At 42.2% G+C, this 288358-nt stretch overlaps 2 protein-coding genes across 9 annotated transcripts; both read left to right on the top strand.

Moving 5' to 3' along the window:
- Positions 1–1287: 1287 nt before the first annotated feature.
- MBNL3 (muscleblind like splicing regulator 3) lies at positions 1288–108597 on the top strand. Of its 7 annotated transcripts, none has more exons than XM_048213627.2 (10): positions 1288–1531; positions 41407–42197; positions 76931–77095; positions 89364–89555; positions 90586–90822; positions 93910–94060; positions 95549–95584; positions 98320–98414; positions 99392–99465; positions 101233–101257. In XM_048213627.2, exons 2-9 carry the CDS (start codon positions 42021–42023, stop codon positions 99446–99448), a joined length of 1110 nt encoding a protein of 369 aa, XP_048069584.1. In that variant the 5' UTR covers positions 1288–1531; positions 41407–42020; the 3' UTR covers positions 99449–99465; positions 101233–101257. The 7 variants fall into 7 exon arrangements, 6 of the variants coding, with proteins under 6 accessions (XP_048069584.1, XP_026376392.1, XP_057171068.1 ...); XM_026520607.4 differs by lacking the exon at positions 1288–1531 and adding an exon at positions 2312–2509; XM_057315085.1 differs by lacking the exons at positions 1288–1531; positions 99392–99465 and adding an exon at positions 2312–2509 and having other exon boundaries at positions 101233–101332.
- A 103025-nt stretch (positions 108598–211622) lies between these two features.
- RAP2C (RAP2C, member of RAS oncogene family) lies at positions 211623–227083 on the top strand. Of its 2 annotated transcripts, none has more exons than XM_026520604.4 (4): positions 211623–211722; positions 213281–214054; positions 216505–216815; positions 224582–227083. In XM_026520604.4, the coding sequence occupies exons 2-3, from the start codon at positions 213782–213784 to the stop codon at positions 216781–216783; spliced, it is 552 nt and encodes a 183-aa protein (XP_026376389.1). In that variant the 5' UTR covers positions 211623–211722; positions 213281–213781; the 3' UTR covers positions 216784–216815; positions 224582–227083. The 2 variants fall into 2 exon arrangements, with proteins under 2 accessions (XP_026376389.1, XP_057171079.1); XM_057315096.1 differs by lacking the exon at positions 211623–211722 and adding an exon at positions 212955–213150.
- The last annotated feature ends 61275 nt before the right edge of the window (positions 227084–288358 follow it).

Here is a 288358-nt window from a genome sequence, read left to right on the forward strand (position 1 = left end):
CGTGTCAGCCAAGTTTGACTTTTAGAGTAGTGCAGGTAATTTGGCAAGCTCGAAAGGAGGTGGGCAGAGGGGGTTGGGAACTAGTTTTTCTTTTTTTCTTTTTTTTCAAATAATTGGAAACTCCTGACTTCTGTTCGACTTATGCTAGGACCCATGACTACCAAAGTATCAGACGCTGTCCCTGCACATTTGTCCTGATAACTTTCACAATGCTTGCCAAATGTCTTGGGGGGAGGGATGTCTCAATTATTTAAAGGGCAGTTTGTGCCAGTGTTCTCCTTCCAACCATTAGGATCCCACTCCTATTATCTGGCATTTAACAAACACATTGATTTCTTGCCTAAAATTAGCTGGAGAATTCTACTGGGATCAGTCCGGCAGAATTAAAAAATGTAATCAGCCTGAGAATTCACTCACTCCTCAACCTAACTGCAACTTCAACATCTCCTGCGATGTTTTTTGCACTTTCTGGAGAGCACGTAGAACTCTGTAGTGGGGTGAAGCAGTTCATGGCAGGAGAGCAGCCCATGAATTGCTATGAGCTTGTCACCGAGGCTCTCGCATATGCGTATGTTATCAACTACAATTGTCCTCATAAAATTAAATAAAACACGCGTTTATTATTGTGGGGCTTCAATTAAGGGACAGCTGGTGTTCCTATTACGCTTGTATTAGATTGAAACTGATAATTTTTCTGCCCAGATGCACGTTTTTTAATCAAAATATAAAATTGCTTTGGCTTTGTCCATTTCCCATTCACAAGTATCTGGGACCCTACCTTAGGGCTCCTGCTACCCTTCGAACTTCATCGAAGAAGGGGAACTATTGGCACAGATCGACATTTCCCTGAGGTTCTTAAAGGGAAATAAAGGATTGGGGCTTTTATAGAAGGGAGGTCCCAGGAAGGCAGCTGGTGAGTAACTTTTTTTTTTTTTTTTTTTTGGCCTTCAGTGAGCCGATATATTTATTGACTAAGGTCATTTTTGAAATTACCTGTCTCACTTTACTCGTATCCGAAGTGACTCTAAGCGTACAGCTTTGAACCACACTGCATTTCTCATTGGCACTCCAGTTCCTGAAGCTCTAGAAACTTTGCCGCCTCCCTCCCCCCTCGCCGGGGATGTGTGCGAGCTCTGTTTGTTTTCGCTTTTGTAAAACCTGAGCGTTATGATTTGTCCCCCGTTCCCTTAATAAAGAAACGACAAAGAGCATTTGCAGCGGGGGCTGGGCCGCGGGGTTTGGGGGGAGAGGCGCCACACCCCCTGAGAATAAAGCCCGCGCGGCGCTCTCTGAGAACCACGCACGAATGAACGAAGCACACAAAGAATACATTTGGCGACGAAACAGCGCCCTGCAGGAAGAAAGTGCCCGCACTCGGAGCGGGAGCGCGACTTTTGGCGCTCTTTGGGAGCGGCGGGAAGGAAGCGGAGGACAGGCACCGGTGGGTGCGGGAGCGGGGGCCGCCCGCCGCCGGACTCCCGCCGGGTCCGCAGCGACCAGCCGGGGCCCGGAGCCGCGCGCGCCGAGCCAGGTGAGGTTGGCGGCGGCGGCGGCGGTGCGGGGCGCGCCAGCGCTACCTGGCCGGGCGGGGCGGGGCCGGGCGGCCAAGGGCCAGCCCCGCGCTCCCGCTGCCCGCGCGCCGCTCGACCGGCCGGCGGAGTTGCGCGCTAGTTGCCGTTTTGGCGCCCGAAGCCCCCCAGCAGCGCTGTTCCCGCGGCGCGTCCCGCTGGCCGGGCGCGGGGCGCGAGCCGCCGGGTGGGGCGGCGGGGGGAAGGAAGGACCGGCGGCGGCGGCGGCGGCAGCGGCAGCGGCGGGCTCGGCCGGGCCGGCGGGTGGAGGGCACGCCTTTGGCGAGGCCGGGCGGGGTTGGGGCTGGGGTTGCCATGGCAGCCGCTAGCCGGGGCGGGAGCCCCACGCCCGCCGCCGTGAGGGAGCCGGGAGCTCCGAGGTGTGCTCCGCGCGGACTGAACCAAGAGCCCGGGAGAGGGGGGGGTGGAGGCCCGGCCGGGCGCCCCCTGTGCCCCAGCGCGCCGGTCAGCCCCGGCCGGGGGTCCCCGCGCTGGGGAGCCAAAGAAAAGCTCCTCGCCTCGGGGTCTGAAGGGAGGCTCCCGGGAGCCCTGGGGGCCGCGGGGCGGGGAGGGGGGGCCGGGGGGAGCGCAGGGATCGTCGCCTCCGTCCGGGAGTCCCCGTGCGCGTGTCTCTCGCCTTGTCATTTTACACCCCACAGCGGCGACTCGGAGCAGGGTTGCATGTCCCAGCCATGAAGTTCTGTAGGTGGGGCGGGCTTTAATTTGCTTATATCTAATGATTTCAGGAGCCTCGCTTTAAAATGGCGGCATTCAGTACGCACCCCTGCTAAAGGCTCTCCCGGCACCGGGGCCACCTCGCGCAGCGCTGCTTTTGCTTCTGCCGCTAACAGATGGCATGTGCCGCTGTCGCTGCCGCTGCCCCCGCCGCTGCCGCTGAGAGCAGGACCCCTTAGCCCCCGGGTTTGCGCTAGCAGCATAAGGTAAGGCTGGAGATGAGTTGGGATTTCTGAGAGTGGCTGCCTTCCTAAGACGCCACCGAAGGCAAACGCCTTTTAAACTTTAGTTTTCCAAGTGGCAAGTAGAAGGAAAAGTAATCCTGCAACTTTGTTGCAATTTTAGGGCTTTGATCTTTCCTCTTCTTCCTGTTCTTCCGTCTTTCTTTTTTTTCTACTTTCTTTTTCCTTCGTGTTCTTCTTCTTCCTTTATATATATATATATATATATATATATGTAATTTAAAGGAATTTCTTGCGTGGCATATCCTCAGCAAGTGCTTTTAACAACTAATGCCCCCATGTTCATGCGAGATCGTGAGCAGTACCACAGCTTCCTTGCAGAGCGGTGTCTTCTCCCGCTCTGGATCGACACATTTGGCAGCTTGCTTTTACTACCGGCATTTGAAGGGCGTCAGGCTAGATCTTAGGAGACTGTTAAAAAGGTAACTTTATTTTTAGCATTCACACAGTCAGCTTTTATGGTAAGGAAACGCTATTAAATCAAGAGGAGGCACGAAACTTAACATTTAGGTGATTCATTTGTGTAGTGTTAACATTACTGTAGTGGACCTACTGTGTGCTTTTCTGACTGCTGTCTATTAATTGATATGTATAGATACAACAGTGAGGGTGAATTTATTGTATTGCCGTAATTAAGGTAGCGTGTTTTAGAGGAGTTCTTTTTTCCTAGATGTTCCTGAATTGCTTAATTGAGCTCGGGTCTCCACCTATGGGATAAAGCCTATGATTAGGAGCTGCTATCGTATCTCTACACATGTATTAACTTTGCGGGAAAGTATTCATTAAAACAAAATTATTACAAGATTTAATTTTGAAATGACTGCTAATTTTTCACTGTGTTGACTCCCCGGTTTGATTGATAAGTCTGGGTGATTACTGATGTAATGGTTGGAAAGTGGACTCTTTGAAACGGCAGTACAAGTGACTAGGCATCCTTAATACAATTCATCCGAGGTTATTTTTTCCCCCTCTGATAAAAGGCATATTGACAATGAGGCTTACTTACCAGAGACCTCAGATTTTTCTGATTATATTCATATTTCATATTCTCTTTTTTGCCTATGCAAATGTTTAAATACTTTTTAAAAGTTGTTTAAAAATTTTTTTTCCCATTATGCAGTACCTTTGAGGGATGCCCTGATGTTTATGGAAACTTCCCTAAACATAGTGTAAAAGGGCTTTTGCCCATAGCCAGCTGATATTATTCTGCCTCTGTCTACTTTTTACTTCTTCCCAAGCAAGAGAAGCCACTTGGCTGACAGACTCTCCTGCTATTAAATTTAGCAAGCTTCTGGGAGGGGGTGAAAGAGATTGTTTTGCACCTATTAAAGAAGGGTGCAGTTTTCCTGCCCAGGTGCTGCAGAGTGCCTAGAAAGGAAGAAGTGAACCGTTTACAGTGGAATTTACTATATAATAAATTTTGCATCAGTGTTTCCAGATCATTGTTCGGAGAAGTGTGTGGGGGATTCATTGCTTCACATCCGAAAGGAGAGCTCCTACAGGCGGAGCAAATAGATAGCCTGCATCCTACATCCTTGCCTGGGGAAGGGGGTGGAGGGTGACCAAAACCCAACTTATCCCATCTTTAGTGCTTAGAGACTTAGAGCCCAGTTCAGCACACTCGGCCTCCTGATGTGCTGCCTTCTTGCTGAGTGACTTTGGACCAAGCGCATCCCTTAAAAAAAAAAAGTGAAAACACTAAACCTTGGGACCAAAATAGAGAAGCTAAACCAGTGTCAGTTAGCTAAAACTAGAATAGACAAGCTAAACATTTTGCCAGTTAGCATTCCAGCTCTATATAGTGATGAGATTGGAGACCTTGTGTGAAAACATCAGTGAAGGGGTTTGCCAGAAAAAAAAAAATATTTTGAGGGAGGATTGATACAGCGTGAGGCTGGAGGTGGTGACTGCATGTTTTGCTCTCCTCCTGAGAGCCACTTCATTTCTCTAATTTCCTTTGCTGCTTTAAGCGCTCCTAATGATTCCCAGGACTACTATAAAGTACCTTTTTTCTCCTCAACTGTCCACTGCAGGCATTTCGTAGCAGCTGCTTTTCCAGGGGGATAAAACGGATGAGTATGAGCTGGTACCCAAGGCATCTTCGGTGTTCCCTTGCGCCCACCCTTTACCTAAGCAAAGCCTCACACAGAGCAGCTACTCGGGAGATGCTGAATCAAAACGAAGAATGAATCATTTGTGAACTCACAAAAGAGCAGATTTCATGGCCAGCTTTTAATTGCGACAGTCCATTCTGGGGTCGTTGCAGGAACCGAAACACTTAAAGTAGATGAGAAGGCACGCTCTCCTAATTGTCTGCCTTCTGTTTGCTTCTCACTGAAATGCCAGGCTCCGGTGTAGTTCCTTTTTCTGGCCAGTAGGTGCTTGATGATCTGCCCCGCTCTACGGTGTGAAAAAGTAACCACAACAGCTTGGGGGGGGGGGCGGGGGGAGAGGTTTTGTCTTTTGAGGCTGTGCGGCACTGCACGTGGTGAAACAGGGACAGTCTCTGGGCTGCTGTGCAGATGCTGACAATATAGTTTGAAGTACAGTTTTGTTCTCTACCCAGCTGTCTTTAGATGTGAGACGGAGGGGATAGGAGGAAGGGGGTGAGGAGTCATCAAGTGACGAAGGTTTTCGTTCCTAAAATCCTGCAGTTCTCCCACTTAATAGCACAATAAATTCAGGAAGGGGGCGGGATTTTGCTGTTTGGAAATAAATAATGTTGGCTGATAGGGTGGCCAACAGAGTTTGGGGTACAGCAGACAAGAATAAGTTACAATACATGTTTGACAAGTAATCTGATCGTGTAATTAAAGGTGGATAATGGTCACTGCCATGTTAAGACTATCAAGTGTCTGAAAGAGCACAAGGCTACGGTCACCTTCTTCAAACTTCTTCCGTGCGTGCTGTTGCGTTTTCTTAAACGATGTCTCATAGGCTGAACAGATGGATTCCCCCCACCCGCATTCTCAGTGTATGTGATGTCACAAAACAGAAATCAGAAGTTGTGGTTTTTTTTGTGAGCTCTTTCTGCCTCTCCTGAGGTGTGTGATACGGTTGTCACTTTGAAAATAGAAAGAAATTTGTACCTCAGATAAAACGAGGTGGCAATTTTTTTTTTCTCTAGGAGAATAAACTGTGTTTGGGAGCAAGGAGTTTAATTTTAATTACCAACCGAACAGCAAACACAAATTATGACCAAAAAGAAAGCAATTAGATCTGTATTTATGTGGGCTTTCAGATCTTAAGGAAACCAGATGGTTCCAAGGCACCCAGCTCTTCCTGAATGGTTCTATATCGCCTCAAGACAGCCAAATGACAGTGTTGGAAAGACAACTTTGAGGATTAGGATAAATAAGGTATCTATTACATTATCAAGTGTTCATGACATCCATGTGACCTAAAAGGGATCAGATAGGTATTTTTCCCCCCGGCTCATTCTAGTAACAGCATAGTATCAATCCATCATTTATTTCTGCTTCGTATTAAGTGGAGTGACAGTGTTTTTAAAAAGATTGGTGGGAAGCATAATGCAGTCTGGAAAGAGGGACCTTATTTTTAGGTGAGAGATAAAGGTATTCCCAAGTGGTCTGGACACATCCACAGAAGCGCACACATGCGTGCGTACGCAAATTAGTCGTCACTTTGGAACAATTTATACAGCTATGCATTGCTTTCTGCCTGAAGGATTATGGGAGAATACCTACTCAATTCCAGGCAGTTAACTTTTGGAAAAAGGATACTCAAGAGGAAGGAAGAATGAAAGGAAGCTTGATTTAAATGCACACGTGTGTGTGTGTGTGTGTGTGTGTGTGTGTGTGTGTGTGTGTCTGTGGTGTATGTATGTATGTGAATATAATATACATATATATCCACATGTGTATTCACATGCATACGTATATGACACACATATACATTCTCCATCTGTATGTACATGATGCTTTTTAAGAAACTCAAGCATAGTCACCCCAGGACTCGATAACAGCCATGAGAACAAAGTGTTAAGGGGAAGAAAGGAGGCTGGTTAGAGATTTAGGAATCAATTAGGCACGCTTGTTAAGTACTGTGTCCACCCTCAAGGCCCACTTCCATCAGTGCTAAGTCGGCTGATGAGTAGGAGTGATTTGTTTCCCATTTTAAGCAGGAGTTCGTTTTATGCCTACGCGGCGGGTAAACCTAAGGGGCCCAGGAAGAAAGGGCCTCCAATTGAGAAAGGCAGTCTGGAAAGAAATGCGGGGGGTTGGCACTAGAAACTTCCGACAGGCTATTTGATCTCGTGAGGCCACCGGAGCGTCCTAGAGCCTGGCGGTTTGCTGGCTCTTCTTTTCCACTTTGGATCATTCAGATTGCCTCCAAATTGTCCTCATCGGATTCTTTGCATCCCCTGCACTTGGTGTGGAAGTTTGAGAAATGTTTCTTCGGGCTTATTCGGGGTCCCTGAATGTCCAGGTCACTCATTAGGCAAGCGGCTGGGTCTTCCGACCTCTCATCCTCAGTGCCTGGCATGTAGTAGGCTCTCCGTAAAAGTTCGTTAAATAGGCGGAAGTGTGGCTTAGTCTTTCTAACTTGTCCTTAGATTTTTATGAACACCTTTCCTGTGATGTCAGGTAGCAGTATCTCTATCTTTAGTGTCCCCCTGGAGTGAGTTCAGGGCTGAGTCCTCCAGAGCGGCCTACAAGCCAGCTGCTGTGTTTTTTGCCACTTGCAGTTGTATTTACTGTACCCGCCTCCCGTCCCAGGGAAATCAATCTTCAACAAGAAGTTCTATAGAAATAGTTCTGCAAACCGTTGCACCAGATTAAACCCCCCCCCCCCACACACAATGAGAAACACTGGGACTCGGACGCCTCGTGCCATGCGTAGTTTAGAAAGTGACGAAGTCACAGACAAAAACCAAAAGGACCCTGAGAGCTGTCTCATTTGCAGTTAAACATGGATTGCCCATTTGGAGATGAAATTTGCATAGGTTTTTATTTACCAAGACACAGGTTGAATAGCGCCTCTTTTTACTGGATCCAGAAAGCACAGTCCACGCGGTACAAGAGACAAGAGCTGCCGTTTCAGATCTCCCACAATCAGCTTTTGCGGTCTCCCCTTATGTGGCAGTATGAAGAGACCAAACAAGGGGATAGGGTTTTTGTTGAGGGGGGGGTGGCCTGTTAGCAAAAAAAAAAAAAAAAAAAGAGCGAGTAAAAAAACCAGAGAGCTTGCATTTCATCTTTTGTCTTGCAGTCTTCAACCTTCATGAAGGAAAACAAAACAGTGCAAAACAAAAGCACTGTGTATGATATTAGCTTGGGCATATTTCCCTTAATATAATTCCTATTTTGTGCTTTACAAATCGAGACAATGAGGCGGCCACATGCTGTTAAGGGGGCTGCTTTATTACGATTAGGTTCAGGTACCATATAATGTTTTTTCTGAGTTGCTAAAAAACATGGAGACACATTCAGCGAGACCCATGGCACAGTGGAGTTTGCCTTTGTCCTCCAAAAAGTTGGCGTTCAAGCGATGATCCAGTTGTGGGTGCTGTTTTGTTAACAGGCACAGTGATGTTTGTCAAAATGCTTGCTGTCTGTGATGGATGAGGAGCCCGAAGAAGAGGCCTGTGTTCTTTTCCGAAGTGATTTTGAGAACAATTTAAACTCCTACGTCGTTTATGTGAGCACTTTTCCTAAGTAATTGGATAGCACGAGGAGAGACGTTCTTCGCTCACCCAGAAGTATGAAGTGGAAAAATTGTACACCTGATAAGGTCACATTTTAGGTCTAAGGGCTTCCAAATGCAGAAAACGGGGTGGAGGTGGGGGTGCCAGGATAACCTGAGCTGTTTCATGAATGCCCGTGGCAGTGGCCTCAGGTAGAGAGAGCTTCCTGAGAGCCTGGGTCTGGGCTCTGATTGACAGGCACCCCAAGAGAGGGGGCCTTTTTGAGAAACACCTTAGGTTTGGGGGGGCACTTTTGCCTAGACAACGCGCTGCCTTGCTACCATGTATGAATCCTCTTTCTCGGAGAGAGAAACCTGGTTTGGCTGGGGGATTCATTTGCACATACTGAGAGCCTCAGCATAGTGATAATAGGAGGGCAAAATGCTTTTACTTTCTGGCTAAACCTCCCCTTCCAAAACTCCTTTGTATTGAGAAGTCGACAGGCTGGAACAATGTGGCATAGGGCTTGGCATTTCACACTGCTGGAAAAAGACAAGAATACCTCCACGTGTGGCAAAGAGTGTGATGATGATGACAATAGTAATAAAAGGATCTAAAATATGATTGCCTTGGAAAGCTCTCATCTAAGCACGCGTTTTGAAGTCGCGTTGTGGGATGGTGAGAGAGCGCCGGGGCAGAGAAACCCACTCTAAGAAGTGAGTTCCCCTTCTCTGGGATGCTGGAGTCCGCAGTCCTCTCCCTTACTAATAAAATAGTGTTGCTGGGAATTGATCTTAAATGAACAGGAAACGATGAGGCTAGCTGATGTCCAGTTCCAGAGGCTTCTTTTACTAATACGGCCCATTCCTGTAGTCCTTAGAATGCATGTGTTCAAGTGACTGGTCGTGTGATCTGCGCTAAGTAAATTTGGGGGGGGGCTGTAAAAGTCACATTTTTTTCACTGTCAAGCCTCCTCCTGGCCTTCTGTCTATCCCCAAAGAAATTTCCGTATTTTTAGCCATCGAAGAAAACAGTTCAGACAGAGACGCTCAGAATCGGTGACCAGCAATGACAGGAAATGCTGGTTGTGCCCCGGTCTCCTTCGTGACTTCGTGAGACCACAGCTGGCTGATTTGCTTACAGCTTCCTGTTTGGGGGCTCTTTGGGTCAAAAGTAGCAGTGCTTTCCATATAGATTTTTTTTTTTTGCTTTATTCTGTAAGGCCACAATAAATCTGTCACTGGACTGCATGTTTTGTATATTTTATGGACTGTATCATGTGGTTTGAGTTTAATTTGGAAGGCAGTGCTTTTATAATCAAGAGTCCCCCCCCCACACACGTGCAGCTTTAGGGTCTGGGATTGCACGGGGCCTTCGAAAGTTTATAGCTCTATTTACACAATAGTGATTGCCGAGGAGGGCATTTCCTGCCAGTTAATGACCGGTTGGAAAGGCCAAAAGTCCAAATCCAGGAGGAGAGGATTATTCATTAAATGCCACGGAGGGACCAAAGCTCTTTTATCAGGAGGTGGTGAGCAGAAAGTGAAACCACATTCTGCCTTTTGAAGAGCTCAGAGCAGCGTGGCCAGCGCCCCATGTGGATCCGGGCTTCGTGGTATGGGCAACGGAGCTGCTTTTCAGGACAGGAACCAACGAACTGGCCCACGGGTTGCCAAATCAAGCCTCGGGTGGGTAGGGCATTTCGTTTTCGGTGACAACCCAGTGGAGAAGGGACAAATAAGAGGAGGGCCCCAAACTGGCCCACGTATTCATAACTGTGGGGAAATGCTCAACTCACAGGTGTTAGAGCTACCTTGAAAACCTGTAAGATCACATGATTGACTTTCCTAGTTGGTTGAATAACTGATCCTTGCTAAGGTGGACGAGAACTTGGGGATGGAAGGAATGATCTCTTCTCAAGGTCAGTGTCACAGGACACCAATATTCCATTTTGATTCCCTGATAATGAAGGTAAATAAAGTGCACTAGGGGCACTTTGCCTTTTGTGGAAGTACCTATGAGGGTGAGGGCCGTAATATTAACCGTTTAACCTAAGACATTCCCAGGAAACAGTTGTGTCCCCAGTATAAGTCTTGCCCGCTATAAAGCAGCTGAGGTGTGAAGAGTTTGGCACCGATTTAGAGCGAAAACAGAGTCAGACAGATACTAGGTTCACATCCAGGAATCCCGGACTTCCTGGCCTGTCCTTCACTCCCTTAGTTTCCTAAGCCTTCAATTTGCCAAAATGTTAAATGTTCACGAAAGATTAACATCTGTTCCCAGTTCTTTAGTAGATACCGCCACACAAGGGAGGTTGTGTGACACCCCCCACTCCTGAACATAGCTTGATCCTTTACCTTGAAATTTTAATTTCTTTCATATCTTCCACATTGTGAGGGGAGTGCAAGGGGTGGGCTGGACCTCTAAAATACAGGCGGTCATTACAGGCCAGACACCTGGCTTTCTTCAGGGGATTGGGTAATCTGTCACTTGCACAACAAACCAAATATTAAGTTTCATTTTTGGGTCTGGCAAATGTCATTATATGCTTTTTTAAATATCCAGTAATCCAAGGATTTCTGGTCATTACCAGTTCACAAAATAAAAGAGTTTTCTGAAGTTTAAAACACTCTACAAATGAACTGTATACCCATTACCGTTGTTGCTATTAGATGAGACCTTGAGGAGATTTATAAATGGAGTGACTGGATGAACTACAAAACGTATTTTTTTTTTTTAAATGTGATTTTATTTTTTGAACAGTCACGAGTTCGAATGTTAAGATACACTAAAATTTCGCAAGCTCAGGTTAAAGACAATATTCTGGTTTACAAAATGTTTCGGACTGAGAACAAACAAGATTTTTCTAAGTAGATGTTCTATTGGCCTGAAAATTAACCCTCGTTTATAATTAGCACAGCTGCATTTAAATAATGATCCAAAAAACGTTAGAAGTATCTTGTTCTAAGAGATTACGTACGTACCCTTCCATCTTGACATTATTATTTTGTTTAGCAGACTCTTTATAGGTTATTCAAAAATATGTTTCAAGGTGGCTCAGGTAACTATCACAGTCTGTCCTGGTGGCATCAAAGTCTACGAAGATTTACCCTATTTATGGAGCCAACGTTACCTCGTGGTTTGGAAAAAGTCTATTCGTTCTCTCATCGTAGTTTTTAAGTGGTAGGCAACAACTCGTTAACGCATGATGAAATCCATTTAGTAGGTTGTGACTAGCACTGTTTTAAACAAAATGGAATAAAATAGTGAGAAAATATCAGAATATATCATGTAGGAAGGTTAGATATTTTTGGTGAGACTTTTTCAGATCTAGACACATACGTACTTAGGATGTGAAATGTGTTTCTTACTATTTGTTGCTGGCAAAAAGGTTGAAAAGTCAGTGCTTTCTTTAGTGGATGTTATTTCAAACTGGCTCAGTAACGTTTCGTCGTCTGTTTTTGAGGGGAAGGTGGTCAAGGGATGCCGGGGACTAGGGTGCTGACATATTGAGCAAGGTTAGTTAAGTACCTGGACAGTCAAGTGTCTGTTTTTCAAACTGAGAAGTGAGACGTACTGCCATCGGAATGCTCTAAGGTTTAATGTCCATGGTATTTTGTAATCCTGAGGAGATGCCCTTTTTAAGTATTATGTACTTGCCAACTGGTATTGCTAAAACATGAGACACAGAAAAGGCAAAAGAGGACATCTTAGGGAAAAAAAACACACTAAAAATCTTGGGATAGTTGGACCTGAGTTGCTTCTAGCACGGAAAGAATGGTCAAGAAAATTTAAATGCAGGGAAAAGCCCACCTTATTTTAGGATGAGTTAAATGTAAGTTACAAGAGTTCAAAAATTGCTTTTGAATTTTTAGAAATCAAAAACGGTCCTATCCAGAGAAAACATATTTGCAAGAAGAAAGCTGATTTTTAAACAAATATAAATGTACACATTTACCACATATTGGAAGAAAACCTGAGCATGGTTGTTTTTTCTGCAGCGAACAAAGGCACACATTAAATGAATTTGAAAATTGTGGATGGGAGGCAGAAGCTGAGTGTCTGTTAAATATACCTAGGATATTGATGCGAATGATTATACAAATAGAGAAGACAATAGCCACATAGCCTTTCTCGTTACTATTTTCTACTAATGAGAATTAAGCCCAATAGTAGAAAAGAAGAAAAAGATTTACTCACAGGAAGTATTAAGAGATTGGAAACACCCTTAGAAGCCTGGACAATTTCTACATATTCCTTTGACTTAAATAATTGTCAGAGGGGAGGAAAATATTGCCTTCTGGGTCTCTTGGCATCTCCAGTTGGATCCTAAGGATTTTTTGGCTTCGCTCCCACCCCCTCCGCCCTCAGTTGCCTCCCAGTGTCACTAAATCTTACTGCTGCTTTCTCAACTCTGAGAATTTGAAATAAAATTAGGCTTTTCATTAGAGACATTTAAATGTTAAACTTAAGTTACCGCACTGAAAATAAAATACAGTCTCAGTTCTATTGAGTTGGTAACTAAATTCTGTCATTGTAAACGAGTTCTCCCTCTTCAGATACACCCTATTTCAAACTTAAGAATAGAAAAAGACTTAACACAGCTAATGGTTGTGTAATTAGCAATCAGTTAATGAAATGAGATGTAAAACAAATTAAGCACAATAATAAAGTGTTACTCCATCACACCCCCCCAAAAAAACCCACCAAAAAACCTGGTTACATACGTTACTGTATTAACGATGAGAAAAACGAACACACGCTGATGGGTGACCTGCAGACCTTTCCAGATCCTGGGAGTGACAGCTTTTAGCGGTTTCTCATTCTGTTCATTAAAGCTCTTTAGAAAGCGCCCCTATGTATGTTTTTAGGCCGGAGGATAACTTTGCTTACAGCATTGATTGCACCATAAACAACATTTACAGAGTAGCATAGAGTAGCTGTAATAAGGCGTGGGCATTTAGAGCGTGAGTTAGTCAGGATTTCCAGCTGCAGTAAGCATATGGTTGGTTGTGTGTTTTAGGCAAACAAAATTAGTCATTGGTTTGGGGATTCAGCTCCTTTTTTCTTTTTTTTCCTTCACTTTAGCCTTCTGGGGTTTTGGTTATGGAATACTTGGCAAATGATTAGTGATAAGAAAAAGCTCTGTAAGAAGGTATGCTAAACAACTAAACGCCAAGCTCTCGTTCATTTCACACGGCATTCTAGCGTTTCTCGGTGTGTCTGTGAAATATTATGATCCCTCGTGTGACCATCTGCCAAATTACATTTAAAACTTTGAGGTGGACACAGGACTCAAGACCTTCAACAGGCGAGTTCCTTTCGTTTATCGCGAACAAAAATTTCCCTCAAAAGGCAATGAGACCGTGAAGGCAAATGGACTTCTAGAACAAAGAAGGAAGATGGAAAAGAAGAGAGAAATGCTAGGTTTGCTAGTCTTTTTTTTTTAAGATTTTATTTATTAGAGAGCGAGAGAGAGCACAAGCAGAGGGAGTAGCAGGCTCCTCGCTGAGCAGGGAGCCCAATGCGGGGCTCGATCCCAGGACCCTGGGATCATGACCTCAGCCAAAGGCAGATGCCCAACCATCTGAGCCACCCGGGTGCCCCTAGATTTGCCAGTCTTTTGCTGGGATAATTCCTTATCCCATAGTCCTCATTTTTGTGGAACCCTATGGGCCAGAAGAAAATGAAGACATTGATATTGCTGTTGGCTTATCCATGAGGAAAACCCTTTGGTCTGAAGCACTGCAGCCATTAGCACTTCGCAGGAAGCCTGTAGTGATGAGGCAGAAGGAAAGCAAGAGCCTCATCATCTCAGCTCGAGGACAGGAGCCCCAGCTCCTATTGCTCCGCATGGTAGGTAACCATTCAAACCAAACCAAACCCTCTCGAAACCAGAGGTGGTTTGCTTTTAAGTGAAAATCAGCTGGGTGTCCTTGGGGTCCTATAAAGGGAGTATTGTGAAGTACGCATCCAGACTTCTGAGATGGCCTACTTTTAGCTCCCTAAAGCAGAGCAGACTTAGGAAATAGGAAGTCAGAAGATAAAACCAACAACCATTGCTTTTTTTGTGTGGCACCAACGGTCCCTTTCTGATTTGCTCGGTGGGAATAGTGGCAGAGACTGTCACCAGGTGAGATTTCAGGGGCCTGTGACTTCCCTGGACACATGCTCACGCTGGTGGGCCCCAACAGGGTGACACGGGCTCTTAGAGTCCTTGAGTGGCAGCTTTTACCTGCACCTCCAGGAATGTCTTAGACTTTTAAATCAATCTTAATATCCGTAGGCAGGAGTTTATATATAGGAATAAAATTTGAACCCCCATTTTCACACCCAATAAAAACGTCCTATAATAGGTGTTTATTTAGAGTCAACTGACATTTATCGAACAATTACTGTATGCCAGATGCTCTACTAGGTGCTTTCATTTTGTTATGACAAAATTTCCTTTAGCTATGAAATACCACTGGTTCTATCCAGCAAATTCTCTCCTTGGCATCTAATAGTTATTAGGCTAAAAATGGCACCTTCAATTCTTTACTCATTTTTCAGTACCACCCCCTCTCCCCCAACACACAATAATTTCTTCTTTGTCTGGTCCCGTCGTCTTCATCACTTGGGGACCAACTCATGTCCTCTGGGCAGCTTCTTCCATCAGCGAAGGCATTTGTCTCCTGGGAAGTCAAGCCAACGTTGATCTCTCACTCATCCCGACAGAACAACAACAACAAAAAAAACTGGTTTTGCTCTCTTGGTGGCTGGTGCTGCAGTCGGATAGGAAATGTCCGTGGATGAAGAGTTAAGGAGTCAGGACAATGATGTCGAGTGAAACAGCGTGTAGAAAACCCTAGAACAGAGTTGAATTGAACTTGTCCAGAAGGCAGAGAAAGTAACAGAGCTGCCATGGGAGTTGTCACTCACCTCCAGGAGTGGCCAAGGCCGCCTAAGGAGCATGGAGAAAGGGGGGGGCGAGGAGGAGGAGGAGGGATCATCTCTTTGATTAAGGGAAGAAAAGAGTGCTGTTGTGTGTTTAAGGTAGGAGTGACTGAGATCATGCTTACTGGCTGGCAGGGAGGCGGAGGTGAAGCAGAGTTTGATCTTTGATCCTCCTCTAGCTCACCGACCGTAGACCAGAAGAAGTGTCTGTAAATGGCCAGATAACGTGTAGCGTGGCTCCCCTGCTTGCGCAGCGACTGCATTAATATGTCCAGTAGTACTCGTGCAGCCAGATTCAGTAAACCGTGAGGAGCTCTCCTGTTTATTCTTTTTGCTCTTAAGGTGTAGGATTAAGCTTGCCACAAAAGAACTGGGATAGGTTGGAACAAAACAAAGACAGTGGAATTCAGCCAAAATAATAGATAAGATCGTTTTTAAGTGGCTTTCGAGACCTCTCGGTGCTACTGAATTCGTGCACGTGTGACTGACATCTTTCTATAGGTCGGGCTCCAGGAAAATGAAAGTCAAGTGGGGAAAGCTGTAAAGAATAACGAAGATTGGAATATAACTACCAAGGATGTGCTTTTCCTTTATGATTTCCTTTTAGACTAGGATCCCGTCTCAGTCCTTCATTAAGTTAGAAATTTCAACACGGGCAGCACCTTCCCTGTGGTGCGTCCGGCAACTTCCGGTTTTCGTGGATTTTCCTCTTTGACCGTGTAATTCAAAAAATAAGCCTCCGGTCCAGATTCAGTTCTTATTGTAGCCACCCTCCCCATGTTCCCTTTTAGAACGTATTTTATTCTTCCTTTCTCAGCAGCTGATGATTATCAGTACAAAATATCTTGAACATAAGCCTTGTACTTAATGTCTGGGTTGATGTTGATTCTAGTCAAAGAGAAAGGTTGTTGCTTTGAGGTTCTGAAAATGCTTTTTATTCTAAAGAAGAAAATGATGCAAATTTGGCGACATGTTGAAAAACTTAAATCTTTGAAGTTATTGTAAAGGTACTAATTATCTAAACCCACATTCCCCAGTCTGTGTTTATTTTGCCACAAGTTCCAGGTAAAAAAAAAGGGGGGGGTTCTTCTTAGGTTGGATGCCTGGGAATTGATGGTTAAAATGAATACCACATTCTGAGGATTAAACTGCATGAAAGCTATATTCCCTACTCCCTCCCAAAATATCTGGACACAAATGTATATGAGAGTGTATGTGTATATACGTATATATAATTTTATAAATTCAACTTTTGTTTTTTATACTACATTTCAAGTCACTGGGCAAACGCTACTTGTTGATAAGAATTTAAGACTACTCCATCAGCAGATATCAAAATAGTTGCATAACATCTTCCTGCCAAGAGAAGATACGGCACAAAATCAGCAGTAACTTAGATTAAAAGACTCTCCTCCCCAGGAAAAGTGTTTGTTAAATAGATTTCTTTTTTTTATTTTAATGATTTTTTATTATATTATGTTAGTCACCATACAGTACATCCCCGGTTTCCGATGTAAGGCTCGATGATTCATTAGTTGTGTATAACACCCAGTGCACCATGCAGTACGTGCCCTCCTTACTACCCATCACCGGTCTATCCCATTCCCCCACCCCCCTCCCCTCTGAGGCCCTCAGTTTGTTTCTCAGAGTCCAGTCTCTCATGTACTATTTTTGTCTCCTACTCCTCCGCCATCTTCGTTAAATAGATTTCTAAAACAACTGGGAAATCTTTGCTTTTACTTTCCTGTTCGTGATTTCTAGTTTAAACAGCTTCCTTACCGTGTGACACTGGAAAAAATAGATATCTAGAGTCCCCTAAATCGAGAAGCAAGCCAAATGGTTTTACATTTAAGTTATTGAGGATATCTTTGTACTTTGTTCAAGTAAAAATATTCAGCAGATCCAAACTTAAAATGATAGCATGAATGGGCTTATTCAGTCCATGATCAACAATTTTCAACTCTTTGCTTGATAATTGGAAGGATGGCACAGGAATGCAAGTTCATATGGTTGGTTTAAATTAAGGCTATTGTGTTGAGGGAATCAAACAGCTTGGTAATCAAGTTATGAACTCTATGCCTCTCTTAACTAATTAATTTAGTCTGATACCTCTTCAAAGGTCGTGTTCCATATTACCAATTAACTATACCTCTTAGGCATCTCAGCTCCATCTCCAGGGTCTGTTCTCTGGTTTATTATTATTACAATTACTTATTGGATTCAGTAAAAAAAATTGAATTTGCAAATGGGTCCTTTTTGGGTTTGATTAGTATCAGTGAAAATACCTTCTCAGAGTCTTTTTGCTCAGTGAAATTGTATTTTTTTAACAATGAGGTTTGCACATTGAAGTTAAAATTAAAATTATTAATAATAATTAAAATTAAAATAATATAGAAAAATGCTTCCCAAAAGTCGGTACCATGTTATCTTTGTGTGTATGTATGATTAACATTGTAATAAATACCGGAGAAATGATCACTTGTTTGTTGAGCTTACAGTGGGGAAAATTCCAGCAAGGAAGACAAAAGTGAGTGATGGGAGAAAGCCTTTGCGTCCAGTTCTCCCCGGCTGTGTTCGGTAGAGAGGAACACTTACTCAGAGGTTCTGTAGCCTCCTTTCTTGGCAAGAATTTGATTCTTCCAGTATTCGGTTTGAAAACCGTAACCTTCTACGTGTAGAAGGGGAAGGGGCCAATTTATCTGACTCCAGTCAACAAGCTACACAAATTCATATGAAAAAAAGCAAATCTGCAAAAAAATGCATGGGGAGAAATCAGGTATACCGGTTGTGTGTGACTTTTGCAATGGACTTTCTACAGCATATCAACCCTGGCATCCTTCCAAAGCGGGCTTTGACCAGATAATCACTATACCTATAACCTTGGAAAATTGCTTTGGCAAGAAAATATATCAGACATCATGTCTTCTTTTGGTTTGGAAATCCCTATTTACAGACTCCGTATTTATTAGTTTATAATAGGGCATCCTAAGTGCTAAATGCCTCCCCTCTGACACAAATGCACCTAAACACACAGGAATAGTTTTGACATTCATTCATTCATTCATAGTTTTGACTTCTATTTAAACCTGAGTTCTGTAGTTGATTGCAGTTGTGTTACTCATCTGTAGTGGCTGCGGACCTTTTGCGGTTGTATCATCCCATGAAATATCTGGCCTAAAATCAATCAATCATACCTTTTTATTTAAATGTAATATGAATCCTCACCAGTTTTTAGTACCGGAACAGGCCTCACTATAGAACAATCTATTAGGGAGGAAAAAAGAGGAAAAGGAATATTAAGAAGTGATTGGAAGGGATGACATAATTTTGTGCTTTTTTAAAACAAAGTTTGCTTATTTATTTAAGTAATCTCTACACCCAGCGTGGGGCTCAAACTCACATCTCTCACATCCCCGAGAGTCGCATGATCCGCTGAACTGAGCCAACCAGGCGCCCTGTACTCCTTTCTCATGGCAACAGTTCCTTACTCCGTGCCAGGCAGTGTGATAAGCACTTTGCACACATCCTCTCGTCTCATCGTCACTGCAATCCTGTGACGTTGGTGTTATTATTTATCTCCTTTTTACAGATGGGGAACCTGGCCCTCGGAAAGATTAGTAGCATGCCCAAAGACATTCTGCTAGTAAACAGCAGCGTCCAAAGTTGGACTTCACCCTCTGACTCCACAGTCTATGCTTAAAATCTCCACGGTTATATTATGGACATATTTTTTTTAAAAAAGATTTCACTGGGAACTTGAGTGTGCCGTCTGTCTCTTTTACAATGCATTAGTGACCTAAGACTGAACACTGGGTAAGGACGGCGCTGCTGGAATGAAGTAAACATCTGGAATGACCAAAAGCTGCAGACTTTCCAAGTTATAGAACCATAAACTCTTGGAAGTGGAGGGGAGAAGGCATCATTCAATTACAGCACCCTTGTGCGGGATTAGTCCGCTCTGCACACTACTGTCGGTAACAGTAACCAGACTTTTAGAAGTTAGATTATGGTGAGATATATACTAATATTTAATAGTGGTGGTGCCTGATATTTTTATAGCACTCTTTTGTTTCGGAGACTTTAACGTAAACTCTACTGAGTGCACGCAGCGATCACAGCATATTTTAAATCCCGGCTTGATTTTTCTGATAGTTGACCTCCCAGGACTTCTGTGTGTCACTTTCCTTCCCATCCCACTTGTAGCTTTTTTCCTTCCCAGCCCACGAGTCAGCCAAGTTTCTTCGTGCTGAGGATAGAGCCCTGAGCAAGTATTCAAGAATGTTTTAATATGAAGGTAAGAAACCTAGATGGTTTTCTACAAAGACTTTCAAAAGTAAAGTAACAGCTAAATTGAGGGGGTTGTTGATCTACTTTTCAAGAGAGGCAAAAAATAAAGCTAAAAATGAAGAGAGGCAATGGATTGAGACAGCTTTGGACTCCCACTTATTCTGTCACCTTTAAAGAGAAAGTTGATTTCTGACATGAAGACCCACACTCACCATCTATGTGCTTTGTGACAATGGTGATCCCACCATGTCCTGGGCCCCTTGCCACGCCACCCTGCATGTGGACCAAATCTTTGTTTTCCCACCAGCTAGCGTAATGTCTTGCATACAGCAGGTGCTCACTACTTCTGTTAGTTTAGCAAGTATTTGTTTAGTATACATGAGGTATTGAGCCAGTGACAAGATGGATAAGAGGTGTCCTTGAGGTGCTCACAGTCGAGCCGACAGCTCATCAATAGTTCCACTATCATGTGCCAAGTGTTGAGCTGGAGGTGGGCAGACATGCTGGATGCTGAAACCCTGGGTAGAATTCCGTGCTGGATCTTTCATCCACTCCTCTGATATGCACATCCCTTCTGGGGCATTGTCCCCTACATCTGAACCCATTCAATAAGAAGGTATTCACTTTTAACAAGGCAGGGAAGTTAATCCGCATTTTCCTAATCGCAAATGTCTGCGTCATTGACTTCAAATCTGTGAATACCATGTAATTACAGATCTCATTTCTAAATAAAATTTAAGTAGAGCTGTTGTTGCTAATGCTTGGCACCTCCAGAAATTATATCTTCATAGAACTTTTGAATAATCTTTACAATTATTTATTTATTTATAAGCCCTACACACAACATGGGGCTTGAGCTCAGGACCCCGACATTAAGCCCCGACTGAGCCAGCCAGGTGCACCAAACTTTACAGTTTTTTATAAAGTACTTCGATTCATTATGTGCCCAAATCCCTAGTAATAAACCTATAAATCTTAAATGATGTGTTATGCATGTTTGTGCCCATGGGAGGCAGGACAGAGTGGTAATGGACAGCAAGGATGCTGGGGCATGCCTGAATTTGATCTCTGCTTTACTACTCATCCACTGTGTGGCCCTGGACCAAGTTATTGAATCTTTCTGTGTCTCAGTTTCCTCATCTGGAAAATGGGGACACTAGAAGTGCTTGGGTGGCTCAGTCAGTTAGGCGTCCAACTCTTGGTTTCGGCTCAGGTCATCTCAGGGTCCTGGGATCGAGCCCTATATTGGTCTCCACGATCAGCGTGGGGTCTGCTTGTCCATCCCCCTCTGCTCATCCTTCTACTCATGCTTTCTCTCCCTCTCTCTGTCTCTAAAATAAATAAATCTTAAAAAAAAAAAAAGAAAATGGGGACAATAACAGTACTTACCTCACAGGATTGTTATGAGCAATACACGAATTCATGTATGTGAAAAAGCTAAGATTAGTGCCAGGCACATAGTAAACACTGTGCACATTTGCTGTTATTATATTTTCAGTTCTACTGCAATTACACACTTTATTCTGTTTTTCATAAATCATACATACTCCTCTTTAAATGACATTCAAATCATTAGAGATTGATGTGAAGGTTTCTCTTACGTGGAGTCTCTAGTCCTCTGAGTGTTTTCACACCAAAAGCCAAGTAAGTTCGCAATTATCTATACTCGGAAATGAGAGGCCAACTTTGACATTCCTTTCTGCTCCTGTTGCATGGCCATAGAGTTTGACAATAAATTACACGACTACCTCCTTTCAGCTTGGTAAAATCTCCATAGCTCACACATTATCCCATGCTAAGGGATCAGTGCCTTTAGAATGTTCGATGTGTAGCTTGGAAGCGACAAGAAATAAAGCATACCACAGAACTGGGTTTACGCTTCTTGACCGCGTCGATGCCATGCTGTTTGCCAGCCTTGTGATTTCTGGGCGTATTTCCTTTAGTCGACCGGTAACATCTTTAGCAGGATGCTGTCTGGGGGCCAAAATCCAATGGTGAGTTTTAGTCTTCTACTGCTGATTACTGGTTTTGGCAGTGCTCCGGAATTCTGCGTGGCCAAGACAAATTGACAAATACAAAGTCGTTTAGAGTAACAGTGAATTAACACTGAGATTACTGTTTGCCTTTCATCTTTCTGTATTTTTTCACATTTATTATTTCCAGGGCAGTGATGATATAGTCATTTTCAGGATTAAGCACAGGGAAAAAAATGCTGAAAATGGCACAGAGGAGTGAAGCCTATACTAAGTACAGTTCAAGCCGGGGGCCAGGGGAGATCCACTTCATGGACCAAGCTGGTACAATTTCCTCATCATTATGTTTAGACGACGATTTTATCTTTGTCATTAAGTGGCACCATATGGATGCTGTGCCCACCGAACCAGCTTCCTCAGTAGCAATAAGTAAATGGGTTAATTAACTTTTACATGTATGGTGGTTATCAATTTTTATTCAGAAATTCCCTTACATAAAATACATAAGCAGTTAGGTTGGGTTTAGAAATTCACCGACAGCCTTTATAACCTACTGTAATTATCCCCAGAAATCAACATGTGTTCAGTGACTAACTCTCCAGAGCTTTTACTAAGATAAATAAACAGAAGCAGCACTAACCAGTTCCCTTGCATTTCCTAATCTTTGGCATGCCTTTTGGTCGTATTTTAGACTTAAGGGGGGCTCTGTCTCTCCTGAGGAATCCAAACTATGCTTTCTCCTCGTTGGCTGGCTGGAAAATTTAAATCTCCCTCTCGTTGATCAACTTCAGTCCCTAGCTCGTATATATCCCTTACACTGTGCATATGTCAGGGGATCTGAACATGTGGTTTGCATTAGCGAGCACCCAGCACAAAACAACAGTGTGATAGTCCAACGGTATGCATCGGTAGATTAAGATACTTACCGGGATACTGCCTTATTGGTTGGAACATAAACACGGACCAGAACACCCTTTCCACTGCACACTTCCTGGACGCCCCCGTGATTCAGCAACAAAAATGTAACCAAGTGCCCAATATATGTTTCAAGACATGACTGGTGTTTCTAATCATGACCCAGAATTATTAGAAAAAGCATAATTTTGTTTTCCCTATGCTATCTCTAAGGGGGCAACAAAGTTTGATAAAGCATTTCAGAAAGATATCTACCGAGACGGATTAAAAGAGACAAATAGTAATGTGTAAAAGTTTCGGTTTTTGAAATCTCATTTTTATTGATCCCCTCCTTGCCTGACAGTTCCAGTAAATGAGGTGTTAATATAATAAGACCTCAATGTGAATTTATGGACTTTTGTAATATCTTTATGGGCCAGCAGTATTAATAAAAAGTATTTGTCATTGAAATTATGGTGTTGAGAAAATTATTTTGGGATCAGAACCAGAATTGTAAAGAGGTAGCTACTTTCAGTGAAAGCACTTCCAAACTCATAGAGTTGGGGAGGGGGGGAGAATACAGAATATTAATCTTGTGCGTTCTCTTTTTTAATGAAATCTGATTGAAGAATCACTTTCTCACCTAATAATAGTCTAAAGGAGTCTGGTGAAGAAGAGTCTAAAATGAACTGGCATCACCGCTGAATTTTTGCATGCACACCTTTTTTTTTATTTCATAAATATGCATTTGTATCTGGAGGGAAATTATTTTCTTTCATTAATATCATACATGCTTCAAAATACTTCTGCATTATTTAGAAATAGCAATGTAAACTAAGAGGATAAAGATGAAGAATGCTCTAAAATGTTTTTTGAAGTTCAGTTTGCCAGTGGAGATTTTTTCAAATAACAATAACACTTCGCTTATCCTACAAGGATTTTCAAATGGCGTGTGCCTGCAGATGTCCACTGCTACCCTGCGTTAGAGGTAGTATTCTCCTGAAAAGCACACTATACGAATGGGAATGTTGCTTGTGTGTGCTCAGGGAAAAGCTACATCATTTTCCTCGGAAGCAGGGCTTTAGGAGTTAAGGTCAGCTCTGTACCATTCAGTGTAATGAGCAACGAATATTCTAATTTATTTAAAAGAGTTACAACCACCTCGACAAAATAAATACAGAGTAGCTTACAAAACGTGTCCTAAATAGAGTTTTCTACTTGCAAATATATACACTTAATTTGCTTGAGGGAGGCTTTTCGATAGGCTCCATATTATAATCTGATATTTATGCTAACAAATATTTTTGAAAACCTACTATGTGCTCAGCACCAGAACTGTTTTGGTTCCCTTTTTTCCGCATTACTCCCTTTCCATTTGCTTGGTAATCCTCTTTTATCATTTCAGCTTCCATCTACTTTCAGAAAATGGCGTTTCAGATGGTTTTTAAAACAGGTTTTTCTTACCTCTGCTTAGCATAACGAGTGTGTTTGGATAGAAAATACAATAGGACATTTTTGGTGTGATTTCATCTTTAGCTGAGACAGTATCATTCCACTGATCACTAATGGTTTTCCTGATTTTTCTATTGACACGAATAACCTGGTAAAGAAATGAGGTATGGAGTTAGTGTTTTCCTTAGGTTTTAACTCTCATTTCTAGTTTCCGCTACATGTAAAAATGGAGAATCCCTCCATTCTTTATCTTACTGACCTTTGCAACTCTAAGGAGCGGGTTTCCTTGATTTTAGCTAGCAGTATAAGATATATTTAATTTTGGATTCCTATTGGAGCATCGTATTGTTCCATTTACTATGAGTTGCTGACACATTTTCTCAAATCCACTGAAATAGTAATCAAGTGGGACTCAACTGTCTGAAACCCATAATCAATGAGAGTTTTTTATCTGCATTCGATTGTTATGAGAAATAAAATATGAATTTACCAGGGATTAAGTATAAGAAAAAAATAACCTGTATTGTAGCTTAAGGTCTATTCATATTGAAGCCAAAGCCCAATAGCTTCCATTAACCTTAATAAGAATTGATGTCCAGGGATGCTGGTCTTAAGGCATTAGAATATCTCTAGTAATGAGATAAAGATTTAATTAGGGTTATTTTATGTTGTTTAGTAAGACAAAAAAGGACTGTATCGAAAAGATTTCTACCAAAAGTGATTCTAATTACCATGATTTAAAAAAAAATCCTCCCAGTATTTTCATTAATTCAGTCTGCTTTATATGATCTACTGATTTTGGACAACAATGTGCTTTATCTTTTCATAAAACTGGTAAGGAAAGCTATGTCTTCTCATGCATCCAGTTGTTATGTTCACAATTTCATGCCACATTCTTTTTCTCTTATCCCTTAAAACAAATTTCAGCCAACCTCTTTTAGGTACAGTGAGGACTGAAACTTTGTTAAATTTACTATCTATACAGATTATGTTTGATTGATTATGAATGAGAAATCCACTCATTTTCTAAACATTATCCATTGTTAGGAATTGATATGCAATTGATTCAGCTGAAATAATCTGTATATATTTTAAATACCACCAAGGTGACAAAAGCAGTCAGAGATATTTTATGGGGTACATATTTTTTGCTTGCATAGGTATGCAAAATATGTGTATTTAAGGCTTGCAAAGGTAGCCTTAGGCAGGGAAATCCACTATGCTTGCAATTCTGGGAGCTGCCACCAGGTGGCATAATTAACATCTTTCACCATCTTCTTTGTTAACAACCTCAAGGCTTTCTTTGGTTTTTCCTTTAAGGAGAACTTTTCCTTTTAATCAAAATACTTTGTACTAAGAAGCCCTGGGCCATATGCCTATATACGGCTTCCTGTAGGTTTTCTGCTTATAGATTTCCTTCTACTGCTCCAGTTAATTGCTTTGCTGCCAGAACATTGCCCTAAATGACTGAAGTCTGATTTCTCTAGGTTTCAAGTGATGTGTTGGTTCTTTGGCACTCTTTATATAGCAAAGAATTTTGTCGTGTTCAGTACAATGTCTCACTAGATTTAGCTCCTTTTTAGCCAGCAGTCTTAAGATTCTATCCCTTCCCCCAATAACAGACATTTACACATGAACACACAAACGTACACACGCACAGACACACGAGTTTCCAGCAGCGTAACATACATACATACATACATGGCTGTATCTTCCTTTGGTCTCTGAAAAATCCTACGGTGGTCTCTCTTCCACCCAGCCAGCTTCTATAACTCATTCTAACTCCTGATTTCTTTTGGACTTTGATGCTTAGATTGTTGTAAAAGCTAATTTGCATCAAATAGTAAAGATTATCTATTAACTTCCCCAGCTGGTTGTGGGCTGTTTTATAGTCTGCTTTGTAAAAGCAGGCCATTACTCTATTTCTCCTGAACATTGGAAAGCATTAATTTCAGCTTCCCATTCAAATAAATAGAATAGGTTTTGAGTTGAGACACAGTGGCTTCAGTTCTTATGATCATATGTATTCTCATGCTATGGAAATTAAGAGTCTAAATATGAAGAAAGAGTACAGAAAGAGAGAGAAAGAATTAATCAGACACTAATGGAGGGAGGGAAGGAATGAGGGAGGAAGGGGGAGAGCTATTGAGAGATTGAGTTTAAAACATCTCCAAGGTATAGAACTAAGGATTCAACTCTGGTTATTAGAACTGAGCTTGCGTGCTGCCTGTGTCACTAACTCTTTGTAACTGTGACCGAGTCATTTATTCTTTATAGTTCTATCGTCTTGTCTGAAAAATGAGGGCCTTGGCCTGGAGGTCATCACTGCTCACATTGTGAGCCTGTGACTCAGGCTCATATTAAAGGAGAAATGTGGGGAATGCATCGGTGCTTGAGGTCTTGCTTGGGTTCATGATTGAACAACTCCACGAGCAATAAAAAGTACAGATCATTATACATAATGAAAATGTATAAGTTCATTCTCTTCCTTTTTGTGTCCTGCATTTCCCGGCCTCGCTGCTGTTAATGTAGCGCTCTGCATTCGGGAGACATGGGTCGATAGAACACTTTCGTCCACACATTGAAGGAAAACTAGAACTCTGCAGTGGGTCTTTCTTTCTTCTTGCATGGACACAGTCAGTGTGATGGACAAGAAATACTATTCTGGATAAGAGAGAGTCTTCTTTTTCTTTTTTTACGATTTTATTTATTTATTCGACAGAGAGAGAGAGACAGCCAGCGAGAGAGGGAACACAAGCAGGGGGAGTGGGAGAAGGAGAAGCAGGCTCCCCACTGAGCAGGGAGCCCAATGTGGGGCTCGATCCCAGGACCCTGAGATCAGGCCCTGGGCCGAAGGCAGACGCTTAATGACTGAGCCACCCAGGCGCCCCAAGAGAGAGTCTTCTAAGAGGGCACAGCTCGTCATTCTAGAGTTCTAGGAGTTTGTGGTTATAAAGCACGTGAGATTCAGAACTTCCTTGCATGCTACCTCTAAGAAGTTGGGGATGTGAGATGATCTCCCCAACTAGAGTATAAACTCCTTGAGAGAAGAGAATCTGTCTTAGTGCATTTCACGTCGCCTGCAGACCAAACGCAGTGCTGTGCACGCAGCCACAAGTTAGCGATGCACTTGCTCACTGACACCGTAATAAAAAGTTACTGACTCAGGGCATCTTAGCTTCACATGGTGATGGGATGTTTCTAGGCCAGTTTCCTAGGCCGTGTGGTAGAAACCCAGCGAAGAAGAGTGCACCACCTAGGGAAGCAGCCCGACGTCCTGTGAGCCAGCCCTTCGCTGGGCCTCTCTGTGACTCTCTCTAGTTTTCACCTGTAGATCCTTCTACGATTTTTTATAATTACTTTAACATAAGGGGATGAGGTGTGTCAAATTCCTCTTCCCATAGTGAACACGATGAGGTGATTTCTTTTCGAAGCACTTAATCACTGCTTATTTTGTGCCAAGCGTCATTGTAAGTCCTTTATAAATACTAACACATTTCAATCTAGAAAACAACCCTATGACCTAGATGCTGTTATTGGCACCATTTTCTGGGTGAGGAAACTGAAGTATGCACGGTTTAGGTAATTTGTCCAAGGTCCTCCAACTAGTAGGTAAGAAGTGGGATTTATGAGTAAGGCCTTCTGACTCCAAAATCCTGTACTCAGCCACAGTGCTGTGGTGGGATATTTTCCCTGGGTTTAATGAAGAAGCAGGAATGTTTCAATGTTTCTCTTTTTTGTTCCCATAAGTAAATACCCAGTTGTTGAAAGGTTCCCATTTTTCATGGCACTTTATTTACTTATTGTCAAATTAGCTTTGAGATCTGGGAGAGGTACTGTTAAAGATCTAGAAATCATCTATTCTACTTGTTTTTGCCACCTCGAAGCACTACACCTTTATTTGGATTACATAGAACTTTTTCCCATTTAATGAATTGATGTTGCTAGTATCTGGGCAAGTTTTACTCTAGCCTCTGAGGATGCTGTTACATCAGCTCTGTTTTCTGTCCCTAGGGCATCTCTTTACTTTTTTTTTCCATCTAGGCCCTTTGCCCTCTCCCACACTGGATTTCTTTAAATGTTTACTTTGGCTGAAGTCAAGCCCGAAACATCAAGTAAGTACTGTAATTTGCTCACTTATGTATTTTTTTCATTGTCTTCAGATTCCTCGCAACCCACCTTCCATGTCTAATACCGACCACACTAGGCCATTAACCTGAGCTTATCATCTGCTTCCCTTACACCAGGGGAGTTCACATCTGCCCTATGATTTAATCCAGTCAGGAAACCGAGAGGCTGAGGCTAAGTATCTTGTCCGAGGTTCAGATGCAGGTCTTTGGCCTTAGTGTCCTCGTATGCGTAATGAAAACAAATGAGCTGAGAGCCCGCTAAGTGTCAGGCACCAGCCTAGATCCCGCCCTGAAGCAGCTCACAGAAGTAGCTGCCCAGCTCTGATCCAGCGGGCTCAGGGTGGAGAGTTCTGTTTGAGCAGTGCCCTGAGAGCCCCATGGTCCCTTTTCCTTGGTGGAGTTGAGAAGCCGGCCTTAGAAGAACGAGTGGCTTTTTTCCCTTTCTCAGGGAAGCACTTTCCATAAATCTATACAACCCTAAATTTATGTATCTTTTAAAAACAAATGTGTGTGGCATTGCAATTATATTCGCTAGACGATTCAAGTCTATGAGAATAGGAACCATGTCCAATGCCTTGTACATAGTACTTAATACATATTTGCAGAGCAAACAAAGCAAAACTCCGTTGTTGTAAATATGTGGACTCTTTCCTACACACGACTGACTGTTCAGGACCTGTAATGGGTAACTGCTATGTTATGCATATTGCCTCCTTCGCTATTTATGTAATATTCAACTCAGCTCCCATTTGTTGAGAACCTAGTTGTGTCAGGTACTGTACTAGGGGAGTTAATAGTAAACATGCTTACGGTTCTAGCGATGTTTAATGCAAATTAGTGTTGTTCTTGAATGAAGTCATTGAATCTAGGGTGGGTTTAATAGAATGGCGGAGATGGAGGCCATATTATAGTCTGTGGAAGAGTGATTGAGAGTGAGGAGGAGGGAGTGCCAGGGGGAGGATTCCAGCAATGAAGGCTGAGAAAGCCTTCCTTGAGAAAGAGGCAGAGCTGAAGTATGGAAAAGTCGCATGGGTATTTTGGAGGAGACACAGAATTGCAGCTTAAGAGATAATAGAGATAACGGAGGATACCTAAGGATCGCGGTCAAGGAATGGATGAGTCCTAATGATATTATGGTTTGGCTTATTCATCAGAAACCCTTGCGGGCCTAAACATAAATTTTTCAAAAATGAAGGGTATATAACATCTGGTTTCCTAAAATTATGTCATCTATCCACTAAGATTACCTTTTGGAAATTTGTTTGAGATTTTGAAAATGAAATGTAACACGAGGGACTGTTGGTTTGTCCACATTTATGCCCTTGACATCTAGTTATGTGGCCCCAAGTTAGTCCTTAATAAATGTTTATCCAGGGAATAGATTTATGAAAGAGAAATTATAGAGATCTACTATCGACATGCATTCTGTAATTGGATAAGAGCCATTTACCCTGATTGAGTTAAAGTTTTTCATTTACTTGCCTGAAGGTAATGAGCTAGATTGATCTTTCAGGATTGCTTGTAATTCTAGAATTCTCAAAATCTTTATTGGTCCATGAAAGAGTTTTGTCTGACTTTTGACAAACCCGATGACCCAAGTTGTGTTGTTTCAGTGATTACTAATGCGAAAGCTGCTTCGGTGCCTGAGGCTTGACTATTTTTGGTGGAACAGTGTTTGGCATGACATGTGATTGATAATGCCGTCCATATTCAGACCCTGGGAACTTAAGCTCCGTTTTATGTGAGTGTGAATTGAAGGAGTTTCTCTTATGCTGAGCACCTTCGTGATCTTTTGTGGGCTTATACTATTATTCTAAATAGAATCAAGGCATTTTGGTCTCCTTCACTGATGTAGTAAATTATATGGCGGTCAAATGTAACCATTTTAGTCATTCCGTACTTGGTGATAGAGATGTTATAATGCTAACTCTAGTTTCTGCCTCATCCCTGTAAGATGTACTCACACGATTTCAAATTGATGAACACAACATGGTAACTACAGTATAGAATTTCACCAACTTTGATGGACATTCTGTTCACCTTAGTATAAACGTAAGTGTTCTCTTTCACTCAGTATTTGGGCCATTTCTCCTCTTCCTCTTTCGTTTGGCCGTTTAAGCTGAATTGATTTTTTCTTACATGACGGTTACTCTGTAAGGCATCTTTTTACTTCCCGTGTGTGTTGGGGTTTCCCTCAATGCACAGACTCCCTTGCTGGTTGGACTTCAGCATTTTTCCTGGAGTTTTGTTTTCTTTTTTTTTTTTTAAAGATTTTATTTATTTATTCGACAGAGATAGAGATAGCCAGCGAGAGAGGGAACACAAGCAGGGGGAGTGGGAGAGGAAGAAGCAGGCTCATAGCAGAGGAGCCTGATGTGGGGCTCGATCCCGTAACGCCGGGATCACGCCCTGAGCCGAAGGCAGACGCTTAACCGCTGTGCCACCCAGGCGCCCCTGGAGTTTTGTTTTCAAATCCCTGCTTTCTTTTCAGGCCCTTCCTCAGATCTCATCCCGAAGCCCTCATGTAAAGAAATCTGTCTTACTTTTCCTTCTCTTTATGGTCAGCACGCCCCCGAATTTGAGATAGCCAGCTTACAAAGGAGCAACAGAGCGAAGAGTTTTTGAAGGGGCTCGCTAACTTGTAGTATGATAGCTTCACAGTTGCTTCAGAATTTCTACATCTTGCTTCAAAGTTTTCACTTCGATTTGGATAACTTTCTTTGGTACAGAATTTTTATTATCGGGGAAGGGATTTAGTATGCCCAAAGGCTTTTATGCTTCCCTTCTGCCAGCTGGATTCCACATCTCTGGGCCGCATGTTTTCTTGAATGGGTGATTTTAAACCCAACGTATCAAGCATTTTCTAACTTCTTTGCCAGACATGCGTGAGAAGATATATTCAAACAATTATAAGCAATTCAGAATCCTCTGGCTTCCATGGATAGGCAGTAATGAGCTTTCGTATTGTAATTACAGGAAGCTGGGAAGAAAATTGAGAAACTGGAGATTTTTTAATTAGTGTCCAGGACTCTATTATTATGACATCTGAGAATTTTGAATATGGAGAAACTCAATACTACTATTTGGTGACAAGTGGAGACTTGAGATTTGTGACAGATTTTGTTTTGAAATTAGACCTTAACGTTGCTCCTTCGTATTGTCTACTTCACATGGCATTAGAGTGGTTGAATGAGATAATGAACATAAAACGCTTAACACACTGTCTGATGCAGAATAAGATCTCCATAAATGTTAACGATTATTAACACCAGGGAATATCAATTGTTTAATAACCAGGATACTGCTTTAGAACACATCATAAAATGTGCTCAGCAAAGCAAATTTATCTTCCTCATTGTGTTTTTAGTGGGTTTTTGTGAACCCTAAATCACTCTTGGAATTTTTACTCAGTAAAATTCCCCCATGTCCCAATTGATGAGAAATTGATGCAAAGTATATTTTTATGGAATATTGTGTATGTATGTTTACCCTGACCAGAGGGGAGCAGGAGAAATGGGCTCTCGTAGGCAGAAACAGGGGAAGCGAAGCCCAAACCAAACATTTGGTTAAAGGAGAAATAGGCGAGATCGTATGTTTTGGCTAGCAGCAGATGGTGACCCGGAGGGTTAGCTGGTTGGAGTCAGGTAAGCGGAGCCTGATTCTGAAACATTTTCAGAATTAGAGATAATCACAGAGAGCGTGGTAGAAAAGCAGAGTCCACGGTTTGGGCAACCTATAGTAGAGAGGCAGTTGGGACAAAATCATGTGTATAAAGAAGGTGGTATTCTCTGACTCTGAAAGAGGATGGCAAAGCAGTTGCATTGAAATTAATGGGAGACACAGACTCAACAGGGGTCAATAAATCTTTATAATCTCAGAGGCAGGGGCCTACCTTTCCCCAAGGATTCAGAGCTATGGAGAGTACCCTTCTGGTTCTCAGTAGTGTGAAAATGCCTCCAGCCACAAATTCAAGTCCACTGTGGTTATGAGTTGCCAGGAAAAGAAACTAAATGAATCAGGACGGTGGAGTTAAACTTCTGGGAACTCTGCCTACCCATTCTGATCACAGATCTCGAAGATGTAAGGTATGATGAAATTGGATCACGAGCTTTTCATGTGTACACTAACAATTTCAGGCATTTTAGCCAAGTAGATGAGCCTTTCTGGGTCTCTGTTCAAGGTTGAAGTAATCGATAGGTTACTTTGTTCCTCACTGGCTGTGCTAACCATTGTGAGCGCAGTTAGAGTTATTTGGAGTACTGTCATTTCGATGTGAACTTGAGTTTCCACACCCTCCTTTTTAAAACCCGAAATCTGGATTTAAATGACACACCTGATAGGAGGAGGCCCGTAAGTTATTTCCCCATTTTTTTTAAGGCCAACTGGAATTGAAATTGATAGATTTCACGGAATTGGTCTTTTTGAAGATGAGTATTACATTTCAGGGTTAACGTGTTGCTTTCCATTCTCATGGTATAATTAAACCAAGCTTCTCTCCACGTCCCCTCTACCTGTTGAGGTTGAACTTGAGAGATAGCTACACATCTTTCTTTAGTATTAGCAAAGGCACTCACTACTTGCCCAAGATGCAATGAGAAGATGTTAAAAAGCCATCCTAGTTTACCTTTCCTCCAAATTTTTCTGTAAAGAAAGGCCCCGACTTCCAATCCAGCAGAAATCTCTCTGAAATATCGAGAGGAAAAATGGAATTCTTATTTTATTTTATTATGTATTTATTTATTTTAAAGATTTTATTTTTAAGTCATCTATACACCCATTGTGAGGTTTGAACTCACAACCCCGAGATCAAGAGTTGCATGCTCCACTGACTGAGCCAGCCAGGCGCCCCTGGAATTCCTATTTTAGAGGCCTTTAAGGAAGGATACTCTCAGGCCCTTGTGGAGATTGGAGAAGTTGAACTTAAGATTCTGTCCTGTGCTCCCGACTCTTCGCTACTAACTCTTTTCACTAAAGCAGCCCGCTTCCCAATCAACTCGAGGCGATTGGTTTATAGAGATCTATCTCAGTCAGGTGTCTGATAATGAATGAGAAAAATAGCCTCTAGCAGGAATAACTTCAGACACAACCGGTAGAACACTTGTGTGCACGTGCCTAGAAAATTCGCTTGCCCAGAAAACTCCCATGGAGTCTACCAGAAGTTTTGGCATTGATGTGTTAAAGTACTGGGTCCTTGAAATCAGGGCGCATTTGGTCCTCTCCCAACATTTTCAGCCACAAAGCTTTGTCCTCTAGCCTTTCACTAGTTTTATAAGCGCTTCTAATAAGGAGCAGAGGTTTTGTGTTGAGATTGAGACCCTTAATTTATTGGCTATAATACCAGTGATGAATTCAGGGAAGGCAGCCCTCCCTGGATGCCTCCGAGATACAGCGATGAATCCCTTTACACCCTTAAAGCGCTGCAATGCGACTTAAGTTGACTTCTCTGACAACCAGTCATCCTTATGTGACTCATCAGCTTGACTAGACAGTTACTTGGCCGTTTATAAGTATTAAAGGATAAATAAACATTTAGCAATAGCTTTTGATCATTGTTGTACAGTGTGTGTGTGTGTGTGTGTGTGTGTGTGTGTGTGTTTGTTTACTGATGAACAGTGAATGTTCAACCAAATCTTATCAGTGAGTAAATTGGCCCCGAAAATTCCATTGAATTCGACTCGCTGTGTACTTTGGGAGGGGCCCGAGCACTTTCCGACCACTGGGGTGCTGGTTAAAGTCCTTTAGCAGGAATTTACAGGATGCCAGTAGGGGCCAAAAAGTGACTATTTAAACTTAACTCCCCACCTGAGCTTTTTCTGTAACAAACTGTAACTGAAAAAAAACCTCCCCTTGGAGCTTTCAACTACAGTTTTAAAAGGAATTTCCGTCATCGAGATGAAGACGGACAAGAATTTGAGTCAATTCGGAAAAAAGGAATACAGTTCTATGTCCTTACTGACTGGGGTCCCCGGTAAATGGGGAGTTGGCAGACTGCAAACAAGAAGCCGCACTTTTCATTTCGTTTCTCTGCCTGCTTTTCATGCAAGCCTGACTTGAATCACTGCCTGGCCTCGCCTAATGCATCAACTTTGCTCTGACTGTGTGTTGGGGATCCTTAAAGAAGACCGTTTTAAAAGGGCAGATCATCGTGGCCACACCACGCTTATAGCCACGAAGTTTCTACTCTGCTTAAAATCTTTGAGCCCGGCTCCTATTTCCGTAACAAATATATAGTCTTCGGGTCGATTTTCCAGGTCCTTCGGAAACTACACATACGTTATTTGCCTTCCACGGTGTAAGCTAGCCGTCCTAGCTAGCCCGTGCCTGCTCACCGTCCTATGGAAACCTGGCATCTAGGGTTCTCTTTTCTTGCCTTCATTCACCCAGTTTCTGTTTCTTCATTCTTTTATTTTATAAGATTTTATTTAGCTATTTGACAGAGAGAGGGAGTACAAGCAGGGGGAATGGCAGGCAGAGGGAGAGGGAGAAGCAGGCTCCCCGCTGAGCAGGGAGCCCGATGCAGGACTCGATCCCAGGACCCTGGGATCATGACTTGAGCCGAAGGCAGACGCTCAATGGACTGAGCCACCCAGGCGCCCTTCTTCATTTGTTTTTTAAGGGCCTGCTCCACTTGGCTCCTGTTTGGAAACTCTGGTGATGACTCCAGGCCTGAGTGACATTCTCCCTGCATTTGTCGTTCATGTTCCTGAAGTTTGCTCTTAAGTGTCTACATTGTTGGTTTTTCTTTCCCATTATGTTGTTCTTGCCTCCCCAACTCCAGAGAGGCTTCCTCAGTGCAGAGACGGTGTCTTTCACCTCTTCAGATACCCCAGAAGCTTAGGACACAAGTCTGTGCATACAGTTGGTATACAATAAATGTTTGTTGGTTGATTGATATTCTCACACATGAACATTTTTAAAGCCTCATTCGCTCAAATTTTAGGGAGTGATGATAAATATCTGTTAAATGGATAGAGTGAACAACAGATACGGGTTTTTTGTTTATTTTTTGCCCTTCCCCTTCCCCATCCATGGCCAGACAACATCTAGGGCAGTGCCTGGGATATATTAGATGCCCGATAAATATGTGTTGAATGAATTTTCAGCAAAATCTCCCTGCATGTAATTAAATGCCGTCAGTCTTATGACTCATTTTGTATTTCACTCATCTCGAGTGCTTGAGCATTATAGGACTCGAATTCCCCAATATGTTACATTCCCATTGACTTCAAGTTCAAATCCAGTTCATGAGTGAAGAGCTTTTAATGGCACTGGGACTTACGTCCCGTGAACACAAGGAAGCAATTAACCAGTGCTGATTAATAATAACTGTGCCTAGAATCCTGTTTTTAAGGTGTATTTGTATTAAATTGGATTTGTTTAAACTCTTTAAATGGCGTTTATTAGCAAATTCTCATAATTTTGTATATTATTTAAAAGAGCCATACCTTTTGTAATATATATATATATATATATATATATATATATATATATATATATATATATATAAACTTTGACAGACACAGCCAATCACATACGTTGCTAGGGTTATGGTCAGAAGAGACACTGTGGCACCTCTGTTTTTTTTTTCTGTGACCATATGTATGAACTGAGGTGGGGGGGTGGTCTCTTAATTGCCTTATGAAATGGAATAACTTGTTTTTTGTAGAAGGTATATTAAATGTATGACCCTAGGAGTAGCATGGGAAAAAAATTCAGTGAAGCTCTAAAAAAACAAAAAACTTAATGAAAATGTTCTGCACATAGGCAAAATAGCCTTATTTGTACAGCCTTTTCTTTTGGACAGAAAAGCCCATTTTCCATAGGATGCCTATGAAGTCATCCGCAGTGCTGAACCCTTCTTCTGTGCCTTGAAGAATGTGTATTGGTAGGACCACTAACCAAAACATGTGAGGGAAATAGAACTTGAAGCAAAATCGAAAACTTGAAAGCTTTTCAACCTTGGCAGCTTGCCAGCTCAAGCAGTGTGGGGCAGGTGTGTCGTAGTTTCATGGAGCCAAATTACATGGTCACAAGAACTTTCGAGCTAACACAGATGTAAGGGAAACTTAAAATGGAAGGAAAGCAAGCATTGTTTTCATTATTTATCCAGGAGCTTGATAAATGCATTGGAAGAAATGCCTCTTCAGACAGTGCTTTAGGTGCCAAATAGTATCTGTGTGATCTTCGGGACGAGGCATTGGCAATGTTTCCATGTGATGGGCTGGCTTGTGCAGGGAAAGTAAAAGAGAGGACGAGACACGGAAAAGGTAGAAAAAATGGCCTCACAAACAGCTTTGGAACAAGTTACTCTTTCCATTAGATCAACAGAAAGTATTTATTCTTTTTGTTTTACCGTCAAGAAAACTTGCATGAGAAAAGGTATGAATCCTTTAAGAAGCTCTAATAGTCTTTTTCAAAGGAAGCACTTGATAATGAATCTAGTGTATATATAATTTCAAAGTAAAAACTTTTATGCTTTATGTCTTCTTGAGATTTATCATAAATGAGCATTAATGAACAGTCAAAACGAACCCTTATTTTCTAGGAAGAATATGTAGGCAATGTTTCTTCCTGTGGCTCCAAGGGAGATCACCACCCCCACTCCGAGTTCAGTTTCATCACACCGATTATTGGGCAAAAACATTCCATAGATTAACGTACTCTTTGAAGACAGACAGAAATGATTTGGGTGTCCGGTATTTTTACTCTAAACCCAGGATAAGATCTCGCTACAACCAAATGAGCAGGAGTAGACCATTCCTGATGACAAGTGAATGCTCCATATACCAAGATTCCCAGGTATTAACAGTCCAATTTGAAAGCCAGAATTGCGAGAAAATACTCAACTTTACAGGGCCAATTGATTCAAAACTTACAGAGGTGGCCAAAGTTCAGCGATCCTAGAGGGTGTTCAACTGACAAAACTTGCCAGCAAGGTAAACAGAAGGCTTAATATTAAATTCCCATTTACTCTTTAGCCTCTCAAAATAGGAATCCTGGGGAATGCTGCATGGCTGTAACTTCCCATGAGAAGATCAAGCCAGCAAAACTAAGTAAGACGTGATTTCTGCCCTCAAGGAATGTACAGTCTAGTAAGGGAGAAAGTTAAGGGTCTACGATGAGGAAGAATGTTTACAAACATACTGTGTGCCCTAAGACAGACACAGTATTGTGTTGTGCTTAAGAGGGTACTGTGGACTCAGACTGCCTAGATTTGAACCGTGGCTTGATAATCTACAAGCTACACGAAGCTGTACAAGTTACATGAATTAATCTTCCTCTACCTCTCTTTCTCCCATCTGTAAAATGGGACACTAGTACCTCCCCCTCCCCCAAGAGGAATCCAGGGAGCAATATGACTTGGTGTGAGTAACTTCGAGGTCTTTTTGGGGCTGCCTTTGATGCAGTAGTGTTTGAATGTGTGCTTAAGAGTGTTCTCAAGTCATGGGGCTTGGTGTCCCATTCATGGTGAATTAGCCTCTGCAGAAATCGGAAGACCACCTAGCGTCTGCTTCCAGCCCTTCATAAACTCACAATCATTTCACTTCCTGGTGCCTTAGGTTTCTTCCCTAGTTAAAGGAGCATAGGAAGTTCCACAACAGCAGGAACCTTATCTTGTTCAACATCTAGAACAAGGCCTGGCTCATAGTAGGTGCGGCTCAACTCAGGGAAATGAAGAAGATGTTGCTAGAACAGATGTGAACGTAATTTCGAGAAGGAATCATAAGTACTACGCAAAAATGACTACCTTTCCGTGTTTAAGGTTCCCAAGCGAGATAAGAGATAAGAAATTATCTTTACGACGTTTCTCCACCAGGATCTAAGCAGGAGATTTGGAAGTAGGAGATTTTGCCTCAAGTCTCGGCGGCTCCACCACTTAAGGCTTTGTAACTGTGGATAAATCACTTAAGCTCTTTGGGCTCCATGTCTTCATCGGTATTTTGGGGTGAGCACCCATGCTTTTGAGTGTTCTTTAGAGCTCCAAAGATGGAGGAAGTAAAAGCACTCATGAACTAGCGACTACTACGCAAGCACAAAGGTTCGAAGAAAGGGTAGCTCTTCATGCTCTGCGTTAGAGGACGCTCAATCGGCAAAAGCGAAATTGTATTCCTGTTACTCTAGTGTAAGGTAGTGAAGAGAAAACTGTATGGTCCCCCAGACGCAGTTGATCTTCTTTAAAATACAGGGGAAAATGGCCCGCTCCCTGTCTTTCGTACACAGCCAGACGAACAGAGCTCCTCGAGAGAACTGCTCTCTGGGCGCACCAGCTCCCTTCAGCTGCGCGCCTCGCTTCTTCTGTGCCAGCTCCAAAAATTGTTCCAAGTCTGCAGGAAGACATGCACTGGCTAGGACTGTTTTTGAAGAATTGGCCAGGGTCCCATCAGAGGTTGCAGGCCAATTTCAAAAAAGAAGAAAATTCCTTCTCCCATGGCCCCATCTTACATAAAATGCATGGCCAGAGTCCAGTTCCTGTTTGCATTTTTCTTTTTCAAAAGTTCAGAATTCAAATTTACTTTTGTGTTGTCTGTTTCTCTACTTGATGGACCTCTGTGGAAAAACCTATCTCCAGACCCTCACTGTCTATGTTCAGAGCAAATCATATATATATTTACATGCACACACGCACACACACACGTATTCCTTTTTGGTTATTTTTCATTCACATGTGTTCAGACAGCCTATATAATTTAGTTGTAGAACTAAATTTGAATATATTTTTAAATATCAACTTACAAACTTGCAGAATGTTCTCTTTTAGAGTACTTTCCATACTACACTAAGTCAACTACAGTATGGAAGCTAATTTGCTCTTGAAATTCCACTTAGGAACACTACGTAGAATTTGTGTCTAGGGAGAATCTAGAAAAGAAAACTTGGGGTAGCCAGTTGTATCACTCGTGAGGCTTTTTTTGGGGGGGTAATGTCTCTTTAGACTTCTTTTTAATATATGTAATTCACATACTCTCCAATTCACCTGTTTAAAGTGTACAATTTAGTGAATGGGTTTTAGTACATTTAAAAATTGTGTGGCTATCACCAGTATCTAATTCCAAAATATTTTCATTACTCCCCAAGGAGACCGTGGACCCATGAAGCAGCTCCTTCACCTTCTCCTCTCCCCAGAGTCCTCACAACCACTCATTTGCTCTCTCTGTGGATTTGCCTGTGGTGGATATTCCTATAAATGGAACCATATACTATGTGGCCTTGGTGACTGGCTTCTTCCTCTTAGCAAAGCGTTTTCAAGGTTCATCCACGTTGTAGCACGTAGCAGTACTTTGTTCCTTTTAATGATGGAATCATATTCCATTTTGCAGGTGTTTCACCTTTTTCATATCCACTCATCTGTTAGTGGACACTTGGGTCGTTTCTACCGCTTGACTATCTTGACTAGCGCTGCTATGAACATGAGTGTACACATAGCTCTTCGGAACCCTGCTTTCAATTGCTTGGGGGTATCTACCCAGGCATAGTGCTGGGTCATATGGTAACCGTTTCACATTTTGAGGAACTGTCTGGCTGTTGGGCACAGCAGCTGCGCTATTTTACATTCCCATCAGCAACGACGGTTCCGATCGCTCCAACTTTTCTGGTTTTTACCATAGCCAGCCTAATGCTTGCGAAGAGGTATCGCATTGTGGTTTTCATTTACATTTCCCCATCTGGCTATTTTAAAAAAAATATGGTCAATATTTTCCTAGAGGTCATTTGCCTGACAACCTTAACCCTCTAGAACTTGATCCTGCACGGAACATATTGCAAAAGGGCCCCCATACCAGAAAGCCGTGCACTTTGCCCCCTAGACCCATCATTCAGTGAGTAACTAACTCTTATTCAACATTCATGATTGGCTGTTATGTTTTCCAGAAGGGAGCTGGACAATCCACTCTGGCAGATACTGTGGCAGGAAGACAAGGGACAGTAGAAGTGACCATTAACAATCTGCCACCAAAGGAGGGAAACTATAATACTTTCTAGGACATTTATGACCTCAAGTCTTCCACTAGAGGTCAAATGATATTCAGTATTTTGTAAGAAGACAAAGCTACCTATAATACATTTTAGAAAGGCTTCCAAGTAGGGTGACTCAGAGAAACACATGTTTACCCTTGGATGGATAAGCTTGCCTGAATTTTCTAGATATTTAATTTCCAGGTGATATTTAAAACATGATGTGATATTGAGTTTCATCTTGACTGTGGAAAGACAAGTGGAAGATTCAGATTCAGTGGGGTTGTTAAAGATCTTGTTCAAAACATTAAAGGAAATGTTTTCAAGACCTTGAATTCTACTTTTTTGATGAAGTTGACCGTGGGTTGATTTCACTGATACTCAGAGCTTACTTTTATTTTAGCAAATCCTTCTTATTTCAGTATGTGTCCATGGCATCATGCCAATAAATTAACCTTTTATCTGTTCTCTCAGTTGAGTTGCTAAAACTTGTTGCTGGTTGGTGCTGGGTTAAACTGCAAACCTTAAAGCTGCCCAGTTTTTCATGTATGACTGAACATTGTTGCTTTCTGTCTTACTTCTTCGTATATGCTGAAACCTCCTCCTGAGTTCTTCCCACATCCCTTACAGAGACTAAGAACTAATAGGGCACTCACAGAGAAAAAAAAACCCAAAAACAAACCCAGGGGCACCTGGGTGGCTCAGTCAATGAAGCATTTGCCTTCGGCTCAGGTCATGATCTCAGGCTCCTGGGATCAAACCCCACATAAGGCTCCCTCCTTGGCGGGGAGTCTGCTTCTTCCCCTCCTTCCCACTTGTGCTCTCTCTCACGATCTCTGTCTCTCTCAAATAAATAAAATATTTATTTATTTCAAATACACACACAGCAGGACCGCTAAGAGCAACTTCAATTTTCTTAGCAATTCCTGTTCTGGATTTTGAGAGTGGATAAGCAAGCCTTCCTTCATACCATAGCAAAGCCGGGGTAATGACAGGTCTTTGGTAGCCTCTAGAAACTGAGGGGCTGTCCTGTCCAGCTCTGGCATTTTCTGTGCAGTGAACCCCCACATGAATTTCTGCCCCCAAACAGAATGAAACCATCATTTTTCCTTTTTAATTGGGCTTGTATTTCTTTTTCTTTTAAGATTTATTTATCTCTTTGAGAGAGAGAGAGAGAGAGAGCGCACATGCGAGCAAGTGAGTAAGGGGAGGGGCAGAAGGAGAGGGAGGGAGAGAATCCTTGAGGAGACTCCCCGCTGAGTGCAGAGACCCACTCGGGGCTGCATGTGGGGCTCGATTCCAGGACCCTGTGACCGTGACCTGAGCTGAAACCAAGAGTCCACCGCTTAACCAACTGAGCCAGACTCCCCACTTGGGCTTGTGTTTCAACAGTAAATCTATGTGGCTGCCTCCTTCTACTCTACACTGGGAAATGCTCTTTTTATTGACAACGGCCGACTGTACTATGTTGCACTGTCAATATCTAGATGCTTCCTGTTTTAAATAGGATATGGTACTTCTTTTCCATAACTGGAGTTTAAAACCAAAGTATTGCATTATATTAGCTAATTTTATTTTTTTTTCTTGCAGGTTTCTGAAAAGTGCCTTTTCTGAAGGCACTGCTGCTTCGATTCCACTCTAGAGCTGTGTCTTTATAAAACCCTCTTCCTCCCCAGCCCCCAAACCTAGTGTGCTTGTAGTTCATTCTCAGCAACTTGTCCATTCTTTTTTCCCTTCGATTCCCAGTTTCCCTAGTCATTTTCCTCCTGATTTTGCAGCAAATTTTATTTTTACAGTTGTAACATCCTTACCAATCTTAATCATTAAATCCAAGAAATAGGGAGAAAAACATTTCTCCGCTTGATCTGAGACCATTCCACAAATTGAAGGGCAACCAGCAGCATATGCTTTTTGCAAGAATAATTGAAAACATCAACTGGAGAGTGCAGAATTCTTTTGAAAGCCTGCCAGTTATTTGAAGCAACTTCGGCAGAAGAACAAATTAAACACTCAATATCTTAACCTTTCTGGTTGCTTTCTTAGGAGTTGGTCTCTAATCTAATTCTTAGCTATTCTGATACAATTTTTATTTTGTGATTGGCTTTTTTTTGACCAGACCAAATTTTGGCTGAAGCGAAAACCTAAGTGCCAACAAAGCAACCTTCTCTCTTCACATATACCTTGAATCTCACTTTGCTTTCAATATGACGGCTGTCAATGTTACCCTGGTTCGTGACACCAAGTGGCTGACTTTAGAAGTCTGCAGAGAATTTCAGAGAGGGACCTGCTCTCGAGCTGATGTAGACTGCAAGTTTGCCCACCCGCCAAGAGTCTGCCACGTGGAAAATGGCCGTGTGGTGGCGTGCTTTGATTCCTTAAAGGTGAGTCTTATCTACACACTCATAACGTTTAATTTAAATTTGTTGATGTCTCTGTGTTTTGAAAGACGATGTGCTTTGAAATGAGTAAAGTTAATAATAGCACGGAAGCCGTAAGTTTTGTTTTAAGACAGGATGTAGACTCTGGGCACAGACTATAGCTCGCCTCATCTCACCAAAGCCCGCTGATCAAGATAGACATGAAGGGGAAAAAAAGCATTTTTGTGAGAGTGAGAAATTGCAGCCTTACCGTACTTTATTTCTTTGTATAGAATTTAAATGTTGAATACAGTGATCATAATTCTCATAGAGCCTAAAGAAGCCCTTTACTGAATTATAGCCCTATTAACTATGTTATCAAAATATACTTGGCAGGGACCAGGCAGCTTTGAGAGGACATGTGAAGTCAGACTCAAAGAGTAGAAGGTGAAAATCTCACCATCCAGGAGGAAAATGTCTTTTGAAGTTTATTTATTTATTTTAGTAATCTCTACACCCAATGCGGGGCTCGAACTCACAACCCCGAGATCAAGAGTCGCACGGTTTACCGACTGAGCCAGCCAAGGGCCCCCAGCATACTTAGTCAAAGTATATTTTGAACCATTAACTTAAATGCTGGTACCAAACTAGGTTCACTTAATTTTCTTCCTAAACTGATTAACCAATTCCAGATTTGTGAGTACAGTTTATAAGGCAAGTCTTATTGCCAAGGTCATCAAACCCAAATATTATGTGCTAGACTATAACCAAAATATGAGTGCAAATGAGGTATTCTGTAGACTAGAACATATGTGATTGCAGAACAAGAAAATGTACTGACTTTCATGTTTTATTCATAGTTATCTTTAAATTAAGGATAAAAATGTATAAATTAAAGCACAGAAGTAAAAAAAAACGGTAATAGATTCCTGGTTTAATAAGATTTGCTACGATGCATTTGACAATTTTTTTTTTCAAAATACGTCAAAGTAAATTAAGCCTCATAAGAACCTTTTCAATTTCTTGATATTGTTTTAGCCTCATCATGGCCAATTTTACCTCATTAACATTTTTATTTATGGCTGCATTGGCTGACAGAGATGTATTCCTTTATGTGATCATTTCTTCAGGAAACATTTCATTAAGTGACATCCTACGTGGATAGTTAATTTAACTTATTTCGTGGTTACTAGGTTTTTGTCGCAGACCCTCCCAAGTCAAGAATGGAAACTTGTTATTGTAAAAAAAAGCCAGTAATTTTTGCTATTGAAAATGTCTGAATTGCTCTTCTTTGCAGCACATATTATGATTAAAGGGCTTATTCTCTACCTTTCACCATCATTTAGGTTTCATCTACAATTATTTCGTGTATTATTGAAGTCTCCCGCTGTGTTACCTGGCAATGCCTTGAAGCAGAAAAGAGCACTGGGCTAAGTGGGGGGGGGGAGGGAAACAGGAGATGTTTTTCATCCAGTCCATCTAGAGAGTCTGGGATAGCATGAGGCACTGTGCGTGTGTTGTTTCAGGACATCTGAGGGACAGTCCCAGCCTCGCTACTGTGTCTGACCTTAGCTACTTACTCTGATAAGGCTTACGTTCCTTTATCTCTACCTAACTTCAGGATTGTTATGGACATGCCATGAGATTACATAAAGAAAAACTCATGTATCACCCTAAGAGTGAATTAAATGGAAGATTCTTTTCTTGCAATTCACTAAGATGTTTGTTTGAGGAGTTCTTCAAAACAGCTCTATTATTTAGGGTCTACTGTTTAACTCCACAAACTCATGTTCCAAATGGACATGCCCAAATCCAGTTGGCCATGAGTGTCATATTAGTTCTTCAAGCTAAGTATCACCGTTCTTATAGTTTACTCTTTGATGGAGAGTTCCTTGCAGGCTTTGTAAATTCTCTCTTTCCAGACGTCTGGTGGAAGGAGACAGGTGATCCTCCTAATATCTTTGGTATACTTCAGGTCGCTTCTCCTGCTTGAAGAGTGCCATAAAGGAAACACTTTGAAGAAAATAATAAGCAAAGCAATTGTTAACAAAACACAGACTACACTACCTCTTTGAAGCTTGGAAAATGTTTAATTCAGAGACTATATAGATAATGGCCAATGAATAATAATAAACCAATTAATTATTTAAATACACTGTCTACTCACTGCATCCAGTGTTTTTAAAATAATGTTTGCATTATGTTAATATCTTGATGACCACACAGGATAAAGACGATTTGTATGATCCTCACATTTTCAAATTTTAATGAAAACTGTAATATTTCAAATACACAAAGCCTTTCAAACAATTAATTAATTTGCCATCTAGACAGCACATTCATCACAGCTCCACGTCTGCACAAAAGCTTTGATATTATTCCTTATCCATGATAGGCATGAACCCTATACTAAGTTGAGGGTAATTGACCTATGCAGATTGTACGACAATCCCACCTATAATACACAAATAACATACCACAATGTTTATTGTAGCATTTGCTACCCTCCTTGAGGTTGTATAATTGAAACACCTTTGAAATGCATCTGTGCACTATTTCTATTTCCGTGAGTGGTTAAATAATTGAAGCAATCATTTGATGAGTTTTGGGCTGCTGCTTTTGGTGTCGTGTGTTTTGTTTTGTAAGGATTCCATTAGCACTAGGTACTCCACCAGATGATGATGGTTCTTTACCTTCATAATAGGCACAATAGACGCAATGTTCTATACTCACCTCATAATGAGGGAATTTTATAAAACTAGGGAGGGCAAGCTTGATGGCTAATTGTACATTGTGCTGAAGCGCTGTGCCCATCACTCCATGAATGTCGAGTGTTCATTGATGAAGGTTGTGCCATCTTCAGGTAGAGATCTAGGCAGTGCAGCCCCTAGATTAATTCCCCACTACATAAAAGGGTCTCATGTCATACTGATATGCAGCTGTGTTGGACTCAATTGCCTAGCCTGCTTGGCACATTTATTTCAAAATTTTTCTCCAAACTATTGCTTAACCCATTCTGTGCCAGTTTCTCAATATGACCGTTTGCCACTGACCTAGCTTGATACCTTCAGGGCATGTCCCTTACATACATTTAACAAAAGATCATCACTAAAAATACCACGCTAGAATCGTTTGTGATCATTTCCGTAGCCAAGGTTGTTATCTTCATGTATTCTGCTTCGACTATGTCATGATGTCTTGATCTGTCCCCTCCATACTTGAAGCAGGGTGACATCAGCCATGTATTATCCAGGAAGGGTGTAAATACTGTGCTTATTTCATTATGGCAGATCAACACCCATTACATCTGCCCCCCCACTCCCCACTTTGAGTAATTTTGTAACAAAAATTTCCAGGCAAAGACTTTGGCAGCGGGCATCGTCGGAGGGCAGTCATGTCAACCCATATACATTCCTAAAAGATGGAAACTGAGTGCAGAATGCACATAAACTAACCCCACACTATGTCTTCAAACATCACATCTGATCTCAATCGTAATCATATTTTGACAAGTGAAACCTGTTGTGTAAGCATATGGATGGGAATCGATCCTTGTAGGCCGGATTGCCCTGAGTCACCTGTATATTCTGTACTTTGTCTCACGAGTCACAGCCATTTTCACTAGTTTAACATTTGGCTGAATATTTATGTCATCCCTGTTTGCTAAGGGAAAACTTACTGGGAGCAGAAGACTCCTAGCAACATAATCCCAAAGGTCACTGGATTATGCAAGACTTAGAGCCATTTCTAAGCTTGATCAGGGAGGTCTGCCTGCACTATAAAGATCCATAGACAGCGCTTGTCATCCTGAGCTTCCAGGAAAATAATATTTTACTTGAGGATCTCTGTCTTCGGTAATACTGACCTTGAAAAGGAAGTATTTTGGACATTTCAAAAGCTTTTTTTGAAAGAAAACTGGAATTACAATTAGAACCTAAACAAATACATAGTGATAGCTCAATCAAACTTTTTACATTTTTTATTTTGAAAAAATTTCAGGCTTACAGAAAAGTTGCAAAAAGTAGTACAAGGATTAGGGGGGCCTGGGTGGTTTAGTCGGTTAGGGGGCCGACTCTTGATTTCATCTCAAGTCATGATCTCAGGGTCCTGGGATCGAGTCCCATGTGGGGCTCTGTGCTCAATGGGGAGTCTGCTTGAGACTCTCTCTCTCTCTCTCTCCCTCTGTCCCTCCCCCTTCTCACTCTCTCTGTCCCTAAAATAAATAAATAAATAAATAAATAAATAAATAAATAAATAAACCTAAACTAAACTAAACTAAACTAAAATCTTTAAAAATAGTACAAGGAGTTCCTGCATACCCTCCACCCAGCTTCTGGTAGTGTCAACAACTTACATACCTTATGTAGCCCAGTTATCAAAACCAGGAAATTAACTCTAGTACAATATTATTAACTAAACTAGAGACCTTATTTGAATTTCACCAGTTTTCCCCCAATGTCCTTTCTCCGTTCCAGGATCCAATCCAGGATCCCACATTTCACTTACTTGTCGTATGTCCCTAGTCCCCTCCAATCTGTGACAGTTCCTCAGTCTTTCCTTGTCTTTCATGACCTTGACACTTCGGATGAGTAATGATCAGTTATTTTGTAGAACGCCTCTCAGTTTGGGTTTGTCAAATGCTTTCTTATGATTTGATTAGGGTCGTGCATTTTTGGCAAGAAAACCGCAGGAAAGATATGCATCATATCTGAGAGTGCACAGTGTCGGGGTATCTTATCACTCATTATATTAACCTTAATCACTTGATTAAGGTGTTGTGTGCTGGATTTCTCTGCTATAAATGATCAGTTTTCTTTTTGTGCAAATTGATAAATATCTTCTTCATTTATTCATCATCTCCTACAATATCCCATTGATTATAAGGGGCATCCTAATATCTAAGCTGTTAAACTGTAAATGAGTGTTTGTCTTGGAAGTGATGGGTAGTGCACTTCTATAATTACGGCCAATCAAGAAGGGAGGGAGGAGAAAACAGACCAAGGGCATGAGAGAAAAAGAAGCAGGGACGGGCCCCCCGAATGACAGAACCCTGGATGATGAGAAGCCCAAGAATTTTGGGATGTGTGTGTCCCTGGCGTGTGCTGCTGTGGGGTGGTCCTTGTGCTGAATGATGTCAGTGCCCCGGCCACCTCTACCTTGGGATCCTCCTACATCGGGAACCAGGTGTCCTGCCTTTGTTGCCAAGATAAATAGTATTTCCCCCGATTGTAAAGGGAAAGGAAAAGACAAAAAGAAATCTTAAAAATCACACACAAGAAGATAAGAATAAAATGTAACAAAAGGTAGATAGAGTGTAAACATCATCCCCATTGCGCCAATATCATCATTAATGTTTCTGTGTATTTCCGTCCAGTCTTTCCATCCTTTGTATGACTATACATATGTGTTGTAAACCTCGCCTTACCTCCTGTGTCCTCACTCAGTCCCTCCCTCACTCCCTCCCCCAGTCCCTCCCTCCATTTACCCTTCCTGTCAGTCTCATGTTCTTCCCAGGGCACCAAAAAAAAAAAAAAAAGAAAGAAAAGAAAAGAAAAGAAAAGAAAAGAAAAGAAAATCTAGATACTGCCTGATCTCTAATTCAGAGACTTTTAAAAAATATACCACTTACTGTGTCAATTTTTCTGGTCAAAAAATAAAAACATAATTCCTAGAAAACTGTAATATAGAGACAAAAATTTTTTAAAAAATCTGCAAGTCTGTTACCTAATGAATCTCTTCAGTACGTACGTCCTTTCAAAATTTCTTTTAATGACAACTGTTTCCTCAAAAAGAAAAAGGTTTTAGTCATCCCATGGAATTCCAAAGGCTTTTCATACTTGTGGAAGAAAAGTTTTTTAGAAACATACTTAATGTAAAAGATACTGTTATTCAAATAATATGCAGCCATCAGAAATTGTTTATGAGAATTATGTAATCATAATAATAAACCTTATCTTCTGTTGAATGCCTACTGTATTCCAGAAACTTCACCCATGCTGACTCTAATCCTCACCACAACCCTGTGTGGGCTTTACCACTGGATGGGCCAGGTTTTGCCAGCTGTGTGGTCTTGAATAAGTCCCCAACCTTCCTGTCCCTACGTTCCCTCACCTGTGAAAACAAAGAACCTACTAGCACCTACCTCTGGAATTACTAAGCATTCAAATGAGGTGATCCACAGAAGGCATTTGGAACAGAGCCTGGCTCATTATCAGCACTCAAGAAATGTCTGTGTTCACCAAATAAATTCCAGGTGCCCTGACAATTTAAACATGAAAAATGAAATCCAATCATGACAGTGCTCACAGTACTCAAAGAATAGAGTATACTAGGAGCACCTGGGTGGTTCAGTGGGTTAAACGTCTGACTCTTGATTTCAGCTCGGGTCATGATCTCAGGGTTGTGAGATAAGCCCCATGTCATATATGGCTCCACACTGGACATGGAGCCTGCTTAAGATACTCTCTCTCCCTCTCTATCGCTCCCCTCAACCCCCCTCCCCCACCCCCCCCACAGTCTCTGAAAAAAAAGAATAGAATATACTAGAAGTACAATCCTGCGGTGGGAAAGACCTTCTAAGCACACTATCGAAGGCAGAGACAATCAAAGCAAAAGGTTATTAGAACTGACCCCACAATAAAAATCATGGCAGACAGAAAACACCAAAAAGTTAGAAGATAAGCAATAATTTGGGGAAAAAACTATAACTAATTTGACAGACAAAAAGGTCTTTAATATACAATAGGCTTTATGATTAAAAAAATAAAAACAACAGTGTTTTTCTGGGAAAATAGGTAAAGGATAGAAACAGTCAAGCAAGATAGTCTGATGTGGCCAATTTATGCCTGGGGACATTTTGATGAGCCCTCCTGACACAGCCGCCTGTTCCTGCTATCCCCATCACAGTGCATCCCCTACCCTCCCTCTCTCCCCAACCTCCAGTCCAGAGAACTCTCACCTTGTAGTTTAGTTCTTTCTGCCTTATTTACGTGTTATTCTACAAACTGTTAATTCTAATCAAAAAAAAGGAGAAATTTTTAGACAGGGTTAACCTCTAAGGGGAAACTAAAATAATCTTTGTAAGAGTTTAATGATATTAAATATAATGTTTGCGTACTCAAATCCTGAGAGAAAAATTGAGAATTTCATTGAGCATTTCCTATATATTCTGAAGCTGAGAATAAGGAATCTTATGTGCTCCAAATATCTTCCTTCTTCTCCTCCACTGTCCATAGATAGGTAGATAGATAGATAGATAGATAGATAGATAGATAGATAGATGCAATTTATTCATCCGTTCACTGGATAGGTACATAAGGAGCACCTGTTGGGTGCCAGACACTGTTCTAGGCACAGGGATCTAGCAGTGAACCAGAAACAGTCCCTGCCCACATGGAGCAGACAGTCTAGCTGGGGGAGGGGCACACAAAAAGGAGGTGGATATTCAGGTGAATGACATCGTCAGGTGTGAAGAAAAATGAGGCAAGGAAAGGACACAGAGAATGCCAGGGCTGCTGTTTTATATAAAATGGTCAGGTGGTGTTATTTGAGGAGAGGCATGAAGGAGGTGAGCGGGTGAGCTATGAGGATTTCTGAGAACATTCCAGGCAAAGAGAACAGTACCAGCAAAGGCCCCGAAGCGGGAGTGAGCCTGGTGTGTGTGATGAACCTTGAGGTCACCAGGGTGATGGGGCGGAGGGATGAAGGGGGAGAGCAGCAGGAGATGAGGCGGGAGAGGTAACAGGGGAGTGCGGCGATCAGGTGGGGCTGTGTATGTCATGGTAAAGACCCAGAGCATGTCCCAGATGAGGAAGGACACTGAGTCTGTGCCAGGCGTCACTGGACTCTCCTGATGTCGATCTTTTCCCTGCTGCTTTTGCTCTGTATTTTTTGCTGTAATAAATCTCAGCCATCAAGTCTTAGAAGTCCTCTGGTGAATCGCCAAGCAAAGCTCTTCCATACATTATTCTTTTTCATACATTATTCACTTGATGATTTTTCTTTTACCCTTGACTTTTTAGAAAAATGTTGTGAGTGGGTTGTTTCTTTCCCTTTTGATTTTTTAAAATTTAATTTTTGAACGGATAATGTATTTTAATCATTAAAAAATCTGAACAAAAAATGGCCTTCGATGAATAGATAAAATGTGTTTTCTACATACTGTGGAATATTATTTAGCTATAAAAAGGAATCAAGTACTAACATGGATGAACCTTGAAAACATATGTTAAGGGCAAAAAGGCAGTTCGGAAAGACTCCATATTGTATGATTCTGTTTATATGAAGTATCCAGAGTTGGCAAATCCGTAGACGGAAAGCAGATCAGTATTGCCACGGGCATTGGTGGCAAGGAGAGAATAGGTTGAAGGAGCAGTGGGAAGTGACTGCTAATGGATCGAATGTTCTGGAAGTAGACAGTTGCAGAACTTGGTGAATAAACTGAAAACCACTGACATGTACACTTTACGAGGGGGAGCTTTATGATATAGGAATATCTCAAAAAAGTTAAAAAAAATAAGTATAAGAGGTATGCTGTAAAAAACCAATAAAGGGTATGCTGTGAAGTTTCCCTCTCATTTTTTTTTCTGCAGCTAACCTGTTGACCTCACAACCAATGTATTGAGTTTTCTTTCTCCCACAGATATTTTATGAACACACATGCAAATATATATGTACCTATTCTCACCTTTTTTACACAAATATTAGCATACCATTCTTCTTGCTTTTTTTATTTACAAATGTTGAAAGGAGAGGAAAAGATATACCATGCTGACATTAATCAAAAGAAACCTGGAGGTGTTATATTTATATTACCAATATATAGATTTATATTAAGGATAAACAGAATTGCACGCAAGTACTGGGCTCTAGTTAGTAAATCTGTTACTCACAGGCACATGTAAGTACTTTGTATGGATGCTGGGGTTGAACAAATAGGTGAATACAGAAGAGATCAAGATAGACAGCTTCCTCACCATCAGAGAAAAGAGTTAAAAATAAGGAAAAGGGGAAGGCTAGAACGAATCCGGTGGTGTGGATTAAAATGGAAACATCAGTATGTTCATTTTCATATGTCCACAGATACAGAAATAGACATAGAGCTGTGTGTGTGTGCATAGATCACCGTACATGCTTATGTCTCCTAGCTCTGGCCTAGGAGGACCTACAAGCAAGGGCACCCCGATAGTAATAAACACAACTAGCCCCCAGGTCTTGGTTTCTAAATACCATTCTTCAGAAAAGGAACCAGGGCTCCTTGGAGTAATAGTTGATGCTGAACTGAGGCAGGGAAAGTGAAGGCGAGCCTGTAATGTCTTGTGGTGCCAGAAAGTACATAAGTGCTCACAAAAGAGTGCGGCATGGCAGGAGGACACGGGACTCAGTCTGAAGGAGCTCCCACTGGGCGAAGTATCAAGGTCACGAAAGACAAGGAAAAAAAACACAAGAAAGACAAGGAAAGACTGAAGAACTGTCACAGATTAGAGGAGACGAAGGAGACATTGAGAAGTTAACACAATGTGAGATCGTGGATTGCATCCTGGAGCAGAGATAGGACATTTTGGGGGAAATTGGTCAAAATCAAAAAGTCTAGTTTAGTTAATATTGTACTAGAGCTAATTTCCTGCTCTGTAGGGTATGTAAGTTGGCGCAATGGGAGTCTGAGGGAAGCTACGTAGGCACAGACTCTCTGTACCATTTTTGCAATTTTTCTGTAAGTCTAGAGTTATTTTCAAATAAATTGTTTCTAAAAGTTAGCTTTTGTGTTCTTGCGTGAACACCGCCTGTCCTCTGACGCTCACAAATACAGTGGGATATTGTTTCTTTTCATTTTGCCTTCTTTGACCTCGGGTACGGTAATGAGAAAATGCTGATGTCCATGCGATGGCTGATCCCAGGCCTGACCCCAGGCAGCTGGAGGCGTCAGAGTGTTCCTACCCACACTAGCGCTTCACAAACCTAGAACATCAAGAATTTGGGCTGGAGAGGGAAGACCACTGAGTTAAGACTGTTAGCATTTCCGGATAGAAACTGGAGACCCAGTGAGGGAGAATTGCCGGCCCAAGGTCACATAAGCAGTGAGAGCCTGAGGACTCTGGTGTTCTCATCATTTCAGTTTTTACCCGGGCGGAGAAGAACATGGAGAAAACCTCAACTGGGCTATTATTTTTCCTAGACCAAAATCATCTGGCCCTTACTTTGGTCAGATTGTGTCCCATGACACTGGGGGACTTTTGTGGTTCCCCTTCACTTTTGGTACTTCAGAAGGTGGGCGGGGGTGGGGAGAAGAAGCCAATGTTGCCTTTCCTAATCCCTCCCTCGTGTATTGTTTCATGACATTGCATTTAGATTAAGCCTTTTTTGAGAGAGAGAGAGCCACCCAGGCACCCCGCATTTAGATGAAGACTTTTTACATTAAGGCTCATATTTAGTTCTTTGACAATCCCTGGGGCTATCCATTTTGAGAAGAAAGAGGAAAAGAGGCCTGATGGTTTTTATTTGTAGACAAAATTACCTAACTTAGTGATTTGGTTAGTTTCTTTAATGGCTTTATTGAATGGCCAAGAGTCGGAACACCGAGCTGTCTCAACTCCCTTGTCTCTCTCTCTCCCCCAAACCCTGTGTTGCTAAGTTAGTGGCTCGTGTACATCTTTGCTGCGCGAAGCTCTGACAGCTGACTCTGGTATCTCCTCATTAGTACAATGCCCTGGCTCGCTAAGGAAGTACCTGTCACAGGTCAGCTGAAACTCTCACGGTGGCAGTTCACATCTTTATTGGGGGTCAAATATTGTTTCGTAAAATAACTTGGAATCTAACCCAACCCATTTAAAATGTCGATTTATGGGAGCACAGCTCAGAATCATTTCTCTCCACCTCAAAGCCAAGGTTGCCGTTAGGTTGTATTTTTCAACCACCATTTGATGCCATAAAGACCAACTCCTTGCCACGGGACCCCTGAATAGTGCGAGGAATCTGAAAATTAGAAGTTTGAAAACTGTCTACTATATGTCAACTCTTTAGTTTGGAAGAAACTCTTACATGTTAGAGAAATATATACCTGATCCTATTTGATCATTAAATAATTCTCTTCATATCATGGAGCTGTCTGGATATATAATAGAATACAAATATTGTCTTTTTCTCTATTTCAAGTTTTTGTGAAATGTGGATGCCAAGTACTTCTATGCATCTGGAAATAGCAATTAGTTTTCCAAGAAACCTGACTTTATTCATAGAACATCATTTACCTACTGCTCTTTTTTGCCCTTACAGATTAGCTTGCTGTTTGTAAAGTCCCTGAGCTTACCCTCTTTTCCTCTGTCTCAGTCTGCTGCTTGTTTATTGACCTATAGGGTTATCTATTCCAGAGAAATCTTAGCCGTCCGTTCTTTCCTCATTATCTCTACGTAATCTTTTCATTTTCTTCCATATTTTTCTCCTCTCTGTAATCAGTCTTCAGTTTCTTAAATTGATGTGTTTTTTTGTCGATGCTATAGAATCCAGATTTGCCATCCTGCTTGGGTTTTTGAAACAATGCTCTTATTTCTGTACCTTCGGTTCTCACCACAGGGTCAAGTTTTACTGCTAGAAGTAATTAGAAGTTTGATTGGCTCATTTTCCTGTCCTTCTTGATATTGCTTTCTTAAAAGTCAGTTAACGATTCCATTTATTCTTCAACCATTTATTCTCTAAATAATCTCCACTATTTGGACTTGACCATCTTGTCTCCAGAGTCCGAGTAAATTATTTCTCTTGATATCTTGTTCGTGATGAGTTTGTCTAATATTGCTTAGTCTAATCCATGATTTAGTTAAGTACAGTAGATATGGCTGTAGCATCCATCAATTTTGGCAGATATAACTTGGTCATGGGCATTTAAGTGTGTGCTGTGAATTGGATTTTTTTTCTATCCTACGTGGGCATATGTTTTTTGTTAAAACTCAAATTTGTATTTACCCATCGAAAATTGGTAGAGAAGAAATTTGCTCCTACCCATGTTCTTGTGGGTACGCGGGGGACAGTGAGGGCAGTTTCCACACTGTGAAAGCCATCCATAAGTTTGAAAATGTAGGGTCCACAATGATGTAATTGTTAAATATGTGGTAAATATGACAAATTCCCTCAGCTAAGCCGTATCCTATGTGTCAGCCATGATTTGCTAGCTAACTATAATTAGTAAGGTTCTAATTCTGTCTTTAGTACATAGCAAGGCAAACAAGAAACCTTTTTCTCTGGGATTTGAGACTCTTCACCTATCTTTTATATGCATCTAGGTACACTGAGTAGGCAGCACTGTAGTATCAATCAGCCCTTACTCAGTTCCAAATACTTTTTGGACACTCCATTTTTAAAGGTGATGGTCTTTCTAGACTAGCCACATTGTCACGTTGCCTTAACATTTTGGTTCATTGTATTTGTGAAACAGTAACACTGAAGTAACACTTTGAGAATGTTTTCTATCTTCAAGAACTCTGTGTTCTTGTTTTAAACATTTGGTGAATACCTACCTCGGAAGTTGTTTCTCTGTTGTTAACGTTTATGCTTATCACGTGTTGCATTTAAAATTTTTGCAGCTTTTGTAGAAACATGACCTCTAGAATTTTTGCAATTTCTTCATTATTTTGTGTTTTTTATTAGCCAGCAAAGCAGTCTATGTAGAAACAAATGAAATCTTAAAACACAAGTAACTGAAACATTTTAAAACCTTGACTGTGTTTATTTCACCAGTCCCCCAATGGAGGAAGGATTTATATTTTTTCCAGCTTTATTATCATTGACATACAACATGGTGTAAGTTTAAGGTGTACAACATGAGGATTTGATACAAGTATATAGTGTGAAAGGATTAGCACAGTAGGGTTAGTTAACAACTCTGTCACTTCCATAATTACTTTTTTGTGGTGAAAGTATTTAAAATTGACTCTCTTAGCAACTTTCAAGTATATGATTCAGTTATCGTTCACTAAAGTCACCATGCAGTACATTACATCCCCAGAATTTATTTGTCTTATAACTGAAAACTTGTACCCTTTGACCAACATCTCCCCGTTACCCCCAACCCCCAGCCCCTGGTAACCTCCATGCTATTCTCTGTTTCTGTGAGTCCATCTTTTTTAGATTTCTTGTATAAGTAAGACCAAATAGTATTTGTCTTTCTGTGTCTGTTATTTCATTTAACATAATGACCTCCAGGTCCATCCATGTTGTCGCAAAGGGCCGCATTGCCTTCGTTCTTGTGACTGAATAGTATTCCATTGTATATATATTGGAATGTTGCCTTTTTTTTTTTCAAAGAAGCTTAGAAGTTGTCTTGATAAATGTCTGTTTCTTGGGTGAATTACAGATGTAACCATGGAAATATCCGAAACGAAGCATGGTATCAGCAAGGAGCATAAACACAGAAAATGCTGCCTTATAATAACATCTCAAACAAGGGCTCCTTGTGTGGCCTTTAGCAAGACACAGGAATCCTCCTACCTCTGTTTCTCTTCATACAAGAGCAAGCAGCGGCACTCAATTTGTAGGGCTGTTGGTTGTGGTTTACTACAAAGATTTTATAAACGTCGGGGGTCCTTTAAAGCTGAAAGTCCTGTTAAATCCATTAAGAATTCTATATACATTCAATTCCCCAAAGAAATGATTCATTCAGCAAACATTTATGGAAACCTATTACTTGCTAGGCACAAGGCTCAGTACTGTGCGGGATACAGTTATGGAAGACATGATCCCTGCCTGACCTCTTACTATGAAGCCGCTTGTGTTATGTGCCAGAAGCCAGGTACAAACTAACCACGAAAAGAGTCCAGGGGGAGACGCAGGGGCTGGGATTACATCCAGCTGTGGCATTGAGAAACGCAGTCACGGGAGAGGTACTGTTTGAGATATTCTTTGAAGGAAGGATGGGCAGATATTCCAGGCAGAGGGCATAACCTGAGCAAAGACAGAGAGAGGGAAAGGTGGGATGTGTGGGGAGGGAGAAGTGTGAAGTCAGCCTGGCTGAAGCGAGAGCTTGTGTTGCAGAGGAGTAGCCTTAAAAGTCAGTGAGGAGTTTGAACTTGATTTCATAGCTCTGAGGAGTCTGACCGTTTTTTAAGTAGAGAAATGACCTCATCAGCCTATGCGAGATGAATTGGTAGAGCACAAGAGACTGGCAATTGGCAGGGCCGGTGGGGGGGGGATCCTTTTAGAAAGTGGTGAAGTATTGAAGGTATGGAAGAATCTGAACTAGGTGGTGGCCGGGGGAAGAGAAATTCCGGGACGGAGGCGAGGCGTTGCTAAAGTCAACGTGGTTAATTAAGGAAGAAGGGGTTGACATTCTCCAGCCTGTGGCCACTGTGTTCCCTTGAATATCTGAGCTCATTGAATTTTAAGTGAAGGTCTGCCATACTTTTTTCGGTTTCACGTCAGACGCCATCTTGTTTACCACCGTATCATCTGTGCCTGGCACAAGTCCAGCCCATATTGGGAGCTTGGAAAGTATTTGTTGAATGAAGTGCAAGCTTGTTGAATCCCTTTGAGAAAGGGAGAATAAATATGGGGTCACCTGCAGGGTGCCCTGTCACCTCTCTTTCTGCATCTGTACTTCCACCTGCCATTCGGTTTTTACTTAAATATGAATGAAAATTGTACACACCCATGTGGGGACTCTCCGCACTCAACCACATTTTAACTGAGATTTGATGGCGTACACATTGCTGATTTTTGCAAATTTAATTTCATCCCTTAGCTGCACACTGTTGGATGTTCTCCAAATGTTGCATTTTGAATGCTTTTACCCTATATATGGATTTTTTAAAATTTTGCTGAGTGGCCCCTGTTAAATATTATTTTAAAGTAATTAGTGTGATAATCTAGTAATATTCAAGCATTATTTTTTTTTTTTTGGCCTTACAATGTTTGAAATAGAAGTTTACAGCAGATGGCTAGCTTGCAAATCAAAGTATTCTTGGAAACATGATTACCGCTAATAAGGTCATTCCGAGTCAAGTACAAGGTCAGAATCTGCAGAAAAGGGTTCTGTGTAAAAAGTGACTGCCTAGTCCAATAAAAATATACATTTGAAGCTTAATTAATAACTTACTCTGAATGTACAGTGATCTTTTAAAAGTCCAAAGAGTTTGAGCATAGAAGGGCACGGAAAAATTCTCAGAGAAAAAGCCCATGCACTAACATGTTTAAATAAACTTAACTAGAGCCCTCAATAGCTAGAACTGAGTCCAAGTAATCGGCTTTTAAAAGAAATGGGAAAAATGATTTCAAGATGTGTTTTTGAAAAAGGTTCATGAGCTATACCTTGGAGTTTGTGTAGTCAGGCTCAATCTGTTATACCTTCTCCATCTTCCTCTCCTTTCTGCATGGTCATACCTGTTTTTCAGGACAGAAATTGTTGTGGGTGTAATCCTCAGTAATCAAGATATGATTCAGGTTTGGGCACCTAACTCTACTTCCAAGCACAGGAAAGTTGCCTGGAATATTTTAGAAAATTTGGAATATTTTAGAAACATATCTCAATAAAGAAGGAAACTTTAATAATTTTCAGAATTTAGCAGCATTCAGCTGATGTCATTAGTATTTTACAATAATATCTGTAATTGTGACTTGCAGATGTTAATAAGCAACTGACAGATAAACCAAAACTGAGACACTCTCCTTTCTCCCCAGTTCTCAAGACCTCACTCTGGGGGCACAGGACATTTACTCCATCTTTGAAGTATTAGCGATAAAACATATTTAGTCATATTTTACTTGTTGCTCCCCCAGATTTCCTATTCTATGCATAAGAAACGCATAAGAAAAAAATGACATTGCTTCCCAGTCAGAGACTGTAGAGAAGAAGGGAAGGAAGGGAGGGAGGGAGGCAGGGAGGAAGGAAGGAAGGAAGGAAGGAAGGAAGGAAGGAAGAGGGAGGGAAGAAGGAAGGAAGAAAATTCAGAGACACTTATTGAGAAAGGCTTTTCGTTCCGCAATACTTCAGCTCCGTAATAATGTATTTGAAACAAAAATCAGAATAAAGGTGTAATGAATAAAATAGCACACTAATGAAAAGGGGGTAATAGAGAAAGTAAGACTCCCCCAGAGAGAGAATGATTTGTGCCATTTTGATCACACATTTTCCATGTTGAACTCCGTGGCTTTCCTTGAAGCCAAAATGAAGAGCTGTGATGAATTCCAGCTCAGAGAAGTCTCCTTCTCCCGATCAAATGCGTTCCCTCTCCAGGGCACCACTACACGGAGCACCTCAGTCACGTTTGATTTCTACCCTGTGGTTTTTCTGTGGTTTCTAGCGCCATTTTGTCAAGTGCTAGAGCCCCTCATGCCTCTGCAGTCCCGGGAGAGAGAAGATTTGCAAACTCCTCATGGGCAGGTTCCATGTCCTATTCTTCCGCGTGTCTTCCACAGTCTCCAGCAGTCTTTTTTTTTTTACGAAGAGGTGCTTGTTAACCAGTGTACTTTCTTTTATCAGGCAGTGAGAACAATGCAGTTCAACCCATTCTCCCATTTACTGTGGTTGCCAGAAAGCCCCGAGCTGCATGTAAGGCCCCGCTGAAGTAATGAACCGGAGTCTAGAGTTTTGAAGTTTTTGGTAGAATTATTCCTATCATCCCACCTTCCCCATTGCATTGTATCTCTCTTACTCTTTAGGCTTATGATAATGATCTCGCTGGCAGTGTGTCTTTCTTGTAAGTGATCTCCAAGTCTTTGGGGAAGAATGTAGTTGTATAACTAGTGAGGAAGGGGGGGGGCAAGGGGAGGGGCTAATTCTGTGTCTGAATTGAGCATTCGCGGCTTATTAAGCTGTCTGGTTTTCATTTAGATGTGTCCTTGTGTTGCGGTCAGGCCGGTATCGGAAACCGGGGGCCTCGGTTGGAGGTAGGCTTGCAGGGATACTCAGAAATAAACCAAGTGCTGTTGAGACTACTCATCATACAGAAAGGGAAAAAATTAATAACACTTGACACCCCTTAGACCGGTGTTTATTTTCTTCCAGTGAAGAGGACGAAAAGTGTTGTCTGAGATGTACTGTTTCCGTACTGTATCACTGCACGTACAACGGATGAACTTTGTATTCGGTGCTTGCTTTGAGGTTTGGGAATCTATCAATACCTCAGCTTTTGATTATCCATGCTGAAACACCATGGTCAGCATTGGGTTGTTTGCTTATTTGACGTGAAAAGTGGTCCCCTCCTTTTAGCTTTCTTTTTCCAGATGGCTTTTTTGGGAAGTGAGGAGAAGGGGTAATGCTCCCAAATGAGTGTGCTTTCTGCAGTAAGTAAAGGTACTTATTTATTGGAGAGCTGAGAAGAATTTACTAAAAAACCCTTTGTCGCTTAAACCTGGGTACCTAACAAACATTTAGAGAAACACTCTGGGGAGGTTTGTAGAGCAAATGCAAGCAATATGTAATAAACACAGAGCTCTTAATATACTCACCTTTAGAACTAATAGCACTACTTTGTAAGTAGAAAATGAATGTGTTTTCTAAGAGCAATAGAATTTCAAGAAGCCCAATCCTTCTTCTCCATGACCTGGGCTGGCCTTTTTTTTTTTTTCTTTCATCTTTTTTTTAGTTTTAAGTCATCTCTATACTTAGCGTGGGGCTCGAACTCAAAACCCCGAGATTAAGAGTCACATGCCCCACCGAGTGAGCCAGCCGGGCGCCCCAGGACTGGCCTGCACATCATTACTGGGGTCAGAGATATGGGATTCAGATACCAAAATCCCTTCAGTCTGACCTTTTAGAAACTGAAATGCTTAATAAATAGCCAAATCCATTGTTAGGACAGTATTCCCACAGAGCAGAACTTCTCAAGACTCTTGTTCGCACACTAGCAGCACCGACTTCACTGGGAACTTGTTAGAAATGTGAATTCTGAGGCCCCACCCCCCACCTGCTGGATCCGCAACTCTGGGGGTGGGCCTGACGGTGTTGGAAGATTCCGGTGAATGCCGGGTTTGAGAACCACTGGTTCAGAGAATTCTCAGCGCTCTGCATTGTTCCCTCCATGCTTCTGTCTTCCTTTCTGACCACTTTTTCCCCAACGACCTCAGACTTAGGTTCTTGTTTATATTTCAATCCTGCAGACAGAAAGCGGCGTCTGTTCTGGAAGCCTTACGTATCTCTGGGAAACTTAACTCTGTTTCTCCCCTCGAGAAGCACCATGGGGCTTATTGGCTAAGATAAGGCTCTGAGGCATACTGCCCCAAAGACAGCAGTTTAGTTCTGTTCAACCCAACATGTCTCAAAATTCTTTGACCACAGAACCCTCTATTTTGTGGAGTGCACGGAACCTTCTCATTGGTGTCTAAGTGTATGAAACCAAAAAGAAAAAGAAATGATTGTAATAATTTAGATTAGTGACTTTTTTTTGTACCCCCAAAGCTCTACTGTAGGTGTTGCTAGCAAGTGCAGGGACTTGCTTCTGTATATTATAAAGGACATATATTGTAAGGGTAGGAAAGCTTTCCCTTCTGCCCCTCTAGGTTCTCTGGCTGGTGTAAGAATTAAATTGCTATCAGACAGATTAACAGGTCACAAACAAAAGTTAATAACGTGTTCCTCCTGTGTACGTGGGAGAGACCCAGGAAAAATGAGTCATTGCCCACATGGCCCAAGCCATCACCTTACCTACCAGATTTAGCTAAAGACAAAAGGTGACTAGGAAGAGCGCAATAAACAAGGGTATGATCCTTATGCAGATTTAAGACTCTGCCAGGTTAGAGTCGCCCTCCTCTTCTTGGTACAGCCAGCAGGACACCTCACAAGTGGTGTGAAGCTCTGAAAACCTGTGTCTGCTGTTTCTTAAAAATAGTCAGCTTAAAATAATCAATATGCCAAAGAGGTGTAATTTGGGGTGGCAAAATCTGCTCCCCTTCAATATGTGCCTCTATATATGCCTGCATGTAATATACATATATAGTTACTAGTTCTTTACAATAGAAATAGACACATCACATATTCAAACATGTTTCACGTTTATAGGAGTCAATCTTGGCTTCTAAGAGGTCGACTTATTGAGAGGAAAAATAAGAAAAATGAGAAATTAGCTCAAACATGGATAAACAAGTTTATAACAAGATTCAATTTTATTATTTATCAATTTATATAAATAATCAAAATCCCTTTGATCAGGTTGCCTGGGTGGTTCAGTCAGTTGGGCATCTATCTGCCTTGGGCTCAGGTCATGATCCCGGGGTCCTAGGATAGAGCCCAGTGTCAGGTTCCCTGCTCAGCGGGGAGCCTGCTTCTCCCTCTCCTGCTCCCCCTGCTTGCGCTCTCGCTCTCTCTTTCTGTCAAATAAGTGGGTGAAATCTTTAAAAAAAAAATCCCTTTGATCAATTACTTGCTAGTATTATTAGGCACCATTACCATCTTCCCTTATTGTCTATTATTTGTTCTGCTTTATCCTCCTAACTTACCAGGAGAAAATGATTTGCCTGATTTCTTTTGATCATCTTAATATATGTCATAAATAAAATATGGCAGCAGTTGTGGCAATGTAAAAATTGAAAAAGTACCAACCAAAAAGTGTAATGCTCCAGATTTTTCATATAATAGAAATGACTTTGAGTGTTTCATTCATCAGGATTCTAGAGTGAATTTGTGTTCCGTGAGATCTTAAAGTAAGAAGACTGTGATAGTAGGAACGTGTCTCTTGACTGGATAAACTGGTCTCCCAAGTAGGCTTATTGTCAGTTGAAAGAGCGCAATAACTTTTCTTGTTTCAGTTTTTTACAAGGATAAGATAAAAGCCGGGATCTTGTCTTTTTCCTCTGGTCTTTCACTTGCAGTGGGAACAGCAAGTATCCTTGGCTTTTTAACATTGTATATAAATTCCGACCCGGGGCACATGATCATTTCTAGTACTCACATAAGCCAGGATTACCCATATGGTAATGCAGTACCTTTTGTGGGGAAGCGAAATGCTGAAGCATAGTTCGCAATCTGTAGTATTTTTTATACTGAATTCACGGTAACAATTTTAGTTCTGTTGTAAAGAACTAATAAAGAAAAATAACTGTTATATTTTTTTACACTTTGTCCTGATTTTATTTCCAAAACATACAAAGTTGCATTTACTTCCTTTATTCTCTCAAAGTGCCTGTGAGGTATACAGGGCCAGGAATTTTTCCTAGCCAACCTGATTACTGTAACTGGAAAATAATTTAGCCATGATCTAAAGATAATCAGAATCCAGGGCACTTAGATCCCAGTCTAGAACTCTTTCTGATAAAATACTGCTTTCATCTTAAAATTTAGATGTATTACTGCCTTGTCTAGGAACAGATGCATTCGAAATCAAAAGTACGACTAGCCTGTGACCTGATTCCAAACAACTGGTTCGTGTCAACACTGGCTTTGCTATCCTTATTATCTTCCCTATCATACAGTCTTTTTTAAAAGGTTTATTTATTTGAGACAGAGAAAGAGAGCGTGAGAGCCGGGGAAGGGGCAGAGGGAGAGGGAGGGAGAGAGTCCCAAACAGAGTCCCTGCTGAGTGTGGAGCCCGACGCGGGGCTCGATCCCATGACCCTGAGATCACCACCCATGAGATCACGAACTGATCCGAAACCAGGAGTCGGATGCTTAACGACTAAACCACCCAGGCGTCCCTCTATCATACCGTCTTTAAAAGTACAAGTACACTTTTGGAGTCTGCATTGCTCAATTGTCTAGTCTCTTATTATAAGATCCAGATTCCCTGGTGTCATCAACAAATACCTGTAATTCTTTTCTTCTTAAAGCTGTGGAAAAGCCTAAATGATAAGTTGTATTGAATAGAATGCATATGTTCATATTATTGACGTGTTTACCTGGTGCATCTAAATATTGATTTTTATTTTGAAGTCTTTAGTATTCCTTTGTGAATAATGTACTTAACCCAAAATATGCTGGCGATATAGAGAGGAAACAAACATAGCTCTTGTTCAGAGGCTACAGCTAGAGTGCGGAAAAGTCAAACCTTAGTTCCCAGGTCTACACATCATCACCCCGCTCTGCGCTGTCGGAGTATAGACACGCCCTAGTCATTCAAGTCAAATCCCCCACTGAAACTGAGCTTTTGGTGGCCCAGACTCGTGTGAGCTGGTGTGTGTAGCGTCTGTGAAATATCATTTGCCTGGGCTTTCAGTGGAATGAAATGTTTCTGAGGAACACTTAGGTACTGCTTTTCGATAAGGTTGCTGTTTGTCATTGTTCGGAGATTTTCTCTGCTTTGGGATAGTGCGGAACCTCTGGCCCTGAGACATTTGCAGTCTGAGTAAGCCTGCTTCTGAAGAGCAGTAATGTGCTGCTCAAAGATTCTTCTCATAAGGTGGTAACAATAGTCACAAAATGCACACCAGCAATTCTTTCACTGAGCCCACCTCCTTCCGCTCGGTGTCCGTGGGGTTTCTGCTAGACTGTTGCTTTTGTGGGCCCTGGTCATGTGTGCTGAAACTCCCTTACCCCAACCCCTGATAATCTGGCACTGCTCTCCCCCAAACCAACTGGCAAAAATTCTATCATGCCAACCTTTACTAAAAAGCTGTGCTAAGAGAGGACGTGTTTGTACTAATTGTTCTGCCTCGGGAAGGATGAAGGACTTAATAATGCATATAAAGCGCTCTGAATGGTGCCCGGTGCCTGGCAGATACACAATAGAGTTAGCTGGGATTACTGAGGCGAACATTCGGTGACCTTTTCTTACTCGTTTGCAAGTCGCTCGAGATCCCTAGGTGCTTAAGAGGACATCCCACTGCCATACGTTTAGCTATTAAATCATTTCGGGGCATACCTGACAGCCAGTTGATGTGCAATCTCTGGTACAATCTTCGAGGGAAAATAGTGGCCCGGGCAGCAGAAGGGTTTGAACTAGCTCATTCCTCCGTGTAACACGTGCCGAAGGATTGCACAGCGCTAACGTGCTGGTTAAGAATGTGAGCTCCCAACCCAGCGCCCCTCGGTTCAAATGCTCGCTCTGCTCCGTTTGTTCTGTCACTTCGTGGGTGTTTCTTCACCTCACTGTGCCTCAATTCCTTGGTAAAACACTGACCCAGCTTTATTGTGAAAATCACGCGAGGCGACGCACGGAAAGCACTTTGAACAGTGTCCGGCACGTGGCAAATACACTGTCAAGGCGGCTGTCATATTCAGGTGGGAGTGCTGGCGACAAAAATGCAAACCAGACCACACGGTGTTCTGTACATCCCCCGAATGGGTTTTGTCATTATGACAGCTTTCAAGATATTAATGGAAAATATAATTTTACAGGCCCTCAACCTGGTCTCCAAATGTGTGTCGATAATTGTCACACGCTGAGTAATATGTGCTAAAACCGGAGATACAGTTATTCCCCAGCACCCTCATAAATGGTCGGAATCCGTTCACATCCGAAGGATCATTGGACCTTCTGTGCCAGACTCTAGTCTATAAAGTCGATGTAAAACCTAAAACAAAATAAAGCCAATGACCCGCTCCACTTAGCTTTAGTAGAAAAGCAAGTGTAAAAGTTTGGCAGACTGATGTTTTATACTATCTACTTCATTTCACTGTATCATTTTTTTCTGAAATATTTTTCTAGAACAGAATTCGATCTACCTGATAAGAGAGACACAACCTGGACTTTTTTTTTTTTTCAGAAAGTCACATTTTCCGAAGTGTTCTAATTTTATTCTGATTTTCAGGGAAGGCACCATGAAGCTAGAGTAGATCTGTTTTCTTCTATTTTTCCCTCCCTCAAATAAGGATTCCAGGAATTAAGAGGCACCGGTTAGACTCTCACCGTGATTCTAGAAACCTTCTTGTGCTTAATATAGAGGGTACACATAGTTAAAGTGTACTATTCCCCCAATAACTCTTGTTCCAGCTGCTTAAACTGACTTGGGGAGTACAATTAATAGATTTTAAAACTAACTTGTGCTGTTCTTTGCTTTGTTTTATTTTTTTCCGTGTTTTAGATCTGGAGATAGGCATTCTTTGGCAGACGTCATATTTCAACTTCTCCTCTGTAAGGATTATGAGACATTTACGGTTGAGGGATTGATTTATTTTAAAACATAAAACCTCCACTTATCATTTTATCTTCTTTAAACTAACCCCATTTCTAGTTACATTGTTTGTGGATGGCCTTGTTTGGTTCTTTAAATACTAGGGACAGTTTCATCATCATCAAATATTAACTGCTCACTGAGAGCAGATGAGCTTGACAAGGTTCCTGTATTTACTAAGAGCAACTCATTTTAAAACATATATTTTTTGAAAAGTGATCTCTGTCGTTTCATCTGGAACTCTCTCAGTTCTGTTCACATCTCTGAAACACATTTCAGATGAAGCTTAATATACCCGGTAGATACTCAGGCGACACAGAGTAGATCTTTATTTTGAAAAGATAAAACATTTGTATCAACAAGAAAAATTACTTGGTTTAAAAAGGCCACTTTCTTTAAATAGACGATGCGTTTGGAGTTTGGAGTTTTCTTTGGGGATTTGTCTGATACTCTAAAATATCTACAGTTTTAATAAGAAGTTAGCCCAGAGTTTTCGTTAAGACTCTTGGTGATAAAAATATATTACCATTAACAAAATGTGAGCTTCGTCCCTGCCTCAAAGTATTCGAATGACAGTGGATACCACTAAGACTTTCTGCTTGGAAATTGCATATTCCAATTGGTCGGGTGGTTGGGTAGGCATGTAAGGAAAATGCTTATTTCAGGTGGATACATTTGGCCTCCATTTGGGGTTTGACACAGGATTTCACAATTGTGAATTTAGCAAGACCCCGCGAACAACCATTTTGATACCATGCTTTAAAATTTCTTTATCCAAAACACGCCTTAGGTTTAGCAAAAGAGGGACTGATTGTCATCTTTGTGCCTCTAATTTCAAAATGCAAAGGTAAATCAATAACTATACTTGCCCTTTGCATAACCTCTGGGAGGAGGGATCCATGGCTGCCTATAGAGATGTAATTATTTAATGTATTCTCAGTGGCAGGCGTACTGAGCCCTGCAAAGATCAATTGTTTAAATCTGAACAATAATCAGTGCCTTTCCCACCTTATACTCTCCGTACATGTTTGCGAGCTATTTGAAACTTTCTTTGAAACTTTCTTTTTACTCAGAGACAGGAAACTTAATTTTGCCAAGTGGCAACCCCAAGGTTTAAGTCGAGTGCAAAACCAAGACCCTTAGGAATCGAGGGGATGCCAACTACCTCCTTACTTCCTAAGTTTCAGTGCAGTTTAAACTCACTTGAGACCCTTGAGTTTTAAGTCATGGAAAGTGGCAGATGGTTTCAAGGGACAGAAGTCACAGTGTAGGGAAAGCCCGTTAGAGAAGTCCTGAAGTTGTTCCAGACGTTGCCTGGCTGAAGCATTCAAAGAAGAGAAGAAAGCTGGGGAGATGATCGCGGGATCTTTCTTTGTAGCAATCGTAGGGAAAGTCTCCATCTCGTTAGCTGTTCGCTGATCCCGGATAGGCAAAAATGCTCCGTGTCATTTCCACGGAACATCCAGTTCTTGGGTTTCACTGTATTTTTCTAGTTAGGAGGAGAGAAATAGAAATGAAAAGTATGAAGGAAAAACTAACTTGACCTCCCAGATGCCACGGGGCTTGGTTCGAGCTTTAGTAGGAGGAAGTATTAGATCAGCATTTTCCCATAAGGACAGTCCAATGAGATACTGGTAAAAGGGGTTTTATGAAGAAAAGAGGGACGGTTTCTGTGATTCAGCTGTGTTGGGATAGCAGGTTTCTTTACTGTAGGACATAGATGAGAGAGATCCTTTGATACACTCTGGCGTATTGTCAGTCTCCGCGAGGGGAATGTAGTATGCCATTCTTACAAGAATTTCCCCAGGAAACTGGGCTTTTGAGGCTCCCTTCTTGGGAACAGTGGTCTATGGTACACACTCCGACAAATGCTTTCCAGCTTTACTCTGCGTTTCCATCCCTTGTTGTCTATAAACATGTGAACTTCCCCGGTGTAGTACTCTTTCATTCTTTCTGCCCTTACCCATTCTGAGTCTTTGATAATTCCAACAAAGGCATCTGCATCCTTTCTTTGAATGTTTAAGATGGATTTGCTTTTATTCTTTTAATTCCTCCATTTAAAAATGCAGAAGTCATCTATTACATTCTTGCTTCTGCTGCACTCACGGGATATCAGTGTTTTGGTGTGCACCGTGCCATTAAAAACATTCTTGTTTCACAACGGCTTGTTAATAAAGTTATAAGAAAAATACGAAAAAACTGAAATGAAGTTTGGTTTTGAAATTTGGGGGGCAAAAATCAGTCGGATGAGCAATCGTTTGCCTGGCTTTGCTCCGGGCCAAGCACCAGCTACTGTGCTGGGACTAGAACGTCTCTAGAACGTGGCTTCTGCCCTCAGAGAGTTTGTAGGTGAGAGAAGGCTCCCTACACCAGGCATCGTTGTGTACTTACGAGGGACAGCAGTACTCAAAGTGTGGTCCAAGGACCCTAGAGCGTCACTAACACCCCTTCTGGGGTCTGATTGAATTAAGACCTCATTTGCTGTTTTCACGGTCATTCTCTCAGGAGTGGAGTTTTCCAGAGACTGCATGAGAGGTGACGTTGCAACAGTTGAATGCAAAAAGCAAGCGTGAGAGGAGTCTGCCTGCCTAAGGACTTAAAAAAATTGTCAGGACCGTGTCTAGTAACGGATTCCTAAATGTTCACAATTACCACTTTTGTGACATGCCTATTCTGCTATGTGGGATTGCCATTTTTCCTGAATATATGATTTTGTTCATTAGAACTAACCATGCCCCTTTACTTCTCCCTCTCTTTTAATATGAGTAATCAAGAGTTGACTGAAAAAGACATCTATGCAAATACTGGCTATTCGTGCCATTTTTTGCATGTTTTGAATATGCATCTGCATAGATCTTATGTGCGCCTATGGAAACATAATGCTTAAGCCGTCATTTTCCTCGGCTTTAATGGATGACTTTTCCTTGAATTTGAGTATTCCATAGACGAGGCTGAAGGAAAAAAAAAGTTAACCCACCCTCCTCACCCCTCCCACACACAAATAAAACCTTCAAAACACAAAAGCCTCATCTTCCTGTAATAATTACTATGTTCCAAAAATGTGTATAAATTCGGAGTCAGGAGTTAGGCGTGGTGGTCACTGGCCATGGCCCTCTTCGTCCCCACCTCAAGGAGGAGCCCAGGGCAGGCACAAAGTCATTTGAATATACGATTGCGCCACTGTGGGTGGGAAAGTAGAGTGGCTGACGGGTAGGGAGCTGTGTGAAGCTTTTGGTGGGAGGAGCCATGGATTAAAAAATTGCTTTCTCCAACAGCCAACTTCCTTAAATGCCTTGCAGCTGGTCAGGTAAGCTGGGGCTGAGAGTGCCTTCTGCTTTGCTTGGGGTAATTGAAGGCCCTTGTAGAGGCTGGGTGGATTCCATGGAGGGAAATCCTTTTGTCCTTAAGGTAAAGGGAGTAAAATGGTTTTTTGTGGATTTGACTCAAATTAGTTCAACTCACAAGGGTAGAGGAATGGATAGGGAGAGGGTTGCCAGGTGATATGTTAAATGGAGAGCATACCTATACTAAAACATTGTTCATTGCTTGCCTGAAACTCCAGTTTGATTGGGAGTTCTGTATTTCCACTTGATAAATCTGGCAACCATGGATGGGGTTCCGGGCAGAAGCCCTAGCCGGGAAGAAAGGGAGCAAGCGGCTGGAGTCCTCTTTGTCCTGGGTCTGTATCACTACAGTAGGTCACTAGGTGGGGTGTCTAAGAAAAGGGAGGAGAAGGAACCCGAAGAACCCAACATTTGACTATGGGCTGAGAGCAAGACACCCCTTTACGTTGTTTCATGACAAAGCCTATGTCGCTTGCTTTTATGTGTATTTTATTTGTTGGCATCGCAAATTGAATGCCATTATATTTTCCTTCCTGTTTTCTGTATTTTAGTGACATTTTATGATGGCAGCCATCAAACTGCTCTAAAGACAGCCTCCATGAATACTTTGGTAACTAGGTACAGATGTGCTTTCATTGTCCTTGGTGTTAACTGGATTCTGGTTAGCTGTTTTGTAAACAGAGAGGGTGCGTGCTTGAGGAGCTTACTGTTAAACAGATACTCGGTTACTATTTTTCCAAGCACGACTGAGGGTATTCGATTAGACCACTGCGGGCAGGCGGGGGTGAGGGGTGGGGCGTGGGAGCAGCGGGGACATAGAGGAAGGGGCAGGAGGCAGACTTGAGGTATTGATGAGGCGGGCTTGGTTTCACAGGGAACAGCCACAGTGATTTTTAGTGTTATATGCTCTTCAAAAAATTTCACGGAAAAATTTAAGCTCATGGTTATTTGAAAGCAAATATTTAATGTGAATGCAGCGGAATGGGGAGGGGGCGGGTCTTGAAGTATAGCGGGGACGTTTTTCTTGTAAGAAGCCCGCCTATGCAATAGAGACCCACAAGAAGGCCCCACCTGATGCGATTGACCTAAAGCCATATTCTGCCTCTATTCTACCTCTCAGTAGCTTTCGGGGGTTTTGACTTGCAGGGTGTTCAGAGAAATGCGGGTTGGGGCGAGCAGCTGGTGAAGGCAGTGTACTGGAAGCCGCCCCTGGAAATGCAGTGTTCCCCTTGAGCGACTCAGGTGCTGATTACCTATGAAGCTGCTGCGGGTTCCTTTATTCGGCTGCGTGGGGCCCTATGGCCTGGGGAGTTCTTGTGGCTACAGACCCCTGGAATCAGACCAGGGTTTGTGTCTGTGTGCCTTTTGGATTCCGGATACTTCTGGCTTAGTTATACTGAATTACCAGGATTTTTCAGCCGTCATGGTCACATACACCTCAGAGTATATATTCATTAAAAAAAAAAAAGAAGAAGGTATGAATTAGCTGTTTTCTAGACCTGAATAAAAAACCAATCATTTGGGACAGACAGCCAGGAACAGCCTTATTCGTAAGTTGGCTATTGTTCTCCTGTTGGAGGAAGAGAAAAGAACTTAATGGAAGGAAACAGCCAGAGAAGCAAGTAGGCTTCTTCTTCTTCTTTTTTTTTTTAAGATTTATTTATTTATTTATTTGAGAGACAGAGTGAGCAAGCGAATGAGAGAGAGAGAGAGAGAGCGCGAGCAAGCGCACGCACAAGCTGGGGGAGGGGCAGAGGGAGAGGGAGAAGCAGACTCCCCTCTGAGCAGGGAGCCCAACATGGGACCTGATCCCGGGACTCCGGGATCATGACCAGAGCTGAAGGCGGATGCTTCACCGACTGAGCCACCGAGGCGCCCCAGCCAGTAGGCTCCTAAGGCAGACTTAGTGTTACTCCCTAAAAAATCATTCTCACAAACTTTATTCATTCACTCAGCAAACTTATGGAGTGAACACTCTTCTCCAGGCACAGAAACATCCCTGGAGGTTCAGAGATGAGAAAGATAGAGTCCTGCCTTTGGATAAGCTCAAAGTCTAGTGGGGAGATAGGCATGCAAACAATTTATCGATGTGCACAGTGATAAGTGCTGGGATAAACCTGAGTGCAAGGCGCAGGTGGAGGACAGAAGAGGGGGAGGTAAATGAGAGTGGGGGTGGGGAGAGGAGTCCCGGCAACTCTTTACAGGGAAAGAGTCATTTGAACTGAAAATCCGCATTGGGGAGTGCGAGCCTGGGAACTTGGCTTCTGTCCTTACTGAGCTGCTTGGGAAGTAGCACCAAGTCCTCTCACTTCCTTGGTCTTTACTTTCTCAGGAAGATAAAGGCGCACGAGATGTTCCTTAAAATCCGGTTCAGCCCTAAATGTTACAAGCTGGTAATCAAGCTATCTTAGTGGACTGTTCCAGAACAAATCATCATCGTTGAGCCCTACTTCCTTCATCTTTTTGGAGGTCACCATTTGAAAGCTTTCTTGAGGCAGATAGGCAAGAAAATTCTTCTGCCCTCCTCCCAGCTTCTGACGTGAATTCAGACTTGGTGTCCGGTTTGCGCCAAAGTCCTTGCCCAGTGTGTGCGTAAATGGGATGTCAAGAAAGCAGTTCAGTAGCATAAGGAAACGAGATGCAGAGCTGACTGCAGTGGGGGGGGGGTGCTTGGCTGGCCCTCTCCATGGGGGTGTATGTTCAGCCTCATTAATCTTGCCTTCAATATTTTCAGGAAATGGTTTATTAAAGACTTTAAAAAAAAGATTTCTTGTCTGCATCCCAAATTTAAATTACAAGTTGTATGTAAGATTTAAGGATGCTCTTTATGCATATTTATCAATGTTCATAGATGGTATAATGTTGGAGGAGAAAATGATGCAGATTACATCCATTTTTAGAAAGACAGAACCCTAAGAAGAAGAAAGTGGAAAATTAGCCATTAGTATGCTGACATCTGGCTAATACTCCGTTTATGTTGATGTCCCCTCACTTTTAGCTCCTTGAGATTGTTCCTAGCCTTTAAATAGGTCTTGGTGGTAGGAACCAGGCAACCTCAGACTTGTGATTTGTAATTCTCGAATAACTGTGACTTCCTCTGAGCAGCCGTGTCTATGCATGTAAGTATGTGTCAGTGGGGCACTGTGATCAATAGGATTTTTCATTTAACACACGATCATTAAAATGAAATAACATAATTTGTTTCATAGAACAAATCATCTGTTCGTTGCCTCTATTTAACATTTCACTTTAACTCTTGGTTGCCTAGCAGAGCTGTGAGGTGTCTTTGAAAAGGTAACCCAGTTATCATTGTATTTGAGGGGAGGGGTTCCCCCCTCCACCCCCCTCCCCGTAAATCCAAATGTATTTGAAGAAGCCAGTCATTCTGCAAACAGCTGTTTCTGTTAAGATACTGTGACTGACAAAGGGTAATTTTCAGCTTCCTAGGGTCCTTTTCTTATTCTGATGGATGGTAGAGCTTTCTCTTAGAAACATAAAAAAGTACATTTCACAGGGTTTTTCTACCACCAAGTGCATGGGAAATCTTGGATCTGACAGACTCACTCTCATAACTCCCAAGACTTAGGTGGGATTTGAATCTCTACAATGCTACTTTTCTCTCTCCGTCAAAGGCTTTGTACTCATTTGTCAAAAGCCTGAAGGTAGGAAAAAGGAAATAGATTGAATTGTGGAGGTTTTACAAATGCTCGGCAACTTTTTCCTTTGTCTGTCATCAACTTTTTGATGCAGATGTATTTCAGAAGTTTCATTGACCATTTTCTCCCCCTGCTGCTTTTTGGGTGCAATTTCAAAGCGAGTAGATGGGAAGGGGGAACTGGAAGATTCATGGGTGGAGTGGCTCTTATTTCAGCCAAGAACCACTTTGCTATTGAATCACTTTGCTATTTTCTTAACTCAAGAACATAGTGAAAGGCTAGATGAGAATGATTTGTTTTTAAGGCCAAAGGAAATGGAAAAGAAGTGAAATCCAGGCAAGCATACATGAACTTGCATGCTAATCTTTGTGATGCTTTTTAAATTTTCCGTGTATATGTAGGGGAAGCAGGAGAGAGTTCTTTCTCTCTTTTTTTTAAAGATTTATTTATTTATTTTAGAGAGAGTGAGAGAGAGTGCGCGTGTGGGATGGGGGAGGGGGAAGAGAGAGAGAGAGAATCAAAGCAGACTCCCTGCTGAGCGTGGAGCCTGATGTGGGGCTGAACCCCACGAGACCAGGACCAGAGCTGAAACCAAGAGTTGGAAGCTTAATGGACTGTGCCCCCCCAGGCACCCCATAGAGAGTCCTTTGTCTTGACTAGCCTTAGCTGCTGTGTTCCGGATAGAGCCAGCTCTGCTGGTGGTTGGCAACATCAAAGGTACAAGACTTGTAGAGTCCTTTATGACATGGTCCACTGAGCGCATGGCAACTCGGAACCTGTGCGTCTAGAAGGAGGACTTGGGACACCTTTGACGTGGCTTGGGAAACGTGAGGGGTGATTTTTTTTTTTCAGACCAAGATAGTCTCTGGGCTGTTACAGACCAAGTGTGATAGGATATCTTGTGACCCATTCAAAATGCTTAGCTGGTCTAAAGAAAACACTGGGACCTTTCTAGTCATTCGTTTTCCAAAGGCCAAGAACAATGGGTGATTACATACTGTGCTGGGCAATCCCTCCCCTGCCTCCACCCCAGCCCATCCCCACCTGTTTACCAAAGCTTCGATCCCCTACAAGGACCAAAAGCAAATGTCAGCAAATGTCAAAAACAAAGTTTATCCCCCCCCACTCTAAACGCCAGTTAAAGTGTTTTGGCCTATAATTAAGTTCGGGCCTCTTGAAGAATGAATACTTTACAGAAGAGATTTGTTATCACCGAGTGCTGTGCATATAAATATGTTATCCTGAGTTCCAAAGTCATTTTGAAAACTTAAGAGCCTTGGTTTTCTTTTGAAATATTGTGTTCCACAGATAACATCGATATTACATTATTTGGTCTCATCATCTATTGTTTGGATAGAAAAATGCAGATTTTTTTGTCTTTTATGAGCGTTCTTTAATATAAGCTGCGGTCTCTGGTAAGGTAGTATTGGTCTGCATTTGCATTATTATAGAATTAAATTATGGATTCTGTCATTCAAAAGAGAATGCTTTATAAATCAAGTAAAATCTCATAACTAAGAAGAGTAAGTTGTTTTTAAGTCTTATGGGGCCTCATATTCCATACTTTAGTTTTACAGCCTAACTTGATGTAATTATCAAAGTGTAATTCTCTTTTCTTTTTCTATTTCTGTGTACTGTTTTTGCTTTGTACAAATGTCATTAGTTTTCCAAGACAAAGCTTAAGGAAAGTTATTATATGTAAAGGACAGTAATATAAAAGCACAAAGGCAGGCTATAATTCTTTATCTCTAGATTGGCAGGAAATGTGCCAAATACACCGTGTTCTTTCCCTCCCTTGCTTCCTCCCCCTCTCACTGATTGCATTCAATGTAAATGATGTTAAAACTCTAAATTGTAACAATGGTAAAAACTCTAATGTATTCCTTTTTTTATTGTTTAAACTGATCTATTGTTTGGAACTCCTGAATATAAGAGACAGCCCTCATTATAAAGCTTTTTTGGAAGGGGTTACAAACTGTGTTCTGTGTAAACGTCTGTGGTTGTGTTTGCCACTCGTCTGGAAAAGCTATCAAGGTGGGTTTGCAGTCCTAAGGCAATCCTGCTCAGCAGGTGCCTTCTTTCTTTTTCCACTGCTGCTCTGTAACTGTCCCAAAGCAGGGAATCTTAGCAATGGCCCTAAATGTGGACGGCGCAGGAAGAGGAAAAATCGTCTGCGGAGAAGGAAGGTCAGGAGTAAGTTATTTAGACCCGGTTAGGGGGCAGGATCTCCAAATGCAGCTGCACTTGGTGATGAAAAGCACTGAAATTCCAAAGAGGGAGCAGAGGCAGAGACAGAGATTTACGACCTGAGCCAGTGCAGTGATAGATGAAAATTTACAAGAACTTCATTTCTCCAGGGAAGAGAGATTCGAGAGGAGAGCAGAGGATTTCAGACTGAACCTTGGGGAAATCTTAATGTTAGGGTGTGGGAGGAGGAAGAGAAACCCCCCAGTATAAACTAGCATGCTTGGCAGTGGAAGCCACCAAGCATCACTGCTTCCCGCGGGGCTGGTAATTCCGAGCCAGAGAACTTCCGTTACACTGGGTGGAGGGTGGAGAATCTAGGAAAGAAAATCCTCGCGACTTTGCTTTGGCGCAGGGAGTGGTAGGTGTAAAATGAAGCTTATGTTTTCTCATAGGGGGCAAATGAGTGAGGGGGGACCGTCCATTATTGTGTTTTTGAGCACATAGAAGGATTTCCTGACAGTCCTTTTTTTTTTTTTTGAATTCTTGCACCATCTTTGGTGCAAAATGGCGATTTTATTAAAGCACAGGGACAAGACCTGGTCAGAAAGAGCTGCTGCCCCAGGTTGTGAGGGGTGACTGATTATATACTTGGCAGTTGGGGGTAAGGAAAAAAGGAGGTTTAAAAAAAAACTTTCGTACAGTCCTTTTATGTGCTAAAATGATATAGCTGTTCCCAAGCTACTTTTATGCAATCGAAACGATTGGGTTAATACCGTTCTCAACTCTTCCTACCAATAAATTCTTCCTTTTCCAGGATATGCAGAGGAATGTAAAGGTATGTTGAAAGTAAGATATGATTTGATTTTCTCAATCATTTAATTTGATTAAAATTCAGTCAATCATCAGGAGAAACGAAGGGACAAAACTGACAGAAAAAAAATAGTGGCTCCTTTGATTTCTCGAACTATGTTCTAAGTTATACTCAGCTTCTTGCCGTGCATCTGGACTTGCATTAAATGTAGCTCTATAAAGTCTTGAAGGACACACCTTGATTCGCAGTGAAATGATAGGAATGCTTTGACGACAAGATAACTCAGTGTGGAGGAGTGATTGCAGAAACGGTTTAGCCATCTGAAGTAAGGGAAATTCGTAGCATCTGTTAAAAACGCTTGATGAACTAATCCATTTCTCCGGCGGATTCAGGTGGCCTAGCAGCTTATACTCTTGGGTACTCCCCCCCAAAACGGCTGCTTTTTTTCTCCACCCCTCTTTCCAATAAGCTCATGCACTGGGAAGAGTTTCAGCATCGGTGGGAAAAAGAATTGCTTGCAGTTGTGCTTGTCTGAAAGGGTTATGGGGGGCCTGGTCATACAAACGAGAGATTCAGTAGCCTCTTTGTATAGTGCTCACGAGTTAAACAAACACAACAACAGGTCACATTTGGCATTGTGAATCTCTGTCCAGTGACATCCTTTGGTACCACATAGTAGACACGGTAATTAGCGGCCATGTCAGCATTTAGGCAACACCAAAGGCATATTTGATTGCCCCGGACTGACATAGGATCCTGTCTGGAAGTGCGTAAGCCATCAATAAAACATTGAAAGAGTCGAGACTCCAAAATACACTTTGGTCTCAATTATCCAAGTGATGTAGGGCCATTGCCTCTGGAACCTGAAGGACAACATGACTGCCAGGTATAAAGATTTATTCTCTTATCGATAAACAGAACATCAGGCGATTTCAGGATGTTTCTCACGTTATATGGATTCAGGAAAAAGAACTTTAAAATTGTCCAGAAAAATGGATCTAAAATTTATCAGGTATATTTACGTGTATATAGTTGCCTAACATTTTCCCCCAATTTCCTTGATTGTTTCTATATGCAGATCCAAATCCTGAATCTTATTTAACATGCATGATTTTACATCTCATGTTAGGAAATTTTTTTTTAATCTGTAACATTATGAGGTATCATGGTATTCCCAATATTTTATGTTTTTTTAAAGATTTGTTTATTTATTGAGAAAGAGAGAGAGATGGTGGGGGTGGGCGGAGAAAAGGGGAGAGAAAGAATCTCAAGCAGACTCCCTGCTGGGAGCATAGCCTGCCCTGGGGCTTGATCCCACAGCCCCAAGATCACGACCTGAGCGGAAACCAAGAGTTGGGCGCTAACCGACTGCACCACCCAGGCACCCCCTAATATTTTATGTTTTAAACGTAATTTGATGCATATCAAAGCAGGGCAGAGCAGGGTGGCTAAGGGAATGAGTTCTGGAATCAGACCAACTGGGTTTTAATTCGGGTTTTGTCACTTTATAGCGGCGCAAATTTCTCTTAGTCTCGGCTTCCTCATCTGGAAGGTGAAGATTATAAGGGTATCGATCTCAGAGGGTTGGTCCAAAGACTAAACACGTTCATTCTAGTTCGTGCAAAGTGCTTAGTGCAGCACTCCGCGCATGCGTGGAACTGGACAAACTTTTGTTACTTTGTTACCAGATTTTTCGAAATACCAGTGTGCATTCATCTAATTCTTCATTTTCAGGGTCGGTGCGCTAGAGAGAACTGCAAGTACCTTCACCCTCCTCCACACTTAAAAACTCAGCTGGAAATTAATGGGCGCAACAATCTGATTCAACAAAAGAGTGCCGCAGCCATGTTTGCCCAGCAAATGCAGTTCATGCTCCAGAATGCTCACATGTCATCACTTGTAAGTCACCGCTATTGAAAATCTGTGCATGTGTGTCTTTTTTTTTTTTTTTTAAGAATATAGCCCTTGCCGGGCTTTCGGGAACTTAGTTACAGAAGGATGTAGGATGCCAGCCAATGTGTTAATTGACGCTACGAAGCTGTTCTGCTTCTGAGGGGAGCATTCGGGTGTGTTGGGTTCAACACCTGGGTTGCATTTACCATGAATTCAGTTTATAGAAAAATATTAATTAAAGAAGCAGGGGCATTTAAAGATGAGGAGGAGGTCTGATTGTTATTACAGGTAAACCGTTGAATTCTAGGATATTAATCCAAACAAATTTCCTCGCTCTTTCATGGTAGTTTTGTTACTTTTTAATAGGCTTTTTATTTTGAAATGATTATACTTTGAAGGAAAGTTGCAAAGACAGTACAGAGAGTTCCCATATTACCCCTCACCCAGTTTCTCCCCCCCCCCCCCCCCGGTTAATTTCTTATGGCATATTTGTCAAAATGAAGAAACTGACGTTTTACACATTGCTATTAATTAAACTCCAGATTTTATTCAGAGTTCATTAGCTGCCCATTAGGGTCGTCTTGCTGTTCCAGTGTTGAATCCATGGTACCACAGTGCATTTATTTGACTCCTGTCTTCCTTTCTCAGTCTTTCCCTGTTTCCCATGACTTTGACATTCTTGAGGAATCCTGGCCAGGTATTTGATGGTGGTTTAACTTAACCCAGCCACAGAGTTTCCCTTTGCAGGAATTAAAAAGATTATGCTGCCATTTTAGTCCAGCGTCTGGTATTTTTATAGATCAATGAGTTGAAATGGATCCTTTAAAAAGTAATTTTGTCCTATTGAGAATTCATCTTGTCCTGATACCTTATAATATAAAGTTGCAGTTTCGTCTTAGACCTTTCGTTATCTAGATACCAATTGGAAAGGGATATGTTGTCTTCATCTGTTACCCATTTGGTCAGTGACTATGTAATAAACTCACTGAAAGCTAAAGACCATATAGCTTTTCAGCTATGTAGTATGTAGATGGATACAATGAAAGTGTGCTCTCAGCAAAGCCTATCTCATTATAAAATTGATTCTCAGAATTCAAGGAAATCAGTGTGGACAGGGCAACCCCTTCACTGGTATATATTTATAGTTAGTACACATAACAGGTGGCATTGATGAGTCACTGCAGTTTTGCACCATGATCTTCTTTTTCCAGAAGGTCCAGATGGCTTTAAGTAAAATGAGTAGATTTCATTGCCCATATTAGTAGTTTGCCAAAAACGTTTGCCTTAGAACTCAGTGTGATTAATTACATTGATAAATTAGTTCCCAGAAGGTCATCAGTGAGCTCCTCTGAGCTCTTCTTTGACCTTTCATAATACTTCATATGGTTGAACTCCTTCTGCAAACTCTTTCGTTAGCTTTCACACACTGCAGTATTTTAGTTCCTCCCTATTTCTAAAGGGGTAGGGAAGAGAAGCTGTTCTAGATTCTGGGAATAGTATGAACAAAACCACAGAGAAATGAATGTGCGGGGTGAGTCCAGAAAATATGAGTAGTAGGGGAATAAAGCAAGGAAGCTTTTCACCCACCGTTATTACTACTCTTGGCCTCTCGTGGATGTCCCCAATTTCAGACTGAGTAAAGAATGGGGGCCAGATTGTATGACACACCTGAGCCCAGCATGTGTTTTTTTCCTTAGGTCAAGAGACAAGCATTGGGGCATCAATCAAATGCCCGGTTTCAGGGAATCAGAGAGCAAGGCCTGGGACAAAGTAGGGGTAAAATCAGAAGGCAGACTATTCATCTTCTGTTCAGCCTCCAGGAGAGTCTTTCCATTCCCTGTCTCAACCATTCATGCATTATTGATCATGCTGACTCACCCTGGAGACTAGGGAGTGGCTTTTTTTAGAGTCCAATAAAAGATCTATTGAGTTCTCCAGCCTCTTGTGCTTTCTAATTGAATTCTCCATGCTTTCTATGATAGAATACATTTCCCTTTTTTTTCTTCCATGAGGGTAATTTCAGATTTCAGGCTGCAGAATATGATTGATATGACTCACAGGAGTGCAATTTATTTTATAGCATATCGTAAGATACAAGACATTACTTAGAAGACCCCAGGGAACAATTGGAAATTGCTTTTCTACCTTGTAGATTATTTAACAATAGCTGTTGTGATGTGATAAACTGATAAAAGATTAATTTCTGCAGTTATTATGTATACAAAAAACTAACCCCGAGATGATTGATATGATCCTATTTTGTGGTCTAGAAAGCTTTGTAGGCGTGTTGTAATTGCACTAGTGTGAGCAATTTTAAGTGACATTTACCAGTCTGATTTGAAAGAAATGTTCTTTATTATGGATCTTGATATTACCATGGAAGTAACATATGATTTTACTTGATTTTTCGGGTATTTACGCTCCCCAAACAACTCTCTATCCCTTTTAACCACCCCCCCACCACCCTGATAATCTGATTCTTCTCCCTAGAATAGTCAAGCTTTTGTTTAAATTTCCAGTTCTGATATTTGTATGGTTGCATATTAAGCCCCATTTGGTATCACTGGCTTGAACTTCAGGTCTTTCCACAAAGCTTACTTCGATCCGTTTCTAGGATACCAAGAGAGCACATCTGCTTTCGGAAAATTGAGTATGGTTTGCTTATTATAAGCCCCAGATAAAGGGAACGTCAACCTAAATGGGATGGTAGCTAGAGAACAAATTCTGTTCAGTGTGACTGAACAATGAGTAAAAGCCACACCTAGTCAATTTGGGTGGAATGCTTGCCGTAGCAGGCAAGTTTGTTCACTGTATTTAACAGGTCTGAATTGACATTTGCTAGTATGAAATTCCGCCCCGAAAGCTTTTGTTAGCTTTATTAAGGAAGTTTAGCAAGTGAGACAAAGGGCGTGACTCCCCAGTGTTTTTCGATGCAGTTAAGAGATAGTTTGATGTTCACAGCAAAAAAAAAAAAAAAAAGAAAGAAAGAAAGAAAGAAAGAAAGAAAGAAAGAAAGAAAGAAATCATGTTTAAGAACTCCCCTGGCATAATTAGGAGGCAAACAGGAGCCCTGTAGAAGAATTTTAGGGAAATCAGACACACTGGATCGCTCTCAGGCAAACTAATGTTTTTAAATTTCAATTTCACAACCGGAAATGTTCATTACAGGAGGAAGGATTCTCACTGGTGGATGTAACGTATGCATATATAAACTGCATATGGTGTCATATGTCTATTAAAAACATCTCTGATTTAGACATTTTGCATAGTCTAGACCTGTCCATGTCTAGTAAACCGCTTTAGTTTCTCTCTTTGTGGTGATGCCCATGGAAACAGTTCTTTACACGCAGGTGAACTTGACTAACCCAGTCAAGTGTATTCACCTGATGATTTATATAGAGGTTATTGGTTCAGCCATTGGGGTGTGCCAAGTCCCCTGGTCTGCTATATGTTTTTCATGGCTTGCATTCCTGTGGCCAAGGTAGGGTGTTTCAAACCACAGAGGCTATCAACATGGGTTCCACTCCAGACTTGTCCTTCATTGCAAATAGTATCATCTGATATCTGTCTGAACCCTCCCCACCTTTTCACATCATGTCTATAACTCTGTGTACCAAATACATGGATACATTTCCCATAAACAAGCTCGTATGTTTATCTGACATTAATATAGCAAGGAATGAAGGTGAGGTAGCGTCTCAGAACCAAAAGGGGTAAAACTAGGAAGTTCCATTAGCTAGGAGGAAGGGAGATACACTGACAAGTAATAGCTAGAGACCAGCGTTTTGAATGCTTTTTTCCCTTAATTAATTAGGAGCTATAAGGTGTTGTATTATTCCACGAAACTTTGGACTGCAACCGTCTTAAGCGAATAGAACCAGTGTTGCAAAATCATTTATTTACTTTTTCATTTTTGAAAATGTTAAGTACTTAAATGACTCAGTAAAGACAAAGGATAGGATCTTTCCCTAACCATGCTACATTCTACATTTTGCCAATTCACATCAGAGTTACAGGTTTCCTAGTTCACACAGTTCATATATAGTTCATATGGTTCACATACAAAACTAACTTTATTGGCTAAAGTGTCTTCTATCTCCCTAATGTCATGGCTCTTTTATTAAAAGTTATCATGAGGGGCTCCTGGGTGGCTCAGTCGGTTAAGCGTCTACCTTTGGCTCAGGTCATGATCCTGGTGTCCTGGAATCGAGTCCCAACGTTGGGCTCCCTGCTCAGCGGGGAGTCTGATTCTCCCTCTCCCTCTGCCCCTTCCCCCTCACTCATGCTCTCGCTCTCTCTCTCTCTCAAAATAAATAAATAAAATCTTTTAAAAAAATAAATAAAAGTTATCATGATGAAAGGTACTGGCAAGCCATTTTGTAGATTTAATGGAAAAGGAAACCATGTCCATATTCCAGATGACCAGTCTCATGATCAGTACAGAAGTTACAATGTATTTTAATGAAGGTTGTTCAGAAGATTTTTCAGTTTATCCACTCTGGAAATGATAAGTGATGGCATTTAGTTCTTCTCGATGTGCTTACCTCTGCATGTTTTTTAAAATGATTTTTGCAAAAACGTTTAAGTTGGTGACGACAGGCATTACGTAATTATCAGGTTAATATGCTTTTAATAGAATTACGACTGTCATTATCATGTGAGGTTCCACACTGACCGAGGTTGACCAGATCACATCACAGGAGTGCCTGGGGTGCAACTAGCCCCAAAGTCATCTGGATTTTGCCATGTTTGCTAAAAGGTTAGGCAAGATTTCACTTTTAGATATAGCGACTGAAGCCTAACATTATTTATTTGTTCATCAAAGTGTTCCCACCGGTAGGCTTACCTTGAGGTTAGTGAAGCCTCGAGGCCCCTCATTTGCATGGTCTCCGGCCAAGGCCTTGGGAGGAGACCTACCAATGTGTTTGCAATGTGTTTGTAAAGTTTGCAAAATATATTTGTGTATTCTTTGTTCTTAAGACTCCGCTCCGCTCCAGTTGCCTAAACTTCAGGCCCCACAGATTCTAGATTCACTCCTGATTGCAATTACTGGTCCAAAGTAGAGAAATTATTCAGGTGCTTTCCCTAGGTTGTGTATGTCACACAGCCCGAAGCTCCTTTTATATTCGAGCAAAGTCAGTCACACCAGCAGTAAGTGTGCTGCCTTGCCCCGAGTCTGTTAATACACATATGTGAAACCTTGTTTGCTCAAAGGTTAAATGGAAATGCTACAATTTTGCAGCCAAACAGAGAGCATGTGTACGTGATCCCCGTTCCTCTGATAGTAACAAATCTCAACATTCTCCCGTTAACCTCCCTCATATATTCCCATGGGATAAATTCAACGTAATCTCCTTTCAGCCCATTTTGTGTCCTTCTCCTCTGGGGCTGCTTAGCTCCATTGGCTAGAGCCTGGAGCTAATGAGACCATGAGGGCCCGTTAGCTTGTCTGTTCTCGATCACCGTCGAAGCCACAGCCAGCTACCTCAAAGCTGCTTGTGGATCCCCAGTGAGTTGAAGGCAGGAAGTTTGGAGGGCTCTGTGAAAATCTTTTTTCTGATGGAAGATAAAGCAACAGCAACAATCAACAAAATCAGTACTTGATAATCTCACCTATCGGGGATGATTTTTTTTCCTATCAAAACCATCCTCCCATCCTCTTGCTCAGGTCAGTGTAGTTCAGTAGGGAGGGCCATCAGGAGGCCTAGTAGAAAGCCTGTGGTTGCCCCCAGCACCTGATCATAATCTTAAACTGGTTCCTCCCAAACGATCCTATTTTGCCTTACTATCCTTTATGCATCTGCTAAATATTTTTTAAAGATTTTTTTTATTAGAGAGAGAGAGCACACGAGAGTGAGGTGGGGGGAGAAGGGCAGAGGGAGAGGGAGAGAGAGAATCCCAAGCAGACTCCCCACTGAGTGGTGCCCGATGAGGGGCTCGATCCGACAACCCTGAGATCATGACCTGAGCTGAAATCAAGAGTTGGGCATTTAACCGACTGAGCCAGTCAGGTGCCCTACATCTACTAAACATTTTAAACTCTTCTTTACCTAGTCTCTGCTCTTAAACCATTCTGTGGATGCCAGTCATATTAGCAATTCACTAGTCCCTTGGAACCACACATTTTGTAATAAGAAGTTGCATCTTTTGGTCTATAGTATCACGAAGCCACTGTTTTTCAGAACTCTGCATTGGATACCTTCGATACTGATGATTTAGCCACTCTAGTTTAAAAATGCACACGTACGGAGTGCCTGCCGTCAGCTCAGGTCATGATCCTGGGGTCCTGGGATTGAACCCCAAATTGGGCTCCCTGCTCAGCGGGGAATCTGCTTCTCCCTCTGCCTCTGCCCCTTCCCCATGTGTATGCTCTCTCTCTCAAATAAATAAATGAAAAATAAAAAATAAATAAATAAACACACACACGCACACATTTGTGTATGCTCGCATGGACACACGTGTGTATAAAGTGTCCCGTGCTTCTCATACTGTCTGAGCTAGCATTTCACATCTCAGCGAATAGACAGTTTGGGGGAGACCTTCTTTTTTTTTTAATTAAATAATTAATTTTTTTAAAGTTCCATGATTTATTACTTCCGTATAGCCTTCTGCTTAAAGTCTTCCTCAGTAGACAGCAGAACTGCTGGATTTATTGGTCTCTGTGCAGCCACTTCTGATCCCTGAGTGTTTCTTTTGTACTGTGATGTGTGAATTGGATTTTTCTAACTGGTAAACCTAAAAGTAATCAGTGGCTTAGGAATCGCTTTTCATTCAACTCAGTAAATATTTATTGAGCATCTACTCTGTGCCAGACATTTAGGAGGGTAAGAGGTAGATTAAAAGATAAACTAGAAACAGTCTTTACCCTCTAGGAATGTATGATCTAACAATAGTAAGATGGTGAATTAATGTTCTTGTGATCCTCTTAATTTCTGATTTCTACCTTATCTTCTGTATTTTTTTTATAGCTTTGGGCTTTTCTTTTGTTTCTTTCCTCTGTAGAATTATCTATTAGCCATGCAAGGTTTTGCTTTGATTTGTGTTGTTTTGGTGGTGGTGGTGGTGGAGATTTGTTGAACTGTTGATACATAGCCCTTAGCATCCATTTATCCTGGCCTTGCATTGAAATGTTTATAGTCTCCAGGCTTCTTGCAACTTCTTTGCTTTTCTCAGCTCTTGTCACCCCCCCATCCATATTTCATTTAATACCCTTTTTTTTTAAAGATTTTATTTATTTATTCGATAGAGATAGAGACAGCCAGCGACAGAGGGAACACAAGCAGGGGGAGTGGGAGAGGAAGAAGCAGGCTCATAGCGGAGGAGCCTGATGTGGGGCTCGATCCCAGAATGCCGGGATCACGCCCTGAGCCGAAGGCAGATGCTTAACCGCTGTGCCACCCAGGCGCCCCTCGTTTAATACCCTTTGTTAAAATTGGGTAATACTTGATTTCTTTATACTTTTCCTTTCCTTGAGGAATACTAGTTAATTGTCGCTATTATTACATGGTGGCCTTCACCATGTAATAATAGTCTTGTTCACTTTTCAGGAACAGTCAAAATTGCCTTGCACATCTAAAAAAGGAGTCATTTGCCCTCTTGTCGAATTCCTACCCGTAGTAACCATGTGGTGTTATGCGGGTCTGTGTTTAGATACTCCGTTGTCAGTGCTGGCCTACTTTGCAGCTTCTCTTCCACCAAATGTGGGCAGATCCATACTATGACATGTCCTCCCTTGCACGCTATGTTTTACACCTTTCACACTCACAATCATCTATTGATCCTTTGCCTACCTGCCTACCTTCAGTGCTTCCTCTTACTTGGAAACTTCTGCGATTAAGGTCAGAAAAGCCAGACCTAGATGAGGACAACTCTTCACTTTTGACCCTTGAATTTATTATTTTTTTTCCTAGCTCTCTCTTGGGCCACAGTGACTTATTATGATTAGAACATAAACACCACTATCAGCTTGCATCTGTTTATAAAGTCAAGTCTCTATTATTAAGGGACCAATTAACCAGTCTGGAGGTTCCACGGGCCTCCTGCAGTGTGCCTTTTGGCCACCTCAGTCCCCACAGAACATCACTCTGAGAGCGTGGAGATGACCAAGCAAAAACTCTGAAACAAAAATTATTCAGTTGAGCTCCACGCGAAGTTAGTCAAGTCTGGGGGGAATGAAAATTATACATATCAGTGTGCTTGGGGATTATCTAAGGACAGAGATTCACATGGTGACAGTGAATGGGACTTCCTTTTATACTATATAAATGCTTGTCAATGAGCAATAAAATTTAGGTATTTTGAGTGCTAGTAAAAGTTAAGAGTGTTATTTTTCTGGTATTAAAATCGAGTCAACAAATCGTTACCAAATGTTTGCCGTCCTATAAAAGAAAATGTTTGGTCGTCCACCTCAAGACAGGAGCTCAGAGAGAGAAGGCCTCAATTATGTTGACTTCGGGCCAGGATTAGCCTCAGTGACTTAAAGTATTTTGCATTCATCCAACAATAATTGTAACTGACCTTGGATATTACTGAAGTAGCTAGGAATAGATCTAAGCTGTTGGGGAGACACAAAGATTGCTTTAGCATAACATTTCACTTCTATTTTTTATACTAGTTTGAGGGATAACCCATTTTAAATAATAAGTTAACATTCCTAAAATATATGTGTAAACTAGAGATACTTATTTCATGCATATTTTTTATCGAGTTGTGTTACAATTCAAAGATGTTTCAGAATCCTTTAAGACCCAATACGTCGTGGCTCCTGAAATTTTACCTTTACAAGATTCCATCTAGCTTCCCATTCTTAGTCACTGAGTAGTTATTGTTGTATAAAGAAATAGTTAAGAATCCTAATTTTAGTACCAATTTAAAAAGACTGTAGTATTGGTTTCTAACACCAAACCTTTTCAGCTTGCAGAATCTTGCCACAAGTATTAAATTTCTATACATACACATATAAAATTAGCTCTTTACTCCAAAAATTGATGGAGTGCTTTACTTTTTGGAATCCTCTAGAATGAGGGTCAGCAGTGGTTTCTGTAAGTGACCAAATAGTAAATATTTTAGGCTTCATGGGACAAGAGGCAAAGTTGAGGGTATTATCTCCAACTTTTTGTTAACATAGGGCTCCTAGGGAGCACAGTGGGATTTATTTAGGGATGCTGAAATATGAATCTCATATACTTTTCACGTGTTTTGAAATATTATTCCCCTTTTACTTTTTTTCAACCACTTAAAAATGTAGAAACCATTCCCACCGTCTGGGCATACAAAAGCAGGCAGGCCAGATTTGGCTCAGGGACTAGAGTTTGCCCATCGTTGCCCTAGAACATAAGCTCTTAGACAGTGGGCCGTCGAGAGCCCAGCACCAGCAGTGACTTCCACGAGGGCCTTGAACTACCTGAGGAAGTTCCATAGACTAGAGTCCACAGCTTTCCAAGAAGTCCAGGATTAAGGAAGAATTGGGGCCGCCATTCTAGAGACAATCACTGACTTTTAGGGGACATTTCCTTAGGCGGTGGTCATTCCTAGGTACCATGCAGTCTCTCTTGGGAATTCCTACCCTAGTAGCTGTTAGAGACATTGGGGATAAATAATTGTCTAGATGATCTTGTTAGTCATGAGTCGGTTGTCTCCACCATTCTTGTTGGTTTTATAAGACTCAGAGGAAGCTGAAATTCCACACCTCTGGTTCTCAGAGGGAAAACCTTCTCATATTTTCAAGTATTTAGTAATTAATTTAGGTTCGAGTGAATATCTGAAACATATTTAAGTGTCCAGACCATTTCAGGCTATAAACAGAAATCAGATTCAACCTGCTAGGAACTTTTTTCTTTCAAAGGTTCTTTGACCCACAAATGGGTTCGTGTTACCTCAGCTGATGTGAAGGACTACAGTAGAGGTATAGGCAGAATGAAAGTTGCTTATTAAAACTGAATGTGTGAACTCTCAGGCTGCTTAACACATGTTCAAATTCATGTAATGGAGTAGTTATCCTGGGGCAGAGGTGGTGGTGGGAAAACCAAAAATGTCCATTTGAAAGTAAGTAAGGGGGGACCCGGGTGTCTCAGTCAGTTAAGCGTCTGCCTTCAGCTCAGGTCATGATCCTGGGGTCCTGGAATCCAGCCCTGGGGCAGGCTCCATGCTCAGTGGGGAGTCTGCTTGAAGATTCTCTCTCCCTCTCCCTCTGCCCCTTCCCCCGCTTGAGTTTTCTCTCTCCCCCTCACTCTCTAATAAATAAATAAATCTTGTTTAAAAATTCAGTAGTTTTTAAAGAGAATTGTAGTAATGGTTCTCACATATGTAAAAGGAAAAAAGCAAAAAGTATCTCGGAGAAATAGCATGGTGACTTCAGTGAGAAATTTACTATGAACATCAGAGAGAAACGAGAATTGAAACAGAGTACTATGGTGTGGTTCAAATACAGAGTTTTTACCATGAGAGATTCTTGCTGATTTTGAGACAACCATGAATCCTCAAACTGATAAAACATACCTTATCATGGAAGCATGCCTGGGTGGTTGTTTCCAAGAGATTTCCATCTCATTCTATAAAATAATATCACATCAGCTAATTCTTGGAGCTTCGTATCTCATTCAATGAGAAGTTGGACATGTCCTTATAGCTTTATGTCACAATGCCTCTTTGGGCCAGGACAGCCTTAGGTGGCTCGTCCTCCAACGTTAAAGCACTTCCCCGGACTGCACCATCATCTTTCCAGGCACCTGGTGTTGCCAGTGTGGAAGGACCAAGTTCTTTCTGTCCTTCCTAATACGCTAATTAGCTACTTTGATAAAATCATCTACGATCGAGTGCGAATCGGGAAACCCCTTCCTTCCAGGTTGGCATGTGGTTTTTTAATGGGCTTCATGGAGAAGGTGTACAGGTGAAAATCTCAAGTCAGGCCAGGGGGTGGGTTGGTGAATATATATTGCCCCTCACTTCGTACTCCACAGCCTCCCATTCTACCTGCATTTAAAGCTGTTCCTGTTCGTGTGATTTAGCAGAAGCTATGGGTACAGCTTGATGGTGCAGAAGATTCATTCTTTAGTGAAAGAAATAAAAAGAAAGCAGGAGAGGACACACGCCATTAGAAACACACAGTGAGACACCACTGGGTACGAACCAATGCACTGATGACGTTATAGAGTCCCTGCTAGAAATGTACTGCATTTAACCATGGTGTGTCCTTAATTCATTCAGTGCTTACATTTCTTTTTAAACTGATTCTATCAGTCATTCACTAAGAATGGGGTACTCTAGTGGAGACAAGAGAACTATCAAAGAAATGAGAACCACATTGAGAAGAAAAGATGCCCGCTTTGGAACACGCTGGGAAATAGCACATAAATTGATAAATTACATGGTTATGGATAATAAAGGCAATACATATATCAAGCTCTTTGAGATTAGGACTTTCACAAGATAGAAAAACCCATGGGAGCCCTTTCCATTGCTCACGCTTTCCTTTACAAGTCGTGCTCTAGTTGATAGACCTTAAAATCCTGTCATCTTATTTCTTCCTGCCTAACAGGGATCCTTGGAGCGTTTTTTAGGGCCCCCTTTTGGACTGTGGATATCATCTGGCCCCCTAGATAAAGACTGGGGCTGGGCAAGTCAGATTCGTTTGTGAAATAGAACCCCTAATTTAAAAAAAAAAAATGACCATACCCATCTCATTTCGGGTGGACAGCAAGAAGTTGTTAGAACTCTCACCTTTCTTTAATCTACCCCTTTCTTCCACACTCCTTGCTGTCCTTCATAATTGATAGTGGGCCCAAAAGAGAAGTAAGTTGTCAGTAGGGTTGGTGGGAACTTTGACAGGCTTAGAGCAGGGCAGTGCTGATGGGAAAGAAGAAAGAATGGGGAATGAAGGGGCTTTCAGGAGAACCTGAAGTCGGCCTGCAAGGCACATTGCCTGTATATGTGATATCATCAGTGGCATCAAACCATCAGTGGTTTTTAGGTTAAAAACAGAAGTGTGAGAGAAAACACATTTCGAAGACATTCCATCAATGAGACTTAATTTGGCTAATTCATGACTTAAAATTGTGTGCCTGGTTTGATCAGTTTACCAATAAATTTGTTACTCAACGAGATTTGTTGGTTTAAAGCAACTCCTATGTGCGAATTAATATGAGACTAAAAATAGATCAGAAGAAACAATGGTAAATTTGGATATGACTTAGGCTTTTTGGAAGAATGTGTCCTTGTGTAATAATAGAAAGAATCTATTCACCTCTAATACCTTTTTTCTCTTTTACACATACAGACTTCTTTTCCTATGAATCCGTCACTTGCAGCTAATCCTGCAATGGCTTTCAATCCTTACTTACCTCATCCTGGGATGGGCCTGGTTCCTGCTGAACTTCTACCGAACGCACCCGTTCTGTTTCCTGGAAACCCGCCTCTCGCATTGCCAGCAGCGGCTGGTCCCAAACTGATGCGTTCGGATAAACTGGAGGTATTGGTGTAGAAATATATAAATCCCCATAGGGTAGATATTAACCTCATGCACAAAGCAACATTCTCAGAGCCCAGTGTTTTGAATGCTTTAAATCAGTGCACCTGAGTGTCTAGCTTATGGAGAACAACCTCAGGGAAACGGCGAAGGTTTTACTACTGCAGTTGTACCCTGCTGTGAGTGAAGTGCATTGATTCGGCTGTACAACAGGTCAAGCAGTGTCTTAGCATGCCCAACCGCGGACTTGGCTATGGAGCAGGAAGCCTGGTGGGAATGCTCCCTTTACTCAGGCTCTCCGCTTTTCAGACTGCAATGAACTGTGTTGTTAAGGAGTCTCTACTTGCTAGAATAATCCAAGTGGGGGGATAAAAAAAAGTAGACGAATCTGACTCTCAATGCAGAATGAGAAACGAGTATCCTAATGTCTAAACCTTTTTCTCCATCTTAAGAATAATGGACTAGATAATAAATATCCCCCCTACCTACGAAAAGGCAATCTAAAAGAAACTTCAAACAGCGTTTTGATTTACGGAAGTCCTTCAGTCTTCCCTTGTCATTCCTCAGAGATTGAAAGAAATAACTAGTCCGTTTCATACAGAGTCAATGCCATTGGCTGACTTAAATGCCTGCAAGTGTATCGTAATAGAATCTGACTGTACACGGAGCTCAGTCGTGATCCACGACTTTGGAGGGAAAACTGCACAGCTCTGAGATAAAGACTCATCTTGGACTTGAGCAAAACAGCCCCCCTCTTGCAAATTTGGCTAATTACACTTCAGTCTGTGAATGAACTGGAAGATTATAAAGTGGTTTTCCACAATACTTCTAAGCACTTTTATTTCAACGTAAGGAAAATAGACAACTTTCCTTCGGAGGGAGCGGAGTATTTTTTCCTAGGAGTAGATATTTCCTAAATAGATGACAAAATCATGTAGACTACAGCTCTTGCATTCGCTGGCAAAATAAACAAAAGCTAATCACCTTCCAGACATCAGCGTGATGTGTTTTTTTAATTTTTTTTTAATTTAAGGTTTGCCGAGAATTCCAGCGTGGAAATTGTACCCGTGGTGAGAACGACTGTCGCTATGCTCACCCTACGGATGTTTCCATGATTGAGGCAAGTGATAATACCGTGACGATCTGCATGGATTACATCAAGGGGCGATGCACCCGGGAGAAGTGCAGGTACTTTCATCCTCCTGCACACTTACAAGCCAAACTCAGGGCAGCTCATCACCAGATGAACCACTCAGCTGCCGCCGCTATGGTAAGTAAGAGGGAGTCGGGTGCTGTGGCCTGTTGCGGGTATATGATAGTATATCCCCCAACTTGTCAAATATCCTTGTACCCATGATCTTGGCTAGTCAGGAATGGATCGTACTATGAATAGCCAGGGTTATAAGCTGGAAAAGAGAGAACCTATGTATTCTGCTTCATTCACTGAAATTTTCTCGAGATAATCGTTTCAAAGCTTTAGTAACGATTTTCATTGACCGTGCTTCTTTTTTCCCATCTTTAGAGGAAGACTAAATTATATCATTTAAACAGGAAATTATTTTTGAGTGGGTTTGATAGCCTAAGTAATCCTAATAATCGACAAAGGCAGAAAGCTACCTCTCGGCCCCGCGAGCCACCTTCGCGGACAGTTTGCTAGTAAGGTAGGAGGCAGGGAAAATATACGCAAAATGCTCCAGTGTGATGGGTTGAGAAATAGGAAAATTAGAGTCACTTAAGTTGCTCATAGCTGTCTGTGACTTTGATAAGTGACTTGCGATTTCTTTTTTTGAAGTGGGCCTTTCCTCGTGTCATAGGGTATAATAATCCCAGTAAGGGACCAAACCCTGAGGAAACCTCATGTTTCCTGGCCGTGGAAAGGGGGGGAATACCCACCCACATGACCCTGAAGCCCATAACAGGAACTTACCTCTTCCTAAAAGAGATGCATTTATTTTCAAACATCCCTTTTTGTAAAGGTTTTCCTCACATTGAGTCGAAATCTACCTTGCTATCACTGGAACTTACACTTACTTCATTACGCAAAATAAGTCAGTCCCTATTCCATTGGAGTGGGGCTCTCGTGTCTTTTTACTAATAAGGCAAATACTCCAAATTTTTTCCAAACTTTTCCCAGGGGTATAGATGGAAGGACGCAGCACCAATTCTCCCTTGATCTGGAAATCGATCTGTTGATGAATTCTAAAAAGACTTCAAGTGATTTTTGTCTTAAATTCTTTTGAATGAAGGGATTTTAAGCTATGAAAATAACAAGGTCTCCAAAATGTTCAGTTCAGGTTTGAAACCTCCAATTCTTTGATCACTTCTGTTGGTGGCATGGAGTGCAGAAGCAGTGTGGGCCTATGATAGAGAGGAGGAATACAGTAGCCCCCTAAAAAGAAAGGCTCTCATATGCCTGGGATGTACAAAGAATGGCTTGCTTATGCCATTGGGCACCTGTTCCGTGCTCAGTCATGGGGCCTTCATATGTACGTGTCCATTTCTCATGACTTGGGTGTGTTTGGTAGAAGACATATATGTCAGCCCCAAATTTCCGTGTAGAGTTAACTATTTATTACCTGGAAGGCCTTCGTTTGGTACTTGTGGGTATCAATAAAATTCCTTTCTGAGTAACTGATCAGAGCAGAATCTTAGCGGTAAGATCAGATTGGCCACCGGAATTGGTTTGAGGTAAGATCGAATAAAGGAGGCTTCTTGAGGAAACGTAAGCTTTCTGGAATACTACTCAGCCATCAGAAAAATGAATCTTGCCTTTTGCAATGACGTGGATGAAACTAGAGGGTATTACGCTAAGCAAAATAAGTCAATCAGAGGAAGACAATTATCATATGATCTCACTCATATGTGGAATTTAAGAAACAAGGCAGAGGATCATAGGGGAAAAGAGGGAAAAATAAAACAAGACAAAACCAGAGAGGGAGACAAATCATAAGAGACTCTTAATCATAGGAAACAAACTGAGGGTTGCTGGAGGGGGTGGAGGGATGGGGTAACTGGGCGATGGGCATTAAGGAGGGCAGGTGATATAATGAGCACTGGGTGTTATATAAGACTGACGAATCACTGACCTCTACCTCTGAAACCAATAAAACATTGTATGTTAATTAATTGAATTTAAATTTTAAAAATAAATTTAAAAAATAAATAAAAGAAGCTAGGCATAAAAAAAGAAATGTAAGTTTTCTATATTTTAAAGATTCAGAGGTGAAATGCTTCGTAAAAGAGAGATTTTTTTTTTTACCTTCTTCATGTTCATGTGCGTAGCTCAGTCTGACTTCACTGAAAGTAGTTTGTATGCATTTAAAAGCAAAAGACGTGAAGGGTAAATATTTAGCTCCTAAAGGAAAATAGAGATACCTTTAGACTTTGTGATCCACAGGAAAAAGGAGGTCACGGCTTGCCCCCTTATTGGCATGTGGAATGCTAGTCACTCAGCACAAGTGTTCCTGTCTCCTTAAGAATTTGGAGCATACCTAATTCTTGTCGCTGGGACATGTTTTTTAAGTCACGTGTAATTTGCTGACAAAAAAAAAAATGTAAAAAGTCATGTCAAACTTCTCCAGTGAATCTGATCCAGGAACAAATTTGACTGAGTATTATAAGCACAGTGGGATTTTGAAAGAAGCGTAGACATGAAAGAAGGATTTTAAATTCTAATGCATTTTAGAATTAAACCTGACAAGGACTTAATGAAGCCAGTGATACATCCTGAAATGCACAGCGAGCATCTATAAATGCGAATTGCACGCATTTTGCTGTCTGTTATCTGGGTGAGGCGGGAGGTGGGGAAGAAAAGAATTTATTTGCTTTCCCCTTACATGTTAGTTGGGAGAGGCACAGTGACGGGATTTGGACCTGAAGTCCTTCTATACATTGCATTTTGTTCTATGGAGCTACAGTATCAGACTCTGACCTCCCGACGTCCGTTTTATCACCTACGTGCCATTGATCTCCTAGGTCCGTGCTAGGATCTTAGCTCATATATGAGGGCAAATCCTGTTGCTTCCGCTCATCTCATTGTAATAGATTCCTGGATGAACATCCCCGAGATGTTAATTTTAAATGATTATTTGCTATTAAGCTTCGGGTCCCCTCTTGCTCAGATGGCCCCTTTTTATTTGCCTGAATGAGTGAAGTTGAAAATTGGGGGGGGGGAGGTCTTTCCCCTGTATGTTTATTTCCCGTTTGGGACTCAGTACTCATCTAGTCCATTGCTCAGTGGATAGGCTTCCCCGGCAAAGGGTTCCTGGGCCATAGCTTATCTAACTGCTGCTTGCTCGCTTTGAGTACATTTTTTACTTTCTCTGGTCCTATTTATTAATCCCTCCCTCCCTCACAGGCCCTCCAGCCTGGCATGCTTCAACTGATACCAAAGAGATCGGCCCTTGAAAAGACCAATGGTGCCACTCCGGTCTTTAACCCCAGTGTTTTCCACTGCCAGCAGGCTCTGGCTAACCTGCAGCTCCCACAGCCGACGTTTATCCCGGCAGGTGAGAACAGGGCTCTGGGCCGCGCGAGTCTAGCGATGCTGTAAATGTGCGCCAGCTGCCGAAGAGCTTTTCTGCGAGCACTGTCGACGGGTGTTTGGGTTGGAAGTAAAACAAGGCCGTGACACTTGATCTGCCGGTCTATAGAAGCAAATGTTTCTGTGACTCCTTAAAAGTAATGGCTGGAAATCAAACGAGGAAAAACTTTTTAGCATTTCTTAGTTGTTGCTTCTGATGATTGTTTCACTTGGTTCAGTCTCAAACTAATTCCTTGACTCTTAGGTATCCCTTGAAAAGACACTGGTCACCCCTCAAAAAAAAAAATGTTTCCCAGCTTCAGCATTGCAAAAATACGTAACCTGCGTATCTTCGATATGCCAAAGGTAGTTAAAATAAAACTACCCTTGAACTTACAGTGTAGTTATAAGACGGTATAGTGTGTGTATGTGTATGTATGGAGATATATACATATATATATATCTCACATACTTTTAGCCTTTAACTCTTATACCAGTTAATATAACAAATAAAGCAGTTTATCATATTTTCCTGATACGATGCAAGATTTCATTACCTTCTACATTCAAATGTATGTAATAGCCTAACAGTTTTGTACCAAATTGAATAGAAAATTTTGTCCAAATAAATATCATATATGAGGGGAAATACTTTTCTTCCTGTGGTTCAGTACTTTAAGAATGAGCATATAGTCTCTTAGGAATAAATTGAAAATACTAACCACTGGGAGTACAGATTTTTTTTTTTTTTACCAGTATCATAAATGCCCCAGTTTGGAAACTATTATTAAAGGAAACTGACATCTTTAATATTAGTCTAGAGAACCTTATTGATTACATAAACATACTAAACACATGGTATTATATACCTACACTTGAAAACACCCATTTTGTTACTTAATAAATCAGCTAATTAATTTAGAAAGAAGCCATAGAAAATCAGTCTTTAGTCACTAACCACAGTAGTTCTTTATTTAAAAAACAGAATTTTTACAATTTTTAGACTTTTTTTGCTGGATATGCCTAGTTTAAAGTCTAGATTGAGGAGCAAAATGTCAGAAGAATCACTTTCCCCTTAATTAATAGCAAAATTAAAACCTGTCGGGCTGAGCACCCCCTCTTAATGAAAAGTCTATTTGCCCTATGTTCATAGTCAAGTTCACGGTTGAGAGGTGGACGAGGCTGTGGTAATAGGTGTCCAAAATAAAAATGCGATTTAAGTAAGTTAATTCCTTTAAAGAAGAATTAACGTTCAGTTTTATACCTAAGAATCCAAGAATTACTTTGATTACCTGGGTTGGGGAGCTTAAAACTAAGCTGTAATTGTTAAGCATGGGAGTTTACTGGATTTGCATGTGCTCATTAATTAATATTGCAAGGAATATCTTTCTAGTTAAAAGTGATTTCTCTCCATAAAGATTTAATAATGATATATCTCCCCTTTCCTTTTCACGCTTTTCTGCATGGTGTACAGGGCCAATACTGTGCATGGCACCCGCTTCAAGTGTTGGTAGGTTCTGTACAAACATTCTCACTTTTTCTAATCCGAAAAAAAGTGTTTTTCTGTCATGACTGTGAAAGCGGTGAGGGACTGGGTGATGTGGTTCATGGGCCACCAGCTTGAAAGGAAGGGGCGTTTGGAAATAGGGCACAAAGAGGAGAGAAAACAGACAAAGCAAAGAAGCTTGGAACTGTTATTGTGGTCTGCCTTTGCTCTAGGAAGGCTGAGCATATTTATGACAAGTTTCAAGAAGGTACTTAAACTTTCTCACTCCAGTTGCACCACTGTGGCTATCAGACCTTGCCCTTCCCTCTCCTCCTATTATCATGGAGAGATGCCGTAATTGGAATAATTTCCAAGTACAGATACCCTAGAAAACCAGTTGCATGCCTAAGTGCGAGCAGGTTAGGGTACTTTGTCTCGAATAAGAAGAAAATAAGAGAATTCTGCACTTTTGTATTTTAAAGCTGATATTTTAGCACTCTTTAGACATTTTCTGAATACTGAAGATTTAATAGGGTGCTGTCTGTTTCACATCTCTGTGGAATGACAACAGTGCTATGCTCTTGAGTCCTAGGTGGTCGCCACTGGGGCCAAATGCCAAATACTGACCCTGCCATTTCTCCCCTTTCATCCTAAAAATTGCAGCCGAAATATTTTGAAACATTTCCTTAGGCAGCCAGAAGGGGCAGTTTTGTTCTTAGCTTTACATCTGTTGCTTTCTAACACGTAATTCATAAAGTACAACAGAACAGTTTTCCCCCCTCCCCCCACCAAAGTTACCCAGAAGATCTAAATCATTCAATACTCTGTGTTGACAAAGGATGAGTTAGGCAAAGCTAGGGCCTTCTGTAATGTTCTGGAATGAAGTGCCAGGCGCATGGGAACCAGGCACAACAGAATCCTTTCAAAATGACTCTTTGGGGATATGTGATTCTTAACAATCGCTTACCCACCGATCCTTTGATCAGTCACCAATACAATCTAGTAGCCATCTCAAGACGATCTTTACGTCACAAACACTGAAGAAGACAAGAAAGTGACTTGTTTCCATCGTAGGAGTTCTCAACTCCTCCAGTCCATGGGCACAGACCAGGGGGGCAAGAGCTCCGTTTGATACAGGGAGGAATGGTCCCACCGCACCCCCCCACCCCACCATGTCCTATCATTCCAGTGCTTTTCATCCTTTTTGAGAGTTTGCCACAGCCTGACCTCTGTCCTGTTGATTGACCAGAGTAGATGCAGAACCCAAAAGGGACAAACAGGTTTATTGAAATAAAACCAAAGGTCAAAATGACATCCACACAGTAGTAGCACTCACAAACATAGCAGGGGGTGACCCTGGCCATGGAGGTGGGGCCTGTGTTATGGAGGGATTGGCTATCCCCTGTAGGAAGTAAAACATGTCCACTGATACTGACAAGAGCATCAACACGCATATGATTATATCAGACTTCTGCCAGCTGGTGAAATGTGTCTGCCTTCATATTCTGTGACTCTTCTCCCCTGTCTTTCCACCTAAGAGCTCTGTGTCGGAATGCCAACTGCATGCTTCAGGGGCACTGCTTCCTGTATACTTGCTGTACTCTGAAAGGGAAAGCAAGAGTGTTTTTAGAATCGGCGGGCGATACACTAAGGGAGGTCTATAGGTACCGGCTAACTGGAGATACACTTAAGGGGTAACCACTGGATTTCTGTTCATCCCCACTTGGGGTACATTTGTGGTTTCTGTGACATCGTGTATATTGATTTTCCTCTCTCCAGGCCATTTACTTTCTCTGCAGACTTTCAGAAAAATCTGAATTCAGTGGATGTAGACATAAATTATTATATATGCACACTCGCCATTTGCGCCGTACCATTCACACATTAATTCCTTAGTTTGCTTTCCAAAATGAGTTAGAAATGAGAAAACGATCCCCAAAGCTTTTAAATTGAGATAGAAACTAGAAAAGGCAAAAAGAAAATATCCTGAAAGAGATGTGACAGCTGCTAGCCCTACAGTCGTCACTTTAATAATTGCGGTGAAGACGAGATTTTGTCGGATATTTACTGGGAAACATCCCATGTGTTTGACAAAAACAGCCTAGATTTCCCAGGGATTTGCTAGAGGTGTACTTAAAACCCTGCATGCATAGTCCACTGTATTCTTCATATCTGCTCCCCCACCATCTACCCACCAATCAAACTGCCTTTTTTTTTTTTTTTTTTTTGCATGTAGATCAGGTAAGTATACCTGGAACTGTCTCTCTGCACCTGCCAATGTAGTGACGATACTCAGGTCTCTAAGTTAGTGAACGCGAGCACCAATTCACACTTCCCCACTCACATTTCAAATGTGCATCCCAATCGCTTGTCTGCTCGACGAGGTATTCCGATAGATAGCCTTGGTAAAATCAGCTTTTGTTTTATGCGCTCATCGTAACCCCTTCTGAAAATTTGGCCTTTTTAAGTCAACTGTATAGTGGGATTCTGCTAAACAACTAGCTGTTGAGAATGATTCCATTTTCCTTAATGGTAACTATAATTGGCTCTCCCCTTTTCTCTTTTTAAATTTCCCCCCCTTCCACGCTGTGTTGCTTTGCACTGACTGTGATTGCATGTTGCACCCCGGTGTGTCCATTATGATGATGTCACATGGCTTGTTGCTGTGGTACCTACCACGCCCCATCCCATCGTGTCTGTCACGGTTGCGTAAATTCTCCACCCTCCCGTGTGTTGCTTCCATGGTTTCCTACTGAAAGTGCCCATGATGCACGGCGCAACTCCTACCACTATGTCTGCAGCCACAACACCTGCCACCAGCGTTCCCTTCGCTGCAACAGCTACAGGCAATCAGGTTTGGCCATTTATTTTACCTGTTTGGACCTAGATAACTACCTTGTGTTGGTAAGGCACAGTATATGCCTTTGGGATTGGCGAGAGACAGTGATCTGTATTCCTGTGTGTTTCTTAAGCAGTCGTCACATTGAGAATTTTTGTTTCTGCGTATCTTCTAGAGGGGTATATCTGCCACCCATCCTGAGATGAATCAGCAGTTTTCTCATTTTTAATCAGTTCCCAGAGGTCACTCTTCATATGCTCTATTCGCAATTGCTGCTGTCACACCAATCCTCAAACACATATACTAAGTACTCCTTAAATGCTTCCTCATTGGTCAAGAGAAGAATTTATTTTATTTTACTGCCATTGTTTTGGTTATTGCGTTTGAACTTGCACTTGGTACTATCATCACCTGTTACCTTCAGATCTGCTGGAAAGAAAGCCAAATAACACACTTCTTTCCAGGGCATAGATATCCTTATCATTACCCTGTGATGACATCAGAGATGTCACACCGACACTCTGACACTCGGTGACACTCAGCGATGACATCAGAGCTCTCACATGGACATTAGATGTGCCTGTGTTGTGATTTTCATTTGCTTTAGGTATTTATAGGCGGACTCCCAAGACAAAGTTTAAATTGGGGGAGAGTCTCGAAATTGTCATGAGATACATACAACAATCATTGTGTAACTCGAGGGCTGTTTTGCCTTATTAAGGTGGTAACCATGCTTTAAGGCTGCACATTCCACAGCTGCTTCAATTACAAGTGTAATAACCACACAGCACATAGAGCATTAATCCGCTGGGGGAATAAGCCACATTCTAATCTGTGCTTTGCAAAATTAACTATTAGTGGATATGGTTAATATGTCTCAATTTTTCTGTGAAATTGATTATGCTTTTTAATTGCCATGTCCAAACAGTGAACAAATAAATGGGATTCTCTCAAGAAACTATTTTAATCTAAAATCTTTTTTACTACTATAGATACCCCCATTATCAATAGATGAACTGAATAGCAGCATGTTTGTTTCACAGATGTAGAAGTTACCAGTAGAACAGTAAGTTTCTTTAAGTATTAATATGAATAATATTTATAGATTATATCTTTTATTTACACAATTGCATTTGCTAAAGGCTTTGGTAAATATTTTCACTAATAGGCATTGCTTATAACTTAGAGCTTGAGTTAAGCATTCCAAATTTTCCAAATTGAAATGTGGAGAGCAAATATGCAATTTTTTCTGTAAAAAAATCACAGTCGGTACTGTGTTTTCCCAATGAGCTTACCAATTCTGAAATGTTTTCCTGTTATTAAAGGAGCGTAAGTTGTCAGCCCAAGGCACAGATCACATTTGAATATTAATTCCTTAACACTTTTCTAGCTTCATTTTTGTTGTTGTTGTTGAAGTAAAGCAAAGTAATTTTGTCACAGTCTGACTACAATGACAGTCAGCAATATGCTTCTCGCATGATGTCGTAAAAGATCGTGCTTTTTACACTCTGCCTTTTTTGTGTTGCTTTCCATGTAAGTCTATCAGAATTGCTCCAGCTGTTTTGAATTTTGAGTGACATAGTTTAGTAACGTAATCATCATCTTCATTCAAATCGTGGCTTTTTAAGAATAAAATTGTTGTTGGATTCCCCTTCCCACACCCCCCACCCCTTTGATCTCCCGTTTGCCCGGTCCAGAGCCAGGCATTGCACACACTTAATTTGAGCAGTCCTTCACTTGGAGAATATGACTTTTCAAGCCACTTAAGACTCCTAGGTGTCTTAATTAATTACTGATAGGGCCTTACTAAACAAGTGTACAAATTCTGAATTGCGTGAATTAGTCACTGAAAGCTTGAGGTTCTCACTACTGGAGTGTTTCATTTAATGGATGGAGGTGATGGTTCTGTTCTCTTGGTGAACTAGGTCCCCAGAACCTGGCCCAGAACCTGTACTCTGTCCTGGGCAGAGCCTACGGCTGACTGCACATTAGACCATTAGGCGAACAAGTCCTTTAAAACAAGGAACGTTTTAAAAAGACACCTTTGACTACATGGAATAACAGAAGTAGCTGCAAATTGTAATTGCTTTCAGAGGAATCATTTGGGATGGTGGCAACTTGGGATTAGCATCAAACATGAGAATATAGGTTTTGCAAACCCCTGCCTGATTCTCATGGGCTGCTTTACAATAAAGTAAACAAAAGTTGTCAAATATAATGACGAGCTTTCCAACAGCACATGTTTGAAAATCGTGATTCCTTTTTGCTAGATTCCATTAGAAAATTTAGACGTATTTGGCACACCATAATCACTTTAATGTGTAACAGATGTTGAAAATGTCTCCAAAGTTCAAAAACATAATTTTGTAAAATGCTATATACCTAGATTTCACACCTTGGCTATTTCCGCATGGCTCTATAGTATGTTTAATATTTGCATATTTTAAAACGGTGGGTATCGAACATGTTTTCCCAATAGATGTTTGAAGGAAGTTGAAGGAAGTGGAGAGATGAGTGGATGTTTTCCACACGTTCAGGCATCGTGCAGATGACGCCTTTAAGGACTGAATACCTCTCTGTCACCTTAGGGCAATTCTGTGCACTAGCACTCAGTGAGGCCATGAACCGTCATGCTGTATGACTCTCTGTGACCCTTCCCAACAGCCCGAGCTTCACAGATGTAGGGTATGAAACTCAGAGTGGGGAATGTATTGGCAGTTCACATACAGAACTGGCGTGCAAGAACCAAGTATCCTAACTCCTACTTCAATAACCCCTTCATATTTCTCACTCTCTCTCTCTCTCTCTCTCTCTCTCTCTCTTTCCATTTCAGTTGAAATTCTGAACAACAGAGTTACAGAGTATCAAGATCTCTCCGTGAGAACCTCCATATGGCCTTTCCACATATATTCTCGTAGGTCCTCTTCTACCAACGCAACAATAAGTGTGGTGCGGTCAATATATTAAACAAAACGCATATACCAACCAGCAGAGTCAAACAAAACCAACAAAGCATTGAACAGTCAGTGGAGATGTTGAAACAAAACACGCAGAGAAAATGAATAACTAACATTTATCTTATTTGAATTAGTAGGTACAACGTGACTGTAAAGTTTTGTAGTTTGTTGCATTAGTTTTTGTGATTTTCCAATAACCATTATGCTGAGTGAATCTCCACAGTGGACAGTTGGCTTACTGTGCATTCTTGGTGGGTAAATGTTCGTCTGTTTTGAAGTGTTACCTTACTGTTTTGTTTACACAACAGTCTATTGGGTTGGTTTAGAATGTAACAAATGTATCCAGTACCATTTTCCTCACTATTGTATTGTGTTGTATTGTATTGTATTGTATTGTGGTGTGTTGAGTTGTGTTAGATTTTTACATACTATAGTGTTTTCCTCTAGATGTGTGGTGTTTGATTTCAACTAAAATATTACTAATGGGAAACAGAAATATCTGTGTTTGAAAAACATAGCAGATTAATGTTCATATGCCTTCTCTCTAGAACATTGCTGTAGGTTTCTTGAGGCAGGCATTCATTATAAACATGCATATGTATCATTTGTACCTGCCGGTCTGACCTGGCATAATGCAATCACATGACTAGGTTTTTGGGGGGGGAGAGAAATAATCACTTGCAAAAAACAGGGAACTTCTGAGAATATGAACCTCTAGTCTCACTCCTCAAGTAGCTTGCAAAATCACAATTTACCTTTAGAGGAATTTCTCAGCATTTATGTGAAGTGCCCATTACGTTTCTCGTGGTTCAATGATCCTATCCTAGGTTGAGCATCTAAAGCTGAGCCATTTGTCAACTTCAGCTGAAAATTGGAACTTGGAGGCTTAAAGGTATGCTGATTGTAGGTTTTAAATTAAACGGAAGGGACGGCATGGAGATCGTTTTTACGTTTTAGAGGAAAGTGTTGCAATGTAACCTTTTACACAAATGCCATTCTCTTGACGAAAATGGCACATGTTCCTTAGACTACTCTTAGAATAATAAGAGGCAATCTTGCAAAAGTCAGGGTGAAAGAGAATTGGTTCCAAGTGAGGCCTTTCCTCTCCAAATGGACAGTCTTCTCCACTGGTCACAGTTGGAGCGTGAATATAGGTTGGGAGAAACAGTGGGGGTGAGGTGGAGGGTAGGAAGACATTTCAAATGATTTTTTTGATTTACTTAAAATTGCTAGGAAAGCTGTCCACAGTTGTCCTCAGGTTCGGTTCAACCGAATTTCCAGTTCCGTTGGACACTTGGGCGAAGGGGCCAGCATCTAAGTCAAGTGTTGCCTTTCCCAGACTTTATTAACAACAGAGTCATATCATAACCAAACCTTTTGTTTCTTCATTTAGATTTGTTTGTTTTTATATGTATTTGAAAATTGTAATAGAGAGGTTTTCAGCACCCTTTGGATGAGACAGACCGGCTACGCTCCGTGGAGCTGAGCTGAATTCACGTTACTAATCCTCATGAAATAATTGTATAACCCAGTAAAATAGTAATTCGTGTGGTCGGTGACCTAGCTCCTCCACTGTAGTCAGTTATTAAAGTTAGTCTTGCTATACAGTGATGTTTCCCATCAACCTAGGGTTAATATTTTCTACTAAATGTGTATTCTCTCACTAGAAAGCATACAATCAGCAAATGTAAGATGTATAGCAGGTTTGTTTTCCTTTGTGAAAATGACAAGCAAAGAGAAAATCGGATTTAGGATACCTTAAGCTGCCTAGCAGCGTTTGAATCACAGAACAATGGAGTTGGCACAACCTCCTTCTCACAAGGGATGAAACTGGGGCCTGGGGCACGTGACCTGCCCACGGCTACCTACCTAAACGGGGGCAGTCAGACCCAGAAAAATCTCCTGACTTGTGGTTGTTCCTCTGTTTCGAATTGTTTGTGCTGCAGAACATTCGTGACTCCATCCCAAAGCAGATCCATTCCTCTGAGAATACAAAAGGGCAAATGAGCTGTTTGGTAGTGGGTACCCTGTTGTTCTTAATGATCGATCCCGAATCATGATCATCAGTAATTTCTAAATGGTCTTGCTTGTGTCAAGACATTGTCATCTGTTAACAGTATTGCCTGGAGTTCGAGAACAAGAGGGGTCCAGACTTTTACCTGTTGATTCCTTGAACCACTTCATTTCTGTTTCCCAAAATCTTAACATTGTTAAAGAAGAAAGTAGAGTAGGCCTTTGTGAAATAACTTGTGTATAGAACCCGTGCCAGTGCCTCTCCAGAGCTAACCACACAAACCCAGGAAGGATGCACCGAGCTAGTCTGGTGTCTTCCTCAAAGGGGATAGAGATGTCTTCAGTGCAAAATGAACTCTTTTGTGTAATTTGATGTTTTGATACAATGTACTGTCTCATTTAACCTTTTCAACTTCTGACGAAGATGTACATAGACAAGAAGCCTAGAGTACGGTGGTTTTTATGATGCTGTGAGCACTGGAAGACATCAGTGATGACTTCTTTTTCAGTAAGAGGTTCAGTGAAGGATTTGCAGGGTAGTTGCAGTCTTGGTGCCACGATATTTGATATAGCTGGCATTTTAAAAGTTACTTTGTAAGTGAATTTAAAGAAAAGATTCAAAGCACTAAAGTTTTGATCAGATGCGAAAGAACATTGACAAAAATCCAATTGTAAGATAGCACTCTTTAAACTAGTTGTGCAATGACTTACTCAGATTCTCTTTATTCAAGAAAAGAAACGAAGAAAGGAGAGTCATTAGACTATAAATTTCCAGTTAAAAAGCCAAGTCACAAAACTAATCAGTGACTCTAAACAATAATTTACTGGATGAATTGTATATATAAAATTCTAACCACTTGTGATTCTTAGTTAACATTTTATAAGCTTTGTATTTTACAAGGGCTTCTATTCTTATTTATCCCAAATTATTGTTTTTGTCCATTTCTCTCAGCCTTTTGCAAAAATAGGCAAGAGTACTGAAACTTGGATAAAACAGGTCAGGTATACAGAGAAAATAATCTAAAAGTTATCCGTTAAGAGGGTTTTAGTAGTATCAAAAAATTTTTTTAAAGGCACTATGTGAACAGAAGTATATTTTAAAGAGGGATTAAGATGAAATTAAAACTAAATGGATTCATAAAATTGCTATTTAAATACAGTATTTACTTTTGCAATTGGAGCATGATTCTCTAACCAGCTGTTGCATTTCATCTCACTTGTCTAGACTAGAGTCTAATTTGTAGTTCGTTGTCATGTGAAAAGCCATCTTCTCCCTCCTCCATCAACCTTCGCCGTCCGTTTTCGAACATGCGAAAGCACTTTGATCTTGCCGTTGAGTGTTGTCCTACACCACGGGGCTGTGTTCACTAAGGTTCCGACTTATTTTAGTCCGTAGGGTAGGCTGTAATGCACAGAATGATTGGAAACTGGAATCCTCTTTCTTTTTGTCTCTTCTCCTTTTCTACACACCTTGAAATTGAAGTAGGGAAATAGGCTGTCCCGATTGTATTGAATAGATGTAGGAAGACAGTGGCCTCGTTGTTAATTTCCCCAGTGCCCGTCAAAGGCGCCAGAATGAATAGTATCTAAAAGAGTATCACAACTTTGTTTTGCAAACCTAGTTGATAGCGTCATCAAACTGTAGATAATGATTGCAAATATAGGTTCTGAGCACTAAGTCACTAATTGGTGCCAGATTTTCATTTTTCCTTTTAGTTTTTAAGGTTTTTATTATACTACGTTTTTATTTCTCTAAGTCACTAATGAATTTAACTTTACAAGAGAGTTAGAGAAAAGTTTAAGAGTTTACTACATGTACTCAACCCACCTAGATAGGTTCTAAACTGACACCGAAGCATGATAAGATATAGAGTATAGTCCATAATTATTCTTTACAGCTCACAGTTTAAGAACAAACTTACCTTTATATACAAATAATAACTTTTAACTAATTATATTTAGTCGTTGCTTTAGCAACAAAACTACAACATGGCTACCTTTAGACACGTGTTTTTTTGTGATAATTTTACTTGTTAACTATACATGGTTTTTGACAGTCTGAGCATGTAGAAGGTATAACTCAAAACTCAGAGAACAGATCTGGCTGAATTGTTCTTTAATCCCAAATTGCCATGAGAAAGTTGAATTTGTGTCCTTACATGACTTTTTGATCAAAAAGTTTACAACACATGGATTCTAGAGTCAGGCTTTATAGCTTATAGAATTTGTTGTGTGGATAGGGTTATTCCACAGTATTTCGACTTTGAAGCATGATCATTGCATTTCTAATCTATTACCTGACCTTTTTTCATAACATTATTTATTCCAAATTACCCTATGCAAGAGGCATAGCTGTCACTACAAAAATTCTCTTTTCTGGAATTATATACCCACCCCCAACACGTGCAAATGAGGATTAAAGAAGGGTGGGCGCGTGTTTTGGAATGAGTTCGTATTTGTGAAACCATATGCATGAGGATACTGTGGAATGGCCCCTTAACAGTGTTTGAGAGACGTATGCTGCAGGTAACTGACGGTCTCAGTTAGGGTGCGACTGTGTGAGACACACCTTTTTTGCACTTATGTACATAGTCCGTGAACGCTATGCTTGGAGCTTTTGTTTTTTAAATATAAGAAAGCTGTGATAATAGCGGAAAAGTTAGTTAAGATAGAGTTATTTCTAAGGCCTTGAGAAGGAGGGGGTTTTTGCTAGAAGACTTCACTAAAGCACGATGTTGCTTTGCTGATGGGAAGGCTTTCTGGTTCACTACAGTTCACCAAAAGAAAAGACTGGTAACAGGTGACAGGTCACCTTCAGCTAACAGCACTGGCCAAGAGCGAAAGGCCTCCATCTTTTAGCAAGACCAGTAGCAAAGATTGTTGGCTTTTTAGATTAAACTCCATTGTAAACACACACACACACACACACACACACACACACACACACACACCACGCAGGTTTCTGGCAAAGGTTTTCTTTCTTCAATGGTTGCAAGCAGTGAAATGCCCTGTAGGTTGCAAGATGGATAGATCCATTTTGATCAACTTTGATTTCATCTTTCACAGAAAATTACCAATTGAGATGTATCTGTTACATCAATTACTATCCACTTACGTGACAATCACAAGTGTTAACGTTCACCACTACTTCTCCTTTAAAATTCAGATCCCAAACCCCAATTGGCAACCATCGAAAGACTTAATTTTACTGTTAAGGATGGCCAGCACGGGGCATTTCGTTCCCTCCAACAAAAGAATAAAAATGCTGGCACAACTTTATAAACTTTATAAATGGCTTTACTTACCTTAGACCTGTTCGGTGGAAGCTGTTCTCTGATTTGCCTCTACCAGATTAGAAAGTGCTCCACTGTGCCATACAGCCTCCCACTGTTTGAACTAAACAGAAGAGAACCAGCCCAAATCTCACGTGTGTAGGAGCTGGAAAAGGATGTTTCAATCAGACCATCTCTGTCAGTTTTAGCTCCGGGGTCACCTACCATTCCCCCCGTCTAACTTTTTGTTGCCTCCAGGCAATGGGGTTAGAAAGGTGTGAGGATAGATCACCACGGGTACTTTGAGTCGTTCACATCCTGGGGTGTCACCCTTGCCTTGGAGAAGGAGCCCATCCTGGGATTGGGGGAGCTGGTATTAGTATCGCTACCCATCTTGCTGGTTCTCACTTACAGAGAGAGGAAAATAAGCCAAAGCCAGAAAGCAATCCAAGCCTTACCGTTATCCAATAGCTCAGGGCCAGTTGGTTAGAAATTTCTCTCCCCCACCCTTCAGCCCTTAATCACTTAGAGTCAGCTCTGCAACTAACAGCCTGACCATCTGACCAGCGTTTCCACTGGTACAAAATGTAGGCATTCATGCATTCTATAGTTAGGGACTCCGACTTCCACCTCATCGCCAAAATATTTTCCCAACTTACCCTGTGTTCTTGTGTTGACATTTCCTTGTGAACCTATAAGCCACAAGAATATATTTTCATAAGGTCAAGAGAAATAGACAATTTTAAGTGAAGAAGAATCATCTATTAAATAGTAAGAATGAACCTAGAAGCATCACGAAAGATAACCAATTAATTGACGGCATGTTGTCCATGCTGACAGCCATTGGGTCCCACTCTTTGGAGCTGAAACACAGGGACCATGTTTCAGTGAGTCAAATTATAGAAGGAAGCATAACAAAACGTGCATGACTTGAGGCCCAGAAGGGACCTATGCCATTAAACCCAGGAAGGGGCTTAGTTTTAGTTCCTACAGTTTCCAGCCCCTCCACATGGCCTTGCCTAGGAAAGAACCACCCATTAATACTCCAAAGCAGGATGATTCCACAGAAATTTTATCTTTAAGTAGAACCCATCCTCAATTATAGTAGACCAAAAAGGAAAAAAATGTATCACTATAAGTCCCAACTATTTGAAGGTATTGCAAAAGTTCTCACTAGTCACCTCCTACGTCATATTACTTTAATTTTTTTTAAAAAGTACCTCTGTAACAAGACCTAAAAGTAACCCCACTTTAGGCCATGCTCTTTTCTCCCAACACACACAGCCTAAAGATGTATCCGTCATAGAACTGCATGGTTGCAAAGCTTTATTTCTGTATACGGATGCTGTCTGTTCACGATGGAAACCAAATTATTCTGTTGCTATGTCTTTTGTGTCTAGCAGTTGAGAGAATAATACGACCATCCTATTGTTGGATTCTGGGGTTGCCCTTTTCAAAGTAAATTTCCTTTGATTATTGTTGTTGTTGCCTTAATTATTAGCAAGTGAACCATTTGTTATCATACCCCCAAATTACAATCATTGAGATTTTAAGAAAACATGTTCCTAAATGTACTCTTGTTTTTTAAGGGCTAACTCTGTGCACTTATAAAACAACAATCCAGGATAATATAGAAAATGAAGCACACATTTAGGACAAAAGAACGTCTATTTAAAAATACCTGTGGATAAGAAAACTATTAGCCCTGTGCAACAATTACGGATTTAAATAATGACCGTGAGAATTCACAGATGAAAACTCTTCCCATCATATTTTGCCTCCAAAATGCCATAGTTCATTCCCTCAACTGCTATCGATAGGATAGATGCTTTGATTTTTTTTCCATTTCCCCCCAAGTTATAGTGCTGCACGGCTTGCTTGTGTTTAGAGTCGTTTTGGTATGCTACTCCTGTGCTGTTTATTCTTTGGTTCTTTTAATAAAATGTGTAAATTTCATGGTTCTGTCTTTTTTTATGAATCCATATTCACACATTAGGAGTTTACTTAAAAGCTATTCCTGTTCTACTATATTAATCCTAATATTTAGTAATTCTAATATAAAATTTAAATTTATGACTTGGGCCCAAGTTCTATTTCATACATAGAAGAAATTTATTTCCAAATATACCTGCAGTATTATGAATTATATAGATGATACACTCATTGTATTAGATGTATTATTTCTCTGATATTGAAGTTACTAACATAAGAAAGGCACATTTGTATTTTCGTAAAAGAAAACTAAACATTTTGAGATAATGTTTACTGGCTTCTATTGTGCTTCAGAAATTCTGAGGCATTTTCTAAGATACGTTATTAGAAGTTCGTATTTTCCAGTTACTCATTTCTATCTTGCATCTTCAGTGGAACGTATGAAACCAGTGTTGTTCATTCTGGGTTTTTTTCCAGACGGGCATCACTGGTTTCGTAACAATGAGATGCATGAATTTTCCATCACAATGTTTTCTCTCACTTAAAATTGCTTTTCTCCAACAAATGGCACTGGAATGAAAAGATGACCATTTTTGTTCTTCAAGAAAGCAAAATGTAACTCGGTAATACTTTATTCTGTCAGATTTCTAAATACTTAAAAAACACTAGTTGGGAACTTCACATTGGCCACTGTTTGGTAGTCAGGCTGATAGAGAACGAGATGAAGAGGCTTTGGATAAGAGGTTGTGACAGATTCGAGTATTCTTCACGTGTCTAGAACTGCACCGAGGGCCAAGGAGGAGGTCCAGTGTCAGCTGACTCTTACGGAGCTGAGCGCTCCCTTGTCCCCCGTGCCCCGCTTTACTCTTTCTGAGTGTGGTTCCCACTGTGGCATTTCTCGGTAAGCCGACTTTGAGCCCTTGGGTGTGTTGTCCATGTTTCTGTGAGTCTGTGATAATCCCAGCACGAAGACCAGTTCAGTATATAGACATTTACAAAAAGTAAAGAATTCAGGGCAGGCATTCCCAACCCCCATCAAAATGGAGTCTCTATTGGCCAGAGAGAGGTTGACCCGCAGGCAAACCTGGATGTACACTGTTTACCTGGGCACTTTGCAACCTCTGTTCAGCAGCCTTCTAAGAGCCTCTTTTTCTCATCCCCCGTGGTACCCTCTGGCTCTCTAGAAGCTCCACGGTAGCAACTTAACAGGCCTGCTTACCCAGAAGGATCTAGACTTTTTTTTTTCCTTCACAACTTGCCTGTTGTCATCTCAGGCTGCGGAGAGCAGCTCAAGCTGAGATCTAAGAGACCTCTCGCACCACGGTGTTAGACTGGCAGTGTTTATGGGCTGCCCCCGGGAGTGTTTGTATATTTAAAAAGGCGTGAGTCGGGGCACCTGGCTGGCTCAGCCGGTAGAGCTACACGACGCCTGATCCCGGGCTCCTGAGTTCGAGGCCCACGTGGCGTGCAGCATTCACTTAAACAATAAATCGATAAAAATTAAAAAGGCATGGCTCTCCGGTGGCCAAATACCAGCAGGCCACATGCGTAGACAAGGGGTAGATAGTTTTTACTAGAGCAAACAGCATTTAGGCAGCGATCAAATTCCTATGGATGAGTGGTACAGTCACTCACCACCTCAAGAAGGCCCAAAAGGAAGGCTCTTGTCATTTTGTTATTGTCAGGAAAGTTCTGATACAATAATGAACCTAACATACTGACTAGATGATAAACGTTCCAAAATTCCACAGGCCGGAATCCAGTCAGGTGGTCAGTATCTGTGGTAAAGAGCATGACGCAGGATAAGCCTGATGCATGAGCACATTTCTCGAGGCGTCTAATGCCGACACTTGCTGATACTCAACAGAAGGACACACGTACTCAGATGTTTTTCTTTACTCTTACTTGTACTAGCAATGCTCATTTAACCGAGCCGTCCCAGATTTTCCTTTCAGTGCCCGGACTTGGGCTTTTCCCTCAGACAGGAGGACAGCGGGTCTGTGGGACAGCCACCCGGATGGAAGGGTGAGGTTTGTGAGAGGAACAGCAGGTCTGATTCCTGTCCTTACAAACAGATTCCTGAAGCAAAAGCACAGAGTTCCAAAATGGAAATCGGAATAAGAAGAAATGAGTAGAAGGAAGTTCTGATCAGCGTAGCCGGCATTTTTGTGTTGTGCGTGGAAATGGCGTGCAGTGCAGAGGCGGGCAGGGCACCTGGGGCAAAGCAAAACAGATACAAGAAAAATCGTATGTTTTCCCGATGAGGATGAGGGAGGCTCCCCCCCCATGAATGATTCAGCGCATTGTATGTATGTGCAGGTACAAAGAGAGAGAGGGGTGAAAAATCACAGGGTAACAGTGTGCCCAGGGCAACGAGCAGCGGCGACCAACCCCGGTTAAAGCAGACAGCCTGGTTGTTACCAGCAGGACCTGAGGGAGTGCAGAAGGAATACTGAGGAGTCCCTGCAGTCAGCATGCTTCTAGAGATGCTATGGCTACAGAAGGTGATGGTCAACTCATTGAGGATCAATGGCGGTCTTAAGGGGAGGGTGGGGAAGAATAGGATCGGGACTGAGACTTTGCCTTTAGCCTTCGTGAACTGAAGAGTTGAACAATTTTTTCTTGGGAAAGTGGCGGTTAAGAGAGAAACATATCTGTGTTAATTTTATATATATATATATTTATATATGTAGTGAGTGGTTATTGATGTGCCTTTGTTAACTATTTAATAAACATGTGTAGCTCATTCAACGTGTTTTGTTTCCTGTCCACTCCTATTTACAAAGTCCCATGTTAAGGAAATCCGTTGATGGGTTGTTACGGTAGGAAAAGCTGAACTCACATGAGTCCAGGCATCCAATGGTCACGATTTGGGGCCCCAGGTAGGGGCTGCTGATGAATGAGGCATTTGTGTCTCACTGACTCTCAGGCGAGTGTTCACCATAAACTGAGCACCAGCCAATGGTAGAGACCACTGTAATAAGCGACTCCCTTCTCGTGAAGGACACCGTTAGAGATCTTGTGGATCCTGAAGATGCTTGGGGCCTCCAGAGTCACTGGGATGAGATTGTGGGGCCAGAGGCACACTCAAACCATTCAGGAAAAATGGCTCAGGAGGGGCAGACATGCAGCCACAACCACGACTTTTGTCCTCTACTCTCCACATCCTGGAGAGATGCCCCTGTGGTGAAAAATAATAATTACACAGGTCCAGATGCTGTTACAGGGCTTAGGGAAAGGTCAATCCAAGAATAACCTGTGAGTGATAACAGCCCAAGAAAACCCTTACATAATAGTTTAAGATTATTATCATACCCACAGTTCGTGCCCTACACTTGACCCTTCTTCCACCCAATCCACCGTCCACATTTCTACTGGGATCATTTTTCTAAGATGGAAAATACATTATTTCTTTTCCCAGACTATAAATCTCCCAGATCTCCTCACTGCCTTATCGGATAAAGCCTACACTCTTAACACAGCAGTCTTCTGTGCTCAGGCCTTAGGGCTGCCCTCAAGCTTCCTCTCTCCCCTGCCTTCTTTTTTTTTTTTTAAGATTTTATTTATTTATTCGACAGAGATAGAGACAGCCAGCGAGAGAGGGAACACAAGCAGGGGGAGTGGGAGAGGAAGAAGCAGGCTCCCAGCGGAGGAGCCTGATGTGGGGCTCGATCCCATAACGCCGGGATCACGCCCTGAGCAGAAAGCAGACGCTTAACCGCTGTGCCACCCAGGCGCCCCTCCCCCTGCCTTCTGTAACCTGTGCAGCTCCAGACAAATGAAAGCACTGTTGGGGAACTATAATTAAGAGCAAGACTTTTCAACCCAAAACTCCTCTCCACAAAGGTAGAGGTGAAAGAAAACACTTTTGTTATTGAATGAACGTTAAACAAAAGGGGATGCCCGCCAACAGCAGTCCACTAAGAGATTGCAAAGGCAGAAAGGAATCACCCCCTTGTATGGCCAAGTGGATGGAACCCATTACATACATGTTTACAAGAGAAACGATAACTGGTCCTCAAGGAACAGGACTTGACAGCCCCTTTTGTCATTCAGAGTTCGTCCTAACTTTATCCTGTAACTGGGGAGACCACCTGTGTTGCCTTGATCCATAGGAGAAAGAAACTTTTCATGTCTTTACCTCCAAGAGATAGTTTTGCAAATTGGAGCAAGGCGCCCAGGGAAGTTAGGCTGTGACCCTCCTGCAGGAACGGAGATCTGGGGCTCCGTAGCCCTTGATGTTTACCTTTCAAAGAGGGGGCTCCCAGGTCCCTGAGGAAAGGTGGGGGAATTGTGAGGCTCGGAAAGACTTGTTTAGCTATTACTGAGTTTTACATACACTGGAGAAGGATGGAGGGGTGAGGGAGAAGTCTCTTCCCCTTATTTCCGACAAGGAAAATTAAGCCTCTTCTTTTTAATTTGTATTTGCCCTCACACCACTCACATTTCCCAGACACATACCACAGTTTCCCATACCTTTCTGCTAATTTTCATTCCATTTGAAACACCTCCCATCTTTTTCCTCCTCTTCTTCAAAAACTCATTATTCAACGTATAGATTAGCTCTCAAGTCTTCCTTGAAGTCTTCTCTGGTCTTACTAGATACCACTGAGATGCAGCTAATATTTACTTAGCGCTTAGCAAGTAATCTCAAAGCTCAGTAGCCACCTTCCCTACCCTTCTGACATTGTCTCTATTCCTCCTCCATTAAACTGGGCTTCTCAAGGGCAAGAACCAGGTCTCATTGGTCTTGGTATCCTTTATGATGCCTTGAACAGTAGCCATGCAGTAAATGCATAATAGATTTTTGGAGAAATAGTCAACTAGGGAATCAGAACTTTTACTGTAAAAGAAAAAAAAGAAAAGAAAACCTCATTCAAATAAAAGAGATTTACGTAATGACGCAGGGAAATTTCACAAATTCCAATCGCAGGAAGAACAGCTGGGCCTCACGGAACGGGAAAGTCGTCAGGTAGCTTGTTTCTTCTCTGTCTCTCTCTCTCTCTCTGTCTCTCTCTATACATCTGTGCCTGTCCCTCTCTTCTCTTCCATTCTTTCTCTCTCTCTCCCCCAACCCCCCTCCAGTCTCCCACTTCTCTGAAAATCAGCTTTCTCTGCCTACTTATCACACTCAGGCGATTGATCAGGGCTCCTTCCAGAATGGTAGTCTTATCCTAAGAGTCCATATCAGTGATGGCCTGCACCAGAAACACCTGGAAGGCTTGTAAAACATAGGTTGCTGGGACCCACTCAAGAGTCTCTGATTCAGCAGCTATGGGATGAGATACGAGAATTTGCATTTCTAACAAGTTCCCAAATGATTCTGATAATCTGGAGACACAGTTTGAGAATGATTGATCTACTTGACTTTCAGCCTGGGTTCCCCACAGTTGACCCAGTCACTGGGTTCCAATCCCTGATTCTCATGAGAGAGCATTTGATTGAATCAGATATTCATCCCAGTAACATTCAGTTGTGTACAAAAGGCTAGAGTCACATGGTCCGTATGAAAAGTTGCCTCTTTCAGGCTGTGGGCGGTGGACCTTCAAAGGAGGTGGATCTCTAGCACAATCACTCCCATGGTTCCTTTCAAAGCTATAAGAATTTCCACACTGAACTAGCTCCTGGGTCTATATGCTTCACGTCTCTGTAGCCAATAGAGCCAACAAGGACATGAGGACCCTCTATTGGCATCTCCAGCCACTCGTCTCAAAGTAAATCTTTACACCCATCCCTAAATGCATAATCTTTCTCAAACACGCTGCTCCTCCACCCAGTTGTCCAAGCAAGAACCCTGGGTAGCTTACCTTTGACTCCCGGCCCCCACATCCTATCTATCAAGTCCTACCAATTCTATCACTGACGTATTTTCTCTCTCCCCACTATACCTGGTTAGGTGAACTTGACATCCTGCCTCCGGTGCCGTTTTCCTCCAATGCGTTCTTCACACAACTGTCACAATGATCTCTCTAAAACAGCTTCCCAATCTCAGCTCTCAGGCCAGCTGTGTTGGGTCGGGGCAGCAAAAGCCTGGGCCTGTCATCTCCAGTAGCACGCAGCTGCAGGTCTACCTACGTCAGAATGCCATACAAAAATTCTCATTCTATGTATACTTTGATGGAATAAGAAAAAAGAGTGGGAAGCTCTGATCTAAAACACAAGTTTGACGATGTAACTCCTCTCCTTAAAACCTTTTGATCGCTCCCCATAGGTCTCGGGATAAAGCCTAAGCACACCTCACAATAGCCTCTAACATCTGGCACAATCCAGCCCCCGTCTACCTCTCCAGCCTCATCTCTTGCCACTGCCTGCCTTGGACTTGCTTCTTCAACAGCAGGTAGATGCATGTAGTTTCCAGAACACGCCCTGCTGTTTCATGCCTGCAAGCCAGTGCTCATGGTTCCCTTTCTGCCTGGAATGTCCACCCTCGCCTTTTGACCTGCCTAGCATCCTTTGAGACCAGGATAGTCTCAAAGCACCATATCCCTCAGGCAAACTTCTCTGTCTGCTTCCCACCTGCACTAGGGTGCCCTCTTTGACACTCTCATAATACCTTCAGTATATAACTGTCATTGGATTTACCACACCGCGTTAGAATATTGTCCACTTCTCCCACTAGCTCGCAAGTGTCTATATTTCCAGCACCTAACACATTGATAAAAAAGTATTACCGTACAACTCAACAACAAGTAAATGACTCAATTGAAAAATGGACAAAGGATGGACTTGAACAGATATTTCTCCAAAGAAGATATACAAATGGCCAATAAACACACGAAAAGATGCTCAACATAATTCATCATTAGGGAAATGCAAATCAAAACTACAATGGGATACCACTTCACACTCATTAAGCTAGGTATCATTTAAAAAATGGAAAGTATCTAGTGCTGGTGATGATATGGAGAAATTAGAACCCTTGTGCATTGCTGGTAGGCATGTAAAATGGCACCGCCATTATGGAAAACAGTTTGTCAGTTCCTCAGAAAGTTAAACATAGAATCCTATGAATCAGCAATTCCACACCTGGGAATATACCCCAAAGAATTGAAAGCAAGGACTTGAACAGATACTTGTACACCAATGTTCATAGCAGCATTATTTACAATAGCCGAAATGTGGAAACAATCCAAGCGTCCGTCAACAGATGAATGGATAAATAAAATGTGGTGTATATATAATTTATAAAATTATATAGTATATAAAATATATATATAATGTGATGGATTCAGCTTTTAATAGGATTGAATTTCTGACACATGCTACAACATGGATGAACCTTGAGAACGTTATGCTAAGTGAAATAAGCCAGACACAAAAGGGCACATACTGTATGATTCCACTTATATTAGGTGTTAGAATTGGCAAACGCATAGAGACAGAAAATGCAACAGAGGTTGGCAGGGGCTTGGGGGAATTGGGAGTTATTGTTTAATGGGTAGAGAGTTTCCATTTGGGATGGGAAAAAAAGGTCTGAAGCTGGATAGTGGTGACAATTGCACAACATTATGAATATACTTCACTGAATTGTTAAAATGGTTAAAATGGTAAATTTTATTTTATATATATATATATATATATATATATATAACTATATATTTTTTTAAATGTAGTATCATGAGTTGAATGAACAGATCATAGAAATGCCCTTTTGTCCTCTCTGGCAGCTTTAGACTTGAGATTTGTCACAAATCTCTTAATGGTGTTTCATACAATTAACCTTTTTTGAATACTTCTCCTGTAGAGAATAAAAAGAAATTATTCAGACTTAGATTCTGTTATAAAGGAACTTAAAAGCCAAGAGAGGAGGAAATAGGTTAAAATTAAGTCTCATTTTGTGGCAAATAATAGAAATTTAGTCATATCAGTGCAGCAGCTATGAAGATACTCCACAAAATGGATATATTATTTCTCCAATTTAAATTTAATTTTCTCTGAGTCCCCACCTGATGGACTGGTAGAGAATTTAAAGCCTTTCCCTCTGCCTCTCACCAGACGCTCATTCAAAGACCTTCAGGGTTTTACACATTCATAAACATTCAAAGGGAGGTATTCTGGTCTTATGGTCGTACTAAGTCAATATGCTCATTATCCGAACTTGCATATTTCTTTATTTTTTAAAAGATTTTATGTATTTATTTATTTATTTATTTGAGAGAGAGAGAGAGAGAGAGCATGTGTGTGCACACAAGCCAGGGTAGGGGCAGAGAGCAGATTTGCCACTGAGCAGGGAGCCCAGTGTGAGACTGGATCCCAGGACTCTGGGATCGTGACCTGAGCCGAAGGCAAATGCTTAACTGACTGAGCCACCCAGGCACTTTGAATGTTTCTTAAAAGCAGATGACTCGATTGAAAGCAGGGACTCAAACAGATATTTGTTATCCATGTTCATAGCATGACAACGTCCAAAGGGTGGAAGCAACCCAAGTGTCCAACGATGGATAAATGGATAGGCAAAACGTGGTATGTCCATACAATGGAATATTATTCAACCTTAAAAAGGAAGGAAATTCTGACTCTTGTTGTGACATGGATGAACTTTGAGGACATTATGCTAAGTGAAATAAGTCATTCACAAAAAGACAAATAGTGTATGATTCTACAAATATGAGGTACCTAGAGTTGTAACTCGATAGACACAGAAAGTAGATGGAGGGGGCACCTGGGTGGCTCAGTCAGTTAAGTGTCCAACTCTTAGTTTCGGCTCAGGTCATGATCTCAGGGTCATGAGATCAAGCTCTGTGTTGAGCTCTGTGCTCAGTGCAGAGTCTACTTGAGATTCTCTCTCCCTCTGCCCCTCCTGCTCATTCTCTCATTCTCTTTCTCTCAAATAGATAAATAAATCTTTAAAAAAAAAAAAGTCGGGGCACCTGGGTAGCGCAGTTGTTAAGCATCTGCCTTCGGCTCAGGGAGTGATCCCGGAGTTCTGGGATTGAGCCCCACGTCAGGCTTCTCCACTAGGAGCCTGCTTCTTCCTCTCCCACTCCCCCTGCTGTGTTCCCTCTCTCACTGGCTGTCTCTCTGTCACATAAATAAATAAAATCTTTAAAAAAAAGTAGATAGTGGCTTCCAGAGTTGAGGGGCTGGGGACAGGGGGAATGAAGAGTTAGTGTTTAATGGGAACAGAGTTTCAGTTTCGAAAGATGAAAAGAGTTCTGGGGATGGATGGTGGTGATGGTTGCACAATGAGAATGTACTCCATGCCACCCAACTGTGCAATTAAAAGTGATTAAGATGGCCAAATTTTTCCAGCTTTATTGAAGCATACTTGACACAGAACATGTGTAAGTTTAAGGTGTACAATTTGATGATTTGACACACGTATATATTGCTAAATGTTTGCCACAATAAGTTTAGTTAACGTGTCCTTCCCCTTACATAATTGCCATTTTGCTATCATCGTTGTTCTCATAAGAACATTAAAGTGCAACTATCATAGCAACTTTCAAGGATATGGCTAACTGTAGTCACCATGCTGCACATTATCTCCCCTTCGACCAACATCTCCCCAACTCTCCTACCCCTCACCCCCGGGCAACCAACATTTTAGTCCGTTTCGGTGAGTTTGATATATTTTGATTCTATACACGAGAGGTATTGTACAGTGTCTTTGTTTCACTTACCAAAATGCCCTCAAGGTCCATGCATGTTGTGGCAAATGGCAGGATTTCCTTCTTTTTTGTGACGGAATAATATTCCATGTTTTTCTTCACCCATTTCTTTTACAATGGTGAATTTTATGTTATGTGTCTTTTTCCACAATCAAAAAAAAAAAAAAAAAAGCAGGTGACACCACCACTTCACCGCTAAACATGAACACGAGAATCCACTTGCAAGACAAGGAGCCACAGGTCCGAGGGATCAGCCTCCCTAATTGTACCCCCAAGTCATTTCCTTCTGAGAGCCGGCCATCTCCTCCAGAGCACTGAGAGGGTACAGGGCACACAGTGAAATAGCAACAGCCTCCTAATGGAGTGCCCTTCTTTCTGTTTGGTCCTCTGCTCTGCCAGGAAGTTTTCCAAACCTCTTTTTCATTTTGCCTTTTCTGTCTTTTCCATCCCCAAGCCTTCACCTCTATTCCTTCCTCCTGTGGGACTATCCGGAATAATCCCTTAAATAGGGCAAGGCTCAAAAAAAAAAAAATGAATAGCATCGACTAACGGGATGAGAGTTGCTTTCTCATGTGTGGCTCGAAAGCAGATCGGACAAGGCAGAATACATACGGGAGGAAAAAAAATACCTAGAGCACTGAGAAAAAAACCCACAAGTTACTATCAGTAAGTGATCCTTAGCAGAAGTAAAATGGGAACAGTGGTACATTATAAGGATACAGGTGTCTCCTTGTCAGAGTTCTTCTGGTTATAACAAAATTCAAAATAAAGATAATTTAAGAGGACATAATAGCATCAGGTCAATTAGTTGAGAGATCCATGGATGGGCTGGTTTCAGGCACAGCTGTATGCTGGTGTTCATGCTGTGAGGCTGGGGATCTAACACTCTCTTTTCTCAGCCCCAATTCCCTCTGTGTTTGTCATTGGGAGGTCCACACTTGCATCTAACTAGTTGAGCATTCTAAAAGAAGAGAGAGGAGTACTACTTTCAGTTTTTTGAGGACCCTCCACACTGTCTTCCACAGTGGCTGCACCAATCGGCATTCCCACCAACAGGGCACACGGTTCTCTCTTCTCCATATCCTTGCCAGCATTTGTTATCTCTTGTTTGTTTGTTTTTTTGGTAATTGCCATTCTAACCAATGTGAGGTGATATGCCATTGTGGGTTTTTTAAAATTTGAATATAGTTGACGCACAATGTTACCTTCGTTACAGGTGTACAACATAGTAATTCAATTTCTCTGTACATTATGCTGTGCTCACCACAAGTGTAGCTCCCACCTGTCCCCATACAACGCTCTTGTAGTATCGTTGACTGTATGCCCTATGCTGTGCCTTCCAGCCGCATGACGTGTTCATCCCATAACTGGAAGCCTGCACCTCCCACTCTCCTTCACTGATTTCGCTCATCCCTCCGCCCCTTTCTCTCTAGCAACCATCAGTTTGTTCTCTGTATCTCATTCTGCTTTTTGTTTGTTTATTTTCTTATTTTGTTTTTAGATTCCACATATGAGTGAAATTGTATGGTATTTGCCTTTCTTAGTCTGCCTTATTTCACTCAGCAAAATACCCTCTAGGTCCATCCATGTCGACACAAATGGATGGCAAGAGCTCATCCATTTTTAAGGCTGAGTAATATTCCATTGTATCTATCTGTAAGTATGTGTAAGTGATATATATATATATAAAAATAATCACATCTTTTTTATCCATTTATCTATTGATGGACATCTAGGTTGCTTCAATATCTTGGCTGTCATAAATAAACATAGGGGTGCATATATCTTTAAAACTAGTGCTTTCATTTTCTTTGGGTAAATACCCACTACTGCAATTATTGCATCATATGGTATTAATATATTATTCACACTATCTAGGACATGAAAAAAAACCTAAGTGTGGATGAATGGATAAAGAAGATGGTGTGTGTGTAATGAATATTAATCGGCCAAGAGAAAAAAGGAGAATGTGCCATTTGCAACAATATGGATGGGCCTTGATGGCACTATGCTAAGTGAAATAAGACACAGAAGGACAAATGGTGTATGATCTCAGTTATATATAAAATCTAAAAACATTGAACTTATGGAAACAGAAAGCAGAATGGTGCTTGCCAAGGGCTGAGGGGTGAGGGAAATGGGGAGATATCGGTCAAAAGGTACAGACTGTCAGTTCTAAGATAAATACATTCTGAGGATCTAATCTAGAGCATGATGACTATAGTTAATAACACTTGTGTACTTCAAAGTTGCTAAGAGAGTAGAGCTTTAATGTTCTCACCATAACAACGAAAACAAAATGGTAATTATGTGAGATGGAGAATGTGCTAACTAACCTATCATGGTAAACAATTTACAGTATATACATGTATCAAATCATCACATTGTACCCCTTAAAATTACACAATGTTACGTGTCAATTACATCTCAGTAAATTTGGGGGAAAATAAAATAAGAGAATGGGGGTGCCTGGGTGGCTCAGTCAGTTAAGCGACTGCCTTGGGCTCAGGTCATGATCCTGGGGTCCTGGGATTGAGTCCCACATCAGGGTCCTTGCTCAGCAGGAGCCTGCTTCTCCCTCTCCCTCTTCCTGCTGCTCCCCTTGCTTGTGCTCTCTCTCTCTCTCTGTGTCAAATAGATAAATAAAATCTTTAAAAAAAAAAAAGAAGAAGAAGAAGAAGAAGAGAATGCATTGTTCACAGCAGTGCCAGCGTCATTCCAGTGCCTGATTTGTTGGCCTAGTTTTGGGCACATGATTATACCTGCTTAGATCACATGCCCATTCCTGAAGCCAGGGGATAGGACATTCTAATGGGTCAGGTTAGAGTTTATGTACCTACTCTTTGAACCAGGGAATGGGACATGTCTACTTAGAAGTTGTGGATTGAAAGAGAAAGAGAGTGTATGAGAGAGATCGAGAGAGAGAGCTGGTCTCTCGAAGGGAAGCCCAAGTACTGTTCCCAGAACAATTGGGAATGTATGCTGGATGGATAAAAACAACATATGAACTTGATAGCCCACCTGATTTACAAAAGGTCTTCAACTAAAATAATGCTACTATACCATACATAAATGAAAATGTGCTCATGCTTCTATATAGAAAGGCAATCCAAATTCACATATCCCAAGTGTGCCCACCAATAAGCCCAAAATCCTTCGGTGATTGAATCATCTTGAACAGGTCTTGCTGTAGCTCTCCATGGTTTCACAACTATATGTAAATGATACATTTGACCATATTGAAACACCCAGTGTCTAACAGAGGGAAAACAAGATGAATTAAATAAAACCTCCCATTTGGAAATGGAAAAAAATGGATACAATATATGAAGATTGCCAATCAATATCATATCCATTTATCTATCATATACATAAATAGCAAGAACTCCTTGGCAGTAGAGTGAGTTCTTGGTCAGCCCAGCTGGATGTCTCAGATTCTCTTATCTCAGATCATCTCCCTTGTGCATTGTCCTACTTGGCTACTCCTGAGATGGGCAGGAGGGAGGGTTACCTTTCTGGGGACTCTACCATTTCAGCAACCCTCTTCCTGTGGATGTGAGCTCAGTGTCTTGGGGATTACCTTAGGGTTTGAAAATCATAAGCCTTTGTGGGGCGCCTGGGTGGCTCAGTTGGTTAAGCAACTGCCTTCAGCTCAAGTCATGATCCCAGGGTCCTGGGATCGAGTCCCACATCGGGCTCCCCCTGCTCTGCGGGGAATCTGCTTCTCCCTTTACCTCTGCCTGCTTGTGCGTGCTCTCTCTCTCTCTCTCTCTCAAATAAATAAATAATTTTTTTAAAAAAAGAAAATCATAAGCCTTTGGGGTTTTTTGGCCACGCTTGGCTTTTCTCTAGCAAATGCACCTCCCCAGGTATGGCCATCATCCTCATGGCCCAGGATGGTTGACAAAACTCCACCTATCATATCCACATTCCAGGCAGTAGGATGGGGAAAGGTGAAGAAGGGCATACCTCCTTTTTTTCTAAGGAAACTCACTAGAAGGCTCATGAAACACTGCTGCCTATGTCTCATTGACCAGAACCTAAAGAAATGGCCATGCTTAATAGTATGGGAGATTGGGAAATGTAGTTTAGTCTTTTATTCCAAATGGTAAATGTGCCTAGATAAAAATTGGGGATCTGTTACCAAAGGGAGAGAAAAGAGATAGTGGGGTAGGCAACTAGCATTCTACATTCCACCACAATAGGTTTGATTTAAATTCTATTTCATGGGGTGGTAGTCGAAGGAAAAGATGTGAACTCACGTCCTTGATTCTTCACACTAGCCTAGATAATTCTGTCCTTTATCAATAGGCTTTAAGACTCTGCCTAGGCCCTCTAGTCCCTTAGTTAAATGACCTCTATCTTGGCTTTTGCACTGAAAAATTCACCTTCGTGTAGAGGGAACACAGCTAATCTTCTTCTTTTTTCTTAAGATGAATCTGAGGTATTGGCCCTCCTTTTAATAGGAGTAAGCCCTTGAGGGATACCTTGGGGATCTGGATTTTCCCAGGCTCTATTCTTATGTTCCACTGTGTTTCCTTTTTTATATTTTTTAAAAGCTTTCTTTTATCCTTTTTTCTTTTAATGTACTGGTCTCTGCACTCTACCCATTTCCCTAGCCCTAAAATAACCTTAGTTAATGAGACATCACTCATAATTAGATCATTGTCAGTGGGTTTTTCCCTTGGTCCAACAGAGCATTGTGAACAGAACCTACTTGAGAAAGACATAGACCACTAATTGTGTCTTCGGCTATGGCTGCCAATTCTTTGCCACTGACTGTACCAGCTTCAGTTTTGAGATACAGAAGCCACTGGTTTTTTCCAATCCTGTTAGTCTCCAAATTATGGAACAATCAGTCAATGTAGACTATAATCCATAGGCAGGAAGCACTTACCTTAGAAATGTTGTATTTCTTTTTATGTTTCCTTGCAGACTTCCTCAGTTTTAGTTTGAGTCAATTCCTCTCCTGTGGTGAAAGCAATAGTAGCCAATGTCAACCTCCTGATTTTTCCTTGTAATTTCTCCTAATTATTATTATTATTCATTCCAGCCATTCCCCTTTACACATCTGCTTCATTCTTCTTTGTTCAGAACAATCTTCATTGTTCCTCTGCACTTTCTGCTGGCCCTATCAATTCCTGGATTAACATATCCTCAGTTTAGTCAAAAGGCCCAGGACTTGGCGGATTCCTGGAGTTCCAAATTCAGATTTCCTAGGGAGAGAATCTTACTGATTCCATGTGGTCAGTTGCCCAGCCATCATTAAATCAGCTACCAAAGGGAGCAATGATTGGGTACTAAGAATATGGCAGATAGAACTCTCCTCTGCTGCTTTGGACTGTTATTTCCAAGGTAGAGATTTGATTGTCCGGGCAGACAACTGAAAAGTTGTCTACTACAGATGCAATCATAAATAACTCTGATGCAAGATAAATACCAAAGAAAGATAAGAGTTAGATGCCGTACCAGCGTAAAGGAAGAAGAGATTTCTTACATTAAGAAGCTTCATGGAAGTGAAGACAGAGACAGAGATTGGAGTGATGGGTCTACAAGGTAAGGAACGCCCAGGATTACCAGCCAACATCAGAAGCTAGAGGAGGGGAAAAAAGAATTCTCCACTACAGTTTTCAGAGGGACCATGGTCCCACTGAAATCTTGATTTTAGACTTCCTGCTTCCAGAACTGTGTGAGAATAAATTTCTTTTGTTTTCAATGACTCAGTTCATGATACTTTGTTACCGCAGCCTGAGGAAACCAATATACACCCTAAAGTGACAGATGCCATGTGCCCCAAAGCCTTACCTTGCCTCTGAAGGACATCGTAATTAATAACTTCACCATTACGAACAATGAATGACTTCACTTGGGGAAATCCTCGCCGCTACCCACTCTACCCCTCTGGCCTCTCATTCCTTTTAAGGATCTTTTCCTTGTAACTTAGGTCTTAAGATAAAATTATATATAATTTCATCTTTCTAATATTATGAAGGAAAGACCCTACCAAAAAACCTAAATTACTTTTGGGAATGCTAGTTTATTGTGTCATTGGTATGAACGGTTCTCCACACACTTGGGTATGCGAGAAGTATCACGTTTCTTCATTTCCTTTAAGTCGAATTTATTTCAACTCCACATCTCTGTGCTGCCAGACTGGCAAAACAAAATTAAATTCCAATCACTTTCTGGAGTTTTCTACATTCCTTAGGATCACACACTCAGGAGCTTTGTGTGCCAAGTGTCAAATAGAGACAGTAGTTCTAATCATCAGGCCATCAGGTTTTCTAGTCCAAGCCTGCACGCTGCTGTAAAGGCAAGCACTTCTCCCATGCCTAAGGGAAAGCTGCAGCACCTAGAATCTAGGTCCTAAAGTGGATCACAGATATGTTACCCCCCAGGGTTCTGCCAGGAAGTGGCCCCAGACCTTACTACTCCTGAAAACTGGCAGCTGGCAAACTGGCCAGCTGTCAGTCTTTCCCAAGGCTTGGAGAAATCTCACTCCCTCTTCTTTCTACTCTAAAGTCAACTACTTCCTTCCCCTCCTTTGAGCGTAATCCTCACAATATGCTCAGGATTCCAGGTAAACCAAAGCTAGGAAGACAGACTCTGGGCCCTCCAACACAACCCACTCTTTCCCCCAGGAAAGAAGGCACAAGGAGCTTCCATTCCTCTTTGGAATACAAGAAAGGACAAGTAGAAGGAGAACAAACACAGTATCTCAACAAATTACTCTGCCTCACTTAAGTGCCAGGATAAAATAATGCTAAGAATTTATATTTTTTGAGCACTTACTATGTGCCAGCCATTATTCTAAATGCTTGGCGTGTATGCCTCATTTCAGACTCACAATCCATCTGGTAGGTACCATTAGTATTCTCGTTTCCAGAGGGAGACCTAAGCCACAGAGAGTTGACGTCCCTGGCATAAGGTCACAGAGCTACTAAGTGGCAGGGCTCATATCCAAACACAGGCAATTTGGCTCCAGAGACTGTACCCGACTTTATGCTCTACTGCCTCTCAGTGGAACATATCATCTTATCCACAGAGATATTTTAGACGCCAGTAATTCCTAGATTTGGATGGTTATCAGGTTTCATTCAGAACCTCGGAGTTACCTCCTTCTTCCCTACCTCCTTTACATGTATAGAGCCTCTAAGAGCTGGTTTTCTCAACAAGCCACGCCAAGGACACATAACCTTCTTCATGTCCATTCTGTGGATGTTAGCCCTTGGCACCAGGACCTTTTAATATAGAGCTCTATTATATGTCAGTATTTCCAGCCAAACGGTCTTAGATAATAGTTGGCTGTGATCACGTGCAGATCTCTGGTTCAACCTATCAGGGCTGGAGTTAAATACATTCCTAGTGTTAGTTGTTCTCAACGCATATGGCACAGGCTCTAGCAACTTTATGCAGAAAGACTCCTGGGGCTGATTTCTTCATAAAGGGGCTATGGGAGTGGTGGTCACTAAGACTGTCAAAGACTACAGGCCAGGGTCATGCTAAATCGTCAAAACGTAATAACTTTGGTTGAAGCTTAGCAAGTATTTTAGTGCCACAAGTCAAGCTACATAGTGGGTCAGGCCCTGCTTTCCATGTACCTTATGCTGGTGAACTGCTGTCTTTTTCAGAAAGAACCCCGAGCTAAATGATAGGTTCCAATGGTGAATAAGTACCTTCTTGCCACTCTTACTCCTTCAAGTGGTGACTATGGCCACATGTAAGAGTTCCTTGTAATCAGTAAATCGATAATAAAAACATTAAAGACAAGGTATTAAGAAGCTGTGGCCCATATATACAATGGAATATTACTCAGCTATCAAAAAGAACAATTTCTCGACATTTGCTGCAACATGGACAGCATTGGAGGAGATAATGCTGAGTGAAATGAGTCAAGCAGAGAAAGACAATTATCGTATGGTTTCACTCATCTATGGAACATAAGAACTAGGAAGATCGGTAGGGGAAAAAAGGGATAAAGAAATGGGGGTAATCAGAAGGGGAAATGAAACATGAGAGACTATGGACTCTGAGAAACAAACTGAGGACTTCAGAGGGGAGGGGGGTGGGGGAATGGGATAGGCTGGTGATGGGTAGTAAGGAGGGCACGTATTGCATGGTGCACTGGGTGTTATACGCAAGTAATGAGTCATCGAACTTTACATCAAAAATAAAAAAATAAAAATTAAAAATTAAAAAAAAATAATAGAAAAAAAATAAAGATGAATGTAAAAGATGTCTCTGAGTATATACTCGTACCAGCCAGAAGGATTCTAGGTTAGGAAGTCAAAAGCTTTTGCCTGAAAATATGAAGACGTGATGAGACATGATCAACACATTCATAGCTTTTCCAGTACATGAGTGTGATCCACCCAGATGGGTCCTTCAGAGCTGCTAGGTGCAGGACTTGAGTAACCAAGCAAGAAATATAAGCTGAGGTCATATATATACGTATATTACATATACATATATTTAGTATCTAAAATGCCTTTTCTTCTGCTTTCTTTTCATTGCCCAATGATAATCATGACATGTTAGATCTGGAATCAGAATCAAAGATAGGACAAGGTCAGAGAAGCCAGATATAATCAATGATAAACTCATGAAATAGAGCCTAAGGGGGGAAAAAACTGCTGTGTTCATTGAACAAGGAGTCCAGTCAAAAAAAGTCATCGTAAGTGGTTAGTTCATGGTCCCATCCCTCTGTTATTCTTTAAGGTATGAATTATAGAGATTTAAATATATATATAGTGATTTTTTTCATCTTCCTGCTTAGAATCTTTATTAAGATTGGACCAGCTCATAAGATCAGTAGAGGATTTTTTCAAGTCATGCATCAGTGAAACTCCTCCTACCTGTGATTATGTCAAATCCTCTATATACTTTCATGTACATAAACTTAAATAGTTGTCAGGGTGAATCAGCCTGCAAATGCCTGGGCTGGAAAATTGCCCTCTTTCTATTCTTCATATTTACCATGCTAACTCTTCTTTTGATGCTTTCATCCCCAAGAGCCTCTCCCTAACTCTTCTCTTCCTTCTCTTTAAAAATCTGAATCATGTATTTCCTTCAAGAATCAGTCTACTGTCCAATGATAATCATGACATGTTGGATCTGGAAATCTCCTTAGGGCTCTCCAGAGCCCACTCACTAGTTTTATAAATGACAAAATTGAATCTCAGAGTAAGGAAGTGACCTACCTACTAGTCCTGAAACCTAGGTAATCTCATTCCCAACTTGGTGCACTTCTTACCCTTGCACACCAACTCAGGAGGCATTAGTCATGCCCCTTTGCCCAGCTACATTTAGAAACATTAGGAAAAAATAGATATGGAATCAGAGACAAAAAATATCAGTTTTATTGCTGATAAGACTTGGAGAATGTGGCCTGAATCTATGGCCACAAATGGGCTTCTAGTACCTGTCACTTCGATGGTCCTCCACATCAAACTGGACAGACTTGGCACCAAGACAAAGACCCAAGAAGCCTAGACTCAGGGCATTTACCACATGGCAACATCATGGTGGGGGAAGGCAGGTCTGAGCCCCACATACTCAAACTTTCTTCCCAATTTCACCAAACATAAAAGCCACCCCTCCTCTTGGATAAAAACAGTGAGTGAGAGGTAGGGAAAAAAAAGCATAGGTTTTATTCAATATTTATGAAGGGGTCAAAGTCCCTCTTTTAGAGACCAAGTTTGGAAGGAAGACACGAGAAGGAAAATGGCTCCCTCTAACAACCTTCTGTTCCCAACGAATTTGTAAGAGACTCAAATCTGGAGCTATGTTTCGTCAATAGATACTGTAAATGAATGACTGCTATTTAAAAATCCCCAACATCTTCTTCCCCTTCTTGATTTCCCTTGGGGAAACCACAACTCCTCTTAAGTTATTAATGAAGTTGTAGTAGAGCTGATACTCTTACCCCATCCTTCACCCAGTTCTAGGGGTGTCTATGTGACCTGGGCCAGACCAAACAGGCACAGTAGTAGATTTAGAAATGGGCAGATAAGACAAACCACACCAATATGAATCAAATTGAGACATTGCTGGAATTATTAGGAGAGAAATGGCACTCTTTTTCCACAGGGCTTGTTAAGCCTAGAGAATGTGTAAGCCTAGGGTTGCTGATTACCATCTTTGTCATCATGTGGGAAGAGTCTGCCTAATAATGATGCAAACATAGGGGAAAGTGAGCTGACACACAAGCAATAACAGAGGGAGAAACGTGGGGAGATCCTGATGATATCACTGAGCCCCAGTACCGAGTTGCTCCTCAAGCCAGATTGACCCCTGACTTTTTAACTATGTGAGCAAATGAAACACTTTTCCTACATAATATTTTAGTAACCTGGAGTGGGGTTTCTATCATAACTAAAAGGCTATTGATGAAAACCCCTTCCCTTTTGACAAGGCTAGAATGATTCCTCCCACTTTTGTGGTCTTCGGATTCACAGTATTTGCATATCTCAAAATCCATTAACTTAACATTGGGATGACACAAATGAGTTGATTAGTGTATGATTAGTTTTAAAAAGATTTTATTTATTTATTTATTTATTTGAGAGAGAAAGAGAGCATGAGCAAGCGTAGGGGCAGAAGGAGAAGCAGACTCCCTGCTGAGCAGGGAGCCCAACATGGGGCTTGATCCCAGGACCCCAGGATCATGACCAGAGCCAAAGGCAGATGCTTAACTGACTGAGCCACTCAGGTGCCCGTCTATATGATTATTTTTAATGCATGCATTTCCCCCGTCCCAGTCACTTTGTAAGTATTTACATGCCAGAAATAAGGTTTTACTCTTCTTTTCTTTTTCTTTTCTTTTTTTTATTCCCCAAATATACTGAGACAGATTTGACATATAACATTATGTAAGCTTAACGTGTAAAACTTGATATGTGTATAGGTTGTGAAAAGATCACCACAATAAAGTTAGTTCACACATTTTTCTCTGTTTCTGTGAGTTCAATTTCTTTTAGATTCCATGCATACGTTATATCATACAGTATCTGTCTAGACAAAATAAAACAGCAACCTATAGAATGGCAGAAAATATTTTCAAATCATATATCTGATGAGGGATTAATACCCAAATATATAACGAACTCATACAACTTAACAGCCGAAACAAACACAAAAACGTGATTACTTTTCTTTAATCTTCACATTGCTAGTAACTCAATAGATCCATTGAGTCAAACTACTAAGAGCCTTGTAAAGGCCTGACTATGCAAATAAAGTATTGGGACCACATCAAAATAAAAAGCTGCTGCGCAGTGAAGGAAATAATCCACAGGGGCGCCTGGGTGGCTCAGTCGTTAAGCATCTGTCTTCGGCTCAGGGCGTGATCCCGGCGTTCTGTGATCGAGCCCCGCATCAGGCTCCTCCGCTGGGAACCTGCTTCTTCCTCTCCCACTCCCCCTGCTTGTGTTCCCTCTCTCACTGGCTGTGTCTATCTCTGTCAAATAAATAAATAAAATCTTAAAAAAAAAAAAGAAACAATCCACAAAACTAAAAGACAACCTACGGAATGGGAGAAGATATTTGCAAATGATATCTCTGAGAAAGGGTTAGTATCCAAAATACATAAAGAACTTATATAACTCAACACAAAAAAACCCCTAAATAATCCAATTTAAAAAATGGGCAGAAGATATGAGCAGACATCTCTCCAAAGAAGACATCCAGGTGGCCAACAGACACATGACAAGATGCTCCACATCACTCAGCATCGGGGATGCAAATCCAAACCACAATGAGAGGGGCGCCTGGGTGGCTCAGTCGGTTAAGTGTCTACCTTTGGCTCAGCTCATGGTCCCGGGGTCCTGGGATAGAGCCCCACATTGGGCTTCTTGTTCTGCAAGGAGTCTGCTTCTCCCTCTCCCTCGGCCCCTCCCCCACCTCTCCTCCTGCTTGTGTTCTCTCTCTGTCAAATAAATAAATAAAATATTTTAAAAAAACAAAACCACAATGAGATATCACTTCACACCTGTCAACATAGCTAAAATGAAAAACACAAGAAACAACAAGTGTTGGCGAGGATGTGGAGAAAAAGGAACCCTTGTGCACTGTTGGTAGGAATGCAAACTGATACAGCCACTCTGGAAAACAGTATGGAGGGTCCTCAAAAAATTAAAAATAGAACTACCTTATGATCCAGTAATTCCATTACTGGGTCTTTACCCAAAGAAAACAAAAACACTAATTTGAAAAAAATACATGCACCCCTATCTTTATTGCAGCATTATTTACAATAGCCAGATTATGGAAGCAACCCAAGTGTCCATTGATAGATGAATGATTAAAGAAGGTATGGTACATACATACAATGGAATGTTACTCAGCCATGAAAAAGAATGAAATCTTGCCATTTGCAACAACATGGAATGATTTAGGTGGTATAATGCTAAATGAAATAAGTCAGAGAAAGACAAATACCATAATGATTTCACTCACATGTGGATTCTAAGAAACAAAACAAACGAACAAAGAGAAAAAGAGAAAAACCAAACACCAGGCTCTTAACTGTAGAGAACAAACTGATGGTTACCAGAGGGGTGGGGGGAGGAGGGGCAGGGGGAAGAGATGATGGAGAGTAAAGAGTACACTTGCTGTGATGAGCACTGAATGATGTATGGAAGTGTTGAATCACTATATCGTACACCTGAAACTCATATAACACTGCATGTGAATTATACTGGAATTAAAAAATTTTTAAAGCAACTAAAAAAGTAAACAAGGAATGGTGACTAACATAATATAATAAAAAACATTAAAATAAAAAAATATATATATATGCATGAACCTAATTACATAGCATTTATGTATGTATGCATGTATGCCTTTAGACTGCTGCTGGAAAATATGTAAGTCGAATCAACTGGCTAGTAACCAAAACAGGAGATAATACTGAATCATAGTCCTTAACTCTGGACCAACTCCCATTTAAGGATTTCTGTCTTTTTGAAACAAGAGTCTCCATCTCTGACAAATGGGCTGGATTAAAGACAGGGATAATTTATTCCTTGTTCTTAGGATGTATTCCAATGAATGGTTCTTTGCAACAGAGGTCATTATTAAATTGTTCCAGGAAGGGAATATAGGCCAGTGTTTGGGATGCAGCTAAGGAATCAAGCAGGTCTCAATTCTCAGGCCCCCCTGGTCCCATTGTGATTTACCAGTATTTCCAGACTCCTTGTTTTTTTTTCCTCTCTCCAACTTTAACATAGGAAATGGACTTACACATTTACAATGGCTCTCAACCATCCAAAATGTTTGGCAGCAGGAAGATACAGCCTCATTTAAGGAAATTTTGTGCTCTTTGTTTTCCGCTTACATATGGGCCAGTGTGGATCAAAGCTTCTATCACTGTAGATACTTACTGAAAGCTACGAAAAGTAGCTACCACCTCAGCATCTCGATCTTTCCCAAGATTTGGACCAATAGTTACATGAACTGATCTACAATAGGCAATAAAAACAGCTTAACCAGATGGTTTGCCAATTTATAATAAAATTTACCCTCTTCCCAGTTGGAGAGGAAGGGACCCTCCTGCCCACCTTCCTTTTTCAAAGCAGCAGATTTCATACTGAAGGTCTGTCACTTTCCACATGCCAGTTCTGTTTCCAATTCTGATTTCGACAGGACTTTTTCTGATAAAGGCAACAGAAACCAATTTCAAAATAGTTTAAGCAACAAAGAGATGTATTGGCTCGCATAACTGGGAAGTCCAAGGCCATATCTGGCTGAGCTAGATCCGGGGACTCAACAATGCCATCTGGGCTCTTTTGTTCCTTGTGTCTCTCTTCATGCTGCTTATTTCTTTGCTGGGCTCTCTCAATTTGGCTGGAGAGATGGCAGCTGGCAGTTCTCAGGCTGTATTTTTATGACCCCAAATTACAAAGGTAAATTAGACCTTTCTTCCTCTGTCCCAGAATACTCCCAGAAAACCTCAAGAAAGGATTCTCATTGGCTCGCCTTGCTTCATGAGATGTTCTCTGCACAAATTGCTGTGTCTGGGGGAGACCTCGTATAAAGATTGGCCTGGTCTGGGTACCATACCCATTTCTGCGTCCATGGAAGGGATGTGTCATTTGTGAACACAGCCTACATAAGGCAGGGAGGGAGAACCAGTTCCTAAAACAAAGTGTTCCTGGGCCATCAAAGAAGTGTCACGTTCACTACAGACCTTGACCCCTTTTTCTTTTTTTTTTTTTTTTAAAGATTTTATTTATTTATTCGACAGAGATAGAGACAGCCAGCGAGAGAGGGAACACAAGCAGGGGGAGTGGGAGAGGAAGAAGCAGGCTCATAGCAGAGGAGCCTGATGTGGGGCTCGATCCCATACGCCGGGATCACGCCCTGAGCCGAAGGCAGACGCTTTAACCGCTGTGCCACCCAGGCGCCCCTTGACCCCTTTTTCTACTTACAAAAACAATACAAGTTCGCTGTAAAAAAAAAAAATCACAATTTACAGAAACACAGCGTAACATTTTGGTGAAAAGCTTATCTCTGAAATCAGGTAGATCTGGGCTTGAAATATGACTTGAACACATTTTATTTTGTGATCTTGAGTAAAATACTTCACTTTTCCAAACCTCAGTTCCTTCACCTGTAAGCTGGGGCAAACAATAATACTGAGTTCATGGGTTATTTATGAGAAATAAGCATGATAATGCATGAAAATGTTAAGAACACTGTGTTTTTATTTTTTAAAAAAGGCATATATAGTGTGGGGTGTGCCTGGGGGTGCAGTGGGTTCAGCATCTGACTCTCAGTTTCGGCTCATGATCCCAGGGTTGTGGGATTGAGCCCCACGACGAGCTCCGTGCCCAGCGGGGAGTCTGCTTGAGTTTTTCTCTCTCTCCCTCTCTCCCTCTAAATAAATAAGTAAATCTTTTTTTAAAAAGACATATAGTAAATATAGACATGTAAAAATAAAGACATATACTAAGCCCTCAATCAAGTTGATTAAAGTCCATACCATAGAATGTCCCGGTTATCAATAGTTCCATCTTCTGGTCCCAACTTCAGCCTGCCAAATTCTTCGCAGTCTGGAGTATATTCTCTGCATTTCATCCTATATTTAAGTTGACACACATTTCTTTCGTTTCACAGAGTAATCACAGGATATCATACATGCCGTCTTGAAACCTGATTTTTTAAAAAAATCTGCAACTCCTCATTCCTTTCATATAACAGTAGAGAATATGTCCCAGCTCCTGTGTGAGGCAATCCCTATTTCTGTCTTTGTATTTGCACCAGTCTAACAAAACAGCCCTTCCGAAAGTCATCAAGGACCTCCGTGTTACCAACTCCAACGGACGCTCTACTGTTCTCCTCCTATTTCAGGTCTCGGCAGCACTTGACCTTATGCATCGTTTCTCCTTCTTAAAAACCACTCCTTTGGCTTCCATGATACCACATTCTAGCACTTTTCCTTCTATCACTCACTCTGCTCCATGTTTCCCAGTCTGCTCTTCAGGTCCCTGCTCTTCTTTCTAGGCATTCAATGTTGGAGTTCCTTAAGGTTCTGTCCCAGTATTTCTGCCCCTAAACTCTCCACACCCACTCCCTAAGTGACCTAAACCATATCCACAGCTTGAATTATATTTCAGTAACAATGACTCCCAAATTCAATCTCTAGCCTAGATCTTGCTTGTAAGATCCACTTGATATATACAATTTGATATCCTGAAGACCCTTTAACTAAATATCTCCAGATCTAATCCTCCTTCACTGTTAACTATCATCCGTCCAGTTCCTAGAACAAGAAAGCTAAGTGTCATCCTTGACTTCCCTGTCCTTCATCCTCCCGCATTGAATACATGATGAATTCCAGTTAATTTTACCACTTAAATATTACTAAAACCCATCAAATAAATTCTCTCCATGCCATCTGCCACCAGCCTGCTTTAGCTGAAGTCCTGGAGAAAACCTCCTATCTCGTCTTCCTGAAAATTCTCTGGCTCCCCTGTAATACATACTCTGAACTGTAGCTAGAGTCCTCTTTTCAAAAAGCAAATCTGATCATATCACTCATTTCTAAAATAACACTTTAGTGGCTTTACATTGCTTCTAAGATAGAAATCGAAGTCTGTGATGTGGTCGCACAGCTTTTCGTGATTTGTCCTCTGCCACTGTCCCCAGGCTCATTGCTCGTCATTTCCCATCTTATCAGAGGCTATTCCCACCCATGGGCTCCCCCTACAAAAGGGTTTGGGTTGATTCCTAGTGTTCTTCCCTGCTACTCTTTTATCTACTTAACCCTTTCTCAGCACTCAGACCACAGAGTAAGTACCCATTACCTGACCCACTCTACTTTCCTCTAGGCTACGTAAAGGGGGTTTTGTTATATGCTCTTATGGAACCTTTATGAGATTTTTTGTTGAATTGATTTTCCATTGAGTATCTAGTTGAATCAACTATTAGAGCTTACTGGTGTTTTAGGGATCTTTGTTGGGGGGGGGGTTGTCCATCTACATTCTTTGGTTCTGTATATCAGTTTCAAGGTGTATTTTCACGTATCTCAAAGCTTTCTTGAAGATATATGTAATTCAGTTTGGAGTATTGCTTTTAATTTTAACTTTCTGGCTTTTTTTTTTTTTTTGGAGCTCATTTTCACCACTTGTTTTCAGATTGGTTTTACAGTCGTTTTGTATGCACGTGGTCCACTTTTTGATGTTCTATTAATTTCATGGACAAGATTCCCAGGTAGAGAACACTCTCCTGTCTGTCCTACCCTCTTCTGTGAAGATTCTTCTCTGGATGGTTCTATTGGTGCAAGGGAGAGACGGGGTGGGGGGTAGTTGATGTGCCTTGTTCTCCTTTTTTGACTGCACCATCCCTAATTTCCCCTCTGCTTTTCCTTTCTCCCTACACAGCCTTATCTCTAGAGGGTACCAACACCTCTCTCTCTCTCTCTCTCTCTTTCTCTCATTCTCCCACAGAAGGGTACGAGGCTGCCCCTGCTGGTCTCCCGCTCTTGCAAGCAAGTTGCTTCTTGGAGTCAGGGCTGTGAACTGCCAAGTCCCAACTTGTATTCAACATTTTGTCATTTAATGTCGGATGTTCGCATTCAAGAGTTATTTTTTTCTGTGCCTGGTCTAACTCCTCTGGTCACATCAACTCTTTTTCGAGGAACTTCTTAAACTTCCCCTCTCCCATTTTCTGCACCCAAAGGCTTTTGCAGCAAGTGAGCAGAGAGAGCTCTGCTGGAATTGATTATTTTGTTTCTCCTTAAGGGTAATTTAACAGTTACAGTGTGCTCTGTCTCCTAGACATGCTGAAGGCAATGCGTTATGTATGCTTTCATATATTTTCCTTGTGGGTTTTATGGGTTTTTGAGAGGAAGGTATGGAGCAGATTCAAACAAGGCAGTCATCATTGTTCCCGAATCTGTTTCCCTTGCTTTGAAAAAATGGTTTAATCAAAAAACTTACTTTAATCACAGATGTATGCTTCCCTACAGGTTATTTTGCTATGTTTTGCTTCTATTGAGCTTTATAAAAATGTAGTCATACTATATATTCTTTTAGGACTTGCTAATATTCATCCACGTTGTTGTATAGCTGTCGGTCATTCATTTTTACTGCCATCTAGTATTCCATTATATGACTATTATTCATACTGTAATTGGTGGCCATATAGATTATTTCTTACTTCTGTTACTACAATCAGGGACCCTATAAACATTCTTGTACGTATCTGTTGATGTACATGTGTGAGAGTTTCTCTAGGGTTGCTCTGTCCAATATGGTACAGACTAACTACGTTTCACTACCGAGCATTTGAAATGGGCGGGTAAGAATCGTAATATGCAGGGCGCCTGGGTGGCTCAGTTGGTTAAGTGTCTGACTCTTGATTTTGGCTCAGGTTATGATCTCAGGGTCATGAGATAGAGCCCTGCGTCGGATGCCACACTTAGCACAGAGTCTGCTTAAGATTCTCTCCCTCTCGGGGGCGCCTGAGTGGCACAGTGGTTAAGTGTCTGCCTTCGGCTCAGGGCGTGATCCCGGCGTTATGGGATCGAGCCCCACATCAGGCTCCTCCGCTATGAGCCTGCTTCTTCCTCTCCCACTCCCCCTGCTTGTGTTCCGTCTCTCGCTGGCTGTCTCTATCTCTATTGAATAAATAAATAAAATCTTTAAAAAAAAAAGATTCTCTCCCTCTCCCTCTGTTCCTCCCTCCCCACTCTCTCTCTCTCAAAAATAAAAAAATAATACAATAATAATACAAATAAACAAATAAAATAAAAATTCTTTAAAAAAGAATAATATGCTGTAAGTATAAAATATGCCCTGAATTTCAAAGAATTACTGCAAAATGAAGGATGTAAAATATCTCACTGATAATTTTTATATTGATTACATATTGAAAAGCAGTGGCTACATTTTATAAGTTAAATATATTATTGAATTACTATATATAAAGTATGTATATACTATATATATAATATATATAAGCTACCATATATATATACTATTATATATATACTATTATATATATACTATTATATATATATACTATTATATATATATATACTATTATATATATATACTATTATATATATATATATATATATATACTATTATATATATATATATATATATATATATATATACTATTATATATATATATATATTTTTTTAAACTTTTTAACATAGCTCCAAGAATATTAAAAATCACATTTTGGCCTGAATTTGTGTATCATGTTAGATTTCAATTGCAATGTGCTGCTTTAAGGTAAAAACTAAGGAATAGAATTTCTGGGTAGAAGATTGTGCGAATCTTCACCTTCGATGATAAAGCCAAATTATTTTTCAATCAGAGTGTACCAGTTTATAACATGAACAGCACTGCGCAAGAGTTCCCATTACTCTGCATCCTCTCCAATACTTGCGATTGCAGACAATTTCATCACTGCCAATCAGATAATTGTAAAATGGCAGCTTATTGAGGTCTTGATTTTCGTTTCTCAGATTGCTAATGAGAGAGGACAAATTCTCATACTTTTAAATTGCCACTCATGTTTCTGCTAATTTGAAGTGCCTATTTTGTCCTTCTCCTCTCTCCCTCCCTGATTTTGTCCACTACCTTTCTTTCTGATTTTCTTCCCGATTTGTAGAAATATTTTCCCTAATACACCAAAACTTTGTATATTATACATGTTCCAAATATCCTCTCCCTATTTATGGTTTGTCTTTTCACTGGCTTTATGGTATATTCTTATAAAGAAAAAGTCTCCATTTTAGTGTCATTGAATTTATCAAACTTTGTTTTTAGGATTAGTAGTTTATTTGGGTCGAGTCTAACCTAGCCTGAGATCATAAAGATATTTGTCCATAGTTTTCTTCTACAAGTGCGGGAACATAAACATGAAATTCATAGACATGTAATAAATCTCCATTTCCTTAGGCTTTCCTCAGTATCTTTAAATGCAGGTTCAGAAATTTTACCATGGATATCTAGCATATCTTTGTTATACATATTCCGAAGGACCTAGGCAGTTTTTTAGCTAGTATAAATGGTGCCTTTAAAACAGTTACGCTTTCTGTTTGTTGCTAGACTATATACAGTTACATTTATATGCTGATCGTATCGTGAGCCACATTGCCAAACTCTTATCATTATTTGTGATAATTTGCACATTGATTCGTTCTGCTTTCTATGTTAAAAAAAGTGAATTGCAAATAAAAACGGTTTTGTTTCATCCATTTCATTTTTTTCACATCTCAATCCTTAATCCATATGGAATTTATTTAGCTGTAGGGTACGAAGTAATGGATTTATTTCATTCTCCATATGGATAACCAGTCCATTTATCAAACAATGAAATCTTCCTTATCCAATGATTTCAATGCCTCTGTCAGATACCAAGATCCCATTTATACATGAATCTCTTTTATGGGCTCTCTATTATTTTATATTGATTATAGTATTTCCCTCCTCTAAAGAACTTTTAACATTTAATGCAAGGTAGGTCTAGCGGCAACAGATTTCTTCCATTTATATTTGTCCAAGAAAGCATTCATTTCTCCTTCACTTTAGAAGTGCAATGTCACAGGGCACAGAATTCTAGGTTGGTGGGTTCTTTCTCCCAACACTTTATTTTTTTAGATTTTTAAAAGATTTTATTTATTTGTCAGAGAGAGAGAGCACAAGCAAGGGGAGCAATAGAGGGAGAGGGAGAAGCAGGCTCCCCCTGAGCAGGGACCCCGATGCAGGGACTCAATCCCAGAACCCTGAGATCATGACCTGAGCCGAAGGCAGACACTCAACCGACAGCCACCCAGGTGTCCTCTTCCAACCCTTAAATGTTTCGCTTCCTCCTTCTTGCTTGCATGGTTTCTGAGAAGTCAGATATACTTCATATACTTACTCTTCTATACGTGAGGCATTTGTTTTTCCTCTGGGTTTTTTCAGGAATTTTTCTTCATATATGATTTTCTAGAGTTTGAAAATAAGACCCCTTGGATGTCTTTTTTCGGGCATCTATCCTGCTTAGTGTTCTCTAAGCTTCCATGATCTGCAGTTTGGTGCCTGACATTAATTTGGAGAAATCCGCAGTCATTACATTTCAAATATTTTTTCTATCCCTTTTACTCTCTTTCTTTTCCCTCTGGTATTGCTATTCTGCAAGTTACACCTTTTTTTAAAGATTTATTTATTTATTTGAGAGAGAAAGCGCATGGGGGGGGGCAGAGGGAGAGGGAGAGAGAGAATCCCAAGCAGGCTCCGCGCTCAGTGTGCAGTCCATCGAAGGGCTTGATCGCATGACTCAGATCATGACCTGAGCCGAAATCAAGAGTTGATGCTTAACCAACTGAGCCACCCAGGAGCCCCTGCCTGTACCCCTTTTTTAGCTGTTTCTCAGTCCTGGGATATTCTGTTCTTTTTTTTTTTTTTAAGTCTTTGTTCTCTTTGATTTTCAATTTTGGAAGTTTCTTCTGAGATACCCTCAAGCTCAAAGATTCTTTCCTCAGCCATGTCCAGTCTAATAATAAGCCCATCAAAGGCATTCTTGATTTCTGTTTCCATTTTTTTTATCTCTACCACTTCTTTTTGCTTCTTGCTTAGAATTTCCGTCTCTTTGTTTACATTGCCCATCTGTCCTTGCATGCTGCCTAACTTATCTGTTAGTATAGTTTTCATTGTTGTTTTAAACTCCTCATCTGATAATTCCAGTATCGCTGCCATGTCTGGTTCTGTCACTTCAAATTGTGTATTTGCCCCTTGGTATGCTTTGTCGTTTCCTTTTCTATTCAGACGTGATGTACCAGATAAAAAGAACAGTGGTAAATAGGCCCTTAGTAACACTGTGGGGAGGTGTGAGGAACAGGGAGGCATTCTATAGTCCTATGATTAATTCTCAGTCTTTCGGGGAGCCCTTGCCTCTCATGACTGTGAACTCCACAGGTGCTCCTCACTTAGAGGGAACAGGTTCCCTAGAGGGGGATGTGGCTGGGTATTCCCATTCACCCAGATCACTTAGGCTCTGATAATATGCCAGCAGGTTAGGCTCCTGTTAACTAGTTCCCTTGAGGGCAGGCCTTGTTAAGAAAAACAGAATATCTGGCATGTTTCAAAATGGCTCCTTTTCCTCTGCCCCTGACAGAAGCACATAGAACTTTTTCTCCCAATATTTTCTGTGAGAACCTGGTTGAGCTCCTGGACATAAAACTCACAGAAGCATGGGGCCCCCCTCTAGGACTAGGTTCCCCTGGACTTTTGAACTCTCAGACTTGTCTACACTGAGCCTCCTCCGGCAATTTGTTCACTACAGTTCCGATTTTCCTCCCCTGGCACTGTGTCCCACAGCAGTGTCACTCAGGAGTCTGCTCTCGTAAGCCACCATTCCTTGTTTTTGTCTTTTTGTCTCTTCAATCCTGGAGGCAGTGGTTTGCCCTACCTTTCTTCTGTATCTAAGAAGAGCTGACTTTTTCTGGGGCCTGGGTAGTGCAATCACTTGGGCAGGCTCCCCACTGAGCAGGGAGCCCGACATGGGACTTGATCCCATTACCCTAGGATCATGACCTGAGCTGAAGTCAGACACTTAACCCACCGAGCCATCCAGGCATCCTGCTATTTGTTTCCTATTGTTTTTTTCTTTAGCCTTCCATTACTGCCTTTTCAGGGCCATATACATATGAAAACAAGTTAAGAATTGCTATGTATTTTGAATCAAGTTAGCCTTTTATTCTGCAGTTATCCGTTCTATCCATAACAATGTTTTTTGTCTTAGTCTTTTTTTATTCTTTAGTAATATTGCTATCCTAGCTTTCTTTTTGTTCACTGTTTTACCTGGTACATTTTTGTTTTTCCGGGTGTACTTTTCGGTAATCTATCATTTCAACCCTTCCTGGAGGTGTTTACTTCTCGAGATTATTGATATATCTGGACTTGTCTCTATCATCTTACTGGTTTATCTCTGTTCAAACTTCTCTTTCGATACCTCCCTCTAATTCTCTCTCTCTTTCTCCCCCTTATTAAGTTACAACCCAATTCTTGTATTTTGTTCTTTTCATATTCTATTCTCTTTTCCTGTAACAGTTTGCAATTTATACATCAGATAATATTCTCTCAGTGGTCATCCTTGAAATTTTGTTTCATGACACAGCCTAAAGTTAAAAATAATACTTTATGGGGAGGCTGGCTGGATCTTGACCTCGGGGTTCTGAGTTCAAGCCCCACATTGAGTAGAAATTACTTAAAAAAAACAAAATCTTAAAAAACATAATAATACTTTACTCTTTCTCCCAAACAAAACATGGATGTTAGTACATTCTAACACCAAGCAACCCTCTTCCCATCCCTGCCAACCTCAATAACAACTTAGATGCCATTTGATCCAGCATTTTATTTTTGTCCTTTTTATAGGCCAATCAATCAGACACGATTGATATTTCTTACATAAAATGCTTGCTTAGATTGACAGGCATGCTTACCATCTATTCTGTTCAACATTCCATCCTTTTCCAAAACAACTTTTTAAAGTATAACTTAGAAACAATAACATGCACACATTGAAAATACATAGTTCAATAAGTTTGACAAATCTGGCCACCCCATGTTGAAGATGCAGCCACGTGCACATCGCCCAGTGCAGCCCACCCCTTGCTACCAGCTGTGGGCAAGTCAGTCAGCAGCCAGTGGCCATGTTGAAGAGGGCTAGGCCTGGGTTAATCTGGAGAGCACATGCTTCCTTCTAAATGGGGAAGCTGCTACATACTCAGCTGTTGCCACGAGGGTCCAGTCCTGTCAGTTCATTGGATTTTTCATGAGATTCTGGATATCCAGATATTATGAAAAATATTCTGATTTTTAATTGCCAGCAATGGATTCAAATGTCTTAAAACACTGAGCAGGCCAACACAAACTTTTTCTACAGGCGGTACCTTCTCCTTCAAATCACTGTTTTTTGACTTTGCCAGAGATAACGGAAGTCTGTATATTAGGTTGGGGTTAGTTTCCCCTCGAGTTCAGGGCGAGGTTCATGCGTGCCTCTTGACCTCTTCCAATTAAAACCAAAACTATGTATGGAAGAAGAGGGATGAAAAGAGGAAAAATCACAGTAACTGAGACAGTCATGGAAACACTCAACAGGGCCTCCTCTACAGGTGGGAGAAGATGAGAACTTCACATGGTGGAAACGTGCCCTGACGAGGGCCCTTTGGCAGAGTTAAAGAGACGATATCACTTAGGGTGTTTGGCTGCAAGTAATGGTTTTCTCCTTCTCCCCTTACAAGGAGTTTGGTGGTCGGCAGCCCGGGGTTGGTTTAGTTGCTCAAGATCAGTCCTGCCTCCAATCTTCTTTTCCTGCCATTCCTGCTATTTGTCTGATTTTCCCTCTGGGTTTAAGATAGCTCTTGTAGCTCCAGGCACTGCATTCATTTTCCCCGACAAGGAAAAGGGGGAAAGAGCAAAGGCAAAAATGTGTATGATAGCAGAGTTTCTAAACAGCTTTCTCAGTAGCCTTATCTATTAGATTTCTGTTTCCATTTAACAGGCTGGAACTCTGAAACGGCCCCCTATGCTGCAGGGGGAGGGGAGTGGGGCTGCCCTGAATAAAGAGCTCTGTTAAGAAAAAAGGAAGAAATGAATATTGAGCAGACATGACCCGAACATACAGGGCAAGTAATTCTTGGGCAAACATGCTATTATGTTCTTAGGATAATGCTGAGTATCCATTGCCAGACAGCATCAGCAATCCGAATTTACCCCTGGTGTTTCAGAAGCTATGATGTATCTGGAGGAAGTCAAAATAGCAGAAAAGCATGAGGTCCACACCTCCCTGGCCCTCAGGAACGTAGGCTGAGATGATAAATATCCCTTTGCTTCTCTTCAGCCTCAACTCAGTGGCCTTTATAAAGAGATGGTAAAATAATCAAGGTACGGGATCAGGACATAGAGTGACCTTGACCTTGCTGAAATTGTCTTTTGCCATATTTCTAATCTAGGATTTTAGTCCCTTAGGCCTGGCATCATAAACCAGGGGTGGAACATGTGAGTCACATTCTTGAATTCAGGGAGTGATTATGGTCTCAAATTCAAGACTGACAGAGTGGCTAATGATTTGGATCAAGAAAACTTTTTTTAAGATTTTATTTATTTATCTGGGAGAGAGAGTAGAGCCAGAGAGAGAGAGAGAGAGAGAGAGAGAGAGAAAGCATGAACAGGAAGGAGGGGCAGGGAGAGGGACAAGAAGACTCCCCACTGAGCAGGGAGCCCGAGGCAGGGCTCAATCTCTGGACCCAAGGATCATGACCTGAGTCGGAGGCAGATGCTTAACCGACTGAGCCACCCAGATGCCCCTCAAGAAAACTTTTTAATTTACCAGAAACACTGTCAGCTTTGAAACAGCAACTGCCTCTTAGGGAGGGTAGAGCATACCTATTAACTAGAAGTTTAACAGTAGGCTATCAGTACCATGCTTTTAAAAAAACAAACACAAACACAGAAGGATAGGGAAGGATGAACCCCAAAGTGAGCCATTGTCCTCGTTCACTTCTACTGCCTGTTCAGTACTGTTCAGCACTTCGAAATCTGTTTCAATCGTTCCTTCCTTCCATCATTTTATCATTGATTGATTCATTCGGCAAATATTTGAGTAGCTACTTATGCCAAAGAGCTGGGTTCACAGTGGATGTTGATATTAAAAGAATGCTCTCAAGGTCATCATTCAAATGAAAGATCTTGGGTAAGTGTGAAAACTTCATAGGGATTGTAAGAGTCTATAGCAGGGAGTCTACAGCAAGGCTCTTGTGTGAGCCTGATTTGAAAACTACATTAGTAACTTAAGAATATTAGGGACAGCCAAATAGACTCTGATTTGCAATCTATTCCCTGGAAAAGATGGAAAAGGGGATTTAAACACTGAAGAGCAATTCACAAAAAGACTTTTCACCAAGACCTCTGGAAGGAAGATGAAATGGCGCCCTTAGGTCACTTGCTATGAGGAAAGAAAGTCAAAACATCCTATATTACGGTTCCAGATGAGAGAGGATGGAAGGAATATTCCTGAGGCAGCACGGCTAGGTGCCACCAAAATGTCCCCACAGACAGTTCATGATGAACTGCTCTAATGTTCCTCAAAGAAGACCACAAAGTTCAGAGGCACTCGGGGGTGAAGGGCGGACAGAAGGAGCTTAAAATTTGTAGTCTTTCAAATGCTACACAATCCCTTTTGACCAAGGAATCTGAAGTCACTGAAGGACTGTAATGGTCCTCAGACATAGAAATAGAACCTTAGAAGTAGAACCTCAAACTGGGGCACCTGGGTGGCTCAGTCGGTTAAGCGTCTGCCTTTGGCTTGGGTCATGATTCCAGGGTCCTGGGATCGAGTCCCGTGTCGAGTCCCGCATCGGGCTCCCTGCTCAGCGGGGAGTCTGCTTCTCCCTCTCCCTCTGCCCTTCCCCCTGCTCGTTCTCTCTCTCTCTCTCTCTCAAATAAATAAAATCTTAAAAAAAAAAAAAGAACCTCAAAGTGGTGACCAGGAGAGCAAGAGCAAAACTAGAGAGAGTTTGCACCAAGAAAGAGCCCCATGGGTTATAAGGGAAAACGAGAGGCCTATGATGGTTGTAGTTTATGTGGGGCTCAAAGCCAAATATCACTGAGCTTGTGTTAAAGCGTTTGACTGTTCCTAAATCTCGAATGCCACGGAGAAGCATGTCTTACTTATACTGATTAACTTAACCTCAGTCTGTACTTAAAGCTTATATATTCACTTCTCTGCACAAAGTCACATCATTCACACATCTACGGATTATTTTCTTGGCATACAACATTTGAAAATTGTGTCTAATCCATTCCCCCTTTTGGGTTTCAGTATTTGTGAGCCAGGTTTAATAAAAACTTTATCTAGAGTCAACTCTATGAAAACCTTGTGGCAAGGTTTCTAAATCCATTTTTCAGTGGCCTCCAACACGATAGAAGGGAAATGGGGTTTCCTTCTTCCTGGCTTTATTGCTGCTTAGCTCTTTTCGATCCGTGTTTTCTCTGAGAAGAGTATGAACTAGAAATAAATATTTCATAAGCCCCTAAGAGTTTAAATGTAAAAGAGTCTTTCAAAATGAAGGGCCATTCCACAAAAAAAAGTTATTATTTTAGCTCTTGAAACTGAAACAAGTTTCGGGATGGAGAGAGAAATGGGCAAGTTGAGAACTAAGGTATTGATTCATAGGTTTGACTATTGACAGAAAACAGTGAAAGGGACCTCATTTAAAATGAGTCTTTTTTATTCCTTCCCAAGGTCCTTGTGTTGTGTCTGGTGAGTGGACGCTTGCCAGGCAGTAGATATACAGAATTGAAATAAGAAGGCCTTTAGATGCTCAGGGGCCAAGGCCAACCCAATGAACCCACACACCATGCATCTACTACCTGCAAGGCTATGACCGAAGACCCCAGTAGGACCCACTGGCTTGTTTTCCACTGGCTGTCTCCCGCTGATACTAAACCTCAGCCCTCATGTTGCCACTGACTTTCTGGACTTTGGTATTAGTATTGACTGACTTTCTTGTCTAATGTTCCCTGTGTGGAATAGCCCAATTCTTGCTTGGATTACAAAAATCAACTCCCCAAACTAGCCATCTCCATACAGATGATCCCACTGCAGGTGTATGGGAAGGAGAACCAGATGATGTTCAGACACTCAGCTGCTCAGGAGCCACGGGAACGAAGACTAGCAAGGACGTGTAACAGGCATAAACACTCTTGGGCCAATTCACTATCCCATTAAACTTCCATCCCAAAGGATCATTTTGTAAAAGGAAAGATTAATTAAGAGTGGGCAGGAGTCCTGCCAGAGCAAACTGTAGTCTGGGTCACTCGATCTTGAGAAGCTAAAAGAAGTCAGGCCACTGTTCATGGTCACATGTCCACGGGGTGCTGGTGTAGAACGCACAAAGGTAGGCCTTCTCACCCTTTCCTACCATCTTTGTCATCAGTTATCCTATCAAGGGACATAGGTTTCACCATGATAGAAACAGAAGCTCACATTTTCCAAGAAGGGTTTTTATGTGTTTACAGGCAATCTGTTGCCGTATGTATCACGGGCAGCGGGTTTTAAGGAGAGAAAAAATTGCAGTAGTGTTGATGGCAATAATTTTATTTACTTCTTTGCTTCCTCGGCTTCACAACATGAACCAAATATACCCTCTGAATAAGGGAAAATTGTAATAATGCTATTGAGTGCAAATTTTACTGTAACTGTAAAAGCATACTGATAATAGATTTTTTTAAAAAAATTATTGGTATATTGGGATTGGATTTTAGTGCAATGGCTAAAGCCCCAGAAAACAAATTTAATAAAAATGTTTTTGTCAGGAGTATTATATGTCATGATATAGGATCTCATGAACAGGACAGATCAAAGGATTCTGGCTTTAAGTGACAGTGGAACACAAAGATTAAGCAATGACATTTCCAGACGGCTGGGGGCTTGGGGAGGGGGCAAAGACACAGTGGATAATCTCTTACAGGTATGGCATGGAGTTCCCCCCCACCATTGCTAAGCAATGTCTTTTTATTGTCTGTTTCACGTGGACTGTTTTTTTTTTTATATTGCTGCTATTGGTGCCAACTGCCCCTGAACCTTCCAATGCTTCTTGTCACCATCAAAATTCCCAATAGTCATCCCTTCTGAGAAGTGTTATTTCTGGGAATGCTGTCACAGGGACTGACTCTAACTGGCCCTCTCAATGTTCCTCAAAACAGTGTCACTAGGTTATTCATATCTGTGTGGGGAAGCCTCCAGCCAAACTTTGCCCATTATTCTGGTGATGGCCTTAATGTAATTCCCTTGCTTGTGTAGGGCAAGTGTGGACATAAGTATTCCTATCCTCCATCTTGGATATTGTGCCCTACCTTTCCAGAGAAATAATATCGAGCTTCCAAACCTAATGTTCAGAATCACCTCTTTCTCCTCCCTAGACAGGTCTGTCATCATTCTTAGCTGGATCTTTGGGTTTAGCCCAATGTGTCTCGACCTCCCACTTTCCATCTTCCTTGTCGGGACCTTAGGTTATCACATAAGAGCTGAAAGGTTGGACCTCAACATCTAAACATTGCATCTGGACATCCAAAAAGGTTGGACTTCAACTAGGCCACTTTCGTAGCCTAGTTGACAACAGCATTTCAGTTAAGGGACCCAGAAACGGCCCACAGTAAAGATGAAGAAACTAAGGCTCAAAGGAAGAAAATGACTTGCTCAAGCGTACAAAGCTAATTTCTACAGAGTCACAACCAGAAGGCTACTAATTTTTCTACCACACTATATTGTCTCTACTAATGCCCATATTAAAATATATATATTATCTTTATTATTAAAATAATATTATATCATTATATACTATTAATATTATTAGACACTTTATGTTATATATAATTACATATTATATATACTGTATTATATATTATATGTGTGTATTATTATAAATATTTTATATATTTAATTAATGTGGAATCAATATGTAATTACTGATATATAATTCATATATGATAATTATATAAAAAGTAATTGAATTAATTTTATATGATATTTATAATAATTTAATACACATAATATTGTATATCATATATAATGTTTAATGATATATAATCAATTATATATAAGAAAATAATATATATTAACATTAACAATGTTATAATAATATATTGTATTATATTATTACATACTGTATATTTTACATTATATATTTTGTATATAATTTTTGTATATATTTTGTATATTTTAAAAATATATTATATATTATAATATATATCATATATATTATTATATATTATATATAATTATATATAAACTTAATTTATTAATATATAATACATATAACATATATGTATATTATCTGTGTATGCATATACAAGTATATAAACATGTATATATAATATACATTAAATATATATCAAAATAATGTAATATGAATATATACCATAACATTACATACTATCTACTAGAATTATATACTATATTATATAGTGTATATTATACAAATATAATATTATATAATAATCATATATTAAAATACAATGTACAATACATGCATAAAATATATAACAATATATTGTATTTATAATATAATAATATACTACTCAATCTTCAAACATCTTGAAGCACTTTATATGATTTAAAGACATTTTCACATCAAATGTGAGGCATGAACATAACTAATGAGCTTTGAAGTATTCTCTTCACTCTGAAAGAGACTCAGAGGTGATGTGACTTGCAGAGCTGAACACAGAACCCAGGTATACAGTCCCCTTTCCAGTGCAACACACCAATCAGACTGTCGGTTGCCACTGGGGAGCCAACAAGCACAAATATTACACATGCACTGAAGTCATGTCGGAAACCAAGTGAAGGATTCAGGCAATCACGTGGATAATTAGGACAGAAATACAAGAATTGATCTGTGTAGCCAGATTATCAGTCCTGCCCACCAGATTCATTTTGACCTAGGACAATATGCCTGCTGGAGAGCTTCCTGCAGACATGGTTTACAGATGTTTTACAGGGAATTTCTGAAGCCATTGCAAATTCTGCAGTAGCCAAAGCGTGGATACCATTTCTCTGCTGTGTATAGGAGATGCTTCTTTCTGTATGCCAAAAAAAGGATGCCTTGATGTCCTAGGGATCTGTGAGGCTCAGGGGAGCAGTAAATCTCTCCCTGGAACGCAGTGGTGTACCCTATGTGAGAGCAGTTGACATTTCCAAGTCATTTTCTGACTATAGTTTTGTCATGGTGAAATAAGCTATTCCAGTTTTGTACCGCAGATATTTACTAAGTAGTTACTATGTGCTCATACTATGAACAGCGTGTGTGCTGGGGAGGGGAGGGTGATAAACAAAACCCAATCCCTGGGCTCCAGCAGCTTATCAGGCAATGGAGACTGGACGTAATGGTGTGGGTCAGATTTGCACGGACATTGAGAATACAAAGCCGAAAGTGCTAAGAGCACATGCTATTCCTTCTATCTGGAACATTCTTCCCTTCCGCCTCTCCCAGCTATTATCCATAGCTGAGAAACCCTCTGTATCTTGATTCCTCAGTGGACTTGGCGTCCTTCCACAATATTATCACAATATGGCCTTCCACTCTTGGTGAAATGGGAGTTTTTAAAGAAGAGAGACTTTGTATTTCTGTATCTTCAGAGTTTATCACAGTGCCTGAACACAGAAAGTGCTCGTTACATGACTCTTTAGTTTTGCACTGAGTAAATGAAGGAATGCCTAAACCCACTCTGGCAAGCAAGAGAGAGGTATACGAAAGGTTGCATCAAGGAGATAGCGTTCCCTGAGTCTCGAAGAATAGATATGATTTGAACATAAGAAAATCACAGAGACCAGAAAAAAACAGGTTAGGAATGCGCTCTAAAAATAAAACTTTGAGGGGCGCCTGGGTGGCTCAGTCAGTTAAGCAGCTAGCTCTTGATTTTGGCTCAGGTCATGATCTCAATGTCCTGGGATCGAGCCCCATGTACGGCTCCACGTTGAGCGGGGAAGTCGGCTTCAGGTTTTTCTCTCTCTCTCTGCCCCTCCCCCTGCTCACTCTCTCTCTCTCAAATAAATAAATCAATCTTTTTTTAAAAAGAAAAAAGAAAATAACACTTTGAAAAATAATCATACGGAGAAGGTTTCTGCTTCTACCATGGTGAAGTAATTGGTACCAAACTTGCTGCCCCACCATAAACAACTAGAAAACTGGACAGAAGTATGTGAAACCAATGTTTCTAGGCTCAGGAATGCAAGCCCTGAGCGAATCAATCAAGCTGCGCCCGACTTTCTTGTCTCCAGCGCAAGCAGAGGGAACTCCAGTTTTACTGAGATATAATTCACTAACCACACAGTTCACCCACTCGAAGTGTGCAATTCAATGGTTTTTAGTATCTCCACAGAATTGGGCATCATCCCAGTCGATTTTAGAACATTGTCATCACCTCGCGAAGAAATCCTGAACACTTTTGCTATCACACCCATATTCCCCCTGCCCTGGCCCGAAGCAACCACTTAATCTACTTGCGGCCTCTATAGATTTCTCTACTCTGGATATTTCAAATAAATGGAGTCATACAGTACGTGAACTTTTGCATCTAGCTTCTTTCACTGAGCATCATGTTTTCAAGGTGGCAGCTTTCTGCACTTTATTCCTCCGTATGCTGTCTATCCATTCATCAGTGGCTGGAGATCTCAGTTCTTTCTACCTTTTGGCTACCATTAATAATGCCTATCTAAAAACTGCTTAGAATAAAACCGAAACTTCTTACGCTCTTTCCCTACAACCACTACTGCTCACTGTCCTTCGGTCCCATGGACTTGCTTCATGTTCCGCAAACATGCCAAGACATGTTCCCACCTCGAGACCTTTACATTGTTGTTTCTTCCGTGGGGACCGCTCTTCCTCAGGTCACCCCACAGCTGTCTGCTTTTGATAATTCTGATCTCTGTTCAAACATTTTCTCACCAGAAAAGTCTTTGCTAACCCTCATTACAGCCCTCCTCTTGTCACTCTCCGTTCTAGAAGTGGGGCTCATTCTCTGCATAGCAATTATTAAGATTACTATTATTGGTTGATTCGTGTTCTTTTTTCTGGACTGTTTTTAACCATTCAAAGGGCAAATCCCATGAAAGTACCGACTTTATGTGTCTTATCTCCTATTGCATCCCCAGGACCGGTATCTGGCTCATGATAAGTCCTCAGTAAACAGTTGGTAAATGAAGACTTCCAGGGGACGGTTAAGATACATACTTCAAGAGAAGGGTCAGAGGAGCAGATAAAAGTTCAAGAGTATCAGTCAGAGAAAGACAAACACCATATGATTTCACTCCTACGTGGAATTTAAGAAACCAAACAAATGAGCAAAGGCGAAAAAAAAGAAAGGGAGGCAAACCAAGAAACGGACTCTTTTAACTATAGAGAACAAACCTACGGTTACCAGAGAGGAGGCGGGAAGGGGGGATGGGGATTAAGGAGGGCACTTGTGATGAGCACTGGGTGCTGCACGGAAGTGTTGATCACTCTGCTGTACACCTGAAACTCACATAACACTGTGTTAACTAACTGGCATGAAAAGAAAAAGTGTTTGGGGTGCCTGGGTGGTTCAGTCGGTTAAGCGTCTGCCTTCGGCTCAGATCATGATCCCGGGGTCCTGGGATCGAGTCCTGCATCAGGCTCCCAGCTCAATGGGGAGTCTGCTTCTCCCTCTGCCTGCTGTTCCCCCTGCTTGTGCTCGTTCTCTCTCTCTCTGACAAATGGATAAATAAAATCTTTAAAATAATTTTTTTTTAAAGCTCGGGAGTATCAGCAGAAGGGTGATACTTTATCTTCTTGACATTAGGGAACATTTCTCTCTTTTAAGTATTTCCGAAACGAGAATGCATCTTACAATGAAGTTTTGTAAAGCTATGACCGATGTGACGCCTTACCATTCACGATGTCTTAGAATCATGGAACGATAGTGTGCGAGGCACAAAGGGCGACAAGAAAAGGTGGCCAGAGGTGGAACCTTGATGAATATATATATAGGGATTAGGTGGAAAGTTACCTGGGGAGTTGGGCTGTGCTCTTGAAGACCCCAAACTTTTCTTTTGCATTGAGACCAGCCTAATGCGAATCTATTCAATGTATTGTGCAGTTTTCTTCCTACTTGAAACATCACTGAATGTTTTCCTGATGAGTGAAGGGATTGGAGAGGGAAATTTGGAGAGAGTGCAGCACGGCTAGAAGGTAGAGGTGGGTGCCAATCACCAAGGACAAACTTTCTAGACTGCTAGGTGTTTCTCCAGGCCTGCTGTGCTGGGGAATAGTCATGCTTTCCTCGGCCCTATCCAGGAAAATGCCGATGCAGTGGAGGAGTCAGGGGCTGCGCAAATGGTCATGAAGTGTGAGCTTCTGATGCCATTACCAACTTTCCTGCAAGCATTCCAGGCTCAGTCTTTCCCATCCCCTACGGACCTGCCTTTCTAGAGAAGGAGGCGAGCCACAGCTTTGCTTGGGAAGCAAGACTAGCAGAATCTGTTGATCTCCTGTCAAGTGTCTCCAGGCTGATTTGGAGGGAACTTGGAGGTGGAGAGCTGGAAAAACAGGTTCATCAGTTCAGCAAGTGGGAAACTGAAAGGAAAATTTTTGCACATGACCTAAATGGGTTCTCTTAACTCCAAGGAAAATTTGACCTTTAGGTCCACAAGGCATTTCCAGAGACTTCTTTCCAAGCTCAGAGAAATTAAATAGAAGTTCAAGTGATACCGAACATGGAACAATCTTTCAATGTTCTTTTTCATCTTCCTCTCTCTGGGGCCAAAGGTCAGGCCTGGGAAATGCTTCTGTGGCCAGGGGCCATGGCCAGTTGGTCTCTTCCCCAGCCAGGACTGGCTTTGGGAGAGGCTGTTCAAGCCTCTGGGCCAAAGTCAGAAGTTACCCATGATGGGGAGCTCCAGGCCCTGAGGGGTATAGATTCAAACCCTCTGGATGGGCTGAGGCAGGGTAAGCAGGTTAATCCTAGATAGAAAATCCTTCTTGGAACTCGGGAAGGCATTGAAACATATTAGGTGTCTTTAAACCTTTCAGCTCCTACCTACTACTGTATTTCTAGGCTCAACCTTCCAAGTGACGAACTCCCAACCGAGGAAGAGCTACAAAGTGAGGAGCAGAGCGCTGGATCTGCATGAATCACTGGCATTAAAGTATCCTGGGGCACAAACAGTGTGCTGTAATACAAAAGAGAATGGTGAAGATTATGGCTCACAGGTGAGACATTGCTTTGCTTAAGGATATTCAAATTCGAATCTTCTTTAAAGCTGTGTGGCCAAGTATGCTCTGTTGGCAGGCTACAGCCAGCCTCCAGGCAACAACCTTTTTTGCAATCTGACAGAAATCTGCAAATACCAAATGAATGTACCGAATGAATGTCTTTTAAATGGGAGCATTAGAGGCATGCTGACAAGCACTGAAGGAGGCATATTGCAAGTCCCCCTCCACTACTCCTCAGGGCACACCTGATGAGGTGCTCACCTGGTCACAGGACTGATTCTCCTGCCAGGCAGTCACCAGCTGCCAGGAGGCAACCCTCTGGACCTAGCTCCCAATGCAAATGTATTTTCCTTCTTGGGGGAGAACTAGAAGCTCTAGAATCTCTAGCTGCCTGTTTAACTACATTCGCAGAATGGATTGCACACTTGTCCCAACAAGAAATCAAACATGCAAAAATGCAACTGTTAGAAAATTGGACCCACCCTATGAGTTATGCCAAACACGTGAGCACATGCACTAGGAAGCAAGAGACAACCTTCTGCTCCCAAAATGCTTGATGAGGATTTTCCTTGTCACAGATAGTCAGCACCGGCTCTGGCCTCGGGAAATGGTGCATTGAATGTCAGGATTGGCAGGGCCTTAGTGACAACTGAGTCCAGCCTCTCCTGTTATATAGATGGAGAAACTAAGTTCAAAGAGGATAAGTGATTTGCCCAAGGTCAAATACAAATGGTAGAGCAAAAATTTGAGCTTTATTTTGACTCTTGGAATGTCAGAGATTTTAAGGTCCTTAGCAATGTAGCCTACTCTTCCTCTCATTTTACAGAAGGAGAAACTGAGGCCCAGAAATTGGAAGGGGTTCGTTCAAAGTCATACAACTAAGTAATGGCTCAACCAGACATTAGAACCCAGTGTTCTGAACCCCAGACAAATGCTCTTTCTTCTATACGGTGCCACTTCGTGGGTTCTGTTTGGAAACAAAGGAGCTTCAAAGCAAGGAAATGAAGTTTGGGGATCATTGATGCCCAATCTCTGAAACTATCCCTAGCCTGTCTTCAAGTCCCTAACCCAGAAGAAAGCTTTGAGTCAGCAAGGCTAAAGCAATGGGCCTCTGAAGGCATTTCTCTATCTTTCATTTGTCTCTCTCGTTCCTCTGTTTTGCTATTGGTTACCTTCTGCTTGGCTGCTGTCACTTAGTAACTTTGACCAATGACAATCTAGTCTAATAATGTAACTCAGCCCTAGATCCCTTAGACCAAGATTGATGTAACTGAGAATGGAAAGAGAAAGAGACTTGGGGAGGGTATCTGTGAGGGTCACTTGCTGGTTTTTTGCGAGCTGCTCCCTACAATCTGCTGCTTTCCTCTGCCCACAGATAGCACAGAGGAACATTTAGGCAGAGAACACCCCAGAGGAGCCACCGGAGATACGCACCTGAAGAGAAGGAGAAAAGAGAAACTTGCATGTGGGACTGGACGAGCATTAATGTTCTAGGAAATTCTGATGGGAAAATCTGAATAAAGCTCATTCTAGAAGCACCAAAAGCAGCCCCCACTGCCAGCATCCAGCCCACTATTTCTGGCAGACCCTGACCGCTACTCTGGCTGCGTAATGTGCATGTCACGGCCACAATTTTTGTGAGTAGCTGACTTTATCCAGGGACCTGTTCCTTTAAGTACACAAAATGAAAATTTTGTGCCAGTTAAAATAGCAGGATCTATCACCCAAGGAATGAGATTTACTTTCAACTGAGCCAAAGCCTGAGCAGCAATCTCCTTTGCACAGAATCTAGCACAGAGAAATTCAGTTGCATTCTATTTTCACATGAATTCGGCCTCATATTCAGGGAATTCTGAAGAGCAAAGACCACAGCAGAAGCAGTAAATAGTGAGATCTCTGTAAATGATGAAAAGCAGAGCCTTTTCAAATGAGAACAAAGAGGCGCATCTTCTATCTTACTGCTAGTCCCATCTGTTATTCCACCAAAATTTTAAGACTAAGGACACTTGCTCTCTCAAATAGATAATGTGGAAAGAAAGAAATGTGCAAGACAAATGTTTTAGGTATTGATGGTAGAATTTCAGGTCCTGAGCTCTTAGTGGAGAGATATTTGAGGGATTAGGAATCATGCTTGTTACTTCTCGGACCACACTAATGTGGAACCACCATGTCACTTGGCCACTCTTATAACACTTGACATATTTTGCTTTAGGTAATGTCTTGGCATTATTTGCAAGGAGAGCCCATTTCTAAGTTGTAGCCCATCATAAATACACTCAGATTCCAGAGGATGGTACCCATGGGTTTTCCTTTCAGTGCAATCAAAGCCCATTACTGATGATAGCACCTGATCTCCCTCTTCTCCCCACAACTGGTCCCAGCTTTTCAAATGATCTGGAATTTTCAGTGTGGTCAAAGCTGGGAATTCTTCATTATGAGGAGAGGAGTGATGGTGGATCCTTCTATCCAATGGCTCCTTACAGTCTCTTTTGGGAGTAGGCATGTGTCTTTCAAAGCCTTTAGCATAGGGCAATCATAAGACCTTTTCTTCTTGCTAATATTGAAGTGTCCTTAATTGCAAGACTTTGATGCATCATTATGCTAAAAGCTCTCTCCCCACTAGAAATAAAGAGAAGAAGAAATGAGATCTAAGAAGACAAAGAACCCTGTCCCATATATTTATATTAAAGTTATCTGTCTTTCCTCCCAGACATGGTCTCCTAGAGGGTAGGCACCGTGTCTACAGTAGTGAAAACAGTAGTAGCTCAACAATATTGTTCAGGGAGTGAATAAGTACATGAATGAATATTCCATGAGCCTACTTCTTCTTGAAGACTGGCTGCAAGAAAATTCATCTTTGTAATGGATTGAGAAAACTCCCCCGAAGAAAGAGTGAAGTAAAGTAGTTATTCTTGCCCTCAGTGAAATCTCTGGACATAGAAATGCTGCTCTGTGTGCCTGCATTTTAAGTCTGTCAAAGCCAATGCCTGCCCTCTGCATGACTTTGGGGGATCAGTTCTGCTTACGTTTTCATTTCCAGTTGTCCGCAAGTATTCCATTTGAGTTGCCAACAGCTGCCGTGGCAATCCCATGGATGTTCCTCACATGTCTCCAATTCCTGCATCAGCCCAGATTCCTTTATAGGCCTAGGCAAACTCAACCCAGCCCTCTGTGTCCAACTCTATTAGTTTCCTATTGCTGCTGTAACAAATTACCACAAACCCCGTGGCTTCAAACACCACCAATTTATTATCTTACAGTTCTGAAGGCCAGAAGTACCAAATGGGTCCCACTGGGCCAAAATCAACATGTTGACAAGATTGTGTTCTTTTTTGGAGGCTATAGGGAGAGAGTCCTTTTTCTTGCTTTTTATACCTTCTAGAGGCTTCTCTTTCCCCAATTCTTTGGCTAATGTTACCTTTCCTCTATCTTTAATGCAAGCAATAGTTGATCAAGTCTTTCTCTCACTGCGTGGGTCTGGATTTTTTTTTTCTTCTCATCATCTCATCTCCTTCTATGACTCTTAAGAACCCTTGTGATTGTCTTGGGCCTACCTTGATAATCCAGGATAATTTCATCACCTCAAGGCCCTTAACTTAAACATATCTGCAAAGTCCCTGCTGCCATGTAAGGCAGTATATTCATAGTCTAAACATTAGGACATAGACATCTTTTTTTGGCGGGGGGCATTATTTTACCTACTACACCAATTCATTTCATTTCCAAAGCCTTGCCTGATTTTCCTAATTCTCCATGGTCTCTTTTTGTTCAATTTTTCTTACATAAGAGTATCACTGTTTAGCACTTGATTGGGCTTTAATTAGCTCATATCCAAATATTTACTCATTAATTCACTTATTTAACTGGTATTCATTGCCTTGCATGTCTGCTCCATGCTAGTTACTCGTCTGGGAGCTAGGGAAAACACATGGCTCTTGTCTTAGAGGATCTCACTGTTTAAGTGAGAGACACAAATATATAAACAAATACAAGAAGGTGTTTAAAGAATAAGGCTAGAATATGTATAGGCTATGGTTAGTTTCAAAGGAGAGCCTCGTTGGTTCTACCCAAGGAATAGCCTCATGTAGGAAGTAGCATTTGAGCCAGATGAACAGGTGTTGGCCAGGCATGAAGTGAGATTAAAGAGAACATTCTGAGTAAATGGAACAGTGACTTCATACCTGTTCTTCTTTTAGCGGATTTGTAAGCTCCTTGAAGCCAGGAATGCTGTTTTATTTCTCCTCTGTATATCATTTGGGATTTAGCATAGGATGAGACTATGGAAGCTATTGAATAAAAATTTATGGATCAATGAATTCTGAAGGTGAACAAAGTCCTTCTGGCCATGACAGTATAAATGGCAGCAGATTTGACCTTCTACATAAATAATTAGAAAACTGGACAAAGTATATGAAACAACAGATGTCAAACATTAGGCAACAAAAAGTACAGGACTGTGATTCATTAGATATGGGAAATAAATAAGGTGGGCCCTGTGATTGCCTCAGGCTTCTGACTGCTTGTACTTGCCAGACTATTGGCTCATGGAGGGGAAACTCAAGTGTGCAAGTCTCACTGAGTCAAGAAGACACGGATTAAAGCTCATGGAAACTGAGACATGTGGAATCACGGGACAAAGTACCAGAGAAGAGGGAGCTATGCAGAGAAAAAGCCCCAGAAAACTGCTTGGGCTCCTCGGGCGTCTTTTGCTGCATACAAAGCTGCCCATGCATATGGGGCAACTTCACCGGGCCAAGGCAAGGAGAAACTACTGAGGAGCTGTAATCTGCCTAGGAGACATCTAAGTTCTAACCAGTTAAAATGGAGAGACCATACTGAACACCTGGAACATTCAGTAAAGAACGAAAAGAGTCTTGCGTTTCTAGTGAGTTAAATTAACACTAGTTTAGAGGTTATACTTGAACCACCCAAACAAAATTTAAAACAAACCTTGAAAGGATCAAGATGATCCACAAGTAACTTAGCTTCCTGCCAGAATAAACTTCAACACTCTGAAGGAGCATAACAAAATCCAGACTCTCAACAAGCTAATATTCTTGATGTCCACCATTCAATAAAAAATGACTAACACAAAAGAGGCAGGAAAATGTGACCTGTAGCCAGGGAAAAAACCAGTCCATACATACAGTCTCAGAAATTACAGGGATGATAAAATGAGCAGATAATGTCTTTTTTAAAAATATTATAAATATAAATATTTATAATTATAAATACATTTAAATGCTGAAAGGAAAACATGAACATGAAGAGGAAAGAAATGGAAGATATGGAAAAAAACAAATGGGACTATTGCCATAATGGAAAATTACAATATCTAAGTGAGAAACTCACTGAATGAGCTTGATATCCTACTACATGTACAAAAGAAAAGATCAGTGAACTTGAAGAATGTGACAACAGCTGAGTATAAGATGGGTTCCACTCCCTTTTGGGCACCTGAGCTCTGGTGGGGAAATTCTGGTTCAGGTCATCCCATTCTCCCTCCTATTATTTAAATCAACCTTAGCTCTCTCCTTCTCAAGAGGCAGAGGGAACATTTTTAGGTTAGACTCTTGGCAGAGTGTTAAACCCTGCCACCAGTGTTGCTTGATGTGATTCACAAAGCATTGCACTGCACTTCCAAGGTTTTCCATTTATCCAGAAAACCATTTATTAAGAAACCATCAAGAATGCATGAAGTTCCAGGCATGGTGCTAGAAACTGGGGGTAAAAAAATAAATACGAATGGTCCCTTCTAGTGAGAAAGACAAGAATGCATAGATCAGTATAATACAGAGCAATAAACTTGATTCAACATGTATTCACTAAATGTTAATGCTGTGCTAGTCATTGTGAGCTGCTGATGAAATACGTTTCTGTCTTTAATTTGCTTAAAGCTCAGATTTTCATAAATGTGGTTGAAAGCTAGAACCAAAGAGTACGAATGCTCAACTGCCATGGAGAGGGAGAGATTTGGGATATGTGGGGTTTTGCTTACATGAATTGACTAGCTCTTGATATTAATGGGTTTATTTACCTCATGAGGCTACCACACAGCCATTGGTCCATAAAAATGAACTATGAACACCCACCGGTGTCCAAGAAATTTTGCTTGTTCTTAACATGCTTCTACTGAGATTCAATTTCTTCCTGGTCCCTGACTCTGGAATCTACCTGTGTTTATCACCCTTATCATGCAATTCACACTGGTCTATTCTGCTTTTTACTCTTGCATTCATTTCCAAGACTTTTTGCTTGAACTTATCCTACTACACCCCGAAGAGCCAAGCTCCATGCTTGTCTACCGTATTTATTTTAAGGATAGGTGTTTAAGGAAAAAATTTCCATAAACATATATCATTGTCTCCTTGCAAATTATCTTAGCTCATCTTGAACTTGTATATGTTACATTTCATATATTCATATATTCACAAAGTAGAGATATAAAAGATATTAAAAAAGAGACAAATTGAACTTCCAGAGATGAAAACTACAATGTCTAAAAGGAAAAAATACACAGAATTGGGATTAATGGCAGAGTACACATTGCAGAAGAGAAGATTAATGAATATGAATATATAACAATAGAAACCATCTAAAATGAGGGACACCTGGGTGGCTCAGTCATTAAGCATCTGCCTTCGGCTCAGGGCATGATCTCGGAGTTCTGGGATCGAGCCCCACATCAGGCTCTTCCTCTGGGAGCCTGCTTCTTCCTCTCCCACTCCCCCTGCTTGTGTTCCCTCTCTCGCTGGCTGTCTCTCTCTGTCAAATAAATAAATAAAATCTTTCAAAAAACAAAACAAAACAAAACAAAAAGAAACCATCTAAAATGAAATGCATGGAGAAAATGTTTTAATGAACAGAACATTTGTGGGCTTGGGGCTACAAGTGGCCTAACACAAATGTAATCAGAGCCTCAGAGGGGTGGGGGCAGGAAAAATATTTGAAAAACTGATGGCTGGAAAATTTCCAAATTTAAAGAAAACTATAAACCCACAGATCTAGGAAGCTCAATGAACTCCTCACACATGAAATATGAAGAAAATGAGAGCAAGGCACATCATAATTGAATTGCTCAAAACCAGTGAGAGAGAGAAAAACCTTAAAAGCAGCCAGAGGAAAAAAGACGTTATGTTTTGAGGAACAAAGGTATAGATGATAGCAGATTTCAAATTATGTAACTGGGTATGCAATGTAACAATATTTTGATAGAAGGTGGGAAATAAATTCAACAAAAATTCAGGGATCTCCTATCTCAGTGAAATTTCTAGGCTTCCAGTGGTTTGGGGTATGTCAAGATATCCCCTCTAAAGAATGGATAAAGAAAATGTGGTCCATATATACAATGGAATATTACTCAGCCATCAGAAGGAACGATTACCCAACATTTGCAGCAACATGGGCGGGACTGGAGGAGATTATGCTAAGTGAAATAAGTCAAGCAGAGAAAGACAACTGTCATAGGGATTCACTCATTTATGGAACATAAGGAATAGCAGGGAGATCGGTAGGAGAAGGAAGGGAAGAATGAAGGGGGGGTAAACAGAAGGGGGAATGAACCATAAGAGACTATGAACTCTGGGAAACAAACTGAGGGCTTCAGAGGGGAGTGGGGTGGGGGAATGGGATAGGCCGGTGATGGGTATTAAGGAGGGCATGTATTGCATGGTGCACTGGGTGTTATACACAAACAATGAATCATGGAACACTACGTCAAAAACTAAGGATGTACTGTATGGTGACTAACATAACATAATAAAAATTTTTTTAAAAAAATAAAGAATAAGTTGTTACATCTGGTCCCTCTCACAACCAAAAAGACATACAACACCTGGTGGGCCTTCTTCTTCGGATATTGGAGGCAACATATTCCTCATTTGGATTGTCCTATGGCCCATTTACTGAGAGATCTGAAAAGCTGCTAGTTTTGAGTGGAGTCCAGAACGAGAGAAGGATCTGCAACAGGTCCAGGCTGATATGCAAGGTCCACCACTTGGGCCATACGACCTAGCAGATCCAACGGTTCTTGAAGTGTCAGTGCATCTAGGGACCCTATATGGAACCTCTGACAGGTCTCTGTAGGTGAATTACAGCACAGACCCTTAGTATCTTGGAGCAAAGTCCTGCTATCCTCTGTAGATAACCACTTTCCCTTTGAGTAACAGCTCTTGACCTGCAACTGAACCTTAGTAGAGACTGAATACTTAAGCACAGGCCACCAAATTACCATAAGACCTGAGCTGTTGGTCATGAACTGAGTGTTATCTGACCTAGCAAGCCATAAAATCAGGCATGCACAGAAGCACTCGATCATCAAAGGGAAGTGATATATATATATATATATATATATATATATATATATATATATATAATTATATATATACATTATTATTGTGACCATCACATACATTATTAAGTGACCATCACAATCAAACTAACATATCCATGACCTCACATAGTTACCATGTTCTTTCTTTTTGTGGTAAGAACACTTAAGATCTACTTACCCTATTAGTAAATTTCAATTTATGATACAGTATTATTAACTGTATTTATATTGCTATATTTTAGATCTCCAGAACTTATTCATCTGGAATAACTGAAATGTTATACCCTTTGACTACCATAACCCCATTTCTTCCTCCCCCCAGTCCCTGGCAACCATCATCCTACTCAGCTTCTACATATAAGTGAGATCCTGCAGTTTTTCTCTTTCCATGCCTGGCTTATTTTACTTAGCATGCATGTTATTGCAAATGGCAAAATTTCCCTTATTTTTTTTTAAGATTTTATTTATTTATTTGACAGAGAGAGACAGCCAGCAAGAGAGGGAACACAAGCAGGGGGAGTGGGAGAGGAAGAAGCAGGCTTCCCAGCAGAGCAGGGAGCCCGATGCAGGGCTCGATCCCAGGACCCTGAGCTGAAGGCAGACGCTTAACGACTGAGCCAGCCAGGCACCCCCAAAATTTCCCTTGTTTTACGGCTGAATATTTTTTTATTGTATCATTACACCAATTTTTTTTTAGCCATTAGACGCTTAACGACTGAGCCAGCCAGGCACCCCCAAAATTTCCCTTGTTTTACGGCTGAATATTTTTTTATTGTATCATTACACCAATTTTTTTTAGCCATTCATTCATTCATTGACAGACATCGAGGTTGTTTCCACATCTTGACTACTATGAATAGTACTGCAATGAACATGGAATGCAGATATCTCTTCAAGACACAGATTTCATTTCCTTTGGGTATACCCCAAAGTGGGATTGCTGGGTTGTATGGTAGTTCTGTTTTTACTTTTTTGAGTAACCTCCATTCTGTGTTCCATAATGGGTGTACCAATTCACATCCCCATCAACAATGTACAAGGTCCACTTTTCTCCACATTCTTGCCAACACTTGTTACCTTTTGTCTTGTTGGTAATAGCCATCCTGACAGGTGTGAGGTAATATCTCATTGTGGTTTTGATTTGCATTTCCCTGATGATCAGTGATGTTGAGCATCTTTTCCTATGCCTGTTGACCATTTGTATATCTTCTTTGGGTAAGTGTCTATTCAATTCCTCTGCCCATTTTTTAATTGGGTTATTTATTTTTTTCTATTGAGTTGTAGGCGTTTCTTATATATTTTGGATATTAACTTCTTATCAGATAGTTAGTTAGTAAATATTTTCTCTCATTCCATAGGTTGCCTTTTCACTCTGTTGATTGTTTCCTTGCTGTATAGAAACTTTTTTGTTTGATGTAATCCCACTTGTCTATTTTGGCTTTTGTTGCTTGTGCTTTTCATGTTGTATCCAAGAAATCATTGCCAAGACCAATGTCAAGAAGGTTTTCCTCTGATTAGGTCCAAGATGGCAGAGGAGTAGGAGACCTTAGTTTCATCTGATTCCAGGAATTCAGCTAGATAGCTATCAAATCATTCTGAACACCTGTAAACTCAACCAGAGATCTAAGAAAAGAATAGCTGCAACTCTACAAATAGAAAAGAGACCATTTTCTGCAAGAATGACAGGACAGAAAAATTCACCTCAAGAAAGAGAACAAGAAGCAATACTGACTGCCAGGGAACTAATCAGTATGGACATAAGTAAGATGTCAGAACTAGAGTTCAGAATAATGATTATAAAGATACTAGCTGGGCTTGAAAAAAAAGCATAAAAGACTCTAGAGAATCCCTTTCTGGAGAAATAAAAGAATTAAAATCTAATCAAGTTGAAATAAAAAAGGCTATTAATGAGATGCAATCAAAAATGGAGGCTCTAACTGCTTGGATAAATGAGGCAGAGGAGAGAATTAATGATGTAGAAGACAAAATTATGGAGAATAAAGAAGCTGAGAAAAAGAGATAAACAACAGCTGGATCACGGGGGAGAATGCAAGATATAACTGATACCATAAAGCGAAACAATATTAGAATAATTGGGATCCCGGGGCGCCTGGGTAGCGCAGTCGTTAAAGCGTCTGCCTTCGGCTCAGGGCGTGATCCTGGCGTGCCGGGATCGAGTCCCACATCAGGCTCCTCTGCTATGAGCCTGCTTCTTCCTCTCCCACTCCCCCTGCTGTGTTCCCTCTCTCGCTGGCTGTCTCTCTCTGTCAAATAAATAAATAAAATCTTTAAAAAAAAAAAAAAAAAAGAATAATTGGGATCCCAGAAGAGGAAAGGGGGGCAGAAGGTATATGGGAGCAAATTATAGCAAAGAACTTCCCTAGTGTGAGGAAGGAAACAGTCATTCAAGTCCAGGAAGCACAGAGAAACACCCTCAAAATCAATTAAAATATGTCAACACCCCGACATATAATAGTGAAACTTGCAAATCTCAGATACAAAGAGAAAATTCTGAAAGCAGCTCAAGACAAAAGGTCCATAACCTAGAAGGGTAGAAACATTAGACTGGCAGCAGACCTATCCACAGGGACCTGGCAAGCCAGAAAGGACTGGCATGATATATTCAGGGTGCTAGATGAGAAAAATATGTAACCAAAAGTACATTATCCAGCAAGGATGTCATTCAAAATAGAAGGAGTGATAAAAAGCTTCCAGGACACATAGAAACTAAAAGAATTTGTGATCACTAAATCAGCCCTACAATAAATATTAAAAGGGATCCTCTAAGAGAGAGCCCAAAAGTAATATAGACCAGAAAGGAACAGAGACAATATACAGAAACAGTGACTTTACAGTCAATTCAATGATGCTAAATTAATATCTTTCAATAATTACTCTGAATGTAAATGGGCTAAATGCCCCAATCAAAAGACACAGGGTATCAGACTGGATAAAAAAGCAAGACCCATCAATATGTTGTCTGCAAGAGACTCATTTTAGACCCAAAGACACCCCCAGATTTAAAGTGAGGGGGTGGACAACTTATCATGCTAATGAACGTCAAAAGAAAGCTGGGGTCACAATCCTTATATCAGACAAATTAGATCTTAAACCAAGCATTATAATAAGAGATGAGGCAGGACACTATATCATAATTAAAGGGTCTATTCAACAAGAAGATCTAGCAATTGTAAATATTTATGCCCCTAACATGGGAGCAGCCAATTCTATAAACCAATTAATAACATCATTAAAGAAACACATCGATAATAGTACTAATAGTAGGGAACTTTAACACCACACTCACTGCAATAGAAGATCAACAAGGAAACAAGGGCTTTGAATGACACACTAGAAGACCAGATGGACTTCACAGACATGTTCAGAACATTGCATCCTATAGCAGCAAAATACACATTCTTCTCGAGTGCACATGGAACATTCTCCAGAATAGATCACATCCTGGGTCACAAATCAGGTCTCCACTAGTACCAAAAGATTGGGATCATTCCCTGTAGATTTTCAGACCACAACAGTTTGAAACTGGAACTCAATCACAAGAGGAAATTTGGAAAGAACTCAAATACATGGAAGCTAAAGAGCATCCTAGTAAAGGTTGAATGGGTTAACCAGGAAATTAAAGAAGAATTTTAAAAACTCATGGAAACAAGTGAAAATGAAAACACATCTGTTCAAAACCTTTGTGATGCCGCAAAGGCAGTCCTAAGAGGGAAGTATATAACAATACAAGCCATAAAAGCAATACAAGAAACCAGAAAGTTCTCAAATACACAACCTAATGTTACACCTAAAGGAGCTGGAAAAAGGACAGCAAATAAAGCCTAAACCCAGCAGGAGAAGAGAAATAATAAAGATTAGAGCAGAAATTAATGAAATAGAAACCAAAAGAACAGTAGAACAGATCAACAAAACTTGGAGCTGGTTCTTTGAAAGAATTAATAAGATTGATAAACCCCTGGCCAGACATATCAAAAAGAAAAGAGAAAGGACCTAAATAAATAAAATCATGAATGAAAAAGGAGAGATCACAACCAACACCAAAGAAATACAAAGAATTATAAGAACATATTATGAGCAACTACATGCCAACAAATTAGGCAATCTGAAAAAAATGGATGTACCCCTAGAGACTTATAAACTACCAAAACTGAAACAGGAAGAAATAGAAAACCTGAACAGACCATAACCAGCAAGGAAGCAGTAATCAAAAATCTCCCAACAAAAAAGAGTCCAGGGCCGGACGCCTTCTGAGGGGAATTCTACCAAACATTTACAGAAGAGTTAATACCTATTCTTCTGAAGCTGTTTCAAAAAATAGAAATGGAAGGAAAACTTTCAAACTCTTTCTTTCTTTTTTTAAGATTTTATTGATTTATTTGAGAGAGAGAAAGAGAATGAGTGGTGGGGAGGGGCAGAGGGAGGGAGAGAGGGAGAGAAGCAGACTCAACGCTGAGTGGGGAGCCTGATGCAGGGCTCCATCCCAGGACCTGGAGATCATGACCTGAGCCTAAGGCAGATGCTTAACTGACTGAGCCACCCAGGCGCCCCCCAAACTCTTTCTATGAGGCCAGCATTACCTTGATCCCAAGACCAGACAAAGACCCCAACAAAAAGGAGAATTATAGACCAATATCCCCTATGAACATGGGTGTGAAAATTCTCAGCAAGATACTAGCCAATAGGATCCAACAGTATGTTAAAAGGATTATTCACGACGACCAAGTGGGATTTATTCCTGGGCTGCAACATCCCCAAATCAATCAATGTGTTATACTACATTAGTAAAGGAAAGGGCATATGATCCTCTCAATAGATACAGAAAAAGCATTTGACAAAATACAGCATCCTTTCTTGATTAAAACTCTCCACAGTGTAGGGATGGAGGGAACATACCTCAATATCATAAAAGCCATGTACAAAAAGCCCACAGTGAATATCATTCTCAATGGGGAAAAACTGAGAGCTTATCCCCTAAGGCCAAGAACATGACAGGGATGTCCACTATCACCACTGCTGTTCAATATAGTACGAGAAGTCCTAGCCTCAGCACTCAGACAACAAAAAGAAATAAAAGGCATCCGAATCAGCAAAGAAGTCAAACTCTCACTCTTCACAGATAACATAATACTGTATGTGGAAAACCCAAAAGACTCCATCCCAAAATTGCTAGAACTCATACAGGAATTCAGCAAAGTGGCAGGATGTAAAATCAAAGCACAGAAGTCAGTAGCATTTCTATACACTAACAATGAGAAAGAAGAAAGAGAAATTAAGGAGTTGATCCCATTTACAATAGCACCAAAACCCATAAGATACCTAGGAATAAACCTAACCAAAGAGGCAAAGGATTTGAACTCAGAAAACTATAGAACACTCATGAAAGAAATTGAGGAAGACACAAAGAAATGGAAAAACATTCCATGCTCATGGATTAGAAGAACAAATATTGTGAAAATGTCTATGTTACCTACAGCAATCTATACATTCAATCCAATCCTTACCAAAAAACCATCAGCATTTTTCACAGAGCTGGAACAAATAATCCTAAAATTTGTATGGAACCAGAAAAGATCCCAAATATCCAAAGGAATGTTGAAAAAGAAAACCAAAGCTGGTGGCATCACAATCCCAGACTTCAAGCTCTATTACAAAGCTGTAGTCATCAGGACAGTATGGTACTGACACAAAAACAGACACATAAATCAATGGAACAGAATAGAAAACCCAGAGGACCCTCAACTCTATGGTCAACTAATCTTTGACAAAACAGGAAAGAATATCCAGTGAAAAAAAGGCAGTCTCTTTCAACAAATGGTGTTTGGAAAATTGGACAACCACATGCAGAAGAATGAAACTGGACCATTTCCTTACACCATACACAAAAATAGACTCAAAATGGATGAAAGACCTACATGTGAGAGCGGAATCCATCAAAATCCTAGAGAAGAACATAGGCAGCAACCTCTATGACCTTGGCCACAGCAACTTCTTGCCAGATACGTCTCCAAAAGCAAGGAAAACAAAGGCAAAAACGAACTATTGGGACTTCATCGCGGTAAAAAGCTTATGCACAGCAAAGAAAACAGTCCACAAAACCCAAAGTAAACCAACAGAATGGGAGAAGATATTTGCAAATGTCTTATCAGATAAAGGGCCAGTATCCAAAATCTATAAAGAACTTATCAAACCCAACACCCAAAGAACAAATAATCCAGTCACAAAATGGGCAGAAGACATGAACAGACATTTCTCCAAAGACATATAAATGGCCAACAGACATATGAAAAAATGCTCAACATCTCTTGGCATCAGGGAAATATAAATCAGAACCACAATGAATACCACCTCACACCAGTCAGAATGGCTAAAATTAACAAGTCAGGAAACGACAGATGTTGGTGAAGATGTTAGTAGGAATGGAAGCTGGTGCAGCCACTCTGGAAAACAGTATGGAGGTTCCTTAAAAAGTTGAAAATAGAGCTACTCTACGACCCAGCAATTGAACTACTAGGGATTTACCCCAAAGATGCAAATGTAGTGATTCAAAGGGGCACCTGTACCCCAACATTTGTAGCAACAACCTCCACAGTAGCCAAACTATGCAAAGAGCCCAGATGTCCATCGACAGATGAATGGATAAAGAAGTGGTGTATATATATACAATGGAATACTACTCAGCCATCAAAAAATATGAAATCTTGCCATTTGCAATAACACGGATGGAACTGGAGGGTATATGTTAAGCGAAATAAGTCAATCAGAGAAAGACAATTATCATATGATCTCACTCATATGTGGAATTTAAGAAACAAAACAGAGGGTCATAGGGGAAGAGAAGAAAAAAACAAAACAATACAAAATCAGAGGGAGATAAATCATAAGAGACTCTTAATCATAGGAAACAAACTGAGGGTTGCTGGAGGGGAGAGGGTGGAGGGATGAGGTAACTGGGTGATGGACATTGGGGGTGTGTGATGTAATGAGCGCTGGGTGTTATATAAGACTGATGAGGGTGCCTGGGTGGCTCAGTTAAGCGTCTGCCTTTGGCTTAGGTCATGATCCCAGGGTCCTGGGATCCCAGGTCCCTGCTCAGCAGGGAATCTGCTTCTCCCTCTCCCCCTCCCCTACTCATGCTTGCTCTCTCTCTCCCTCTCTGAAATAAATAAATAAAATCTTTAAAAAAAATAAGACTGATGAATCATGGACCTTTACCTCTGAAGCTCGTAACACATTATATGTTAATTGATCAAATTTAAAGATAGATAAATAAATAAAATTTAAAAAAAGAAACTTTTCTCTTTTTCTAAAGATTTTATTTATTCATTTGAGAGAGAGAGAGTGCACAAGCAGGGGGAGAGGCAGAGGGAGAAGGAGAAGACGACTCCCCGCTGAGCAGGAAGCCCGATGCGGGACTCAATTCCAGGAACCTGGGATCATGACCTGAGCCAAAGGCAAACACTCAACCATCTGAGCCACCCAGGTGCCCAGAAACTTTATCTCTTTGTTATCTTCTAGGATTTTTACATTTTCAGGTCCTACAGTTAACTCTTTAATCCATTTTGAGTTTATTGTTATGTATGATGTAAGATAAGGGTCCAATCATTTTTTTGCATATGGATATCCAGTTTCCCAAACACCATTTATTGAAGAGACTCTCCTTTCCCCACTGTGTATTCTTGGCACCTTTGTTGAAGATCGGTTGACCATAACCATGTGAACGTATTTCTGGGGTCTCTCTATTCTGTTCCTTTGATCTATGTGTCTGTTTTTATGCCAGTACAGTACTGTTTTGATCCTTGTAGTTTTGTGATATGTTTTGAAATGAAGACGTGTGATGCCCCAGCTTTGTTCTCTTTGCTCAAGATGCTTTGGTTATTCAGTCTTTTCTGTTTCCATATGAATTTTAGGATTTTTACTATTTGTGAAAAAAATGCCATTGAAATTTTTATAGGGGTTGCATTGAATCCGTGGATCACTTAAGGTAGTGTGGACATTTTAACAACATAACATCATCTAATCCATGAACATGTGGGATGTCTTTCCACTTATTTGTGTCTTCTTTATTTTCTGTTCTCAATGTTTTATAATTCTTGGTGTACATGTCTTTCACTTCCTTGGTTAAATTTATTCCTAAGCATTTTATTATTTGTATTGCTATTGTAAATGGGATTGTTTTCCTGATTCTACTTAAAGTGGCTCTGAGCCTCACTGATCTCATCTGGCAAATGAAGACATTGAATCAGTGAGAACATTCCTTTCTCCCTCCAGAACAAAATCTGATCCAGAAGTCCAAACTATAAATTAACATATATGCATAGAATTCCTTTTGTTGAATCAGGCATGAGGGCCTGCAGCTCGCTTGCTCCCCAATGACTTGTAACCCCAATGGCCCCGGAAGTCACTCGGTCGAGTCTAATGCCTAGATAATCTCTGAGGCTCTTCTGAAGGAAAAGAATGTCATTTGTGGAGCACCTACTATGTGCTAGGCCCTGGATAGAGCAGAAGCCAAGATCTAAGGCATAGCATTCTTGCGGGGGTGGGGGGAGGCAGCAAATGGCAGGAGTAAAACTGGCTGGAAAATTCCTAGTAGAAAAACAACCTCAAGCCATTTGGAGATATGAAGCAGGAGTTCAGAAGGGGAAAGAGATGACTCGTCTAGCTTTGAAATGCTGCTATTCAGACTGCGTGGGCACTGATGTGCTCTTGACAATCTGAAAGGGCTCTCCGATTGCCCCCATGTTCCAGCTGCTTTTAAAGAGCCCTTCTTTTGGAGTTTGAATGAAGTCATGCTTACCTCCCATAGATGCTGTTCAGCTGTCAAGAGCTCTCCAACCGTCCCCGGAAGTCCTCTTGAGACAAAGGGAGCTGTGCGATGCAGAGGTGCCCAGGCTCCTATGAGTGGGTGGGATGATGGTAACAAAGCAAATGGGATTCAGAGCAAGAGAATGTTCAGGTCATTCTTGCTGATGTCGCTAGGAAACAGAAGCAGTGGAAATAAGCACCAGACTAACTTTGCAGTTCAACTTCACCTCTGAGAAGCTGAGACTACTGGACAAAATAGGGCAAAGTGAAGAGACAATGTCTTGGGGAATCAAACTTAGTGGAAAGTTACCACTGAAAACAGAACATCTAAAGAGCGAAAGTATTTGAAAGTTCCTCTTCAGTATTAGTAGGCAATGAGCCTGACATTTAAGAGTTAAATAGTCCAGTGCCAACTCAGCAGTCTAGCCTTATCTCTACTTCCGTTTGACCATCACCCTCTACTCAAGTCGTAGACCTTGACTCCTGGATAATTGTAATTGTTGGATTTCCCATCTCCAAGCTTCACCTACTTCTCTGCTGCTTCCCCCCCCCCAACCACCCATGGCCCTCTTTCTCCTTAGAGCTCTCTCTTCTCTGAATCCCTGAGCCACTCACACACATCAGAGTTGTTCTTCTACCACCCAGTCTTGGAAAGTGTTATGTCTTTTGTATTGTATGTAAGTCTGTCTTTCCAGCTAGATTCTAAGTGCCTGGAGGACAGGTATCCTGTTACGTCCCTTGCCCCCTTCCCCTTCCCCTTCCCCAGGCATCTAGCCATGCTGGCACAACGATCTCCTGGTTGATTTGTTGATTATTACAAATATATCAAGAGCCTCTGACCCATATACTCTGCCCTGAAGTCTTTATATGACCTTGAACAAGTTTCTGCTCCTTTATGTGCTTCAGTTGCCCCGGGTTAGACTCAATGAAGTGTTAAGAGCCCTTTAGCCTTTGACAGCATGTGATTCTACAAGCCCATGCTCAAAGCGAGGGAAGAGGATCAACCCAGCTTGCTAACTAGGCTGGGGAGGGAGGGAGAAATGAATCTACCTTAAAAGCCGAATGAAACAACAGCCCAAGAGGGACTAAGAGGACAACTAGGGGAAGGTTTTGCGGCTAGGAACTTGTGTGAGATCGAGGTGCGGGTGCTTAGAGAACAGGCTTTCCCAGCTGTAAGTGTTTTACAGACACGAATTGCCTTGTCCTTGGTGGTGGACGAAGAGATCTACTGACTTTGGTTAGCAACTGGTTGCAACACGGTAAAGGCAGAATAACCAAGTTGAAACTCCCCACCGCTCAGCCCTCGGGCAGTCCTGAAAGGCTGGGACACAGTAGCAACATCCCTAGACACTGCCATCTAGTGGCGGTTCAGAGCTATTGGGGGCAAGAGGCCCTTGCATTCTCAGATGGAGCTGCCAACCTTTTGGAGAAACGTGGGTCGGCCCATAGATGAAATATCGAGGTGATGAAGAATGAAAAAGTCCCCAGAGGGAAAGATTGATGAAGAAACGAAGAGAGACTAAGACAGAGAAAGACAAAGAGAAGACCAAAGTAAGTGAGACACAGACACATAGAGGTATTTTTGAAGCTAGGTGAACCTTTACTGAGAATTGGGGAGAGATGGATGGGGAGAATTAACACAGTCGTTTACTCGGGGCCAACACCCCTATCATGGCTTTAGGAGGCTGGTAATGGAAGAAGCTTCTGGTAGGCTTTCTGTGCTTTCTTTCCCGTGTGATCTCAATTTCTTCCCTATCTCTTACTCTTTCACCTAGTCTTAGTATGTCCCTCCCCTCATGACCATTCTCTACACAACTCCCTCCAAGCAAAACAAAAAAAATACCAAACAGCAACAAAAACTCTTGGGGTTGTAGATAAGTATTAGAGACTACAAAGGACCACTGTTTTTGAAAATGATAACACCAAAGATGTCTCCAGAGTTCTGGACACATCTAAATCCAAATATTAATGTGAAAAGTCTTTTGTCTTGTTACACGTGTAGCCCCCTTCCTTACTCCTGGGTTGTAGATCTAAGCCTTTTACTGCCTAGTGGGCATCTTTGTTTGGATGTCTTTGTGGTTTTTCAAAACTTAATTTTCCAGAAGTGTTCTTCCTTCTCCTTTGTCCCCACTATCTGTTCCCATTTTTTGGTCCTTCTACGTCAGCTGCTTTCATCCTACCAGCAGTCCAGACCCAAACTCTCCCCTCCCTCCCTCTCTACGCACTCCAGTTCTCCCATTAGGCACCAAGTCTTTGCCGCTCCCCCCAAAGAAATCTCTTTAAAATACTATTTTCCCTTTCTACTTAGACTGTCCTAGATCTGGTCTTATAACCTCCCAACTGGACTATGGAAATGGCCTTGATATAGATGTCCAATTCATCCACCTTTCTTCATTTTCATTCATAGTTCCATCATCTTTCACTTGTATTGCTTCAATAGCCTTTTAACTAATCTACTTTCAGACTTGTCCTACAAAGGCCTTCCTCCATGCAATGGCTAGATTGATCTTCTTACCCTGTAAAACCTCGCATTTCACTTCCCTGTTTTAAACTCTTCCATAGGCCTATGGCTGCATGACCTCGGGTTGGATAGAGTTCCCAGATATAACACCCAAAGCATTCTCTATAAAATGGAAAAGTGATTAACTAGTCTTCACCCAAATAAGAAATTTTATGCTTCAAAGGATTCCATCAAGAAAGTGAAAAGACAACGCACAGAGTGGGAGATAATTTTTGGAAATCATATATCTGATAAGGGTTGGTATCAGAACAAAGAAATCTCACAATTCAATAATAAAAAGACAATCCAGTAAAAATCTGGGCAAGGATCTGAATAGACAATTCTCCAAAAAAGATGTACAAATGGCTACAAGCACATGAAAAAATGTTCGACATCAGTAGTCATCAGGGAGATGTAAAGGAAAATGACAAGATATCATGTCACACTCACCAGATGGCTATAATCAAAAAGAAAGATAATATGTGTTGGCAAAGATGTAAAGAAATTGGACCCCTCCTACATTGCTGTTCGGAATGAAAAGGGTGTAGTCACTTTGGGAAACGGTCTGGCGGTGCCTCAAAATTTAAACATAGAGTTATCTTATCACCCAGAAATCCCACCCAGAGGTATAGACCCAAAAGAAATGAAAACATATATCTATACAAAAACTTGCACACAGATGTTCACAGAAGCATTATTCCTAAGAGCCAAAAAGTATAAACAACTCAAATGTCCATCAACTGATGGATGGATAAATAAAATATGGTACATCCATACAATGGAATGTTCTTTGGCCATGAGAAGAGATGGAGTACTGAGAGCTGCTACAGCATAGGTGAACCTCAAAAACCCAAGGCTTAAATGAAAGGAGCCAGTCACAAAAGACCACTTATTGTAGGAGGCCATTTATATGAAATATCCAGAATAGGCAAAGATAGATGCAAAAAGTAGATTAGTGGTCACCAGTGGCTGGAGAATGGGGGGGGGAATGGCGAGTGACTCCTAATGAGTATGGGGTTTCTTGTTAGAGTGATGAAAATGTTCTGGAATTAGACAGTGGTGATGGTTACACAAGCTTGTGAATATGCTACAAACCACTCAAAATATGTGAATTGCATGGTGTATGAATTACATTTTAATAAAGCTATGACCGGAAAACAAAAAATAAGTCCACAGCTCCCTGTTGCTCTTAGTATTAAGCCCGAGGTTTGTCGCCTGAAACATAGGCGCCTTCACTCCTGCGTACATGTCCAATCCCTGGCGTGCGCTGCGTCACAGCTGGCCACACTAGATCCACTTATCTCCACTCTCCCAGTAGGCTGTGTACGATGACCCAACTGTGTCTCTGCTCCTGCTGTTCCCTCTCTTTGGAAAGTCTCCTCTGCCTTGTTTACTTGGTAAACTGTTACTTATTTTTGTGGAAGCAGCTCAATCCTCTTTTCTCTTCCTGCTCTCCATTCTCCTAGGCCAAGAAGGGTTACTCTTTCCCTTTCTCTGCCACAACTGTTCACAGCACATATCCCATCACTGCATGTCTGACACTGTGCGGCAATTATCTGTGTTCACCTGTTTGTCTCCTTAACTAGATGATGAGTTCATTGCAGGCAGGAACCATGTCAGAACTGCTTCGCTATACCCAGCACCTAGCTCAGGGCCTGGTACATGGTAGGCTTTAGGGACATAGTTGTTGGTTGAATGAATGAATTTAAGTAGACTACCAGTTATTCATACCATGTTGTCACTCCAGTTTATCAAGAGTGATAGCCGAAGACCGGTGAGCTGGCAACAAGGTCTGAATGCATGGAAGAGTGGGGCAGACCTATTTTGGGAGCAAGGAGAAGGCAAGCCTTGCCAGAACACTGTGGGTCAGGACCCTGGGAGACCAGAAGGCCAACATAGGTCTGTGTCTGGGAGGGAGGAAGTGAGGATCCCTGGGTTTGGAAGAAGAGGATAGAAAGGGGAAGGAACATCAGCACACAGGGAGGAAGGTGGGCCTCCTCTTAATCCCCTTGCCTGAAATCATTGACCCATGGGTGGTGAGCTCCTCAAGGGCATGGATAGTATCTGATTCTTTTCTCGAGCCCTGTGCCTAGCACAGAGCGGCACAAAAAAGCTGTGAGATGAATGGAGGAACTTTGGTCGCCTCTCAGGGTTGTGCCAAGGGGGCAGCCAGGCCCAATCAGATCTTGCCTTGGGCTTCCTAGAGTTGTGAGTGGCAGAAGAGCCCAGTGAGTACTCCTCCCATTCAGAGGAGCTGGCCAGCCTCGCAGGGCAGGGTAGCACAGAACAGGCAGGGCCAAACTATGTGGCTTCAAAGGCAAAGGAAGACATTAGAATAGCTCTTGAGTCACGGCCTACCGTGGGCCTCTCCTGAGAGATGCGGCAACCTAGGAATTTGGCTCTCTCAACACTGCCCCAGAGATTCCCGCTATGCGTGCTGGCGGCGTCAGACAAATAACCCCGTCTACACTTCCTGGCTTCCCAATTCTACAGGGAACCCCACCAGATTTCCAGACCAACCACCTTGAATAACCAGAAAGGCCAGCTGGCCCTAGCCCAGCCTAACAGTTTGTTTGGGGTTTTTTTTTGGGGGGGGGAGGGTAGAGATGAAACATGGACTGAAAGGCGGCCTATACTAAATGAAGCTGAAACGCTGAAACTGCCTTAGTATGCTACAGAAGAGGGAAATGTGCCTCAAATCTGTAACGCAGAAATCCTGCCTGTGCTTCCAGCCAGCTGGCCTGTCCTACGTATGTCGAACTTGCCAGCCCCCACAAACACGTAAGCCAACTCCCTAAAATATCTCCCGAGATATTTTATCTATATAAAATATAAAATACCTCGAGAGAGAGATGGAGAGAGATCGAATATATACGTATATTCTGTTTATCTGGAGAACCTTGACTGATACTCCCAGCAAAAGAAGAAATAGTCGAAGAGAAAAAAATGCCAGGGGCAACTTTCTCATAGGAAGGACAGCGTCCATTGATGGCCTGTTTGTCATCTTCCAGTTTCTAATTCGAAACAGTTGTTTCTTTGCTGGGCAAAGCCCTATTTGGCCACAGACACTTCTGATTAAGTGCACACAGTCAGGGGCCTGCCACAGCACAGGGACCCGCAGACCCTACTCTTTCTGTCATCTCAGTGGCAGAAGCGACAGTTTTAACTTTCTTTCCCAGTGTCAGACAGAAGCCAGTCTGGAGCCGTTCCCAGCTCATTCTGGGTGTGGTTCTGGTTTGAAGCCAAGCGGCTCAAATGAGAGCAAGGAGGTTTCAGGGACAGTCATTCATCAGCAAACACACGCCCGAGGCAAAAACAGCGGGTTTTGCCACTTCCCAGCTTGAGCTGCTTTGCCCAAACTTGAGGGCCTCGCCGATTACCAGGTCTCTGCCGCACACGGCAGAGAAGTGAGACCGTCTGCTCCCCAGGACCCACCAGCATCTGCAGACAAGGTGAATGTAACACCTGAGCTGTGGTGATAATTAAGTCAGGCCTAGGGAAGTAGAGAAGGCTATTCTTGTTCAACCTGTGGAAAGAGAAAGTTCAGGAAACAAAGTTCTCTTTAAAAAAAAAAAGATTTTATTTATTTACTGTAGAGAAAGAGAGGGCGAAGCAGACTCCCCGCTGAGCAGAGAGCCCAATGCAGGGCTCGATCCCACAACCCTGAGATCAGGACCCAAGCCGAAGGCAGCCGCTTCACCAACTGAGCCACCCAGGCGCCCCCGAAACAAAGTTCTTTTAATGCAGTCGCGACCTCTTTTCTAAAACCTGAGAAGCTGAAGCATCGCTGAGTTGTTTGCTTCTTTAGACCAGATACAAATACGTTTTGTACGAGACGCTTAAAACCATGATTAATTCAAATTGTTCAATTGTTCCCCTGATCCGTATTCACAGTCATGATACTCTGCCAGCTCCAGATGTTTCTAGGAGTGGTTTGCTCTAAAGCTCACTTGACATCACTCCGTGGCATTCCTTTCACTGATGATTAACAGAGGACACAAGGCCTGACTCAGAGCTTGGCCAGAGACGGCACTGATTAAGGCAAGCTGCACGAAATCGAAATCACAGCTTCCCTCCCTGAGGGGGGCCAGCTTTGTGCATTCACGGCCCTCTAATGGGAGAAAGGGTTTCCCTTTCTTGGGGACGGTCCCAGACTCAGAGCCAGATGAAATTGCTCTGGTAATACCAAAGCAGAGACACGTACTGGGCGCGGCCGATCTGAAAATTGGCAGCAGGTCTGAGAGCACGGGATTACAAGGCGTGCTGTTAGTCTTTCTTGGAGGATGCATGCTCCTTTGTGTAACAAACAGCGCAGCACTTCTTAAATTTCAATGTGCGTGTCAATCACCTGGGGAGCTTGTTCAAATGCAGATTCTCATTTGGTAAATCTGGTGGGCCTGAGTTTGCGAATTACTAACAAGTTCCTGACGACACCTTCCCCAGCTAGTCCTTGGCCCACACTTCGAGTCCAAGGTTATGAAACAAGTGTAGACCTGCAAATGGGCCCCACACCTCTAGTGTCACCTGAGTCGTGTCAACCACACACAGAAATGGCCTGGTCCTTCCCTCCTGCTGTTCGCAGTCCAGGAGAGAACAAGCCTGTGTGCGCGTGATGGGATCCGTGTCGCAAGGAAGGCAAAGAGGGCGGGGATGTTGGCGGGAACAAACGGTCATTTCCAGCTGGGAGTGGGGGTAAGGGATACTGCAAAAGCTTCAGAGAGGACACGGCGTTTAAGCAGGGGCATGGAGGAGAGCTAGGACTCAGGCAGAAATGCAGTAAGGGCTCGCCAGAGGGGTGGATCTCCAAAAGCAAAGACACGGAGGCCAGAAAGCAGAAGACCCGGGCAGGGTCAAGAGCATGTGGTTTCATTGGACTGCAAGGTAGACTCTGTGAAGCAGAAACGAAGGCAAATTAGGCTGGCCAGGGAGTTTAGGACCAAATCGCAGAAGATCTTGATGTCATACCGTACAAAAGCACTTGGACTTCCTTCTGTGAGAGGGAAACTGACTTTTTTTCAAGCTCAAATGTGACTTGAACGTAGCTCTGCCTTAGATCCCAGGCTTGGGAAATCACTCTGGGCGCGGTAGAAAGGACAGGTTAGAGCGGAGAGCCTGGAGGAAGGGAGAGCAGGCAGCGACTGTTAGTTTGTCCACCATCCAGAAAGAATTTCTTGAGCTACTACTCTGCTCCAAGCACTGTGCTAACCACTTGAGCAGGGAACAAAACATATGTGGCCTATTCCCTTGTGGCCCCCACGGTCTGAGGAGAGCTACAGAGAAGCGCCAGGGGTTAGGAGAGAACATAAAACAGGCTGAGAGAAGGACCCCAACAAAAGCCCAGAGGCTAGAGAGCCTGGCGTGTCAGGAGACTGAGAAAAAGAGAGCACCTTGGTGCAGGGCGTTTGTAGAGGAGGCAAGGAGTTTAAACTTTGGCCTAAGGGCAATGGGAAACCATTAAGCACAGGGGTGACTTGATGAGATACGTCTATCAGAACAACTCTTCTGTGTCTTTGCTCTGTGGAGGATGGATGAGGGCAGCGAGCAAGATTCCGTGCAAGGAAGCCAGTTACGAGAATGTTTGAGCAGACCAGATGAGAAGTGATAGAGCCTTGGTCGGAGTGGAAGAGAGGGTGGAGAGAGGTAGGTGGACAGAAGTGGTAACTGGGGTAAAAGCAAGAACTGGAGAAGGGAGGGGAGGACAGAGAAGAGTAGAGAGTAGAGAATGGAACCTGCCACTGATGTAAAGAATGTAGGAGAAGTTGATTTGGAAGGGAGTGAGGAAGAGAAGTTCAGGTGAAGGTCCTGTGGGACACTGGGGGGGAAATAAATAGACACAGTACTAGATTCTGAGAAAGAGGTCTGAGCCAGGGATGGGAATTTAGGAGTAATAGGGATAAAGATGGTGGCTGAAGCCATGAAGTGTCATGGCTGGCACCAGAGCATTCTTCCCGGCCTCCCTGGCAAAGCTCACAACTGGCCCCCCAAATCCATCAGGGACAGACATTGCAATGGATGGGTTAATACAACAGTCCAAATTCTCCGGTGACTGAAGAAAAGGAGAGCAGTGTTTGGGGAGGGGGGGTGAATCACAAAGAGAGATTCTGAGAATGTCAGAAATGATGGCATCCTTGGAGTTGGTATGCAGCCTGTCAAAGTGAGGAACAGCTCTCATTTCACATGGGAAGTCTGATAGATCAGTTACAAAAAGAGGATTCAAGATTTGGCAGGCAAATTTTACAGCAGACAGCTTCTTAAGACTCTTCGGTCAGCTCTCCCTGCTCAGCTACCTGACATGTTCTTGACATGTATAAGCTCAGAGCATGCACACTAATTCTAGTATTAGCCTGAGCAAAATCATAATTAGGAACACCTGCTGCTGCTGGGGAAAATCTATAATACATTCCCAAAACAAATATAAATGACCTTTTCTCCTATGTTTTAGATTACTTACACCACTTTGCCCTTTCAGTAGCCTGGATAATTGAGTTGGCTGGATTTAGAACATAAAGATGTGCATTCTAAATAAAACAATACAGGGTAGGCTGCCTTATCCAAGTGGCTGTCTCGGATGATATGCCTATCAGCTACATCCAAAATGTCCTTTGAAATTATTATGGCAGCCAATTAATGTTCTCACAGGACCTGTTGAAGTGGAACTCTTAACAAAATGAAAAGAAGTATATAAAGCCAGCGGCAATATGTCTTCTCAGTTAGCAGAAGAGTGGTGCCTGGGGCGGCGGGGAATGTGCTCTGAACTCAATCTGATGCAAACCTTGGGATGACATCATGCATTCATATGGGAGAATTTTCGAGTGAAACCAGTACTTGTAAAGGTATGTGGTAGTGGTGGGTGGAAAGGCAATGCCATTGAGCAATTATTAGCCTCCGGACAGGCAAGCGTGTGGAGGGAAGAGACCACCTCCCTGAGTGACTGATTACGAGTCAGCCAGAGAGTTTCTTCACCTGCCCATTGATGCTAGAATGGCCAAGATCTGGGACTAAAGTCTTCCTTGCACAACTCAAGAGGAGACTTGGAATACTTCCTTCTGGAATGATATCCTACTAAGGCTTGGCTCACACAGAAGTGTGGATGATACAGGAACAAAGCCTTTTTCATGGAGATTTGAACAGGTTTCCAACAAGGAAAGCTGGCCTTGTGTGCTTAGGGATGGTCAGATATCAGATATCCATTACCCTACCTCATTGTGTGGGCTAGGGAGCAGTTATGAAAGACAGTGTTTCTATTATCTATTGTCACCTAACAAACTTACCCCAAAATGTAATGACTAAAACATCAATCTCTTTTCTCTCACTGTTCTGTGGATTGGCTGGCTCCACTGGGCAGTTCTTCTGCTGGTCTTACTCGGGGTCTGGCATGCAATTGTAGTCAGATGGCAACTGGAGTGGTTCAGAGGCTCAACTGGGTCTCTGAGATGACTGGCCCTCTCTTCCTGTACCTAAAATCTCAGGGCCTCTCCTCGCCACATAATCTGTCCAGCAGGGGAGCCCAACTTCTTACAGGGCTCCCCAAAATGAGTGTTCTAACAGAGAGGGGGTAAAACAGCCAGTGCTCTTCAAGAATATGCTTAAAACAGACAAAACTTCACTTCTGCCACATTCTATTGATATTGCCAATATTGGGCCAAGTGTCCATTTGATTCTTTATGGATTCTAATGACTGGATTGAATTTTTCTTTTCATATATTTTTCCATCTTTTCCTTTATTTTTTGAACATACAGTTATTAGAAATTCCTTGTCTGCTAACTTATATATCTGGACCACCTGTGGGTTTGTATCTATTGTCTGGTTTGGGTTTTTTTTTTTTTTTTAGGTTTTCCATCATATGGCCTTGTCTCTCATAATTCCTAAAAAGTTTTGAATGAACGCCAACCAATTGTGTATAAATAATTATATAGGCTCCAGATGATGTTATCTTCCCTCAGAGAGAATTCACTCTTTTCTCTGTTAAGTCGATCAAGTAAGGGCAGATCACTTTTACTGAATCAGTGACTAAGCTGAATCAAGTCCAGGTTCAACGTTGGTAAAGCCCTTCTACTTTTCTTTTGCTTCTGCTTCAAATGAAGCCCTTACCATTGGCAGATCTTAAACACTCATTCTTATCTACTCAGCACAGTGAGACTGCCCAAAACACTACTTTATTTTTTGAGCCTTTGTACTTAGTTTCTTTTTTTTTTTTAATCTTTTTTTTTTTTTTTTAAAGATGAGGAAGAAGCAGGCTCCCAGCGGAGGAGCCTGATGTGGGACTCGATCCCAGAATGCCGGGATCACGCCCCAAGCTGAAGGCAGACGCCTAACAACTGCGCCACCCAGGCGCCCCTCTACTTAGTTTCTTAATCACTAGATGCAATCAACACATGCAAATCAATAGACATGATATATCACATTAATAGAATGAAAGATACACATTCTATAATCATCTTAACAGTTGCACATTTCAACACCCTTTCATGTAAGAAAAAAAAAACAACTCTCAACAAACTAGGCAAAGAAAAAATTTACCTTAATGTAATAAATATCATATATGACAAGCCCACAGCAAATATCATACTCGATGGTGAAAAACTGAAAGCTTTCCTCTAAGATCAGAACAAGGAAAGGATGCCCACTCTTGCCACTTCTATTCAACATGGTACTGGAAGTCCTGACCAGAGCAATTAGACAAGAAAAAGTAATAAAAGGCAGATCTAAATCAGAAGAAAGAAATGAAAATATCTCTGTTTTTAGATGACATGTTCTTTTATACAGAAAACTCTAAAGACTCCACAAAAAAAAACCACTTAGAACTAATAAATTATTTCAGTAAAGTTGCAGGGTAAAAAGTTAATACATGAAAATAAGTTGTATTTCTATATGCTAACAAGGAACTATCCAAAAAGGAAATTAAGAAAGCAATCTCATTTACAATAGCATCAAAAGGAATAAGATACTTAGGAATAAACTTAACCAAAGAAGTGAAAATCTTGTACACTGAAAACTATAAAACATTTCTGAAAGAAATTAAAGAAGACATAAATAAATGGAAAGACATTCCATGTTCACGGATCACATGACTTAATATTATTAAAATGTCCATACTGCCTGAAGTGATTTACAGATTCAATGCAATTCCCATCAAAATCCTAATGACTTTTTTTTACAGAAACAGAAAAAGCAATCCTAAAATTCATATGGAAACACAGAACACCCTGAATAGCCAAAGCAATCTTGGGCAAGAATAAATCTAGAGACATCATATTTCCTAACTTCAAAACATATTACTCACATGTATGCCGTCAACTGATCTTCAAGAAAGGGGCCAAGAATACACAATGGGGAAAGGAGAGTCTCTTCAATAAATGGTGTTCAGAAAATGGGATATTCACATGAAAAAGAATAAATTGGATCCTTTTATCATACATAACAATCCACTCAAAATGGATTGGAAATTTAAAAGTAAGACTTAAAAACGTAAAGCTAGAAGATAACATAGAGGAAAAGCTTCTTGACATTGGTCTTGGCAATGATTTCTTGGATATGATACTGAAAGCATAAACAGCAAAAGCCAAAATAGACAAATGGGACTACATCCAACCAAAAAGTTTCTACACAGCAAAGGAAACAACAGAGTGAAAAGGCAACCTACCGAATAGGAAAAAATATATGCAAGCCATGTGTCTGATAAGTTGTTAATATCCCAAAGATATAAGGAGCTCCTATAGCTAATTACCACAAGAAAACTAAACCAAAACAAATAACCTGATTAAAAATGGGCAAAGGATCTGAACAGACGTTTCGCTGAAGAAGACATGCAAATGGCCAACAGGTATATGAAAAGATGTTCAGCATCACTAATCATTAGGGAAATACTAATCAAAGCCTCAATGAGATATCACCTCACAACTGTTTAAATGGCTATTATAAAAAAGATAAGAATTAACAATGCTGGTGAGGGTGTAGAAAAATCGGAACCCTTGTACGCTGTTGGTGGGAATGTAAACTGGTGCGGCTGCTATGGAAGACCATATACGGGTTCCTCAAAAAACTAAAAATAGGGGTGCCTGGGTGGCACAGCGGTTAAGCGTCTGCCTTCGACTCAGGGCGGGATCCCGGCGTTCTGGGATCGAGCCCCACATCAGGCTCCTCTGCTAGGAGCCTGCTTCTTCCTCTCCCACTCCCCCTGCTTCTGTTCCCTCTCTCGCTGGCTGTCTCTATCTCTGTCAAATAAATAAATAAAATCTTAAAAAAAAAAAACAACTAAAAATAGACCTACCATATGAACCAGCAATCCCACTTCTGGGCACTTATTCAAAAGAATTTAAATCAAGATCTCAAGGCGTTATCTGCACCCCCATGTTTATTGCAGTGCCATTCACAATGGCCACAATTTGGGAACCACTTTAACATCTATCGATAAATGAATGGATAAAGAAAATATGGTATATGCATACAATGGAATATTATTTCACCTTAAGCAAAGAAGGAAATTCTGGCCTATGATATTAAACAGATAAACCTAGAGGACATCAAGCTAAATGACAGGTACAGTTTCAAAATTAATCAAATTTCTAGAGGAAAACACTTTCCCTTTCTCTTTTCACTGGGTCTTGGCCCCTCAAATCTTCCCCCCTAACAACCACAAAAGCTATTTTTCCTATGTTCTCCAGCAGTGGCCTCTGTCTAGCCAAAGCCCAGATTCTCGATCTTTTACTATGCGCCCAGAATCTGCAAATGTCCCCTGGGAAAAAATAACTCTCCTTTCGGCGGCTCAACCCTCTTTGAAATCTTGGCCCCTCTGATGATGATTGCTTTAGCAGCTTCCAATGTTTTTGCACACATACACACCCAGATTTTTTTACTTGCTCTTGGTGAAACTGAAAGCAGGAGCTCACTGCAAGATTTAAACAGAGAACTAACATGAGCAACTTTGCACATAATAAAGGTCACTCTGGAGGCAGTGTGGAGGACGGTGGATTCATTCGGTAGGACTGCCATAACAAAGTATCGGTCTGACTGGGTGGCTAAAGCAACAAAAATTAATTTTCTCGCAGTTGGGGAGGATAGATGTCCAAGATCAAAGTGTGCTTTCTTCTGGAGACTCTCTCCTTGGTTTGTAGATGACCATCTTTTCCCTGTGCCTTCATGTTGTCCTCCCTCTGTCCCAATCTATGTCCAAATTCCCTCTTCTTACAAGGACACAAGTTACAAATTGGATTAGGGCTCACCCTAAGGACCTTATTTTAACTTAATTACCTCTTTAAAGAACCTATATCCAAATATAGTCACATTCTGAGTTACTGGGGTTTAGGACATCCACATATGAGTTTTCTTTGGTGAGGGGATACAATTCAGTGCATAACAGATGGTTTGTTGGGCAGCACAAGTGGAGTCAGGGAGGCCAGTGAGAAAGCTATTGCAATAATCCAGGAGAGAGGGAGAGGGATTTTGTTTTTGTGGACCAAGTAATGGCAGAGGGGCTGAAGCTAATTGGATTGCTTTACGAGAACATCGGAAGATAGAATAGCTAGGATTTGGTCATTAGGAATAGGATATGTTAAGATATTGAGGGAAGAGTCAAGGATGATACCCAATTTTTTTTATTATGTTCAGTTAGCCAGCATATAGTACATCGTACGTTTTTGTTGTAGTGTTCAATGATTCGTTAGTTGTTTATAACACCAAATGTATGTGCCCTCCTTAATACCCATCACCTGGTCACCCCATCTCCCCACCCCCCTCCCTTCTGTAACCCTCAGTATGTTTCCCGGAGTCCAGAGTCTCTCTCTCATGGCTTGTCTCCCTCTCTGATTTCTTCCCATTCAGATTTCCCTCCCTTCCCCTGTGGTCCTCCTTGTTATTCGTTATGTTCCACATATGAGTGAAACCGTATGATAATTGTCTTTCTCTGCTTGACTTATTTCACTTTTCTAATTTGTGTATGGAGTAGAGAAAATAGACATAACATGGATTGGGAAGAGTTGTTCTCTGAGATGCAGGCATAACCTCATTTCCCTCCTGCATTCTGTGATAGCTCAAAGCCTGGGATACTGCTCCTCGAGTGACCTCCCCTCCGTCCTTATCGGAACACCATAGCACATAATACTCTGGGTCCGTTCTGTTCCCCATGTTGACCCCTTACTACCTGAAATCCTGGAATGCTCCGACCTGTGCCCCTGTGAGGGCGCTAGAGAGCTAGCCTCTGTCAGTAGCCCACGCTCTGCTCCCCACGGCCAGCTGGTTGCTGGCTTCTTTATCCCGTGGCACCAGTCTGCTCCTTGGGCTCCTCTATTCCAAGGACCCCTCTCTAGGGCCAGGTTTCCCCTTCATCCGAGAGTTCTTGGTGCTGACCACTTGCCTGAACATGTGCCTGTCTTTGCTTTACACCTCATCTCAATGGACCGATCCAGCTCATCTCTCTGCCTCTGTCCACTTGTGAGGATATCGCAATGCCTTGTTACTGACTCCCAGCGGTTGGCATGCCAACCTCAGAGAATGACAGCAGTGACCTGAACTAGTCCAGAAATACTCAGGTCCCCCTCCTCAGGCTTCTCTGTCCATGTAGAGAAGATGCCCTTCTCAAAGCATGTGAGACAGGGAGACCAAGCTAACATCTCAGGTCAGGCAAAGTGCAACTGAGTAATGAGGCCCGCGTGACACAGCTTTAAGATAGCAGGACTCTACCGGGGACATTCTGACCAGGACTGTATCTCTTTATCCCGTCCTGCTACATTTTTTGGGTAGCCAGTCCAGAATGCATAATCATACTTTTGGCTTGCCCATCACCCACGCTGGCAAACTTCAGACACTGTTACTCTTTAGTAACTTCCCCACTAAAACTGCTTTTCCCCTACATGGGAAATCAAATTTGCATGTGTTAGAAACTGCCACTATCCTACCACAGCCTGTTCTCTTGCTTTATTTCTTTTAGTAACATAAATCCCTGAAAACACTTTTTAAGATTTTATTTTTAAGTAATCTCCACACCCAACGTGGGGCTTGAACTCACAACCCTGAGATCAACAGTCACATGGTCCACAGACTTAGCCAGCCAGGTGCCCCTCTGGATCCCTGAGATTTAGCAGTGAACCTGGATCCTCACAATAAAGACTACATTTCCCAACCTCCCTTGCGGCTATGTGTGGTCATATGACTAAGTATACATCTAGAAATAATGCCTGCAACCTCTGAGTTACTTTCTTATTTTTTTTCTAAAGATTTTATTCATTTATTTGACAGCGAGATAGAGAGATAGAGAGAGAGCACAAGTAGGCAGAGAGGCAGGGAGAGGGAGAGGGAGAAGCAGGCTCTCCACTGAGCAGGGAGCCTGATGTGGAGCTGGATCCCAGGACGCCGGCATCATGACCTGAGCTGGAGACAGCTGCTTAACCGAATGAGCCACCCAGGCGCCCATGAGTTACTTCCTTAAAAGGAAATGCCTTACTAGCAATCCAAGTGTTTATCCATAGATGAATGAATAAAGAGGAGGAGTTATATGTGTATGTATACATATGTATACAATTAAATACTACTCAGCCATAAAAAAAATGAAATCTTGCAATATGCAACAACATGGATGGATCTAAAGGCTATAACGCTGAGTGAAATAAGTCAGTCGAAGAAAGACAAATACTATATGATTTCACTCATATGTAGAATTTAAGAAGTGAAACAAATAAGTGAAGAAAAAAAATAAAAACAAAAAAACAGACTCTTCAGTATAGAGAACACACCTGAGGGGATGGATGGAATAGGCAAAGAGTTTAAAAGTACACTTATCATGAGGAACACTGAGTAATGTATACAAGTGTTGAATCACTATATTGTACACCTGAAACTAATACTGTATGTTGATTATACTAATTATACTTGAACTTAAAAAAAGAAAATGACTTACTCTGTGGTTTTTCTTCCTCCTTCCTGGGAGCTGAAACACAGTCATAGTGGTGATGAATCAATTTTGGCAATGCAGAGAAGGAAAATGTTCTAGGGGATGATGGAACCACAAGACTTGAGTTCTCTGCTAAGAACTCTTTAAGCGCTATGAGCAAGTCCCTTCCTCTGCCCAGGCCTCAGTTTCCTCTTCTGTGAAGCGAGGGTGGTTTCAGGGATTCTGCTAGCTCTAAGCTTGTTTATGTCTTTGAATGCGGCCATAGGATGTATGTCAGTGCCTGAAGTTCTATGTAAAGATCTGCTTTCTCATGGCTCCTCTGTTACAACGCAAAGCATGCAGGGAAAGTCCCATTAAACCTCAAATACCTCAGCGAGAGTGTGTTTCTGTTGATCCCATTGTTTTTCGTGGATGGGGCTGAAGCAATCATTTGGGACCAGAAGCCTCCTAGACTGGTCACAAAGTAAAGCAGAGAGAAGGGGGAGCCATCAGGAGAAGGAAGGACTGTGGGGGAGGCACCCTCACTGTCCAGGAACTGTCTGTCTCCACAGAAGCTTCACAGAGAGGCCTGCCTGAGGAAATTCAACCACTAGCGGGGCAAAGGTTAACCCACCCAGATTCCCCAAACTGGGCCAAACAGTGGGGACCTGGGCATTCCCAGAGGCCTCCATTTGAAGAACACTGGAGCTTAAGTCTTCATCACTCATCCATTTCACCTCCCAAGCGCGGCCCCTCCCGCTATTCCCACAGTGGGGAAACTTCCCAGGCTCTAGGCTAGGGTTGGTGGCTTTTCTTGAGGTGCTGATTGGGACACTGCTCTGGACGGCATCCAACTTGCCAGGTGTCTGGTTGGAAGCGATTGGAGAAGCCCTGACAGAGCAGACCCTGCCTGGGGTTTGGGGTTCCTTGCTGAAAAGGCCGATAAACCTTCTGTGAAGACTGCTGCATTTGCACTTCGGGTTGTTTGTGGGTCAAAGGGCAGTGAGTGTGCCTTTCCTCACGTTTTCTGTTAGTACACATGATCCTAAATGCAGGTCTTCTGCCTTGAGTGTTAGGCCGTGGAAGGCGCTCCGCTCTGTGAATCTGATGAGATGAGCATTGAGAGCACAGAGGCGCCATGTTTGTCATTCCAGTCACCAAACCGAAAGACACTGGGGCCTTGTTTTTCTCCAGCTGCTTCTCCACCCAGCCTCACCTGCCTTGCCTTTCTCTGCTGATGCCCCTGCTTTTCCTCTGCTCACCTTTGTTCAGTGCTTGGAAAGAAAAGAATCAGGGGGCACGGCATGTTGGTGCAGAAATCCTGGAAGGGCTGGGGCACGGGCAGCACTCTGTCAGTGGCCAAGTGAGTCTTTCAAGGGCAGTGGGGAGGGGGCCACAGAAAATTCACGTGGAAGCAATACAAATGTTTGGTTTTATTACATGACTCTATTTGAGAACACAGTGAAAGTTCCCACGCTACAAAGTATGTTGCCTGCCCATCCACCCATGTAACCAGGCCCCACCCCGGTCAGGACTTGTGCGAATGCCTGTTGATCCATATTGAGAAACTATTCCTTGCTTAGCATTGTCCTGCTCTAAACTCTTCTTTTAAAATGCACACCCCAAACCCCAGGACACTCCTCCTCAAGGATGGCCCCTTAAGTGCCTCGGATCTCAGTGTGAAAGAGTTTCTTGGATCTTTCCTCTGGGATTATAGCCAGGATGAAACCACAGGAGATCTGTGGGGAGAGCATTCAGAAAAGGAAGGTGAAAATAACCTGCTGTCCTTATATTTAACCCCCACTGATTCTTTTTCAAATAAATCATTATTTTTATCTAAGTATTATATGCTGATTTACAATGGCACATTGCTGTGCCTAAACAGCTTATACTACAAAAAAAAAAAAAAAAAAAGCAAGACCTCTGTCTCCTTGTCCTCCCTCCCCACCACCTGGCCTATCTCACTTGCAATTTTTTAACTCCTTTTTTCTGATATTTACTGATCCATATTGTTAAATAACACGCATGCATTGTTGCCTTTTGATTCATTGTCATTAATCTGTTGGAGTCTCACTATGGTAGATGAGGATTCTGTGTCCTTCCAAATCCCCTCCCCCCTATTCTCCCAATAGCTGTATCATAATCTAAATTTGCATCGTTATGGTTACACAAATAGCATTCACTGATGAGCCCAGATATATACTATGACCACATCTCCTTCCTTGTACAATTTCTATTCTTTCGGTAATTAATGATTACCCAAGTCACAGTCCCCCTTTGCATAGCTTATCTGGACCTGTAGCCAAGTCTTTCCATACCTTCCATCTTGTAAAATGCCTCCCAGTCCAATGGTCCACGCGGTCACGTGAGCAAAGCTTTCACATTCTCTCTCAGGCTTGTTACCGTTGTTTTGTTTTGGTTGGGTTTTGAGGCCTTTTCTCTGTACAAACATCCCTCCAATCTGAACTGTGGTGCTCTGAGCTTCCTGAACAGTTGTCATCCTGTAAATTCCTGTCACCTCTCCCCTGGATAGAATCCCTGTTTTGTGAATCTCTTTCTTGGTTTACGTCCTTGTTTTGGTTGAGTATCGCCTCCTAAGTAAGGGTGCATTACAGGTAACGTTTTTGAGACTTCCCTGAGGAAAGACGTCTTGGTTGAAAATCATCGTTTGCTCAGAATATTGAAGGCATTACTCCACTGTGTATAATCTTGCTGTTGAGAAGCCCACTACTTTGTATGTGGCTTATTTTATTTTTCTCTCAGGAAGTTTTCAGGTTCTTCTCTTTATTCCTAGTGTCCTGGAATCTCACAATGTTTCCGTGCCAAGTTCCAGGTAGGCCCTTTAAATCTGAAAACTCGTGTCCTTTGGAGCTGGGAAAACAATTTTGCATTAGTTCATTGATAATTTTCTCCCACCATTTTTGGTTTTCTTTCTGGAAACTCTTTTACAGTTTTCCTTTGTAAAAAACTCGTATTTATTTTTGAGAGAGAGAGAGGGAGCACACGCATGTGCGCACTTGTGCCCCCATGAGTGGGGAAGGGGCAGAGGGAGCAGAAGAGAGAATCCGAAGCAGGCTCCACACTCAGCGAGGAGCCCGACGCAGGGCGAGTGGTTTCTGAGATCATGACCTGAGCAGAAATCAATGGCCTGAGGCACCCAGGTGCCCTCTTTCTGGAAATTCTTACGAGTTTGATAATGGGTGGGTTGGATTGTTCTACTTTTCTTTATTTTCATATTGTCCACCAAAATGTAAGCTACATAAATACAGGATTTTTGTCAGTTTGTTGTTGATGATGATGATGCTGTAGCGATGTATTCCAAGAGCCTAGAACAGTATCTGGCACGTAGTAAGGACTCACGCAATGAAGCGAAATCTTTTTGTTCAACTTTCTGTGTGATTTCCTCAACTTCATCTTCAAACCTGTTCACTAACTTTTTTATATCATATTTTTAATTTTCAAAAGCTCATTCTTTGATTAATCTTTCTTTTATATAATCATGTTCCTGTTTTAGTGTTAAAGTATCTCTTATTTCTTTGAGGATACAAATTATTGTTTCACGGACATTTTCTTCTACTCGCTAAAATGTTTCAATCCCTTTTCTCTTTGTGTTGGTCTCTCTCTTTCAAGTTGAAACTTTCTTCCCAGTGACTGGTGACCTTTGGCTAGCCATTCCTGTTTAAGAGCAAAGAATTAAAAAAACACACTAGAAGTTGTACTGCATAAGTGGGGCTTAGTAGCGTGTGGGCAGAACTTCATGCCTGCAATTTCTAAGTGTTTCTAGAATCCTCTAAGCTTGTTGATATTCCTTCCTAACCCTTGTCTCCTTTTAGCATTTATTTGTATCTCCAGCCGCCGTTGCCACCACACTGTTACTAAACTCTGCTGAGTCCATAACTACTGGCTGCCAGTCCTTTTTCCTTTAAAAAAAAAATATGCTTATGGCTCAGGCGCCTGGGGGGGCTCAGTCTGTTGAGACTCTCACTCTTGATTTCAGCTCAGGTCCTGATCTCCGTCATGATCAAGCCCCTTGTTGGGCTCCATGCTCCATGGGAAGTCTGCTTGAGATTCTTTCTCTCTCTCTCTAAAAATAGATGAATAAATTTTACAATCAATCAATCAATCAAAATGCTTACGACCATTTTTTGAGTATCGTTAACACATGATATTACGTTAGTTTCAGGTGTACAAATAGTGATTCAGCTTCTTTATATGTGATACTGTGCTCAGCACAAGCACAACTACCATCTGTCACCATATGCACTAGTCTATCATTGACTATATTCCCTAAGCTGGGCCTGTTCTTCCCATGCTACATTCACTCCATAACTGCATCCCATTTTCTTTTGCCCTTTCTGTCTCTTGCCCCCTTCAGCCACCTTTTCCTTCTCTTTCCACCTCAGTATTTACTGAGCACCTGCTGTCAGGCACAGATACAAAGATGAATAATACATGGTCCCTTCCTTCAAGGCCCTCATGATCTAGGGAAGGAGGCTGCTTTGCACTCAGACAACGTCAATGTAATGTCTTCCCTGCCATTATAAAGAAACACATATAGGGTGGCATGCGAGCCTGGAAGAGGGGCACAGGAAAGCCTTCCCCAAAGTAGGGTGTTTGAGCTGAGTGTTGAAGTGTGCTGTCTTAGTGTTCTGTGGCTGCTGTAACAAAGTACAACAAATGCATTGGCTCAACAAAACACTCACTTATTATCACCCAGCTTTGTAGGTTAGAAGTCTGGGTCCAGTGTAGCTTGGCTGCTTCCTAGGCTTTGAGTCTTATAAGGTCAACACCATGGTGTCAGCAATCGCATTCTTTTCTGGGGCTCTGGAAATGAATCCACTTCCAAGCTCAGTTCAAGTTGATGGTTAAATTCGGTTTCTTGTAGTTGTGGGTCCTAGGTCCTCATTTTCTTGCTAGCTATCAGCCAGTTGTGGGTCCTAGGTCCTCATTTTCTTGCTAGCTATCAGCCAGAAGCCACCCTCATTCCTTCTCATGGTTTCAGTGCTGCCTCCCTCCAGCAACACTGACTTAATCTTGTCTCCCACTCCAAATCCCTCTGACTTCTTTTGCCATATCTCTCTCACCCCAGCTGGAGAAAGTTATCTGCTTTCAAGGGCTCATGTGATCAGAAAGGGCCCACCCAGATAATCCAGGATCATCTTCCATATCTGGGGGAGCGTAACCTTACTGATACCTGCATAGTTCCTTTTACTACATATCACAGGTCCCAGGGATGAGGACTTGGATATCTTTGGGGGAGCCATCCTGCCTCCAATAATTTCATTCAGGAAAAAATGAGGGAAAGAGTGTACCAGGCAGAGGCCCAGAGAGGTAAGAAAACAATTGATTTCAGGAAGCCATAGGCAGTTCAATATGATGGCACTTGCATCAAAACTAGGTTGGAAAGAGAGAGGCAGGAACCAGATAATAATGGCGCCTCATGATTCCAACTCTCCTGGTCTCCTCTGGGTCTTTGCCCCCTCTGAGTCTTTTGGAAACACTGTATCCAAATGAGCTGAATGTTTCGTTTCAACTCTTCCATACTGCCAGTTGAAACTCTCTTTTCTCCCCATCTGAATTCATCCTGGCTACTCCTTGCTTCCATCTTTCCTTCCACAGTCATCTTGCTGCTCACTGTACTGGCAAGGAAGAATCTTTGCAACTGGTGCATTTGCCATCTGGACAGCCATATGCAATCCTATAAATCCTGGTCTCATTTCCCCACAACACAACTTTCATCATGTCAGTACACTGCTCAGTGGATCCTCATGGCACTTCTTGGCTGAGGAACCCAAACCAACTTCTTAAGCTGGTATTGCCAAGTCTGAGTCTACCCTGCCAGGCCAGCATTCTCACACACTCTCTCCTAGGCAGCCTGGCCTCTGCTTTGCCTTCTGCCTACCATATTCACTCCCTCATGCCTTTGCTCTTTTTTTTTTTCACCCTCTTTTTCGATCAGAATGTCTCAGTCGCTCTCCCTTCTGTGCATCCAAAACATGCCTAGCCTTTGAGACACGGCATAAATTGCACATTCTTCATGAAACTTTCCCCAAGAAGGGAGCTACTGCTAATCCTTTGTTTCTCTTCCCGACTTCCCATAGCTCCTGAGGAGAGTCTGGACCTCGCAGCTTTATGCTAAGTTGAGCACATGTCACTCTTCATCACAAACGTTCTTCGACTTTCGTGATGCCATATGTGGGAGTCCCATCTTTCCAACGGCACTAGAAGCTACTTGTGGACAGGCCCCACGTCCCATTCGATTTGGGATAGAATCCTTCTTCTCAGCCTTTATCCAAATATCAGACATTTTGTACACAAATTTGAGAAAGGTGAAAATGCCCATGATCTCTGTTCCATCTCTAAATTAAATGGTCATCAAACTGAAACTCGAGGGGAGAAGATTTCCCATAATATCACTTTCCAGATAGGATTATGAAGTCTCTGACATCAGAAATTTTTACCAAGTTTCTCTTCATATTTAAATAGTTCCATGTCAATAAATGTGTGTCCTTAATCTTGCTTTCTCCAGCTTTCCCCCACAGGCCAGTATTTTGTCACTTGGCCAAACATGTGGATGATTTATTGCTGCTTAATCTTATTCTTGCATAGTTTTTCACCAGGCAATGATGGGAGGAGAGAACTCCTCTTTGGAGAAGCTGCCAGACTTTGCCCTAAGACATTTTGCAAATAAGATACTGGATTTATTGCAAAATTCATTCCAACAAACAAAAGTGTAGAATAAATTCAGTTCCAAATCACGGAGTCCATAAGGTTCTCACTAGAGGGCTTTGGGGACTCAGAAACCCAAATCTTTCTTTTGATTCTAAGCAGAAAACTATTACTGGAAGTGCCGACAGTTGATAACTTGGAGACATATGGTCCTATTCTCTTTCTCCAAAATGAGAATGGTGGGCTTAGCAGTAAACTGATAGTGTAAGTAAATCTAGCACTTGAAAGAATTTAATTAAATTTCCCCCATCTTCAGTGTAAACACCAGACAGGATCTACCCTCTGGTAAGGAGAAGTAATGGAATTCCCCTATGGCAAATGGCTATTGCACTAGACCAGCTCCTGTTGAAAAGGCAGGAATGATGCTCGTGCAAGATAGCCTGTAGTCAACAGCAGATAAAGACTCTCCAATTTTGAGAGGGAAATATATCACAAAAGAACACTAACATGTCAGCTTCTTAGGAGCACCAAGCATTCATTCCTGTGAGCTCGAATACAATAGCTAATAGATTTCACAGCAAAACGAAAAAGAACCATTCTCACCAGACTGGTAACCAACATTGCAAGTGTAGCCACAGGGGCGGGGGAGGGGTGGATAGAGACATGGAAGGTATAGACTTTAGTTGAAAAATATTCCAGAATCATACTAATATTTAGGAAGCTAACAACTGCTTCAAAGTTCTAGAAACCTGAAAGGCTCATTGAATTTTTTATGACTATTGTTTTTTCTAGCAAGAAAAGATGTTCACGCAAAAAGCCTTTCACCAACTCAGATGAATACATGGTAGATAGTAACACACTCCCCATGTTGGGCCATCCAGCACCATGTTTTTTACATGGAAAATGCTAGTAAAACAAATTCGGAAACAAAACTTTCTTGCAAATGCGGACGCTTCCAACTTTACGCAGGTAGGACTTAAAGCTATTTTATGAAACAGAGGGAATATAAAGAGTGTTTCATGCCTTCCCTCCACCAGGAATGTCCTTGCCTCCTCGCCTCCTGTCTGCTTGAAGGAGTCCTCTTCCTCCAGGACCCAAGGGGCACCTCCTCCCTGAAGTGACCCAGATTCCATCCCCACCCCCAGGAGCTAACCACTGCTTCCTACTGGAACCTGTCTAGGCGTCCACCATGACACCGGAAACTCTTTATCGCATCTTTGCATGTTTGTGTCTTTTCTCGAAATGACGGGCTTATCGAAAGCAGGCACGTGCATGTATAACTCCCGGTGTATCCGTCGCCTTTAGCTGAGGAAACAGCACATAGTAGTTGCTCAATGTAAGTTTGCCAGATGAAAAATGCTTTAGGCACAGGGAATAAAGCAACTGCGATGCCAAAGCAGTGTGCCTAAAAACAATCATTTCGTTATTTTAATCATCTTATTGATGAACCCCAGCCGCCACCTAGTTGATTTATTTGCAGAAATGTAAGAGTGACGTTTACCTCTATTTTGGTGCTTACAATTGTCTTCCTCACATTCCTTATTTTTAAACACTTATTTGTTCCTTGATAGACTGCCAATTTCTTGAGGGCAGGTGGATGTTTCTTTTGTGCTTTGTATGCAGTAGGCACTCAATGCACAGTTGTTAATTCCTTACTTTGTGCATGGCTTTTTACAGTTGACAAGGCTCTTCACAGTAACCCAGTGAGATAAGCAAAGCATTAGTCCCTTCATCCATTCACCTGTTTTAATTAAAGAAACTGATGATCGGAATGCACCAGAGCCTTGCCCACCTTCCAATAGTGGGCAAGAATCGGGGCTGAAAGGCCTCTTGCTTCTTGCACTGAGATCTTTGCTCTTTCCTCTTCTCCCTGTTGGGAGCAACCAGCTTCTCTCTGCAGGTTTTGCCTTTTTAATTTTTTTTTTAATTTACAAAGAGAGCGAGCGAGTGTGTGTGAGTGGGAGGGGCAGTGGGGGGGGGAGAATCTGAAGCAGACTCCAAGCTCAGCATGGAGCCCAAGACAGGCTCAATTCCACAATCCAGAGATCACGACCTGAGCAGAAACCGAGACTCAGAGGCTTAACGGACTGAGCTACCCAGCCGCCCCCGGTGTTACCTTTTTGGAGCATTGTCCTCATTTGGTTCATTGATGTGAAGCACTTAATTGAATGGGTTTGGGAATTTGGGGGGATTTTTGGTGCTTTGTTTTACTAATTTCCACTTCTATTAGCTTACAGTATAATATAAAGGAACCTTGCACAACGTTCTATTATCTTTTTGGGGAAGCAGCTGCGATCTCAATTTGAAGAAAGCTTCTCAACTTGAAACTGTACTTTGCATTTGTTTGCTCTTTAAGGGAGATAGAATTGACATGTAACAGCACGTTCGTTTCAGGTGTATAATGATTCGATATTTGTGTATGTTGTGAAATATAATCAAATGTTTTTGACAGTGAGTAGTAGCAGCTGCCATGCTTAATTGTCAAAAGGAGATCTTTCAGGGCCTGGCCTTCAGTAATGTAGGACTCTCTTCTGTTTTCTGGACCTAAGACAGCGAATGTAATCTTTCTCTGGAGCCAGCCCAGAACCGAGATCAAATGACATCAAAATCCACATGGCTTTGTGGTCAATCAATCATATACCATATACTGTACTTCTTCAACATCCACTCAAGTACATGTCTGTATTTGACCGTCCATCAATGCTGAGAGGGGAGGTAAGGTGACCATTTTTATCCCCAGGTGAAAGATAAGATGATAGAAAGATAAGAAAACAGTCCAAAATGATTAATTACCTAGGGTTGGATTACTATTCCTAGATTCCTGGATTACTATTACTAGTTACTAGTTCTTTGGCTGTGAAAAAATTTGAGAAGCCTGGAGACTATTTAAAAGAGTTTTAGGGGCTCCTGGGTGATTCTCGGTTAAGCGTCTGACTCTTGATTTTGGCTCAGGTCATGATCTCAGGGTCGTGAGATTGAGCCCCTTGATAGGCTCTGTGCCCAGCTGCCTAAGATTCTCTCTCCCTCTCCTTCTGCCCCTCACCCTCCTGCTTGCAATCTCTCTTCCTCTCTATCTCTCTCAAATAAATAAATTAAATAAATAAAATAACTTTTATCAGCAACCAAGGTGAATATGCACTGTGAGTCAAAAAATTTGAAGCTCAGGGGCACCTGGGTGGCTCAGTCATTAGGCATCTGCCTTCGGCTCGGGGCGTGATCCCAGGGTCCTGGAATCGAGCCCCACATCGGGCTCCCTGCTCCACTGGGAGGTCTGCTTCTTCCTCTCCCGCTCCCCCTGCTTGTGTTCCCTCTCTCGCTGGCTATCTCTCTCTCTGTCAAATAAATAAATAAAATCTTAAAAAAAAAAACTGAAGCTCAATCAAACCAAAAGAGGGGACACCCTTTTGTAGCTAACTGGCACATTAGAAAGGGCTTTTGTTGAGAGACAAGTATCAAATAAATGAAACTTCATTTTTATTACACGAGTCTCCGGGAGGCAAGTATGGAAGCAATGATGTGTTCTGGTCGGCTGGTTCAAATGGTGCTGCAACACCAAAAAAGAGAAGGTAAATGGTACTAATGTTTCGTACATTCTGCACTGCGCAAGAACTTCTCAAACACACTACAGAAAAGGTTTCTTTTGTGATCCTTGGCAAACGTGAAGGAAGATCCTGATTTGTATTGATACGCCACGTGACTTTTCTGAACCTCCGTTTTTTCATCTATAAAATGAGGGAAATCATTCCTGCCCCATAGAGGTTTGCTGTGCGAGTTAGCCAGCTCAGCCCCTAGCATATCGTGCATTGCACAGAGGAGCGGCCATTCAGTAAGTGAATTGAAAGGTGTTATTTGTCCCAGAAATGTAATGACAAGGATCAGTTGGGTATAAGTGTTGAGGCACCTGAGTGGTTCAGTCAGTTAAGTATCTGACTCTTGATCTCAGCTCAGGTCTTGATCTCAGGGTCATGAGTTCAAGCTTCCATGCTGGGTGGGGAGCAGCCTTAAAAAAAAGTGCATATACATAGGTATCTATTAATAACATAGCTGATATTTCTAACTAAACAAACAGTGAAATCATAAGTATGCCAGATAAGTGCTATTGTCTTTCCAAGTGTGCCCCTTGGGAGAACATCTACTTATTCTCGTGATGCTCAAACTATCTCTAGGAATGAGAATTGCCTTCCGAGTCAATTACAGGGCCCTCAAGAAAATCAATCTCATTTCTTAATTGTCACACTTCATTCTTTTAAAGGACGTATTTATTTATTTGAGAGAGTGCACACGTGTTGGGAGGAGGGGCAGAGGGAGAGAATCTCCCAGCCGACTCCCCACCAAGCACGAAGCCGGAAGTGGGGACTCAATCCCTCAACCCATGAGATCATGACCTGAGCAGAAACCAAGAGTCAGACGTTCAACCGACTGAGCCACCCAGGTGCCCCACACTTCATTTTTAACTCAAAATGTATGGCCCAGCTGTGTCACTTGTCTGATTCGTGTGACTTACCTCTAAATGGCACGAGGTTATTCCCAAACCCACTGTCTATTCTCCAGGGACCAAGGTCTATTCCAACTGAGTAAATGTGCACATGTGCCGCGGGCTACGAAGGCAGTTATCTGGTATCTTCAAATCATTCAAGGGTATTATTTCAAAGAGACTACATGCCTAAGTTCTGGCATGTTTGTTTTTCAATTAATGTTATCACTTCATATGAGCAGCGCACAGGTCGATATTTGGAGCAGAATAATTGGAGTTGACGCTAAGGCAAACACCGTAACCCAGGTTTGTTGTTGGAGTTGTGTCACCGTCCATTATATGCTCTATCTTGACCTCAGTACTTGGGCCTTCTTGAGTCCTGGTGGCAAATGTTTGTTAAATGCTCATGGGACCATTCACCTCCTTACTTTGAGCTTTCAGAACAGGGACCGTGTCCTACACAACCTTGACTCCCACAAGGAACGCAGCATAGTGCCTCTTGCTGAGTGGAATCATAGATTCATAGCCTGCTAGGGCTAAAGACAGCTTCAGATGGAAACTCAGAGACGGGAAGTGATGAACCCAGGTTACAAACTTCTCAGTCTTCTGCTCTAGCCAACACACCACATTTGAATGAACAAACTAGGTTCTCCTAGTTGCCTATTATTTGAATGAACTTGGAATTTCATACGAGTTGGCAGTCTTGTTTCTGTAACTTCCTCTGACCCCTGGTTTACTGCCACAAATATAAGGGTCCCAGTCATTTCCTAGCATGATACTTTTCTTGATGTGTAGGCAAAAATTGGCAGAATCTCTGTTATAACCCCCAGTACTCGGTCTCAAATACTTAACAAAAACCCTATTATTTATAATAATACAGAAACCTACTTTCACTTCATTCAAAGAATAACATTAACAGATATTAATGACATATTTGTTTGGATTGATACAAGAAGATCAAAAACTAATAATATACTTTGCCTTCAGTTCACATGGAACAGTAAGTAAATATTGTCCAGTTAGCAGTAACACCCAAAATATGACATTGTGTTCAACCACAATGTTGGTTTAAATGATGTGATTATGTGATGTGATTATACCATGATTATATTAGGCAAAAGTTCAAACAGATGAACTAAATTTTAATATTTAATAAAGTGCTACACTAAAGTACAAATTAGCTGGTTGTTTGGGGTCACTTTTCAATCCATAAAAATATTGTTTCTAAATGACACAACTATTGACTGCCACAGATCTTCCATACCCTTTGTCTCTTAATGTATAGAAATAAGCTGTGGTTTGGTAAGAAAGAGCCTTCCGAGACTGTCAGTTCCCAGGTAGTGACTCTGAATGGGATTCCCCGCCTTGAGGTAAAAGCCTAAGTCTCCTGGTTTTTCTCTGTATTGTTCTCTTACCTGCTCTCATCTTGCTGACCCCAAGGAAAATTCAATGAGTGCATGAAAATAGCTCCCAAAGTCCAATCCAACCAAAAGCCCTCAATGTGTAATGCCAGGATACAGGAAGCAAACTGTTCAGTTAGAACCCCTTTTTTTAAATTTTTTTTGATGTAAAGTTCGGTGATTCATTAGTTGCGTATAACACCCAGTGCACCATGCAATACGTGCCCTCCTTACTACCCATCACCAGCCTATCCCACTCCCCCACCCCCCTCCCCTCTGAAGCCCTCAGTTTGTTTCTCAGTGTCCATAGCAGTTAGAACCCCTTTTATAATGTAAATAAATCGCAGGAGGAATTGGGTCCAGGGAATCCATCTTTGGAAGACAGACGTGGAGACAAAATGCTCCTCGCTCCTCGGAAGCATTACAATTTTAAAATGAACTTGTAGATATTCACACCCTGCCATTAATGACATGGAAGGGCCTCACGATAGGCATTTAAACGGAAAAAAAAACCAAAACACCAGGGTACAAAATCGTGTGTGCAGTATCATAATATATACAGGTACGCCCTGCTTTTCAAAAGTTCACATCACGTCGCTTCACTTTTATGGAAGACATACACTGACACTTGTTTTTGCTAACTGGAAGAAATCTGAAGTGGTTTTTCGCTTTTAGGGACAAAGGGGGAAAGCAAAGAGAAGGTTGAGTGTTGGGTTTGCTGTGAGCTCTTAGAGAGGCGGCTAGAGGGGCGCTTCCCGTCCCCTGCCCTGCCAAATACCCTCAGCCTCCAGCCTCCAGGCTCCAGTGCTTCAAACTGTATCTGTGAGCATCTGTGCTTTATCTTGGTTTATTTTGTCCATCCATTAGCAAGACGCATTCTAAGAAAAGCCTAGGAGAGGTCATAGTTTTGGATCTGGGAACACTCAACATTTTTTCCATACAATGAATGGCAATTGCTTCTTAGCTAAGCCATTTCAGCTTACTGAAGGCTTCTGGATAGTGGGGGAAACCGGTATATCTTCAATGTAGTTTGGTTCATATGGTGTGATAAGAATGGTACTTTACCTCTGTGGTCTTCCTCCCCAAATTCCATAACCCTTCTAATCATAAGGAAAACATCAGGCAAACCCCACTGAGGGACATTGTACGAACACCTGACCACTCCTCAAAACTGCCGATGTCAACAAAAAGAAAGAAAGTGTGAGAAAATGTCACAGCTAAGAGGAGCGTAGGAAAATTTCACAACTAAGTGTCCTGTGGCAACTAATAGATGGGATCTCAGACAGCAAAAGGGCATTAGGTAAAAACTAAGGAAATCTGAATAAAGTATGGATTGCCATTAATAATAATGAAGCAATATTGATTGATTCATTATAACAAATGCACCGTACCAACGTAAGATGTTAAACGTAGGGAAAACTGAGTGTTGGTCCTATGGGAACTCTGTACTATCTTCATCATTTTTCTGTAAATCTCAATCTACTGTAAAATAAAAGTTTATTGAAAAATACATAACTGTAGTTACCTCTGAGTAGTAGGATTTTAGGTAAGCTTTACGTTCTTCCTTTTCACAGTTTAGAGTTTTCTACGATTCACATGTATTGCTTTAGTAAGAAGAAAAAACAAAAATTTATTTGTAAAAGTATGTGAATGTGTTTTTATTCATCACAATAACATCTGCATACATTCATTTTTTTAATTTTATTTATTTGACACACATTGAGAGAGAGAGCACAAGCAGGGGTAGTGGCAGAGAGAGGGAGAAACAGGCTCCCTGCTGAGCAGGGAACCTGATGTGGGGCTCAATCCCAGGACCCCCAGGACCATGACCCAAGCCAAAAGCAGACGCTGAACAGACTGAGCCACCCAGGTGCCCCACATCTGCATACATTTAAAACATCATATATATGTACCAGATTTACTTACTGCACACAATGTTTGCTGTTTACATTGATTTGCAAGCCCTTAAATGATCCACAGCCCCTAGTTTGGAAATTTTGACCTTAACCTTAGATGACTCTGGAATTCTGTCCCTAGTCCAGTCTTTCCTGATCACTGTGGAACGAGGCTGAACTTCCAGGCTGTCTGAAAACTTTTTGGAATCCCCATTTTTACTCTCTGCTACCTTTTCCTAAGTCAGATGTACCCCCAATCAATGTCATTAATTAATGAGAAAATAGGATAAGAGGTGGGGAAAACGATTATGAATAGTGGGACTCAGTTACACTCCAAAGACATTCTCCTAACCTTAATATGAAATGTTCAGCTTTTCTAGCACCCAAATATGTGCTAAAAAGATTTACTTTTCAGGATGGCTGTGTGGTTAAGCATCTGCCTTCAGCTCAGGTCATCATCCCAGGTCCTGGGATCGAGTCCCGCATGGAGCTCCCTGCTCAGCGGGGAGCCTGCTTCTCCCTCTGCCTGCTGCTCCCCCTGCTTGTGTGCTTGCTCTCTCTCTCTCTCCCTGAAACATAAATTTTAAAATATTTAAAAATGCTTTACTTTTCAAGCTAAATTCTCCTTATTTGCGCATATTTAACTTTAGTTTGCAAATTTACATAAAAGATAGAGAAGGAGAAAATAAAAGGCTTTATTTCCTATTAGGTAGCTGGCACACCATCGTTGATGAATACGTTTCCTGCCTTCCCTTCTTCTTTGTCATTAGGTCCATAGCTCTTGTATTTTTTACACCACTTACTCGCCCTCAGATGTCATCTTGTGTATCCAAAAATTCATTCCCCCCAAAACATGGCTTACAGTGTCATAGGTGACTGGAGGGACAAGCATAAACAAAGGAGAAACCTCATTTTAATGCATTAAATTCTTTTATAAAATACTTCCTAGGTGCTGGGGATACAGGGCCTGGCACGTAGTACTGGTCAGTAAATATTTGTTGAGCATTAGCTTAACCAGGTTCCTGTCATCAGGGAGTTTACACACTAGTGGAAAAGTCAGACCAACAGACAATTCAAATACAGTGCGTAAGTACAGTGTTCTGTGGGAGCACAGAGGAGGGGTGCCTTACTTTCCCTGAAGCACCCAAGGATGGCAGCCTAAAAGGGAAGACATTTAAGCTAAAATCTAGGGGATAGAGGAGGAGTTCAATGGGCGAGGCGGTGCATATGGGTGGAAGAATCTGGCAAAGCGCAAGGTACAGAGGCAAAAATGTTCATGGTGTATGTAAGGAATTATTTATATAGAGAGGGGGTTCCTGTTGAGAATTCATAAGTGAAAAATGTTTTGAAGTCAGCTTGGAGCCAAATGAAGGAGATCCTTGAATGCCCAACTGAAGAATGTGTACTTCGTCTTGGAGGCAATGATGCATCATCGCTTTTATGTTTGAGTATGGTGCATACTGATGTCGACAAAGTAGTTTTTCAGAGCAGCATTCTAGAAATCGTGGGTTGACTTGGAAGAGACAAAGTTAGGGGTGGAGAGGGGAATAAGGGGGCGGTTGTAGTGTGAGGTGATGTGGACCTGAACTAAGATAATGAGACTGAGAATGGGAAGAAGAGGTGGCAAATGGATGCAGGAAATAGTCACAAGGAAGAATCAGTAGAATTTGGTGGCCTGACCAAGTGGAAGAGGGAAAGGGAGATAATGCACACAACGGATGCTCATGGTTCTCAAACCAGATCTTGCATCAGAATCCCCTGGTGGGCTTATTAAAACCCAGATTGCTGGGCCCAACCCCTGAGTTTCTGATTCAGTAGGTCTTTGATGGGACCTGAGACTACATTTCTAACAAGTTTCCAGGTGATACCAATGCTACTGCTCTGGGGAACATATTCTGGAACCATTGGAGTCTGGACTATGTCATACCTTTTCCAGCAAACAGACCATTAGAATCATGGTTTAGTCTTTTCAACACATGGTGCTGAACAGCTAGTCAGCCACAAGCAAAAGAATGAAATTGGACCCTTACCTCAATATATATATGTGTATATATATATATTCAAAGTGGATCAAAGACCTAACTTGAAGACCTAAACATATAAAACTCTTAGAAGAAAACAGAGATAAATCTTCATGACATTGGATTTGGCAAAGAACTCTTAGATATGACACCAAAAGCACAAGCAACCAAATAAGGAGTTGATAAATTGAACTTAGTCAAACTTAAAAACTTCTGTGCTTCAAAAGACACTATCAAGAAAGTGAAAGACAACCCAGAAAATGAGAGATCATATCTGCCAATCATAGGTCCGTTAAGAAACTTGTATCTAGAATATAGAAAGAACTCTTACAACTTAATAATAAAAAGACCAATAACCCAATTTTAAAATGGGAAAAGGATCTAAATAGGCATTTCTCCAAAGAAGATATACAAATGGCCAATAAGCACATGGAAAGATGTTCAACATCATTAGTCATCAGGGAAATATAAGTCAAAATAACAAGATACCACGGCGGGGACAAGATTATAGAAGACCTTATATTCTCTCCATATGAGTTTGCACTCGGTCTCGCTAGGGAGTCACTGAAATCAGCAGAAAGATGGAGTCAGAGTTGTTTCAAACAGACGCTTCATGAGGGAGGCTATTACAAAGTTTAGGAACGAGATGTCACACAAATCTTTCTCCAATCTCATCTACACACTAGAGCAAACATAAAATGGGACAAAGATAAGAAATACTAAGGAGGTAGAATTGGCAGGATGGTCGTTGTTTGGTTATGGGAAGCTGGGATGAAGAAAGATTTGAGGATGATACCCAAAGTTCTATTTTTTAGTAACTGGTGGATGGTGGTACCATTTACTGTGATAGAAAACACAAGAAGGGTACGTTCTGGAGGTTAAAAGAAAAAGCAAAGAAGGGCACCTGGCTGGCTCTGTCGGTAGAGCATGTGACTTGATCTCTGGGTCATGAGTTGGAGCCCCACGCTGGATGTAGACATTGCTTTAAAAAAACTTGCACGTGGTGCTTCTGTGGCTCAGTTGGTTAAACATCTGCCTTCAACTTGGGTCATGATCCCACTACAGTCTGAAGTGATGTCATGAAGTCATGAAGCTCATTATAGTCTGCTTCTCCCTCTGCCCTGCCCCCAACATATGCGCGCGCTCTCTCTCTCTCTCAAATAAATAAATAAATAAATAAATAAATAAATAAATAAAATACATATTTTTTAAAGATTTTATTTATTTATTTGACAGAGATAGAGACAGCCAGAGAGAGAGGGAACAGAAGCAGGGGGAGTGGGAGAGGAAGAAGCAGGCTCCCAGTGGAGGAGCCTGATGCGGGGCTCGATCCCAGAACGCCGGGATCACGCCCTGAGCCGAAGGCAGACGCTTAACAACTGAGCCACCCAGGCGCCCCTAAAATATTTTTTAAAAAATAAAAATAAAAAACACACAAGGATATGCTGAATATCAAACATAGTAAGTTTGAGATGTCCTTACCATCAGCGAACTCCCTAGGCTAAGTGATCCTTTGAGTTAATTTTGTTCATCTTGTCCAGGTGGGAAGAGCATTCACTGAGTTAAGTAGCCCAAGTGCTGTCATCAGCTTGAAAATTAGATTTCTCTTTGTAAAATGATTTATTATTCAGATTTTAGGAACTGGTTCATGGGAGTGGGCTCACCCCTCTACCTTCACCTTCAAACTTCTAATCCCTCAGCTTTCCAGGTCACACAAAACGGAGGTCCAGACCATTGAAAGCTGAAAGTCGAACTATGACTTAGAATTCCTTGAATCTTGGTGATCTCCCTAAGGTGTCCACTTTGAGCAGAAGCAACCCAGCCTCTCACCCACTGACGCTGTCCCAGCAACTGTCCCAGTGTGTGGTGTCTTCTTTGTTTAAACCCAGGAAGTGGACTTTGTTTTTATTGTTATAAAAACTTTGAAAAGAACAAAAAAAAGGGAGGGGGGGGGATGTTTCTAGCTTAATCTTTTGCTGCCACCTAGTGCCAGAACTCAGCATTTTCGGCTAGCTGCTCCAGATAAGAAAATTAACAGGGTTTACGCATTGCCACAAATTCGAAACAGACAATAATAATGATCTATTTTAACAAACAATATCTATCTTGACATAATTTTTCACATTATTTCTCGCATTTTTTAAGACTTTGCTTTTAAGGAATCTCTACACCCGATGTGGGGCTTGAACTCGCAACCCTGAGATCAAGAGTCCCACACTCCACCAACTGAGCCAGCCAGGCACCCTAGGACTCATATTTAAATACCAGTCTTTCCTAGCATTCAGACACCAGTCCTTTTAAATGACTCAGAATTCAATTTTAAGGCAATTCCTTTCTAGCCTCAACTTTGGTTACCCGCTGGGGGAATTCCTGAGAAAACATGGCGGCCCAAGTAGGTCAGAATATCACTTTCTGTAAGTTGTGAAGCTCTTGGGATAAATTCCCCTTGGAAGCTGAGTCAGATGAGAGTCTATAATGTTCTCATAACCATACTTCACAACTTTGGAAGAATCTTCAATTTCACGCTAAGCGTTTATACGAAATAGCTAAAATTTAAGCCGGCATGTAATTATTACAAATTACCATTTGTAAAGAAGAATAAATTAGTAAATGGAGGAGGGGAAGAATGACGTTTTTCCCTAGCTTTACCGTGATGTAATTGACATGTAACATTGTGTAAGCGTAAAGTGTACAATGTGATGATTTCATACACGTGTATTTTGTGAAATGATTACCACAATAAGGTTAGTTAATGTATCCTTCACCTCACAGTTACCTTATTTGTGTGTGCGTGCATGTGTGTGCGCACGTGTGTGTATGTGTGTGTGTGTGTTCATGTGTGTGCTGAGAACTTTTAAGACCTACTCTCTTAGCAACTGTCAAGGATACAATACGGTATTGTGAGCTATAGTCACTATGCTGTACATTACATCCCCAGAACTTACTCATCTTCTTTTTTTTTTTAAGATTTTTATTTATATACATGACAGAGAGACAGCCAGCGAGAGAGGGAACACAGCAGGGGGAGTGGGAGAGGAAGAAGCAGGCCCCCAGCGGAGGAGCCTGATGTGGGACTCGATCCCGGAACACCGGGATCACGCCCTGAGTTGAAGGCAGACGCTTAATGACTGCGTTACCCAGGCTCCCCCAGAACTTACTCATCTTCTAACTGGAAGTTTGGGCCCTCTGACCTCCTCCACCCATTTCCCTCCACCCCCTACCCCTGCCAACCACCAATCTATTCTCTGTTTCTATGCGTTTGGGTTCTTCCTGTTTTTTCAGATTCCACATGTAAGTGAGACCTTACCATATTTGTTTTTCTCTGTCTGACTTATTTCACTTAGCATAATGTCCTCCAGTTTCGTCCATGTTGTCACAAATGGCAGGATTTCCTTTTTTGAATTGCTGAATGATATTTTATATACGTTCCCATGTCTTGGCTATTGTAAATAATGTGGCAGTGAGCACGGGAATGCAGATATGTCTTCAAGGTAGTGACTTAATTTCCTTTGGATGTAACCCCAGAAGTGGGATTGCTGAATCAACCGGTAGTTCTATTTTAAATTTTTTGAGGAACCTCCATGCCGGGTTCCACAGCGGCTGTGCCAGTTTCCATTCCCGCCAACAGTCCTCTAGGGTTTTCTCTCCACATCCCTGCCAACACCTGTCATCCCTTGTCTTTTTGATAATGGCCAAAGAATGACTTCCAATGGCCTGCAATCATTTTGAGAAAACAGGCATATTTGCATACACATCATTAAAAACAGTGTTTGAATGATTGTGGGGTAATAAATCAGGTAGGCAGGAGAAGCATTCAAAAGGATGACATTTGTGTTGGAAGTGCTGGAGCTGCGTCTGCTAGCTGTGTGATCTTAGGGAAGTTACTTACCTTCCCTGAACCTAGTTTCCTCGTCTCTCCACAAGGGATGATGATACCAGTACTTGCTGTGGGTTACTGTGAGGATTGAATATTCCACCAACTTCCTGACATCTAGCAAACGCCCAATAAATAATAACTGCTATTTGTATAACAGTATTAAAAACAATTAAGCTTACCCATTGCCTCCTCCCGTGGAGTTAAATACAGTTCCAGGGGCAAGAGAAGGAGGTTCCCTACGGTAAATGCTCCAAGGCATTTTGGAAGGGAATCATGACAATCTCAGCTTCAGTCACGGAAGCCTGTTCTCAGAGAGGGTAGGAAATCAGTAGGAACAGCCAGACTTGCTCAAGGTTACAGAAACAGGAGAATAAAGTCCAAATTCTTTAACATTGTCTTTACCACCCATCACTCCTTTATACTCCAGAGAAACAGAACCGCTTGCTGTGAAACAAAGTGACGAATATCCCGCGGGCTCTGGGGTCAGACTGCCCTGAGTCTGAACCCTTGCTCCGCCACTGATAAGCTGTGCCACTTTGTACAAGTTCCCTAACTGCGCTGAGCCTTACTCCCTTCGCTGTAAAATTGGGAATGATAATAAGAGCACTTAACTCTTAAGGCTATTGCAGGAATTAAATAAAATGTTGTGTGTAGGGGCGCCTGGGTGGTTCAGTCGGATGGGCATCTGCCTTCAGCTCGGGTCCTGGTCCTGGGGTCCTGGGATCGAGTCCCTCATTGGGCTCCTTGCTCTGCAGGGAGTCGGCTTCTTCCTCTCCCTCTCTCCCCTGCTCGTGCTCTCTCTCTCTCTCACTCGCTCTCTCTCTCAAATAAAATCTTTTTTAAAAAATGATGTGTGTAAATCACAATGCGTATCATAGAGTCTGTCATCCATAAATCATTATCAATATACCATGGAATCCTCCCACTTGCCACTACATCAAATATGGCCCTGATATTTTAACTGGCCTGGTAGTTTCAAATGAATTGTCACAATCTGAGAAGCATGTCTTCCATGTCTTTAGCTTTCTAAAGTTCAAACCTGACCATAATCACCATTTATTAAACACTTAGCATATATGCCAGGCATTTTAGGTACTTTTTCCTGATCTTTGCAACACCTAAATAAGGCAGACGCTCTTTCCCCCTTTACACATGACAGAGGGAGGCTCGGAGAAGGTTAAGAAACTTTCCCCAGGTCATACAAGCTGCGTGGTCAATATTTGAACCTGGGCCTGGGTGCCGGATCCCCTACTTTTGCTCAGTGCCGTACTGCCCGACCTTTGTAAAATCACCTTCTGTGACTTCCCACAGCCTTCAGGGGAAAGGTCAAACCTCTCAACTTACTATACAAGGCTTTTCTTTATCTGGCTCTAGCCCCTACTGACCCCTCTGACCTCCTCACCCATAGCCCAATCGCCTCCTCAAAAAAAAAACCTTCCCTGACGCCCTTCCTGGGTCTCCCAGAGCACCCTGGCCATATCTCTATCATGACACTTGTCACACCGTAGTGTAAATACTGATTTAATTGTATGTGTCCTTCAAAAGGCCATGAACTCCTTAAGGCACTGTGTCGTATCCATCTTCCTATTCCCACTACCCGGCAAAGTGCTTGGCACAGAGTAGGAATTTAATCGATGTGCATTGAATGAGTGAATACATGAATGAGTGGATAAACTGATGAATATCAAGCAGGGAAGGCCCAAATATAAAGTCCCACCACTTTTTAGAATGGTGGTACTTCAGGTGGGATCCCTGGACCAGCAGCAGCGGTATCTGGGAACTTAGAAATGCAAATTATCGGCCCCTGCCCCAGAATCAGAAACCCCAGGAGTAGCCCCCCCCCTCCTGTACGTTACCAACACCTCCCAGTTACCTTCAAATGCACATAAATTAAGAGTATGTTTACACAACGGATTTAAATTGCCCATAAACATGCATATATAAACAAGAAAAATATTATGGTTATTGTTAATACTGATTCCTTAAATTTATTTGGTTCTTAATAGATCACAAAATACTTTCCTAATGACTGTATTTGAAAGGAAAGACGAGATAAGGAGAATGATAAAGGAGTTCAGATCGGTGTGTTACATTCTAATTTAGTAGGCCCCTGAGCTCCTAGAGAGAGAACCTTCTCAGCTGTCCCATCCGGAAAATAAGAGTTATGTGCCTCTGTGCGAGCATTTGCCTGGCCAAGCTGGGGAAGTGGCTTCTGTGGTACCCCTTTCCATAAAATCCCATTGGTTGAATAAAGGATTCCAGGTGGGCAAGGTTGAGTGCGATTAAATCATAGTTGGGGTTGTAGGAAAGCCAAAGCTAGGGAAGAAGGCATACTCAGGCTATGACGGGTACCTGAGTATTTTTAATACTTTATGCAAGCATGAAGTTTCATTAGGCCAAATCATACCACCGTGTGCTTAGTTTAAAAAACTTTTTTTCTGCTCTCAGGGAAAAATATTGTGAAAGGAACTAAAATGTTATGGTTTTTTGCCAAGAACTTTTTTTTTTAATAATGAGAAAAAGATAATAAAGTTATAAAATTGGTTCTGTGTACCTGGGGAGACTGATACTCAGAACCAGCAGCTGGCGTAGCTGGAGGCAGGATCTGAAAAGGAAGACTGGCATCTCAGAGGCTAGAAGGAACTGGGAAGAACCCAGAACAATCTGTACGGAGGGGCTGACCTAAAGCATTGAAATAAGAGGAGATGCCCTGCCTTCCGTAGGCAAAGACCCAGGACACTACAGACTCAGGCTCTGCTATTCCAAAGCCAAGTTCAAGCCAAAGAGAGGGGAGTGCCTGGGGCACGGCTAGGACAGGGCTTGGGTTTCTTGCCAGGACCTGGAAGGTGAGAGGGCTCACTGGGAGGGTGGAAGGGAGGGAAAATGATCCAGAACTGTTCACGGCTCCAAGGACGGCAGCTGCAGGAGGTATAAACTGGAAAGGGAGGGATCACGGAAGTGAGCAACTTCTGCCAAGCTAATTGCATAAAACAGGACTATGTACCTGTAACTTACATATTCTGCGTGTAGTTTATACCCTAAGATTTCTTCACTATGGTAAAAATCAGCTGTGTCCTTAAAAATGATTGCCTGAGCAGTAGTTACCTTCCAGTGCAGGCTGATACAAAACAGCCTCCACTGGAAACAAAATTAAAACAGAATTTCTGAATCTCAAGGGCATCCTGTCCGGAGAAGTTACCCTCCCCCATACTCGAAGCTTGGGAGTGGAAAGTTATTATGTGAGCGGTTTACATTTATTAAGCAGCTAGTTTGGAAGCCTAAGTGCTTTGAATGGATTGTCTCATTTATTCTTCCAAGGAGCCTTAGGAGCTAGATACGGCTCTCACGTCCAACCTAACGAACCAGGGAATGAAGGTCTAGCTGGCAAAGGGCAATGTTAGGACTACCGGCTTCTGAAGCCCAAATTCCTTCTATCATGCTACCCTGCATTTGTTAGTCCTGAAAATACGCTACAGTGAGTAACAGTAGCTATAAAATACTAAACTTAGTAATACCTAGGGTGAGCTTACAACAAACCACATAGGGTCATAACTGTGTTGGTAGGAATGTGAACTGGTGTGATCTTTCTGAAGGACAGTTTAGCAATATTTACCAGAGAATTTTAAATGGAAGTACCCTTTTGTTTTAATGATTTCAATCACCAAAATATAGTAAGTGAAAAAAAGCAAGGTGCAGAATAGTGTGTATAGTAAGATGGCTTTTATAATAATTTTTAAAAGTACATGTAGAAGATGGATTGATAGATATGCTAGCATATAAATACCATTTTCCCCCTGAAACACAAGAAGCTTTTAACAATAAATATCTTTGGAACGAGTAACTCGGTTATTATTTTTGTGCCATTGGGAGATATTTGAGCTTTTAAAGTTTTGTTTTCCTCTCTCTGTTTGCTGATTTTTTAAAGTAACTCTTTATTAAGTCTTTTAAATAAAAACCAAATAACCAGCATTTACTGAGCAAGGTACATGAGCAATTACATGAGCAAGGGACTCAGGCATCTTACATACACTACATTGTATTCTCACAGGAAATGATCAGCTCCGTTTTACACGTGAGGAGTTCAGAGTCTCGGACAGGTGAAATCCGGTGCTTGAGGTGCCACAGCTCAGGATGTGGGCAAGCTGCCGGTTAAATGCCTGTCTGCCTCGGTTCAGAGCCCTTGGTGCTCAACTGCCTGGCTGTGCTCTTCTAATGGGTGTTTATACTCATTGCCTAATAAAAGTAAACTGGCGAACAACTGGAGTCTAATGAGATAATGTATGTGAAAATACTTTTCTAAGTATAGAGATGTTTGGGGAGGACAGAACAGGCAGCGGGAGTTTGACTTGGGCCCACCTGTCCACTGAGTCCCAGACAGTCAGGATATTGTTTTTTGAGGAAGTCATGATCAACACCTTTCTTCTCTTTCTCCTTTAAAAATATTATAAAATGACATTTATACCCCCTTTCCCCCCATGACACCTGATCATTGTTAAAAAAATTAAAATGTAGTGGAGAACTGAAAGTCCTTTCATAATACCTCTCACTGGTACTTGTTTCAGGTTGTAATGGCTATGTAACTATATTGCACACTTCCCACATATTTTACCTCGATGGGAGCAACTATATATTTGTTCAGTATCTGGCTTTCTTTCAACCTTATCACATATCCTGACCATCTTTTCATATCAGCACTTACAAATCTTTTCTCCTTTAAATAAATACCTGCACAATAGCCATTTTGCAAATGTACACACATGCACACGATTATTTTTTGAATTGTCCACTGAAAGACATTTATGCTACTTCCAATTGTTTGCTTTCCTAACTGCTGCTGCTGCAATGAAGCCCATTCCCAAGAAAGTTTAGAGGCAGCTTCAGATGGAGTGTGACATTTGTCAACTCTGTAGCTGATAAGAGTGACCCTTTAGGACTCTGTACTGAGGGTAGGAGCACGTTTCACTGTGTGCGGACACAAAGAACTCTGTCCAAAGCACTTTGGCCAGCACAATCAGAGATATGAGACTTGCCAACAAGTGGGAGAACCTCCAAAAGAAGAGCTCCCTATTCGTGATAGTTTAGTAATAGACCAGAGACTTGCTACTATTGTTCAACACTGATTGCTGGATCAGAAGAGGAATTTCCAGACTCCCGCTTCAAGCAGGGCTGGTGCAGGGCTGTGGATCCCCCCAGACAGTCTGGAGACAGCTAGACCGGGAGATGGGCAGCAGAGCTCCAAATCAGGCAACAGCATGTGTGGAAGGAGCAGGGACCTATGGGGAGACTCATAACTCATAGACCAACCTCTTCCAGCAGAGGGCAGTGCCTCAGATATCAGGCGGGACTCCGGCCAGCTGGAGCCAGAGCTGGGCGACTTCGCTGAACAGATTGCAGCAACCCTGAGCCGAGGAGAAACTGAACGAAACTGTCCTTTGGATACTGTAAGTGACATTGGGGAATGCCCAGTGAAAGACACGGTGGGACTTCACACTACCGTGATTTGCCCGTTTTCTAATGTCTACCAATTTGGGTTTGGTAATAAATCTCTTTTTACACACCCTGGCTGTGAGGGCTTGCAACTAAGGCAATTTGGAACCAATTTAACTCGACTAGCCACAGAGTTTCTCAGGTTTCTGGGGGCATGCTTGAATCAAAAAGGGAGTGACATGCCTAAAATATAACCTAGCCTTCTGGCCCTGGGGCTCTGTGGATCTGACACAAAGTTTACAAATAGAAAGTTAGCAGAGGGAAAGATATGTAAGAAGTAACAATTTTATCTAAAAATAGAAACTCAGTGTTTAACACCAGTCTTTTGCTTTTGCATTTCAAGGACTATGAAGGATGACCGTTAAAACAAACTTTATCGTGGAAGAGCCAGCCATGCAAGTGCTGCGCATGCAGATAATGAAAGATTAAAAGCAGTTAGTCCCGTAGGCCTCAACAGTTTCCAATCGACTCTTCCCTGAGAATTGCTTACCTTTCCTGCTGTGTAGTGCTTAGAATCAAATAGGAGCAAAACTGAGTTACTGTAAGATAAAGTCTGTTTCTACTCCTGTTGTGTTTGAGCCCTGTGATAAGAAAGGAAGGAGTGACTTTGGCATTTGCTGGTGGAGTCCAGCAGATTTGCCAGATGATAGAAGTACTGTGTGTGTTTAATTATTTGTCAGGCACGGCTATATAAGACACATCACAAACGAAATCAGCAACAGTGAAGTCAAAAGGTAGCTCGCACATGTTTCTTAGAGCAACATCAAGTGTTAGAAATACCAGCAAGGAGAGAGAAGTTTCTTGGCTGCTTTATTTTCCCGGTCCCTTCTAGCCCAGGGATGTCGGACGCTCTCCCGGAGGCCAGATCACTGCCTGCCTTCCCGCACCGGCCAGCCAGCGGCGGAGACGCCGAGGGGCTTCGGCCGGTTTGGCGTGGGACTGCCGGCAGCCCCGGCTGCGGGCAGGGAAGGGAAGGCCATCGCAGGTTCTCCGAGAGGCCCTCCGCCAAGGCCGCGGCCCCGACCCGAGACCGGCCCCTGCCGTCTCGCTCGGCAGGGCGCGGCCCCAGCGCCACCCGGCTCGCCCCGGAGAGGTGGGACTTTCCCCACCGGAAGTGATCCCGGCCAGTCTCGGGGAACTGGGGCACCTCAGCCAGTGTGTCAGGGAAACCCTTCCGGGTGTGTGTTGGGGGGGGTGGGGGGTGGGTGAGAAAAAAAAGAGGTGGCTTCGCCCGGAGTGGCCGCCGCCGCCGGACGGCCCCCGCCCCTTTCCCCTCCGCGAGCAGCGGCGCTGGGGCGGCGGTGAGACGGAGCAGCCGGCCGTTGGCCATGGCCTTGGCGTGACGGAGCCTCCCGGGCGGCCGGGCGGGTGCGGACGGCGGGGTAAGCGGCGGCTCCGGCGGAGGCAGCCGGGTCCGGGCGGGAGCTGGCGGAGGGGTGGAGGGGGGCGGAGCGGGGAGCGGGCGGCGGCCGGTGGGCCGGCGGGTAACGCGCCCCCTCCCCCCCCCCACAGGCCGGACGACGCCCGCGGGAGCCGTGGCCCAGAGACCCGCCCGGGCGGCAGTGACTGGAGCCGAGCCCACAGGCCTGGGCCGGCTCGGCGGCGCGAGCAGGAAGCGGGGTCCCTGGGCCCCTTTGTGTGAACGGCGGGGGAGGGGTGCCGGGCCGCCCCTAGCCGCGGGGGCCCCGGTGCTGCGGCCCCCACCGCTTCCCTCGGGGGCGCGGCGCGTCTCCCCACCCCGCCCCTCCGGGCTTGCCCTCCTCCCCACGCCCCCTGCCTGGGCTTCGGTTCCTATAGGAAGGGCATCACCATCTCATCCCCACCCACCCGACACTTGGCTCTTTCCCCTCCCCCTCCTTTAACTTCCTCTTCTTCCCCCGTTGGGCCCTCTGCCTCTCAGCACTCTCCTCCCCAGTTCGCAGATTTCCGCCCACCTTCCGCCTCCCCGAGCCGCCGCGGCTAGCGGGGTGTTCTTTTCCCTCCCTCTGGTAGGAGTTGCTGAAGGTGAGACTCATGAGGGAATACAAGGTAGTGGTGTTAGGGAGCGGAGGGGTTGGCAAATCTGCCCTTACTGTGCAGTTTGTCACCGGGACTTTCATTGAGAAATATGACCCCACCATTGAAGATTTCTACCGCAAAGAGATCGAAGTGGACTCTTCCCCCTCCGTGCTGGAAATTCTGGACACCGCAGGAACTGAGCAGTTTGCCTCCATGAGAGATCTCTACATCAAAAACGGCCAAGGTTTCATCCTGGTTTATAGCCTGGTTAATCAACAGTCTTTCCAGGTAACCAAACCGAGTCTTGTAATTTGTTAGAAGGGGGTGTGGTAATCCCACATTTACTTCTGGTGTGCTTGAACCGTGCGTTAATGACTATGTTTTGCTTCTGAAAGTTAGACACGGCGCATTTTTGAGGTTACTTCTGGCACGGAAAAGTATCGGGTTGTTTCTATAGAGAGTCTGCAGTAACAACCGTCAACAAATATTTTAAAGTTATTTTTGAGTCAAGGAAAAGTGAGAACGAAATAGGGCAGTCTGTGTATTTAGCCTGGAAGGGAACCTTCTGAAGTTGCTTGTTCGATTCAACAAGTATTGATTAATGTACTTACCAAAACAACATTTAACAGATAACCTCAGGTAAGTAGAGCACTCTGCAGAGAAAATTATTTTGAGCCGGTATCTGTAACTCCTGTGTCTGCTTTCCCCACCTCTTCCTCTGTGTTCTCTCACCCAAGTTTCTCAGCCAGATTCATAAATCTTAGTGTTACAAGATGAAGAACTCAAGACCTGCCTTCTAGGCATTTTTACTTAACTTTGGGGCGTGTGAAGGAAAGTTACTAATTGAAAAGACTAGTGCCTAGAATTAATTACCGACCGAAAGCTACAGTGACTCTCCTGCAGTTGATCCAAGTTGTTTCTGATAACACCGACTATATTTATACAGAATATGTGGATCAGGGAACACCAGACAAGTGCAAATTTCTAACCCTGGCTGGGTGGCCAAACTGGAGGTGGTCCAATTTCTTCCAAAAATCTGTCCTTCACTGGGAGACCAACTGAAGGTTTAACATTATTTTAAGAGGTGCAGTAAATGTTGCTATTTATTCCTTGAAAATAAATAACTTCATATTGACCCATTGTATTGACCTCCATTGATTTAGGAAATGGATAGTTTTTCTGCATTTGAAGGTATGCGCTTAATGTTGCTTGCTTAAGAGACATTAAGTGCTTTAGTGAATACAGTGTGCTAATTCCACTTTTCTTAGTATTTAAATTACAGTACTCTAGTGAAGTTTTCCAGTAACCACAAATAGCAACTTCAGGGTTTTTCTTTCTCTTAAAGATATATAGTAAGTATAGTGACCAAACTAAAGTACATTTTATGTGGGCTTGAATTCCAAAGCAATAATAGTATCATAAAAACATTTTTCCCCAGAAAGGTGCTGTTTGACAGGCATTTTCTTTCTAAAGGATCCTCGAGAGATTTGTTATTCTATTAGCTTACTCTCTTGAGGCTGGAAGTCTTTTGAGGGGATTTTCATATGATTTCCCTTGTATCTGCTTCTGTTATAGGCACAAATAGGGAGTGAAAAACTGCCATTATTTCAACAGAGACTTAAATTCTTTCAAGCCTAACTGTCATAAATTTGGCTTCTCATTTCAACTTGTGTTTCCATAAGGACACAGGGAAAAAGAGCTTAACCTAGAAGACCAAATGGATACATGACCAAACAAAATCATTGCAAACATCAAATAATTATGGTTTCATAAATTTTCACAGTCCTCTGTTTTTCCTTCATCCCACAAGTGACTATTCCATTCACTGTTAACTATTCAGATTAAACACGCTTGATAATTTAAGTCAAACCTCTCAAGTTACGAAACATTTAAAAATTGGAAACTCAGTATTAAATCTATAAAATTGCCTTAAAGCGACGCTTCCTCCCCTCCCCCAAAGTTGATGCTACCTGAGAATCACTAAGTCTCTTATCTTTTATCATTAATTGTCATTAGAAAAAATAATACACTGGGGAGAAAATACAAGTTGTAAAACCTAACTAGGCAACGGGAAGTACGACTGTCTTCCCACCCAGACGGCTGCTCAGTGCATTTGTCCCTCCCAGGAGCTACTCACTGTTAACATTAGTTTGTAGTGTATTTTAAGGTGTTTGATTTTACTGGGATGAGGGCCTACCATTAAATTTAAAATGCAACATTTAAGTATATAAATCTGTTTTGAACTGGTCTTCGAGGCATGACACGGTGTTTTTGTTCCCACCTGAAACACTTTCTTTCAGGCACTCTTGCTAAATGGCTAGGACTGCGTAGATGCAGGAAGCCTGTGCTAGGATAACAGGTGTTTTCAGGAGTGCTGACAAGCTGGCAGGTTTAAGGAGATAGCTAAATATCCTTACGTACAAATGGATTCATCATAATTGGGAACTTACTTTTTAACTCAGTGCAGACTGGGGGAAAGAAGTATGAGTCCTAAGGTTCGGGTGCAGCCTACATTTTACATTCTTGACAGAAACCCAGCAGGTGGGATCTGTGGAAATGATCGGGTTCCTACTTGGGTGGAGAAAACGGAGAAAACATTTTCTCCGTTTGGGTGTATGGTATTACTTTGGATTCAGCTTTCTGTACTTTGAGGGATGACTTCTTGTGATGCTGTAATACTCCTGTTACGGTCATGCAAACAGCATAATTTTTTTTTCTCTTTGTGATTGTTTGAATAGGATATCAAGCCCATGAGAGATCAGATTGTCAGAGTGAAGAGATATGAAAAAGTCCCACTAATCCTAGTAGGAAATAAAGTGGATCTGGAACCAGAAAGAGAGGTTATGTCTTCAGAAGGCAGAGCTCTGGCTCAGGAATGGGGCTGCCCCTTCATGGAAACATCGGCAAAAAGTAAATCAATGGTGGATGAACTTTTTGCTGAGATTGTGAGGCAAATGAACTATTCATCCCTGCCCGAGAAGCAAGATCAGTGTTGTACAACTTGCGTTGTCCAGTAAAAAAGAACCTCAATCATGGCCATACCGAGCAGGTTAGTTGTTGATGGAACCTTATGAGTCTGAGACTGTTTTGGTTTTGATCGAGTATAACAAAAAGCTGGTTAATATTAGTACACGTTGTGGTACCTTCCGTTTCCTTGTTTGTTTTTAAAATAACGTTTCCCTTAGCACAAAATAGTCAGCATTCAATGAAGAAAATAAAAAAGAGATAAGCAAAATGAAGGTAAGAAATTGCCTGTATTCCTGTCACTAAGATTTGTTTTTTAAAAGTGAATTACTGTTCTCTTCTGCTTCATCGATAACATTCCTTTGGGGTGGGGTGAGTTAAAGGGTAATACACCTCCTCCCTGTTCCTGTGATTTCGCATCCAATAATAATTTCAGATGATGATTGGTTTCATGTTTTCTACACTTTTCTGTCCCGGGCTAGAGAGCTGCTATAATTGAAATCATCAATTTACTAATCACCCAAGTGCTTGATTGAACAGGATGATTATTTAATCAAGTTCATCTGTACTTTGCACTTGAGGGACTTAAGTGACCTCTGATAATAACAAATTACAGTGCCACAGCGTACCTTGACTTCATTATGAATATATGGCCCAAATGAGAATCTGGTAAAATCATCTGTGATGTGTTAGAAGAGACACACCCAAGCCCAGGCGACATTTATATTCAGTTTTAGTAAATATTAATAGAGTTCATAGGAACAATAACAAAACCTTCACACCTTTCATTGAGTTGAATGATAACTTCATAAAAGTTTTTTCAAATGGATGAGTTTTTTAAAAAGCAACTGAGCATCTTAAGTGGGATTCTTTTATTCATATCATGGTCTTTTAATCTGGATTATAATTGGGCAGATAGACTCAATTAGACAGTAACCCTTACATAACACACTAAAACAACCAATATCCTGGATGACTGCAAAACCACAGCAAATGGCAGGCTAGCCTGACAGTCTCAGGAATGGAATCGATTGTTTTGAGCCAAGACTGACCTCAAGTCCAGGAGGCAGTGTTGCAAATGGCAACAGGCATTTCAGATTGCAGTGATGATTCCTAATAAAAGGTCTGGCTTTATATGTGCTCCCTGGGGAAAAGACTAACAGTCCCTAATTTATCTTTTCAGACAAGATCTTCTGTCAGGGAGTGTCTGTCACCTTTGAAAATGAAGGATGACAACAGTGCTTTATTCAAATGCTTTCACACGTCAGCTTTTTAGCACACCAGAATATGATGAGAACACATTTCTTTTCTGATACCTGGCTACATCCGTTATGGCTTCCCTGTCGAGACCTCACGCCAGCGTATGTTTGGGTGATGGCGTCACACTTGCAGAGTGTAGGTTTTGGAAGCAGGAACTGGCGTATGTAGGTGATCCAGTCCCGTGTTTGTGTTTCCCTAATGTCTCTTCAGTTGTAAGCCAGCTTCAAGTTTGAACAAGTTCTGTGTGGTGATTGCATCTTTACCATTAACGTGCTCTTTCTCTGTCGGACACTTTTAACTGGGAAGTGACATAAATGTACATGTTTCAGTGTTGTCATCTTTATAAAAAAATTAACTAGCTCCCACAAAATGTTCCCAGTTTTCTTTCCATCATTAATGTAGACAGCTACAGGAAGTAAACTGAATAAAATCCAGATTGGCAAATGGATAGTTTCTATAGTGATTCTTAAATCTCTTACTCTGACTTTTCTCTACATCTGTTTCATCTTGCAGCCTGTGTGATCTAAATTACTTCTAATCCATTTGGTTATCTGTGGGAATGATTAAATAGAATTGCCTTATATCTCAAGCCAACTATGTTTATGTTTTTTGTTAATGTACTAAAAATCAGGAAATATTAATACCAATAATTGCTTATTTCTTTATGATAATAATAGGTCAAGTCACTTGTGTAGCTTTTTGTTTGGTTTTCATTGTTGTAAGCAGAATACACATTGGAGGTGTGAGCATTGAAATAAAATAAGCAGCCGGATGTGTGAAAATATTAAAGGAAATTTCCTGACCGAGATCTTTTAGAACAAAGCACACTACACTTTCTCTTTTGTGACATCACACAAGATGGAATTGATGTGTATGGGAATCTATAACCTGACACCTGTAAAAGCTCGTGGTTGTGCTTGCTTTTACTATTTATCTACAAAAATAGGTGATGGATTCTGAATCCAGTAGCTTGAGTCATGGAGCTCTGAAGTCTGTCAGTCCCAGATCTAGACTGAAGATCAAACTTTGACAAGTAAAGGTGATTTGAGAAATGCTTGTCCTTAATAACTTAGAAGAGTACCTTTGTCCAAGTGAGAAATGATAAAGATTCAGATAAGTCAGAAAAACTGTTGGGATTGTTGTTAACTGGTTGCTGTTAATCGAAAGGGGAGATTTTAATGCTCTAAGAAACAGTTCTGATAATTGCTCACATTTATTTCTTACCACCCTTCAATGTGGGTCACCCGTCTCTTGCCCAACACCTGTTTATCTGCATGGCTCCCAGGATCGTTTCCTCACCTTTCACCCTCCCACTGGCCGGAGTCTTAGTGTGAGTTTCCAAGCCCAGATTCTTTACGTGCTGTTTTTGCGGCCGGTTTCCTTACTGACCCAAGGAGCCTGCCATCGAGGGCTTCTTTACTGTGCAGCAGCAAGCAGTATAATAGAAACCCAGGTCAGTGTTGCAGGCCTGGTTTGCTTTTACTAACTACATCACAGCTCCTCTGTATGTTGGTGTAAATAATTGACAATTGGCTCTTTTGGTATTCTGTTGTGGAGAAGGATGGGTGTTTTGTTAACCATCTCATAATACTATAAAAGAAGTAAATCACAGTGCTGTGGGCATTCAGGGAAAGGAGAGACCACGTCCAGTTAGAGCAGACTTCTCAATAGTCCGGGCTCTTTGTTATGGGCATTGTAGGGTGTCAAGCAGCGGCCCTGGCCCCTATTTACTAGATAGATGCTGGCAGCAGTCTCCCCGCCCCCCTAGTTATGACAAACAAGAATATCTCCAGACATTGCCTAATGGCTCCTAGGGGGGCAAAATCACACCTGGCTAAGAACCAGTGACTTTGAGGAATTGGGGAACAGTAACATTTGGGTCAGGTCTTGAAGAATGGGTAGGATGTGAAGGGGTGGGGGAGGGGTAGAGGTGATTTCCAAACAGAGGGAATGCCGAAAAAGAGCAAACTAATATCCCTAAATTAGTAGTCTTGTTGGCTCCCTGAAAGGCAGGTGGGAAGTGCAGTAAAGTTATCTTTCAAATGTGACAGTTTGGTAAATACCCCTTTTGGCAAATAGAATCATTGAAAAGATGATTTGTCAAGGATTTCGGTATCTCAGCCCTGTACTGATGAAAGTTATTAAAAAAAAAAAAAAGAAAAGAAAGGAAAACCAGAGTAAAAAAGGTGTTCTTCACTACGGTTTGAAGGGCTCCTGCAGGATTGTACCCTGTTTTTCTCCGTGTATTACGGAACAGGTTCTCCCAGCGAGAGTAAGTGGTGCAGAAGAGTACCAAACACCAGCGATCAGACGGAAAGAACAAAGATCGTTATTTATGTCAGCCTCAGTTCATTATATATGTCAGCCTGAAGAAAAAGCGAGATTCTTGATTCAAGACCAGCACATCATTTCACGTGGCAGCAGAATGCCCGGGATGTTAACAAAGGCTCCTGAAAGGCTGAAACATCTCTGAATGTCATTTTAGTCTAGCTGGCCTTACCGTTTCTCAACACAGTGGAATTGATTAGCATTTTCAGGGGTTTTTTTTTTTTAAATAAATACGTGGAATCAGAATTGTTCCTAATCTTTTGTCCCCCTGCTTTTAATTAGATATGATGTGCTGAGGATTTAGCAACCGGAAAAGGGAAAATCATGAAAATTAAATCACATTGTGTACTTTAAAATGCTGGCATTTTCATATCCAAGTTAAATATTAATCCTATCAGTGAAACACTGGGGTGGAATTCTGTTGCAGAAGTTACAGCTTAGATACTTCCTTTTTTTTCTCCTGCCCTATTTTGCATATCACCTTGAGTGGGGAAAGTAGCTTATTTTAAATGTTCATTTGTCATCCAGTTCACTTGGTGAGCCATAATAGAGCTTGGGCATGGAGGCCCTGGATGGAGTGGGAGTATGCTTTGGGGCTCCCATGAAGACGTACCGTAAAGATCTGCAGTGGACCTGGAGTACTGGAGGGTCTGCACCCCCCTAATTTTCCCCAGACCTTCACTGACACCCCCTCCCTCCCTTGCCAAAAGGTTCATGGTCTGGGACAGTTCAGAGTGAATAGGTGAATAGTTAGACCTGCTCTGGGTGTGGAGGTGTCTGTGATTAGAATGACTCTTGTGTATCTGTTCCCTCTTTAATTGCTTCCTTTTAACCTCAAGATTAGGCTTTTATTGCAGAATGAAATGCATATGAGCCATTCAGTTTTACTCCATTACCTCTCTGGCTTAGAATGAACCATCAGTAGAATTAACAAAAATTGCATCATAGAGTTGGAGAGTTGCCACCGAGGAAGTATTCTAGCCATACTACAGGAAAGATTCTCCTCGTGGGATTACTTCTCAGTGGAATTCGAAAATCCAGAAGATAATATCACTAAGAAAAACTTAAGTCCTGTCAGCTGTTGGAAAGACTTACCCTACCAAAAAACATACTCCCGAATTCTTTTGATTAGCCACAGTTTCAGGAACATGGGATTCAGAAAAAGCAATTTAGAGTCAAGGGGAGCAGTACCCTACCTGGTCTGATTCAAAGCTAGCAGCTGGAATCTGATCATTGGGCTCATACTCTCCTTATCAGTGGACATGGTTATACTACCTGATATCTCAGAATTGAATTCATTAATTTAAATTTACGGGATTTTAGGTGTAGGAAAGAAGAAAAACAGTAATCCCTTCCTTTCTACCCTGGGTTTACCATAAACTTTTAGGGTGCTTATTCTCCTTACAGCATGGTCCCCCTTTCATCCAAAGATTTGATGCCATAGTTTGAGTATTTAACTTGGATATGAAAATGCCAAGTAAAAAAAATGTGAAGGGAAATTCATTTTTTTAAAAAATTCCTTTGGTTAAATCTCCAGAATATCATATATCTACAACTGGAAAAAAATTAAAATTGATTATGTTTGCACATTTATTATTTGCTAAAAAGAATGCTAGTAAATGGCATTGTATTTAGAAATGGTGAATCCAGCTAAGCTAAGAAGACATTCATAAACTGCTAAGCGTTTCAGGAGCCTTTGTTAATATCCCGGGCATTCTTCTGCCACGTGAAATGATGTGCTAGCCTGGGATCAAGAATCCCCCTTTTCTTCATGCTGACAGAAATAATGATCTTTGTTCTTTCAGTTCTGTGTTTGGTACCCTCGGGTACCAACTTACCCCGCTTGGGAGACCCTATTTCATCATTTCCTGAGCAGAAGGTTTGGACTGTTTGGGTGTGGGTGTGTGGGTGTGTGTGTATACGCGCGTGCACATGTGTACTCTCCCTTAACAAAATCTAATTAGAAAAAAAAGTGAAAAAGTGAAACCAGTTAAGCGAGAGTTTGAGCAGAAGCTTCCAGAGTTGAGATTTGTTGGGTGTCTTACTGGAGACTTGATTGTTCAGGACAAGGATCACTTGTGTTCTGTCTTACAAGCATCAAGTTATACTTGTGCAATCTGTCTGGATGTGCTATCCTGGGAGTTAAAAAGTATGAGTTTGATCAGCTGCCTTTAAAGCTTCTGGAATGTTTTTTAAATGAACGAGAGTTGTTAGTACACTGAAAATGTTGCTGTCAGAGTGTGGAACAGTAAGATGTATATTTTGCATTCTGTGAAATTCTCATCTTGAGAGACTGTCCTTTTTGCTTAATGCAACCTTTTGCTTTGGGATTTGTTACTCATGGAATCACAATTTATTACTCTTCTGAAAAAGCTGGTATTAAAACTTTGTTTAATGGTACGCCTCCTCTTAATATTGTTGAGTCTGGCCCAGGATTTATCTATGTCTCTTCATTTCACTGGAGCATTGTCATCCTGTGGAATGTGGACGGACCAAATGTTAAGCAGATTTTTAGAGGGTGGGAAATAATGCATCTGTCACCTTTTATTTAATGTAGATTATGGTTGATAAGCTGGCTTGTAGTCTTAGTGTGTATTTTGGCTAGAAACAAATAATAACTACTTCCTCAATGTGATCTCAGGGACTGCCTACACTAGTAAAACATCGTATGTTACAAGTCTTCACTATTTAAGAGACAGAAGCATATTTAAAAATCCCAAACTCTTTATTTTTTAAAATGTGGATTAAAATTTACGGCAATCTTACTAATACAAACCAATTGAGAAAAGTCTAATCTGAATTACCGAAAAGTCTTCACACTGAATTGCATATCTTTTGAAATACTATTGTGTTCAAATAGGTATAAAAACTCAAATGAGGCTAAAAAACATAAAGGCCCTCAGTGTGGATATCAGAGTCATAACTCTGGTCTTATAGAATTTATAACATAGTTGAGAAATGAAAAAAAAACCTGACATTTGCATACTTTGTAAGGTACTTTCACACATTACCTTATGTGATATTTACCACAACCCTTGAAGAAAGAATTTTTATCTTTATTTTAATGATGAGGAAACTGGACTTGCTCAAGCTTAAATAACCAGCGTCCTAGTTAAAAATTTGGCGTAAAAGTTTAATTTTAATTGGAAAAAAATTTGGTTTATAATAATTTCTAAGGAGGCAAATTCTTCTCCTATTTTTCCTAATGTGTTTAGGTGGCAGGATTTCAATAATGAGCAGAGAGACATTCTTTAAAAGTAATCATTTTTATGATATAGCTGCTAATAAAGAGTTCTTTCAGGCTCTTTGGACACAGTAGAAGTGTAGCTGTCAAATGAGATTAAAATTATGCATGTATAAATATTGGTAGAGCCTTTAAGATGATCTTAAATTGGTTTTGCTTGGCATTCTTTCGTAGTTGCTGTTCTGCTCTTTGTTGCTGGCTTCATTTAACAACTTTTCTTTCACGTTAAAAAACAAATGTAATTCCACTCCTCTAGAAGCTACGTAGTGGTCCAGCACAGTTAAAGGACTTTGTGTCTGAGTGATAGATTTTTTTCCCCTTGCTATTAATTAGAAGGGCAGAAGTCTGTCAACCACGAGAGGGTAGACTGCGAAACCCCGATCAGAGGAAGGTCCCTGGAGTTGGGAGGATGTCCAAAACAGGGCAGACCAGAATGAGGACCCTACCGCTGTCACCTAGCATCTAACTCAAGTTGGGGTACTTAGTAGGTGCTCAGTAGCTAGACCCTGATTGGATTACATTTTCTTATTTTAAATTTTCCCCGAAACCCTACATTTTGAAAAAGTTTGGCATACTGTCCAGTTTGCTCATAATGATGATGCATTTGATTCTAATGCCATTTCCCATTAAAAGTATGAAGAAAGCAGATTCAAAGTAGAAGTAATATCTGCCACTTTTGTACTGTAAAATCTTATAAACCGGTAAGAACATGTTTAATATTGTACAAAGTATGAAACAAGTATGAAGTATAATAATATATTTAAAAATAAACCAGAGTAGTTACATACACACAGTATATTCTATTCAGTGCGTCATTAGTGTTTCTAATTTTCAGTGACTCTTTTTGATCACCTAAAATTATTTTTTAATTTAAACTCATGGGGAACACAGTGAAATTCCACCTTAAGATAGTTATTCTGATGCCGGTTCAGTGTGTATATAGAGCTGTTGTCGGGGTTCTCCTTTGAAACTGTAACCTGTATTTCTATCTTTTTACGACATTTTCATCTTAATTGCAGATAAAACTCAGAGGAAATTTGCACAGATGCTGCTTTGGAGAACTTTACAACCTGGGTTGCAGAACTGAGCCTTGGTAAACCTGTCTCTCTTACAGCATGTTGCCATACATCTAATTCAGTGCGTAAGGTCCTTGGCCTTCAAGACCCATGACCTTAACGGGAATGCTTAAGCACGTTTACCATACGTTTAAGATCTGTTCTTTATCAATCAGTCCTTTTGTAGCTTTCTAAGTTCTTATTGATGGCTAATATGCAAGAATTAATTTTTAATATTTTAATTGATTTCTTTAATTAGTTTCTCAACTTGTATTTATTAAATACTCAAACTCAGTATTACCTACTCAATGCCTTTTAAAAGAAAGTTATAATGGAGAAAAAAAATTGAGCCTTAAACAAATGGTTACTTCTGTATATTACCTCGCACCAGTGCTTCATTCTATTTGTAAAATCTTTCTCCTTTAAATGGTTGGTTAATACTTTGAGACTTTGTTTACGTGTGGCAGTGTTGTAAAAAGAAACTAAAGATCACGTTTTTACCCTGATGGATGGAATATCCCTTTTCTTCAAGTGCAGTTTGTGATGTGTTTTTGTAATTAACATGTTCTGAAAGTTCCAATTGATATTTGAAATTGAAGGTAGAGCATTTAGCTGAAGAGTTAAGCGTTTGATTCCATTAGGTTTTCACATGTGTTAATCTCATTTACAGCATCGAATTGCAGCAGTAACATTTTCCTTTCTGTGAAGTTCTAAATTTAGTTATGACCTACTTAGCAATGCCTTTGAAAAGGGATATTGTATCCATGGTAAATTAATTGTATACCTAAACAGAGATCGCTCAGCTTTGCCTGTCAGGCTTGTAACCGACATCTAGTAGGCTTCTGCACGTGTAAAATTGAATTCAAATAAAATCATATATGCTTTCTAGTTCTTAATATTTGTCTTTCTGGATAATAGTTTAAAGCAATATTTGTTAAAATTTTCTTGCACTATCACAGTTGATTTTTAGTTACTTCTCAAGAAGCATGTTCGTAATAGAGGCAAAAATCTGTGTAACAGGAGAGGATAGCGCCAAGTCTCTGGGCTTTTTTTGTTTGTTTGTTTTTTGGATATTTTCCCCCCAGATGTGCTTCTAATAGCCATTGCCTTCCATGTTGTTTACCGAATCAGCACATTTTGTCTGAATACTTGAACATTTTAACAGTAACACAGGTATAGAAACAGAAAGGAAACTTGTAATCTTTTGGTTCAGTTTTAACATCTTGACAACAAGCGCTTTTTCTAGCAACAACTTTAAAATTTTGTAAGTTTGACAGTATTTTCTCGTTGGGTTTTTATTTGGTTTTAGTTGTGTGCTTTTAATTTGCAGAAGTTAGTAACTGCAGCTCACCTACTGCACCAAAGTTCTCGATTTTAGGAGCCCAGCTTTAGTCATTTGAACATGCTTCTAAATAAAACAAAACAAAAAACCAAAACTATACTTTCGATCTATAATAATAGCTCAATAACTTTGTCAAGGAAAGCTCTAATATATGCAGTGATGGTTTATGGAAGGGTGTGGCAATTTTAAATTTATACTGTGTGTGATGTTCAAATAAAGTGATATCTGCATTCATGTGATTTATTGGTCAGCTTGACCATTAATTATTACGTAGAAATTGATGAAACTTTGATTTCCTTTTTTAAAATCGTGTTGCATTTGATTCCTGATCAGATTCCCTCAAAGTGAACCCTTGATCTGAGATTGTGGATTTTATGGTAAGATTGTAAGGGTGGAGGCAGTGGAAAACATTGTTCCTTATTTATAAACCACTTGAAATGAATACCTAATTTAAGTTTGCACTTTAATACCGAACTTAAAAACCAAATACTCAGTACAGAGTAGGTTAAGTGATCATGGTTCATCTTTATTAGCTGTGTGAACTTCTAAAGGAATCAAATAATTCATGATGATTTAAAATTTTTCTGCAGATGATTTTTTTTATATGCAGTGTTTCTTTCCTATGGATAGTCCCCCACTCCCCCCCCCCCCCCCGCCCCAGCATTGATCTCGGCAGCAAATTTAACTTGAATTCACTTAGGATCACAGGAATCAGGGGATAGTGATTTAAAGGTGGTTTCTCCAGCACATTTTAAGAAAAGGGACCAAAAGTTATTTTAGCTTCCTCAATAGATTGCATGTCAAGTTGCTTATTAGGATAATAAATTAATATTAAATGCAATATATGTCTCGTCTTTACTATGGCATCTGTTTAGGAGTTGTTCAAATCACTGCAGTAGGGCTCTGCAAATAAAATCATGTAACCTGTTAATGGATCTAATGTACTGTAACTTTATCAATGAAAGGTAAAAATCTCAAATAACAAGTACAAACATTGAACAATGACCTATAAAGATTTGTAAAAGTAAAATTTTTCCAATAGATTTCATTCTTGTCATTTTGTAAGATGACCCTGCAGTCCACCTGTTTGTAACTTTTTTAATAAAATAGACATCTGTATTACCGAGGTTGGTTTCTTGAATTTTTTGGTATATTACTAATTCCAGATTTGCTAACCAGTAAATCTCCCTCATAACTGACAGCCATCACTTTGATCAAAATCACTATGTTGTATTGTAGTACATACTGAAACAAATTATACAGTCACTTGTGTCCTTAGTCACCATTCTGGCATATGTGCGGGGGAGGAAGGACGAACCCATATCCTAAAATGTAGTAGTTGATCAATTGAATCACTTCCACATAAATGGGAAATTAGAACTAATGGGTGAAAAAGAATAATATATATGACTTGTCACATTTGGAGAGAGTGCTCCAACTACAAATCTGTTGGCTGGGCATGATCCATGTGTAGGAGATTTCAGACAGTATTAAGCAGTATAATTAAATTTTGAACTACCAAATGAATTAAGAACATTCAACACAATTGAGTTATCACTTTGTTTTATCCAGCGAAAGACTTTGCCAGTCCCTTTAATTCACTGCCTAACTCAATATTTTTAAGTTGTTGAACTGAGCAGATTTTTAACCGCCATGTTTTTTTAGACAGGTCTTTCTGTCAGAACATAATATGGACTGGATTTTTTTTTAATTTGTAAAGATGGGCAGGTTTATATGCCTGTGTCATAACAGACAGAAAAAGTATCTTACCGTTTATTATCATTGGTTATGGATCTGGACTCAGGCGCCACACACCTCACGTATGCTGTACTAGATGCGGCCCTTGAAGTCCAAAAACCTTTTCTACAATGAAGGCACTCACGATTTCAAGGCCCTCCCCTTTCTCTCCCCACTGAAGTTGTATCCCTTCTTCCGACAAAGGTCAACATTTTTAACCAAGTAAATAACAGAGATGATGAGAGGATGGGCTAGGGTAGGAGCTAAGGGGTTCTAGCCCCGTGAGCCAAATCGGTGCTGGATATCAATCAGTACAGCCAGGTCACTGCTACCTCTTAACCCTCCCTCCCCTCTTTGTGTTGTTCTTCGCACAGAGAGGATTCAACCGGTGTTCACATGCCTCCAGGATATAGCAGCTTGGGATCAAGATCCAAAGCTGTAAGACGTCTCATTGAGATTCAAAGCAGGGGCGGTTTTTCAGATAGGCTCCTGCTTGCCCTTGTATCTACCTATCTCATTTGAGCCAGACTGCTATCTGGTGTTTCGGATTTTATTGTCCCCATTTTGTTGTTGAGGAAACCAAGGCTCAGGAAAGTTGTGCCTTAAGATCATAAAGGCGAGGTCAAATGATTAAAATGTTGAGAAAGTTTCTTTGGGGCAAGTTTTAAATTTATCATTGGGTAGAGTCAAATGGGTGCTATTAAAATTCTAGAGCTCACGGAAACAAGATAAGACGCAGCAAGAAATAACTGTTTGAAGTCAGTGTGACAGTCCATATGTAACAAAATACTGTGGGTCCTATTTAAAGGTAATGTGTTTGTTATACTGCAAAGAGTTTATGTAAGACATAAGCTATTTTCATTATGGCTATTTTTCTTTGGAAAGGCAATGTCTTAAATCAGGATTTGGCAGCCTTTGGCCGCCAGGCAGAATCCAGCGCAGTTAGCAATGCCAAAAGAACTGTAGTTAGATTTAGCAGCTGTATCCTGGATCCACTGCAGAGCTCAGCTGCACCCTTTCTCTATCTAAACTTATAGTGTGAATGGAGGCGCAGAAGTGCAGCTGATCCCAGACACATCCTTTATCAGCGGAGACCTGCTGCTGGGCTTGCAGGCATTACTCTCTGGCCCGGACCGTCCCACTCCCAAACTCAGTGGCCCTGCGATTGTATTACATAGTTCATGAGTCTTCTCCTACAGACCGTGAGCTCCGTCGAGACAGAGCTTTGCCTAAGTCACCCCTTCATCCTCACTGCTTATCTCGACTGCATTATAGGTGCTCAGTATTTTATGAAATTATAGTCTCAGAATCAGTAGGGCAGATGGGTGTTCACTCTTGAGAAAACCCTGACCTTGCCGTCTTGTACCGGTCTTCCTCATTTATAGCGGTTAGGTAGCATGAGAAATGTGCTTGCTCCCCCGATTTTTCTTCATCTTCTGCAGCACAAAGGTTTTGTGTTCGTTTGTTTTGCTTTCTGGTTTTGTTTACAACTGAAGTAGTTGTTTTCCAAACTCACTTCCAAGAGAAACGTACACCGTGGAGAGATGGTCCTTACGGGCATGCTGTAAATATGGACTGAAGGGCCTTGAGACTAAGATTAAATCCTACAAGACTCTAGGGAGAAGAGTATAATCAAGAGAGAGAATTTGCTGCCCATGCCTGCGTTTCCTCTCCAGTAGATTCCAAAGCTGACCCAGACCTGCCCCAGCCAAGTTCTTAGGCAAGTCAGGGAAATGTTCATGTTGAGTATGAGCAAAAACCTCCCCAATGTTTCCCCTTTAATGAGGCCATAATTTCTCTTCTCACTGCAAAACCTCAGGTAATTCCCCACCCTCATCCCTACGGCCGTGCCCTCCGCCTTGCCTTTACCCTGGCCCCATTTCCTCCATGTGCCTGAGCACCAACTTCTACCACAGGAAACTAAACTCCTACCCCACCCCGCCCTTTTTTTCTCTATGAATCTTGATAGTTTTGTGAGTAATAAAACTCACGGAAGTAAGATTTCTTTTACTCCAGTTCCCCCAACTCCAACACTCGGTCTCCCAGTCCTTTGACACCAATCGCTGGAGACATTGTCAGGTTGGCCTTAAACCAGCGTAAGGTTACCTTCAAAATAGCAGCTCCCTGTGCGTGCTTCAATGTCAGCAACCTGTGCACTCGGCCATGGAACCAGAGACTCCCAGATGCTCCAGGAAGCCCTCCAGGAATTGGCTCCCGAGGCTGTGGCTGCTTTTACTTCATGCTGTAAGCCCCAGGGAATGCCCTGGACTTAGTAGTTTGAAGCTCTTACCAGCTGCTGTAAGCTTTAAAGTTTGGGGGGGGGGGTAGCCAGAGGAGGGAGAGGGACTTAAGCCCATGCTGAACTTTCGCTGGGGCTTGGAAGTAGACAGGTATTAAATCTACAGTTGAGAAATAGAAGGATCCCTGAGGGTTCTGACCCTTTAGTAAATCTGAGTTTAGAGGTTCGTTGTTCCTCTGTCGGAGAGGGAGCCCCCAGAAGCCCTGACCCAGTGGATGTAGATTTCTCTAGTTTCCTGCTGCCCCTCTTTCGGACGCCTATATGGCTGTTCTCAGAAAAATCCCAGCAGGAACTACAGACATTATGCCATGCCCCAAGATATCCCTACAAGTATTTTTGGTCTTTGCTCGGGCCCCAAGATCTACAGAAGCAAATAGGAGGGGTGGACATTTACATGGCAGATGTGAGGGGGCGCCCGGGTGGCTCAGTCGGTGAAGCATCTGCCTTCTGCTCGGTCATGATCCTGGGGCCCTGGGATCGAGTCCCGCATTGGGCTCCCTGCTCTGCGGGGAGTCCCTTCTCCCTCTCCATCTGCCCCTCCCCCCTGTTCGTGCTCACTCTCTCCCCCACCCTCTCTCCAAATAAATAAATAAATAAATAAATAAATAAATAACATCTTTAAAAGCAAATAAATGGTAGATGGGAGGCCTTCTCACTGCCACACCGCGAGCTGAGTGTATGGCGTGCACAGAAGCTTTGCTCTCTAACCTAAGAGGAGCCTAGGCTACAGGCCTTTGGCGAGTCAGCCGGCTGAAAAGAATAGTTGCAGTGACCTAGGAATGGAACTCTGGCCCAGAACAGAGTGATCTCCCCTTGACAGTAGAAAGTCGCTTGGTGAGGATGACTACTCCAGACAAAAAAGGGACAAGATCGGTGCCTTCATTTGACTTCATTTAACTAAACTTCTCTGTAGGTAGCCGGCACCGCCCCAAGGGCGGATTTGTGCAAGAACCGGGCTGTGGCCTTCGCCCCGGTGTGGCTCGCATTCTGGCCTGGGAGGCAGCCTTGCAAGCAATCATCACGACACAATGCGACATCTGCTGTCATAGCAGCAGGAACCAGATGCCAGGGAGCCCAGAGAAGTGAGGGGATTTGTTCTCCCCGGAAGGGTCAAGGGGAGGTCAAAGGAACTTGCTTCCTTGCCTCAGGAGTTGTTTCTTGAAAGGCCGAGGAGAAAACTGGCAGCAAGGATGTCTCACGTGGACTCTGAGGGAGGAGAGTGAGCAGAGGCGCAGAGCCCCGAACGTGCCTGGCAGGCCCGGGGGCCTTGTGACGACAGCGAGGAGAGCCAAAGGGGCCGCTGGCCTCAGAGTGGGCAGGAGGGTTGGGGGATGAGGCTTGCAGGACGGGGGGAGGACTCTTCCTGGCAGCCAGGGGCAGGAAGCAGTGGGAGCGTGGCAGGAACACAGAGGGTCTTAGAAAGATCCCCAAGGGGAAGATAAATTGGAGGGGATTTGCCTGGGGCGAGAAGACCTGTCAGGAGACCCCTGCAGTCCTAGAAATGAGAAAGAGCAAGAGCTTTCATGGGCGAACCTGAGGCAACGAAGTGACGGTGATGCAGTGGCCCGGTACATGGAAGGACCCAAGTCACCACAACGATCGGATCACCTAATGCGGCTTAAACTTCCCTCTCCAGGAGCCCGTGTGGCTGTCCCTTCCCATTCGGCCCACCTCTCCAACCTCATCTCCTGCGCCTCCCTCCGTAAGCTATGCCCGGTCCCCGTGCCCCCCGACCGCCTGCTGGTTCCTATTCAGTCACATTTCCATGCCTGACCGCGTGCAGTCCCTGGCCCCCAGCCTCCCTCCTCGCAGGAATTCTTCCTCATCCTTCCAGACAGAGCTCCTACCTCATCTCCAAGGATCCCTGATTCTCTCTCATTCCCCTCAGGCACAGATTCCTTTTCTCTCTCTCTCTCTCTCTCTTGCTTGGCTAGCACCCAGTGAATACTTAGCAATTATCAAGATAATTATTTCAAAATTATCTATTTACATATCTGTCTCCCCAGCAAAGCAATCAGCTTCTAGCTTCTGTTAGGAGAGAAACGGATTCTTTTTCCCCAAGCACAGCATTCGATGCATACAGGGGTTCAATATATGCTGAGTGATTAAGTGAGTTTTGGTGGCAGAACTGACAGGACTTAATATGATTATTGGTTATGATGAAAAGGGGGAAATAAAAACTAAGTAGTTTCTAGCTTGGGTAATTGTACAGTCCTAAATAATCTAGTTTGCACATAGGTTCCCGGGCTCCGCTCCTGACCCACTCGAATCCTTCCTTTATAAAGCGGCCAGCGCCACCTTTCACACATGCAAGCGTGATCCCCATTCTCCCCCAGCCTGGAGCTCGGCAGGCAGCCCCTTCTCGCCATCACATTTCGCCCCGGCTCATTAGCTTGAGCTGGCCCCTGCCTGCTTGTTCGGCCTTGATTTCCCACCGCCTTTCCCTTCCATATCTAGTGGCTTTGCAGCTTCTCACAGACACTCTCATGCTTTTGCTCATGCTTTCTTCCATCTGAGATTCCTTTCCTCTTCTCTGCCGATCTCCTACTTATGTGTGGCAATTGCTTGCTCGACTCCCTTTTCTAGGAGAGAAGCTCTGAAAAGGAAAGGATTATGGCTCATTTCCTAGTTACCTCAGTACCTCTCACAAAGCAGACGATCAGTAAGGACGTGTTGCACTGAACGCAGCTTGGAGGATGGTGATACTAACAGAATCATCAGAGGGCAGGGGGAGGTGGTGAGGGTAGCTGGGAATGGGCAGGGCTGTGATTTCAGCCTGGGGTGCGTGGCATGGCACATGCCTGAGGACATACAGGTGGGGAGGTGCAGGGGGCCATTTCCAGGATTATCTCCAAGGACAAGCCTCCATCATGGGCCCATTCCTGGAGTGACACCCTCAAAGCAGACCCAACCACTGTTTCTATTTAAGCAGGGTGATGTCAGCCTCCAGCTCGCATCAATACCAAATCCACACCCAAGGCAGCAAAGTCAGCCAAGTCAAATTTCTAGTCCTCTCTGCGTCTGGCTCTGTGCCCGAAGGTGGGGATTGAAACAGGAGGATAAGGACTTGTTTTCTTCCATCAGCCTCAAGTGGGGTTTCAGCCAGAGTCAAGCAAAGCTAGTATCAGGCTTCGTGATCCCGGCAACCCCGGCAAATTGTGTGAGTGAACACCTACTTCGCTCCCCCAAATCAAGATGCTTCTTAGTCTGCTGCGGAATGGGTGGGTATGCTCCCATCTTTTATGTGGGTGTGCATATCAGCACCTGTGTATCTTTCACTGATGTAAGCCGAGTGAAGGGCTTCGGCTTCCTAGTAAGGTTTCCATGGAGGCATTAGAAACAAATATATCCATTGCCTTTGGCAAAGAATTCGGGTTCTGATATGTTTGTTTATTTGCTATTCGAAAATAATACATAGCAGTGTTACCAAATCAAATGTCGAGCTTACTCACCCTGTGGAAGACAGTCATTCTATAGAACGCATCTGTACTGTCTAGCACGGGAATTCGTCTTATTGTGTATTGTTCTCGAAGTGTGTCTAATTAGGAGACCCAGTGATTTACATTGTAGAAATATACCATTGACAAGACAAGGCAACTACTCGTAAAAGGCCTTCTTTGACTCACAGAACAGGACTTCCCTACACTTGCAGGACCTTCTTCTATACCTGAGCACCACGTCTCACCACTTCCAGGGTCATGGCCACTCTTCATCAAAGCGGGTCTGTTTCCGTCATAGTTGAACAAGATCCTGAAAATTAGAACGTGGAAGGAAAGGCCATTTCTCTTTTCCCCAAATCTCAGGTTCTTCTGGGTATCCCCACACAGGTACATTGGATATCATTTTTTATTCTGATTCTGCCGTACTCTGTGACGGCACACTAATCACCTCGTAACCTCTCTCCTCGATGATCTGTTAAAATTAATTCACATGGCCTCCAGGTCAAATCAATCAATGTACTTCCGGAAACCAATTTGCTGTTCCTTGTTATTTTCACATTATTTGGAAAAAAAAGAAGAGGAAGAATGGGAAGCACGAGCCTTGACATTAGCGCTCCTGAAAATACACTACAAAGTTACAGCACTTAAATCAGTTCAATACAGCTATGAGAATACACAGATCAGTGAAACACACACACCCACCCCCCAAAACGGCCCCTTGTTCATATAGCTTAATATATTACAAGAAAGTGCGTAAAAACATGTGAGGAAGTGAAAAATTATGCAACGAATGCTGCTGGGTAATTAGCTAATTATTTTGGCTTCACCTCGAAACATACACTGATGTAAAAAAAGGATATAAAAAAGAAATATGAAAAACTGAACAGGAACGATAGGAAAAAAACAAGACTATTCATCAGCTCCCCTGAGAAGGAAAATCTTTTTTTTTAATTGAAATATAGTTAGCATACAAATGTGATATTAATTTCAGGTGTACAACATAGTGATTTGACAATTCTTAAATATTACTCAGTGTAATCAAAGGTATTTTCATTAAGCATATAATTATAGGTTAGCAGTTATTTTCTCCTACCACATTGATGATGTCTCTCCAGAATCTGCTGGGTTCTCTCATTTTGCTATTGAAAGGTCAGCCGATCACTCTGTCTCTCCTACAAAGATAATATGTTTTTAATCTGTCGTTAAACTCATAAAGTGATTTTTGAAATTTCAATTATTATTCTTATTTGAATTTCCATATTCTTTTTCATATTTGCTAGCTCTTTTTAATAGCTTCTTGTTCTATGAAGATGTTTTAGCATTTGTATTTTATTTCATTAAACATATTAAACAGAATTATTTTATAGCCTGTACCTGATAATCCCAATTTCTGTAGTTTTTGTGGATCTATTCCTCTTGCCTGTTGTTTCTCACTCGTGGTGTCTTGTTTCATTGTGTGTGTAGTTATTTTCAGCTCTTAGCTGCTCATGGTCCGTAGACAATTATTTGTGGCCTTGGATAAGGATGTATTTCTCCAGGGAGGATGTTTATTGAAATGTTATTTATGACAGCAAAAAAACCTTTATGGCACATCCATAAAATAAAATACTATGCAGGTATTTATTAGTAAATATATTTTTATAGAATATATAATGACATGGAGAAATGTTCTTGATATAAAAATAAGTGATTAAATCAGACCATCAAATTGTATATAACTCCATAATCCTAACATATATAAATGTTTGTATATATATAGACATAGACACATACCTGTGGAAATATATCAAAACATTAATGGATGTATATGAATATATATAAATTAGTGAGATATATATATGTATGTATGTATATGTATGTATGTATATATGATGGAGTTGTGGCTAATTTTTATTTCCTTTATGAATTTTTGAAATTTATATATTCTTTAGGCTAACATATGTCTTTTATAATCAGAAAAAAAGTTCTTTAAAAAGCAGCACATTCGGATAAACTGTGACTATGCAGCAATTCTTTAAATGACTGATACTCTTCTTATACAAAGAACTCACTTAAATCTAAGAAAAGCCCTAAGACTAGATATAAAGATACCCTTATGTTGCTGTCAATAGCACTTTGAGTTTTGTGGACCGAAATTCAATGGTCCAACCAATATTGAAGAAAACCCTTTCTGCCTAGCTAAACAAATGGATTTTCTTTTCCTGAAGGGAAAAGCACCCCGCCTCTTGGAGAGGCAGGAAAGCTATGGCTACACATCTTGAGCTCTGTGCTTTTTATGAGATGTGGAGACGAGCTCCCGGTCTGTGTGTGCACATGTGCGCTGGAACACACACACGCACACACGTTCTCCTAGCTCTTGCCTCCTCTTTCAGCCCCGTGAAGGGCTCCCACCACCATACAGTTTTTTGAGATGTCTCCAGGGAGAATTGCATATGTGCTCATGAATAAGTACTGTCAGTTTCCACGTGGCTTTTGTGTTTTCTTTTTCCTATTCTTCTGCTCCAGCTTATATCCTCTGGGTGCTCTTGTGTGATCTAAGCATCAATATATTTTCTTTACCGAGATGACACTTATGCTGTATAATACTGCACTTGGAAAGTACTATACCACATCCACTGGGTACCAGCTGCCTCCACTGGCTTCCACAACTCACACTGGGGACAGCTGCTACTTCCATGGGGTAATAATTTCTCCTGGTAGTAGTTTTTCTTAGATACTACCAAAATTAGTGCTGGGTACCATTATCGAGCCCCGAGCAACTGTTGACACCTTGGAGGCTTACAGCAAGGCCACCACGGACAGTTGTACATGTTGCACACTGCCCAAGAGATGCCCAGCAGAGACACCAGGGAGAAGTCTAAAATCCAACCTGTGTTCCCTTGGCATACAGTATGCCTGTGTTGCTGAATCTGTCCCAGCAAAAGGGGATCGATGCCTATTTCGAATTCACCTGCTCAGAGAGGGCAAGCTTTAGAGCCTAGAGCAGGTGCCATTTTCTAATTCGGGCAAAGATACATAGACTGGCTGCAACTCTGCCTGTGATTGTCTAAGTGTATGCTGTTTGGTATGATTTGGTAGATGTCTCTCTCCTTTTCAGGCTACACTTGCATGTTGCTTCTGTCTGCTTTATTCACTGCTATCGCCCCAACACTTAGCAGACTAGCTGGCACAGAGCAGGTATTAGATAAATACTTGTTGACTGAATATGTAAGTGAATTACTGAAGTCCCAAAGCAATCACACTTGTGCCCGAATAACAAATGTTATTGTAAAACAGCACTTTGCATTTTTATTGACTACACCTCCTTGCATTCCCATAAGGCTCAGACGTCGAATCCCTGGAGATCAGCCTAGAGACAAATTCAAGTGACAATCACTGTGCTCTACTCAGAGTTGTCCCTCCCCTCCCTTGACTAAAGCTTTCGTACTGGGGCAATTTTGTAGACCCGACTCTTTCTTTCCCTAGAAGAAATTCTCTCCCAAGAGGCTTCTTAGTCCTTCAGTACAAAGACATTTCTGACAGGCTTGCCCCACCAGTTTCGCAGCCATGCCCAGGCAGGTGTGAACACAGCTTGGGCTTGAGCTGAGACCCTCCCCATGCCCCAACTACACACACACATATAACCACCTTTAATACAGTCACAATCATACCCAGGTGCATGCACGTCTGTATATTCACACACTTCCCATACCTGTACAAAATAAACACTTGTGCCCGTGGTTACACACGCACGTGCACAGACGTCCACACCCAGCACACCTTTCTAATACACGTCTAGTCAGAGCTGCTCCCTTGCCGAGAATCTTGATCCCATTCTTCGAGCCTATGACAGCTCCTCTCCTTTTGACTTGACTTCCCCGTGAAAATTCACACCCAGGCCCACCTAGCAGGGACGAGCCTAATCATTTCAGTAATGCACAGAGCTTCGACATCTAGGCTCACGACCCAGCCCCCCAGGTATAGCCATCCTTTCCAAGCACGGTCAGGGTTGCCCCGGTCCTCCTCCTCTCTCGTTTGTGCCTCAGTTAGCAACTTACGGTTAAACCTCCACAATATGACAGCTGAGGTAGAGAGATGCCTCCTAGACATGTCGGTACGTTAAAGAAGAAACTGGCCAGGAGCAGACGGAAAGGATGTAGAATGATGGTTCTAAAAAGCCCGATAGCACTGGCCTTGGGTGAGCTGGGGGAGAAGTCTTGAAGGAGGTATCATTTAAAATGGGCCTTGAAGCTTCCAGGGCATTTGGATACACAAGGCCAGAGGCAGGAGCTTCCAGGAGAAGGCGGGAATGTTCACGGAGGTCCAGGGCTCGGACAAAGTGGTGCATATGGAAAATGGCAGTCGTCTGGGCATCTACAGGGAGGAGACACGAAGGTCTTGTAGCTCTGCTAGGAAGCCTCATCCTTATCTTTAGGAAACTCGGAAGGCACGAAAGGGTCTTAGGCAAAGGAGTCATACTAGCTGCCCTGTGGATGGTGGATTGAAAGGGGGCATGACTGAGGCCAAAACCCATTAGCAGGCTGTGCGAGAGTCCAGACTAAATATGATAGCTGGATTTGGTGAGAAATGGACAATTGTAAAAGAGATTTACAGGGCGCCTGGATGGCTCAGTTGGTTAAGTGCCTGACTCCTGATTTCGGCTCAGGTCGTGATCTCGGGGTCCTGGGATCGAGCCCCCAGTTGGGCTCTGTGCTCAGTGTGGAGTCTGCTTGGGATTCTCTCTCCTCCTCCCTCTGCCCCTTCCCCTGTGCACCGTCTTATTCTCTCTCTCTCTAAATAAACACATAAAATCTTTTTAAAAAGGGATTTAGAAGGCAGCAGGTAGCAAAAGATAGGGCTGAAGGGTTAGACAGAAGTGGGATGGTAGATAGGCAACTGTTGAAAGGTTTTAAACCATTGGAAGTTCTTTAAACAAACCAGATTCCATCGGAAGGGCGCGTTACAAAGATCACTCTGGCTGCGGCGTGGAGGAGGAGGAGCGGGGGGGTCAAAGGGGTGGAAGTGGTTCAGGAGGATGTTGCAATCATTATGCAAGAGGTGTTAGATGCCTGCTCTAGGGGAGAGCCAGCGGCAACGGCTGCGAGCGGATTGGAGAGCATCTTCCAGCCGGAGATGTGACCCAAATGGATGGCACATACATTGCGACAGGCAAGGGGATACCAGAAGACCCCACTGCGGGCCTGTGTTGGGTCTTCCATGAGCTTCAAAGGCAAAAAAGAAGCAACACATCTTGGTGAACAGTGACGCTGCAGTCTTACTCATGGGAAGAACGTGGGCTTTGTGCTGGGGCCAAAAACATGATCACCAGCACAGAGGACATTCACTGAGCCTATGTTCAGATAAGGCATTTGGCTTGGTCCCCTCCACTCTTCAAATTGCCCTCACCCAGCCTGCGCTGCCGAGAGCTGATATTTCTACTGCCGGCCTTCAGAGCCTTCAGGCAGAAAGGGGAACAAGGCTGGCAACAGCTTCCTTCCAAGGAGTGCCGGCTTGCTAAGTAGCGGGGTCTACACATACTTTCGTTTGTTTTCCACACTAAAGCCTCTTTCCAAGCCTATGGGACAGAAATGATTATCTTCATTCTCCAGATGAGGAAAATGAGGCTCGGAGTGAGCCACCACTGGATCACCTAATGACAGGGTCCTTTTGTTCCAGTCTGTCCAACTTCAAGTGCGTGTTCCTTCAACCACATCAGTGGTTCTCAACCTCAGCTGCACATTAAAATCACCTGGGGGTACCTTCTCTCTCACTTTCTCTTTTAAATGGCTTTACTGGGGGGTGCCTGGGTGGCTCGGTGGGTTGAGCGTCCGACTCTTGGTTTCGGCTCAGGTCATGATCTTAGGGTCGTGAGTTCGAGCCCCGAGTCAGGCTCCATGCTCAGAGGGGAGTCTGCTTGGGACTCTCTCTCCCTCTCCCTCTGCCCCTCCCCTGCTTGCATGTTCTCTCTCTCTAAAATGAATAAATAAGGTCTTAAAAAATAAAAATAAACAGCTTTATTGAGATGTAATTCACACATACAATTCACCGGTCGCATTGAATTTAATCTATCCACAGGTCTGTGCAACCGTCACCACAGTCAATTTTAGAACATTTTCATCACCTCAAAAAGAAATCCCAGACCCAGAAATAAGCTCACACCTGTATGGTCAATTAATCTACAACAAAGGAAGCAAGAATATACAATGGAGAAAACATAGTCTCTTCAATAAGCAGTGCTGGGCAAACCGGACAGCTGCGTGCAGAAGAGTGAAACTGGACCACTGTCTTACAGCACACACCCAAATAAACTCAAATGGATGAAGGACCTCAATGTGACACCTAAAGCCGTACAATTCCTGAAAGAAAACATAGGCAGTCATCTGTTGGTCATTGGCCTCAGCAACATATTTATGGATATGCCTGCTCAAGGAAAGGGAAACAGAAGTATTGGGATCACACCAAAATAAAAAGCTTCTGCACAGCAAAGGAAATGACCAACAAAACAAAAACACAATCAAGTGAATGGGAAAAGATACTTGCAAATGATAGAGCTAATAAAAGGTTAAAATCCAAAGTAGACAAAGAACATGAAAAAAAAAAAATTTGATTAAAAAAAAAAAAGGCCAAGGACCTGAATAGGCATTTTTCGAAACAAGACATCCAGAAGGCCAACAGATGCATGAAAAGATGCTGGACATCATTCATCATCAGGGAAATGCAAATCAAAACCGTGAGATATCACCTCACACTGGCCAGAGTGGCTAGTATCAAACATACAAGGAAGAGCAAGGATTGACGAGGATGTGGAGAAAAGGGAACTCTCGTGCATTGTTGCTAGGAATGCAAACTGGTTCAACTACTGTGGAAAACAGTATGGTGGTTGCTTAAAAACTTAAAAATAGAAATTCCGCATGATGCAGTAATTCCCCTACCAGGTATTTACTCAAAGAAAACACAAACATTAATTTGAAAAGATATGTGCATCCCTATGCTTATTGCAACTTTATTTACAATAGCCAAGATATGGAAACAGTCTGGGTGTCCATCAATACATGAATGCATAAAAAGGTGTGGTGTGTACACACACACACACACACACACACACACACACACACACAGAGGGATATTACTCTGCCATGAAAAAGAATGAGCTCTTGCTTTTTTGCAGCAACATGGATAGACCTAGAGGGCATTATGTTAAGTGAAATGAATCAGGTAAAGACAAATACTAAATGGTTTCACTTATATGTGGCATCTAAAAAGCAAAATGAGTGAACAAATACACAAAAAACCAAACAGATTCTTGAACACACAGAGCATACTGGTGGTTGCCAGAGGGGAGGTGGTTGGGAGGATGGGTGAAATAGATGAAGGGGATTAAGAGGCACAAACTTCACTTATAAAATAAATATGTCACAGAGATGAAAAGTACAACATAGGGAATATAGTCAATAATATTGTAACAATGTTGTATGGTGACTGACGGTGACTACACTTAGACTGGTAAGCATCGAGCAGTGTATAGAATTGTCGAATCGCTATGTTGTATACCTGAAACTAATACAACATTGTATGTCAATTATACTTCAATAATAAGAGAGAATTTTTAAAGAAATCCCATACCCATTAGCTGTCACCCTGCTATCCCCCCATCCTCCACCTGCAGCCCCAAGCAACCGCTAATCTATCTGCTGTCTTTATAGATTTTCCTATTCCAGTCTTTCACATGAAAGGAATCATAATATTTGGACTTTTGTGATGGGCTCCTTTCACTTAGCCTGATGTTTTCAAGGTTCATCCAAATTATAGCATGTATCTGGCCTTCATTCCATTTTTTATGGCCAAATAATATTTCATTGGATGACTATACCACGGTTTGCTTCTCTCTTCATCCATTGGTAAACATTTGAGTTGTTTCCACCTTTTAGCTATTATGAATAATGCAACTATAAACCATTCATGTACAAGCATTTGTGCGGATATATGCTTTCACTTCTCCTGGGTATGTGTCTAAGAGTCGAATTGCTGGGTCATATGGTAACTCTATACTTGATCATTTAAGGAACTGCTAGACTGTCCTACCTGGGGAGTCTTTAAAAATATATTAATGCCCTGCCACCCCACCCGTCCTTCACCCTCTGACCAAATGAATCACGCTCTCTGGGGTTGGGTCCTAGTAGATTCCATCACGCACCCTGCACTGAGCGCCACTATACGACACCACAGTCTCCATGATAGTTGATATATGGACTACTTAGGATTATCTATTTTTGAAGAACTATTAACCACAAGGATTCAACAAGAAGCCAATGCTTCAACAGTTATTCTTCAGCTAAGCCAACCACCCCAGTGACTCACGATTCAGAGAAGAGGTTTGACTAGAACTTTCAATACTTGTAGCTCTCTTTTCTGTCACCAAGGCCGATCTTCAGAGCAGGAAGATGGGAAAGCAAATACTGGGCTGGCTTTTCAGTGTGCGGAGACAGTGTCGCTTCTACTGCTTGTTGTGGTGCCTAGAGTGACACCATGAAAAATTCCTTCAGCAGGGTCTGGAAAATTATGGGTCTTCAAGAGTTCTTAAGTCACTGTAAAGCTCCCTGGGAGAAAGGAAGTTGACAGGGAGGGAGAGAGCCAGGTGGAGACATGACTTCTTTTTGGCAAGAAGCAAAGGGAGGGGAAATTGGCAGGAATGATTGCTTGTCTTCTCTCGGCCCCTCTCTGCCCTCGGGCTGTTCCACATTCTCACATTTCTGCCCAGTGAGGTACTTTCTGACTGCCAGCAGGGGACCCCAGGGCGGGGGATGGTGTGTGGGGGTGGAAATGGGTGAGGGGGGCCAAAAAGACACATCCTGGATTTCATCATCCCACCCGAGGAGAACCCCTCCCTGTTTGGCTCAGCTCAGTGCCTGGAGATTTACAGCTGAAGATTTTCAAAATATTTCCAGGAGTATGTTTACAGCAAAACACACTGAATCTATTGCTAATTATGAATCCCCTGTCCACTTCATATTGCTTCCAGGCGTTTGCCCTGGTGACCCTTCCTCTCAATTTGTTTCAGAGGAGGAAACGCCATACTTTTGAAAATTCAGCCATTTCTCATTTTCAACATGTGGTTTGGAGCTTAGATGTGTACAAAATGCATTTACATATGTTGGTTACCATGTCCCTTAAAAAATGTGGGGAGATATTACTAACTCTATTTACAGATGAACAAACTGAGGCTTAGAGATGGTTCTGTGATTTACCTAAAGACACACCACTCGTTCTTAGGCACAGATGACACTAGACTTTGGGCCTCCTGATTGCTCTTTCTGTTCTTTTTTTTTTTTTTTTAAGATTTTATTTATTTATTTGACAGAGAGAGACAGCCAGCGAGAGAGGGAACACAAGTAGGGGGAGTGGGAGAGGAAGAAGCAGGCTCCCATCGGGGGAGCCTGATGTGGGGCTCCATCCCAGAACACTGGGATCACGCCCTGAGCCGAAGGCAGACGCTTAACGACTGAGCCATCCAGGCGCCCCGGCTCTTTCTGTTCTATCCTGCCTCGATGAATATCCAATATGCCTTGAGAAGTGTTTGTAAATGAAAGAATCAACCCCAAATATAAGTTTGTGAGTATTTTTACCCTCAGACTTCTCCTACCCATGAACTTTTAACAGCAGTGAAGAGTAAAAAGTGTCACCAAGTGACATTAAGGGGCCAGCCATTTCCCATAACATGAATTATTATTATTATTAGAGTAGTTACTATTTTTTGTTTTAAATATCTGCCAGTATCATTTAATGCAATCATTCCCAAACTTTTTTAAGGTCCTGAATCCTTTCAGAAATGTAAACACAATGGGCTGTCTACCCATATAAACGCACAAACATATATACATGGAAAATTTTGATACAGGTCAAAGGATTCTTGAAGCCCATCTTTGGACCCCAGGTTATGAACCCATAAAGGGAATAGGAACAGAAAAAGAAAAACAACGTGACCATGTTTGTCCAGGACTGAGGATTAGCAAGACAGATTTGACAGCAGTTACAAAGTAGGGCGAATTTCAACTGGGATGTTTGACAAAGCAGATCGTTAGGTTTGCACCAGAGAGAAAAATCAGGAAGTTAGCAGGTGGCTGCCAGACTTGGGGAATGAAGACAGAGGACGAGAATTGAGGTCTTGATAAAATTGTAAAACAAGTTGATTCTGACACAGGTAAAGGGATGTGGGAGAGTGTGATTAGGAAGGGGGGGGGTCTCCCAGTGAGAAATTTCAGAGCTGGAGCTCTCTCGTTTGAGCTCCCAAGAGGTATGTCCAGTTGCCTACTTAACATCTCCATGTGGATATCTAACAGAACTCCAAATGTATCCTTGCTAGAACACAAGTCTTAATTTCCTTCCACCCCAGCCTGTGTCTCTTCTGATCTTTCCTGGCTCAGTTATTGGCATCACCCAGTGGCTGAAAGCCATCATTCTTGATTCTTTTCTTTCCCTCTCACGTTCATTCCATCAGCTAATGCCATCAATTTCCGCTCTGTCTTGTGTTCTGCACCCTGCTGTTTCTCTTCATCCCTCCTGCTATCATTCTAGTCCAGGACAGGCTCCTCGCCCAGACTGCTGGAAGAGCCCCTAACTGACCTGCCTGCATTCAAAATTGACCTTCCCTGATCTGTCTTCCACCCAATGGCTAGAGGGATCATTTAAAAATGTAAAGCACATATCACTTTCCTGTTTAAATTTCTTTGGGGCACTCTTATCCTCTTCACAATAAAGTCCTAGCTCCCTAAAGTGACTTAGAGATATCCCTGAATCCTCTCACTCCCTATCCAGCACCTGACCACCCCCCGCACCATACAATCTATCAGTAAGCCTACTGGCCTTTTCTCCAAACCACTTTCTCTATGACCTCCAGAGCAGAAAGCTACCATCCCCTCTCACCTGGATTACTGCAATACACTTCCAACCAGTCTCCCTGCCTCCACCCTTGCTCTGCACGTCTTTGGTCAATTTGCAAAACAGCTGCTCTTCTGGTACTTCTCAAACGTCAGCCAGACCTTGCCACTTTACTCAAAACTCTCCAGTGACTTTCTACTCTCTTCAGAATAGAATAAAATCCGAAGCCTTTACGTGGGCCTACAAAGCCTCAAGGGTGCTGGCTCCCTCTGAGCTCCTGCCCTAGTTTCCCACTGCCCCTCCTTTCTCTGTTCCAGCATGGTAGCCTTGTCCTGTCTCACTTCTGCCTCGTGCCCGTCCCTCTGGTTGACATGCCTGCGTCCCATTGGGCATGGCTTATTCCTGCGTTTACTTGAATAAAGGAAATAAAATACTATCTTCTCAGTGAGGCCTCTTCTGCTCACCCTACTTGAATTGTTACCATCACCCCCCACCTGCTAATTGCCCTGCCCCACACTTGCACTCTCTATCCCCTCCCCTGCTTTAATTTTCTCCATAGCACTTAAAACCAAGTGCTATCCTATACAATTCACCTAATGAGTTTGTTCATCAGCTGTCTCCCCCCCACCAGCATAGAAACGACACGAGGGCAGAGTTTGATGTTCTGTTGAACTGTATTCCCAGGGTCCAGAACCGCGGCCGCGTGTAGGAAATGCTCCATCGGTGTATGGCGGGTGAGTAGCTGAAAGGCCCTACGTGATCTGGCTTCACCTAACTCTTTCTCCGGTCCCTGCCCCCTCCATGCTGTACAGACTGCAGTTCTATCATCAGAGGGCTCAGCACTTACTCCCTGTTCGCTGGCCTGTTTTCCTAACCACCCCGGAAGCTGCATGAAGCGGGGGTCACACGTGTGCCAGTATCTTCAGCACCCAGCACAGTGCCTGGCACCAGGCTTAGCGCTCAGCAGTAAATGCTTTTTTTATGTTTGAATGAATGAAAGTGTTGTAGGAGTTCAGAAGGTTCTAAGTAAAGGGAAAGATCACTTGTAGTTGGTTGAATTGGTAAGAAAATGCTTCATGAAGAGATGGCATTTCAATGAACCTTTTGAAAAGGTGGAGGCTTTTGAAGTAATCTAGGTAATCCTGGTGAGAGGTGACGGTGGCTCTAGCCTCTGGAGCTCACAGAGTGGGAGGAGTTTTTAAGTGCGTAGAACTCTGCTTCTTCTCTTTCCTTCCTTTCCCCTCCCTTCCGGAGCAGTTCAGTCCCCGTGCCTTTTAAAAGGGCTGGAGCGAGGTGCGTGGGAAGGCAGCCTGGAGTGAGAAGTCAGAGCCAGGGCACAGTGAGGGGGGTATCCCAGCATTTGTGCCGCTGGACGCCACGCCGGTGTGGAGTGCCAGCCTGAGCAGTGTGGGCAAGGTGTCCAGGCAGGAGCAAGATCTGGCCTGGGGTGTCCGGGCCCAAACGGAGGGTGGCCATCGGTGAGGTGGGCACCTGCTGTAGGATGTGGGAAGCAAGTGGGTGACAGGGACCTCCTCGAACGGGGAAAACTCAGTGTCATAGCCAGGGCAGGATAAGAGCAGGCATCCGCGTGCAGGGAAGGCTGGGCATGGGGTGTTGGAGCCAAAATGGCGTGAGGAGGCCGTCCATTCCAGGTGTGGGGTGTTGGAGTCCATGCGGGGGGAGGGGGGTCCACAAGACAGTAATACAAAGGGAAAAGGAGAAGCTTCACAGTGGGGAACACTGGCAGAAACCACCTTAACCAAGTGATCGAAGTGAACATGACCAGTAAGAGAATACATTGAAATCATGTGGCCCCTTCTATGACAATTGTGCCAAAAACGCATAAACACATAACTGACCTGTAATAATCAAATATATCAGGCTTTTAGATTAACTGGATTTTAGGGACTTGGAAAATGATCGTAACCAATATGATAGACAGGGGGTTAATAGCTTTTATGCATCCCAATCTCATACAAATAGAGGATAAAAACTTAAAACTTCAAGAGAAAAGCAAATGCTGTGTATCATTTAAGGCATTTCCTTTCTTCCCAACAAACCACTCTTCCCTTCGCAGCTGGCAGGAAGGAAATCTTAGTATGTCTTTGTATGTAATGTCAGTCTGCCGCACTGACTGTCAGCTCAAAGCAGTGATGGGGTGTGTGTGTCTGTTCTTTGTACATTTCTGTGTTCTTGGTATTTAGTAGAGAGCCTGGTGTGTAGTTCTCAGACAATAAATATTGGTTGGGTTGAATAAACGCTGTGAGAGAGAGAGTGAGAGAGAGAGAGAGAGAGAGAGAGAGAGAGGAGAGAGACGGGTGCCCTCTTATAAGTTATTTAGAGAAAGAAGCCCCTTGCAGATTAGATACTGTGGGCAAACCAGGAGCCAATGGGGAGAAGAGTCCAAGTTCGCCCATCTGCTCTTGAGTCAGTCCCGAAGACAAAGGTAGGCCTCGCTGTGTGTGGAACTATGGAAAACTGGAAGGCCCTGGAAGAAACCTTCGCAATGCTGGCACCTAGGGCACAGAGAGACTGTCAGTCTGCCAACAGGAGATTCAGCCTGAGAAGTTGGCAGCTTCAAAGCCTCACCCGGAACTGACACACATCCGGAAGAGTCCACCCCAGGAGCTATCTTTGCCCTGCAGCCTCTGGCAGGGCTCCAGGGGCCCTGCACTCTGGTGCTCCAGGGCCCGGGGGCAAAGGGTGCTCAGGTCTCACCAAGGTCACCTTTCAAATCTCATCTTCAGACAGCGGGTCTGGCCCTGCACTTTTTCTAAGTACTCAGGGATGCAGAGGGGGGAGACTTCCAGGCGGAGAGAGAAGTTTAAGTAAAGGCATAGAAAATAATACACATTGGGATTCTCCAGGTAGCTTGATGTGACTGCAGCTTTGGGGAGAAGGTATAGAAAATGAGGTTTGAAGGGCAAAAGGCCACCTCTTGAATGCCTCACTAAGGAAACTGAACTTTACCCGGGAGGTAATGAACAGCTGCGGGGGCAATGCTGTGACATTTTCACTCTGAATGTCAGGTGGAGAATGGCTCAGAGTGAGAGACGGGTCAATGCAAGAGACTATTAAAATAGTCCAGACAAAGTATAGTAAGGGCTGAGACTGGATAAAGGGACTGAGTCCAAAGAGAAAGCGTCAATTAAGAAAAGCAGAATTTGAAGATTGGCTGCGAGGGGTGGAAGAGGGGGCCGAACCCAGGCTGGTGCTACTACCTTCATCGAGGTGGGCAGTATGGGCAGTAAGTGAGGTTTGTTTGGACATGTTGATTTGGGGGAGCCTGTAGACTATCCTAATACAGGTGTCCAGTCAGTCGTTGGAAACACGGGTCTGAAGCTCAGGAAAGAAGCGGAGGCAGGAGATAGAGACTTGGTAATCATTAATGTGATACCGGAGCCATGCTAGGAAATGGGATCGCCCACAGAGGGTGTAGCTCGCCCGAGGACAAAGCCCGGGAGAGAGTCTGGTCAGAGGAAGAAGAGAGAGCAAAGAGCACTGGGAAGGAGTGATCACTGAAGTTGCAGAAAACAGCAGGGGTTACATCTTTTAGGTCAAGAGAGCAGATTCTTGAGAAATGGAGAGTGGTCAGCGTGCCAAAAGGCACTGTGCATTCAAGAGGGGTGAAGGCTAAAAAAAAAAAGAAATCAATTGAATGCAGTCATTAGGAGGCTCCTGGGGATCTTTCCTGGGTTGTCCCAGGACAGGCATGAGGGCGGAAGTCTGCTTCTAAAGGACATTTCTTTATCCTAAGTCATTCCCTCATAACCATGAAAAACCTGCAGAATTCCATGGGCAAATACATCTTTATTTCAAAAGTATGCTTTCAGTTTTAACAGTAAGTGCAGAAATGTGTTCCCAGTGGGAAAAGGATAGTCCTGCCTAGGTCAAAAAAGGTCAGTTTTTTTCATGACAGCACGAGGGATGGCCTAGAACCAGAGAGGTCATGGCTCGGTGTTCGGTTCTGGTTCACAGAGGCGGTAGGGTCCCACGGGACCACTGCCTGTGGACAACTGTGCCCACATATAAGTCGACATTGTAGAGTATTGGCCCACAACTCATGGTGACAATATGGTCTTTGGTAAGTTCAAATTGGGGCCAGGGGGGTTAATATTGGTCAAAGCCAGAGAAATGGTGCTGAGCATCAGGTCCAAAGGACAGGTATGACCATCATCGGTGAGAGGAACCATGAGAGAAAGAATCAGAAGGAAGTGGGGAAGAATGGCTAGGGGAGGAAGTTCCAAACTGTGTCTGTCTAGAGTCCCAAGGCTCTTCTAAGTAGAAGGTGCCATTTCCGAGAAGGCCTTGCTTCAGGCCAAAGGCCAAATGACCTGTTCGCAACTTGACCTCGTCCTTCTGTTAGTGTTACGGGTTAAACTGTGTTTGGCGGAAAGATACGTTGAAGTCCTAACCCCCAGTATCTCAGAATGTGGCCCTATTTGGAAATAAGGTTGTTGATCACGTAATCAAGTTAGGATGAGGTCATAGTGGAGCAGGGTAGGCCCTTTGTCCAGTATGATTGGCGTCATTTTAAGAGGACAAGAGTCGCTACATGCTGACAGAGGCAGAGATCCAATGATGCAGTTTTAATTCAAGGAATGCCGAGGCTTGGTGGCTGCCACCGGAAGCTCGGCAGAGTCAAAGGAGGATTCTACCCAGAGTCTCAGGGGAGTGTGGCCATGCTGACACATTGATTTCAGCTTGCTAGCCTCCAGAACTGAGAGAAAATCAATTTCTGTTGTTTTAAGACACCCAATTTGTGGTAATTTGTCAGGGAAGACCTCAGAAACAAATAGAGTTAGCAAGTAGGGAAGAATACCATTGCTCCAGGGACAAGCTTCCAGTCAAGAGAATAAACCCTCACAAGAGGGGTTGCTGTAAAGATCCCATTCAGACCCAAGCCTCTGACTACTTGATAGGAGAATTGATAAGCCGTGAAGAGAGGTGAAAGTCTGGGTGCTGCTCCAAGAATTCTAGATGGTCTTTGCTCTTGGAGAGATTGAAGCTACCTCCTAATCCTTGAAGTTTGAACTGGAAATCAAGATTTATGTCTTTGTTTTGGGCAGTTACTCACAAATCAAATCCAGATTTTTGGAGGAGGTAGTGTCCTTGTAGAGATAATAAATAGCAACAACCACAAAATATGTAAAGGAGAAATTAACTTTTGGGAGGGGTGAATGGCCTTTTTACTTGCCTATCTTTTTTCATTAATAGACTTTGTTTCTAGAGCAGTTCTAGGTTTACAGAAAAATTGAGCAGAAAGTACAGAGAGTTCCCATGTTCCCCTCTCTCCACCACCACCAGCCCCCGCCACAGTTTTCCTTATTATTATTATTTTAAAGATTTTATTTTTATACTTGAGAGAGAGAGAGCAAGTGAGAGAAAGAGCACAAGCGGGGGGAGGGTAGCAGAGGGAGAGGGAGAAGCAGGCTCCCCGCAGAGAGCCAGATGGGGGGCTCGATCCCAGGACCCTGAGATCATGACCTGAGCCGAAGACAGACGCTTCACTGACTGAGCCACTCAGGCGCCCCCAGTTTTCCCTATTATTAACATCTTACATCGGTGGTGCATTTGTTACAAATGATGAACCAATAGCAATACGTTATGAACCAAAGTCTACAGTTTACATTAGGGTTCACTATGTGTTGTACCATTCTATGGTTTTAACAAATGGCTGATGTCATATGTCCACCATTATGATACCATATGGAATAATTTCACTGCCCCGTGCTCCACCTATTCGTCCCTCTCTCCCCCCGAACCCCCGGCAACCAACAATACTTTTACTGTCCCTATAGTTATTCCTTTTCCAGAATGTCATATAGTTGGAACCATACATTATGTAGCTTTTTCAGCTTGGCTTCTTTCACTAAGCAATATGTGTTTAAGGTTCCTTAAAGACATGTCTTTCTGAAGCTCGATAACTCATTTCTTATTTGTGCTGAATCATATTCTAGTGTTTGGATGTGCCACAGTTTGTTTATCTTGCTTGCTTCCAAGTCTTGGCAGTCGTAAATAAAGCTGCTGTGAGCATCTAGGTGCAGGTTTTTGTGCGGATGGAACTTTTCATCTCGGGGTGCTGCTAAATGCCAAGCAGTGCTATTGCTGGACAGGGTGATAAAAGCATGTTTAGTTTGTAAGAAGTTGCAGACTATCTTCCAAAGTGGCTCGTAGCATTTTGCTTTCCCATCAGCAATGAACGAGAGTTCCTGTTGCTTCACATCCTCGTCAGCATTTGCTGTTATCTCTGTTTCAGGTTTTAGCCATTCTAATAGGTGTGTCATGGTATCTTGTTGTTTTAGGAAATAAATACATAATTTGAGATTAAAGCTAGAAAATGGACATCTCTAAGATTCTAAAAGAGATTTCTAGTCATTCTTACATAAATATGAAAAACCTTCAGAATTCCATGGGTAAATGAAGATTTATTTCAAAAATAAACCTTCGGTTTGAAATAAATGCAGAAGTCTGTTCCCAGTGGGAAAAGGATGGTTCCTGAAATTTTGTGGAGCCTGTGGGTATTTCAGAGGTCAAGTGATAACTCTGATACATCTTTGCTAAGTCTGGGACTAGCATTTTCTTTAGCCACCCTCTCCATAGACCCTCCCACAACTCCAAGATGGAATTCCTCCCGTCTCCTCTTTGTCTGTCTCTGTTTTGTAAAATCTGTCTCCGTCCCTCTCCTTCCACCTCCCTTAGGGTCTTCCATGTCCTTTCTCTCACTCTGTGACCCCCTAGTCCCATTCCACATTTCGCTTCCTTCCCCTCATCTGAACCGTGAAAACATGATGCTAAGTGAAATAACCCAGACACAAAAGGCCACATATGATGTGGTGCCATTTATATGAAATTTACAGAGGTGGAAAGTAGGTTAGAGGTCACCAGGGCTGAGGTGAGGGGGCAATGGGAAGTTATTGTTTAAAGAGTATAGAGCTTCTGTTTGGGGTCACCTAAGGGTTTGTTTTTTTTTTTTTTAATTTATTGGATAGAGGTTGTATGCTTACTCTTCTAAATTGAAAAAAAATCAGGTGAGTGGAAAACTTCTGAATTTAAAACAAATCACATTGTACTTCCCTTGTGTGTGGCCTTTATCTCAGCCTGTGAGAGCATATGTGGCCTTTTATCAGGGTCTGCTGGGACCTTGAGGTCTGATTCTTTCTTTTGTGATTTCTCAAAAAGAAACATATAAAGAACAAAGCTCTTGTCTGCTCTCTAGGTCCTGCATTCATGAACTAGATAGAAGGGTCTTCTGGAAACCCACAGAGGTTTCTATCCTCAACTACCTCACTGATATCCAAGGACTGTTGAGGGTGAGCCTTTTGGTAAGTTGTGGTAAGTGATCTGAGCCCATTTTTAGTTTTCAAGGCCATGAGGGTCCCAAAAAATCTGTCTGCCTTGGGATAATGTTTTCTGGTCCCAACTTGGTAATTGGCACATTTATCCCTGTAGGTGTCCCCACAGGAGATATTGTATCTCCACAGAGAAGACTGACAATTCATTCCCTGGTGTGAGTCTTCGGAAATATTCCCTATACTGTTAAATGGGATTGAGGAGGGTTTTTGCAAGTCCTGTTCACATGGTTTGCAATGGGTTCAAGGAAAGGCTGGTGCCTCGGTTAGTGAAAGCCCAGGACTGAAGCAGTTAGGTTTTCCTCTGTGGACACAGATTCTGTTCTTTTTTTTTTTTTTTTTTAAAGATTTTATTTATTTATTCGACAGAGATAGAGACAGCCAGCGAGAGAGGGAACACAAGCAGGGGGAGTGGGAGAGGAAGAAGCAGGCTCATAGCGGAAGAGCCTGATGTGGGGCTCGATCCCGGATCGCCGGGATCACGCCCTGAGCCGAAGGCAGACGCCCAACCGCTGTGCCACCCAGGCGCCCCACAGATTCTGTTCTTAATACCATTCAGGTGAGGGTTAGATGAAGTTTCTAAGGGTGCTTCCAGTTCTGACATCCCATACTTTTCTTAAAAGTGAACGTATCTGATGCCCATACTTGCTCACACATCGAAGACTTAATGTGTGGTCTACAACCTGCACCCCAACTTCCTGACCATTCACCCACACTTGGTACCTTGCAATCTGGATCATTCCCCTTCTTCCTTGCCTTGTGTGGCTTCCCCACCTGCATTTCTCCATCACTGCTCATAGCTCCTCACCACCCAAGACTGGCCAGGGCAATTTCAGCTAGTTGCCCCTGGCATTCCTTTCTCTGTCTTCGTCCTCTGAGCTCTCTAGCGCAGCTGACGTTATTGATCTTCCTTCCCCTGCTTGAAACTCTCTCTTATTTTGGAAACCTCATGATATTGGCCTATCTTCTTCCCTCTTTACGTCCAAATTCTGAAATCTTATTTTTCCAAGGGCTTCTGTTACCGCTTCTGTAACGAAGACTTTCAAATCTGTATCTGTAGTCCAGCCCTCTGTCCTGGGCTAGAGATGCTTGTAGCTTACTTCCTGCTACACATCTGCACCTGGTATCCCAAGGGCGCTTCAAACCCAGCATGCCTCAAACTGACCTCCCCATCTTCCCTCTCTGCCCTGCCCCGACCGCTTCTTCTTTTCTATGCTCTAATTGATGAATGCTTCTATTTTCTTCCAGCCATTTCGAGTTGCTACCTCAGGATGATCTTTCCCTCATCTTCCATCCCACAGTCAACACTAAATTTCAGTAGATTCCCTCTCTCTGCTGCGCCTTGTGTTTGTCTCCCTCTCTGCACCCCCACAACGCCTGCTTGATTCAGGCTCATGTTACCATTTGCTTTGACTATTACAATAGCCTCACTGTGTTTCTGCTTTCTCTATTCCAAATTACATATTTTTGCTGCTATAATCTTCAGATCCCATCCCTCCTCTGCTCAAAAGTTGCAACAGTGTTGCTGTGGTGGCATTCAGAATACATCACTGCTCTGCACAAAAGCCCTTAGTTACTCCCCTTTGACCAGCAAATTAAATACAGATTCTTTGCTCCAACATTCGAAGCCTTCCCCAAATGATTCCATCTTTCCATGACAACCTCACCTTCCACTGCTCCCTAACTTGGACCTTAAGCGGCAAACAAAACACTCATTTTTCTCATTCCAATCTCCATGCCTTTGTTCTTACTCTTCTCTCTATCCAAAATGCGCTTCTGAGAACACATCTACCCCAACGAAATTCATCCCATGCTTCAAACCCATTTCAATCATTGACTTGTCCATCGAGTTTTTCCTTGATCCCTTACCGGTATATGTGCTTTGCTCCTTGAGCCTCCTTGGGTCTTTGTTTGTATAGAATCTGGTGTATTTATGGCTGATACCACTACGTGTTGCACAATATCAAGTCTCTTATTCTTTCACAGTGAGACTGAAATTTTAAGCGGGGCACAGGACTGTCTGAAATAAAGACTATGTTTCCTAGCTTCCCTCACAGATAGATTGGGCCCATTCGGCCAATGGCCTACAAGCAAAGGTGACACATGCAACTTCTAGGAGGTGTCCTTGGAGGTAAAAAGGTTAAAGGGCATGCCGTTCTTCCCTTCTCTTCCCTACTGGTCAGAACAGAAAATGGTAGCTGGAGGTCTAACTGTCATCTTGGACCATTAGATAACCCAGAATGGAAGCTACATGTGGCAGAGCAACAAGAAAGAACTTGGGCTCCAACTCCTAGGGTTTGGGTTACCATCTCTATGATGGTGACTTTCCACTTGGTATAACTAGCCCTGACCTCTGACCTAAATGCCAGACTTGTATTTCTTGCTCCCTGATTGACATCTCCATCCACAGCCCCTGTCACCACGAAACATTATGCCCCCATCCTGCGCTGATAACCTTAGGATTTATTGAACATGGAAGAGAAATGAACTTCTGTTATTTGGGGATTTTCTATCGCTTATAATAAACTAATCCTGATAATCTGGCATTATTCAGCTTTTCTCTGCCTTGTCTTAAAGACAAGATCTTCCTAAATCTCTGTTGGACTTTTAGAAATGTACTTTTCAGTGTGTGAGACAAAGCGAGTTGAGCCCAAAGGATTCTGTGGCTGGCCCGGCAGAGGACAATTCTACTCGGACAGACCCCTCTAAGCAGAGATTGCCAACAAATGTGTGCTTACTTCCGTATGGCTTCCAGTTTTACTTACGAAAGGCTATTTCTGAGGTCCACGAAGAGGAGTGCTTTTGATCATCACTGGGGAATAGATTAGAGATGGATCTTTTCATTTCATTCATTTCCATTCATGTATTAGGCTCAGGGACAGATGTAGCAGTTAACAATGTGCACTCTGAAGCCCTGTTACTTGAGTTCAAATCCCAGCTCTATAACTTCCCAGCCACCTGACCTTAGGCAAGCTACTGAACCTCCCCATGCTTCAATGTCCTTGCCTCTCAAACAGTGGCAATAATAGCGACCACCTTATAGGATTGTTGCGAGGATTAATTGAATTAATATACACAAAGCACACACAGGAGCACATAGACCAATGTCTGGTGCCTGTAAGTGCTTGTTATTAGTGAATATTATGATTATTAACTTTATTACCTCCTAGGGATACAGTGGTGAACAAAACAGACGCTTCCCCTGTCCTCGTGGATCGCACAGTCCAGGACAGAGGATAGACATTATGCCATATTTAAATAATTGTTAATTGAGAGTTGTGATTAGTGCTACAAAGGGGCTTATAAGCATGTTTAGGAGGGACATCTGTTCTAGTCCAGGGCATCAGGCAAGACATCTCTGCTGCAGTGGTGACATTTAAGCTGTGGCATGAAGAGTGAGTGAACTGGCCCGGGAAGAGGACCAAGAGAAAGGAGAAGAGGGTGAGCGAACCCACGGTGCTGTGGTGGGCTCTGGGATGTCTGGGGCACTCAGCCTGCTGGACCACACTGCATGTGCTCTAGAATTGAGAAAGAAGGGCCTCGGGGGCTGGGAAAAGAGAGTACCAGTGGCTTGACCTCGGGAGACAAATCCTCTACTCTCGGGAAATTGCAAGGCAGAGGGGCACGGACCAGGGGGAAGGTGACTGCCGGGGGATCCATTTTTTCAAGGTAGATGAAAGGATCCAAGAAGGCAATCTGCAAGGAAAAGTCAAGGCAGGGAAGTGCACAAAAATGGCCAAATGGCCTTTGCTGCTGAATTTTAAAAGAAGGCCCTTGAACACTTAAGAAATCATATTTACTGTACGTATGTGAAGGGTTGAGTCAAGAGACCTCAAATGCTCAAATGTATTCCTGGCATGCACAACCTTAAATTAGAGGCGCTAAATAAAGCTGTGGCCTGCCCTTCCTGAAAGTTCGCCAACCACTGATATAGATCATGTGGGACATGGGGCCTCATCTGGGCTGATCTTAGGACAGACGCTAGAACTTGCTTTCTCGCTGAAATGTCTGACATCAGCTCTAATTTTTAGTCATGTATCTTGTCCTCCAAGACAGAAAGTACCAGGGGCCCTCCAGGGGCGGGGGTGCAGGCTCAGTCCTCAGTAGGCTAAAGGGTTCTAAAAACATTGGTTGGTTTTTTTGTTTTTTGTTTTTGGGTTTTTTTTTTGCCTCTGCATAGACCCACCATCTTCATGGTTTTCGGAGATGCCCTCTGACTTTTGAGCAACACGTGAAGCCTTCTTGTAGTCTGGCGTTGGTAGACAGCGCAGACCTCCCAGGCGGCTCCACGTCACGCCCCACGTCACCTTGTTTGGAAACATCACCATCTGCTGGATTTCAGTGTAGCTGCTCTCAGCGACCTGGCTGCGTTCTGCCAATGGAGGGCATCCATTACTTACTGATCGCAGCTGCACACTGACTCTGGGTTGGTATTTGAGGAAGCCAGAGCTGAGGGGCAAATAAGGAAGAATGTACTATGCTTCGTGCTTCTAAGCTGAACCCTTGGCACACAGTCAGCTGGATACGCACTGCTTTCTTGACTTTTCTCAGCAACACAATATGCCCCCATGTCCCTTCCCTTCAAGGGTTTCGTTGCGTCTCCATGAAGCTCGATTGTCTTTGCAGGGATCACAGGAAATTTTCAAGGAGTGAAAAGGAACTAATTAATGGCTGTCCTTTCCTTCGTAGCTGATTGAAATTCAATCCCTGGAATCTGACAGGAGGCAAGACTGCCTTCCTTCAAATACAGGTCCTCCCGGGCATGGTCAGTCCTAGGGGCCTTGGGCCCAAGGACCCGCGGAAAAGCCCACCTGAGACACATACGGTGGCATCCACACTGCTCTTCCTTTATTAGCCAAAGCTTTGGTGAAGTCTCTCGAATGCTGTCTTTCATTATCATCAGTGTAAGGAGCAGAAACACAGGTACATTTGGGCTTAAAGGAGAGGATCTACTCAAGTGAAAAATGTCTGGGCTTTACAGTTAAACACACTTCGATTCAAATCCCAGCTCTTCCACAGACGGGCTGTGTGGATGAAACACAGACACGTCTCCACCCAAGGCTGTTACTTCTGCTTCCTAGCAGCGAGTAACTCAATCTCGCTGAGCGTTCGTTTCCTTATCTGCTAAACGTGGTAATCATCGCAGCTACTTTATTCAGTGGCAATGAAAATTAAATGACAGGGCAATGTTGCTGTAATTAACCCTCACTCGGTAATTTTAAAATACAAGATTGTAATTTATTTGGGGTTTTGTTGCAGTTTTGACAATAAAAGAGTTCAAATTTTTTTCTCGCTAAGACAAAAAAAGCCTTTACTCAGAACTGATTCATACTTGGAATGATGTTCTCTGAAAAGAGCATCCATTTTCTTCCCAACAGAAGGAGTTTCTAAAGATCTAAAGGATGGTGTTTAAATTATGGATCTACTTTAGCTTTAATTATCTCATTTGTTTAGAGTGGCCTTGCTCAAACTTCATTTTTTTAATCTAGGCAGCAAGGTCCCTTTTTCAAATGACTTCTCACCTGCAACCCAATATATTAAATAAATAAAAACAAAGATGGGGGGATTGGAGCTGGGGCTGGAGCGGGGCAAAGAAAGACAAGATTCTGTCTGGTTTCCACTGGAATGTAAGCTCTAGAACAGCAGATATTTGCCTGGTTTGCTCCCTGATGCATTTCCAGTGTCTACAACAATGCCTGACATTAACAGTGCTCAACAGATATTTTGGAATGAATGATGGACGAATAGCATATGAAGAAGTCTCTCACATAACAGGCAGCTGAGGAAATCTTAGTGCATCTTACCTAACTAACACCCTGAAAGAAACTGAGTGACATGTTGGTGTGACAATAAGAACTTCCAGCTGGGATAAGAAACATGTTCTCCTTTGTCACCCACCTACCCTGTCAGCCCTCTTGCCGTTCTTCTCCTAGGACAGGCAGCCTGACGGAAAAAGAACAAATTCAAACTTCGGAGTCAACAGGCTCCAAATTCCAGGCTTGCCAATTATTGCTTGGGTGATCTTTGGGTAAGACCTCCCTGGTTCTTATTTTTTTCATTTGCAAAACAATCTTTATTCCTTATGTGATAAAAATAGTACCCTTATGATAGGTTTGTGTGGAAATTAAATGAGCTGATTAGCTGATTAGCAAAGTATCTGACTCATAATGAACACTCAACAAAAGCTCATTTTCCTAGAAGTCTCAGAACAATCATTTAAAGATAAACTGTTTTACACAGAAGTCTCAAAGCAAAGATCAAGGATGATCAAAAATTCAGAGACTTGATCGGGGGAGAATGTCAGGATCTAAGGGAGGCATATTTTAAGTGATGAGATTCTGGGGAGGAAAAACAGGATTCCTGAGTTTCCTGAGCGAAAGGTAGGTGAAAAGTGAGAGACAGTATGTGTAACAATCAAGAGTTGGGCACTGAAGTCATGAATGTATGACCTGAGTTAACATCCCAGTATTGGTATTTGCTGACACTTATTTTTCTGAACCTCCATTTTCTCATCTATAAAATGGAAGTAATAAGAAGAATTCCTATTTTAGAGGCTGTTGTGAGAATAAAATGTGATAACATATTCAAACCTTCTGAATATGGTAAGAGCTCGATATGTATAAGTTATAACCATTAGTATTCTTGGGATTAAAATGCCTGGAAAGAGGGGGCACCTGAGTGGCTCGTTGAGCATCTGACTCTTGGTTTCAGCTCAGGTCATGATCTCAGGGTTGTGGGATCGAGCCTGGCGTCAGGCTCCACACTCAGCACAGAGTCTGCTTGAGATTCTCTCCCTCTCCCTCTCCTTTTGCCCCTTCCCCCCCAAAAGAACAAATAAATCTTTAAAAATAGATAAATTAATAAAATGCCTGGAAAGAAAGAATGGGTTAGAAAAAGTGGTCGTTTCTACAACTCGAAGCAGAGGCAAAGATTCAGTTCTAGAGAGGTAGTTCTGCATGGATCCTGAGAGTCAGTCCCCGTGTAGAATTCATCCTTGAAGAGGAAAGCAGAAAGGATGGTCACGGGAGCACCCGTGACCTGGCAAGGTCACTTTCACTTTCTTGAGTTATTTTAACAACAACCTATGAGGTAAGTAACTGGAGTGTTTTAGATTGGGTTCCCCACAAGAAGACAATGAGATGAAGTTTCTCATGCACGTCGTTTATTTAAAAATATCTCCTGTAAGAACCAGAAAGAATGGGGAAAATGGGACACAAAAGAAGCCAAAAATGGTGCAATTTTGGACTAAGTCCCAGCCTTAGCTTTATCCTTCAGGGGAGCTCTGGCATGTAAACTACCCATCGGAGGTGGACTTTTATACTTCTGCACTAGCCATTGGCTAATGGCTGCCCCGGGGGGGATGTAAATGCCTAGACTTTTCTCATTTTCTGCACGTTTTAGGAAAAGTGGCTTTAGTCACCCAAGGGCCATCCTCTTAAAAAGTATTGCAAGTGCTGGCCTTTAAAAGCAAAATGCATAGAAGCTAGGAAGATGGGTACACAAAAGTAATAAAAGGTATCTGAGGGGATCTGTGCAAAGCACTGACACACTGTTATTGTTTGCTACCCAGTGTGTGTTATTCCTATCTTATAGGTGAGGAAACAGGTTCAGGGAATATCAAATGTCACCTAGTTGGCAAATGATAGTACCAGGACTGCTACCATATTTTTTTCAAGGTGGTTACTAAGATGTTAATGGTGTTTAATTAAATTCAGGTGACTCCAATTTCTTCTTTGTTTATGCTGCTTAACTTGGAAAAAAATGAACATTTATTTTTTATATGTTCATAAAAAACTATTTTCATGAGAGATACAGGAAATGAATAAATCAATACACCTAAGAAAGCTCCTTTCAGCCCTGACATTCTATTAAATCCATTGTAATAAAGTCAATTAACATCAAAAACTACTGCCACTTTTATAAGGAACTTCTGAATAAGGGAAATACAAAACAGCCAGAAAACAATTAATAAGAACGCATTCATACGTTCTTACCTATCAACAATTACTCTAAATGTAAATAGATTAAATTTTCCATTCAAAAGTCATATAGTGGCTGAATGGATTAAAAAAAACAAGATCCAACAATATGCTGTCTATAAGAAACTCACTTCGGCCATAAGGACACACATAGGCTCAAAGTGAAGGGATGGAAAAAGATATTTCATGCAAATGGAAATCAAAAGAGAGCAGGGATGGCTATCCTTCCATCAGAAAAAATAGACTTCAAGCAAAAAAAACTATAAGGGACAAAGAAGGTCACTATATAATGATAAAAGGGTCAATTCATGAAGAGTATATAATAATTATAAATATATATGCACTCAATCTCATATTAAGCAAACACTAACTTATCTGAAGGGAGAAATAGACAACAATGCAACAACAGTGAAGGATTTCGATACCTCACTTTCAACAGTAGATAGATCACCCAGATAGAAAACCAGTAAGGAAACGCTGGACATAAACTATACCCTAAACCAAATGGACCTAAAAGGCATATACAGGACAGTCAATCCAACAGCACCAGTACATTCTTCTCAAGTTCATGTGGAATATTCTCCAGGATAGATCATATCATAGGTCACAAAACAAGTCTTAGCAAATATAAGAAGACTGAAATCATACTGAGTATCTTTTCCAACCACAATGCTAGGAAACCAAAAATCAATAATGGGGAGGAAACTGGAAAATCCACAAATATGTCAAAATTCAACACACTCCTGAACAATCAACGGGTCAAAGAAGAAATCAAAAGAAAAAATACTTAAAAAAAAACAAAAATGGAAACATTATATTCCAAAAGTTATGGGATGTTACAAAAACACTTCTAAGAAAGAGTCAAAGCAATAAATACTGACATTAAGAAAAAAGAAAGATCTCAAACAACCTAACTTTACATCTCGAGTAACTAGAGAAAGAATAAACTAAGAATGAAGGAAATAAGGACCATAGCAGAAATAAATGAAACAGAGACCAGAAAAACAATAGAAAAGATCAATGAAACTAAAAGCTCTTTTTTAAAAAATATAAACAGGGGTACCTGGGTGGCTCAGTTGGTTAAGCGTCTGCCTTAGGCTCAGGTCATGATCCCAGGGTCCTGGGATCAAGCCCTGCATCAGGCTCCTTGCTCCGGGAGCCTGCTTCTCCCTCTCTTTCTGCCTGCTGCTCCCCCTGCTTGTGCGCTCTCTCTCTGTGTCGAATAAATAAAATCTTAAAAAAATAAATAAATAATGGGGCACCTGGGTGGCTCAGTCATTAAGTGTCTGCCTTTGGCTCAGGGCATGATCCCGGCATTCTGGGATCGAGCCCCACATCAGGCTTCTCCACCGGGAGCCTGCTTCTTCCTCTCCCACTCCCCCAGCTTGTGTTCCCTCTCTCACTGGCTGTCTCTCTCTATCAAATAAATAAATAAAATCTTTAAAAATAAATAAATAAATAAAATAAACAAAATTGACAAACCTTAGTGAGACTAAATAAGAAAAGAGAGGACACTCAAAAAACTAAAATCAGGGGCGCCTGGGTGGCGAAGTCGGTTAAGCATCTGCCTTTGGCTTGAGTCATGATCTCGGGGTCCTTGGATCGAGCCCCACATTGGGCTCCCTGCTCAGAAGGGAGTCTACTTCTCCCTCTCTCTCTGCCCCTCTCCCCTGCTCTTGCACATGCTCTCTCTCTGTGTCAAATAAATAAATAAAATCCTTAAAAAAACCCTAAAATCAGAAATAAAAGAGGAGACATTACACAGAAATACAAAGGATCATAGGAGATTACTAGGAATAATTACACAGCAACAAATAAGATAAGCTTGAAGAAATGGATAATTCCTAGAAACATACAACCTCCCAAGGCAAAAACGTGAAGAAATAGAAAATCTGAACAGACCAATAACAAGTAACTAGATTCAATCCATAATTGAAAATCTCCCAACAAAAACTCAGGACCAGGTGGTTTCCCAGGAAATTTTACCAAACTTCTAAAGAAAAATTAAAGGCCATCCTTCCAAACACTTCAAAAAATTGAAGAGAAGAGGGGTGCCTGGGTGTCTCGGTCAGTTGAGCTTCTGGCTCTTGATTTCAGATCAGGTCATGATCTCGGGGTTCTGAGATCCAGCCCCGTATCTGGCTCCATGCTCAGTAGGGAATCTGCTTGGGGATGTCCCCCCTCCCCCTCTGCCCCTCCCCATGTTCATACTCTTTCTCTCTCTCCCTCTCAAATAAACAGATCTTTAAAGAAATTGAAGAGGAGAGAACACTCCCAGCATTACCCTGTTACCAAAGGCAGATAGCAACCACAAAAAACTACAGGTTAATATCCCTGATGAATATAGGTACAAAATGTCTCAATAAAGTGTTAGCAAAATGAGTTCAACAGCACAATAAAAGGATCATATACCACGCACAAGTGGAATTTATCCCTGGGATGCAAGGATAATTCAACATAAATCAATAGCTGTTATACAGCACATTAATAGAATGAAAGATAATAATTATCTGATCATCTCAATAGATGCAGAAAAAGCATTTGACAAAATAGATCATCCTTTCATGATAAAAACTCTCAACTAATTGGCCATAGAAGGACCATAACAACATATTAATGGCCATATATGACAAGCCCACAGCTAGTGTCATACTCAATCATGAATGAAAGTTTTTCCTCTAAGATTGGGAACAAGACAAGTGGTCCACTCTCATACTCCTAGAACACCATACTGGAAGAGTCAGCCAGAAACAATCAGGCAAGAAAAAGGAATAAAGCATCTAAATCAGAATGGAAAAAGTAAAATTGTCACTGTTTACAGATGATATGATCTTATATAGAGAAATCCTAAAGACTCCAAAAAACCATTCAAACTAATCAACAAATTCAGTAAAGTTGCAGAATATGAACTCAACATACAAAAAAAAGTTGCATTTCAATACAATAAAATATCTAAAAGAATAAAGAGAATAGTCACATTCACAATAGCACCTAAAACAATAAAATACTTAGGAATAAATTCAACTATGGATGTGAATGCTCTGTAAATTTAAAACTATCAAGACATTGAATAAAGAAATTGAAGAGGATGTAAATTAATGAAAACATATCCCATGTTCATGGAATAGAAGAATTAATATTGTTAAAATATCCATACTACCCAAAGCCATCTATAGATTCCATGCAATCCCTATCAAAATTCCAATGGTATTTTTCCCAGAAAGAGAAAAAATAATCCTAAAATTTATATGGAACTACAAAAGACCCTAAATAACACAAAGCAAGAGGCATCCCACTTCTTGACTTTAACTATACTACAAAGTTATAGTAATGAAAACAGTGTGATACTGGCATTAAAAACAGACACATAAACCAATAAAATAGAATCAAAAGCCTAGAAATAATCCTTTGCCTGTACAGTCAACTAATATTTGACAGGGGAGTTAAGAATACTCAATGGGGAAAGGATAGCTTCTTTGATGGTGTTGGGAAAATTGGACAATCACGTGCACAAGCATGAAATAGACCTTTATCTTACACCACTTAGAAAATCAACTTTATATGGATTCGGGAATCGGGGGCGCCTGGCTGCCTCAGTTGGTTGAGCATCGAACTCTTGATTTCTGCTCAGGTCATGATCTCAGGGTCCTGGGATTGAGCCCCGCTCTGGGCTCCATGCTCAGTGGCGAGCCTGGGATTCTCTCTCATCCTCTTTCTCTGCCCCTCCCCCAACTCGTGTTCTTTCTCTCTCTCTCTAAAATAAATAAGTAAAATCTTTAAAAAAATAACAATGCATGGATTCAGGAATAAAAGATAAGATTGAAACCATAAAACTCCTAGTAAAAAACATAGGGAAAAGCTATTTGACATTGATCTTAGCAATGATTTTTTGCATATGACACCAAAAGCACAAACAACAAAACAAAAATAAATGAGTGAAACTACATCAAACTAAAAAATTTATGCAGAGCAAAAGAAACAATTAACAAAACAAACAGACAACCTATGGAATGGAAGAAAATATTTACAAATCATATATCTGGGGGCGCCTGGGTGGCTCAGTCATTAAGCGGGTGTCTTCAACTCAGGTCATGACCCCAGGGTCCTGGGATCGAGCCCCGTGTTGGGCTCCCTGCTCAGCGCGGAACTTGCTTCTCCCTCTTCCTTTGCCTGCTACTTGCCCTACTTGTGCTCTCTCACTCTCTGTCAAATAAATAAATAAAATCTAAAAAAACTATATCTGATAAGGGTTTAAAATATAAACTATATAAGGAATTCATACAACTCAATAGCAGAATCCCTACACGCACACACACACACACACACACACACCCCAAAACAATTCAATTAAAAAATAGGCAAAGGAACTGAGCAAGCATATTTCCAAATAAGATTTATGAACAGTCAACAGGTACATGAAAATATGCTTAATATCACTAGTCATCAGGGAAATGCCCATCAAAACCACAGTGAGATATTATCTCACACCTATTAGAATGGCTATTATCAAAAAGGCAAGAGGTAACAAGTGTTGGTGGAAATGTGGGGAAAAGGGAATCCTGGTGCACCAGTGGTGAAAATGTAAATTGGTACAGGCACTGTGGAAGACAGTATGGTGTTTCCTCAAAAAATGAGAAGTAGAACTACCCTATGGTCCAGCAATTCCATTCCTGGGTATAGATCCAAAGGAAATGAAATCAAGATTTTAAAGAGACACCGCACCCCCATGTACGCTGCAGCATTATTCATAATAGGCAAGTTACGGCTGCACCAGTCTACAGAAGGTGGGTAAGGAAGACCTGGCATGTATATATAATGGAATATTACTCAGCCGTGGGAAAGAAGGAAATCCTGCCATTTGCGACAGTTTGAATGGACATGGAGGACATTACACTAAGTGAAATAAGCCAGACAGAGAACAATGAAAACTGTATAATATTGCTTATGTGTAGAATCTAAAAAAGCCAATCTCACAGAAACAATACAGTGGTAGTTGCGAGGGGCTGGGAGGCAGGTGGAAGAGAGAGACTTTGGCCAAAGGGTACAAACTTCCAATTAGAAAATGAGTAAGTTCTGGAAATCCAATGTACAGCATGGTGATTATAGCTAACAATACTGTATTGTGTACTTGAAAGTTACTGAGAGAGTGGATCTTAAATGTTCTCATTAGAAAGAAGAAATGGTTATTAAGTGAGGTAATGGCGGTGTTAACTAGCTGCTGAGGTAATCATTTCACAATCTCTAAGTGTATCAAATCATCACGTTGTACACTTTAAACTTGCACATCGGTAGGTGTGAATTATGTCTCAATAAACCTGGGAAAGAAAAAGAAAAAAGAATAACTTAACCCCGAAGAAATAAGGCATTCATGATGAAATGACAGGAACTGGGGCCATAATTTTGGTCAGAATTCTTGACTTCTATTCCTTAAGCCATGCCACAGATCACTGTTTGGACCTTCGGAGAAAACAGTTGTGTGGTGCTTTTTATTTTTGGTTTCGGTTTATTCTCTCTCTCTCTAAACGATGATGGTAAAAGCTACATGGTATAGTCTTCGATTTCTGCCCTAGCTCACAAAGCCTGGAGTCCATTCCCCAATCTCCGTTCGCTCCAATCTGGGGCCCTGCTCAGCTCTCCCTCGCCACCTCCCTACGTGTGGAGGAACAAAGTGAAGACAGGCTGGCCAGGCTAATTTTTCCAAGGGTGAGCTCAACTTTGGATTTTTACTTTAAAGTAGAATCTGAAAATTTCCTTTAGGACAGTTTCCTGTTTTGGACCACAGTCTATTAGTAACACGTTGCCAGCAAGAACTGAAGGGATCAAGCCTAGGTGGAAAAAGAGAGGAAAAGAGAGAACTCCTTCTTCATTTACCGTTTGAAACTTCAGCAAAGAGTGATTTATTCATATTTATTTCCTTAATATTCAGCCACTCAGCAAACATTTGTTGAGTGCCAACTGTGTACCAGGCACTTTCTCACAACCCTATGGATTAGAACTGTTGCCTTATTTTATAGGTTAGGAAACTGAGGTACAGGAAGCTGAAGTGACCTGTCTTGGGTCACGTTGCTGGTAAGATTTAAAATAGATTCTTTGGTCACAAAGCTACTGTTTTTTCCACCAGCCTTGCAGCTGCCTCCCCACCTGGAGCTGCTGTAGAGACTGCGCTGTGAGCTGTCAAAATATTAGCAAAGGTATATACTCTTGTCCATCAGATGATGGCATTTCATTGGTCTAATTTTACCAGCCTATTTATTTAGTAACATAGAATAAGTTAGTTCAATATAGACAAAGGGTAGTGTTTTTGGGCTTCTTGCCCAATCAGGTTGACATGGACTTTTTTAAACGTCTCCTTCAAAAGCTAGTGTCTTACCTAATGGGGAAACACTGGGAGAATTCCCACTGAAGTCAGGAGAAAGAAAAGAATGCCCACTATTGCCACTACGATTTCATGTTTCATTGGCGCTCTTAGCCAATCCAATTAGAGAAAAGAAAGAAATTAATGTTGTAAGAATTGGAAAGGAAGAGATAAACCATTTCTGTTCACATGTAATCTAATTGTCTGATACCTTTTTTTAAAAAAGATTTTATTTATTTGACAGAGATACAGAGTGTGTACAAGCAGGAGGAGGGGCAGGCAGAGGGAGAGGGAGAAGGAGAAGCAGACTCCCCACTGAACAGGGAGCCCAGCACGGGGCTTGACCTCAGGACCCTGGGAGCATGACCTGAGCCAAAGGCAGACACTTAACTGAGTGAGCCACCCAGGCGCCCCTAATTGTCTGATATCTGAAAACTCAAGAATCAAGTGACAAATGACTATGAACATTTAAGAAAGTTTAGTATGTTGGGTGCCTGGGTGGCTCAGTCAGTGAAGCGTCTGCCTTCAGCTCAAGTCATGATCCCAGGATCCCGGGATCGAGTCCCACATTGGGCTCCTTGCTCAGCAGGGAGCCTGCTTCTCCCTCTGCCTGCTGCTCCCCCTGCTTGTGTTCTCTCTCTCTGACAAATAAATAAATAAAATCTTTAATAACAACAACAACAACAATAATAATAATAATTCTTGGGAGGTAAAGAGAGAGAAAGAAATGGCAAAATCTCAATACTATTTGTAGTAGTTTTCTAGGCCTGCCATAAAAGAATACCGCAAACTAGGTGGCATAAACAATAGAAATTTATTTCTTTCACTTCCGGAGGCTAGAAATCCAAGAGCAAGGTGTCAACGAGTTTGGTTTCTTCTGAGGCCTCTCTCTTTGGCTTGCAGATGGCTGGCTGCCTCTCGCAATGTCCTACATAGTCTTTCTTCTGTGCATGCACATCTCTGGTACCTGTGTGTACCAGTTCCCCTTTTTTATAAGGACATCAGTCAGATTGGATTAGGCCCCACCCTAAAGGCCCCATTCTAACTTCACTCTCTCTTTAAAGGCCCTATCTTCAAATACAGTCACATTCTGAAGAACCAGGGTTTAGAGCTTCAATATATGAATTATGGAGGAATACAGTTCATCTCATAACAGTATTTAATCTGGAGGATGAGTGTATAGGAGTTCATTGTACTAAACTCTTTGGTTTTGTGTATGTTTGAAAATGTTCATTACGTACAACGTTCCAGAAGAGGACATGAAATTCCAGCTGAGCAAATTGACATCCATGTCCCAAGAACAAGAAGACTCACCATCTGAGACATACCGACTTTCCGTGAGTAAATTTATCATTTTAACACATTTTTAACAAGCTTGTATGGCAAAATAAGTAAACGAGAAAAGCCAGGAAAAGTCTGTAAGTGAAGACCAATGTGGTGTGGGGCAGCCTTACTAGACATGGAGACACACTCCAGAGGGGCGCCTGGCTGGCTCAGTCGGTAGAGCGTGTGACTCTTGGTCTCAGAGTTGGGAGTTTGAGCCCCAAGTTGGGTGTGGAGATTACTTAAAAATAAACTAATTAATTTTAAAAATTAAAAAATAAGATAAAAAAATAAAACACACTCTAGAGCCTCAAAAATTAAAACAGGGTAATAAACATTAAAACAGTGTGGAATTGGTGCATGAATAGAAGAGAATAAAAATCCCAAAACAGACCCAAATGCATATGGAAATTTAATATATGATAAATGCATAGGGCACCTGGGTGGCACAGTCAGTTAAACATCCGACTCTTGATTACGGCTCAGATCCTGATCTTAGGGGCTTGAGGTCGGACTCTGTGCTCAGCGCTGAGTCTGCTCCAGATTGTCTCTCCCTCTGCCTCTGCCCCTCCCCCTGCACACTCTCACTCTCAAATAAATAAATAAATCTTTAGAAAATTTATGATAAAGGCAGCTTCTAAAATCAACGGGGGTAGAAACATACTTTCTAATCAACAACATCAGAACAACTAAGTGTCCATTCGGAAAAAAGGTGAAAGTTGATCCATACATCACATCATATATCAAGATAAAATGAAACCATAAAAGTACTAAAAGAAAACCTTGAAGTGAAGAAGACCTTTCTAACTAGGACTCAAAGTCTAGAGGCCATTCAGAAAATGATAGACAAATTTCATAACACAAAAATCAAAAACTTGCCGTGGCAAACCACACACCTACACCATAAGCAAAGTCGAAAGACAACAAATAGGGAACAATATTTGTAACTCATATCACGGACAAAGGGATAGTGTTAAAATAGTTCCTCGAGATTGAAGAGAAAAGGACAATAGGGACTCCTGGGTGGCTCAGCCTTAAAGCGTCTGCCTTCGGCTCAGGTCATGATCTCAGGGTCCTGGGATCGAGCCCTGCATTGGGCTCCCTGCTTGGGGGTGGGAGCCTGCTTCTTCCATCTCGCACTCCCCTTGCTTGTGTTCCCTCTCTCACTGTCTCTCTCTGTCAAATAAATAAATAAAGTCTTTAAAAAGAAAAAGAAAGAAAGAAAGAAAGAAAGAAAGAAAGAAAGAAAGAAAGAAGAAAGAAAGAAAGAAAGAAAGAAGAAAGAAAGAAAGAAAGAAAGAAAGAAAGAATGAAAGAAAGAGAAAGAAAGAAAGAGAAAGAAAGAAAAGGACAATAGGCAATACTTTAAAGAGGGGCTGTGGAACAACATGAACAGAGAGTTCACACAAAAAGAAATCTAAATGGCCCTTAAGCATCTGAAAAGATGCTTGACTTCTCTCGTAAAATGAAAAATTAAAATTCCGACTTAGAGCTGCACTGAGAGGGGCATCTGGGTGGCTCAGTCAGTTGAACATCCAACTCGATCTCAGCTCGGGTCACCATCTCAGGGTTGTGAGTTCAAGCTCTGTGTTGGGCTCCAAGCTGGGCATGGATCCTACTTAGAAAACAAAACAAAACAAAAAAAGAACTGGATTGAGATTCTTTTTCTTAGTGAGAAATTTGGCAGAAACCCCAAAGTTTGACACCACACTCTGTCAGTGAGCCTGGAGAAAATAGGCCCTGTCGTACATTGTTGGTGGGATTGCATCCTGGTACAACCCTTGTACTAGTTTGGTAGGGCTCCCATCTGAGATGGAGTAGCTTATAACAACAGAAATTTATTTTCTCACAATTCCTGGAGGCCTGAAGTCTGAGATCGGGGTGCCAGCAGGGTTGGTTCCTTCTGAAGCCTTTCACCTTGACTCGTAAGTGGCCATCTTCTCTTCCCCGTGTATTTACATGGTCTTCCCCTGTGTGTGTCTGTGTCTTCATCTTCTCTACTTACAAGGACACCAGTCACACTGGATGAGGGACCACCCTAGTGACCTCATTTCAGTTCAATTATCTCTTTATAGATCTTATCTTCAAATACAGCCACATTTCAAGAAACTGGGACTTACGACTTCAACACAAGAATTTTGGGGGACACAATTCAACCAGTAACAAGCTTTATGGAGGAAAACGTTGAAATCGCTATCAAAATTACCAACATGCAACTCCTGGCCCGTAGTCCTACTTCCGGAAATCTATCCAACCCCTATAGCTGCATGCATGTAAGATGACATACGGATGAGGAGATTCATTTCCACCTTGTTTATAATAGCCAAAGGTTGGAAACAACCTGAGTCCACCAATAGGGAACCATTTGAGTAAACTATGTTTTACCTCCGCGGTGCAAAATCACAGAGCCGTCAGAAGAAATGAGGAAGCTCTCCATGCAGAGCTGAAGTGATATATGAAGAAAGGGAAGGCACGAAACGGTGTGATAGCATGCTACCTACATAGGAGAAGTATGCTTGTATGTGCTCCTACGGTATTTGCTTAAAGGAACCCTGGAGGCCAAATAACTAACAGCAACAGAACCCTAAGAAAATTGATTACTGATAGGGGTGCATGGGGAGCCCAGAAGAGAGGGGGCAGAGGGGAATATTCCATATATTCCTTTTTACATAGTTTTCATTTCTAGATCATGTAAATTCAAAACCATGAAAATCAGTCTACCTCAGCTTCCTAGTTCGGCCATGAGATTTCTACTACCATAGGAGACTAATGTGAGTACCTAATCCCTTCACTTTGGAGAAGGGCTGTTCTCAGTCTATCCGAGCTTCATCTCGGGATTTCAAACTGTGCTCTTGTGAAATAAAGAAAATCCCCAGGGGTTGTGAATGCTTTCTCTCTTTTTCTTTTCCTTTGAAGAAAGGAACTAGTTTAAGAGGGCTAGAGAGAGTCCAGTTGGATTTGACGTTGACCAAATAGGAGATCGCCCAGATGCTATTGATCACCAGCGCTGCGCAGCATAAACGCCCTGCCGGGATGGGGGGGGCTGGGTGGGGGTGGGGGCCCCCAAGCGCGCGGCATCCAGCTGGAGAAAGCCCCTCTTCCTGTCACAGCTCCCACAGCACTCCAAGCCTGCTTGCAGCCCAACGGCCTCTCCGAGAATGCTACATTTAAAAGTGCAGTTTTTGGATGATTCCCAGAAGATTTTTGTGGTTGATGTAAGTGGAAATCACATTGCTATTATTCCTTTATTATTCATTCAGTAGTGGTCATTTGTGGACAGCCCATTAGCCGGCGATGTTATGTCTTCTTTAGGACCAAATGAAGGAGGACTGTGGTTTTTAGCTTTGGAAAAAGAAATCTGTACTTAATATCACAGTGTAGCTCGTGTTTTCCCATTAACCTTTCTTCTAGAACAGGTTCTTTTTCCTCAAGGGACAACAACAGCGAGTTTGGGAGAGACGCTAAATATTTGTAAAAAGACAAAGCAGCAATAACTTATTCGTCCTACCCAGAAAGGTATTAGTGCTCATTGAAATAATTTGGGGGTCTCACCCCATGAACATTTGTGGGGAGAAAAGTATGGTTGTGAGGGAAAGGAGAAGGGGAAGGCTACCCTCCTTTTCTGAAGGAAACTGCAGGGTTCGGCAAGGGGGTAGAATTATGCAGCCGTAATGAGAACTTCAGGAAGTAATGACAAGTATGAAGAGAAAAATAGGATAAGAGACTATTTCGTTTGATTTAGTACTTATAGTTCAGGGTTCTTAATATAATTCCTAGCTACGAGATGATTGCGCACAATTATACCTCATCTCTTCAAGGAAGAACAAATGTATTAAGCACATCATTTGGGGCTCATCTTCCAGAATCTTAAGATATGTACATTTTGATGTAAGGATTTATGTAGGAGCGTTTTGAAATGTCCTATGATTTTATTGGAACAAAAGATGCTATTTGCTCTGATATTTATATTAGCTACTAACAAGGAACAAGTAGTTCATGTTCTTTGAAATTCGTACAAAATGCTCCTTGTTTTCTTTTATACGCAAACTAACAAGGCTGTTGGGTGTGTGGGTAACCCATTTTTCAAATGAGTATTTCATTTTCATTTGAATGATGTGCTTTGTGGGTGATGACTTCATGGCCTCAGCGGCTGTTTTGCTGTCTCTTCCTTTCACTTTTATTTGCAAAAGGCATTTCTAGGTCCACGGACCTGAATGATTTGTTTTTGCAGCAAATACCTTCCATTAGAGGTATGAGGCATTTCCTATTCTTTCTTGGAACTCTATTTAAAGGGTGGAAAATATCTTTTGAGTAGTTTACCCATTTGCAGGCTGGTGCTGTGGGCTCGCAGGGCTCCAGTACCCGAATGAGTGCGCTGGGTGTTCAAAAGACACTGCTTGAGGCTAAGTTTTTAATAGAGATTTCAAGCAACTCAAAGAGAAATCTGTGACCAAAAGTGACAGAAGAGCTTTCTGAATGTGTAGCTTCAATTCAGATCCAATTAAATGGGGGGTGGGGGGAGAGTACCAGAGCCTTCTAAGATTCACCTTCTGAGGAGCCAGTAATGGCAACTTGAAGCCAGCCTGATTTCGCTTCGAGTCGGTTTGTCTCTTTCCAGCTGCAGCACATTGTGTTCCTTGGGAAGATAATGGGAGAGATTTGATACCCAGCAATTCGGGTGTCACAGCATCTGATCCCTTTTGCCCTGGGAAGGCTGCTCTGGAAGTAGCAATCGTGGTGTCACCCAGAGTGGCAAGAGCACTGACGGCAAACCCACGGGCAGCTCCGTCCCGAGGGGCGTAGAATCTTAACTTAGCATCCGTTCGTCCAACTGTATCTTTTCTCCTTAATGACAGTAGACGGACGAAGAGGAGGGTAATGATGATGAAGATGATGGTGATGAGGACAGCAATAGCAGTGAGTCACCAATGGCTAACACTTCAGAATGGACACAGCAATCTCACATCCATTCGTTCCTTTGACCCAGCATTCCCCCCTGTGAGGGAAGGTAGGGGGAAGGTTCATCTTTGCCCATTTTGCAAATTTAGAGGTAAAGGCTCGGGAGCTGAAGTGACTTGTGCAAGATGACACAGCAGATAAATGAAGATCTGGGACTTCCAATCTAGAAGTCTTCTCCACTAGTCCATGTACAATCGTATCCGGAAGACTCGTCTGTCAGTAGCCTTCTAGTCCTGCATTATTGCTCAGGCACATTATTTATTTTCTGTTGCCCTCAAAGGGCATAGAATCTGGCATACAGTGAGCCTTCGGTGACTACTGTAAACCAATTAGTAGATCCTTCCTTCCTTCCCCATATGTGAGGAGCTATGAGAGAGAGTGGTTTCTAGAGGTCAGGGAGACCCTGGTGTGAATTTTTTCATTGATTCCGAAGCTGAAAAAGGTCCCTCAGGGGGGACCTGGCTGGCTCAGTCAGTGGAGCATGCGACTCGATATTGGGGTTGTGAGTTCGAGCCCCATGTTGGATGTAGAGATGACTTAAAAATAAAATCTTAGGGGCGCCTGGGTGGCTCAGTGGGTTAGCCATGCACCTTCGGCTCAGGTCATGATCCCGGGGTCCTGGGATGGAGCCCCGAGTCAGGCTTCCTGCTCAGCGGGGAGTCTGCTTCTCTCTCTCCCCCTGCTCATGCTCTCTCTCTCTCTCTTGCTTGCTCTCATTCAGTCTCTCTCTCAAATAAATTTTTAAAAAATCTTTTAAAAAATAAAATAAAATCTTTAAAAAGAGGAGGTACCTCAGCCCTATTAATAATTCCTTAAAATGCACCCCAGCACCATACTTTGGGGGACTTTGAATGGGGAAATGAAAAAAAAAGCAACCTAAACATCCTCTTCCATTGGTACTAATATCTTTTATTTTTAAGATTTTATTTATTAGTTTGAGAGAGAGCACACACGTGCTCATGTGAGTGGAGGAAGGGCCAGAGGGGGAGAGAGGGGGAGAAAAGCGGACTCCCTGCTGAGCACAGACCTCCCCCCCAAAGGAGATCATGACCTGAGCCGAAATCAAAAGTCTGATGCTTAACAGTCTGAGCCACCCAGGCGCCCCCATTACTACTAACATCTTAAACAGGATGACGAAATGCTTGGAACCATAGTGAAGCACCATTAGCAGTGACAGAAAGCCACACGGATGGGCTTTTGATACCAAAGTTGACCGAAGTCTCAAGAGGCATGGATCAGTCCCAGGGAGAATTGTTCTTTAAGAGAAAATTTAAGAAAAGAGCTGGCTGCACGGGGAAAAACAACGGCGTCTTGGGCATTGGTGTTGATTTTACAGAAAGTGCAGTAGTAGAAATACAGAAAGGACACATGCTCAGATAGAATAATGTCTCCTGGGTGAGACTAATTGACATCCAGAACCCTCTGTTTTCACTCCACCCCCGGTCACATTAGCTTGATGAATTTGCTGGTGTCCAAGATCTGACTCAGGGCTCCAGACTCAGAAGGCTAATTTGTCAGCACTTCACAAGGACTGGAGTCAGAGGCTGGTATTTACAGTTGGGATGCCAGTGGCACCATTTACAGTGGGACTGGGGGGGACTGGGGTCCTCCCCTCAGTTACATTGGATGCCAAGCAACAGAAGAGTTCAATTTAAAGGAGTTAGATCCATGATGCTAATATTTGATGGGCTGATAATGCAGTCATTTCCACAAAGGCCCTGTCACTGAGACTGTCCAGTCACCCATTCATTCATTTAGTCTCTGTTCTGGGCACAGGAGACTCTACCATACGGGGAGGTAACGTTCTTGAACAAGGGCACGCTCTCCCCTGGGCAATGCTGCCTGGGAGCTACCAACTTTGGCTTCATTGATTCCTTTCATTCCCCTTGCATGATTGACAAACTCCCTCTGTTATTGACCTGTCTTTGACTTGTTAATGCCTTCAGTTAGCTTGCTGGGAAAAGTGGCTGGCCCCGGAGACATCCCGGCTCTTGGAAGTCTCTTTGCCTATCTATACTCAGAGGCGCTGTGTGTTGATTTTATAGATGAACTCTCTGAGAATATTAGCCTTTCCTTTATGCATTTCCAAGAGTATTTGGGGGATGCAGGATAGATCTGGGACTTCAGAATTGCTGGGATGTGCCTACTAAAATGTAATCCAATGAGGAAAATGTGTTTAGTGAAAAAAAACTTCATCTTACTTTTGAAGCTTGTCATATTTATTTAATAAAATTGATCGTTGTCAAATATCAACACCATCGCTAGTGCTGCACTGATCCTGGGCTGCTTCCTTAAATCATAGAGAAGGACTCTATCCACAGAATGATTGATGGACAGGCAGGAGGAGAAATGAAATAAGGTCATTCCTTTTTAAAAATAATTGCAGATTTTAGTGTAAATTCACTTTTGCTTTTTCAACATGAGGACTGGCACTCTTAGTGAGGGAAAAAGGGAGGATGAGACCAAAGCTAAGGCCTTCTAAGTTCTCAGGAAGAGTAGAGAAGGTCAGGTGTCTAGCTTGAGGCTGAATCCTCCCAACACCCGCAGGTGCCAGGAGCAGTTACGTCCTTGGAGGGTGACCTTCCTTTAAGCCTAAACTGTTTGTCTCCAGGTTAGATGGCGAGTTTCAAGGCAGTAATCCCATCACCATATCTGACACAGTTCTGTCTGATATACCCCGACCCCGACCCAACGCAGTTCTGCCTTGGTAGAAGCATGGTGAAGGGGAAAAAAAGCTATTGTTGCTGAATTTCCAAAAGCACACTTCCTTTTGATGGTTTCTAGAGCCCAAAGGCAAAAGAAGAGGTTTGAAACCTCTCCAATCTTACATTTTACCTGATTGCTAAGTGACAGCATACTAAGTACTAAGTACTGCAGTGGGAACCTCGTGGCTTACCCAATGAGAGAATGTAATGAGTCAGCTTACCTAATTCCCTTGGGAACCCCTCAAAAGGCCCCCGGGCCTCGCTCTCTGGAAGAGGTAGAGGGGAGGCAATGCCAGGACTGAGCGCTATTCAAGCTAAATAAGAAAGCAAAGAACTGTCCAGGGATTTTTTTTTTTTTTTTTTTGGTAGTGGTATTTACCTTTGCATTGTTTGTCCAGGAGCTGGTTTTTCAATTTATAATGATGAGGGATCTTTTCTACATCTGTCAACAGTGAAATAGATATCCCACCCCTTCATAAGGCAAAGCTTTTCAAACTCCAATGAGATGGAATTGTTCAGGTGTAAGTAGAATGAGGCTGGATTTAGGGCTACAAAAACTGTATCGTTTTAGCTGTGTAATCTTGGGCTGGGCACTTAACCCCTTAGCTCCCTGAGTTGTTGTGAGGCATCATATCAATGATACAGTGTGCATTCGGAATCTCATAAAGCAGGGTAAATTGGACTCTGCCACTTACAAGCTGTGCGACCTTGGGCAAACCACTTGGCCTGAGACTGAGTTCTGTCAACTCTAAAAACTTGGAGTTCAGGGGGGCACCTGGGTGGCTCAGTTGGTTAAGCGGCCCCCTTCGGCTCAGGTCATGACTTCAGGGTCCTGGGATCGAGCCCCATGTTGAGCTGCCTGCCCAGCAGGGAGTCTGCTTCTCTCTCCCCGTCTGCCGTTCCCCCTGCTTGTGCTTGCTCTCTCATGCTCTCTCTCTCTCAAATAAATAAATAAGTAAATAAAATCTTTTAAAAAAGAACTTGGATTGGGGGATATCAGGAAAAACTTTTCAAAAAGTAAGCCATTTCAGGGGCGCCTGGGTGGCTCAGTCAGTTGGGCGTCTGCCTTCATCTCAGGTCATGATCCCAGGGTCCTGGGATGGAGCCCCACATTGGGGTCCCTGCTCAGTGGAGAGCCTGCTTGTTCTCTTTCTCACTGTCAAATAAATAAATAAAATCTTAAAAAAAAAGAATAAACCATTGCAGTTGCTGAGCACGAGCGAAGGTGCTGAAGAGTGGGAAGTGTAGGGGATGTGGGGTGGGCCACGCGAAGGAAAGATTGAGGATTAATATACGAAAGAGAACATGGCCCTTTCATGGGAAAAAAAAAAAGTCAATGTGAAAATCAAGCTGAAACAGAGGTAGTCAGCATTTGGGCCAAGTGTCTATATATAAAGTTTGGGCTCTATCCTAAAGGTGGGGAGGAATCACTGGGGAGTTTAAGAAGCTCAAAGTGGGGATGTTAGCATCTGCTTACTCATTAATGTAGTCATTCATTCCCTCACTCAGCCAATAGTTCCTGAAGTGCGCGTTCTACGTGCTGGAGGTGCCAGGCAGAGTCTGGACGATAGTTTTAAGTTCAGAGGTGCCAATGTTAGATAGTCAGCCTCTGTCCTAACCCATACTCCCCACTATCAGTATTCCAGCCTGTTAGGAAATGGTGGAGACAGGAAGGATGGATACAGAGATGCTAATGAGGTAGAATTTCTAGAAGCAATTGATGTTGGTCTGAATCTGGGAGATGAGTGAGAAGGCTTCCAGATGACCTTCACATTCCTGCCTTAGGTGACCGGTTGGATGGTGGCCCCCATTCCCCAAGACAGAGAACAAAATGAAAGGAGCACGTCTAGGGTGGGCAATAATGAGTTCTGTTTGGATTTATCGATGGGGTTATGGAAAGAGTTCTGGTACCAGCCCTGGCAGTCTTAAGCAGGGGAACCTCAGGTGAGCCCCCTCAGCCCTCCGAGCCTGTGCCCTTATCACTAAAATCCGGATAATCATAGCACCTACTCTATGAAGTCGCTGAGAACATAAGAAATGACCAGATTCCTGACCCAAAGTATGGAGCCAAAGGACATTAATTCCCCTCCCTCTTGCTTACAGACCCCTTTACCTCTACGCTTGGCAAATTAACACGGAATGGTCTTTCACCCTTAACTTGGAGTTTCTTTGGATCAACCCTGATTTTACAGCCCACCTCCAGGCAAAGAGCTCTTTGCCCAGGTCTGTGCTTCCTGTGGGGCTTCCTGGGGTTAATTTATCCTGTCTTTCTAGAGGTTTGCCCTTTGTTTAGTCAGCAGCCCCCAGAGGGATTTGCTCTTCCCCCTGGAGCCATTAATCCTGGGAGGGTCTATAATAACTGTCTAGAGTTACCTAAAATAATGTTGGGCTTCCTTTAAGGAAACAGATGGAAATGGCCTAACCCTTTGTGTTTACCTACATTTTAAATTAGTCTGCAGTAACTACTCATAGTAATGCTAATGTAGTTAATAACAATGGTAACAGTACCATTGACTAATAACCACAGATCAGATTTATCAACAGCCTAAGTTATAGGTGTATTTAGCTTGGACTAATGCGTGTCATTTTCACATAAATCAAAGACAAAGCACTGTCTCGGGTAGTTACAGAGCCTCTCTGTGCAGTGGGTTTTCTCGTCTGTAACATTAGTAAGGATAACATTAGTAGGATTGCTGCACAGGATTGCTACAAAGGTTGGATGAATTCGTGTACGTAAAACACTTTGGCCATCAGCAGTAGGTGCTATAAGAGTGTTTGCCACACCCATGCCTTGGGGAATCTGGCTCCAAACTTAGATGGTGAATACATGTCGTGATATTTATGTCCAAGCAGCAGTAAGGCCTGGAATGCAGATGAGGCCTGGGCTATATTATTATAAAAATAATAAAAAATAATAAAAATCTCGAATTTACAAGCGTGTAAAGTGAGGCGCAGAGAGGTCAACTTACCCAAGGTCACAGTGCTATTTAAGTTAATGGGTGAGCCGGGGGTTCAAGCCCTAGTCTGTGTAGCTTGAAAACCTTGGCTGGTCATTCCTTAGTGGCAGGTTTATGGCTCAAGTGGGACCTTTCTATGTGTCGTGAAGTTTCCTGGTTTTCCAGAACCTCGTGATGTACCCTCCAGTTCCGAGCAGCCTGCCCCTCACTAGGTCCTTCATCAGTGTCGAATGACAGACTTGCCCATCTCAACTCATACCACCCCCCGGCCCCCCCACCCCCACCCATACAACGAACTCTGAGAAGGATTTTCTAAAACACGTCAGAAAAACCATCCTGGAATCATCGTAAAGGCCCGGTCCAGCCAATGGAGGCCTCTTCTTTGCCAGGGATTGATTTGTCATTGCAGGGAGCCCCAGCTGCCTGACGAATGCCTTTGTTTAAACTACTGAGTTTGCTTTGCCCCCCATAGCCTAAGGTTGGTTGATTCAGAGAATAAATTGAACTGAAAACGAAGGAAAGTGCTTGTGCTTTGTCTGGCCCGGGGCCAGGCTGAGCTGCAGGCCACGTGTGGTTTAGGTGTTACCTGGCCCACTCCTTTAGGGGCCTGGACCTTCTGCTGTCACCTGGCTGCCAGGCTGCCCTCTGGGAGCTCCATCTCAGAGGAGAGGCCTGGACTCAAGCCTTCCCACCCCCACTGCTCCCCTGCCCCTCTCTCCCCATCCCTGCAGCTGAAAGGAGGAGGGAACGTGAACTCAGGAGCATTGGAGGCGCTGGGGGTGGGAACTGGGAACTGTCTCTAGAGCTGGGTGGGTGGTGGTTGGGTGTTCGTTCAAGTCTGCACTCGTGGGAACGTCTGCAAAGAGTTTCAGTGAGTTGGGGCTTTGCCACCCCTTCACCTTTCATCACGGTGCACAGCCCGGCCCACCGTCTGCCCCCCACCACCCGCATGGGGAGGACTAGCTGCCCCACAGCTAAAGCCCTCTGCAGGGCTTCTCTGAGTGCAACTGGCTAAAGGGCAAGACTCTCCTGAATTCTATAGGATTTTCTCTCTTTCTTTGAAAGGCCCTTTAGCCCTTTACCCCATAGTTGCGCATTGGCCTCTCACAAATACAAACCCGTGACATGAGTAAGAGCTTAGTCCTCGTTGGCGCTTTAAGACAAGGCAGTTGTCAGTTGCACCTCCGATTGGGAGAAATTCTTCTAACTGACTGAGCTGAGTGTCTGGGGATCAAAAGGGGATGGCCTGAGGGGCAGAACCACCTGGGAGGCGGCCCGACTGAGCCAGCAATTTCCTAAAAGGACCCGGGGCCTGCCATCCCAGCTGCTGAGAGCAGGTCTGGCCTTTGAGAGACCAGGTGCCACGAAGCACTTTTGTGCCGGACTGTCAGAACTGGAAGAACATTCGCTAGACCAGTTCTACTGCAGAGAGATCCACCCTTAACAGATCATTTGCACCTCAGGAGATAGTGGGGGATTGGCCAAGGAAGTGTCTAGCGGAGGCACCACAGGGAAGATCTGCGAAGGCTGCAAAGCTCAGGAAGAATGGAAGGTGACAGGCATTCAGGGGGGCACTTCTCTGGGGGCTGTGGAACTCTCTGATGTAGAACTTGTCTGTTCTAAACACAGCTGCTCTGCAAAAGCTGCAATTATTTACCCCCACAGAATCTTACTCCAGCCCCCTTTTCTCTATTCCCTCTCTTCTCCTTTACCCACTTCCTCCTTCTCTTTTGGGTCCAAGGTGTGGGGCCAGAGAGGGGAGGTCTGTCTGGGTGAGCTGACCCCAGGCCCTGGAAGCATTTAGGCATGGCGCCTCACCACTAATCGCTGGGCTTAGCTGTCTTAAACAAAAGGTCCTTTGTCCTCTGAGATTCGTTCTATGATGACGAAATTCACCTTTCAACAGACTTAAACAAAGACAAAGGTTTTCCAGAATTTTACACCAGAATGTTTTAAGTGATTGCAAGAGAGCCGTCACAAAGTTACTGTCAATTACCTTTAGTGCTCTGAGATAGCATTTCCTGACCTGTGTTCCAGGAATTTCCATTTACATTATGTCATTCAATTGTGAGTTAACAAGTGTGGTAAATAGGTATGATTACGCTGCTTCGTTCATTCATCAGGCAACTGACAAGTTCTTAGGAGCCGTCCCTGCGCCATTTTGGCTGTTGGGGGTGCAGAGAAAAGCGAGAACTAGCGCCTGCCCTCGAAGTCCAGTGGAGGAACCAGAAATGTAAGCAGGCACACACACTACACTGTGACATATGCAATTGACAGCCGAAAAGATAGTTTTTTAATGGCACAAGAGAAGAGAGGCAACTAACCCAGACAGAAGTGTGCGTGTTGAGGGGTTGGTCAGAAAGATGTCCTTGAGGGACCTGATGTCTATCTTAAGCCCTACTCATCAGTACTAATTACTGAGCTACAGGGAGGGAGTTGGACAAGAGTTGAAGGTTGGTCCAGACAAAGGGAGAAACACAAGGAAAGGCCCGGGGAGTAGTAGCTCAGTCTGACTGGATCTTGCAGTTGAGGGCAGAGGGTTCTCTGGGAGCTGTGAGAGACAGAGATGAGATAGGAGAGACAAGCATGGGCCAAGTCATAAAAAGGGATGTTTCCTATGAAGAAACTAAGGTTCAATAAGGTTAAAAATGAGCCCAAGGGCACACAACTGCAAGTAAGTCCTTGAGCCAGGAATTGAAGTGGATGTATTGACCGCAGAGCCCCCCACCCCTGCTTCTTCCCCTACAGCCTGCTGCCTCCAGGCTTCCCAGGCCCTGCAGCAAGGCTGGGTTCACGGAGTGCTTTCGGGGCTTTACCAAGCAAGGGCCTCCTTTTCACGATTTGTATTTGTATTTTGGTATTTAATTAAAATCTGACACAGAAGTTAAACTTTTTAGTATTTCATTATAAGTCTCAGACAAAAATAAGACAAATACCCAACAATGCAACCTAAATAAGCTAAGGAACTCAACTTCTGGGGAAATGTATCCGAAGGTCATGATAAAGTTTGCATGCCAAGATGGGTGTAAGAAGATGTCTACCTTCATGTTGTTTGCAATAACTAAAAGGAGAAAACCATGTGTGTGTCCAACATGTAGGGGGTTTCCTATACAGTAACTAATGATGGTATTTTTTTAAGATTTTATTTTTAAATAATCTCTACACCCAACATGGGGCTCAGATTTACAACGCAGAGATCAAGAGTTGCCTGCTCTACTGAGCGAGCCAGCCAGGAGCTCCTACTAATGATGACATTTATAATATAATGCTAACTTTCTAAAAAGTTGCTCACCAAAAAGTGTTATTGTATCACATGCATGGAGAATTATCTGGAAAGCTTTACCCTAAGGTCCTAATACTGTCTGTCTTTTGATGGGTGAGATTATAAACACTTTATTTCTTCCTCTTGCTTTTCTGCTTCTTTTTTACCCTGATTTTTAAATGAGCATATTTTGCTTTCTGAATGAGGGGAGAAAACCCTCAAAAACAATGAAAGAGGGGCGCCTAGGTGGCTCAGTCAGTGAAGTGTCCGACTCTTGATCTCAGCTCAGGTCTTGATTTCAGGGTGGTGAGTTCAAGCCCCATGTTGGGCCCAGCATGAAAGCTCACTTAAAAAAAAAAAGCAAAACAAAGCAATGAAAGAAACTTGATTTCTATAATAATGGTTGCTGTATAAGTTCCATTTCCTGCATAAGCAATCAAACTAGGGGACTCCTCTCAAAATGGCTGGGTCACATGTTCCGATCTGTTCACACCCACACCTGCCTCAAAATATCAACCCCATTGCCTCTAGCCCACAATTACTACTCAGTTCCTTTCTGATCTAAAAAGTAATGATAATAGCTAATACATATCACAAGAATATTTAGTACATACTAGGGGCTAGTATCAGTATTTACGTGTATTAGCTCATTGAGATCCTCAGTGAAGTAGGTGCTATTAATATCCCCATTTGACAGGTGAGCAATCTGGGCAGAGAAATATAGTGAGTGGTTGAAACAGGATTTGCACGGGGCCCTCTGGGTTAAGAACTCATTCAGTTGACCACTATATCCAGTCTCTACAGCTTGTCTTTCAATAGTCACTGTGTTGGAGTTTTCATGGTATTGACGTCCTCGGCAGTTAGGGCCTGTGTGTGTTCGGAGTGATGATGCAGAAAACCAGGTCAGCAGTTTCAGGGGAAACTGACTTGGGGTAAGCAGGACCTGACATGGCTGTCAAGGGGCTTTCAATGGGACAGATGGACAATGGAGATGGTTCAGACAAATGGACGGGGTTAGAGAGATAAGGTTTAGGGTGTCTGAGAATTGCATGAGGCCAATAAGGATAGGTCATTCTTTGGGGTCCAATGGTGTGTGTGGGGAGGTATGCATCTAAAAGGGCACAGTGAGTTCTCTTAATTTGGTGAAGTCCGGGACTATCTGTAGTATATAGTCAGCACTTACCCGGAAACCTAGTAGATGGTCAATATCTGTCTGTTGAAGCAATGGAAGGATGAATTCTCTTCCTGTTCTCAGCTGCCAGGCAGCTAATCCCTGCTCCAACGAGCTCGCCGATAAAATGTCAGTTAGCTAATAAACCATTCTAGGGAGTCAAGTCTTAAGTCAGTGGGGCTGTGACACAGACATTTTATGTATTACAGTAACAAAATCTCCCTGGACCCAACCTGCACCCATATAAAACCATGTGGTCACAGGAAACCCTCACTGGCTGCCGGAGATGAGAAATGCTGTGACTCAGGCTCCCACAAAGTTCAACAAAGGAGAGTTCGTGTCTTCTCCTGATAGCCTACATAGGCTCTCCAAGTCTGTGTGGAGATGCCGCTGTGAACATGTCTGTTCGACTGAGCATTTGTAGGAGCATGGGGTACAGCCTCCTCGGCTGGGCCAAGCAAATGTCAAATTCAACATTCAGAAGAGAGGAATATTTTTGGTTTTGATTTATAAACATCAGTGAGTCAGCTTAACCAGATCCTTCTGCACAGATAATTGCACCTAAGAAATTAGGAGCAAGATACGGGAGCGTAGGATTTGGGAGTGTGCAACTACTTTTAAGACCCAAAGGTTAGTATCTCTTGGGACCCCAGTTTCCTCCTGAAGATTGCTAGTAACAATTCCTGCCACTACTTCTTTCCCAGATTCCCCCAATTCTATATTTTGCGAGTGAGACCATGCTTTGTCTTTCATTCTTGAATGCTAGAATTTTAGAGGTAAAGTATTTAAAAACACACATGAATACAAATTGTCCTGGGCTTGGCTGTGCTTGCCCCTGGGTACAGGAAGACAATCCCAGACAACCGCATTGAGTTACGATGCACATCCTAACAATAGATCTGCCATATTGAAATAGCCTCAAGGAGGGAGGATGGCAGAGGTCTGCAAACCCGGGATCAGCCCCAGACTCAGCCAGACTGAGAAGAATACGTAACCACCAGGCTTTGGGTTGTTAGAGCCCAGGTCACCCCCAGGCCCACATGTATGAGTCAGCACTCAGGACTTGGATGGCTGTATGCAGGGTAGACTAGGAGGGAAGGGGCAGAATGCCGCAAGCAGGCCCAGGAGTTCAGTGCTACCGCTATATACGTTCAGCAAATCTCACCTGTGTGCAAGACACAGGTGAAGATCGACCAAGAGGAGAGCAGAGCCTGGTGGAATCTAGCCAGCTGCCATGGTGGGAGCCAACAGCAAACATCAGAAACTTAAGTAAAAGACTAGGTGAATAAGGGTCAGGAACTCAGACAGATGTCTATGTAGGGAAAGAGGAACAAAAGAACAGGTCCTAAGTGACTTCTTCAAGGGTGGAGCTTGGCAAGAAGCCAAGTTGGGTCTGAGTCAGGAGCCCCTTATAGGTTTCTTGCTGCAGGGCAGAGCTGGTCCCTTAGTGTAGTCCGCAGGTGTCGACAAGCCAGCACACCTGGCTAACGTGGGGGTGTTGACAGTGTGTGGGAATGAGACACTTGGTGACAGGGAAATTAGCCTGAGTGATGGCTCACATGACCTCGCGTCTTGCTAATCAGAAGCCCTTAGAAGTTCGTTATTATTTTTCAATTTTCACATCCAGCTTTAATACATGATAGGACATACATTCATTATGGAAAGATTAGAAAATTCTGGCAACAAAAAGAAAAAAGTAAAATTCAAACAAAATGCCATCATCTAGATTTTAACATTTTGGTGTATATTTTATACACTGATAAAGTATGTTCTTATGGATCCCCAAACTTCACATGTGCCTCCCCTACTCCATTTAGTTTGGCAGAGTTTTCTGAATATATTTTTAAAAGTTTTTCTGTTCAGTCAACGCAGCTTCTCCACAGAAACCCTAATATGTTGTGTTTCATGGCCTCTTATTAAGTAGATGTTTTAAAAGGCATTATTCTTTAATGGCTTCTTTATAGAGTTTCTGTGAAATTCACAACCTGTCAGAACAGAGTGGCTTCCAACCAGCTCAGAGCCCCACTGGGCTACGTACTGAGCACTCCTTCTTAAGACAATAACACTAATTCTAGGAAGGAAGAGACCGGAATGGAGAGACATTGGAGTTCTAAGCAGCAGAGAAACAGGAGTCAACAGTACGGTCAAAAGGTGAGAAAAGATAAAAGTTAGGAAAAAACAGAGTGACCATGAAAGGGAAGAGTGAGTCAAAGGAGCGAGTTTTAGGTGTTTACCTCTTTCTTGTCCTTCGTACACCGGGACCTCAGTTTTTTCTTTATATTCAAGGACGGCCTGGTGTAATGAAGTGGGTTCAGTCCTGGCCCTGCTTTTTTTTTTTAAATGATTTTATTTATTTACGTGAGAGAGTGAGCACACGGGCAGTGGGGAGGGACAGAGGGAGGAGAAGCAAACTCCCTGCTGAGCAGGGAGCCCGATGCAGGACTTGATCCCAGGACCCTGGAATCGTGACCTGAGCCGAAGGCAGAAGCTTTGCCGACTGAGCCACCCAGGCGCCCCCCAGCTCTGCTTTGAGCTTGCTGAAAGCCCTTGGGTGAGTGTCTTCTTGTTCTGGATCCAAATCTCCTCACTTATAAAATGAAGGGACAGGACTACATGACATCTCATGGTCTCTCTTGTGTCCTGAGTGTCTCGTGTTGCTAGATAACGTACAGAATGTTTTATCGGCTTCAGGCTCAAAGGAAAGCTCCAGCTCCCGTTTGGAATCTGGTGCTGCATCACACACACCGCATGGTTAGTGCTAAAGCATTACATGGAAACAAACAATTATCATTGTTTTAATTACCCAGAGTAGCTAGCAATTTCGACAAGACTTGGGAGCACTGTCTTGAGAATGCTATTATTACCCCGTCACTTTTCAGCAGCCTTTCCAATATAGGCATGGTAATTTCAGTGTCCCAGGAGTGGGGGCAAGATTGCTATTAGGGTGGTACTCTTGGGTTTTTTTTCCTTTTTTTCCTTTTAGTATGAAGGGTGACTCTGAGCAATGAGACACCATCCAGCAAAGAGTGTGAATCTGACGCAACCTGTCGAGATCATTGCTAGGCCTCTGTAAGGCCTCAGGCAACGACACCATCAATTCCCCTTGTAGCTTCAAAAAGGTGTCTGCCAGAAAGTATCATCTATCAGGCACTAGACTAGCTCTCTGATTCCAGAGCTCTCCTCCGAACTCAGTTGGGTCAGTATCAATATGGCTGCGGGTATAGAGGGTGACAATCAAGCCGCTGCTCAGTTTGAGTCCCCCAGACCGCCCCCCCCCCAGGACAGCCACGTGGGCTGGAAATCTTTCTGAGCAGTTAATCCGAAGCAACTTTAAGCCTCCCATCTATCACACACTCAGTACTTTGAACTGCTTTGGGTTTTCAGAAATAAAATAAAAACCAGTTGTAACTTGGTGTGAATTTCACACGTGCACAAGCAAATACAAGGGCTGCTCTCTCTGCTTAGCCCCACCAGGAAATCGTAAGTACCCAGTTAAACTGTGCTTCCCTCCAGGGTTATTGCTGAGCCGATGCACTCCTTGGAAAGGGCCTTGGTTGACTTCCTACTTACTCTTTGTTCTTTGAAGTGTCTAACTGCACCTTGCTCTCCACCAGATGCTAAAAGCCCAGACTGCCTGCAGAGAGGGCTTCATTTTAGAATGAACTGCTGCTACCTGGTAATCAGACTCTCAGGGGTTCTTTCTTTTCACCGGGAGGAGTTCAGCCCCCCAGAAGGGTTACAGCTTAGCCAATAATTTCTTCCACCTTGCCCCGAAAGAGCTTCATTTCCTAGATTCCCGGGTGGTTTACACAGTGCGTACTCTGAAATCATGCTCAATTTCTTTCTTAGAAAACTGGTTGCGTCTGACTCCATTGGTAAATGTGTGAGACATGGGCCTATTTATTTATTTATTTATTTTTGCAATGTCAGGATATTTGCATTTTTTAAAAAGATTTTATTTGACAGAGAGAGAGCACAAGCAGGAGAGTGGCAGGCAGAGGAAGAGGGAGCCTGACAAAGGGGAAGACTCGATCCCAAGACCCTGAGATCATGACCTGAGCTGAAGGCAGACGCTTAACCTACAGAGCCACCCAGGCGCCCCAGGATATTTGCATTTTTAATGAAAAGTGAATCAGTCTTTTAAAAGGGGCAGTCCCAGGGTTTAATCCCTAAGGGGTTCTGAGATTTCTGGATGTAGCCTATGGGTGACAGGGAAGCAAAAAGACTTACCTCTCTGTAAATGAGGTGTATGCCTGTTGCTGTTTATAAACAGAGAGCTAGACTGAGGTAAAGGAGGATAGACTAAGATGCAGAACAAGATTTTCCTACATGATTGAAATTAAATCAGCGTCACTGAAAGCATTCAAACCCTGGAATGGTACTGAATGGTACCAAATGCAGAAATATCTGCAGACTCTATTCTACTCAGTACAAATCACATACTCTCACTAGAGTGCCTTGCATGGTTCTGGGTTCTGAAATGCCACTCGGAGTTCACTACAGGAAGAGGAAAAAGAGAGTTGGAGATTAGCCATCAGGTTGGCCAGAAGGGACTAGCTCACAGTTGTCTACATAAAGATGCTGAGTGGCGATGTGCTTAAACTATTCCTGGACAGAACTGATTCTTGGCCTGCTCCAGAGTGGGTGATTGGGCTAAGTTGCAAATGGGATAATACCCAGGAAAGCTCTCACGTGCACTGTAAAAGATCAGAAAGAAAATTCCAAGTGGGCGACTTCAGAAGGAACCGGTGAACACATCAGAGACAGAGTGTCAGGGGCCTCTGGGGGGCTCAGTCAGTTAGAAGCCTGCCTTCGGCTCAGGTCGTGATCCCAGGATCCTGGGATGGAGTTCCTCGTTGGGCTCCCTGCTCAGCGGGGAGCCTGCTTCTCCCTCTGCTTGCTGCTCCTCCTGCTTGTGCTTGCTCTCTCTCTCTGTCAAATAAATAAATAAATAAACAAACAAATAAATAAATAAATAAATAAATAAATAAATAAAATCTTAAAGAAAAAGAGAGAGACAGAGTGTCAAGAAGATATTTTGTAAGTGTACGTCGGCAGAAAGCTTTTGATATGACAAACCATGATTTTCTTTCCAGACTGGTGCAAAGGGTAGGGAGTGTCCCAGGAGGGGCTCAAGTATGTGCAGGCATTGGTGAGGAATGTTCCAAGCATCCCCGCTCTCAGATAGGTGGGTATGGGAAGAATTCAGTAGCGAGGAGTGGTGAGAAGTGAGGGAGGCAAGCGGCTGGGATAGCCCCTTGTTGTTCATGTGGTCGGTGGGCCAACTGGTAAAGAAACAGATGTCAGGGATGAGCAGGGCGATGCAGAAGGGTGACTAAAAGGCAGCAGAATGTAGCCTAGGCTCCGCCATGGTGGATGCAAACCCCGGCCCTGGCCGAAAGGAAAAGGTGGCAAGCGAAGGGAACACCAGGACCTCCAGGCCTCTCACTCTCCCTTACCTCCCCCAGCCCGATTGCACTGGCTGTGGAGATGTGTTTCACCCCTCACCTCTTTGTTGCCTATTTTGCCCCCTGGCAGACCAGCAGCCAGACCAGTCTCACCTGGAAGCTTGGGAGAAATGCAGATTCTCAGGTCCCACCTTCCATCCCTCGAATCGGAATCTGTATTTTAACAAGCTCCCAGGTGATTCACAGGCACCTTACAGTTTGGGGGCCTCTGCCCTAAGCACGGCCTGGATGGCGCTCCTGAAACCCACTCCGACCATGTCAATTTCCACTTAAGATCATTCCGCAACCCCCACCTCAAACCCTGCCTTCAGGCTTATGGCCTCCCCGGCACAAAAGGCCCGTCTTGGTAAGGCTCCCGCCCACTTTTCCAGTCCCCGTATCTCATTTGCTCCCTTAGGAACACCTCGCTGCTGGCAGTTTCGTTCACGCCAGGCTTTCTAATCTCTGCCTCTGACATCCTTCCCTTATCCTCCTCTTCACCGGGCTAACTCCCAACTCTTGCTTCCTGTCTCGGGTTAGGTGTCCCCTCCAGTAGGAA

The sequence above is a fragment of the Ursus arctos genome, chromosome X (genome assembly GCF_023065955.2).
Source record: "Ursus arctos isolate Adak ecotype North America chromosome X, UrsArc2.0, whole genome shotgun sequence".
In the NCBI taxonomy this organism is placed as follows: domain Eukaryota; kingdom Metazoa; phylum Chordata; class Mammalia; order Carnivora; family Ursidae; genus Ursus; species Ursus arctos.

Excerpts from the sequence above, each read along its gene's own strand:
- MBNL3 (XM_048213627.2), top strand. The coding sequence starts at position 42,021 with ATGACGGCTGTCAATGTTACCCTGGTTCGTGACACCAAGTGGCTGACT. Across the intron at positions 90,823-93,909 it reads ACTCAGCTGCCGCCGCTATG|GCCCTCCAGCCTGGCATGCT; the intron begins GTAAGTAAGAGG and ends CCTCCCTCACAG. Across the intron at positions 98,415-99,391 it reads CAACAGCTACAGGCAATCAG|ATACCCCCATTATCAATAGA; the intron begins GTTTGGCCATTT and ends TTACTACTATAG.
- RAP2C (XM_026520604.4), top strand. The coding sequence starts at position 213,782 with ATGAGGGAATACAAGGTAGTGGTGTTAGGGAGCGGAGGGGTTGGCAAA. Across the intron at positions 214,055-216,504 it reads TTAATCAACAGTCTTTCCAG|GATATCAAGCCCATGAGAGA; the intron begins GTAACCAAACCG and ends TTGTTTGAATAG.